The sequence below is a fragment of the Panthera onca genome, chromosome C1, assembly GCF_046562875.1.
Source record: "Panthera onca isolate mPanOnc1 chromosome C1, mPanOnc1 haplotype 2, whole genome shotgun sequence".
NCBI classification, from domain to species: Eukaryota; Metazoa; Chordata; class Mammalia; order Carnivora; family Felidae; genus Panthera; species Panthera onca.
In genome coordinates this window covers 145,453,702-145,706,792 of record NC_138346.1, presented here as the reverse complement: position 1 = coordinate 145,706,792, position 253,091 = coordinate 145,453,702, and the positions used below count along the sequence as shown (strand labels likewise).

Genomic DNA, 253,091 nt, shown 5'->3' with positions numbered 1-253,091 from the left:
GAGTGATTTTTTTGAAATGGTACCTTTATAGAATAAAACACTAGATAGACATTAAAAATTATGTTACAGGCATGTTTATTGCCACATTAACATTCATGATGTGTTAACTGAAAAAAATCAAAGTACAGTATGATCTCACTTTTGCAAGAAATAAAAATACATATATCTGTGATTTTAAAAATTGGGGGAAGTTACATGCCAAATGCAAACAGAATATGTCATTTGGTAGTAGGATATGAATGAGTTCTCCTTAAGTCCTTATATGTATCAGTATTTTTAATTTTTTTCCTCTAAGAAATACATATTAATTGTGTTTTTGGTTTTTTGGTTTTTGTTTTTTTTTTTAGTTAAAAGGAAAAATGTATCCTGGGCCTGCTGTTCAAAAATGCACACTCTGCCAGCAACATGCTGTAACTTTAGAAGGAAAATGAGATGAAGACTCCAGAGAGACTCTGGAAGGCTAATAATAACAGTTAAGTTTTTATAGTATTTTATTTTGGGGTGAAAATTCTCAAGAGGATATGACTTGAAATTGTTCCAATGATACACATGTGTTCAAGTATAAAGGTCCTATGTCTATAGCTCTAACAAGAGAAAGGATCCATATTGCCATTGTAACTATCTTTTGTGAGGCAGCTCATAAAGAACACCCATGTATTTCATTATTATAGTTAATCATTGTACTATTCTTTAAAACATGGGCTGCTCCTTGAATACTTTTGTGTGTGTGTGTTTTAATTCTTGAGAATTTTAAAGAATAACCCATTGCATTTGCACAGGTTGGGGCAAATGGTGGGCAGTCCATATGGTCCACTAAGTGGACTAAGTCTGTTTCCCAGACACTATGCTGGGTCCTGGGGAATATGGAACTGGAGACATGTATTCTTCCCTCGACGTGTTGGTAGGGGACGTGGACCAGTGAACTGACGTCTGTGGCTGATAATAGTGGGCATGCTGTGGCCGGAGTTCTGTGGGCCACAGAAGGGCATGCCATCCAGACTCTAGACATGAGTGGTCAGGAGACACTTCCCCAGAGCAGGTGACATCTGAGCTGTATGTTGAAGGATGTGTGGAAATTAGCCAAAGAAAAGGAGAAGGGCCTTCTAAGCATCAGCTCAGAGAAGTAGAAGGGAGCACACCCAGGGACTGGAAAAAGTGAAATCTGTTGATCAGTGCTATCCAGATGGAAAAGTTCCATACCTCTGCTGTCCAAAACAGGAGCCACAAGATAACATGTGGCTATTGAACAAGAGAACTGAATTTTAATTTTCTTTCTTTTTTTTAATTTAAATTTAAATAGCCGCATGTGGCTACTGTATTTTTTACATGACTTTATTGAGGCATGCTTCAATGTGATTTAATGTGGGGTCCTGGAGCAAATGGTCAAGAAAGAACTCTTGAGATATTTTCGGTACAAAAAAGGTGGTTTTATTAAGGCACAGGAATAGGAACCAAGGGCAGAAATAGCTGCTATTTTTCTGTTGGGGTAGAGACAAATAAGTTCCCAAAAGATTTTCATGGGCTAGAGAGGCCTTACAGGATCCTGGAGACCTGGCTATCATCAAGCTAAGCTTGCTTTTTGCCTTTAGAAAAGCATTAAGACAGTTGGGAGTTCCTGGAGGAATGTCCTACTCTGCCTGTCCCAAGTATTTGTCGATGGGCTGCAAGTTTTAAGGAAATTTAATTTTACTACATTTCCTTTTGCCTTTGTTCTCCACATCATGATTAACATACCAAAAAATTGTACAGAATCAATACAACTTGATAAGTTTGGAGGTAAGTATATACCTGTGAAATCATCACCACCATCTATGCCCTAAACACCTCCATCGCCTCCAGGGGTTTGCTCCTGCCATCTTATTTATTATTGTTCTATGTGTGTGATAAGAACACTTCACGGAAGATCTACCCTGGCTACAGTATTGAACAGCACAACAGCGGTGAGATCTGCTGCTAGATCTTTTACGTCATTTTTTTCTGGTAAGTTTCATTTTCATTCTAAAGGTGAAAAGGAGCCACTGCAAAACTTCAAAACAGAGTAATGACATGAGTAGACTCAGAAGAAGAAAGATTTCTTGCAAATTTGGAAGCAAAGTAATTTGGCCAGTTTTTAGTATGTGTTCATTTTCCATGACCGTCGTAGAAAAGGTGACAGAAAGGAAGCATGTAAAACAAACATTGCCATAAAATTCAACTTTAGAAATGGCCTGACAGTGGAAAAGAACAAACAATTAGCTACCCACAGACCAATCAGTAAATGATAACCATCACAGTAGGAAATTGAGTACATGGCATGATGGACCATTCCCCAGAGCCCACAAACAAATGGCCAATTAAATGAATAAAACAGTGCTCAACCTCACTGGTATTCAAAGACATTTCAATGAAAATGAGATTCCCATTTTCAACAACCAAATTAGTAAAGCTTTATTTTGAAGATGGTATGTTGTTGAAGATGTAGATAAAAGTCTCAAAAGTCTTTAAGAGAATAAATGTATGCATCCATTTTTCAGTCTTTTAGTAAAAGACGTGAAAATGTTTAAGCCCTGTCAGTGAGCTATTCCATATCTGGGAATTTTGCCATAAAGAAGTAATTAGGGATTCTTGAAAAGATTTATGCACAAGGCTGTCCATGTCTGTGTTATATACAACAGTGAAAAAAAAAAAAATGACAACAATCTAATTGGAATTCCCAATAGATTTATTAAATAAATTATAACACATCTACACAACTGAGAACCACATAGACATTAAATGTCCTATTCCATATGAATACTTAACTGCATGGGCAAAATGTGTGTGATATATTTTTAGTGGCCAAAAAAAAAGCATCCCTATTAGAATGTAAGCTTTCAGTTGAATATTAAAAAAATCATATGGATTGAAAAAATACTTGAAGGATGTTCACCAAAATATTATGAAATTGATCACTTAGTAGTGTGATTATAGGTGATCTTTATTCTCTACTTTGTTTCTCTGTATTTTATAATTTTCTACAGTGAATATCTGTGACATTTAAAAAAGAAAAGGATTTTTTCAGGTTGAGGTTCTTAATTATGTAGGTAGTGTTCAGTTATAACAGAAGTAATTTGAAGTATGTAACTGCCACACTTCTGTTCCATGAGATAAAAAAATTATAAAGCAGTGGTAAGCATTTGCCAGTCTAGACTTGTGGACAGCAGAGCTGTTAAAGAAGGCCAAGTGACTTTGGAGTCCTTTCCAGAAACTCTTTCCTGCTGCTGGGAGCAGCTGAAGTGCCTTAATTAATCAAGATAAAATGTTTCAACCAGAGATAATTATGTATATGAAGATGATTTTGCAGCCAGATATGTGGATGGTTTATATAAATAGGAGGGGGATTTTCCCCTCTTGAATTCTTCCTAGTATTTTAACCCTATGTATCTAGAAAAGAAGAAAGGACAAGAGCAAGGAAAGCTTCCACCAGAGACTAAACAACCAGAAACTTTAGCTAATCAGAAATTCTTCTGCCTTTGACTTTTAAGAGAGAATGCAAACTCTCAAGAAAGTGACTGTAAATTGAGAATTTCTCATAACCAACTTTCAGGATATTTCTTAAGGCTTTGCCAATTCAGACTAGTCTCCAGACTTTCTACGTCAATATTTGTCATATCTGATGAAAATAATTCCTAATGGTGAATTGGAAATTCCAGAAAGATTTTTATTATCAACTAAAACAGATTAAATGATGTTCTATATACTCTGTATATACGACTTCCTACACAGAAGGAAGGGAAGGAAGGAAGGAAAGGAGGAAGGAAGGGAGAAAGAAGGGAGGGAGGGAGGGAGGGAAGGAAGGGAGGGAGGGAGGGAGGGAGGGAAGGAGAGAAGGAGAGAGGGAGAGAGGGAGAGAGGGAGGGTGACTACATATACAAACTAGGAAGAGTGACTCCATCCAAGCCTCACATGTCGGCATCAGCGATGTGGCTTCCAAGGGCTTGGTACATCTCTGTGTAGCCTGGACAAATGTCTAGTATCCTACTCTGCCTGATAATTCCCTGGAGGGGTGAGAGTCCTGCCCCCTTACATCCTCCCTTCTCCTCTCGCTGGTCTTGGAGGCTCATAGATTTCTCCCATAGAGAGCACAGCCTCCATCAGTAAGGGTCAGGGGTGAACTTCATCACTCAGGCCAGGTGGAAGGTCCAGAAATGGCAGGGTGACCTGGTGGTTCCATCCTTGGGAAGGGGATTGGGTTTTGCGGTTTGTGTATTTAAGCCATATCATAGGTACCACACTTTTCCTTATTGTCTGTGTATGTATTAACTTTTTTTGTTTAGGATATTTCCCCATGCCAAGGTTTGTTTACATTTTTTTTCAATGTTGAAATGATTCAGGTAATTTTTCTTCCAAAAAAAGCCATTTCCTGGCTGTGAGATTCCTCCCCCGCTGCCAGTCACTTCTCATACCTTAGTGTCACAGCAGGAACCTTCCTCTGCTCCTGAATCTCCCAGCTCTTCTGGGATTAGCTGATGAACTGTCTAGGCAATTCTGCTCACACATTTCACTTCTAGTTGTGTTTAGTGACAGGAATGATTTCTGTTTTGACATTTGGCAACTTCATTAATTAGCAATGACTTCTTCATCTCCTCTGGTTCTGGCAGATACTTAGAGGGAAAAGAAGAAAAAGCCATCTTCTATTTTCAAAGTGACTTGGGTGGATATTGGGGTTTGGGCCTAGAAGTGGAGGTAGAGGTTAGTCAATGACAGAAATGGCAACTATGGGTCTCAGCAGATTATTCTGACAGAGTTACTATTATGTGACCCAGCCTGTGTGGGGTGGGACCGGAGATTTTTTGGGTCTCAGTATGAAAGGAAAAACAAGGACAGATCTACTTACACTATTTTTAAGTGTATTTTAAACATCTACGTTTAATAGATGCTAGGACAGAGGCAGTGCAAAATGAATGAGCAATTTCACATTTTTGAGAACTCAATTTAGTAAATCTAATCCTGCCTCAGGGGGCAGCAGGACTCATAAGTACCCCCTGCCGGTTTTCCTGTGGTTATAAATAGATACATTGGAGAATTCAAATGTACGGTGTATAGTATTAATTTAAACTCCACGGAAGCCAGAACTTGTCAGTATCCCCAAGGCCTAGAGCTTAGCACATAGATGATGTTCAATAAATATTTGTTGAATGAGATGAGTGAATGAATGTGGATAATTTATGTGATCACTCCTACCTTAAATGGTTTCCCCTGCACTGGTTGATCACCTATGACATTGTTTCCAAATCATGCCTCTGATCTCTGCCTTTGCCTGAGGAAATGACTAGTATCTCCTCTTGGATGAATAACTCAGCTCTTACAACTACCTGAAAGTTTTGTGTTTTTTTTTTTTTTTTAATGTTTATTTTTGAGAGAGACGGAGACAGAATCCGAGTGGGTTAGGGGCAGAGAGAGAGGAAGACACAGAATCCAAAGCAGGCTCCAGGCTTCGAGCTGTCAGCACCAAGCCCAACGCGGGGCTTGAACTCACAGGCTGTGAGATCATGACCTGAGCTGAAGTCGGACGCTCAACCGACTGAGCCACCCAGGCGCCCCTGAAAGTAGTCCTTTTAAGCAAGCCTGCATCCTGATGGACCACCCAGCTTCTTCACTGCGCCTTCTGTCTGTTCTGTCTGTACGTGGAGGCTGGTGCGGTTCTGTGGGCTTCTGTGAGTCCACTCCCCGCTGGGGCATCTCCTATCGGCAAAGTGAGGGCATTGGTGGGGGAGGGGGGCAGATTCCTTTCTGAAGGTGAGGAGAGCCCTGACCCTAGGGCCAATTTATCTACTTAAATAGAGGCCCACAAAAATATTTTAATCTTAATTTCTTTTAAAATTCTAAGGAAAACGAATATCATAATGCTTATATAATAATGGTTCTAGCCTGGATTATATTCATCTTTATACCAACACAGTTATAAATTATAATTTTTAGGGGCACCTGGGTGGTTCAGTCGGTTAAGCATCCAACTTTGGCTCAGGTCATGATCTCACAGTTTGTGGGTTCAAGACCCACATGGGGCTCTGTGCTGACAGCTCAGAGCCTAGAGCCTGCTTCAGATTCTGTGTCTCCCTCTCTCTGTGCCCTCCCCTGCTCACTCTCTCTCTCCCTCTCTCCAATATAAATATTTTAAAAATATATAATATAATATAATATAATACAATATAATATAATATATAATATATATAATTTTTAATTCTTTCTTTAATGAAGGAAAGTGCCCATGATGGAAAAAAGGGAACAGGGCCCTCGAAAGTCCTAGCGTGGCCCTGGGTGTCCTGAGCAGAGCAGCAGAATTAGCCAAGCTTTGTGCTGCCCAGGAGGGTGTCCTCCCCTCAGACTCTTTCCCAGAGATAAGCAAGCTCTTCAAGGAGGAAGGCAAACTGCCACATGGAGGCTAGGACGCTCTGTAACTTCCCCAGCCTCTAATTAGCTGTACCCTCTCCCCTCACTCCTGGACCCCAAGTAAGGGACACGCAGCACGATCCCATTGTTTCTTCTCTCAAGTAAGGTAAACCCAAGTGTGACCTCCTCCCCGGACTCTCAAGTAAAGAAAGCTGGTCAATGACTTCAACTCCTTTTCCCTCAAAAGTCAAGCTCAAGCATGACCTCCCCTCAAATCCAGCAGGAGCAGGCATGATGTCACTCCCACCCTCATGCCTCTCTCCCACCCGCCTGGCAGATGACACATTTCCACCCCAACTGCTTCTCAGAAGTGGCTCTGCCCGAAGGTGTGGGTGTCTGGCTGGCCGCTGCTTCCTGCCAGCCACGGGGCAAGCCCACCAGGCTGGAAGTCTGTGACATCACTGTGACTCAGCACTCTGTGGCAGATGAGAATTTATTCAAGGCTCAACATTAAATAAGGAGTTTTCAGGCAAGTCTGGAGGACAAGCTGAGCCAACTTAGGATGAGAAACTAAAAAGCAAAAGGGGAAATCCAGGGCTGAGAAATTCCTAGAAACGAAATCATAACCTTGGACAGGAGGAGAAGGTGACTTGAGCTACTAAGCAGGCATGACCTCAGACCTGCAGCGGCTCATGGGTCTGCAAACACACAGGAACCCGACCACCTGTCTGTGTCCCCTGTGTGCCTTCTGACCTCCTCTACAGGCTCTGGTACGTCCATCTATGAGGGACAGCGGCAAGCCCCCAACAGATATGGCCGTCCAGGTATGCATGGGGGACTCAGCATCTGGGGAGTGATATGATTTGAATCTGCAGCCCAGATTTAATTCACAAGAAAGAAGCAAGACATGGAAGGAGTTAACCTTGTAAATAAAAAGTCTGGTGGGATGTGGACAGTCAGGGAGGCTGTACATGTGTGGGGGCAGGGGGTATATGGGAACTCTCTGTACTTTCTGCTCAGTTTAGCTGTGAACCTAAAACTGCTCTAAACAATCCAATAACTTTTAAAAATTGGCCAAGGGCACCTGGGTGGATTCTTCAGTTAAACGTCTGAGTTCGGCTCAAGTCGTGATCTCACGGTTCGTGGGTTCAAGCCCTGCATCAGGCTCTGAGCTGTCAGCACAGAGCCTGGAGCCTGCTTCAGCTTCTGTGTCTCCCTCTCTCTCTGCCCCTCCCTTGCTCACATTCTGTCTCTCTCTGTCTCTCAAAAATGAATAAATGTTAAAACAAAATTTTTAATTGGCTGAAATTTCTTTTTAAAACCTATTCTATGGCCACAGAACCCTGCCTAGCATCATGCAGAGGTTGATCCTAGCTCAAGAAGAAGACTGGGCAGAGAAAGACAAATATCATATGACTTCACTCCTATGAGGACTTTAAGAGACAAAACAGATGAACATAAGGGAAGGGAAACAAAAATAATATAAAAACAGGGAAGGGACAAACCATAAGAGACTCTTAAATATGGAGAACAGAAGGTTGCTGGAGGGGCTATGGGAGCAGGGATGGGGTAAATGGGTAAGGGGAATTAAGGAATCTACTCCTGAAATCATTGTTGCACTAAATGCTAACTAATTTGGATGTAAATTTTAAAAAATAAAATTAAAAAAAAAAAAAAAAGAGGAAGAGTGGGTAAGCAGGTCGGCTAAGCCATTGTGATGAGAGGAGCCATAGGAAATGTAACCTTTTCTCTATTTCATGCCTTTGGCTGATCCCTCATGTTACAATTTCTTAACTGTGTACAACTGCTTTGCATTCTACAGCTAGGAAGAAGTCCATAGCAAATACTTCTGGGAGAGACAGACTCCACCATATGAATAGCTAATAGATCAATTTTTGCAAGATAGTTTTTATATCCTAAGCCTCAGTTTCTTCACCTGTAAAATGAAGATAACAATATTACGTGACCCAAGAGATGTCATATGGATCAGTCTTCAGGAAATCTTCATCTAGAAGAGTCACACCCTCCCTTCCTGGACCCTCACCAGTACAACCTAAAACCCTTCCTCATTTTACTTTTCTACAAAGCATTTACCATCTTCTCCATATCATACATTTTACCTTTAAATTTCTCGTTATCTTTTTATGCCATGAGCCGAAGTAGGACGCTTAACCAACTGAGCCACCCAGGCACCCCTTCATATTTCCTTTTAAGCATCAAGTGAAATACTGGAAGTTTTTAATGCCTGTATAACTATACAGATAATGCCTATAGAAGTATAGTTGGCCCACACCAGATTCTGCTCTAAGAGTCAAGAAGAGGTGTACCAGCTGGCTAACGTGCACATGTACATTATTTTAAAGACTCTCTGGTGTAGACACAATGAACCATCCTTATACAGTGGCCCTTCGATTTATTTAACTCCTTGTTGGTTCTGCACTGACAGCTTGGAGCCTGGAGCCTGCTTCGGATTCTGTGTCTTCCTCTCTGTCCCTCCTCTGCTCATGCTCTATGTCTCTCTCTCTCTCTCTCTCTCTCTCAAAATCAATAACGTTTTAAAAAAGAAAACATGAAGAATTGTCCAAAAACCAACTCCAGTTAGCCACCCCACAACACCATTACCAGGAGGGTACCAGGCTATGAGGATCAAAGCAGAAGCTCAGAGGGGCATCAGAGCAAAAGTTTGGAAGTACTAAAGCAGGCAGAACTGAGCTGCAACAGGCAGCAGGAAAGAATCATCTTAAGTAGATATTAAGTAGATATCAGGGCATCCTGATAAGGCATGTTCCCCTTATACAAGCTCATGGAGTATGTAAAGCCAAAATCAATCAACAATCTGCCTTCCATCTTGATGGGAAGTTGGTTCTTTCAAAATACACTTGCATTGGGGCAACTGACTCTCTCTCTTTCAAAAATAAATAAACATTAAAAAAATTAAACAAAACAAAATGCACTTGCATTGCCTCAGTTCCTATAACACACACACACACACACCAAATCCTTCTATAGCAAGCTCAGTTTTTTTTTTCTTTTTCTTTTTTAATGTTTATTTCTTTTTGAGAGAGAGAGAGACAGAGTGTGAGCAGGCGAGGGGTAGAGAGAGAGGGAGACACAGAATCCGAAGCAGGCTCCAGGCTCCTAGCTGTCAGCACAGAACCTGATGCGGGGCTCGAACTCAGGAAACATGAGATCATGACCTGAGCCAAAGTCGGACGCTTAACTGACAGAGCCACCCAGGCGTCCCTCAAGCTCAGTTTTCTTATTGAAATGCTCTGCTGACCCTCAAAAGGGAAAGCAGAAATTCTTCAAAGTCATGATGAAGGTCCCATTGTCTTGATGCCTTGAAATGACCAGTGTGCAAGTATTTGTTTGGTTTCTTCATCTCAGCTCCTTCCCTCAAATGGAGATCCACCCAAGCTCCAGAAAGGGAGGACAGGAGCTGAACTAGTTGTGGGAAGTCTGCGAAGTCCAGGAGACTGTCCTGGCTTGGCTCTCCCAAAGGTAAAAAAGAAAAGTCTTGTGATCTGTAGGCAACTGATTCAAGGGGCACAACTATACGTCCAGTGCCTTTGTGCAAACCATAAAAGTTGCCTCCTCCAGGCCCATGCATTGGAAAACTTTTCATTCCTCAAGGCTGAAGCGTCTCTGAGCCTGGTGAGAGAAGCAGGGCTTATTTCAGCCATTTCCTTCCCCTCTCCTTGTTTGGACCTCTCTGTGCAGGACAGAAACTGCCTAACTGCCCCTGGGGGGGTGGCTGTGTGAGAGGGGGTATTGCAGGGCTAGAGGTACATGAAGAGCAAAATGCCTGACTCCTACTGCGTACGCCCCCACAGATGAGACCCTTTTCCTTTGCAGCTGGAGTTTAGTCTATTGTTGGATCTGTTCTAGGAGATGCTAACCTCCTAGTCTTTCTCATGCATGTTGCCCCCTAACCACTAGCTAGCCCTCCTCTAGGCCTGTGGTATCAATACTCAGACTAGGTGGAACTAGGAAAAATGTCTTTCATGGGTTTAAAGGTTGAACAAGTAACTTAAAAGTCCATTTGGAAAGGGACAACATGGTGTTATGGAAAGGCCACAGGATATGGAATCAGCTGACCTGGAATGGTGGCTTGATAGGTGTCAACTTGGAGAAGCCGAACTACATTTCCCAGAATTCCCTTCCCTGCATGGTTCCCATTAGACTGCACACAAGAGATGATCTTGTGTGAGATTTGAAGGGAAGCAGTGAGCAATATTTCATAGTTCGCACATGTTGCCACTATTCTGTGGCTCACCTCACTTGTTCCCCCAAACCAGTGTCTTTTATTGCTGGTCTTGCCTTCCCAGAGCTCTCCACTGTGAGAGCAGTTGCTGGTGCTGACCTACCTCTCCCACCCCTTTCCAAACTTCCTACATTGCATTTGTCTCTGACTAAATAAACCATCCCTGATCCTGTTAACTGACCTGCCCCTTGCAGGTGAGATAGCATTTTCTCAAGGACTTTGAGAGATAGGACTTTCACACAAAGAAAGGATGTGAGTGGAGCTTATAAACACTCAACCAGCTGGTGGAGGAGGTATTTTGGGGTGGTTTCCTCCAAATCACACAGTGACTGGCACCATATACTCTATTTGGATTCACAATAAAGGTGATTACTTATGACCTTACTAGCAGAGAATATAACTACCTCAAGCCCTCCAGTGTTTAAATTCTTTTCCAGCTTTGGGGGCTTGCTGGAATATGGACTATTCAGACAAAGATGACTTTTACCACTCCTTCAGCTGTCTGCACCCTCCCCTCCCAATGCATACACCCTTCATCTGCCCACTTTCTCCCTTTCATCCTGCCATGTTATAACCCTGGCTTCCACGTATCTTGTCAAAAGTGAGCAAAGGGGTATGAGCTATCCTAGGACAGCTTGACACAGAAAAGATGTCCTATCGAAATCCCAGAATGTCATGATGAACTAGTTTAGAAACAGTATGATACACTGCATTGCTTTGCCAAAGGCAGTCTCTGGGGAAAAAAATATTGAACATTTGACTCATTCACTGACAATGTGGGACAATTAAATGGGGGAAGAAAAACAGAGAAAAAAGAAAGGAATGAATAAATGGTTTCCTTTCTGCCCATAGGTATCTGATTCAGAGCACTCATGAATCTTGGACTACATTCAGCTATAATCATGGGTGATTCTCCAAGCGAAGGGGCTAAACACTGGCAAACGAAAAGCAGATTTGTCCACTGCATTCCTACCCTAATGGATGCTGAGATAATGGATGCTCTACAATCACCCACAAATTTCCTGGTACTGCTGCTGTTACTGCAAAATGATGGCTCCTTCAAAGTATCATCTCTTGCCCCTGCCAGAGAAAGCCAGCCTTTAAAAGAAACTAAATCCAAGGTCACTCACTTCCACATAAAGAGAATATTTTGTCAGCTGCCAAAATTCATTTATCTAATGTACTCTTACCCAATAACTTAAGCCTGGTGTGCTGGGCAGAGTCCAACTTGGGTAATTCCATTCTCCCAACCAAATTCCCCCAAGGAGTTTGAACGAGAGAGGACATTATTCTTCACTTCTTCAACTCTCCTATTATTAATCAAAAGAATGTTTTTCATCCCCAAAGCATGATGGGGATATGAGGATAGAATTTTTAAAAAAGGATTATTCTTAAGAATTTAGTAATGAGAGATTCCATTATATAAACTTAGTAAAGTTCTTTGGAAGTAGAGTCTAGATCCATTTGTGAAACAAATAGTTATTAAAGTATATGCCAAGTACTGTTCTCAACACTGCAGATGGAGCAGGACACAGAAGTAGTTTCTGCTTTCAAGAGGTAGCAATTAGAATAAGTTGATGAGTTTGGATAAAGGGCCAGAAATCAGACCATTTAAGTACTGATATGGAGTTTGGATATTATTGTAGGCGCAGCTGGAGAGTATTGGTGGAGCGATATGATTGATCAGATTTGAGGTCTTTTTAATAAGACCATCCCTTCATGGATATCTATGGGCCAGGGTCCTAGCCTTCTGCTACTTTCCACAGAATTGAATCATTTCAGGATCAACACAACTGTGGCTGTAATTTCCTCCCCACAAGCCTTCAAACAGCATTGAATCTTGGTTAGCTAAGAGCGCCAAGGAGGCCAAAGCCATGGTTTGGCCATACGGCCATCAGCATGGCACTGCTCCATGACAAACCGTACCCCTTCTTCCTCTGTAGCTGGCTGTACTTCATAGGCTCCCTTTGGTCTCATAGGACACCAGACAAGAAGGTAAATGAGGAAGAATTAGTTCATCTCCACTGCTCCAAGAGCTGCCTATGACCTGCTGAAGGTAGTTCGGTGGCAATATCAAAGAGCGGAAGCATCTCTACATATATGTGACCTATTGAATGGTGGTGTTCTTGGAAAGAACATTACCACTGACAAAGAACCACTGAAAACTTTCTACTTATTGCCCATCCTGTGAGCAGTGACAAATATAAATAAGAAAATCATAACATCTGAAAATAAAAGGGGACATTAGTGGTCATGAAGTCCAGCCTCTCTCCTAATGTAAGATTCTTCTATGCAGACCTGACAAGGAGTCTTCCAGTGTTCTATACCCTTCCTATATCAGATGGGGTCAGATGAATAGCAATTTAATTGCGTGTTGTTTTGTTGGTGAGGAAAGATCATTAACTGTGGTACCTTTTGCCCAAAGTTGTGGTCTGAAGGGTCAAAGGACAGATAGAGAAAGTCACATCTGAATGAGAAGTTAAGGTTAAGACCTGGAAAAAGAAGACCAAATAAGTTTTCCAGTCTCAAGTGCAAGAGGGAGAATAAAGAATATGGAACCAAACAAGAAGATACCCAGGATGCTGATGAATGAGAAATGTGGAGCAGGTGGATTAGAGGTGAGTAACTCTGGAGAAAGTCCTATGGGTGTGTACAAGTTTTCATGATGGAATTGTTAACATAATTCTCACACAAATTTGTATGATTGTGCCAAGTACTCTGGCAGGAGCTAGAAGACAACTTATATCCGTCTTCCCCTAAATGGTCACTGCCTCACATGGAAGCCCATTGCATCATTAGGAAATATCAGTGACCAGAATATTCTCTGTATTGAGGCACTGGGTGGCTCAGTCTGTTGAGCATCTGATTCTTGGTTTCAGCTCAGGTCATGATATCATGGTTCGTGAGTTTGAGCACCACATAGGGCTCTGCGCTAACAGCCAGAAGTCTGCTTGGGATTTTGTGTACGTCTCTCTCTGCCCCTCCCCTGCTCATGCTCTATCTCTCTCTCAAAAATAAGTCAATAAACATTAAAAAAAAAACAACAAAGAATATTCTCTGTATCCTTTTCCCTCTGGCCATAAGTCTGTTCTTCAATGACATACAGAGCAAATCTAATTCCTTCCCCTCATGACAACCATTCCAATGTAACATGGCAGAAGAGAGAGGGGCAGGCGGAAAGGGGAGGGAGAGAGAGTCTTAAGCAGGCTTCATGTTTAGTGTGGAACCCGATGTGGGGCTCAGTCTCAATCGTGAGATCATGACCTGAGCCAAAATCAAGAGTCTGACACTTAAATGACTGAGCCATGCAAGCGCCCGTCGCTTAGCATTTTTATTAGATGTGTTTCATTCTTAGCTTCCTTTTACAGGTTATATTCTTTGTTGACTGTACTCCTTCCACCAACACTTCTTTAACCACCAGTGACCATTTATGACGAAAACTCATCAAAAAGCTCTCTTTGCAGGCACAATAATTCCTTCAGGATCACTTTCACTTATATCATCAGAATTTTACTTTTGAGAATTATTTATCTCTCATGGTTGGATCTTTTGATTATACCTGTGAGTTTTTCTTTTTCTTTTACAGAAACTTTCTGAATGGTATCTTAAGAGTTTTGAGACCATATCAGAAGCAACCAAGAGGTCCTTCGTCAAAAATTTTGGACTCTCTGATGAGAATCTACTCCCTTTCTACTATTCCTCAATGAATTCTCCCACTTAGTGTTATGTGTTGAATTATGTCCCCCCAAAAAAGATATGTTGAAGCCCTAATCCCCAGTACCTCAGGATGTAACCTTTTTTGGAAATAGGGTGTTTATAGAGGTAATCAAGTTAAAAGGAGATCATAATCCAATAATAATGATATCTTCAGCTCCAATAAAGAGGAGAAATTTAGACACAGAAATAGACACCCCATGGGAATAATGCCATATGAACATGAAAGCAGAGATGGGGTGATGCATCTGCAAACCAATGAACACCAAAGATTGGGAGCAAACTCCCAGAAGCTAAGAGAGAGGCATGGAACAAATTCTTCCTCCCAGACTTCAGAGGGAACCTATCCTGCTGACATCTTGACCTTGGACCTCTAGACTCTGGAACTCTGCTGTGTAAGTCACCCAATTTTGTGATACTTTGTTACAGCTGCCCTAGCAAACTAATACAGTCAGAATTAGTACAAAAATGTGAGAGTTTGCCCACTGATTCTAATGTGAATGCTGCCTTGTTTCCCTTGGTTCTGCCTGCTCTAGTTCACTCCATCAGAGCCCATTGTTATTCCACTCAAGATTCTCAGACTTGAGACCTAACCTCCAGATATTTTCATTTCAGTAACTGTAAGGTGAAGCATAGGAATCTGATTTTTATTAAGCCTTATAGACAATTCTGGAATGAGAAGTAGGAAGGACTTAACTGACTTTGTGTAGTTTAGTCCCCTCCCTGGCCCCAGGGCCTTAGCACATCTGAAAACTGATGGATCCACTTCTGCTGCTAAGCTCAGCCAGGATCCAATGCCCCCAGTGGTAGCCAGAGGGCTCTCGTGCTGCCTGGTGTTCCTCTGGTGCCTATTCTCAGGACCAGGTCTAGGCCGGGGGCCTGCTATTCCCTCATGCCCTTGTTAGTCCTCTCCTTGAGAAGCGCCCTGACCCTAGACCCCAGCCTGGTGGCTAGGCCACTAAACTCTGAAGACAGATCCTCCCAATAACTGACTGATCACTCTCTTGCTTCTTGAGCACCCCCTACCATCAATTTCCAACCACACTCTGGTCTTTTAAGGGACCAGTATGGGAAATATTTGTGCCCAGCATGGGAAATATTCTTAGTGACTGGTACCTGACTTATGAAGGGCCCTTCCCTGCCCTCTAGACACAAGATGTACCAACCTGGCTGCTTCTCCATAACCAAACTCAGCAACTATTTGGATGACACAATGTGCTAGACCTTGTACTATACACATCCCTTCTGGCTTTCATGTTAGGCTCACTATCTAATGAGGAATACAAAAAGGTACATGGATGCACATTACCTATGAGTACAGGGTCCTAGGGGCACAGAGGTGGAGCACCTGACCTGGGTCTGGAGGGTTCACAGGTAGAGAAAGCAACTTGAAGAAGCTTCCATTTAAAACCAAGACCAAAAAATATATATATACACTAATATATTATTATTAATAACATGTTAATATAATGTGAAGAAGATGATAATATTTTATTAATATATTACCAATATATTATTTATTATAGTTAATAATTATTAATGTTAACAGGGCTGGGAAGAGGAAGAGATCTTCAGGCTCAAGAGGCAGAAAGGGCATGATGGTTTCAAGAGCAAGAAGCTGGAGGGGTGGGTAAGAAGTGAAGGTTTTCCAGCCCCATCCTCTCCCACAGGAGAATCTTCCCTAGAAGAGAGGTAAGACAGATTACCCACTCAGCCATATTTGAGAACATGCCCCCATCCAGGAAAGCATCCCAACACACATATGAGGGGAAAGTGGGTGGGTGGACCTCAACTGACCCTCAGCCCATCTGTCCTTCATTCAGTCTCTGACTGTACCCTCATCTGTTCTCTTCATCTTCCCGATTTAATTTCTCTTCCACGCGACTCAACCAGCCTCACAAGCCACACAAATAATCTGTTATTATTCTTGGCCTGCAGTTTTTCAAACTTTAGCAGGCAGCCTCTTCAACCTCATGTAGCTAAAATCTAAGAGATAGGACTTCGGCCACAGCCCGGCACCGCCCTTCCCCCATCCCTAACCATTCTGGATGGTCCTGACAGGCAGCCTACCAGAAAATTAATTCCCAGCTGGGATTAAATGACAAGAAGTTTCTGCCAAACCACACTTGCCACTAACAACTCAAGAACTTGAGACACTGACCATAAGACTGGCCGTGAAAGACTCTCCCCCAGTCCCACGTATTTGAATTTACCTGTGATGTAAGTCTTAACCTGGACAGCTTTGGACAGATGCACTCTTGAAATGTCGGATTATCCCTTCCTATCGAAGGGACTACTCATCAGCACAACATGGCAGCTGATATGTAAAGCGAATGGTAAAAAGGAAAGGCAATCATTTCCTCACTAAACGAAAGAAGAGATATGAATCTGAGGAACACAATCTGGCACTGATTGAAAGTAAATTACCAGCTGATTAGATGGCTGTAAATACAGGGAGAGAAGCCTCAACAGGCAGCTGGATTGCGTGAGGAAGAGGGAAATTAGAGAGGGCACAGGAGGTGTTGAGCACAGACAGGGCTCGGCAAAGAGGAATAGTGGCCGCTTTGTTCTGCCAAGATTATAGAAGCAGGAAGGGATCTTCGGGAAACGTTCTGTAGATGGAGCCAGCGCGAAAGGGTGGCCCCCACCTCCCACTGCACTCTCCCAGCCCCACATCCCTAATGAGCCCAAGGGGATTCAACACTCAAACCCATACCCAGCAGCAGCTAGGACGGGTCGTGGTTGTTGTTACTGCAACACGGGAAGCATCGATGACTTCTGTTCAGAGAGGAAAACCTGTTTTAGGTTAGATGCAGTCTGGAAGCTTCTCCCTTCCTATCAGAAAAGCCACTCTTCTAAAAACCTCATCCCTCACATCCCTGCAGCCTACAAAGACAGAGTCCATGCAGATGTCAGTGGAGGATACCATCCCCCAAACAGCAGCTAGGCATGCTCCTTCAGGGAGCAAGCACTGAAAGCAGCAGCCCCTGTGAACTGAGAGCTCTCTGCAGTTAGTAGAAGGAGCTTGGGACAAGGAAGGACAGAATAGTGTAACTAGGAAACCAGGGCTCTCCTGTGCATACCAAAAAATATCCCTCTTCCTCCGGCAAATGGCAGAAGCATCTGGCCAGCCTAGGAAGAGGTGATGGGGTGGGGGGGGGGGGGGGGGGTGATCGGCAGAAGTGATGGGGGAAAAAGAGGATGACCATAATGTTTGCATTGGTGATGGAAATGAGTTTAGCAAAGAACAGACAATGGATGCCTTAGTCCCATGGGTATTACTGTTTCCATAGCCCTGAGCCCAGCCTTACAAGCTTCTGTAATCCTTAAGCAAGGCAGCTGTGTGCTCTCATTGACCGAGGAAAAAATACAGAAAGAATATATAGCTCTTGGATTAGTTCAGCAACACCCCACCCTCATTTTCTTTGTGTTCCAGCCCTCAGGCCCTGGGTATGCTCTCACATAGTTCCTGGAGGGAACTACTGAGGGACATGGAACCCAATGACCACATCAGTTACCATTTGCATGTAGAAGGAACCATCCCAATGTAACATGGCAGAAGACATAAGAGGGTAGGGAAGGCATAAAGAATAAAGAAAACTGGGGGCGGGGGGAGAACTTGGCAAAGAGGTTTTAAGGCTTCAGTAAAGTCATTTCTCTAGCCAGATCCGACTAAGGGTATTGCTAGTTCTCTAAGATAGGGGCATTTTAGGTTACGACACACTGGATGCTTCTTGAAGCTTATTGTGTGGATACCACATTTAGATGCTATCGGTACAATTAACTGTTTCACTGCATACAGTTCTCATTCCACATGGGGAGTTAGTGATTCTCAAGAAATCTTTTGATTGCCTCTGTACAACTCAGAATTATAAGAACCCCTCAAAGCACTGGAGGTGCACAAAACTGTCATTGTCAAGATTATGGTGTTCTGAGGGTAAATTCCAGGTAAGTAGTCCCTTTTATCAAGTGTGTCCTTGCAGCTCTCTGGATGTGACATCCACCACAAAGGCCAGTATCAATCAGATCACTAAAGGGACACACGTAGCTTACACCAGCCAAGGAAAACTGCAGAGATTCTGTGAACTAGTCTGGGGCCAACTTTTAGATGAGGACAGAAATGAAACTGGGTTCACTTCGTCTGCTGTTAACTGAAATGAACGTTAACGTGCCAAACATCTGAGTCACTGGCTACAAATAACCGATTGGAGAACTGAAGGGTGTGACTGGGCGGGGGGGGGGGGGGGGGGGGGGGGGGGGGGCGGTGGGAAGAGCGATGTGAGGAAAAGGGTGCGAGAACATTAGGATCGCATGTTGACAGCTGCTTCCCGGGAGGATAAGAAATGGGAAGAGCGCACGAGCAGGCACTGCAGAGTGTGAGGTTAAGTTTAAAGACCTTCCACAAGGGGCACCTGGGTGGCTTGGTCGGTTGAGTGTCCGACTTCAGCTCAGGTCATGATCTCACAGTCCGTGAGTTCAAGCTCCGCGTCGGGCTCTGTGCTGACAGCTCAGAGCCTGGAGCCTGTTTCAGATTCTGTGTCTCCCTCTCTCTCTGCCCCTCCCCCGTTCATGCTCTGTCTCTCTCTGTCTCAAAAATAAATAAAAACGTTAAAAAAAAAAAAAAAAGACCTTCCACAAAACCATCCTCTTTTTGAGTCACCACATCTTCTCGCACCCTTAGAACAGTGCTTGGTGGTGCTGGTGAGATGCGTGTTCCCAGTAACCCAAGTCCATTCAATCTTCCTTCTCTGGCAAAGCAGAGGTGAGGATCAAGTGAATGAAGTAAACATTTGGACCTCACAGACTCAAGAAGTACAACCTACTTCTCTCTCTTTCTTTGAAGTTTACTTCTTTATTTTGAGAGAGAGTAGGTGGGGAGGGGCAGAGAGAGGGAGAGAGAAGCCCAAGTAGGGTCCATGCTGTTAGTGTGGAACCCAACTCAGGGCTCAATCCCATGAACCATGAGATCATGACCTGAGCAGAAATCAAGAGTTGGAAGCTTAACCAACTGAGCCACCCAGGCATCCCACAACCTTCTTCTCTTAAGATATCTCTATTCCATTTTCCTAAAGACAGCAGATGAATTCCAAGAAGCTACAATGTGCCCTTAAAGAGACAATTTAGAGCACTGAGTATGCTTAATTTCTAGGATTCTAGGTTGGAACAAAGCTTATTGGTGAACCTTGCACCAACTGTAGCTGCCCAGTTTTTCCACATGGTTTCTTCTCTGCAGCCGGACAAGAGATTGTAGTGACTGGAAGTAAAAGTATATCCCAGAAAAGAAACATTTAACAAGGTAAGACTTCAGAACTGCTTTGGTTAAACCCTGCTCTCCCAAAATTCTGGTGCAAGAAAAAAAAAAAAATACAGTCCTTTTCTAAAACTGGTCAGTATTAATGTAATTCCCATCAAAATCTGAGCAAGTTAATTTGTAGGCCTTGACAAGTTTATTCCAAAATTTATTTGGAAAGGAAAAGGCCCCAGAATAGCCAAAACAGGGATACCTGAGTGGTTCAGTCGGTTAAGCATCCAACTCTTGATTTCGGGTCAGTTCATGATCTCACAGTTCGTGGGATCGAGCCCCCCATCAGACTCTGTGCTGAAAACATGGCATCTGCTTGGGATTCTCTCTCTCTCTCTCTCTCTCTCTCTCTCCCTCCCTCCCTCTTCCCCGCTCACACACATGCTCTCTCTCTATCAAAATAAATTAAATAAACTTAAAAAAAGAATAGCCAAAACAATGTTGAAAAACTAGAATGAAGTGAGAGAAACCACTCTTCTCAACATTAAGGCCTAATGCATAACTCCCGTATCAAGACAGCATGGTGCTGGTGGAGGGAATAGGCACATGGATCAGTGGAATAGAATAAAGAACCCAGATCTAGAGCCACACAAATATGTCCCTGACTAACTCTGATAAAGAAATGAAAGCAATCCAATGGAGGAGAAACAGCCTTTTCAATAATTAGTGCTGGAAAAATTGGACATAAACCTCACACCTAATATAAAAACTAACTCACAGGGCGCCTGGGTGGCTCAGTCACTTATGTGTCCAACTTTGGCTCAGGTCATGGTCTCACGGTTTGTGAGTTAGAGCCCCACATCAGACTCTGTGCTGACAGCTCGGAGCCTGGAGCCTGCTTTGGATGCTGTGTCCCTCTCTTTGTCAACTCTTCCCCTGCTCGTGTCTGTCTCTCTCTCTCAAAAATAAATAAACATTAAAAAAAAATTAACTCATAATGGATCATGGACTTACATGTAAACATAAAACTACAAAATTTCTAGAAAAGAACACAGGAAGATATCTTTGGGACCTAGGGCTCAGCAGAGTTGACCTCATCAAATTGGACCTTATCAAAATTTAATACTTTTCCTCTGTGAAAGTCCCTGTAAAAAGATGAAAAAACAAATTACAATCTAGGAGGAAAGATTTACAAATCACACAACCAACAAGGGCCTTGTGTCTAGAATATATAAAGACTCTGGAAACTCAACATTAAAAAAAAATGGATCCAAGCATCCTTCCACACCGTGGTTCACAGCATGTGTTCTGTGGATCACCTAACTTAGGATCTTGGGTGTGGGGGAGGGATTGGTAAAATGCAAATTCCTGTGTCTCATTCCAGAAATTTTGATTCCATAGATTTAAACGGGGCCTGAGAAATCTGCCTTTAAACCAAGCTACTCAGGATGTCTGGCTAGTTCAGTCTGTAGAGCATGCTACTCTTGATCTCAATGCTCAGGGTTGTGAGTTCAAGCCCCACTTTGGGGGTAGAATTTACTTTTTTTTTTTAAGTTTATTTATTTATTTTGAAAGGGACAGAGACAGCGTGAGTGGGGCAGGGGTAGAGAGAGAGGAGAAAGAAAATCCCAAGCAGGCTCGCGCTGCCAGCATGAAGCCTGATGTGGGACTTGAACTTACAAAACAGTGAAATCATGACCTGAGCCAAAACCAAGAGTTGGTCACTTAACCAACTGAGCCACCCAAGTGCCCCTAGAATTTATTTAAAAAAAAAAATATGTTAAAAATTAACAGTGAAAAAAAATAACACAAGCTCCTCAGATTTTTTTTTTTTTTTTTTAATATTAAAGCTTGAGAACTCCCACAGCTATTCAATCTAGTGAACTATAAAACAAGAACTGCATTAGAAAGAAAATCAGGACTGGGCCACTTGTGCCCTGAGGGGGCAAATGAGAACAGGAACTATTTAAAGACTAAAAACAAACTGGAAGTGTTATGAACAATTTCTTTTTTAATGTTTATTTATTTTTGAGAGAGAAAGAGAGAGAGACAGAATGTGAGCAGGAGAGAGGCAGAGAGGGAGACACAGAATCTGAAGTAGGCTCCAGGCTCCAAGCTGTCAGCACAGAGCCCATTGCGGGGCTGGAACCTGCGAACCATTGAGTTCACAACCTGAGCGACACTTAACCAATGGAGCCACCCAGGCACCCAATAAGTGATTTCTACGAAGCAACTACTCTAGATTTATTAGGATGTGAATGAATGATGAAGTACCCTCCCCACACACCCAAGTATACAAGCATAAGGAGAACCTGCTGGGTATGCAGAGCTTTTTTTAAATTCTCATAGCCATGCTGCTTGAGGGGCCTGGCGCCCTCTGAGACGTGCTCATGAGGGATTGTGAGAGCCCAGGAAAGACCCTGTTGTGTGAGGACAGGGCATGCACTTTAGCAGGTTGGCGGACACTCATGTCCCCAGCTAAACCAGTGTCTCTGGGCCTCGGGGAACCCACAGCCAGGGACCCCAGCTCTGAGGGCTGAAGGCCTGCCCCAGGGTCCTCTAATGCCCTCCCTACCACCACCTTTCCCACTTGCTCACACATAAATATGTGCACAGGTCTAGAGATAAGGAACAACTCCTTCTCACCAACCCACCAGACAGTCTGTGTTTCTGCCTTCACTATTCTGCTTCCAACCCCTGACAGGTGGCAAGAGGGGAGCCTGAGGACAAGGCAACATGACTAAGTGCGAACACAGCACGAAGCCGGGCTCCTCTGAGCAGCTGGAAAGAGGGCTCTCACCTCATCTCTGGGAAGAGACGGAGGCCAGCCTGACAAAGAGAACGAGAAAACTGCCAGGGGAAGGTGAGGTAGGTAGCTGTCCACCCATCAGAAAGTAAAGTGATGTTTAGTAAGACCAAGGCCAGACCGAAGAGCCACTGGCCAGGATGGAATAGCACACAGATCTGTGTCTGAGGGCAGGAATGACCCGTCTCCCGCTCCAGGCTCCAGAGGCGAGCTTTGCTGTCCAAGGACGCTGCCGAGTGGCTTTGCAGACCCCTGCACAACCCAGGTCTCTGAGTTTCCCAGTGTTTGCTCCTTGGTGCCTGTTGTATCTCCTCTTGGTCAGAATTGATGGGAGCTAATCACTGCTGAAGCAGAGACTCCAGTTCATTTCCATTCACCTCATTGTTTGTCTTTTGGGCTGCAGCCAAGCAACAAACGTGAACATTCCCCCCTGCGGAGCAGACACACACAGACACTTGGAAGCCTGCCCACATGTGCCACGCTCTCCCAGGCATGCACACGTTTACACATACACGTATACACCCGCACACATGCACACGCATACTCACCCATCCACACTCTCACGCATGCACGTATATGCATCCATACATACATTCACCCGTGCACAGGTACCGCCCATATGCATCCCCACACTCACACACATGGGCACACACAGCCACTCCAGCTGCGGTTCAACTGTGCAAGTTCTCTGTCTTCCGCGACCAGGATATCTTCAAACCTGAGATTTCCTCCTCCTGCCCTCCTGTTCCCCTGGCGGCCTGGGCACCCACACCAGCACTCCGTAACTTATCACCACCTCTTAGGCCACTTCCAGCCATCGTCAGTGCGTGGGAGACCTTCCAACCTTCTGTCTCAATGAAAATCAACCGTTGTAAACCCAGGCTCTCATGAAGTTCCAGGGACCAGCAGGACTTGGATTTTAAACAGTCCCACTGTCTTCCCTGCGTATGAATCAGTCTGGGCTCCAGACGAGATGGGGCAGCCCTCTAGTGGCCATGGCCGATATGACAATAGACTTTGAGAGCTCAGGGATGCTGTAGGGACCAGTCTGCTCTTCTTGAAGGCACAGGAAAGAAATTACAGTTATACAATCTTTATTGACTAACTCCTCCACTCCATTGCCCCTAGATCCTTCCAGTAACCAGGTCCTATCAATCTTCCCTTCCCAACAGCCGTCCCCATTGCCCCACCTTAGCTCTCCCTTATCTGCATAGTTGGGCTGCAGTGGTCCATTGCCTGGACCTCTGTGTCCAGTCCATAATGGACCTTGCTGCCAAATTCATTTACACTCATTGTTGGGTCTTCTACATTCTCTTTTTAAGACTTCCAGGCTTCCCCCATCATCTATAGTGGTGACTCTCAAAAGGGAGACAAAAGGGAGAGTGAGAAGCACCTCACTCTCTCAGGACAGAATGAGCAGCATTTCCACACACAGGCTGGAGATGTCGATGCTCTTCCCCAGCCCATGCTCATGTTGAACCATTTTTATCAAGAGGCTGTTCCTCAAGATATCCTATCAGTCAAATGTAGACGGCTGGGGAAAAGATGGAGAACCCCTAGTCCTCTGGGCTAAAGTTCAAACATCTCAGATCCCTACAATGTGTCCTCAAATTTCCTTTCTAGCCTTAGTGTTACAGTATAATGTTGAGGTTAAGGACTAGAATCAGACCGTCTGGGTTGGAACCCCAGGTCTACAACTAATTAGCTGTGTGCCTGTATGGAAGATTCCGAATCCTCAGTTTATTTCCAGTGTTGTTGAGATTTAGTGAGGTAGCCCATGTATCAGACTTAGCCCAGTGCTTGCCACACTCAGTGCTCAATTAATGACTGCTGTTATCATTACTCATCTGTTAACAAGCCAACGGGTTTGCTCACAGGTCAGGCACATGCTTGCACTTTCCATCTTTGCACTTTGGCTCTTGACACTTTATTTGCTTGGAATGTCGTCTCCCTCCTCTCTAATGTTCTGCTGAGCCCAGCTCAAATTTCTTCACCTGCTCAGGGAACAGTGATAAGAATAGTGGGCTTATGACTTCACACATTATCTGCTGTGAGACGAAACCAATACTTTGTGAGAGTGCACCATTTGAACTTATATATGTATGTAATAGACCAATGTGTGGGATATTTTACCATTTGTGCAATTACTCTGAAAAATTAGATAAAGCCTTGTAACATGTATTCATGTGTTACTGGAATACTTAAAAATTTTTTTTAATTTTGTTTTAATGTTTGTTTATTTATTTATTTATTTACTTGAGAGAGAGAGACAGAGACAGAGACAGAGACAATGTGAGTGGGTTGGGGCAGAGAGAGAGAGAAACATAGAATCCAAAGCAGGCTCCAGGCTCCGAGCTGTCAGCACCAAGCCCGACGCGGGGCTTGAACTCACAAGCTGTGAGACCATGACCTGAGCTGAAGTCGGACGCTCAACCGACTGAGCCACCCAGGCACCCCTAAATTTTTTTAAACATTTTACTTCTCTGCCAACTAGATTATAAATACATGAGGGTAAGAGCTCTGTTTCATACTTATATTCTCCATGAACATATCTTACGTGATACTTTCACTATGTTAGGTACTTAGTACTCATTTAATTAAGAAGTGACTTATCTTTTATAATAATAGTAACATGTTTTTGTCCCTTAAAGCAAGTTTTCATTCACTACCTTATGACCTTTGATTATCTAACTTCTACAACATCCCTGAAAGAAAAGAAAAGCTTAGGCCTGTTTCATAGGGATTTCCTTATTGGAAGTCGTGCAAGCACATTGTGTTATTTATATGTGTTAATTACATCACAATAACAGTCTCCAAATGGAAAGGTATCTGGATCAAAAAGGGCAGGTGGTAAATTTTGTAAAGTATGCCTATATCATGTTTATTTAGAAATCTTGGAAATCAAGCTGAGCACTTGGCTGGACCCATACCTCAGGTTTTTAAAATTAGAGAGATCTGTAATTGCCCACCCTTTTCTGAACCCTCAATTCCTATTCAAACGCAACATGCAGCATTTTCTGGAAGAATCAGAAAAATAAGACCTAAGTATCACTCCTAAGGAACAGAAAATGGATACTCTTACCATTCAAAAACAGAAGCAAATACCATTAACATATATGGTTGGGAAAAGAACTAGCAGTTGAATTCAAATTTATGAGACATGGGATATATGAAGAATACAGCAATCCTTATCATTTTGATGTTACTTTTTAAAAACTGATGCTTAAAATTAAAAAAATGTATAGCCAGGGTGAAATTTCATATATCGTAGGTATTATCTAAATTCTTCTACTAGGTTTTTTCATGAAATATTGATGTATTTTAATGTATTGTAAAATATCTTCAATGAGGAAAATGTCACAGACTATATTTATGTGACACATTAAAAAATATGGAATATGGAATTTAGCCTATAAATATATTCTGGAGTCCAAAATACTTTCACTGTAAATTTCAAAAAGCATTGACAAAGACACAGAGCAATTGTTACTTTCATATGGTGCTGGTTGACTTGCACAATGGTGTAATCACTTTAGAAAACAATTTGGTAGTTTCTTATAGAGTTAAACAAATATTAACCACATGGACTGGCAAACACATGCCTGGGCTTTTATCCCAGAAAACTGCACACTTACACTCCCACAAAAACCTGTACACTCATGTTTATAATCAGTAAAGAACAGATTAGGGGTTTCCAGGAATTATTGGGTGGGGGAGGGTTTGGCTGCACAGGTGCAGCATGAGAGAATTTGGGGCAGGCAGAAGCAATGGAAATAGTCTATATCCTGATTGTGGTAGTGCTCACGTAAATCTATGCATGTTAGAAGTCATGGAACTATATACCCAAAAAGTAAAGTTTACAGTATGTAAATATAACAGTAAAAGCCTATTTTTTAAGAAAATCCAGAAACAAAGTTCAGGGAAAAGTGGTGTCAATGAATTCAATGTAAATATATTGATCACCTGTTATGTATAAGGCGCTGCCTGGGGTAGAGGCAAAACGGAAACCAGAACCTAGTGATGAGGCAGTTTTAGGAGCATTAACTTTGAAATCTGCTAGAGCTAAGATAGAATGCCTGGTCTATCTCTTATGAAACCTGTGTTTTTAGGGAGGTTGCCTAACATCTTTGAGCTTCAGTTTACGAGAATAATAAAACATACAGTATGGACATAGTAAGAGATTGAAAATGATAACTATTATTATTACCATAGCATTGCTAATATTAAAGCTAGTGATGCCAATAAAAATGATTGCTCTACCTTCAAAATACACCCAGCATCTAATCAGTCTCAGCATGTCCACTGCCACCGCCCTGGCCCCAAAGCCACCGTCACCTCCTGCAGTAGCTTACTAACTGCTCTCCCTGCTCCCACCCTACAACCTGTCCTCAACCCAGACACCAGAATGATCTCTCTAAAATGGAAGTCAGATTATGTCACTCATCTGCTCAAAACACTGTTGTGACTCCCCCTGGCACTCGGGGTGAAAGGCCAAGTCCTCCCTGTGTCCTCAAAGATCCTGTGTGATCTGGTGCCATTTGCCTCTTATAATATCTTCTGTTGCTTTCCCCCTCACTCGCTCTTCTTCCACACTGACCTGTTACCCTGACTCCAGCACACAGGGCCTCGATTTACAGCCTTTGTACTGGCCCTGGCCCCTGCCTCCAACATTTTCCACATGCCTGCATTGCTCATGCCCTTACCTTCTTTGTGACTTTGCTGGAATGTCACCTTCTAAAAAAAAAAAAAAAAAACTATGTTAATTACTGTATTTATTTTTTTAAGTTTATTTATTTATTTTTGAGAGAGAGAAAGAGAGAGCATGAATGGGGAGGGGCAGAGAAAAACGGAGAGAGAGAGAGAATCCCAAGCAGGCTCTGCACTGTCTGCGTGGAACCCGATGTAGGGCTCAACCCATGAACTGTGAGATCGTGACCCGAGTAGAAATCAAGAGTCAGATGCTTAACTGATTGAGCCACCCAGGTACCCACCCCTCAACCACTGTATTTAAAATTTCAACCTGCTCCACTTTCTCCCAGCCCCAACAATCCCCCTTGTCTTGCCCAGCTTTTCTTTTTCCATATGTCTTACCACCTTCTATATAACAACACCAAACATTGGCAGATGGTTCTCTCACAAATTGCTGGTGGGAGTGTAACTTGGTACAACCACTTTGGAAATCTTTTAAAGACTTCAAAATATTTAAGTCTTCCAGATTTAATTAAAGATTTAAAAATCTTTAAATCTTTAAATTTAAAGAGTATCTACCAAAGCTAAAAATACCCTATGCTGCTCCTGTGTGTAAACCCAACAGAAAGGAATGCCAAAAGACTCATATTAAGAATGTTAAAAGCAATTTTATTCATAATATCTCTGAACGGCAAACAACCGAAATATCAACCTATAGCGCAGTAGATAAACAAAATGTGATATTTTCAAGCCATGGAATAATACACAGCAATACGAGGCACATGATAGTACCCTTAACAACATGAATGAATCACAGGCCTAATATTGAGCAAGATAAGTCTGAAACAAAAGAGAATATTGCATATGATTTATTTGATGTTCAAGAAAGGCAATGGCTTTAATGATAAAATCAAAATGAAGCTACTTATTTCCCTAATGGGGAGGTAATCTAATCTCTCTGAAAATAATGATAATAATATCCATCTTGCAGGGCAAGGCTAACTGCAGGAAACTTATGTTTAACATCTAGCACCAGATCCTGGCACAGAATATTGGCTAACTAAACGATAGTTTGTCTTCATGTGTGTCCTTGATTTACATTAGCTTAGTAATTGTCAAGTAAAGATAGTTTTATGATACTCAACACAAAAGTTTCCGTTATATATGCCATTAGTTGCCTCCCAATAGCCATTCCCTTTTCCTTCTTTTTTTTTTTTTTTTTTTTTTGAAAGCTTGTTTATTTTGAGAGAGAGAGACAGTGAGCAAGTAGGGGGAGGAGCAGAGAGAGGGAGAGAGAGAGAGAATCCCAAGCAGGCTCCGTGCTGTCAGCATGGAGCCCAGCTTGGGGCTTGATCCCATGAACTGTGAGATCATGACCAGAGTCGAAATCAAGAGTCGGATGCTCAACCGACTGAGCCAGTCAGGCCCCCATCCCGTTTTCTTCTTAATAATAGAGTCCATATTTTGTTCAGAGAAGCCATACGCCCAGCCCAAAGTGATGAAGCGTGACTGAGCCATGGAACTCCCATGTCCCTTTGCCAGACCCACTTTCCCAATTTCCCCTTACACCGAGGGGCACCCATGTGCCCAGTTTGGGCCAATGAGACCTGAAGAGGAATTCTGATAGGAAACTGGCTAGAAAAGGGTTGTTTTCCTCTCTAAAAGGAGAAAGGCACACACTCTCTCACTGCCTCCCCCCCTCCCGTTTTCTGCCTTGTGGATGAATGATATATGGAGCTGAAGCAACCACCTTTTGATCAAGAAAATCATAGAGAAAAGGACAAATAGCCCCAACTTATCAGAATTAGCAATTCACCTACCTTCAAAGCTTTTGTTCTAAGAAGTAATTATCTTTATTATTTAAGCCCTGTTACTTAAGCCATTGTTAGTTGAGTATTCTATTACTTCCTGCTGAAAACATTCCTGTGACGACCCCCTTCTAGACTACACGTGTGACAAAGAAAATCCTTTAACTGATCATTCGGACATCTTATCGTGCTCTCTTTAATTTGCCCAAAGTCTGAGCACAACCCACCCCTTTCTTGTCCTTCCACGAGTCTCCTCCGTGCCAATTTACTAAACTGCCTCTACTTTCTAAGGCAAACACCTTTCAATTGCATGTGAACATACTAATGAGGTCAGTGAGGTTCCTTATGCCTTGAGGCTAGGGAATGAAACTTAAAACACAGGAAAACTCTATTCAGTTGCTGAATTTGTTGGAGGGTAGCCAACTGCCAAATGCTGGTGGTAGCACATACTAACCTGCATTTGCCCGCATGCGCCAACACTGTAAATGGAAATGTCTTGTGAATAGGTGGTGTGCCCAAACAGAACTCATTCGCGCTTAGCAGGGCAGATAAGTTAATGACATCCCAGGGCCCTCATGAGCCCACACCTCTTTCAAGGCCCTGTTTGGGGCCCAAGCAATGTGTTGACATGGTAATATGTTTTTGTAAAACTTAGAAGTATATTGGCCACAATCAGGACCTCTGTCCCTTTCCTCTCCAACCCACCCTCTGTTATACTTGCCCTTCTGTAGGCTGGTGTTAGAGAGACCATGGGGTGTTTGGGGTTCAGCTAAGGGGAAGTTGAGTTGAAGATCCGTGGAGTTTAGGTTAAGAAGGTTAGGTTTATGTGGTTTACTTTCACATCTAGTTAAGTTATTGCTAGCTATTCTGGTGCAGGAATGGCTTCTGGCATTCTTCCCACCGCCCACTTCAGCAATGCCAGGGGTCATATTGCAATATGAACATGACCTATTGCACTGGGCATCGAAAGTATGTGGATAGTGAAGAAGAAACAAGTTTCCAAAATAATGAAGCAAGAAGCTAGTCTGTGAAAAATTCTGCCAGTCTTCAAATATGCAAAATTATAGGCAGAGGATTTGATTCTCACACATGCCCGTTCAAAACAAAAGTTCTGTCCTGCCTGGAGTATACTCAATAAGCACTGTATGCAGTTATAAACCCACAGTATTCTTTTATGTAACTCACACAAAATAGAACTTATCGGCATTCCTGCGCTTGTAGGGCACAAAGCAACATCAGTTCTATGGTGACTATGTTTGTCACCAATATATGGATTTTTTAAATCCAATATATTGGGGGTGCCTGGGTGGCTCAGTCGGTTAAGCATCTGACTTTGGCTCAGGTCATGATCTCTCAGTCTGTGAGTTCAAGCCCTGTGTCCAGCTCTGTGCTGACAGCTCAGAGCCTGGAGCCTGCCTCAGATTCTATCTCCCAGTGTCTCTGTCCCTCCCCCACTCATACTCTGTCTCTCAAAAATGAATAAATGTTAAAAAAAAATTTGTTTTAATCCAATATATTGGATCACATCCTGAAGCGGACAGCAGTTTTAAAACAAAATGGGATGAAAAATTACCCATCAATGGAGCACAACAAAACAATGAAATCACTGTACCTATTTATAAACAAAGCAACGTATAGTGTTAAGAATAATGTGATTACATGATCAAGTAGCTTAATGCAATGTAGGGGTTTTTTAATGCAATTTAATTACTCCTCTGTATGTTTTATTTTCAGATACCTTTTATATTCATCCAGAATTGCTGACCATATCAAAATTCAAAAGAACTTCCAGAGGTATGTATTTAAGACCATTCATTCATTAACGCATTATGTAATCTTGCTGGGTTTTTGATGTTTGCAGTAGAGCCAGCATTTCAAAATTTGTGATTTGCTATAATTTTTTTTTCTCATTCTAAGTAAATATGTGTTTTTATACCAATTCTGTATTCCTAATTTTGCATTTATGTCCTTAAAGAGTGTCTTCTTGAACTGTGAAATGTATACAACCTAGAGCGACTGCTGCGATTAGTAAAGACTGCAAATGTTATTTACCAGTGCGGGTACTTTGGAAGTTCTTTTAACTTCAAGCTTTGAAAGGACAAGAAAATTAAATGAGAAAAATTGAACTTACTTTGTAGCATGCCCTACATAGAATTTGTTAAGTGAACGTAACCTGATGTTAAATAGAACACTCTCTCTTCAGTTTCTCCAGGGGGACTGATAGTCTAGCTCTCACTTACCAAAGTATATCTGAGACAGAGTGCCATAAGAGGAATCTTAAAAAGAAAAAAAAAAAAAAAATTCTGAGGTTGAGCTTCAAAAATTCAGGACATTTATCCAGGGACTTCTTTTGTACCTCAAGAATATAAAAAGTTTTTGGACAGTGGGAAGAAAGAGGAAAGATGGGATGGGGGAAATTTGTACTGAGAACTTCAAGTCCTATATCCCATGAGGAAATAAGAGGTGGGGGGTGGGTGTCTGAACCTCCCCGCTCAAGTCTCGGGGGCCCTTCAACATGGCCACTTTGAGAGTCGGATATGCGTGGCCTGCAGTTTGAGGAATGGCGAGCTGCCCCAGAAAATATGCAGGGTAGAAGAGGCGGGGGTGAGCGGTATTGGGGGGGGGGTGGAGTCAGGGCAAGTAACAGCTTCGTGTGGAAAATGACCTCATCTACCCCTGCAGCAGGACACAACGGTGCACAGGATCAAGGACTGCCCTCCCGAGGCTGATTTAGGGTCTGCCTAGAAGACCATCTACAGGGGGGTGGGGTTCCAACAGTGTGGGAGTGGGTCCTCCGAGAAGGCTGGGAGCAACCAGCTAAAGAAGGGGTATCAACACATCTCCAGAGAAACCACCAGGAGGACCCCCACAAGGGTGCTCAAGAGAGTATTGGCTTTTTTTTTTTTTAAGTTCATTTATTTTGAGAGAGAGAGCATGAGTGAGGGAGGGACAGAGAAAGAGGGAGAAAGAAAATCCCAGCACACAGCTCGACTTGAGGCTTGATCTCAAGAACCATGAGATCATGACCTGAGCTGAAATCAGGAATCAGGTCACTTAACCAACTGAGCCACCCCGGAGCCACAAGAGAGTATCAGCTTTAAACACAAGCCTAACTCGGCACAAAGCCAAGTGATAGCAGATACAACAGAAGCAAGACCGTTTTCTGCTCCTGTCTTCCCTTTGTCTCTGTTCCAGCCCTAGGGGTGAGCCCAATGAATGAAGAGGAACAAGAAAAGAGAAATAAAGGAAAAATATGGGCTACGAGCTACTAGTGGTGTGGTCTGACAAAGGGAGGTTTGACATTATATAAAATTCATCATTTTAATTATTTCCAGGGCTGGGTATTCTAATGGGTGCCTTAGAGTGTGTTTGTGACTTAAAAGGACAACAGGACTGACTGTATATTGCCTCTGGGTAAATCGTATTTATCTAGGGCAGGGAAAGATTACCACAGACAACAAACTTCATCGGATCAGCAGGAACAAAAGTAAAGCTGTGTTTTATCACGTTCCGTAAGTCAAATCTGGTCAACACTTTTGCTGCATTAACTTAAGAATAAGCAAATAGAAAACTATAAATAACCTAAAGTTATACTTGTGGCATTGATTGAACATCATTTTCTAATCCTTTCTTCAGAGAGCTTTACTGAAATCCATATACAGAAATGGCCAAATCCACATCTCTGTCTTGTTCTTAATCTGAATCACTCATTCAACAAATATTTAATGAGACTCTGACAAGTTCAGCTTCCTAAATGCTACCTCTGTCTTGCCACTCCCCTACTCAAGAACCCTCTGTAACTCCCTACTGCTTACAGCAATGATTGTTCAGAGGATGAACACTCCTCTGGTGCAGAGAGGAGATATCAGTAGGGTGGAGGTTTAATTCACCCTTACCTCCCACTCTTTTCATTCTGAGGGGGGAAGGTGGCTTTACCTCCCTCTCCAGGCCACTGGCCTCACCGCCCTAAAAGCTACTGTGATGCATCAGAGGACTCATTTAATTTGCTCTCAGCAGAGTTCCTATCCTTTGTCCACTGAAATCACTTGGATAAAAAGGAAATAGAATTATATTTCATTTGGATTCAACTTACATTTTCGTTTCTTTTTTTTTTTTTTTTTTTTTATTAAGCTGGGAATAGAATATTCTCTGTTGGCAGCAGCCCAGCGATAATCGTTTTAGCTCAGATGGCTTCTCTAATGCCATATCCTGGGGAAGAAAAGCTTATTGGGGCTTTCATGACAGCCTTTTATCTCTAGGGGCTCTTTAGTCTCTACCTCTTGCACCTGGCCTGACAGAAGGTTTGGAGGCTTTGGGGGTCAAAGCATTTGGGTTGGGAGAGGCAGGAAGGGGCAGCAGTTACAAAGGTCTGACCTGCACCCAGCTAGAAGGACATCTTTGCCATTCACGCATTTACATGCACTATTCTTTTTTCTTTTATTTATTTTAATGTTTATTTATTTTTGAGGGAGAGACAGAGACAGAGCATGAGCGGAGGAGGAGCAGAGAGAGGGAGACACAGAATCCGAAGCAGGCTCCAGGCTCTGAGCTCTCAGCACAGAGCCCGACATAGGGCTTGAACTCATGAACAGCGAAATCATGACCTGAGCCAAGGTAGGCCACTTAACTGGCTGAGCCACCCAGGAGCCCGTACATGAACAATTCTAAAATAATAAGCCTCTGTACTCTCTCCTCTGTGGTCTCCAGTACACCTTGTTTGGGAAAGCATTAAAATGATTTTTTTGTTTTTTGTTTTGAGAGAGAGAGAAGGTGCACGAGTCGGGGGAGAGGGACAGAAGAAGAGAGAGAGATAACCCCAAGCAGGCTTTGAGTGCTGTCAGTACGGAACGCCATGCAGGGCTCGATCCCACAACCCTGAGATCTTGACCTGAGCCCAAATCGAGGGTCGGGCGCTCAATCTCTTGAGCCACCCAGGCGGCCCAGAATGAATTTTTTGAATCAAGTATTATTATGCTGTTGCAGCTTGTTCTATATCCCATTGGAAATGCTAAAAATGATGGGAAACACATTCAAAGTCCAGGTGTTGTGAGATAAGATTGACACTTGTATTCCAAGCTTCCTTTTTTTTTTTTTTTTTGATGACTTCTTTTATTTTAGTGTTTTTTATGCTTAATACCACTGTTGCTTACTATGTGCTGGACATTGGGGCCTAAAATAATCAACAAGAAAGAGGCTGGGGGGAGGGGTCTTTAGGGAGGGGTGTGTGTGGAGGAATTTGGCCTGCCCATAATCTTCAGCAGCCACCCCAAAACCACCCAGTTAACACCAGGATCTTATGAGTAAAGTGAAAAGGCTGTTTTGATGGATCTAAACCTGTATTCTCAAAACATAAGCTAACGGAAATGCAGCTTCAAAACAAGATTTAGTCCCGTCTTCCCATCAGATTTTTAAAGCTGCCGCAAGAGAAGCTTATGGTCTATTGGAGTAGGAAACTGATGTGTGCACAATGAAATAAATTACTAGAGGGTAAATGCTGTAATGGGTATTGTGTTTTCCTAATGAACCCTTCTGGGGTGGGTCAAGAGTGCTCATTTTCTTCTCGGAAATAGCTATCTGGCCCCAAGAGATAATCCTCTCTCAAATACCCGGTCAGTTGGCACCAATGTCTTAATACCTCCAAGGGGTGTCCTCCCACAGTCTGACCTCCTGTATGAGGCCATGAAGAAAGTTTGCCTTGCATCCCTGAACTCATTGCCACCCCTTACTAAGTGCCTTCACAGGAGGTCCTGCCCCGAGCCACCAAAGTTGGCCATGTATGGAAAGGTTATCTATCACTCAAGACTGCTGGATTTTCTTCTACATGGGACAAAAAACAAAAAGAATGGGTTCCATAAATGTATGCTTTACAGGATCAGGTGACTTTCCTATCAGTAATTACTTCAGGGGCCTTTTCTGTATGCCAGCACAGTGCTATGCATTGGCCATGCTATGATAAGCAAGATGGACGTCCCTTACTCCCTGAGTTCCTCACAAGATAGGTTACCCCGTCACTTTAGGTTTTCTTTTCCCTCTTTTACCAGAAAGACTGAGCCAAGCTTTCTCCCTTGGAGCTGCCCCCCAAAGATTCATTCACACACATGCAGACACCTAGATTTCTGCGCATTAAGAAAGAACATACTTTCCCCATGATATTCTTTTTCACAGCACCCTATTCACAGCCTTTCTAAGACTTATAATCTGAGGATATTTCACTAATCAATTTGTTCTCTTGTTCATTACCTCACCCTCTCATTAGTATGGAAACTCCACGAAAGCAAAGACTGCTTGGTCTTAGTCCCAGCTGAATCCTCAGTTCCTAACGAGCCCCTTGCACATTGTAGGTGTTCAACAATATTTGTAGAATTAATAAATATGTGGAAGGAAGGAAGGAAGGAAGGAAGGAAGGAAGGAAGGAAGGAAGGGAGAGAGGGAGGGAGGGAGGAAGGAAGGAAGGAAGGATGGATGGATGGAAAGGAGGGAGGGGTGAAGGAAGGAAGGAGATAGAAGAAAAAAAGAGAGTCAGAAAAGGTTATACAAGGCCTATACAAAGATAGGGTCACCTAGTATCTTAAGGACTTCACATATCCATTTATAAGGGGATTACTGGTCTGGGGTGGCATCTTTGATGAGTCTAGAGACCCACAAGCAGCTCTCCCGGACATTCTCTCAAGTAAACAGTGACATACTTTGGACCTTGCAGACCTTGAGTCACACAGCTGAAAGGGGTTATTATTTCTTGATGTCACTGACTAGAGAGACTAGAGAGAAAGGAGCACCAACCTCTGGGCTCTCAGAAGGAAGTTGTATCTGGTGGTTGGATGTGTCCTTAGAGACAGAACCCAAGTAAGCGTCCAACAACGTTTTCCTTCGATCAAGGCAAAAATTCTAATGAAAATATCTCTTGTTTTATAAGACAATTTTTAAATACATTTTTTCTAATATCCTTAAATACATTTTTCTAGTTAGAGTTCACATAGGCTGGAAGCAACCTGTTAAATTGGCCAAGCAAAAATGCGTGCACACAATGAGGTCACTGCAAAGAAATACATGGGATCAGAGAGGTGTGATCCCTCAGAACCACAGTGTAGGCCCAAGTTGAGAATTTTAAGCACCTGAAGTCATTTATTTATTCCTATTTCCTGCACTTATTAAACATTTATTGAGCACATATTATATCTTCAGTGGATTCATTTATTCAGTGATAAATATGGTGGACAAAACCAAATCACACAGGTTGGGGAGGGATATGGGAGTGGCCACTGCTGAATGCCCTGGACACGTAGTAGACTGTTCCATGCTGTTGTGTGTTGGATGTAAAGAACTCATCAGTCCCACACCTGGAGAGCAGCGTTTCCCAGCCCGCTCCCTGTGGGTCTAAAGTGCTTTTTGGTGCTACCAACGGTACAAAGATGTCATTAAATTTATTTTTACATCAGGGGCACCTGGGTGGCTCAGTTGGTTAAGCGTCCAACTTTGGCTCAGGTCATGATCTCACGGTTCGAGTTCGAGCCCTGCATCGGGCTCTCTTCTGACAGCTCAGAGCCTGGAGACTGCTTCGGATTCTGTATCTCCCTCTCTCTCTGCCCTTCCCCCACTCACACTCGGTCTCTCTCTGTCTCTCAAAAATAATAAGCATTAAAAAAATTTTATTTGAATTTTTTTACATCAGAAAGTACAGTGGGTCTAGGGGGGCCTGAGGGGCTCAGTCAGTTAAGCATGGAACTCTTGGTTTTGGCTTAGGTCATGATCTCACAGTTTGTGAGTCCGAGCCCATATCGAGCTCTGTGCTGACAGTGCAGAGCCTGCTTGGGATTCTCCCTCTCTCAAAATAAATAAATAAACATGAAAACAAATTTTAGTAATAAAAAAGGAAAGTACAGTGGGTCTCACTGCTTTTTATCAGGCACCATTTATATAAAAAAGCCGGCGAGATCATTTTCTTGATAATGCAGTGCAAATGCAAACACTAATAAGTAGTCCAAATTGTAGCCACACTATGTGTAAGAGAATTTCAGGGCCAGGCTGCCATTTCTAGGTCTCTCACATTCACTTTTGATGCTAATTAATGCTAGAATTCACATTTCTCTGGGTTTCCAGTTTGCTAGCAGGTGCTGTGTAGATCAACTATAGATCACGCAGGGACTTAATGCTCCTGGCAGCCTTCCTCGTCAAACAGCAGCAACATAGCTGTCCCGTCCCCAGCTGACCCACTGGAATCATGCCACTGGGCAGGCACTCTGGATCACCCTCTGGCATGCACTGATCAGCTGCTTTTCTGTGATCCTGCCTGACCATCAGATGTGGAACAGAGCTAGTTCACTTACACTATGAAGCATCGAGACTCCCAAAGTTCTTGGCATAGAGGGCACCCTTATATATATTTTTTGACTGGTTTTGTTAGTCTCTGAATTTCTCGATTCTCTCTACCTGAATACTCTTACCCTGAGCTCAGAATGTTTCAGCTGCACCATTCATAATTTAGTTTTGTTGTTTCTCTCTGCCTCTCTTTGTTTTTATTATTTTTTTATTTTTTTAATGTTTATTCTTAAGAGACAGAGACAGAGACAGAGTATGAGTAGGAGAGGGGCAGAGAGAGAGGGGGAGACACAGAATCTGAAGCAGGCTCCAGGGTCCAAGCTGTCAGCACAGAGCCCGATGTGGGGCTTGAACTCAGGAACCGCAAGATCATGGCCTGAGCTAAAATCAGACGCTTGACTGACTGAGCCACCCAGGTGTCCCTCTCCACCTATCTTTGAAGTCAGGAAGCTAAGTATGATAAGTGGAATAATGGCTCCCCAAAGATGACAATGTCCCAATCCCTGGAATCTGTGAATGTGATAGGCCACACAGAAAGTGAGCTAAAGTTGCAGATGGAACTAAGGTTGCTAATCAGTTGTAGAGATAAGATTAACCTGGATCATGCAGGTGAGACAAATGTAATCACAAGGGTCCTTATGAGTGAAAGAAGGGAGGGTGGTTGGAGGTAGAGGAGACATTACAAAGAAGCAAGTCAGGAGGGTTGTAACTGCTTGTCTTTCAAGATGGAAGACGGCCATGAGCCAAGGAATGGGGGCAGCCCCCAAAAGCCAGAAAAGGAAAGAAAACAGGTTCTCCCCTCGAGCCTTCAGAAGGAACACAGTCCTGCCATACCTTGATTTTATCCCAGTGAAACTCATTTTGAACATCCGATCTACCGAACTGTAAGGTAATACATTTGTGTTGTTTAAAGCAGATAAATTTGTGACAATTTGTTACCACAGCAATAGAAAACGAATACTATGCTTGATTCTTCGTTTCCATAAGTGCCCTTGCTTTCTGCAGATATTCAATAAGCATGTGTTGAATGAGTAAATACCAAAGAACTACTGTTTTACACCTATGGTTGATTTTTTTATTGTGATAAAATATACACAGTATAATATTATGTTTACCATTTGTAAATGTACAGCTCAGTGTTACTAACTTTATTTACACTGTTGTATAACCATCAGCACCAACTATACCCAAAAGTTCTTAATCTTCTCCCTACTCTACTCATGAAACAATAACTTCCCCCTTTCTGTCTATCCCCACCCCCTGCTAACCTCTATTATACTCTCTGCATCTATGGATTTGTCTATTCTAGGTAACTCATAGGTGGAATCGCACAGTAGATGTCCTTCTATGTCTGGCTTATTTCACTAAGCATGTTTTTAAAATTCATCCATTTGGTAGTATATATCATACACACACACACACACACACACACACACACACACATATATATATATATATATATATATATATATATATATATATATTCCTTTCTATGGCTGAATAATATTCCATCATATGCATATGTCACATTTTGTTCAGCTATTCATCTCTCGACAGACACTTGTGTTGTTTCCGTGTTTGGCTATTGTCAATAGTGCCACTAAGAACATTGGTGCACAAATATCTGTTCGAGTCCTAGGTTTCAGGTCTTTGAGGTATATACCTAGGAGTGAAATTGCTGGATCATATGATAGTTCTATGCTCGACCCTTTGAGAAACTACCAGAGTGTTTGCCATAGCAGCTTCACCATTTCGTATTCCCGCCAACACTGAGGGTTCCAATCTCTCCTCATCCTCATCAACACTTCTCTTCTACTTCTTTCTTTCGTAAAATCAAGTTAGAGCCATTCTAGTAGTTGTGAAGTGGTATCTTAGTGTGGTTTTGATTTTCATCCCCTAACCCCTAATGATATTGCACATCTTTTAAAAGGGCTTATGGGCCTTTGTATATCTTCTTTGGAGAAGTATCTATTGAAGTGCTTTGTTCATTTTTTGAATTATTTATTTTTGCCCTTGAGTTTTTGTTGTTGAATTTTAGAAGTCCTTGTGTATTCTGGATATTAATCCCTTATCAGATAAATAACTTGCAAATATTTTCTCCCATTCAGTAAGTTGTCTTTTTGCTTTCTTTAATAGTACCCTTTGATCCACAAATGTTCATGAAGTTGATAAAGTCCAATTTATCCTTTTTGTTTGTTTGTTTTTTGCTGTTGCTTATGCTCTTACAGTTCATCTCAACTTGGATGGCAGATGGGTTCTGTCTGAATATCTCACAAAAATCATCAGAGGCTTTTTTATTTGGTTTTCCGCTCTGTGTCTGTCCTCATATAAAAGATTGTCCAAATAGCAGAAGTCACATATAGCGAAGTGTTCTTTTATATGTAAAATTCTCTAACTAGTTTTATTCACAATAGTCTAAAAATGCAAATAGTCCAAGTGTCCATCAGCAGTAGAATGGATACAAAAACTGTGGAACATCGGCCCGTGGGGGAAGACCTAGCGATGAAAAGAATGCAGTGTTGCTATAGGTACAAACCTGAATGACTCTCAATGACACACTGAAGAGTAAGAAGTCAGACACAAAAGTGCACACACCGTAGGGCTCCATTTATCACGGAGTTAGAGAGGTCTGTTTCATGGTCACCTGGAGTAAGGTATTAACTGGGAAGAGGCCCAAGGAGACAAGAAAGTCTTCTAAGTTATCGGAAATAGTTTATATCTTGATCTAGGCAGCGGCTACACAGGGGCATGGGTATGCATAACGGTCAAGGTTATGCCAGATTTGTGCGCCTTACTGTTAACGTTATCCCTCAATCAAAAAAAATTAAATCTCTGATATATAGTGAGAATCAGTGTTCATATTGGTAAGTGATCTTGGTAATGTTTCCCATCAGGACATGGGCTGAACTACCTCTCCAAAAGGCTCTGCCTTGTCTGGAAACCTCAAAAACAATAGCTGATAGAGCAGCAGCAGCAAATAGAAGCTCCCTACAATGGTCTGGGAGTCTTGGAAATGTGCCCGTGGCCGGAAGAGCTTTCTTGAGGGGTTGTTAGATGGGCAGTAAGTCATTAGCTTCTAGATTCCTGTTATATTCCTAAAATATAAAAATAGGTTCCCTGGAAAATATCAATGAGCAACCAAGTAGGATGACTTGAATGGTGTAATATTTGGAAACAACTATGGTTGTTGCTCAAAGGTGTTGCTAAGATACTTTAGATACCAAGAAACAGGATTCAAAACGATAATGAGCAGTAAAGCAGTTTGTTTGTTTTTTTTAACATAAGTGCAAGTTGACACATGCGTATGTTAACACAGATTCAGGTGTGAAATTGAGAAAGCATGAAATGATAGGACGTGGCTGTAATTCGTTCACTGACTTTTCCTCTCGGAAAAGTATGTGAAAATGTGGAAATAACCTTGTAATACATGATGTTTGAGAAAATTAAATTTTTTGGAGAAATTAAATTTTAAAAATCATTTATATGAGGTCCTAAGTAACTAGAAATATCAGTTATCAGTCCATATCAAAGGAGCAGTCCTGGACTGTAAGGTTTGAGGGGCAGGTGAGATGAGCAGGCAACACTGGGCAGGACTATCACACCTTAGAAAATCTGGCTGTTACTCAACATGAGATTTATAAAATGGCCCACCAAAGCCAAGATGAAATTCATACAGGAAGGATAGGGGCCTGAGGTTGCATATCCGGTCCAATCCCTCTTGGGTCCTGAGACAAGACTGAAAAGACATGGAGCATCAACACATGCTACATCAAAAGTTTTCAAGATACTAGAATGCATTAACAGAAGTACGACAAAGAAAGACATCTGGTATGCAAACACTAAAAGCAATCCTCCGTGTGCATTTTATTGTCTATGTCACATTTTGTTCACTATTTGGAATAGTTTTATTTTGATAGTTAAATTGCACAGTAGTTAGGAATTCTACTTGTATTAGGCAAGTGCTGTGGCAATAGGCATGGAAGTCATGGGGCACTTTGATAGGATTTACATAACCACACAGATTTCAGAAAATTCCCCCAACCCATCTCCTTAAAAAGAACTATTAAATCATTAGAGATCAACCTTATTTGAGAGGGAAAAAAAATGACAGGAGTTACTTCATAATCTTCAAGTATGTAATTTCCAGGGTTGTTGTAAACAGATCTGATGAGGTGCTGACATTATTAGGGATCAAAACAGAACTGGGCTTAAACGCTACTAAGACATTCCAAGCTATTGTCTAACTTTGGATTGCACAAGCAGCAAAAGACGGAGCTCGTGTCTTGAAAGATCTTTAAAATAAGACCAACCCCCTCCTATTCCTAACAGTTTAGGCATTTTGTACTTTTTGAAGAGTCAAGGACTGAGCGATTTCAAGTACCTTACACATACAAGAGCTCTTTCTTCAAAGTGCTCACACAACCATCAGATGGCAGAAGTGGCTATATTGCTCTATGGTCAGATACAAATCTATATTGATATTGAGTAAAATGAGTGAGAGAGAGACCATGTGAGTGGTGGAGAGAGGCAGAGGGACAGAGAAGATTCCACGCTCAGCGTGGATCTCGACACAGGACTTGATCCCACGACCCTGGGATCACAACTCAAGCCAAAATCAAGAGTTGGACACTCAATCAACTGAACCACCTTGGCACCTCAATAGGTATTTTTTAAGGACAAGTGTGTATTTCCCCAGGAATCAGAATATCTTACACATTTACATGCATATACACTTCTCCTTCTTGTTTCAAAGTACATTTCTGAGCCTCTTTCCCCAAAACCCACCAAAAGAAGGCATCTCACATTTGGCTAGTACCCAGGGCTGACCACACAGTCAGTTCAGAAAAGGATAAGGCTCGTGAACAAGGAAATAGATAGAGCTCTGAGCTCTCCCTTAATAGGAGTCCCATCTAAACAGGGCAGTCTTTCCAATAACTGAAGAGTTTAAAATCACTATAAACTCCCACCAGCCACTCTGTCTCAGTGTAGCCGCTGGACATTCACCATTTCCCAGAGAGGCCCCGGGATGGATCAGGCCCCACCTAGAGCCAGAGCAGACATCTGACCTCTGTTCCTTGCACTCAAATTGTGGTTCCAAACAGAGCTCCAGCCCACACCCTCCTCTCATGTCCTTGATCACTTCCTGGATCCGTGTGAGAAACTCAGACCTGTGCTTTTAATCTGTTCTAAAGGGAATTTAGCTCATCCCAGGGGTTGGCTCACACCCATAAAAGCAAGGGAACTAAGGCCCTAATCAGTGTGTGATACTACTTGTCTTCCTCTTCCTGCAGGATCACAGGATCAGCCTCTGTATAACCAGCCTCTGAAACTCCAGGATTCTCATGAGCCCTTCTCTACTGGCAAAAACACTAGCTAACACTCACTGAGCATTTACGATGTGCCAGACACCATTCTAAATACATTTGTGTATAAATGCATAGAGTCATTTACTCATTCAGCAAATATTTATTGAGTGACCATTATTGTCAGACACTGTCCTGGCAAACCAAACACGTGTTTTTTTAGATGGTATGGTCTAATAGGAGAAAAACAATGGCAAAATAGTTAAATTATATAGTATATTAGAAAGTTACAGGCCCGGAGAGAAAACAGTGCAAGTAAGAGGAATGAGAAGTACCAGAGTAGGACAAGTGGTAATTGCTATTTTAAAGAAAGTGGGCAGGGGGCTCCTGGGTGGCTCAGTCAGTTGAGCATCTGACTTCAGCTCAGGTCATGATCTCACAGTTCATGGGTTCTGGCCCCTGGTCAGATTCTGTGGTGACAGCTCAGGGCCTAGAGCCTGCTCCAGATTCTGTGTCTCCCTCTCTCTCTGCCTCTCCTCAACTCTCTCTCTCTCTCAAAAATAAATGAACATTAAAATAAATAAATAAATACATACATACATACATACATACATATCTACTTTAAAAAAAGGAGAAAAAATGGGTGGGACCCCACTAGAAAGGTAGCCTATAAGCAGAGGAAAGAGTCAATATAAAAGCCCCAGGGCAGATTTGCAACAACATGGATGGAACTAGAGGGTATTACACTAAGTGAAATTAGAGAAAGACAAATATCATATGACCTCACGCATATGTGGAACTTAAGATAGAAAACAGATGAACACAAAGGAAGAGAAGCAAAAGTAATATAAAATCAGGGAGGGGGCAAAACTATAAGAGACTCTTAAATACAGAGAACACACTGAGGGTTGCCAGAGGGGTTGAGGGTGGGGGCATGGGCTAAATGGACAAGGGGCATTAAGGAGGACCCTTGGTGGAATGAGCATTGGGTATTATATGTAGGGGATGAATCACTGGATTATACTCCTGAAATCATTATTGCACTATATGCTAATGAACTTGGATGTAAATTTAAACAAACAAACAAACAAACAAACAGACAAACAAACAAACAAAAATAGTCCTGGGGCAGGAGTTTGCCTGGCATGTCCAAGAACAGCAAGGATGCCAGAGTGACTGGAGTAGAGTGAACAAGGGGTAGAATCATAGGAGGTGAGGCAGAGGCGGTGTTGACAAGGTGATTAAGCAGATTATGAAGGAGCCTTTCAGTCACTGTTGGGAATTTGACCTTTATGCAGTGGGGGGAAGCTATGGAGTGTCTTGATGTAATTTATGGGGTTTTTTTAGAAGTGTTTATTTATTTATTTTGAGAGAGAAAGGGACAGCACAAGCAGGGAGAGGCAGAGAGAGGGAGAGAGGGAGAATCCCAAGCAGGCTTCCCACTATCAGTGCAGAGCCCAATGCAGAGCTCAAACTCATGAAGTGCAAGATCCTATCCTGAGCTGAGAGTTGAACACAGCCCACTGAGCCACCCAGGCACCCCTTGATTGAATTTACGTTTTAACAGAGTTGTTGTGTCTACTATGTGGAGAAGAACTACAGAGAGTTAAGAGTATAAGCATGGAGACCATTCAGGCAAGGTGGCCAGGTCTTTGTATCTTTGCATCAGCCCATCTTCGGTGGGGTTGCCCTTGGGAAATGATGTAAGTTTTGAATGAAGTAATTCTCTTCAACCAAGGCAGTCCCCATGGGGAAAATACCTGTGTGCCTTCAACAACCAATAGTCCCAGCAGGTGGGGATGAGCACATCTGTCCTCAAGAGGACATCTGGGAAAAATGGGCACCAGTAGCCACTACAAAAATGAAGGTGGCCACAACCAGGTGATAGCAGCGAAAGGGATACAGAGCAATTAGATCCTGTATGTGTTTCCAACTTAGATCCAGCAGGATTTGCTGCTGAGAGAAGAGGGGTCAAGAATAGTCCATGATTTGGGGACTGAACAATGGAAAGCTAGGACCGCTATTCATCAGACCGGGGATACTGAATCATTGCTGTCTCATTTCACCTTCATAAATAAACTATGTGGCAAGTCCTTTTATTGGCTATATAATACAGCCGAGAAAATTGAGGCACGGAAATGTCAAAAGACAACACCAGAATTTGAGTCCAAGCAGTCCCTCTCAAAACACTTCACTTTTTATCATTTAAAACAAGATAAAGGGATCCCTTCTCTGAAATATTTGTTAAGGGGCCCAGAAACTGAGTTTATCTACAGAATCTTGACCTCTCACCTAGCTGAGAACAGTGACTGACACATATTAGAATGGTCGAAACTGTGTGAGGACTGTGTGAAGATACAGTTGCAGAGACAGAACACTCGCCCATGTGTAGTGGCTGGTTGACATCGGATTCTTGCCCAAAGCTCTTCAGTGCCTCCAACCTCCATATTCATAAAGTCCAAATCTTAGCTCAAAATCCATGATGTGGCTCAAGATTCATCTCTCACCGAGCCTTGGCCCCTTCTGTGCTGTTTCAGATGTCCGCTCTTTTACTTTTCTCGCTCTTCTTTAGACACCACGGAGATGTGTTAACTATGCTCTGCCCAGACCCTCTGGTTCCCCACCTTCCCCTGAAGCCACCATCCTGGTTTTGCTTCCCTGTCACTGGGTCGGACATACTCCATACCTCGGACACTTCTCTTCTCCCCCAGCGAAGCTGAATATTTCTCTTTCAAAGCTGTCGAACTCTCTTCCATGAAGGCTTTTGCAGAAGTGAGGATTTTGTTCAATTGTTTGTGCCAGAGGCTTCACTACACACATCAGGAAGTCCAGATGTAGGCGGTCCAGGACTGCTACAGCTGCATAAAGAAATCGTCAAGGACCAGGCTGCTTCTAACTTCTTGCCTGCCATCCTTAGCATCTGGCTTTAGTCTTCATGGTTGTAAGATGGCTGCTGCACCCCGGGTATTGTGTCCAGGTCCCAGGATGAAAGAAAGGGCAAGAACAAAGGGTCAAAGGTCCGTGTCAGCTGAATCTGTGCCTTTGTATCAGAAAAGTAATAGCTTTCCAGGGAGCCCCACTGGGGCTCATCTCACTGGGTAGAACCTGACTGCATGGCCACCTCTTATTGGGCTCAATGCTGTCCTAAACAAAACTGGCATCTGGTTAGAAAGCAAGAGGAAGAAACGAAAGATGAGACGGGCAATCAGCAGTGTCTGCCACCCCTTCAGAGCCAGGTCTGGCCTGTATGAACTTTACCCTTCTCTGAGCAGCTATTTATGATAGCAACTGCGTGCAACTGAAGAGCAGAGTCCATGTCTATATTTCCTTTAATTGAGTGCTGAGCATGGGATACATGTCCCAGTGACTAATGCCATGAATGTAGGGGTAATGTGGCATAATGGTTACTAGCCAGGTGTCCTGGGTTTGAATCCCAACACTGCCATTTACCATTTATTCGCTCTTCAACCTCAGTCAAGTTACTTAACCTCTCTGTTCTTCTATTTCCCATTGTATAAAATGGAGATGATATAGTAATACATATTTTATACAGTTGAGACAAGAATTGATTTCAAAAGGGCATTTAGACTAGTAAGAACAATGTAAGTATCTATTCAGTAGGTACTTACTTGCTACCTATGTTTGAAATATTACCAGAAAATGGGATACACAAGTGGACAAGTTAGAGCATCTTCATGGACCAAAGGGACAGAATACTTGAAGCCAGGACTGTTGAATACAGTCTGGATACATGGTGATCACCGGGCAATGTGATCTGGGCGGTGTGCCGGTCAGAGTTCAGACTCTAAAGTCAGCTGCCCAGATTTGGCTATTGTCTTTTTCCCACTCAATAACTGTGTGCCCCTGGGCAAATCACAAAATCTAAGATTCAGTTTTCTCATACTTGAAATTCAGATAAGAATAAGCAAAGCCAGAGCACCTGAATGGCTCAGTCGAGTTAAGTGTCCAACTCTAGATTTCAGCTCAGGTCGTGATCTCATGGTTTGTGAGTTCAATCCTTGCATCGGGCTCTGCATTGAAAGTGCAGAGCCTGCTTGGGATTCTCTCTCTCTCCCTCTCTCTTCCCTCCCCGCCCCAAGTAAATAAATAAACTTAAAAGAAAATAAGCAAAGCCTACCCCTTAGATGTGTTTTGAAGATTAAATGAGATTACCTATATAGTGTGCTTAGCATGACTCATGGTTTTTCTGAGTAACTGTGAGTTTTATTAAGAATCAAGACCAGGTGAGCTGGACCATTTCACCCTGGCTGGAGGGGTGCAGGAGTGCAGAATGAGGCTTTGCCATACATGTTGATCCTTTCATTTGAAATCCACTGGGAAAAGGTGTCAGAACTGCGAAGTCCTTTGGTCTCCCTGTGGCACTAGGAGGCAGTCAGGGACCAGCATTCTCCTCTTTGAGTTCTGACAATGGACCTTAAAAAAAAAAAAAAAATGCAGCAAATGAACCTCTCCTAAGAAATACCCACTTTATTTTTTCTTAGAACTTGTGTTCAACAGACACCTGCTTATCTCTGGAAGTCCCTACCTAACACGAATAGAGGCTTACTGAAGCAGCCCTGCCCAAGAAAAGTTCATGGGTCTTGAGTCCGGTGCAGCTTTTTTTTGAGGAAGATAGGTCACTACAAATGACCACAGCCATCTTTCTCCAAGCTCAAGCATTCATGTCTGTCCTTCTCTGTTTCCCAAGTTGAAGCAGGGATCAAATTGCTGTTAAAAACAAAACACCAGAACTTCACTACATCACACTTCACAATTACTAGAGCTTTCTTTGGGCAGATATAACACTTTTAAAAAGCTTACATTAACCATCCAAGAGCCATGATAAAATGGCTAACTGTCCCTTAATGTTGCCATTACATTATTGCAAGAACAAAGTAAAATGCCAAGTTGTTAAAAAAAAAAAAAAATGATTACATACTAAGTTGATGCTGTGTAACAAAATCTCCCTCAATTAGAATAATAGAAAAAACCTAGATCAGGATAACTAATATGTATTTGCAGAATGAAAGCACAAAATGGGTAAAATATTTGTTGTGACATGTTTTTAATCCCTTTAGGTAAAGTATACCTAACTAGCATTAACATATTCTAATAAACTAAATGAGACTAATTAAATGACAGAAGCCACAGTTTAAAGTAGTTGTATGTCATACAAGTCTTTGAATATAAAAGAAGTAATTTTTGGTTCCTATAGTAGACTGCATATTGAGGAATGTGAGTTTTTTAATCCCTTGCTTTGAAGCTAAAAGAATGCTATGAATTTAACAAGTAAGTCTTTGAAAATGCTCAGGAGAAATCATTTCAAAAGCTTAAATTCAGTAAAAGATGTTTGAACTACTATAGAAATTCAGTAAGTTTTCACCAAGTACCTATTACTATTTGTATAAGATAGATATTATAGCTCATTTACTCCTAACTCTGATAAAATATATACGATCACACACACACACACACACTTCCAAGAAACCAGAGGCTACATATCTTAGCCAATATCACATAGTTAGTGGGATTTGAACCCCAGCCTTCTAACTTTATTTTTTGTTCTACTGTTTCAAAAAAAAAATCTCTACGGTCAACATAGGTCTCAAACCCACAACCATGAAGTCAGAAGTCACATGCTCTACCGACTGAGCCAGTCAGGTGCCCCCTACCCTTCTAACTTTGAATTTGTAGTCTGTTACATTTCAAAGCAATTTTGTGTATTATAAACTCGAACACAGGACTGTCCGAATTAATGTGCATTCTCCACGTTCTCTACGTAAAATCCTTCTCTTATGATATATTGTTGCAAAAGCAGAAAAACGCATGACCTGCAGAGAAGATCAGAGCCTTTCAGTCCCTAACCCTGCAGTTGTCCCTAACCCTTCAGAAGCTACGTATGTATGAACTGTGTTGAGACAACGAAAGCTTTGAAACCTGGGCTTTGGCTTCAAATACCACTGGACTCTGGCAGGCAAGGCTGAGCCAAGTAAAGTGGCCTGGAACTTGGCAATAACACCAATCACCCAACCTACTTGACCCTCCTGTCTAGGCACCCCCTGAATGTCACCCCCTCAAGCCCACACTTGGTGGTAAGGCAAGACCAATCCAATGGAAATCAGGAACGAGAGCCAAGAAGAAAACATGAGCCCACGGGTATACTGATGCCCAGGGCAGAGCCACTCTGGGCAGTCAGCCCCAGCCCTCAGCTGAACTCAGTTCAGCTCTGCCCTTTCGACTCACCCAGACAAATGGGAAAGAAGAAAGAAGGGAATGAAACAAAGTAGTCAGGATTCTCCCTCTTCCTTCTCCCTCCAGAAGAAAACCATCCCCAAGGACAGAAGTCTTATTTAAGCTCCACATCCAGTGTCCCACACTGTGGAAAGCATGGCCCAAGAATATCCCTGCATATTGGATTGGAACAGGACCAATCAATACAAACATCTCTCCTCCTGGGATTGACCTCAGAGGTAGAGGAGGGAACACCGAGCGCTTCCTTTGCCTACAAGCCACTATTTTATATTTGTGATGTAAACATTTTAGAACTTAATAACATCAAACAGCATAAAATAATAAATTTTGCGGGGTGGGTGAAAGCTGTGGAAATCCCTACTGAGTCTACTGAAGCTCCTACTGAAGATGCATCACATTCATCTCCTTACTACAAGCAGACATAATCCGTGTTTCTGAATGAATTTGTAACACAGGGCCTTTAAAGGGTGGTGTGTAAGTTCCACCTTCTTCATTTTTACAACAGGGGAAGGTTATTTCCAGGAAGAGATTTTGAAGACGTGAATACTAAGTGAGCAGGGCTATTATATGTATGTGAAATGGAAAAGTCTCCCAGTATTTGGCAACTGATGCAGTGGACCAGCACTGGTTTTAATTATGTAGAAGCGATTGGTTACAGTAAAACTCAAACTGGAAAATTGCCTCAGAGTTAGAGTAAAGAATTCTTAAGATTCTACAGTAGGCAGAGATGAAAGAGCTCATCTCATTCAGTGGTGCCCTGCAATCTATTAAATCCAAACAACAAATGTTTTCTGAACATCTATTATGTTCCAGGAACTCAAGTACAAAAATTCTTTCCTTTTTTTTTTTTTTTTTAATTTTTAAATCTTTTTTATTTTTATTTTTGAGACAGAGAAAGAAAGGGAGGACAGAGTGTGAGTGAGGGAGGAACAGAGAGAGAGGGAGACACAGAATCTGAAGCAGGCTCCAGGCTCTGAGCTGTCAGCACAGAGCCCCACGTGGGGCTCGAACTCACAAACCGCAAGTTCGTGACTGAGCCGAAGTCAGACGTTTAACCGACTAAGCCACCCAGGCGCCCCCAAAAATTCTTTCTTAATATTAAAAAAGCTCACAGTCTTCCATAGGACAGTAATTGGGATTCTAGATATTTACAGAAGAAAACTACCTGATGAAATCAAATTAACTGCAAACATAGTAAAAATTTAAATATCACATTTTAATCATTATGACAGCACCTACATTTGAAAATTGGTAGTATATGTAAAGATGTGTCATGTTATTTCTTCCAGTGATAGAAAATGCTTGATTCTCAAATATTTTCTAAAATTATTTGTATTCACACCACAGCTCCCTCTTAGTATAAAGCCTGTATGTTGGAAATTGCTGATTTAGTGCCGTATGCTCATTTTACAGACAATACAAACCGAGGTCTAGAGAGGCGATAAGTACCTCGTATCTAGTCTCGTCACTAGTTAGTGGTGGAGCTACGTCATGAGGCCTCTGCTTATTTGCTGTCTAGTCACCTAGGTGACAGAGAACACTATCTCCCATGATTCAGCCTCTCAGTCCTAAAAGTTTGAGCTGAGCACATGGGCAGCCAGATGGAGACTGTATTTCCCAGCCTTTCTTGCACATGGGCATGGCCATGTGACTTTGGCCAACTGGACTTAAGCAATGGCACAAGAATTAATGTATGCCATCCAGGTCGCATTCTTACATGGAATGCTTTCACCTCTCCACATCCTCTCCCTACCCTCTTTTTACTTGTGAGCCAGCTTTAACCATGCAGTTGAAGTCAGCACCCTAAGGGTAAAAGCATAAATAGAAAGAACCTGAGTTCCCGGTGCCCTCAAAGAACAAGGTCATCCTGCGTTGGCCTACCCCCTCTTGTTTAAGCTACTATAGTTTGAGGTCTTCTTGGTGCAGAAATTCAGGCTGAACCTAACAAAAATAACATACTATACTCAGATAAAAGCCTACAGGGTGAGGGGCGCCTGGGTGGCGCAGTCGGTTAAGCGTCCGACTTCAGCCAGGTCACGATCTCGCGGTCTGTGAGTTCGAGCCCCGCGTCAGGCTCTGGGCTGATGGCTCGGAGCCTGGAGCCTGTTTCCGATTCTGTGTCTCCCTCTCTCTCTGCCCCTCCCCCGTTCATGCTCTGTCTCTCTGTGTCCCAAAAATAAATAAAAAACGTTGAAAAAAAAAAAATTTTTTTAAAAAAAGCCTACAGGGTGAGAGGGTAAGGGAAATAAAAACAATACTGCTGAACATAAGAAAAAATGGCATTTCATTTGTATTTCTAAATAATGACACTATTATTGAGGGATCACAAGAGGCAACTAATCTCTGTGGTTGCCAGCTCCCCAGTATTTACACCCTGTGTAGTCCCCTCCCACATTGTATCAGGGTTGGTCTCTGATCAGCGGAATACAATGGAAGCAGTGGTGGGTGTTTCACAAAGTCCAGGACCTTAGAAGGACCATCATCACAGAGAAACAGGCTGAACTGACAGCCAGCATCCCAGTGACCAATCATTCATTCCCCAGATATTCCATGAGTGTCCACTATGTGCCAGACTGGCCACTAGACGCTATGAGGAAGACAGGCCCAGTTGCGGCCCTTGGGGCTCTTACAGTCTAACTTTCAGAGCTACTACCATGCCCCTCAGGGCTCCATCAACTTCTCTCTCACCTCCACCCCAAGCTGGAAAGTAGAGGTAGGCACCCAGCCTGTGCTCTCCCTTCACCTCCCAGAGTGGGGACTCTGTGGACAGTTGGAGCAGGGGGTGGTCAGAATGGCAGGCTCAGTTGGATGATGGGGGTGTTACCCTCTACTATGTCAAATAACTGGAAAAGAACTTGATCTAGGCAGATATTTTTTCGAACACCAAAGGAGCTTAGGGAGCAAGAGCTACATTTTCATTCTGTGTCAAAAACAATGTTTCGGTGGCCCAAACACTCCTTCTCTGACTATGACAGTATGTAAGGCCACAGTCAGAGAGAGTCCTGGGCTGGTCTCAGGAGACCTGTATGCCATGCAGTGGATGGCTGGGACATGCTCAGATGACAAGTTAGGCTTCAAAGCCGATGAAGCCACAGGGTCTCCTACTGGTTACAAATGCACCTTCTTTTCTTCATAGAGTATTTGCCTGCTGAGATAAAGCAAACTAAAATAAAGATATATATTACTTAGATCCACTCTGGAAGGGGGATGAGGCTGTTGAGGGGAGAAAGACCTTCTCCCATTGTTTTGTCTGAGGATAATATTCCCTACCTCATCAGATTTTCCTAGCGCTCTGTGGAACAGTATCCCACAAAATCCATATCCACCAGGGCCTGAGAATATGACCTTCTTTGAAAATAGGGTCTTTGTGGATTTAATTAGTTATGATGTTGTCATACCAGAGGAGAATGGGCCTAAATCCAATAACTAGTATTCTTAAAAGAAGGCCGTGTGACGGCACAGGAGTGTGCACAGAGAAGGTCATATGATGGCGGAGGCAGAGATTAGAGTGAAGCCAAAGGACGCCCAGGGCCACTGGCAGCCACCAAAAGCTAGGAGGAGGCAAGGAAGGATTCTTCCCTGGACTTTCAGAGGGAGCATGTGCCTGCTGACACCTTGATGTCTGCCTGCTAGATTCCAGAACTGAGAGAATAAATTCCTACCCCCCCCCCCCGTTTGTGAGACTTTGTTGCCCTAGCAGAAGGGCCCCCTTGCCTGAGGCCCAGGTGTCATTCGATGGATCAGGCTTGGTGAGGTCCTTCCCATAGAAAGTCTGCCTCAACTGCGTGAAACTGATGGAAGACTAAGGAACAAGTACGAAGTCAGTAGAACCTTTCTGGCCCCCTCTGTCTACTTTCCCCTCTAATCCTGGAGGGGTCAGAGGCTGCACCTGGTGGAGGGAGGGGGGCACTGGCATCATAACGAACCTGCCCACACCCCCCTCTCCCACTGTAGGCTTCCTATCCACAATGGGCCAGCTTTAATCCCGTTTGTATTATCCCTCTGGGCTGGGCATGATTATGCCTGAGACTGAGATCCCAAAGCGACCAGAGCACTTTTCATGGTCTGTGAGGGATCAGTAAGCTGTGGGCCCCACCAAGGGTCTCATCCGAGGGAAACTCTCCCCTCAGGGTGATTTACAAGGGCAATCATTGTGTGTGTGAGAGGGAGGAAATAAGTGTGCTTTGTGATTAGCTCTTTAATTCCTACATTTTCAGTTACATTCTGAAGGAGAGACTTGTGCAGGAGTGCCTTCAGCAGGGGTCTGACCTAAGAAGGGAGGAGGTGAGAGAGCACAGAGAGAACAGACAGGGCTCAGTCTGGGAAAGCTTGAAAGTTCAGAGCCACAATGAAAGGAGAGGTGAAGAGTAAAGGAGGAGAGGTGTAGGAATTAAGGTCAGAGTGGCCTTTCTGAAATACTCTTCTCAGAGATGGAATAGTTTGGGGTGGCTTCCAGAACCTGAGTGTGGTCATAGGAAGTAGTGCCTGGGCTAAGTGAAGAGGAAGGTAAGATAAAGACGAAGAACCAAGGAAGCCAGGGGCTGGGGCCACCCAGGAGATGTGAACACCATCCAGAATGATGGCAGGACTTGAGACAGAGAGAGGGGCTATGACCGTAGTGAGGAGTGAGTGAAGAAGAGCAGACAGGAATCTGCCAGAACCTCAGAGAGACAGAGTTCCACACATGTGAGCAAGAGTTAAGAAGATAGGTGGTCCAGATGGATCTCCAGAAGGGCTTGGGAGAGAGGAAGTGAGCGGGAAACAGCCGGAGGAGAGGGAGCACCGAATTCGTCGTGGGTGAAGTCATGGGGTGGGGCTTACACCCGTGGATCACCCGGTGACAACGGGGATGTGACGCAGAGGTGATTCAGCACAGCCTCACCATTCCGTGTGCTCTGAGAACCACCAACAGCGGCCCCACCTGAGAGCTGCGTGTCAGACCCCGCTCCAGGCTGTCTGCATCCGATTCACATTTTACAAGATCCCTAGTTGGTGCTATGCATATTAAAGTTGAATTCTAGATTATGGCAAACGTAACCCAACTATGGCCTAGAAGTGGCACCTGAGGTTTTCACATGTATCCGGATATTCTTTCTCCTTTAGGTTTACAAAGGGCTGTTGCACTGGCCTCCAACTGTATAGAAATACATGTTAGGAGGTACAGAGTCACTCACAGGTGGATGGGCCCAGGCTGCCGTGATGGTGCCAGGGAATCGGGTCTGTGTACCCTTTGTGGATGGCTGTTAGGTGGGGACAGTGTGGCTGAAGGGAACTGAAGCCAGTTTCATGTCTGGACAGAGTAAATAATTGAAGAGAGTAAGCAAAGATAAAGCTCCAAATATCTCTTCATCAGCTTTGCTTGCTTCGTGCCTGACATCCCACATATCTCCCTCCAGCAGCCAATTCCACAAATATTTGCTGGCTGCAAACCAGGGGCCAGGCAGGCACTCCTAAGGTCCCCTTCTAGTTTCCAGAGCCTTTGCAGAAAGCCTATCATGTTTTAAATTTTATTCTTATAACCACCCTTTCAGGTCCATAAGGAACATAGGCTATACTTTCTCTATTCACAGGCCTTCAGGATTTGCCCCAAATCACAGAGCTAATAAGTGAAGGAGCTGGGTTTTGTTTTTTTTAAATAGGATATTCTATATTTTTAGTGTTATATTTATTTTTGAGAGAGAGAGCATGTGTGTTGAATGGGGGAGGGGGAGAGAGAGAGGGAGGCAGAGGATCCAAAGCGGGCTCTGCGCTGACAGCAGCAAGCCTGATGAGGTGCTCTAACTCACGAACCGTGAGATCATGACCTGAGCTGAAGTCGGACGTTCAACCCACCGAGCCACCCAGGTGCCCCGAGTTGGGATTTTAATCTAGATTTTCTCACTTGAGTCGGCCTCTGCAGAAAAGATGGGCTGTTTCACGAAGGGGCATCTTTCTTATTCCATGGATATAAGAGTTTAGTGGGCCTTGAATTGCTGTAACGTGTTTGATTTCCTAATGATATGCACAAGGGAGTCTGAAACGCAGAACGAGGGCCTTTTCAGTGGCAATCGCCTTTCTCCATCTTCGGCAACACATCTCACGGGACACTGCAATCAGAGCAAGAGGCGCCACAGAAAGCAGACACGCCTACTTGGATTGACTTATCTGGGACAATGTGCAGAGAAGCCCCGATTTCCTTCGTGGAGGGGACCGCTCAGGGAGACGTAGCCGTTGCTTTCGGCTCACCTACCCCCCAGGTGACTTTAGAGCTGTGTGGCTGTAAAAAACCACCATCTGGTCACTCTGATTCTAAGATGAAAGCTCACCGCACTAAATAGATCCCTGGCAGGAGTCTTAATTTTTAAAACAAGAGAAATGTGGGAGGAATGAGCCGGCTGGCCTCCCTACTCCAGGACTGTCACACCTGTCTGCCCACGTGCCTGCACTGCCCTCCTCGCGGGACTCCCCTGTCCTCTGGGCACCTGGGCTGGGAAGGAAGGGGAGGGAGACACAGAGCCTCTTTCATCAGTTTTGTTGTGCAACCTGGGCTCTCCCCTTGCAGTCACACAGCCTGAAAACAAAATTGTTTTTCAAAATCCAGGGGAAATAATGCTGACGTGACGTTGGCTCATCGATGTGGTGGGTACCACTTCCTTCAGTTCTCCAAATACTGTCGGCAGATAAGGCCAGCCAGCTCTTGTGGGGCATTTTCCTCAGCTGTTTATGCAAACCTTCTTTACCCATGATGGGAGGGACGGTTGTGGAAATCAAAGGCAGCAAGCCTACTTTCAGCATCATAACTGGGCCCCAGGAGTACCTCCCAGAGCCCACAGCTGTTTGCTCTGACAGGGGTTTGTGGTCTTTAATTGGGCTTCCCGTTTTGTCTTTGGTTTTATTTTTTGAAGAACACAATATGGTGACCGGAATATAGGTCAAGGACCCAGTGATAAGGAGTGTCTGTCCTGCCACTCGTCCTAATGTTTTGCCTTTAAGTAGGCAGAATGTAGAAGCCTACTCGGGGCAGGCGGGTGACAGCTCTGGGAGTGGCATGGTCGAGCTGGGTAGAGATGTCTCAAGCCCAGAGAATCCAGAGATTGAGAGCATTTTGTATAATCATCCTGTTCATGTATCCCTGGCCTTCTAGAATCCGTCAGGATACTGAATTTCTGAGTTGGCTGTTCACGTTGATTGCCAGAATAGTTTCACAGCCAAGCACGCACCTTAACTGTATTCCTACAGTCTGAGCCCTTCTGATGATTTTCCTGTTAACATGTTCCTAGAATTCAAGATGTACAGCATGTACCAGGTCAAAAAGAATTCCATTCAATGGCCTCAGAATAAAATCTTTGACTACTTCTGAAAAATAATGTAACTTTTCTTTCTTAGCTTCTTTACCCATTAAATGCTACAATGAAATTGATTAGAGAAAAAGAAGAGCAAGCAGTTATTATGTTCAGCCCTTTCATATATTTCTTTTTTTTTTCCAGTGAAAAAGTATTAAAATATATTTTCATGAGAACACTTTCCTACTACTTTTTTTTTGAGAGAGAGAGAGAGAGAGAGATAGAGAATGAGAGCCACCGGGTGGCTCAGTTCGTTAAGCATCCAACTCTCAATTTTGGCTCTAGTCATGATCACATGGTTTGTAAGATCGAGCCCCGTGTCAGGCTCTGTGCTGACAGTGTGGAGCCTGCTTGGGATTCTCTCTCTCTCCCTCGCTCTCTCTCTGTCCCTCCTCTCCCTCTCTCTCAAAAAAATAAACATTTTTTTAAAATGTTTAACCACTTTCAGTTTTGCATTCCCTGAAGGAATATTCTTGTGGAACTTGAGAAGTATGGGCTTTTTCTAATCCAGGCATCTTCGTTCTTTTTCCCAATATGGACATCTTTTTGTACTTTTCACTCTGGTAACAATATGCAGTTTACGCGGGTGCTGTGGATCCCCACCATATTTTTCATGATCTGCAGGTGAAGGCTGAAACACGCTATCTGCAATTCTTGAGTTGGTAAATTTGTGACACATCCAGTCTGTATAGATGAGACACTCCACACCATTTGTCACAGTTTGTAGTCTGCCTGGGAGCCTCCGAGCTATTGAGCACAAAATCCGCACGAGGGTGGTATCATTCTCCTCAAAGGCCAGGGGAAGCAGGTCAGAGGACGGACTCAGCCCTTTCATAGATTTCTTATTTAATGACCACAACAATATTGACCTCTCTTTCTTTATAGTTTATAAAATTGAGGTTGAGATTTACCTAAAGTTACAGGAGCTACTAACCAGTGACTTTGAAACTCAGACGTGTTTGTCCTTAAAGTTATTAACTGCCATACGTTGTTTACAAGAGATGACTAGAAAGGGGTCCGTATTTTAGAAACTTGAATTTTACAGTATCCAACGTATTTTGTGAACAGCTCTTTTTTGTGTGTTTTATAAGAACTGTAAATAAGGCAGAGCAGTTCTTTCTCCCACTTTTCAGATGAGGAAAGTAAGGTCCGGACAGGTTAAATGGCTGGCCACAGTCCCAGAAGTGGTAGATACTGGAACAGGAATGAGGATGTAGGTCTTCTGACGCCTCTCCGGAATGATATGTCCTCCCTTCACAGTCTCTATTTAGGCAAAGAGCCCATGTGCTAGAAGAGACCTGAGTGACCACAGAAAGTTTGGCTCTCACTTTACTCTTGCAGAAACCAAGATCCAGAGAAGGAGTGTTACGTAGCCAAAGTCACCCAATTAGCCAACAACAGAACTGGCACCAAAAATCAGACTGCTAATGTTCCCAATGTAATGACAGTTCTACTTTTTCAAAAGAAACTTATAAGTGAAACAATCAATAAAAAACATTTGAAGGAAGCACTTCTTCAGTTGCTTTGGAAGCATGGAAGGAGAAGACTCAGGATGGAGAACCTTCGTGTCTTTGGTTCTATCTTCAACCCCAAAGTATTTCCTGAAAGATTCTGTTTAGAGAAGAAAATTATGAACCAGTCATTTGTGAGAGCTACATATTACAAAGTAATTTTCCCTTGATGACGATGGGTAGATTCCTACTAAAAATGTTATTTTTATGTAGGCTATATTAGCTTTAAAGAACAGTTTCTTGTAAGATCAGAAAACGTTATCCTCCTTTCAGAGACTGAATGAGTCATTATAGCATCCAGCACTAGGGGGCGCGCTAGGAGAAGGCTGGCTACACAGACTCCCAGGAAGCCACCTGAGCAGCTAGAGATAGGCAGAGGGGAAAAAAGAAGGGAAATAAACGTTAAGCAGGTTCAGCAATTATCATGGGGCCAAACATCACAAACCACATGATGGATTGTGGAAAGGTATGTGTGTGCGTGTGCGTGTGTGTGTGTGTGTGTGTGTGTGTGTCTGCATGTTTGGTTTTAGCTTTTGTTATTGTTTTAATATAAACTTGGTCCAGAATAGGACTGATTTTTCGCATATATATCATTCAATCTTCACAACTCTGAAAAGTAGATATTATTATCTCCCCTTTATAGATGAAGAAATTGACATTCAGTGAAATTAAGTGAGGCGTTCAATCATGGACAATGCAAAGTTAGATATGCAATGCAAAAGTACCTTACTATTAAGATACCATCCTTCCAATGGTATTTCTATTGCACTGGGGCTTTTTCTGTTGGATACCATGTAATGTCCTCCTATCTAATTTTTTTTTTTTTAATTTTTTTTTTCAACGTTTTTTTTATTTTTTATTTTTGGGACAGAGAGAGACAGAGCATGAACGGGGGAGGGGCAGAGAGAGAGGGAGACACAGAATCGGAAACAGGCTCCAGGCTCCGAGCCATCAGCCCAGAGCCTGACGTGGGGCTCGAACTCACGGACCGCGAGATCGTGACCTGGCTGAAGTCGGACGCCCAACCGACTGCGCCACCCAGGCGCCCCTCCTCCTGTCTAATTAAATGCCCTTCATTTGCAGACTTTCTTAGAATTTTTTTTAGCTAAAACTCTGTAATTGCACAACCTTGCCCTTCTACTCCAGCCAGTCCAATATTTTTGCTGTTCCATGCCACATCTTTTTGGACTCCCTATGATTATTCCAATCTCACCTGCTAGAAACATCTTTGCTTTTCTTCATCCACCTCTGAGACCACCATGCCTTCATGCCCCAGAGTCTGTGAGGCTGTATCTGGCCTTAGGCCATTTCTCTTCCATCCTGATTGTTAGGGCTGGTTGAGACTTGATGGGTACTGAATACATAAATACTGGTTCACAGTGGTTCTCAAACCTTTAAAGGCACCAGAGTCACCCAGGGTGATTGATGAACTTGCAAATGTCCAGGCCCTCCCTCCAGACGTTATGATACTTGAGATTGAAGATAGTGTCCTTGCATATTTAACAAGCATCCTGAGTGACTCTGATGTACATCATTCATGAATTTCATTTTGACAAAATACTCTGAATATATTCACACTCATATATCACATCATCCTGATGTGATTTGCCATTTGCCGCTGTTACTTCAGACATTTTCTCAAGTTACCTCATTTCTTTTTTTTAAATGTTTATTTATTTAGTTTTAGAGAGATAGAGTGGGGAGGAGGCAGAGAGAGAGAGGGAGAGAGAAAATCCCAAGCAGGCTCTGCACCGTCAGCATAGTGCCCAATGCGGAGCTCGATCCCGTGAACCGTGAGATCATGACCTGAGCTGAAATCAAGAGTCAGATGCTTAGGGGCGCCTGGGTGGCTCAGTCGGTTGAGCGTCCGACTTCAGCTCAGGTCACGATCTCACGGACCGTGAGTTCGAGCCCCGCGTCGGGCTCTGGGCTGATGGCTCAGAGCCTGGAGCCTGCTTCCAGTTCTGTGTCTCCCTCTCTCTCTGCCCCTCCCCCGTTCATGCTCTGTCTCTCTCAGTCTCAAAAATAAATAAACGTTAAAAAAAAAAAATTTAAAAAAAAAAAAGAGTCAGATGCTTAACGGACTGAAACACCCAGGTGCTCCTCAAGTTACCTCATTTCTATACATTTTGTTTCTCAAGAGCAGAAGCCCTATTCCCTGCCTCCCCCATACCCAGTAGGTTCCTATTGGGTTAGCACTTTTCCAGAGCTTCTCTCTGCCTAAAATATAATTTCCTCCCTCTAGCCCTTACCCGTGTAGCTCCCACTCCCCTCCATCACTCAGTTTAGGCTGCTCCTAATGATCTTGCTGCCAGAGTCTGGGTGCGACGTTCCTATGATGTGTTCCCATGGCACCCCGCACCTCTCCCACCAGAGCATGGCACATGGGACACACACCTTTCTGTCCCGTGTGCGCATCATTCTGTATTTCCTTAGTGACTGTAGCCCAACCTCATCTGTTGGATATTTGCTGTATCCCTTTGTGAGAGCAGGAACTTTGGTTTTCTGGTTCGCGATTAGATGTCAGCATCTAGCACAGGGTCTGATGCATAGAAGGCTAATGTTCATTTGTAGAGTAAGCATTTATGATCATTTGTAGGGTAAGTGCATGAACAAACTGAGAAGAATGACTAAGAGAGAAAAGAAACTTTTAAAAGCATCTTAACTCACAGTGGGCTGGGATGCATGGAGGCAATGACTTGGGAGTCAAATGGGGCGCCTAGGAGATGGCCAAGGGGAGCTGTGAAGCCCTGGTTACTTTACCAGCTTCGTTTTCCCTATGGATGCAAGTCAATTCAACTCAATACATATGCAGTGGTGCCTTAGATGTGACAGGTACTCTGCCAGACACGGCGCCTGAACTTGTAGATGGGATATTTAAAGCAAAACCATTTTGTGATCTATATGCCAGTGTGTTTAACTATTAATAGGAAACAAGAGATGACATTATTCCACTCTCAGGAGAGTTCAAATGACTGAGTCTTGTAAGTGCCACATAATGTAAGAGAAGTCTTAAAGAGCAGTGCAGCATAACGGAAAAGAGCCAGGCTTTAATGCCCCGTGAACACAGGCTGGAACATCAGGGCCGCAGGGAGACTGGGCTCTATGTGTAACATAGGCGTGGCAATAGTACTAATACTCCTGACATGGAATCGCAGTGGTTAACAGTAGTGAGCACTGTGCCAGGCACTCTGCTAAGCCCTTCCCATGTATTAATTTACTTGCTCCTCTCAGCTATCCAGGATAAGTGCTTTTATTATCCACATTTTACTACTTGGGGAAACTGGCTCAGAGAGGTTACGTGATTTGCCTAAAGTGACCTGGTAATAAATGGCCCAGCCAGGATTTGAACCTGGGACTGGCCGATTGATGGAGAGATGAGATAATGCAAGATGCCTGGCAGATAATAAGTCTTCAATACACGGTTTCTAAGATTCTTATTGTAATTGTACTCAAGAAGTGGGACCCACAGAAGGATTGCTGTCGAGGTGAGTCCCTAGGAGGACAGTGCAGCGGATAGGGAGGAGGGCTGGGTTCCTGGGTTGGTGACACAAGCCAGAGGGAGGAAAGGAGCCCCAGTGCTTTTGCAACTCCTCCCACACTGTGCTTCCCAGACTCAGGAGCCATCACCCCCAGACCTCAGACCTGGGGAGCCAGAACATCTTGGGGTTACAAAGAACTCACAGACCACCCAGTCAGGGTCCCGATCTGTTGTATGCATGCCCCAACCACATCCCTGCCAAGTAGCTGTCTCTGCCTAAATGTCCGTGCCCACTTTACCCACCCTTTTCACACCACCTCGTTAGTGCTCTCCCGCAGTGAGGGCAGGGGATAGAGCCTGAGCCCCAAAAGTCACCGCTGGACAGCACTGTCAAGACCTTTTAAGTCAACCCTGTATGTTGTGCACATGGTGCGCCTGCAGTGAGGGACATAACCTTGGGAGAGACTGGAGATCTTCCCTCCCTCCTAGAGAATTAGACATTCCTTCCCACTGCAGCTCCACTCCTCCATCTGGGAGACAGGGAGGGCAGGAAAGGTGAATCCAAATTAACCTTGGTGCAGGCAGAAGGGGCCCAAGTCACGGGGACCTGGTGGCCGGGGCACCATCGCTGGGTGCCTGGAGGAGCTGTCGGAGGAGAAGAACTGGCTCAGCGCTCCTGCGTTCGGAACCTGGAACATACAAATGCACCCGCCGAGTCCAAAAACAACACGTCCCCAGCTGGCACGAGCCCTTGTTAAAGCTCTGGGCTACAGACTGTTCATTGATGACTAATTTCCATCTCCATGGCTCCCCTCGCTTTTCCTTTTGCCAACTTGAAAACCTGGGGAGGGAGGTGTCGGGGGCTTAATTTGCTGCCTCCAGAACCCTCCTGGTTTGGCTCTCAGCACAAGGGATGGTTAGTGAAGGACCAGTGGATAAAATTCCACTTCCTGCAGTATTCACACTTGGGTACCTGTTTGTCTTGCCTTCTCTTTTCTCTAGGCACACAGCAGGCAAGGCCTTATCATCCCCCTGATGAGTCAGGACAGCTGTCTTCTTCAAAGATCTGCTGCCTCAAACTGGAGCAACCCTTTGGGTTTTTCAGCCCCAACTGTCTCATGAAATTGTACCAGGACCCTGACATCCCAAGCAGATGTGAGTCGGGAATTTATGTTATAACCATTTGATAGCTTATGTGTTATATGTTGATAGGTGCTTGATAAAAGCAACATCACGCTGACTCTGAATGTGAGTCCCTACTGGAACAGGAGCTTTGCCCCCCACAGCCTTTGTCAAGGACCCCCACCCAGCCACCCCCTCCTGCTGGGGTCCCACGGCTCCTGCTGGGCTTTGAATTTCAGCTGCAGAAACCCTCCCTGGACCTCATCACCAGTTCTTCCTAACAACCAAAGCTTTCATTGTCTCCAAGACTTGTGCTCAGGCTATTTTTAACTTGTCCTTTCTTTAAAAAAAAAAAAAAAAAAAAAATTACACCAGAGGAGCTTAATGAGCCCCATTTAGCTTTTTGTAGAAAAAGAAAATTTTCAGACATTAACCAGTAAGTACCGCTAAGTGCCTTGGCTGGCTAGCACGCCTCTTAAAACCAGCTTTCCCTCCTCGGTACAAGGGTTTATTTTGGGACAGCAGCCTCCGCACCACATCACAAACATGCCATACTGGGGGTTCTGGTGAACTCAACAGAAGGTAGAGAGTTAGATGAGAGGTTCAGAAAAAGAACCCAGAGGTGTGTGTGGGGGGGGGGGGGGGGTTGGGGGAGGGAGTGGCGGGAGAGGGGAAGAGTTCCTTGCATGGTCCTGGCTGCCCAAAGCTGCCTTCAGTTTTCTCACCTGCCGTTCTGTGCTTCCAGCCAGCCAGCTGTGCCTCAGATAGGAAGCAAGTGGGAGAAGGAGTGAGATTTCAAATTTGTGTTCATTGTCACATCAAACTGACACACATACACACATACCCCACTGCTGCCACCGCCACCGCCACCACCCTACCAACAACCACAGAACAAACAATAAAAGAGCTCTAGTGTTCTTGCAGGGCATATGAAATGATGGCAATAAATGTGTCCACCGTCCATCCACCCAAACCCCAGGGTCCCCCTGGGTCAAAGTTGATTCTAGGAAAGGTTCTCAGCTGTTCTGCAGGGCAACAGGTCCAAGTCACAAATTATAGCACTGACTGCCCCCAGCAGGGTCAAAGCTGTCAGGACATGGCCATTGGCCTTCTGGACTTTTAAGGTAAAACATCACGGAGGCCTTTCCAGGGGTGAAAGTACAGCCTCACTCCCCTTGAAGCTCACACCCAGCCATGCGTTTGTTCCAAAGTCTGCAGATGACCTTCCCAGGCATAGCACTTGCATTCTTCACTGGGGCTCAGCCATGCCTTCACTTAACAGACTCAGTACAAATGCTCTCTGTGGCCCAAAGTTTCTGCATGCAGTTAGAGGCACATAAATTCGGTCTTTGTAACTGCTGCTAGTGGTCTAAGGTCTTGTAGATGAGAGGGAGATACTTCTACTTCATTGGAGGAAAAACTTCCTTCTGGTAAATAGCCACCGCCCCCCCCCCCCCCCTGCTTTCTCTCTCTTTTTAAGGTTTTTTTAAAAGTAATCTATACACCAATGTGGGTATCAAACTTACAACCCTGAGATCAAGAGTCAGATACACTTCTGACTGAGCCAGCCATAGCCCACGTTTTGAGCTGCGTTAGTGTTATAATGCACCATTCTTCAGAATCCATGTTATTTCAAGCATTCCATGGTAACTCACAAGATAAAAATGCTTACTCAGAGCTGGATAAAGTGCTGTTGGACCATCTTGGCTAAATGAAAAGATTTTTAGGTTGCTGGGAAGTAAAAGGGAAATTTGTAAATACCAAGAATCTTTTTAAAATTTGTTATTATAAAAAAAAGAAGTTATTTGCAGTCAAAACGAATGTGAGGTACTTATACATGATATATACAACTTCAGTTAATTAATCAAAAGCAGCTAAGATGAAAAGAGAAGGTCTTTTGAGTTGACACTCAAATCTAGTGCTCATAATGAAAAAGGCAAAGAATCTCATGGTTAGACTCTTTTTTTTTTAACGTTTATTTATTTTTCAGACAGAGAGAGACACAGCATGAACGGGGGAGGGGCAGAGAGAGAGGGAAACACAGAATTGGAAGCAGGCTCCAGGCTCTGAGCCATCAGCCCAGAGCCCGACGCGGGGCACAAACCCGCGGACCGTGAGATCGTGACCTGAGCCGAAGTCGGACGCTTAACCGACTGAGCCACCCAGGCGCCCCTCATGGTTAGACTCTTGACAAGAACTTTACAACTCAGCAAAGCCCCATCTAAAAAGCAATTGGCTGAGGTCTTTACGTACACGGTTGCTAGCAAGGCAAAAGAATAAAGACAATACTTTCGGTTTATACACAATATGAACAGAAATTGTGTATTTATCCTCATTCGAGGACTCATTAAATTTAGGGTAGAAGAGGGCTTGTCCCTTCTGTGATTACAAGGGTGGATGAAGGTGGAGAATTAAGCTCTGCATTTGTGCTCATACCGTTCCCATTGTCTGTGGGACTTTCCTTGCCCTCCTAAGTGAACCCTTATTCATCCTCTGGGACCCAGCAAAATGATCACCTCTTCCATGAAGCCTCCCCTGATACACCTGGCAGGGTATCATTTTTCTATTTGCATCTCTGCCCTTCCCTCCAGGTACTGGGATTAGGCTTTACTGATGAATGTGTTTCAGCACCCCACACAATGCTTGGCTCACAGTTAATAAGTACTCAGTAAATGTTGTTATTATGTGTTATGTATAGAAATAAATTCTTGTTAGGGTGCCTGCATGGCTCAGTTGGTTGAGCGTCCGACTTAGTTTTGGCTTGGGTCATGATCGCACGGATTTGTGAGCCCCATGTCAGCCCCACACTAGCAGCATGGTGTCTGCTTGGGATTCTCTCTCTCTCTCTCTCTCTCTCTCTCTCTCTCTCTTTCTCTCCCTCTATCTGCCTCTCCCCCACTCATGCTGTCTCTACCTCTCTCAAAACACATAAATAAACTTTTTTTAAAACTTTAAAAATTCAAGAAAGAAATTCTTGTTGAATGCATGCATGTATGGCAATGGCAGGAGAACAAATAATGAAAAGAGTTGATGATAGGTATTGATTCATAAATTAATAACCATCAATCAGCTCATCACTGGGCAAGGCAGTGAGAGACAGTGAAGAAGCATAAGACAGAGTTTAGGTCCTGGTTGGAAGAGTCAAATGAAACACACATGAAATAGCAGGGGAAACACAAAACAGTATGTGATACAGTTAATGGTTCAGAGTAGCAGGAAGTGGGAATCAGCTCAGCACTGTGAGTTCTTACCCACCCCCTCCAATACACACACACAAGAGAATTACCCCAAAGCAATGTTTAAAAGTCAAGTCAGATCTCTTTTCTAGAGTGTTCCTGACCTCATTTTGCACCCACCTTGTTCTACTTTGCCTGTTCTCTCAACAGAGGACTCCCTTTCTCATCTCCCCCAATCCCTCACACCCCTTCCTGCTTTTTCCCTTGAATTCCCTACTCCTCCAGCCCAGAGTCCCCTCACCAACTCCTAGCCTGGGACTTCCCTCCTCCTTCCTGGTTGCCCCTGCTCAGACTGACACCCAGCAGGTGCCTTCCCTGTCGTGACCTCAGAACACTTGCTCAGGAGTGAGGGCAGACCTGGAGGGTCTGGCCCAGTGGCCTGGGGTTCTCCCTTTCCTTGGCACTGGAGGTGTTCTCTGAGAGACCAAAGTAGTTATGGAAGATTCTGAAGGAAGAGTTGCTTCACAACACCATCCCCTCTAGGCTCCACATAAAGAAGCCCAAGCCCAGGGGCGCGTGGGTGGCTCAGTCAGTTGAGCATCTGACTTCAGCCCAGGTCATGATCTCATGGTCCATGAGTTTGAGCCCTGCATCGGGGCTCTGTGCTGACAGCTCGGAGCCTGGAGCCTGCTTTGGATTCTGTGTCTCCTTCTCTCTCTGCACCTCCCCTGTTCACACTCTGTCATCTCTATCTCAAAAATAAATAAACATTAAAAAAAAATTTTTTTAAGATAAAAAAAAAAAGAAGCCCAAGCCCAGCCTTTGCAGACTTGACGTCCCAACTGTTGACACTACCCATGTACACTGGCTCTCAGCAAGGATTCTGCCTGCTGTCTACAGCTTCATGTAGTGTTGCCTTCCAGATGCCCAATTCCATTCTCCCTGGCTTCTGATCCTAATTGGCATCTGGAATTTCCGAGCATCCCCTTGCCTCCTCGGTGAGGACCAGTCCAAGACAGCTGTCTTGGGGTTTAACAAGGCCCCTGAATTGCTACTTATCACTTTCCCTGGGCACTCTCCCACCCTCCCTCCCGGTGTCCTAAAAAGTGCTAGGCTTCACGAGAAGGGTGAGTCTTAAAGACTGGGTCAGATGCAGAAGGGTGACTAGCAAATGTTGGCAGGTAGTGAGAACAGCAAAAAATGGGAATGAAGAAGACAGGATCTTGGTGAGATGGGGACCTTTGGATCAGTCTTCTGAGGGTCTCATCGTGGGGCCAAACCAGTGCCACTGCCAATGCCACTATCTAGATGGGGGATACCATAGTGTTCAAAAGAGCCTCCAGGGTAGAGCTAGAGTTTAAGAAGTCATAGAAAATGTCTAACTTGGGCAAATCACTGCTTACATTATTTATACCTCTCTAAGAAAGAAGTTGTAGGTTTTGAAGCCTACAACCCCGTATGTAATCCTGAATGGTTGGATGTTTAAGGGAACTGCTGTTTGATTAGTACCCCAGCCACTTGTAGTAAGGGGCAGATTGTTTGATCCTTCTGTTGTGTGTACTAACAGACAATGTACGAGGTTCTAGGTTTACTGTCGCCATAACCTAGAGAACCATAAGCAGAGCCATCAATCTCTAACTGAGCACATCTTTGAGGATTAGTTGATACCAAGCAAAATGATAAGTCCAAGCAGCTCTAATTCAGCAGGACTAGAAAAGCTGTGGACAGCATATACCCCAGCACAGAGCCCTGAAAAAAGAGCACAGTGTGTGGCCTGAAGGAAACAGATGGCTTGTGGAGGTTGTATCAGTCAGCTTTCTCTGGGTCATCCCCATGACAAATAGTGCCAGACTCTCAGTAGCTACGACAGCAAAAGTTGATTTCTTGCTCATGTCATAAGTCATCTCATACAAATAGGAGATGGGACCGTCTCCTCCTGTAAGTCCACATTGCCCGAGGATCAGTCCCCATGCTCATTGGGACTCTGTTCCACAGTTTCTTCATTCCAAGATTCAAGCTGAAGAGGCAGTTCTAATCCAGCACCTTGCCATTTTCAAGGGAAAAGAGAAAAGATGAGAACCCACAGTGACTCTTAAAACTCTTTCTCAGAAGTGGTACCTGTCACTTTCACTTATATTTCATTAGTTCAAACAAGTCATATGGCCAAGTCTGAGGTCACTGGGTGGGAGGTATAATTCTCCTATAGAGAAGGACAGCAGATACTGGGAGCAGTATTGTAGCTAAGAGAAGGATGGACCTTGAACACCAGATCCAGTAGTTGATAGATAATTGTTTAGAAAACCACTGCTACTTTCTGAGACAGACAATGTAACTGGGAAGCTCTATTACAAAGCCACTTTCTTTGCCTGTAAATACAGTCTGGAGGGACACAGAGTGCTGTGTGAGGGCCTCAGCTGGAGCCCATTACCTTAATCCAAGAGTGAGTCAGTGGATTTGGGGTGAAGATTGTATACAGGGAATGGAGACAAACATTTGGGTAGAATAGATGTTTTAAAGGAAAAACAGACAAGACCATCCACCCAGTTAGAGGTGGGGTTGGAGGAATATAAGTCAAAGATGATTCCAATATTTCTCCTAACTAGCTGGGCTGTAAAGCATTGAAACATGTTACTGAGTTGATGGCAGAGGACTTTCTAAAGATTTCTCAGAATCACAGCACATTGGCTTTCAAGGACAATATGCAACAGCTACAATGTGCCATAAGGAGCATTGCGGTTGGCCTGAAAACTCTGGGCTTGTTCCTAGGCTAGGCATTTATTAGCTGGGTGGCTGTGGGCAAATTCCTTCACTTCTCTCTGCACCTCAGTTTTTGCATTTGTAAAAATGGAGGTAATGATACATACCTAGCAGAATTGCTTGAGGACTAAATTTCCATGAAAATTATTTATAATGATTTATGAAGTATGATTATCAGAGTCTTGGTTAGAAGTTTCTCCTCAGTCTTAACCACCTGATAATTATATTAATTATATAATGTCTTGGGTTGTTCAGGGCTCTTACCACTTCATTTTGAACACCATTTAGAAGTTTTGTTGTTGTTGTTGTTGAAAACCAGGGAGGCCAGCCCGATAATACAAACCATGGATCACAGACTCAAATGCGTAAAGTCACCAGACAGGCAGTTAAAATGTGGGTCGGGTCTGGAAAATGTGAAGCACATTTGTAGGAAATATTAAAACATGGTGGAAAGAAGTATGTCTCTGTTATAGAAAACACAATAGTGTACACAAAATGACAAAGGACAATTGCTCCTCTTTGCCTCAGAACCCGGAACCATAGGAGTGGCTGGGCCACTTGTGACCTGCAGAATGAGAACCAGCTGAAGCAGCAACTTCTCAGCCCTCGCAGGATTTTGCTACACAGGAATTACTCCAGGTTTGCCAGATAGCCTGGTTGTTCAAACTGCTGGAAATCTGGGTAGTTTTGTGACATTTCCCAGTTATTGAATATTGGCATCTAATTAAAATTTTTTCAAGAAAACTCTATGCAGTTACAACACATCCGTAGGCTTTGGGTTTACAGGTTGTCACCCAATTGTTGCACAAAAAAAGAAGAGATTCACACAGTTAATGCAGAAAACATTACTCATTTCGAAAGTGAGAAAAGAATAGAGATTCAGGGAGAGGAGGCAAACATTAATGAGGAAAGTGGCAAGAGGAACTATTCATTAGTGCACTGGAGATAAACTTCCAGGGGATATCACAGAATCTGAGACGTCTAAGATCTCCTAGTCTCATGTATTTAGATTTAGATATAAATCCAGACACATGGCCTGGGCTCCCCTTTGGCCGGGGAGCTATGTCTAGGCTGGGCAAAGGCCCAGGAACAGGAAACGGGGCTGCTGTCTCCTCCGTGCGTCTGCAGCGCCCAAGAAGTGGCTTGCATTAGGGCAACACTGCCTTTTAGTTCCATGATTCTAACCTCTCGGGCTCACCTTTACTTTCCAATCATCTCTAGACCACACTGTTTTGAAGAACTGTTGGATGAAGTTTCAGACAGTACCCAGACATATTACTCTTTCAACCCCAGAATGCTAGGATTTCACCCATGAGTAAGAAAACCCCACAGCTGGCTTGTCTCCCTGTCCTCGGCATTCCTCTCCTCGGCTCAGGCACTGCTCAGCCTCAGCTTGACATTTAAGGTTTCTGGTTGTGCTCGTCTTCTCTTCCCAAGGAAGACAGCTTTCAGGAGACAACCTAACAGAGTGAGTTCCGTGTGGGTTTTTAAACATTCAACTCACCATTTGGAAACAGCCATTACTCCTCCTTCCTCTTTTCAAAGGGCCACACAAATCAGTTTGCTTTGGGAGCCAGTTTTGTTTTGTTTTGTTTTAAAGTATTGCCCAATTCCTTTTTACGGTGCTTTTCCTCCGGATTTTTGTGTCATTTCAACTTTCAAATGGCAAAGTTATAATTAAGAGTCCTGCTTGCTATTTTATGTCCCATCTAGGTTCCTCCACTTCCTTTAAACCTTTTCTTTTAGCCAGATTGGAGTTCATAACAACTTTACTACACAGTAAGATAGTCTTAAGGTTAAGTAGTAAGTTACGAGGAAGTGAATGTATCATTCGTCCTTACTTATTCTTTTCATTGTTGTGTTATGTTCCTTACATATTTTCATTAATAAGAATATGATTGACAACTTTGGAATTCTTAGTTCGCAATTTTGTTTGTCAACTCAGGGCAGATTGTTTTCCTTTTCCCTTTTTGCTAGGAGACTAGAAAAAAGGTAATATTTTCCATTAAGTTTTTCTTTTGCCACACAAGCTCCTAGGTGCCAGGTGCTATTTTAGTAAAAGGTCCAGATTTGGAGACTGAATACGAATGCCTTTTCTCGTTAACAAATACTTCGAGAACGGCACGATACAAATAAAATCTCTCCCTATGAAAAGTTTTCCTGACTTTATACTGATTAGAAATCTGGACTACATTCATTCATTCATTAAAACATAATTATTGACAACCTACTATGTGCCAGACACTATTCTAAATGCATGGAATACATCTGTAATCAAGACAGATAAAATTTCCTGTCTTTAAAGGGCTTATATTCTAGCAGGGGGAGATAGATACTAAACGAAAAAAAAATAATAAGTCAATGATAAGTGCTCAGAGGAAAATAATAAAGGTGAGAGGAATGGGTAGGCATGAAATTTCAGTCTAGATACGGTTGTCAGGGTATGCTTCCCTGAGTAAGTGATGTTGGGAGGGAGGGATACAGATTGTGCAAGGACCTTGTAAGCCACTGTAAGGACTAAGCCTTTACTCTGGATGAAAAAGGGAGCTATCACAGGGTTTGAGCAAGGAATGAGTTGATTAGTCTTATGTGTTAAAAGGCTCACTTTGGCTGCTCTTGAGAACCAACTGTGGGGAGGGATGGGGCATGAGTGGAAGCACATAGACTAGTTAAGTGGCTTATGAGTTAATACAGGAGAGAGATGATGGTGGATGGAACCAAGGCGTAACAATATGGTGCATGTTTGGAAGGATTTCCAGTTTCAACATAAGTTATGAGAGAAAGACAGAAGAGCCAAGGATGACGGACTCCAAGGCTTTTAACCCAAGCAATTGGAAGGACAGAGCTGCCATTTACTAAAAGGGAGAAAGGTGTGTGGGTTGCACAGATTTTGGGGGGAAATCAGGAGTTTGGTTTGGAAATTGTTAAGGTTGGGATATCTGTTAGAAGTCTAAGTGCGAAAACCAAAAAAGTAGTTCGAAATGCAAATGGGGGGGGGCACCTGGGTAGCTCAGTTGGTTCAGTGTTGGGCTCTGTACTCAGCTTGGAGGCTGTTTGAGATTCTCTCTCTCTTTCTCTCTCTGCCCCTCCCCGACTCACACTAACGCACTCTCTCTCTCTCAAAATAAATAAACATTTAAAAATTTTTAAGAAATGCAAATTGGATCTCAGGAGAGAGAAATATGCTGGAGACACATATGTCGGGTTGTTGGCCATAGAAAGGGAACTCGAAGCCATAAGAGTGGATGATCTCCTTGGAGAGAGTGAGTGTGGTGTCCTGGAAGTCCAGACAAGGTAGTTTACCAAAGAGGAGGGAGCAGTCTAATGCAGCTGAGAGGTCAGTTAAGGATTCGCTGCTATATTTAGTGAAGTAGAAGTTGTCGGTTATCTTGGTCAGATCAGTTTCTGTGATGCTTTGGGAGTAAAACCCTAATTAGATTGAGTGGAAAAGATAATGGGAAGAAAGGAATTGGAAACAATATGTTTAGATGCAACGGAGAGATGAGAAATGGAGCAGGGATAGTAGGGTCAAGAGACAGTTTATTCCTTAAGATGGAAGAAATAATATTTTTAAAAAATGTCAGACGCGTGGGTGGCTCAGTCGGCTAAGCCTCCAACTTCAGCTCAGGTCATAGTTTGAAGGTTCGTGGGTTCAAGCATCGCATCGGGCTCTCTACTGTCAGTGTGGAGCAGGCTTCGGATCTTCTGTCCCCTTCTCTGTCCCTCCCCTGATCTCTCTCTCAAAAATAAATAAACGTTAAAAAAAACAATTAAAATTAAAAAATGTTGATGGCAATAGTCCAGCAGAGAGGGGTAAATTAGTAATATAGGAGACTTGCTGGAATTATCATTTGAGATGGGGTTCAAGAGCGGAAAAACTGGCTTTCGCTAAGAACATGAAGAGTCCATCCCTAATGGTGGCTGGCAGGAAAGCAGAAGATATGGGTACCAATCCTCACCTAGTTAAATTTGGTGTTTTTTTAAATGCTTCAAAAAAAAATTTTCCCCAGTGAAGAAAACACAGTCTAGGGCTACCAAAGAGCACTGGTGTGCCTAGATAGGCAACCCTAATTTTTTTTCACTCTATGAATCTATCTTAGAAGGGATAGGTCCACTTCTCCTCATTGTGGGTAAGACATGTACCCTTAGTTCTTCTAGTTTCGATTTCACTGTCTTATTTCTAATTATAACAGCCTAGCAAATTCCCTTCCTCTTTGGACCCCGTATTATATCAATTCTTACGGAGAGTTACCCCACACACCCACCCAGTTCTGTTCCTCCACCCCTCACTGTTCTCCTTCCTCGACCTGCTCATGTCTAATCTAGTCTCCAACATTTCAATTTCCTCAGCTGTGAGGAAAGGGGACAATTTGCTTTCTACCTCCTAGGTTGAGAGTTTAAATAAGTCTACGTGAAATGGGTTTAACCCATGTAAAATAATAAAAAGAAGAGGAAAAGTGGAAGTGGGACAGAAGAAGAGGAGACTGAGTGTCCATTTGCTTTGACTGAGCCCCTACTCTACCATTTCAAAGCACGATATGCATATGAGCTCCCCCACATTGCCCACTGTGTTAGCTGTAGAGTTTATAGTCACAATAGATTTGGAAATCGGGTCACATTTATAATAAATGGACACACTTATAATAGGTAACATTTACTGAGCAATGCCTATGTTATAAGGCACTTAGCTAAGCCCTTTCCACATGTCATTTAGTCCTGGGCCTCACAATAACTTGAGGTATGTATCTTCCTCCCCATTTCAGAAACCAAGAGAGATGAGAGAAAAAGAGGCTCAAATAATGTGCAATTTTGTATCCCTTCCGCTCTTTGGCATTACTGCCACTTTCCAAGCAAATATAGTCTATATTTATTTATGTGTGGTTATGCAGGTGTATCCAGATTTAGCCCTGTGCCCCACGGCTCTTCTTCATGTTACAAGGAATTCATCATGCTATTATATTCATAAGCTACCCCAGTGTATTTAGGATCAATTTATAAAGCTTGACTCCCGTACAATATTTCAAAAACATGTTTACAGATTATCGGAATTCATATTGCTTACCACATGTTGGGCATTCTACTAGGTGATAAAAAGGGGAACAATGCAAACTCGCTCCTCCCAGGAGCTTAGAGGCTTCTCCATAGGAAAGTCAATTATTCATTCATTCATTCGGTATTACTGAGTGCCTCAGGGCCATGCCAAACACTATAGTTTAGGTAAGCACAAATCAACCTAGAATTACAATACTTGCTAAAAACAGATGCTCAGGTAATAATGTATAATGGCCTTTATTTTAAAAGGTCCTTTTAGACAATATGGTAAGTGCTTACCTCTAGAGCCACTTAAAGGCTGCGTAAACTTGAGCTAATTTCATAACCTCCTCAGGCCTTTGCTTCCAGTCTTAAAAAATGAGGCTAGGAATAGTATCTATCTCCTAGGGTTGCTGTGAGGACTAAGCAAACATATGTACAGTACTTAGGGCAGTGCCTGGCCCATCATAAGCACTGCACTTGTTGTTATTAGCGAGATACAGATTTACCGTGTGCCTGAACGGCTACCGGATTCCTGACTGTAACAACTCAGCAAAGGATAGTAACTGTTCTGTAAGTTCTTGTTGAACAGAACTTCTTGAAGTCTGTTTCCCCCACCTCATCCCTGTAGACATGCCTAGAGTAGCCCCAGGTTCCTTTTCTGTCATATTTCTTAACTTTGAATCCAATGTTACATCAATTATTGTCCTTTGTCTCCTTCCCATTTGTTTTCCTTGGGGAATAAAGGAAGGTGACATCCTTTTACATCCCGGACCATCACAGTGATTTTTCATTGTTTGTTATTGGGAGAGTTCTTACCAATTTTACCTTTAAAAATGTTTTTATTATTTTTCTTGTTATCTAAGTAATATGTGCTCGACATAAAAACAATGCAAACGCACAGAACTTTGTAAGAGAAAGCGAATGGCCGTCGTGATCCCACAGCCAGAGATAACCACTGCTAACTGCTTGTTACACATGCTTCCAGATTTCCACTAAGCATACATTTAATAGCATGTATGGTTAGAGACAAGAAAAAATGCAAATAAAAATGAGATCATAGCATCCATACTGTTCTGCAGTTTGCTTTTTTCACTTATAGATTTTGAATGTTCTTCCATGTACAAATAGATCTATCTTTTTTATATTAGTGGCTACTTGGTTTCCTTTTACAGATCTAGTATAGTTTGCTTAAAGTTTCCTACTGGCTTGTTAGACTTGTACACCATTACATGTTTTTGTTATTACAGACAATGCAATAAACACCTGTACATGTATTTTTAGACACATGTATAAATATTTCTGAAATATATATTGTTTGCATATATAAGCCTGAAGTATAAACTCCTAGAGGTGGACTTATCTGGTCAAAAAGAACACACATACGTATTTTTTCCAAAATTGCCAAATTGCCCTCCAAAAGGATTTACCCAATTTGTACTGATAAGTGTATGTGAATGCCTGCTTCTCCACATTTAACTGTATTCTAAGTATTATTTTTTTTCTTAGTTTATACCAATCTTGAAATCCTATTTCTCTCAAATCTCAAACCATAGTTTAAAGCCCCAGGAAGATCAAAACATGGAACAAAGTGTTTTTACAAACAGCAAAACATTCCAAATCAGTTACAATAGTGGGGTGTTTTCAATCAAACTATTACACCACTAGATGTTAACAGTTTTAAAACTGTTCTAACGTCCAGAAGAGCAAATCTGGTTCTGTGATTAAATCGCTTAGTGCACAGCCCCTGCCCACACACCTCCTTCTCAGCTGGGTGTGTGGAATAGGAGAGGTTGCTGGTATGAGGGACAGGGCAAGGAAAGTGAGAAAGCAAGAGGAGGTCAGAAGGGTTCAAAATCTAGTGTCATGTGGTAATTCATCTAGGACAGTCCCTTGAGTGTGCTCTGAACCTCTGTTCATGCTCCTCCCTGCCACGGCTGGTCTTCTTCACTTCCAGGGCCTGATCAACAAGGGCTCCCTTTCCAGGGTCGGTTCTAATCACCCTCTTCTCTCGGAAGCCTTTCCTGAAACCTAGAAAACCACTCTTTCTAAGGCCTGCCTATATCCTATATCTAAACACACATCCACCCGAGTACCTGTCACATTTTGTGCCGCATGTTTACAAGAAACATGGGGACGCGGAGTTAATGGTGACTGAACATTCACTGACATGGAGAGACCTTAACAGAGATGGGACTTTCCGTTGTTCACAGAAATGGGTGGATTCAGATAGAAGGAGATATTGAAGTACTGGGCTGAAGCCACTTGACTTGTTATAAAGCACCAATTCCAAACATCCCTCCTGGCTTTACTTGTTTATCCCTGCTTCTCCCCATGAGAAACAGGGGAAACACATTTCAATATTACAACAAAAACAAGAGGGAAAACTATCAGGCTGGGGAACAGGGCAGCCTTAGCAGGACAGTCCTTAGCAGAGGGCAGCCGTTCACCTGCCGGCTTCAGGCACAAGATAATTTTGGTAAAAAGGAATGGGGAAAAGAGAGTAGACTCGGATTAAAACAAGAACCGACTCTCCAATATATCTTTAATAGCAGAGACGGAACAAATGAAGCCGAGAAGCTATTCGTGCCAAGATAAAGTTGTGAGTGCCCCGAATCCGAGGCAAGTACTTAGCTCCTTAGACTAGAGCCTGCTTAAACGACTTTTACGCCAGTTCCCCCCTACCATGTCACTGCATTTCTCCCCATGTCTTAATATCAGAGTTTTAGTCAAAAGGACAGACCCAGGAAGGGCGAAGGTTGCTGACCTTGCCCCGCTCCCTCCAGGCGACAGCGTCTGCCTGGCTCCGCGCCCTGCTCAGGTAGGCGTTTGACAGGTAAGTCTTCAGGCGACAGCGATCTTCCCCGCCCCATGCACCTGTTCGGCGGCCAGCAGCCTCCCGCCACCAATCCCCGACCCTGGGCCACCTAACTGGCCGCTAGCCCCCTCCGGTGAGCTCGGCCCGCTGCGGAAGAGCCCCGACCCTCCGCGGGCGCGGCAGGGCGGCCAGGGGAAAGTGCTCGCCGTCACATGGAGGCCCCGGCCCGCCCCATTGGCTGTGGCCGAGCCAGTCGCGGCGCTCGCTGGCTGCGGTTGGTCCCGGAGCTGCAGCGCCTGCACGGGCCCGGAGTCCATGTTACGCTTTGTCTAATTCCCCCCGTTACAGAGTCATGTGCTGCTGCTCCCGTCGTCGCCGCTGCCGCCGCCCGTGGTGCCCCGGCTCCTCCGCCGCGCTTCGAGGTGGCAGCCGCGGGCGGGGCCTCGGGAGCAGGGTCCAGGGCGCCGCGCGCCTTCGCCGCCCCGGCGCGTCCCGGTGCAGCCGCCGCCCGCCGCAGGTGATGCCGCCACCTCCCGCCTCAGCATAAGCCGTGGCTCGGCGGCCAAGCTGCCCCGACTGCCCCCCAAGGTTAGTGCTAGCCTCGCCGGGGCCGGGGCCGCGCAGGTGGGAGCCGCCCCGGAGCCGAAGCGCGCGCCCCCGGCGCAGGCGTCCTGCCCCGCGGCGCGGAACTGGCAGCGAGGGGCGGGGGGGGGGGGGGGGGAGGGGGCGCGGGCGGCGCGCGGGGCCGCGCTGGGTTCCCGTCTGCGACCGCCCGGGCCCGGAAGATTGCGCCGCTCTGGGCAACTGGAGCGGCGGGCGCCGCCGAAGCCTCGGCCGCCGGCGGTGGGCCCTGAGAGAGGAGAGTGTGGACTGCCTCCCTCCAGCTCCCCCTCGCGCGCGCTCCCTCCCCTCGCCCCCGTCCGCGCAGTCGGGAGGGCGGGGAGTCCCGGTTTCGGCTCCGCTGATTCCTCCCGGAGGTGGGTGTTTGGTGTCTGGCCTTGCTGGCCGGGAGCCCAGAAGGTGAGCCCTTTAACTTCTCGTGAAACGCCTCCCCCTCGCCTGCTTCCCGCGCCGGGTGGGCTGGGCGGGGAATGAGGGCCGCGCCCCGCCCCCCGCGCCGGAGGGAGGGAGCCGGGGGCCCGCAGGTGCACCCTGCCCGCCGCGGGCCATCTCCGGGTTGGGTACCGGTATAATCCGCTTCTAGCTTGTTTGAAGGCGTGGGCACTTGGGAACTGGACTTCTGCTCGAATCCTGGCCAGGGGCTTGGGAAGGAGGATTGGGGGAAGTTGCTTACTGGAGGGTTGATAGAGGCCTTCCTCCTAATGTCCCCCCTCATTTAGGGTCTCCCGTGGGGATAAACAAATTAGGCTTTTGGTTTTTTTGGAGGGCTGTTTTTTTGTTTTGTTTTGTTTTGTTTTCTGTGTTGTGTTTCTTAAAAAGCCAGCCGCAGTGAAGGAGAGCTGCCGCAGGTCGAGGGAGGAGAGGTAGGTCCCTGCTGGAGAGGAAGAGGTGGGATTTGCGGTCCCAGTGGGTACGCAGCTGGGGGTTGTGTGGCAGAAGGTGGGGAGGTGAGGCTTCAGGACAGAAACAACGCAAAGGTGTGAGGGAGCGAGCGCTCAAGAGGTAGGCCGAGAGATGGGGAATAGTACTGGGGAGTCCTAGCCAATTGTGGGGCCCAACTTGAGCTACTTGGGCTCATACATGGCTCCTGCTTTGCAAATTTCCTCCTTTTTCTTCCTTGAATTTCAAAAATATTTCTTGTTGGGCAAATCTGTGAGGATATATTTTGAAAGATAACTGAGTAAAAAGAGAGCAGGCTTCTGGAAACTTTCCTGAGCTTTGAAAATAAAATTCCATTCAGGCCGCTCTTATTGAGCACCTATTTTGTGTTCTGTGCTGGACTTTGGAAGAGTCTGGACAGGCGAGGAGTTACTGTCTGCAGTAATGGTGACGGCTGTTTGCCTCATAAACAACCAAAGGGCACTTCCAGGTGCCAAGAATGACAGTGATTCAGACCTTCCCCACCAAAGCTTCTGGGACCCCCCCCCCCACCTCCGCCGCTCTTTACAGACCTGTGGGAAGAATCCATGGCTAGTAAAGGAGGTCCGTAAACAGCATTTCATTTTACTGTCCATAAATACTGGCCAAACTCCTGCCATCAGCTAGGAAAGGGTTAGAGTTGTCACTTCTCTTGTATTCCACATCAGTTGATTAAAATCCTGTTAAAGTGCAAAAGCAAGAGAGAAAAGATCCTGAGATGAGTTAAAATAAGGATCCAGCACAGTTGATTTGGAGTGTTTGGTCTCCGTAGGTTATTTAGGAAGTCTCCTGTAAAATGATTAGGTAATCCACGGAGCTGAAAGAAAATGCAAATCTTGAATTGGCATGGTTTACTTACATATTTGAACATTTTATCTTAGGTTTGTCTCGTTTTTATTGACGGTGTGTAAGTGTGTACTTTGTTGATTAAAACTCAACACGTTAGAAGTTTGCAGAGGGAAGTGTCCTTAGGTGACCCAGTCCCCCAGTCTCTTCTGTTACCACGTTGAGTAGTGTATGATGCAACAGTTAAAGTATTGAGCCATGTTCATATCTTTTTCTCCTTGCCAAGGTTTACAGAATTCAAAAACTTGATCAACACTTTGCTGTTTTCCCTTCACTTTTATACTGTGATGAGCTTTTTAAAATTAATTTCACAAAATGTTGATGTGTTTGTCATGTCCTGGTAGCTAAACTGTTTTGGTAGCTGTATGATGGAAGTTACACTTGGTTCAATCTCAGTAACACAGGTAAATTGGCACTATCTGTGAAGAAGTCAAAAGTTTTGTTCCAACTGTGTACTCATGATCACACATGCTCTTGAAATGGTAGTTGGTAAGGGATTTCACGTACTTTTCATACATAATTGGAGCTGATTCTTGACATTCTAAGAAACACCAGTCACTTTATTGAGTGCCAGCAGCAAGCGGAAAACCAGAGTGGGTGTTGTGGTTCCCTAACAAGGAAGGAGAAGATTCTTGCACAAATAGAGGGCAGGTAAGACAGATACAAGTGAGGACACCACCAGAAGCAAAGGATTGCATTTTTCTAGGAGGTCAAGGAATACTGAAATGGAAAGGGTGTTTGGAGCCAGATAAAAGTATTGTGTGCTTTGGGGAAGGGGGAAGGAGCATGTTTTAGGGGAAGCAGTGAGCTTTGTCCCAAGTCAAATATAGTAAATAGGTTTGCCTGGCTGGAGCAGAGAACAAGACTGATGGAGTTAGGGGAGATCTAGTTAGTGGAAAACGTGAAGCACAGGTCAGTGATGCTAATCATTTGCCTCAAGAAGAGTGGTTCTCAACAAGGGGTGATTTTGCCTCCCAGCAAACATTTGGCAATGTCTGGAAACTTTTTTTTTTTTTTTTTTTTGTCATAGCTGGGAGGCAGGTGCTACTGACATCTAGTGGAAAGAGGCCAGGGATCCTGCTGCACATCCATCCTGCAATGCTCAGGACAGCCCCCACAACAAAGAACTATCCCGGCTGAAATGTCAGTAGTGCCAGGGTTGAGAAACCCTGCTCGACCTTAACAGCAAACGTTAAGGTCACCGTGAAGGAAAGTTACATCTCAGAATGGGCCTTGAAGGAGGTGGTTCTTGACTGGTGAGCGAGGACGTCAAGTTTGGGAGGCCAATCTAGGAGACCTCTGCTCTGCTTTGCCTGAAGTGAGTAGGATCTGGGCAAAGCCTAATCAGAAGAAAAGGGCATTTTTGAGAAATCATGGCAGATGAGTTAGCAGGGCAGTATAATACTGGGTAGGTGGGGAATCTTGGAGTCAGAACTGGAATTTGAGAGAGGTCCTGGTATAACTTCTTTAGTAAATTTTACACTTGCTAGACAGCCTCTGTTTAAACACCCCTAGAGGGAAGCCAGTCGGTTAAGCAACCGACTTCCGCTCAGGTCATGATCTCATGGTTTGTGAGTTGGAGCCCCTTGTCAGGCTCAGAGCCTGGAGCCTGCTTCAGCTTCTGTCTCTCTCTCTCTCTCTCTCTCTCTCTCTCTGCCCCTCCCCTGCTCACACTAGCTCTCTCTCTCAAAAATAAATAAACATTAAAAAAAATTTTTTTTTAAATAACCCCTAGAAAGTACAGGGAACCCTGTAGTTAGGAAGACATGTCATTATATCTTTGGATTCCATGTGTGATTTTTATTTGAGCTGAAGGCTGCCTCCTCGAAACTGTTCCGTTGATTCTGTGCCTCTGGAACTTCCCATATCCAGAGGACAGCCCCTTGAATTCACAAAGACGGTATGATGTCTCTCTCCCCATTTCTCAATGCAAAATAGTCAACCTCTTCTCACAATCCTGTGTGGGACATGGTTTCTAGATGTCTTTTTAGTTTGTCAGCATCTCTCATAGAGAGTAATGGTAATTGGAATTAAATACGGTAATTGAGGTATGCTTGGTCAACAGAGAGTATAGTAGGACAGCTTTTTCCTAAGACCAAGGCATAAACATCTACTTACTGCAATTTAAACAACTGTCTTTTTTTTTTTGTTAAGTTTTTATTTTATTTTGAGAGAGACAGAGAGTGCACACACAGAGGAGGAGCAGAGAGAGAGTAAGGAAGAGAATCCCAAGCAGTCTCTGAGCCCAGCACGGGGCTCAATCTTGATCTCATGAGCCGTGAGATTATGACCTGAGCCAAAATCAAGAGTGGAATGCTTAACTGACTGAGCTACCCAGGTGCCCCACAAAACTGCCTTTTTTTTTTTTTAACGTTTATTTATTTTTGAGAGACAGAGTGTGAGCGGGGGAGGGGGAGAGAGAGAGGGAGACACAGAATCTGAAGCAGGCTCCAGGCTCTGAGCTGTCAGCACAGAGCCCGATGTGGGGCTTGAACTCACGAACTGTGGGATCATGACATGAGCCAAAGTTGGACGCTCAACCGACTGAGCCACCCAGGCATCCCCAAAACTGCCTTTTTTAAAAAACAGCACCTAGCACAGATTCACCTGTAGGTTCTGTCCAGTCAAACTGTCAAAACATCCAGATATGGTGTTGAGCTGCTGCGACCCTATTCATTGGGCAGATTTTTGTATGTGTAGGTGAGATTGAGTGGACGGTTTTTAGTTTTTGTCCCTGTTCAGTGGTATCCTATTTATTTTGGTCCAGTCTCAGGCCTTTTGAGATTTTAAAGTCTTGATTCTGCCTTCTAATCCTATGAGAGAGGAGTAGAGGATGACTTTGCCAAAAGCTTTATAGTCACTTGTATTAATACTGCACGAAACCCAGTAGTTTGGCACTGCCGGTCCTATTTGAGAGCTGAGGTGTTTAGTGATGGAGGTAAATTCTAGGGGTTGATTGGCCCTTAGGTCAGGGGCTTCTAAGGAATCTATGTTTGTGGTCAGACTACATTGCATTTAGCTTTTGCAAATGTTTGCACCTGAGGTGCCCTTTTGAAATTATTTGAGTCAGTTGCAAGCTTCTGAAATCTGTACTCCATCCTCTAAGGTCTTTGTAATTCTGTTTAGACATCTGGAAGAGAATTTCTAATGTTCTGTGCAAATCTGAAGCTTACCAGATCAGAGTTGCTTTTGAAATTTGTGCGGACATAAATAGGATAACTGGTATTGAAAAAACCATGTATGAACGTGGTTCCCACTCAGGCTAAGCTTTTTTTCCTTTTCTTTTTGCTAGTATGCTCAAAATACTTAATTAGTGACAGGTTTACATTTGGGGCAGGAGAGAGGATTAGGGCTTAGAAACAAGCCCTTTTCCCAGAATTAGGGTTTAGCTTGTCATTGGTGTGATTTCATACTTACCAGATTTCATGTGTCTTCACTGAAATGACATTAGGAAATTACCACGCTCAGATGTCTTTTGAAGCAGGCAGTTCAGAAAGCGTAAGTAACTTAGTGCCAAGTTCTTCAAATGTTCTAGATCTATCCAATAAACTAGATTTAAACAAATGATTTGGTTGGGATGGTAGCCATCCAACAGTTTTGAGAGTGTTAGAACAAAATTCCAGATCTTGTAGCTAACAAGTACAGCCTCTTTGTTATGAATATCCATCATGCCCTGGTCCCCTGCTGGTGTGTTGTCTGTCCAGATGGTCTGTTCGCTCTCACTTCTGTTCTGGTCCACATGGGAAACCTCTCCATGTCCTCTGGAGGTGAGAGATATTCCTGAGAGCAGAAGGGATGTTTTGTGAAGGTATGAGATTTCTTGAGAGGGAAAATATTTGAAAGCCCTTAGGTATTGTCCTTGTAGACTTTCAAAGGCTATACCGAACTTGAAGCCACCTTGGAATTAAAGATGTGATGTATCATTTTGAGTAGAAAGGTAGAATTTTGTAGATGGAAGGTATCAACAGTTGAATTTTATATCCATAAAATCGAGGAAATCCAGGCCCAGGGAGGTGATGTGATTAGCTGTAGCTTACCCAGGAGGTGACAGAGCAGGCATTAGAATTCATCTGCCTTAAAGACCACAAATAAAGGCTAAGGATAAAGATTTCTCCTCTGCTTGAAGGTGTGTAAACAGTGGGTCCCTCAGGCCTTATTTACATAATTGATCCAGAAGAAGGAGCACACAGTGGAATTTCTAAGTTTACAGATGACAGCAAGCTCTTCTGAATTATGAAATAAGTAACCAATGGGGATTTACTCCAGGGAAACCGTATTAGGATATATGAGTCATCAGCAGATTTGCAGGTGAGTTTCTCTGTGGGCAGTATGAGGTCAGGTACTTAGAAGTTATGGAACTGTCATAGTGTGGGTGTTTTGCTGGCAAAACCCGGGAAAGGACTTCAAAAACACTTTCACAGTGTTGTCCCAACTTGCTCTTGCAGGTTAAAAAAGGCAGGAAATGGTAAGCTTCATACAAAAGATTTTGGAAACGAAACAGAAAATCTTATTTGATTTTTCACTGTGCTTTGTTCAAAGCATGGGCACCTGTCTTTAGGAAAGACCCTGGAGCCGGAACGACCAATGTAATGGTACCTAAAAAATGTAGACATTCCTGCTAGAATGGAAGCTCCAGAAGGACAGGGCCTTCCCCGTCTGTTTTTTGATAAAAATATTGGGACTTAATAAAATAAAATAAAAAATAATGGGATTTTTAGTATCTGGAAAGAAGACTGCAAGGAGATATTATTGAAACCCATGAAACCGTTAGGATAAGGATAGGAGAACCTGATTGTTCCCCTAATCCCAGCAAACCTGAATGTGGTATTTCAGTTGCCTGCTTCCTTGTCTCCATGGTCCAGTACTTGTCAGTGTGGCAAGGGCAGGGAGATATCTGTATTGTTCTGCACGGATTTCCTACTGCCTCATGCATGGCAGGTCCTCTGTTCATATCTGTTGCCAGAAGGAATGCATGAAGAGGTATACATTAAAGCTTTATAATACGCAAGTTCAGGATGAAGGCAAAAAAATATGGCACCAGTTTTTCTCAACCCTGGCTATCATCAGAGTCAGTCTGGGGAATATTTTTAAAGTTACTCAAGCCCCATCTATCGAATCAAAATCTCTGGGGAGTGGGGGCGGGGGGAGTTTCGTGTTGAAACGAGCTCTCCTCCACCCCCCCAAGTGATTCCATGTGTAGAGCCGAGACAGAACCACTCACTGTCTTTTGTACACAGAAGTCTGGGTACCCACTGAAGACAAAAGGTTTTGAAACATTCGTGGCTGACAGGCTCACAGTTAGTTACTAAGACAAAGAACTTTAAGGATACATCTGTGTCCTTGGAAGGTGATGACCAAGGCAGTGGATGGTTCACAGGGTGGTGGATGGTTCACAGGGTGGCCCGTGGTGTTTTCATGAGGTGCTGCATCCCCAGACTGGATGGCATAATGAGCCAACTTGAAGTCTGTTCCTGAGCAGTTGTTTCCAGGTTCCATGGTGACAGTTGCACCAGCCTGTGGGGTAAAAGAGTAAAAGCAATGCGGCAAGCTTTTGAGTTTTGATTTTAATGCTAAGTTTATTCAATTTCAAAGGTCTTTTTAAAAAATCTTGGGTACTTCCTACTTTGAGGTGTTAATTTTGTTTCCTCTTGTGAAGGATGGCGATGATCGCTTTTTTGAGGTCCTCTCTTGGTCACCCAAACCCTGGCAGTTTTATGACAGCCTTCCTGTAAGATTCTACTGGTCTATGAAATTAAGTGTGGGAACTACTACTGCTGAGGTTTTCAAGATGTCCATATCCTCCTGTTGACACCTGCTGTTGTGAAGGCTCACAGATATCCATGGTAGATGCCATTATGAACATTTCTTAAAACCCTTTTTTACTTTCCTCTTCTGCTTGCTGGTAATAGTCAGGAACACTGCCAAGGAAGGCTTCACTTCCCCAGCAACCCATAAATTCCATTGCTAAATCTTAGCGTCAACAGATCACCAACACCGCAATAAATTCTACAAAGGAGGGAGAAGAAAGGAAGCGCAAGACCACCCTCCCCTCTGAAGGATGTTGATCACCAGAAAGCACCAGATCTCCAGATCTCATGCAGTGGAGACAGGACACATTCATGCCATCCCACTGTGTATGAAATACCATCAGTCAAAATCCTCTTTACTGATTGTTCCAAGCTTAGTTCTAAGAGATATTTAAAAATTAAAATTGTTTGGAAAATGGTCTCCATGATGCACCCCACTAAATAAGCTTTTAAAATCAATTTATTACCAGATGTAACTAGTTTTGTTTTGTTTTTTAACTTAATTGGTCAAGAAGTAATTGGACAATGTGTGGACTACCCCAAATTAATACTAACAACTGTTAATTAGGCATTTTCTGATTGTCCAAATGTATGCCCTGAAATTTACATGCATTCTCATTCCATCCTCAAAGCAATCCTGAGTGGAAGGTAGACTTACATCCTACCTTACAGATGAGGTAACTGGGGCTTCAGAGGTTATGTGATTTGTAAAAAAAATCACACAGAAATGGTGGAAGTGGAATTTGAAATTAGCCTTGTTATTTCAAAGCCCGTTCTCTTATCTACTGTTCTCATTACTCTTGTATTCTTTGTATTCATTTTATAATACCTATTCATATTCTTGCCAAAAAAAAAACCAAAAAACAAAAAACACCAAGAAAGAGAATGGGATTTTGAGGTCTAGAGGGACCTCGCAGCTTGTCCAGGTCATGCTCCTCATTCAGGGGTCAGATCTGAAATGTGGGGACAGAGGCCGTAGAGAGTTGAGCCCCAGTGACACCTGCATCTTCTGGTTTCCAGGACAGCATTCTCGCCAGCATACAGGGTTTTAGAAAATAGCAACCAAAATAATACCATTTGAGTGAAACTTTACCCTAGAATTGAGAGGGTAATTTAAAAGCACTTGTTTTGGTGACTTCTCTAGCCCTGTTCTGTTTTGTCACCAGTATTGGTGATGGAATGCCACTTGTAATAGTACATACACATGAAGCCCCCTTCTCCTAAAGAGATCAGCCTTACAGTAACAGCTGGACACAAATATGTCAAGATGTAGCTGATATTTATTAAGGTGTTAATACCCAAGTGCTCGCTGAACAACTGCTATCACAAATATATGCAATTAAAAAAATAATCATATCTGTATTCCTCTAAATAGACCATGAATCAATATCCAAATATCTATATCCTGTATTTATATTGTCTTAATATAGATTTGTTATGATCAAGTATAATTATTTCAGCGGAGTGAATTCATCCTGCTAGAATCTCTCCTTTCACGGTTTTATTTTTCATACTAGCATTTGGCCACTAATAAAGTACAAATTAGGAAATGGTCTGCAGCGCTAACACAGATTTCACAAATGCACCCCTTCCTATACACACAGGTACAGAGAGGGAGGGAAAGGCAGAGGGAGGGACACTTTTCTCTCTCTTTAGCCTAGTTCTTTTCAAATATTTTTCTGTTATGGGGCATTTCCCATTTCTCTTGGTTCTAAGTTCTTTTCCTTATAAGTCATTTGTACCTGGCAAAATCTGTATGGAGCCAAAATTGGGTAATTGCATCTGTAGTTTCTGCACTAACTAGAGGGAGCATTAGAGTGGGTGGTAGCTCTGCCTCGGGTCTCAGGCAAATACTAAGCACTGCCTGCAGCAGGCCTCAGGGAAGATGATGTGCAGCAGCTGGTCTTCAGCCTCAGGGTAGGGTGGTCAGGAGGGAGGGGGCTGGACCTGGGCTGAACTGGAAAATGCAGGTCTGCCTGAAGGGGCTCTGTTTAGCTGATCTGTTCAGCAGCCAATTGTTGGCCATATGGGAATGTGGGCAAGTCTTGCCAGATCTTCTGATTTTTCACCGTAAGCCAGAAAATCTGGATTATTACTTTAAAATCTCCTGATTTTAAAAGATCAGCTAACTCAACATTTTAAATAAGAACTTCCTGCCGACCAAACAAAATGGCTTTGTGGGCTGAGATACAGCCTGCAACCTTAGGCCCTTAGAGATGGATAGCCCTAAGGGGCCAGGTAAACAGAAGCATAAGATGTGAATAAAACCACAGCACACTTGGCAAATCAGTTTAAGTGGAAACAAATCAAAACTTGATTTCATTGCTTTGTGCTTCGCACACCCCCCCCCCCCCCCCCGCCGCCACCCCCCTCCCTGGCCATGTACGCATAAAGCAGAAAAACTCAAAAGCCGCATACTTTCAATGATGGTAACAGTTTCTGCCCTTTAAATTTGGTATGTTTGAAGTGAATACATTTGAAGGGTTGTCTTGCTTGAGGAGTAACAGATTCAGGGAGAACGGTGTAGTTTGGGAGGGAAGGAGCTAGGCAAAAGTGATTCAGAGCTGGGGGCTGAGGGGGCAGGTGGGCCGAAGAGCAGAGAATGAGGGGTGAGTACCACTTGGGAAGTGAAGAAAGAGATCATCTACCCCCCAAAGATAAGGGAAGAGGAACATTTATTTATATCTCAAAATTGATTTGGGGGTGATAGGGAAGACAGGGTTAGGAGAGTCCTTACCCAAGAAAGGGAAAATCATGACCTGATACATACTGAGAAGTAGTGTGGGATCTCTGTGGGTGGGCAGAGTGCCATTATTTCGCCATTGCTAGTGTGTGCGCGTTAATTTGTGTTGTGGCTTCTGCAAAAGGAGAACCGGAGTGAGAAGGAAGGTGAAGGGTTCATGTGAGAAGGGAGAATGTAGAAGCAGAAGAGGACACTGCACAGCAGCCAGTACCAAAAAGGAAACCCGGGAAAGCGTTTGCATTGCAGAAAGTTGGCTGTGTTGGGATCCAGAGCGAGGTGGCCCCCCAGCTCGCACGCGGCTCCCCGGGGCTCCAGCTTGTTTTGCTTGTGGAGGGCTCGCATGCTCAGCGTGGCTTGCGGCAGCCCCCACACCCCCGCGTATGAAGTTAGCGACAGCACGACCGCATCTGCCCAGTCGGGGCTTGCTGCTGGGGAACAGTGGAGGCTGACTTGCCGCCCCTTCTCCCTGGCTGGGTGCCTCCATGCAGGACACGACCTCAGACCTGCACTGTGACCCCCACTAACGCTGCCGCCTGGTTTATCTGCTCTTCTGGGGAGAAGCCTTCCATCGTTCGCCTAGAATAGGTCGAACAAATGCCCTCTCTGAAAGTGGAGAGGTTCAGAGAGGTGACACTTTAGCGGATCTCTGTTGGTAGCGGAGGCTACACTCCTAGCCTGAGAGGGGGATTTTTAAAAGCATTGTTCTCTTAATCATCCCGAGCATAGCACATTGTTCCTGGAATTTCAGCATTTTCTGGGAAAGAACTCTTTTGATTCATCAGCAGGTTCTATTCCAGTCCTTAGGACTGTCATCCCTGGGTGAGCTGAACCATGTCCTTCTCAGCTGGTGAAACTTTAAATTTTTAACACTTTGGTTGCCTTCAGAATAGAAGACGCATTTTAAAAACGTGCCCTCGGGGCGCCTGGGTGGCTCAGTCGGTTAAACGTCTGACTTCGGCTCAGGTCATGATCTCACGGTCCGTGAGTTTGAGCCCCGCATCGGCCTCTGTGCTGACAGCTCAGAGCCTGGAGCCCGTTTCAGATTCTGTGTCTCCCTCTCTCTCTGACCCTCCCCTGTTCATGCTCTGTCTCTCTCTGTCTCAAAAATAAATGTTAAAAAAAAAAAAAATTTAAAAACGTGCCCTCGCATCAGGGTAATGCAGTGAAGGTCTTCGGGGTTTTTTCTCCTTATGGAAGCCAGTTTGTAGTATTGAGAGAATGGGTGCAGATTTCCTTGCACTATTGCTGGGAAAAAGAACAGTTCTTCGAATTCCACTGTTTGTTCTTCCAGTGCCTCCAGTCCACAGATGGGAACCCAGAAAGATCCTATCAGGAAGTGAAACTTGTAAATAATCTTTGTGCTGGTGTGGGGCATCATGGATCAACAAATGGGACAAGAGGTCTTCTTGAAACTTCTTATGAAATACACTTTGAAAAGACCACAATCTTAGCGATTCTCTTCTGGAAATAATAATAGGAAACATCTATGAAGTACTCACACGCACCTGGCACTGTTTGGAGCACTTTGCATGTAGTAGCTCATTTGCCCCTCACGATGGGCAGAGTGCCCCAGTGTGGACGCACTTCCCCGTGACCGTGGGCAGCAGTCAAGGAGCTCGGGCGTGTATTGGGGGTAGTAGCAGGGCAGTGATGGGAACCAAAGCCCTTGCTGCTTCAGGATCCGTCCTTTCAAGGATTGCATTACTGCCTCTTGCCCTCTCTCCCGGCAAGGGCCTCAGATTGGCGTTAGAAACTCTTTTGCTTTCCACATTACCTCAGCTTTAAACTCAGGATCAAGGTGGAATTTTAAAAAAGAATGAATATTATACTCCTTCCCTAATTGCTCCTCCACAAACAGAATGAACAGAGTTGTCAGGAGCTGTTTCCATCCAGGAACAGAAAGCTGATGATCTTCCTGGAACCATGTTCTAGCATCTTGGACCGCTCATCCTCGGGGCTGCCGTTGGGGCCTTGCTGCTGTCACAACCCTCACTCTTGGCACCAGAATCGTTTTTAAGAGCACAAAAGCTGTTTTACGTTTACCTTTACAACTAGTGGGTTTGGAATGCTTCTGAGAACCCTAAAAAAAAAAAAAAATTGTTTTTCACACTTAACGTAAGGCAGTGGGAGGTCCATGAGTCTGGAGCTTAGGGACTTGAGTTCTGGTCCTCGCCCTTTCTTCTACTGACCATGTGACCTTGGATTTCACAGGACCTGGATTTCATCCCCTTGGGAGTGATGGGGGTGAATAGTGGCAATATGACTGGTTTCTTGAGGGTAAGGTGCTATTATACAGGACGGTAGTTTATCAACAACAGTAGTTGTGTGTGTTAGGCAGTGACTGGACCAGTGTGTCCTTTGTGAGCCGTGGAAGTCATTTTCCATGGGTGAGCGGTGAGGTGGATGCTTGGGAGTACTTGGGAAGGTTTGTGTTGATGTGAACTTCTTCCCTTTCCTGTTCTTCCCTTACCTGTGTTCTAGTGTGGACGATAGTATGGGTGTGGACTCAGTTTCTGGCCCAAACTCCATTTCCTTGGCTTTTCCCCCTCCTACTTTGGGCTCGCCTCCAGTTTGCCTACAAAGTACTGTTTGTTGTGAGGGTGAAGCGGGCGATTCTGGGCAGCGACACTGTGGCTGCAGGCAGTTACTGTAGTTCAAAGCAAAAAGCCAGGCTGGAGTAGGAGGGACACTGACGGGGCTTGTGCATTAGAATTTCGTACACTGGTTTTTGAAGGAAAGAAAGGGGGATAAGACATGACTTGTCACTAGGAACGTTATGAAATGCCCTTCCTAACGGAACGGAATTGGGTGAGGAAAAGAGGCCTTTAGGAAATCACTGCCTATTACTCTGAAAGCAAATGCTTTTTTTTTTGTTGTTGTTTTTTTGGTGAAAGCAAATGCTTTTTGAGCAGTGTGTCTTGTGGTACATTCTAGTAGGATACAAACAAAAATAAGAAATAATAAAAACCGGTGTCATTTTGGTGAATTTTTAGGTGGTCCATATTGAGCCAAACATTTTTCATGTTTTATCCTCACTTCAGTCATGGAGATAGGTATCATTTGTTGTTGCTGTTCCATTTCAAAGATTACAAAATTGAGGGGCGCCTGGGTGGCTCAGTCGGTTAAGCGGCCGACTTTGGCTCAGGTCATGATCTCGCGGTCCGTGAGTTCGAGCCCCGCATCGGGCTCTGTGCTGACAGCTCGGAGCCTGGAGCCTGTTTCAGATTCTGTGTCTCCCTCTCTCTGACCCTCCCCCATTCATGCTTTGTCTCTCTGTCTCAAAAATAAATAAACGTTTAAAAAAAAAATTTAAAAAAAAAAAAAAAAAAAAAGATTACAAAATTGAGGCTCACTCTGTTTAAATAACCTAGCAAGGGTCTGGGCACCTGGGTGGCTCAGTCAGTTAAGCGTCCGATTTTGGCTCAGGTTATCATCTCACAGTCTGTGAGTTCAAGCCCTACTTTGGGCTCCATGCTGACAGCTCAGAGCCTGAAACCTGCTTCGGATTCTGTGTCTCCGTGCCTCTGCCCCTCCCTGCTCATGCTCTGTCTCTCTGTCTCTCTCTCAAAAATAAATAAAGATTAAATAAGATACCAAGGGTTACAGTGCTAGTAAGTACCTGGAGGAACTAAACTTTGAACCTGGATCTGTCTCTCATCCACAGAATAAAACATGAGTTACATTTCCCTCCTGCTTTCAGGGAGGCGACTGGCTTGTGAACAGTGTAGTATAATTGAGCACAGTGTGCATGCAGTATATGCTGTAACCCCTGCATGAGCTAAAGTTTTTGGACATTTGCTTGGAGGAAAGAGAGACTGACCAAGAGTCAGACGCTTAACTGAGTGAGCCACCCAGGTGCCCCGAGACTGTAAAGACCAGTGAAGATTTCATACACACAGAAGAATGGTTTCAGAAAGGACCTTGAAGATGCAATAGACTGGGACCGTCAGGGTGGGAGTGGTGAGGTATGGAAATGACAAAGGAAGTATGCAGTGTGTTTGGGGGAATTGATGCTGTGACAGAGTGAGAGATGTGGGAGAAAAGGAGAGCAGAAAAGCAGTTTGGGACAGGTTACTGAGGGCCTGGAGTGTCCTGCTACAGAATTTGGACTTCGTTCCATTGCCTTTGAAGGTTATTCCACTAAAGGTTCACGAGAAGGGACTTTATTTGCTTTAGTCTCTGACTTCATCGATGGTAGCTTGAAGAGAGGAGTAAATGTCTGCAGCAGGGATTCCCCGACTGGGCTGCACCTTAGGTCACTGGGAGTTCCTTAAATGAACAGAATGGCGCACTCACCCCCAGCAGTGATGCTGATGGTGTAAATCTGGGGTGGGGCCTGGCCTGGAGGATTATATTTGAAAGGTGCTTCTGAGTGCAGCCAGATCCAGGAATAGGTCCTGTGGGCATTAGAACATCGGGGACTGGGGCTGGACCGAGCCCAACAGTCATTGTGTGGATAATTTTGAAACGATGCGAGGGGGCCAGTAATCAAACCTTGGAGAAGATCTGTCGTATATGCTCTATAAATCTTAAATAATAATCTCAGAACAGGGTCATTTCCACATAAATTTTCCCATTCATGTCTAGAATGTAGTATGGCTCTAATCTTTATGCCTGTGTGTTCTATTTGCCCTTTTTTCTTTTATTTAGAGGGAAATGGAATATGTAGGATTTTCTCGGTGACTGTTCATCAGCGCAGTCTCTCAGGATGTGAGTTCTGGAGTCCACTGCCTCAGGCAGGGTGGCTCAGTGCTCACAGTTCACTACAGTCTCTTAGGAGTTGGCCGAAATGCTGCTCACTTGTCCATTTCCTGGGACCCAGCCTGAACCGAAGCCTTTTTTCCAAATGTTGCAGATCTCTCTTACTCCCCTTTCTTGAGTTCTAAATCAACTATTGACGTTTCAAGTTTAGTTTCTGCTGGGAAGGCAAACAGTTCTACCAAGGGAGAAGCGATTTCTCAAGATTAAAGAAATTTGAAATTATAATTTATGCTTAAAAAAATAATGTTAGTCCAAGTTTTAGCTCTCCTCTCTCTTCCTTCTCTACTGTTCTTTATCCTGCCGGGTGTCTGCAAACCATTCTCATGACCTCCTGCCTGTGTGGCATATTTGTAGTGGGGCCAGATTATACATACACCACTGACTGACTTTTTCATCTGACCTCCAAATTCAGCTTTTGAGCCCCTTCGTTTCTTTGAATTTTGCTAACAAAGTCTTCTTGTTGAAAGGAATATTATTTTTCATGGAACTGTATTGATGGTGTGTGGAATAATAGGAGCATGCTTTTTAAAGTTCAGACCTAAGGCCCCCAAATCCTAAACCTCTCCAATTTGCTGTTGCTTACTTTATACTTTGGCATTTCAGGTCTAGAGGTGGTTAGCACCCATCGGACATCCCAGCCCCTCCCTGAAAATTAAAAGGAGCACAAAAATGAAACTGAATTCCTTGTTTTTCTTCACCCCTCGGTTAATTTAACGGACTCCATTGGCTCGCCCTCATTTGCCCTTTTTACACCTCCCAAATTAATGTTATGTGCACCTTTGGTTAGAACGGTGTGAGTAATTTCTGAGTCGCTTTTGAAAACTGTTCCTTACGGTTCTTTTCTTCACCATACCAGTAGATCTGGCCAGTGTTTTTCTTTCTAGCTGCTTAACTCCTGGGTGGTTCTTGTTGCCACATAAGTTTCAGTTGATTTAGTGATCCTGATTTCATGGCACACTGTATCAAATGCTTCAGAAAGATCAAAGTACACGGGGATCCTTGGATTCCCTTCCGTTGCTAACTCACTTGTGCTGTAGCCAGGCAGTCCTGGAGTCTTGCAGTACAGGATTCTGCTCAAGGTGAGGAAGCAGCTCTTCTCCCTGGCTTTTCCATTCTGCAGATATCCTTTCCTTTCCTGTATTCATTTATTTAGCAACATGTAGTGGGCTGTGTATCTCTGAGCCCCTTCAACCACTTTTTGCTGCAAAAAGGAAAAACTCTGAGCCTTTCATGTGCCATACCCATGGGACTATTCTCCCCACGAACTTTCATGCTGGAAACAAGCCCCATCTAATTGTACCTTATTGATAGTAAAATGTGTTGGTTAAAAGTAGACTCTGTGGCCAGCCAGGCTGCCCGAGTTCTGCTATTTGCTAACAGTGTTACTTTGGACAAATTGTTATCTTTTTGTCTGTTTCCTGATCTGTAATACAGAGGTAGTGGTAATTCCTACCTCATAGGGTTGTTATCAGGAATAATTGAGTCAGTGTATGTAAGTGGCTAAAATTTGTTTAGTTAGGTTTAGTTTAAACCTTGGTGAATAATCTTTCAGAAGTTTATAATAACGTTTCTGGGTTTTCTAGGCATTTTGTTACTCTCTTGTGCTGTTTGCCTTAGCCATTCCATTACAAGCAAAGGAAAGAAAACTAAATCAAACTATCCGATTTTGCCACCTTAGGGTTATTCATAAATTGCTTTTTTTCCTTTAAGATTCCATTATAATAGGGGCACCTGGGTGGCTTAGTTAAGCTTCCGACTTCAGCTCAGGTCATGAGCCACATCAGGCTCGATGCTGACAGCTCAGAGCCTGGAGCCTGCTTCAGATTCTGTGTCTTCCTCTCTCTTTGCCCCTCCCCTGCTGGTGCTCTGTCTCTCTCAAAAATAAACATTAAAAACATTAAAAAAATTTTTTTTATGTTTTTATTTTTGAGAGAGAGAGAGACAGAGCCTGAGCAGGGGAGGGGCAGAGAGAGAGACACAGAATCTGAAGCAGGCTCCAGGCTCTGAGCTGTCAGCACAGAACCCAATTCAGGGCTCGAACTCATGGACCGTGAGATCATGACCTGAGCTGAAGTCTAAAGCGTAACCGACTGAGCCACCCAGGCACCCCATTAAAAAGGATTTCTTTATAATAGATAATTGAGAATTGATATATTCACTAGAACAGTGATGTGTGTGAATTATTCCCTCTCAGCTCCTATAATTTGGTACCTTCAGATGTGTACAGATGTTTATGATGTTTATGTATTTTTTAAATCCTTTTTAAGAACACGATTTTGTTGGTAGTGTAAGTTTTATTTGTTTGACTTGTTAGGAGCAATCCTTTTAAGTTGTTGGATTTTTCATATATTATTTTTTAAATGGATGCACAAAGAGAATTAAATTTTTTTAAGACTGTTTTTAACTGAGCTCTACACTCAACGTGGGGCTCAGACTTATAACCTCAAGATCAAGAGTCACATGCTGGCCTGGCTGAGCCAGCCAGGCGCCCCTAAATATTTTTTTTAATAAGGAAGCAGAAATACTCACTACAGAAGATGAGTAGACAAAACGTGCCTTCCAAAGAAAAATGTCTTATAGGGCAGTGTTTAGTCTACACAATACACATCACAGTCAGCAGTCAGTAAATAACCCACGGCTGTCCACGGCTAACAGTTTGTGCCAGAACCATTTTGAATACTCTTAACTTGTGTATAGGTATTTGCATTTAGTCAAACTTATGTTGTTTCTTGCTATTCTTTCATACTTACGCTCTTTAAGTGACTGCCCATCAGCCAGGATGGCCTACTTTACTTATATATTTCCATACTAACTGAAGAATGAGAGGGAGACTAGGAAAAAATGTATTGAAATTTTGATCATCACAGTATGACCTGTAGATCTGTCTTCTTTATTATTTCATGAAGTAATATTCAGCCACAGCCCAAGAGCATATGTAACCTAATTTGTATGGACTTGCATTGCCAGGGTTTAAAATGAGTTGGCCTGTTGCAAAATACACATTTACAATTTACACTTTACAAAAATTTGGCAAGGTGATGAAGCCACGTGATGCAGCTAAGAGAACATTACAAGTTGGGTTTGAAAAGTAAGTAAGAGTCTTCTGAGTAAAAGTTGTGTAGCACAGAACTATAACTCCACAGCCAAAAAGGCACCCACTCGTTTCTCTTTAATTAAAAGGAGGAAGTACAGACCCAGGGTGAGTTTTAGCTCCATTACCTGCTGCTTTGAGAAAATGACTTAACATCTGTGAGCCCCACTGCTTCTTCTCACATAGGGTTAGCGACCCTTCCCTTTAAAGGCAGTTCTGCAAATTCAGTGAGGCAGGGCATGTGAGGGCCCCCAGGTCAAGTTCCTAATTCTGTGCAGCCTGGGTGAGTTCCTATGTGTGATTGGAAGCCTGTGACCCTGGGGCACTGGGCTGAGAGGTCTACCAGCCCAGGTCTATAGTCACCCTGGCCCTGTGTTTCTCCTCTGTGGCTGGCTTTTCGAAGTCCTGCCATGGGGTGCTCCAAGCAGTGCTTTCCTTCTCAGCTCCTTCAAAGCCAGGAAACCCCTGTGCCCAGAAGGGACCCTAAACCATCATGCAGGCAGAATTTTTTAAAATGGTGTGTACCCCTTTACTACATTTCTGCTGTGGGAAATGACACTCTGGCTCCTGGAAAATGGCTCATACCCCTCTGTGGGTAGATGCCAGTCTAGGCAGCCAGTTGGCTCCGAGGACGTCTTCCTTGAAAGCCATGGCCCAGGTTCTGCAAAGGCTGGGAGGTGAGTGTGAGTGCCAGAGACGTCCTTCACCGAAAAGCCTGTTCCAGGTGCCATCCTGGAAGTGCAGACAGACAAGGACACTGACTGAAGGCTGCGAGTACAGAGAGAGACCGTCTCTTAGGTGACCAGACAGCTTGTCAGTTTTCTTTTTCTTGTTTGCAAAATCCAGCCGTAATAATGACCAAGAGTCCTCGTACAAAGAAATCTGTGGCAAACATTTTTAACCACCAAAGTAAGGTCTTTGTCTTTCTTTTTTATGATGAAGGAAGATAAGCGGCATCATTTGAGACATGAGTTTATCATCTCCTCCTCCACACCTCTTAGTCCTCAGAGAAGCTGTCTCTCGTCACTTACTTTGGAGCTTCCAAAATGGCTTTCACAATGTTGCCATCTTCATCCATGGACTGTCATACCTAGGGAGTGGAGACTCTCAAAATGAACTTCCAATATCCTTCCAAAATCAATTTTATCTCTTGTGGCATGATTTGTAGCTACTAGGGAGCATATTTTTTCTCTTCCTAGGAGGTTGTGATATACATAATGTGTGTGTGTGTGTGTGTGTGTGTGTGTGTGTGTGTGTGTGTGTATTTATTTCTCAACAGGTATAAGGTAGAAACACTTCTCCATGAAACACAGAAACACAGAAGGTGCAGGAGAATAGCTGAACAAATGGGAAAGTATGATATGGTACTTAGACCTTGTGGCTCTTAGGAAGTATGTGTGGGGCTGATGCAGTCATAGGAGTGTTGTATGTATTATCCAAATTGTAAACTTTGGGATCCATGCAAGTTAATTTAAGCATGTTTCCTTTGGATTTTCTTAGGAATTCACTTTTTCTTCAGAGGTTTTCCTTCTAGGCTCTTGGAGTCCTAATGAGTAACAGAAATGAAGGTAGGGATACCAAAATGTATTGTATTGTATTGTATTGTATTGTATTGTATTGTATTGTATCTATTTTATTTTATTTTAATGTTTATTTTTGAGAGAGAATACACACATGAGTGGGAGAGGGACAGAGAAGAGACAGAAGATTTGAAGCAGGCTCTGCACTGACAGCAGAGACACCCACATGGGGCTCGAAATCATGAACCCTGAGATCATGACCTCGGTCAAAGTTGTGCTTAACTGACTGAGCCACCCAGGAGCCCCCAAAAATGTATTTTAAAATAGATTGTGTCCTCAAAAACATGGTAACATTGACAGTTTTTTTTTTAAATGAGAGAGAAGTGAGAACAGTTCTGAGCTACGTGCCTTCCTTTCTGTTGCCTTCCCACCGTGTACTTTATGGAGGGGGGGATATGGTAGTGCTTTGGGAAAAAGGATGAAAGACATGAAGAGATCTGAAAAGAGATGAAGAATTGACAAGTCTAGGGAGGCAAAGGACTGGGAGAAGGAAAAGGTGGCAGCCAGGGCCCAGCGGGACCCTAAAAGGATGCTGAGACCCCTCAGAAGTTTGTAGTGACAAGCCCTCATTAGACTGGGCATGCCTGAAGGATGGGGATGTATCTCTGCCCCCACCCAGCCCCCGCTGCCCCTCTTGAACTGCTCTTGCCGTGCACCTGCGCACGCTCCTGCTGCCGAGTGTGCTCCTTAGGGAGGGGGCAGGCAAGGGCAGGTGAGATGCAGTTCATCTGGAGACAGGATAAACTTTCTCCTTCACTCTCTGCAAGTGCCTGGGGTCTTGCCATTGCCAAGATTCTTAATCGCCTTTCTATATGTGCTCTATTTCTTGGCTTGTCAGGAGGGCAATAGCACACTATTACAGGTGAGTGTGAGCTAAGCGCTGAAGCAGAGAGGAATGGAAAAGGAGAGAATTTCAACAGTTTCACTCAAAGCTGAGGTCATGTGTATGTTGTTTTATTTTCCCTCTTAAAAAATCCCAGTTAGAGAAAAGAATTCAGGGAACAAATATTAGTCAGCTGATTAGGTTCTGAACTTGCACAGACTTTGTACCTTGGCATAAGAGTGGCTATCCTAGAACCTTTTGAACTTTTGCCATTGAGTAATTCTGAAAAGGCTGAAAGAGCCAGTCGTAGGCACTGGGGAAGAGCACTGTGTCCTCTGCTTGGGTAATAAAGGTACATATTATTGAGGTGGGTAAGGACCCTAGGTAGTCGAACAGGGTTATAGCATGTAAATTGCAGAATCATTTAGAGATGAAGAAATGGATCACAGATGGTCACTGGGCTTGATTTGTCTCCCAGGATTCACTATTGTTTTGAGAATTAGCAGAGTGTAGAGGAAATGGCCCAGATTTTATACTTAGGAAAGACCTGTTATTCAGCTCTCCATTTGACCACTTTCTAGCTGAGACATCAGGACAGTTACTTAACTTCTCTGACCCTATTTCCTCAGTTGGGAATAAGAGAATAGGACATTCATAGATCTGTTGGGAAATGTTGAAACTAAGAGCTGATTAAAATGAGATGCTGTCTAGCCAAGAGTAGGAACTTAATGTCCATCAATTTCTACTTCAGTCAAAATTTGGCTTTTTATATAGAATAATTGCCCTACTCTCCATGTTGAGTTTTGAAACATGAATAAATTTTATTTAAGCCATCAGCTTGTGATAAAAGGAGCTGTTTATCCAAGACAGGCCTGTAAGTACCTTGTAACCCAAGAGATTTGTGTGCAAGGACAGAGAGCGTACAGATGAAGCCATCCACATCTGGAAGTCCAGAAACCAGGCACTAAACGCACATACAAACTCCTAGGGCTGGCATGCTCTGCATATAGCAGATTCTTAAACCATCTGTTTATTAATTTTTAAACATTACCCCGAAGTTCACCAAAGTCAGAGGGTAGCACAATCAACCCAAACTCAGAATTTTGGAACTGCTTTCTGATTTCATAAGCACAGAGAAATCCTTAGTTGTTCATTGAAAGAACGCACTATACCACTGTCTTCTGTGTGGGATTGGTATCCGTCATGTTAGGGGACTGTGAGCTTGAGGTTGGTGCGCCTAGAGACCGTAGCCCCCCTGGAACGCTCTCCCCGCCCCTCCACCCCAAGTTCGCGGCAGTGTGCACGCTCTCTTGACTCAGCCAGGCGCAAGACAAGTAATTTCCTCCCATCCTCGGGTCTTTCAGTTGCTGAGCTGGAGTGAATATACTGGGATGTGGCTATGCGCTTTACAATTTTGCATAAATCCATCCTCCACTCCCTGGAAAGACTGGGTCCCGTCTTTACACCTTCCCCTAGGCGATTTTGTTCCACGGGCGGGGGCGGGGAGGAGAGGAAAGGAAAGGAGGAAAACGGAGGCAGACTACACGCGGCACCGCGCTCTGCGCGCTCGGAAGGAAGCGTGCAGTCCATTGACTCGGTACTTGTGGGGAGGGGAGAACCGAGGCAGGGGCTGGAAACGGAAGGGCTGCGAGCGCTCCGGCCGCGAGGCCTCCGGCAGGGGGAGGCCCGGGCCTCGGGGAGCCACCTCGCCAGAAGCCGGTGTAGCGGGTCAGAGGACAGCGCCCGGAGGGACCATGGCGAGGCGGGCGGGGGCGGCGGTAGTTATGCAACCCGCAGCCCCCCTGTGTCCTCCCTCGCGCGGGTCTGCGCCCCTCCCTCCACTCTGCCAACACTCGGATCTCTCGCTCTTTCTCTCCCCTGTGTTTTCAAACAGGAAGTGCACGGCTGTCTGTAACGTGCCGGGTCCCAGGATGGAGGAGTGAAGTCTCTGTCGCCGCTGGTGCCAGCCTGCGGAGCGCCCCCCTCCCCCCGGAAGCCAAGTCCCCGGAGAGCGCCCTGAGGGAGCAGGGTGGCCGCCTGGTCCAGGTGCGTGGGGCCGGGTCGGGGAGCCCGCGGGCCGGGCGCTGGGCTGTCACTGGCCGCCGCCCCTGGGTGCCGCCGAGCCTGCTCTCCAGCTCCGCGCCGCAGCCTCACTCGCGTGCCGCAGTAGCCTGGTGGCACCCCCCTGCCCGCCTTCGTCCCCAGGGGTCTCTGCCCAACTGTGGCCTGCTGCCCCGGGCGTGTTGGTCCCCCGCCCCTGGAGGGCGGGAGGGCTTTGGGCTGCCTGACGCCTGCGGGACCTGCCCGGGCTTACTTAGCCTAGGCAGGCGCTTTCCAGGCGGGGCTGCCTTTGCCCGGGAGGCTTCCCCGAGTCCCCAGCTGCCCTCTCCGCCCTCACCGCCGCCTCCTCCCGCCACTGCTGCCCGACGCGGGGCGCTCTGTTGCTCCGAAGTCTCTGGGAGGCTTGGATGTTACGAAGGGTAGCGTGTGAGAAGTGGGGACCTAGGGAGAGAGAGAGACGGTGAGCGAGGTGTAAGGTGGAAAGGGGAGCAAGAGTCTTGGTGCGCGGCTTCCGAAAGCCCACCTTCTCAGCGGAGCCTTGCTGTCTGTTGGTGTGTTTGTTTTGTTTTGTTTCTGTTTTTTGGGGGGGGTTGGGGGGGTGGTTGGAGCCAGGCTTTCAGAACAGAGGGAATTAGTGATGTAGACATGCGCTGGAAAGGTAGCGACCAGAAATGAGGGACAGCTACTTCTGAGGTGTTTAGTCTGGTGTCTGGCTGCTTAACTCCAGTTGTGGTTTCTCTCAGCCAGGCTCCCTTGCTCAGACAGAAGGTACTCTTAAAGGTATGAGCCAGACGTCTTTATTCATTATATTCCATTTTCCATCAGAGGAACATGGAGAATGACTTCTCGCATTCACCAAGTAGTTTATAATTTCACATCTGTGTCTTGCTGCCTCTCGGATGTTCCCAGGCGGAGAGCACAAACTGCTCGAGAAGAGGGTGGTTTCATGCGCAGGCTTAGTGCTTCTTCATTTCCCTGGCAGCTCCGGTCTCTGCAGACTAAGTCAAATTGACTTCTCCCCTAATGAAAGCCTGGCCTTGTTTCTCCGCCTATATTTATCTACCTGGTGAAACTCCAGTCTGGTGGAGAGCCACTAACGGAGGTTGGATAGTTGAGAAGAATCAGTTTAATGGCAAGATTGGCCTCAAATGCAATGTTTGAACAATGTTAAAGCCAGTAGCGTCCTCCTACTCTTATTTAAGAAGAAGGGATGTGAGCAGAGGACTAAAGGGGAGGCAAGTCAAGAAGGGTCTCTTTCTACAGCGTTGGAGGGAGTGTGTAGAATCCCACTACCATGTGCACTTATTAACTCCTTCACCTTATGGGGAGGCTAAACTTCATCAGGGAGCAGCGTTCGCTGTAGATTTAAATTCGGGATGTCATATGCTGGCTATGCTATTCTAATTTGTACCTTTTGTAATAAAATATATTCCCCTACATAACTAATTTTGCTTTGAAAGGAAAATCTTCTGTGGTCAGGTAGCCTGGTAAATTTGTACTGCCCTCTCTCTCCCTTTTTTAATGCCTGTCATCAGTGATTTTAATTCCGTGATCCCATTATTCCAATAGTCCCTCAGAACTTTAATCCCTTTTAGAAAGCAGCTGCTTTGAGTGTTGCGATAGTATCAGTAATTGGCATAATTGCGTTAGCAGTAAATAGCCAAGATACACTGTGAGAACTGAGCAATTAATTTCATCTTTCTCTAGATAGATGGACTTGGATGTCTTAAATTTGAATTTCATTGTGATATGTCCGTGTTTAGGCCTCTTCTCTTTGCCAGATACATGACATGATTAAAACAAGTCAGTGAGAGGGACTCTTGAAAGACCTGTACAACCGTAGTGTTTTGTCTCTCTTTTTATACCCAAGTATACTCCTGGCTCTCCAGTTCGTTAATTTATTTGAGGAGTGTCTTCAGTTCGCTCTGCTTCAAGATAAAATAGAACAGCCTTTGTGACTCTCCAAACTCATACCCTGTTTAGAGACAGGATTTGCTCCCACCCTAGGAAAATTTAATATTAAGTAGTAACCCAGAAATAATGATAATTGATCTTAAGAGCTCTTCATTTTCTGTTGACAGAGCACATTTTCTAGATCGCATTTATAATTTGTTACTCCCTTTCATAGTCTGGTGAAACAGGTCTTGTTCACTCTGTTTTGTGGAGAGAGGAAACTGAGGCTGCGGAAATGGGACTTGTAAAATGGGACTACGTAAATGGGGATGCTGGGACGTCTTTTGATGAACACGTCCTTGGCACATCTGTAATCTGGAAAGTTGCTGCCTGAGAAAGGGATGTCCATGCTGATTCAGGTGGTCTTTCGCTGTTCCCAGCAAGCTGGTAATGACCGACTCCAGACTGGCCTTACCTACGTCTTTGGATCTTTTCCCATAACCTCTACCCAGAGCTGAGGGGTTTTTGTTTTGTTTTGTTTTGTTCCCACATCTGACATTTACACTTCCTCTGTGTTAGTCACTAGATTTAGCTGTGTTTGTATCAATCTGATCTGTTTTCTGCTGCCAGAATTCTAATGGCATATTTTAATTTACAGATATTTTATGTCAAGTCTTAGTAAACTGTCTCTTTTTGAAGGGTCAGATTGTTTTTTAGAACAGAAAAGCAGTACTTCTGGTTTAACCCTAGAACACTTTATGTCCCAGAAAAGAAATAATAAATTATAAAATGATGTGTGGGACTGTCTCTACAGCCCACTACCATACATAACGTACTACCACCGTATATAGCCCTGCAACTCCCACCTCAGTTCAGGATACCCACAGTAAAGGTCATATCACAGGGGTGACTGGCTGGCTCAGTCAGTAGAGCATGATCTTGGGGTTGTGAGTTTGAGCCTTATGTTGAGCATAGAGATTATAAAAAAGAAAAAAAAGGTCATATTACAGAACAACAATAGCAAATCCATGTATGCTTTAAATTCTATGTTGAGTAATTTTGTAGTATTCTCCAGATGGAAATAAGTTTATTCCTTCTTATCTTTGTGATGCTTAAAGTTAAGGTTTTCTTTAGCTAATATTTTATGCGGCATTAAGAAAAACATAAAATTGAGAATACGTTTTTACTGGGAAATGCTGCATGCAATATTTATTTTGTCTTCAACAGAGTATCTGTAGTGATCTATAACTTCTGTTCCTTAGAATTGTACCAAGTATCAGAAGGGGAGAAGGTGGGAGAGGAAAGAGATAAAAGTAAGTGGTCTTTCTTTTATAAATGAGGAATGAAATATGTATTTTTTCTTAATAAACAATGGACTGCCATTTCTGTCTGTCTGGGACAGTTCCAATAGCTTGTGAATAGGAATGAAAGCATACTAGCTTTGATGTTAAATGCCAAGGAGAAGTTTGTGACCAAGAGAGGGCTAGAGTAGAGATTGATTGTGTTAGCATTTTCATTTTGTCAAAACCCTCTGGTTTTTTCATGTCCATTATATAGTAAAAATTGTCTTCTATTGGAAATTGCAAGCTTTAAAGCAGTGGTTCTCAACCCTTCACACAAATTGGGAAGCTTTTATTAATACTTAAAGATTTCAAAGATTTTGATTTGCTTAGAGTTTTACTTCTTATTTCTGATGATTGCTAATTTTGAGTGACAGAGGTACTATGTGTCACTCAGCTGAATATATAGTGTAAATAATGCCTATAAAATCTTCTTGTACTTACACAGTAGGAGTATATATCTATGTGAGACGTGGGTTCAGTGCACTGAAATCTGCCAGCACCTTGAAGTGCATGGGCTGGAAAATCAGGACCAAAGTAAAACAACTGCTCCGGGCTAGGGCTGGCGAAATGGTGATTTAAATGTACAGTCTGTTAGCCATCAGATTATCAAGATACCAATCTCCGTCTTTCTTGTACATTAAATAGATGATGTGTAAAGTCCTGACTTTGAATCTGATTTTGTTTCCAGGTTAATTGTTTTTCATGGTCAACTTTGAGGTCTTAGAAGTACTCAGTTATGGATAACTGGAATTCTTGTAAGACCATTTTCCCTAAATTACTTCTGTGCATATCTTTTCCTTACGTTAATATAGTCAGGACTCTGACACCAGTTGCATAATTGCCACTGGTTTAAGTACCACCAGCAGCAGCCTTATTTTCATTTCCCAGAAGCTAAAAGAAGCTTCTTCTCAACCTTAACCTTTACAGTTTTTGATAAGTATGTGGAAAGAGATATTATTTTTCCTTATTTTGTGGTGGAAAAAATGGACACATAAGTTCCTACTGAATCGGTCTCTTTGGTTTCCATGCCTGTTTCTGTGGTTTTGGTGTTCTGTTAAAGACAGGATAGGCCGAGCACCAAAACTTATTAAGGTTAGTGCATAATGTCTTTTTTTCTGATTAAACAACAACAACAAAAAATCACTTCCTACTTAATGAACACTTCATGTGTGCTAGACCTTTACATGGATTGTCTCTAATCTTCCTGGTGTTGTGCACAGTGGATAATCTCCCTGTTTTATAGGTGAGGAAACTGAGGCAGGCAGAAATTATAGCTTACCCATTCACAGAAACAAGTGAAGCCCTGGACTGGGATCCAGATTTCTGATTCCCCATGCTAAAACTGTCCCTCCTTCATATCTGCTTCTTTCTGTCCTTAACCTCCCTAGTGAAGAGACATGATCACACTTCGTTTAGTCTTAAGTTTAACTTTGCCCTCTCAGCAGGGGTTAAGTTACAGCCACAGAGCATATAAAGGCATTAGGAAATTAGGGACGTGGAAGAGTTAAGGTTTTTATGAATATTTTTGGCTTTCGCACAGTATGTATTCATTTTTTGCCCTAAAAAGCCTAGATATATTGACTCTGTTGGTGAGAGTGTCTTGAGGCAATATTGGCCACAAGCAGCCCAGCTGGATGTTAGGCTGTAAGCGTATTGGTTTTACTGGGAACTCTGCAGTTTGTTGGCAGGTTTGTATCGCCACCAATACTGCATGATGATTTCTTTTTTATTAACAAATTTCCTGATGTTGGCCAATCTGATAGATGTTATTTGTACCTCATAGTTTAATTTTGCCTTTTTATGACAACAAGTGAGGTTGAGCATCCCTTCCTTTTGCTTAATTTCCCTTTTCTGTGAATCAGGTCTCTTGCCCTTTTCTGATAAGTTCTTTGAAAGAATTCTTCTAGCATTCCTGTATATTCTAGAAATGAATCCCTTCTCTGCTTTGGGTATTGTGAACACTTTCTCCCAGTATGTCACTCGCCTGATAACTGTGTAGGGTGACTTTCATTAACAACAACAAAAATCTTTAATTTTAATGTAGGTGAACCCATCGGTTTTTTTGTTTTTTTTTTTAATTTTTTTTTTCAACGTTTATTTATTTTTGAGACAGAGACAGAGCATGAACAGGGGAGGGGCAGAGAGAGAGGGAGACACAGAATCTGAAACAGGCTGCAGGCTCTGAGCGGTCAGCACAGAGCCCGATGCGGGGCTCGAACTCACGGGCCGTGAGATCATGACCTGAGCCGAAGTCGGACGCTTAACCGACCAAGCCACCCAGGCGCCCCGAACCCATCCGTTTTTAATGTTATTGTGGTCTGTGATTGAGTCATTTCAGGAATCCTTCCCTGTTCTAGGATCATACCATGGTTTAGTCTTCCCTCACTTTATTCAAGTTTTATAGGTTTACTCTTGAGTTTTTAAACTATTTGGAATTTAATATATGAGGTAGAAACTATTTGTGAATGAGAGAGAGCATAAGTGGGGAAGGGGCAGAGGGAGAAGAAGAGAGAGAATCTTTAAAAAAATTTTTTTTTAATGTTTATTTATTTTTGAGAGAGAGACAGAGCATGAATGGGGGAGGGACAGAGAGAGTGGGAGACACAGAATCTGAAGCAGGCTCCAGGTTCTGAGCTGTTAGCACAGAGCCCGGCGTGAGGCTCAAACTCAGAAACCGTGAGATCATGAGCTCAGCCGAAGCCGGACACTTACCCGACTGAGCCACCCAGGCACCCCAGAAGAGAGAGAATCTTAAGCCCAGCGTAGAGCCAGATTCAGAGCTCAATCTCACGACTCTGGGATCATGACCTGAGCTAAAATCAAGAGTCGGACACTGAACCGACTGAGTCACACCAGCATGCGCATTTTTATTTTTTAAAAACTGGTCATGTTGTGAGTCAATTTGACCAACACTGTTTCCGAAATAATCTACTCTTTCTCTACAGTTGGTGCTGCCTCTAGCATATAAGTGTATATTGATAGAGATCTCTTTCTGAGATCTCTCATTTGTTTAGGTGACTTAATTGTGTGTTCCTGGGTCATTGATACCCTTTTAAAATTATTATGGCTTTCAAATATGTCTTGTTACATGTACATTTATATTACCAAGATTGATATAAATTTAAAAGTTCAAAAATAGCAGCACCTGGGTGGCTCAGGTCATGATCTCATGGTTTGTGGGGTTGAGCCCTGCGTTGGGCTCTGCACTGACATCACAGAGCCTGCTCTCTCCCCCTCTCTCTCTGCCCCTCTGCTCATGTTTGTGCACACTCATGCACGCGCTCTCTCTCTGTCTCTCTCAAACATTAAAAAAATAAAGTTCAAAAAATACATTATTTTAGGTAGATTTCTTGCTGTTATTTCTGTGTGTGTTAACTCTTAACACCTGCAGACGTCTTCTAGAAATGTGTTTACTTCACTGGGAGCATTATTTAGTAATGTAATTTAACATTCCTTACGTTACATTTCTTTCTCAGTTTTATTTTTTTAGCAACATGGCTCCCTTCCACACTTGGTTATCTATGTAGGGCAGGGGGGTCTCACTTCAAAGGCTTCTCTTTCCTCTTTAGTGCTTTGCATGTACTTATAGATCTGGGATGTGCATTCCTAGTATGGCTTTTGAGTGAACGTTTGTGATGCTGTAATACATGGCTGAAAACTCTTGAAAACCTGTTGATTGTAGATGTCTGTTTATTATTGGGAAAACATTGCCAGTTTTGACTTGGTTTTCCCCGTTTACTTTGCTCCACACTCTTCTCAGATCACTTGGTCTCATCCCTCTTCCAGGCTCTAATACATGTCACCCTGAATGCTGGATCACTTGATTTGATAAACAAACATTTGCATGCCTATGCAGAATAGTGTCCTTTTTCCTTAGTTGATGAAATGGCATGAAACCATGTTGTATATAACATGGCTTATATTATTGTAAGTAAATGTGAAATTACTGTGGGGGACAAATTTTGGTTGCCTGGACCAAAGATATTCTTCTTGGCCATCAGGTCTAGCATTATATGGGTGATAGGCTGTATTTTATTTTTCTTTTGTTTGGAGTTATTTATAGGTGCTTTGTGGATGTAGGGTTGCAGTCTACTGAAATTTACTAAGCTTACACAAAGTCCAATAAAGTTATAATATAGAATGTTCTAGAGTCTAAAACCTGCTTAGACAGATAAGACCATGCCCTTGGGCTGTTGGAGTTGTTCTCCCAGTGTGCTTTAAACAGGATTCATTAGGTATTCACCTAAGTTTGATGATAACAACCCCAGCTACTGACCTGATTGAACTTACATACTTAGGAGAGGTCTTCATCTGTGCTGACATTTCCCATTTCTCATTCAGGTTCCTTTATGCTCACCTCACCAGCTGTCAGATCCACCTGTCTTACCAGCCTCCTCTCTTATTCAATTATTCTAATATAACTGACAGCAAAGCTACTTCATCCATTCAGCAGACATTTGCTGAGCTCCAGACTACTAGATCTTAGTTTCCCTTCTCTCTCTTCCTCCTACCTGCTGTGTGCCAGTCATTGTGCTAAATGCTGAAGATATAGTGTGAATATGACACAGTGCCCGACCTCAGAAGATAGACACATAAATCATTAACTGGAACTTAGAAAGTGAGGCACTTTACCGCAGTACGTTGTGATAAATAATAATAGAATCGGGCACAAAGGAGGCAGTGATTTATTCTTTCTTATTTGTGAGGGAAGAATTCATGAAGGAGGTGATTTTGGTGCCGATTATTAGAGGGATAGGATTACTTACCAGGCTGTAGAGAAGGGAAAAAACGAAAGAAATAGTCCAGGTTCGGAGCCCCGATGAGCTCAATGTGCGAGGAACGTAGAGTATGAGTGACTGGAGCAGAGAGGTCATGGTGCAGGGGAAAGGGGGCTGGAGGTACATCTTGGCCTCGATTCTTGATCCAGCCATGTCCAGGGCTACACATGCTATTTCTGGTAGTGGTGTTTTTTCCCGACCAGAGATGAAATAAATGCTTAAGTCACGGTCTTAAGGTACATGAAAAGGAAGCAGGGAGAAGTCCAGTGACTATTAAAACAACACAGGTGGAAGTAGTGAGGACCAGAATTACATTGACCATGGTGGGAAAGGAAAGGAGAGGATGGGTTTGAAACTCATTTAGGAGAGAGAATTGGTTACTGATTGAATGGAAAGTGGGAGGGGAGGGAAAAGAAAGATGGCTCCTGGTGTTTCTGGTTGGGAAAATTCGCTGATGGTGTCATTAGTCAGAATGGAAAGTATGAGAGGAGCAAGTTTGGAGAGAGAGTAGTGACTTCAGTTTGGAGTCAAGTTGGGGTGCCCCTGGGACGTTCAGTTGATCTTGAGAGGCCTTGCCCTAGAGAGAAGTCACAGCCAGAGATGTGCTTTGGGGAGTGACTGGAACTGATGACTGTAGCTGTGAATGTAGCTGAGATCACTGATGGATGGCCCTATGACCAGAGACCAACAGACAAAAGGGGAGAACGAAACAAGATCGGGAAATGGTACAAACAAAACTGATGGGAAGCTTGAGCACTAGGGTTTTTGTCTTGTTTCTGTCTATTGTCATATGGTCCTTTGAATAAAACCCCCTGAAATCATTGTTACTGGCTTTTATTTACCTTATTTAAAAAATATATTTTTTTAATGTTTATTTATTTTGGGGAGAGAGAGACAGAGTGCGAGCAGGGGAGGGGCAGAGAGAGAAGGAGACACAGAATCCGAAGCAGGCTCCAGGCTCTGAACTGTCAGCACAAAGCCCGACGCGGGGCTCGAACTCACCAACCATGAGATCATGACCTGAGCTGAAGTCAGACACTCAACCAACTGAGCCCCCCGGGTAGCCCCGTTACTGGCTTTTAGAGATAAGTTCTCTGAAGCTCTGGTAAGGAACTGGCCAAAGCACCCGGGTAGTAAATAGAGAAAAGCTCTCAGGTCTGTGGGAGGCCTCGGGAAGGCCAGGTAGTGCAAAGACTGAAAGTGGGAGCCTGGATTTGGCCATGAGAAATTCAGTTGGTATTCGGTAGTCGGAAGAGTTCTTAAGTCAAGGGTGAGGAAGGACTGAGGGGGAGGCACCAATTGGAGCGTGTGTGCACACGTTTGTCCATGAAGGAATATTTTTCAGGTGTAATTGTGACCAGAGCTTGTATTTTGTTTGAGAATAAGCGGAGAGAGTAACCAAAAGTAGAAGAAGAGAGAATGAGTGATGGAGTAAGGCTTCAGAAAAGATATGATCTGGAGTGTATGCACGATCAAAGGAGGTATCGTGAGAGGGAACAGGGACAGTCATTCCTTTGGGATGGGAGAGGAAGAGAACATACATCTGACTGTGGGGGCACCTGGGTGGCTCAGTTAAGTGACTTGACTCTTGATTTCAGCTCAGGTCATGATCTCAGTTCATGAGATCAAGCCCCACATCGGGAGGGAGGGTTCTGTCAGCATGGAGACTGCTTGAGATTCTCTCTCTTCCTCTCTCTCTGCTCCTCCCTGACTCATGCACACATTCTCTCTCTCTCAAAAATAAATAAACATTAAAAAAAAGAAGATATGTGTAACTATAGATGAGTGCTAGTGGAAGAGGAGGAAGCTGAGAAAGTTCATTCCTGATGGCTTGGGTTTTCTTAGTAGAGTAGGAGCCGATGAAATCTGGGAGTGTGGGGGCCTTGAGATGATAGTTGAGACTTGGTAACAATAAACTTGGAGAAAGGAGCTCACGGATTTAGGATGAGTAAATGTATCAGTTGGTGTTTTGTCAGCTGGCATTAGGTGCTGATGGTGGGGTTTTCTTCTGGTTCATACAGTAAGATAAATACCATGACTGACCTTTTAAAATAAAACCCAAAAGCCTTGCCTGAAACATTAGGTTTAGATGGTGATTTAAGGAACCTAAGGATGAGGGGGAAGGAAGGAAAAGGAGCACAGAAGGAGCTAAGAGATTGAACGTTAGGGAGCCCGAGTTGGGGTCTGAGTTCTCCCATCAACAGGCAACGGCCTTGGGGAAGTCCACTAATCTCACTGAGCCTCGCCGTCCTCATCTTTCAGGGGAGAAAATTACAATTCATGTCCCCTCGAGTCTCCCGTAGGTCCCAGAACATCTGCGAGACCTGTTCGTTATTAGACAAAAATGAGTGGCCAGAAGAGTAAGAGAAGCTAGGTTCCTGTCATTTATCATTCAGGAGTCCCTCTGATACCAGCCCTCACCAGTGCCTTTGGGGAGTTGACAGGCCAGCTGTTGGATAGCATGCCCGGGATCCACTGCAGGCCTGCACCCAGGAGCTCAGCAGGAAAGGAGAGAGGCATGGGGCTGTGAGTGGTGCAGGGCGATGACAGGGTAGGTTTGCTGCGTGTGTGTACCTTGGCTCCCCAAGACCTCACAGGGCACTTTGTAAAGGCAGTAGGAGGTCTTTGCATTCGTCATCTGTGGTATTTCTTTCCCTTGTATGATTGCATTTTATTTTCACTGGGTGTATTTCTCCCTCCTCATCAAAAAGATAGCATTGTGGAAGAGAATTCAACAGTCGAAGAAGGGTGAGCATTATTTCCAGCATCTTGCCTCAAAAGACTTTTCTCCTTCCCATCTCCTTCACTACACCTTGATTTTTTTGCTAGTAGAGAAACCAGAAATAGTTTGAAGCATTTCATCACTGAAGGCTCAGTTGGGAATGTTCTTCCCCTGGATGAACATTTACTTTTCAAAGCTGTTTAAACTGTCTGATTCCTGTTAAGCACAGGGATGACAGGGTGCCTGGCTGGCTCATTCAGGGGAGTATGTGACTCCTGATCTTGGGGTTGTAAATTCAAGCCCCACATTGGGTCATAGAGATTACTTAAAAATAAAATCTTAAACAAACAGGAATGACATCTTAAAGCCCTAGAGTTCTAGCTAGCATTAAAAAGTGAATCGAGGGGCGCCTGGGTGGCTCAGTCGGTGAAGCGTCCGACCTCGGCTCAGGTCACGATCTCACGGTCCGTGAGTTCGAGCCCCGCGTCAGGCTCTGGGCTGACGGCTCAGAGCCTGGAGCCTGCTTCCGATGCTGTGTCTCCCTCTCTCTCTGCCCCTCCCCCGTTCATGCTCTGTCTCTCTCTGTCTCAAAAATAAACGTTAAAAAAAAAAATTAAAAAAAAAAAAAAAGTGAATCGAGATCAGGGTGCCTGGATGGCTCAGTTGGTTGAGCATCCAACTTCAGCGTGGGTCATGATCTCATGGTTTGTGAGTTCAAGCCTTACATCCAGCTCTGTGCTGACAGCTCCGAGCCTGGAGCCTGCTTGGATTCTGTGTTTCCCTCTCTCACTGTCCCTCCCCTGCTCGCGCTCTCTCTCTCAAAAATAAATAAACATTAAAAAAAATTTTTAAAGATTAAAAAGAAAAAGTGAATCCAGATCAGGGCGCCTGGGTGGCTCAGTTGGTTTAGCGTCCGACTTCAGCTTGGGTCATGATCTCATGGTTTGTGAGTTAAAGCCCCGTGTCGGGCTCTGCGCTGACAGCTCAGAGCCTGGAGTCTGCTTGGATTCAGTGTCTCCCTCTCTCACTGCCCCTCCCCTGCTCGCGCTCTCTCTCTTTCTCAAAAATAAATAACATTAAAAGTTTTTTAAAAAGATTTAAAAAAATGTGATGGGGTGCCTGGGTGGCTCAGTCGGTTAAGCATCCAACTTCACTTCAGGTCATGATCTCATGGCTGGTGAGTTCAAGTCCCGCGTTGGGCTCTGTGCTGACAGAGCCTGCTTCAGGAGCAGCAGGAGCTGCTTCAGTTTCTGTATTTCCCTCTCTCGCTGCCCCTCCCCAGCTTGCACACTGTCTCTGTCTCTCTCAAAAACAAATAGACGTTAAAAAAAATAAAAAGAAAAGAAAAGTGAATCCAGATCAGGTGAGTAGCTCCAGAACTTACTGTAATAATTTAACAAGCCTAAACAGGTAATGGGACACTCTTTTTAAAATTAAGTCTCTAATCTTTCTCTATGCTATTACATATTTGAGAGAAACTTGGGCATTTCCTTTTTTCTTCATTAAGCTATTACACAACTTAATGCTTGGAAAATTCTTCACAGGAAGAAACAGGGTGTAACAGTTTGCATGAGACTTTTTTTTTTTTTTTTTTTTAATTCACCCTTTTAGCTTAAGTCTGAGAATACTATTCTCTCTCCAGGCAACTGTTCTAGTTTCTTTCTGAAAGTCTTAATTTCGCCACATAATTAAATATTCATCTAAGTGAAACATAGTTCAAAAAAATTAAAACTGTCTAAACGTGAAGTTAAAACATAGTCTATAAATGTGTTCTTCCATTTCCTGAGAAACAACAGGAAAGGTTTGCTTTCTCAAAATAAACTAAGTAGCCTGACTGTGAACTTAGAGTAGTGGAGATCAAAGATTCCAGCATCATCACACAATGGGAAAGTTTCAGTTATTTTTTTCCAACCTCAGAAAATCAAATTGAATGCTGCCTTTTTTCCCCTTTTAACATGCGGAACCAGGATATGTATGTGGAATTCAGAAACTTCCATTGGCATATGTGAAATTGTCATCACCGGACCACTTCCTAGTTGAGCGGAGTCCACTTCCAACGTGTGTTTGGTCAGTGTGGGCCATGCTAGAGATGCAGCAATGAAAATGTCCTTTTTTGGGCATTCAATTCAGGAAATCAGAGAAAAACCCACTGAGTTTCTGCAAACATACAGCATCTAAACTTGAACTTAAACATGCTAGATCAGTGAAGTATTGCAGAGCTCAGCTAGTAATAAAAGCTTAGCAGCTCACGTTGGTCATGAAACTGCATGGAAGAAGGAATCTACAGAATTATTATACACACACACATTCTCAAGTAGCAGTAAGAACATTTGTTAATATTTCTCTACTTCCAGAAACAAGGAATGAGAGCTCATCTTTAAGGAAGGGCATCAGTTGTGTTATGGTTGGCAGATTTTTGTTAGATACAAGCAAGATTAGGGAGAAATAAGTGTGTTAAGTATTTATTTACCATTAATTTGTGGGTTCAAATAATATGCAATTCTGTATTCCTCAGATCCTATAAAATAGGTCAATATTTGGTCAGACCTATAAAATAGGTCAATAAATTGAAATATTGGATAATACTTATATATACTGGGAAAATGACTTAAACATTGAGAACTTTACAGAATTTCTCAATAGACCAGTTTTTTTCTGCATTTGTCTTTCAAGAAAAGATAGAACAGATCTCAAAGCTCCATACAGCTTTGATCTCTTTCTTGCTGTTTTTTTTAATTTTTTTTTTATTTTATTTTTAAAAAAAAAAAATTTTTTTTTAATGTTTGTTTATTTTTGAGACAGAGAGAGACAGAGCATGAATGGGGGAGGGGCAGAGAGAGAGGGAGACACAGAATCGGAAGCAGGCTCCAGGCTCTGAGCCATCAGCCCAGAGCCTGACGCGGGGCTTGAACTCACAAACCGCGAGATCGTGACCTGAGCCGAAGTCGGACGCTCAACTGACTGAGCCACCCAGACGCCCCTAAATTTTTTTTTTTTAACGTTTATTTATTTTTGAGACAGAGAGAGACAGAGCATGAACAGGGGAGGAGCAGAGAGAGAGAGGGAGACACAGAATCTGAAACAGGCTCCAGGCTCTGAGCTGTCAGCACAGAGCCCGACATGGGGCTCGAACTCAGGACCGTGAGATCGTGACCTGAGCCGAAGTCGGCCGCTTAACCGACCAAGCCACCCAGGCGCCCCTCTTGCTCTGTTTTTAACCTAGGTCTGTGTTGACACTGGGTGTCTTATAGACCGTATATATTTGGGTTTATTTTTTAAAGATAAAATCTGATAAGTTGTATCTTTTTAAAAAATTTTTTAATGTTCATTTATTTTTGCGAGAGACAGAGACAAAGTGCGAGTGGGGGAGGGCAGAGAGAGAGGGAGACACAGAATCCGAAGCGGGCTCCGGGCTCCAGGCTCCGAGCTGTCAGCACGGACCAACACGGGACTCTAACTAATGAACCGCAAGATCATGACCTGAGCCGAAGTCAGACATTTAACCGGCTGAGCCACCCAGGCACCCCAAGTTGTATCATTTACTTCGTGTCTTTACATGATTCACATTTAAGGTGATTATTGATCTAGTGGACTAAATATCTACCATGTTTGTAACTGTTTTCTATTTGTTGCAGTGGCTATTTGTTTCCTTTTTCTCCGTTTTCTTCTGTGGTTTTTAAGCGAACATTTTATATGATTCTATTTTATCTCCTCTTTAAGCATGTCAGTTATACTTTACAATTTTTTTTTTTTTTTGGTGATTACTGTAGAGTTTACAATTGATTTCACTTTCTAAATTTTTTATTAAAAGCAAAAACATGTTTGTGTGCATATGCATAGAAAAAAATTGGAAGATTATATATACTAAGACATTAAGAGTAGTTAATCTTTGGGTAGAAGAATTATAGTTAGTATTTACTTTTTTTAAAGTATTTTTTGATGTTTACTTATTTACTTATTTATTTGAGAGACACAGAGAGCATGAATGAGGGAGGGGCAGGGAGAGAGAGGGTGAGAGAGAATCCCAAGCAGGCTCGTTGCCGTTAGCACAGAGCCCAACGTGGGGCTCGAACTCACAATCTGTGAGATGATGACCTGAACCAAAATCAGGAGTCAGACACTTAGTCAGCTGAGCCACCCAGATGCCCCTCTTTTTTTTATTTGAGAGAGAGAAAGAGTGTATGCGAGCAGGAGAGAGCGGCAGAGGGACAGAAGGAGAATCTCAAGCAGGCACCACACTCAGTGTGGAGCCTGACTTAGGTCTTGATCTCAGCACCCTGGGATCATGACCCAAGCTGAAATCGAGAGTTGGATGTTCAACTGACTGAGCCAATCAGGTCCCCCTTTATTTTCTTTTCTATAGTTTTCTGTATTATCTGATTCTTTTCATGGCAAGTAGGTATTGCTTTTATAATCAGAAAGAAAAAAGGCTCTTTTCCTTTCGAAGGGAGAGGAGAGGGCAAATGACAGCAAAATAAGCTGAAAATTTCCTATTCTGTGCTTTACCCTCTCTTGTCTTCCAGCTTGAGACCACCACACTGCCTCACAGCCCCATCACTGCACTGGTAGGAACAAGGGAAGGGGTCTGCTGCTGCTCCCCTTGCGCTGGGAAGGTTGTCACTCCTGCCCTGTACCTTCTCTGCCTACACAGTGAGAATGACTTAGGGATCAATCCACCATGTGGTTTGACGTAAAAAAAGGTTTTCACTTAATATAGAGTTAAGCATACTTCTCTGTTTCTGCATAATTAAGTTTTCCTCTGCATGGAATGTCCTTATGCCTCTTAAGTGTCTTTCACAAAATAATGAGCAGTGTAAGAACACTTGAAAAGCAGATTGAAGTGGAGCTTTCCTTGTAAAATTTGTAATCTTTCTTTGGTTTCCTGGTATGAAACCTGTGTTGGGCAGGGTGGGGAGAGACTGTTAGAGGTAGTATCTCTAGTAGTAGGTGAAGAGCTTGTAACTAATGTGAGGCTATTGCTGTTTCTATTTCAGAAAACTCCCCCTCATTGCCGTAGTAGAGAAAATAACCATTGTTTTTTCGGTGTTGATTATATCTTCTCAACCTATTTGGATTTGCATGTAAATCAAACCCACATTAAAACTTAAAAATTGCATGGCTCAGTGTAAACAGATAAATGTAGATTTGTTTAAAAAATGGTTCTAGGGTGGCTCATTTGGACTCTTGGTTGAAAGCTCAGGTCATGATCTTGTTAGGGTTCATGAGATTGAGCCCTGTATTGGGTTCTGCACTGACAGTGCAGAGCCGGCTTGGAATTCTGCTTGGAATTCTCTCTCTGTCCCTCTCTCTCTGCCCCCCCCCCCCAATAAATAAATAAACTTAAAAATATATATGTATAAAATAAAAAATGGTTTTAGTACCAACTAATCTGCCAGGTGTTTTCAAGAAAGCCATAAATTTTATAAGTACTGTAGTAGTTCGTTAGCCTCTAAAATTGGGATCATTATCTCTTGCTGCTTGCCTGCTGCATCCAAGTAAGCAAAAGACCAGTGAGGCTTTTTGTGTCTTCTGAAAGAGAATTTTAAAAAAGCAAACCAGTTTTGTCTGTATTTCCAGGTGAAAATTATAGGTCTCCATTCTAATATAGTCTATTAATAGAGTTGGGAAATTTCACTTAAGGTAAGAAGTGAACTAGTTGTCATATTCTGTTTAAAGCTAATAGAATCCAACAAAGACAGTTGGAAAAATTATGAAATAAGTGTAAAAAAGAATTCATTCAGAACATATTGATTATTGCAACTGTGCTGAAATACGTACAGATTTCGAAGGAAATACAAAAATATAAATATCGCTGTTGAAGGGATTCTGGGTAGAATTGAATACATTTCCTGTATATTATTTTGATGTTTTGGTATTTTATAAGAAGTAGCGAGGTCAGAAGTCAAGTTTCTGATTTGTGATGCTTATTAAGATAAACTTGAAATGAATTGACATTTGCAGTATAAACCATATTAGTAAACTCTTCAGTTAGGTATAGGATTAAGGATAAGTAATTTGATTCTTTTTTAAAACTCATTTCTGGGGCGCCTGGGTGGCTCAGTCGGTTGAGCGTCCGACTTCAGCTCAGGTCACGATCTTGCGGTCCGTGAGTTCGAGCCCCACGTCAGGCTCTGGGATGGCCCAGAGCCTGGAGCCTACTTCCGATTCTGTGTCTCCCTCTCTCTCTGCCCCTCCCCCGTTCATGCTCTCTCTCTGTCTCAAAAATAAATAAATGTTTAAAAAAAAACAAAAAAAAACAAACAAAAAAAAACTCATTTCTGAGTGAGAGACTTGATACATGGAAATGTTAATGGAGAAACAATGGTGAGAATTCTAGTGGTTGTTTCTATGTTGCCCATTTATTTAAAACTTACCTGTGTTGGCTTTGCTGCCTTTGACCTGAGTTGCCATTGGTTCCTTCAGTTTTTAACTTGTCACTGTCTACACTGTGACATTCTATCTGCCTTTTTTGCTTCTCAGGTACAGCTGTGAAAATTACTTAAGTGAGAAATGGTTTGGGGCTAAGAACTGAATGGAAGAAAGAAATAATCCCCTCATTATTTTAAATATGGGGAAAGAGGATTATCTGCAACCCTGAGCTTTTACCCCCAAAAGAACTGATAGCATAATAGGTTATCTTTGCCTTTCTAAATGTAAACCATAATGCTTTAATAAGTACCCTCAGGGAAGAGTCAGTAGGCGCTAATTTTGGTCTGCCTTACCACCCATGTATTTCATGACGATTCCCCTATGTGTTTCCTGATCACTTGCTCTTTGAAGGGAGTGTGAGCTTGTGATCTGTGGTGCCACAAATGCCCAGTATGAGATGGAGACGTTAGAGCAGTGTTCTCACAAAGAGGCGAACTCCCACTTTGTGCCTTCAGGAGGTGGTTACAAATAGCGAAGTGAAAATTCAAAAATTGAAACAATGATTTTGTCAGTACCTTTTACAAATACTGAGCATTAAAATATATAGTTGCCAAATTAATATATACATATAATATATAAATACATGAAATCTTTTCTATATTTGTTTAAGTTTCCCTGCTTATTTTAGCATTTAATTCTAGATGAGTAATTTGTATATTTTAGGGGGCAGTAACAGTAAGACCAAAAGGCAACATTTTTACAACAGTCCTAAAATACAGTGTACCAAGTAGTATTCCCACTTTATGGATGGAACTTAAATGCCAGGCAGTTTAAGTTGAAGGTCACACATTAGATGAGCTTTTCATTTTTAAGTAAGCTTTCATCAGTACTGGGAAAGAAAGCTTACAAATCTCATACTTAAGGGAGGCTTTTATCTGAACCATTCCAGGATAAAGGAAATGTACGATGTAAGCTTTTCTGGAAGAGATAAAATCTCTGTACTCTCTGATCTCAAGTCAGTAATATTTTAAACTAAATCTTTTACATTAAAACTTAAGGCAACTCTGATTCCTTTCTTAATAGAAATAGATGTATATCATCCTCTATGAAGTACCTAATCAAAGATAGACCCATGTTCAACCTTCCTGTAGTAAGTTTACAAATCCCAAGGCTCTTAACTCTTACCTTACATACAGGTCTTATTTAAAAAAAAAAAAAATATATATATATATATATACACATATATATACATATATGTGTATGTGTATATGTATATATATATATATATATGTATATGTGTATATATATATATGTATATATATGTATATGTGTATATATATGTATATATATACATATATATATGGTTTTTTGAGATTTTCCTTGAAAAATTTCTGACATTTAGAAAATTTTAGTTACTGATGGGGGCTTTGACAGGAAACCTTATAGCTGCTAATGTGTTGATTTCCTGGGATAAAGGCAGGTCGAGGTTGCAGGGCGACAGACTTTGGCTTCATATGAAAAACAAATCTCCAAAGCTATGCAGAGCTGGACTGAGCTGCCCTGTCCTATCCAGGGTCCCAGCGCTGAGGGCACCTCAGAGAGGCTGTCCATCCTCAGTCATGGCTGCAGAGTAGACCAATGCCTCCCATGGGCACAAAGTGAGTTCTCTGAGGTCACAACATGCACACATACCATTCAGTCTTAAATTAAAATCTCTAAGCTTCCATTTGCTTGTCTTTAGAATGAGGATAAAATGAGGATAAGATGATGTGAGGCTTGTCATGTGAATTTAATGTACCTAAAGTACTTTGGTGTAGTTATTCCTTCCAAATGAATATGATTCTATAGGTTTTCATTCTGTGTCCCTTTTCCTTTCTCTCTCTTCCCTTTCTGGCCTCCTGTTAAATTTTGTAGAGCTTTTAATTCTTTTCTCTTCCTTTTTCATCCTACTCTCTATACCTAAGCCTTGGGGTCCACCAGTGTGCCCAGGGATACCCTGAGCTCCTTGGGTAACATTGCCATCAATGTCTGATACCTGGGCAACTCAGTGAGTGAACAGCTACGGATCCTCTGTGTCCTTTGGATTTGGCACAAGGGACAGCCATAAAACCCTTGATGAAGCCAAGATCCATTACTACTTTAGCTTTCCTGTGAGCTTTTTCTGCTTCATCATTAAGGTCACGAAAGCATTAAATGGCAGTTGGATATGGATAGAGAAAAATCTCCCTATACAAGGGCTTATGAATGTAGAAATCTGTATTGGTAACATTTAATTTTTCCTCTAAGTTTCTTTTTTTGGAGCCAGGCTCCTAATTGCAGATATTGTATTTGAGAGAGAAGAAGAATAGGTCCAGAAGGGCCAGAAGCATTATTTTAAGAGAACATTTTCAAGATAACTGGGGAATCTCTGTAGATAACTAAACCGGCAACATAAAAAATTTATTCATTACAAGCTATTTGAAGATCTACTTGCTTGACAGAGTGGTATCACTTAGAAATTTGATAGATCTCATCAGTACAGACTTCATGACTAAAAGAGTGATATCAGGTTTATACCATCAAAGAAATACAGATTGTTAGAGCTGGAAGGAATCTTTGGGGCCACTCAATTCAGTTTTCTTTTATAAGCAATGAAATGGAGAATCAGGTGAAGTAACTTGTTCCTTGAAACTTAACTCTTCGTATTAGAAAAAGGCAAGTTGGAGACCTGGTACCTAACATTGTAGTTATTTCATACATTCCAACGCAGCACCATAACCGTAGCCTGTAGACCTAGAAGTCATTTCTTTGTGGCTCAGAGATGATCTCTACCCTGTTAGTCCTGTTGCTGACAGCTAAGTAAGGCATGGATGAAAACCTTTCTGGTTCCGACTCAGATTCTTTCTTGTGCCCATGTTTAATTATTTCATGAGATCTTTGGTTGATTTGATTGCCCTGGCCCAGGAATGATCTAAATAGGCAAATATGAGAGTTTAGCTCTATGTTTAATAGTGTTTTGACCTCTTACTCTATACTAGGCACTCTTCTGTTTTTAAGTGTTTTATGTGAGTTAATTCTAGGAGACAAGTGTAGCTGTACAGGTCAGAAAATTGAGGCTTACAGGGCTTAAGCCACTTGTTCTAGGTTTATACAGCTTATAGGCTGGAACTAGATCCAGGTCAGTTTTCCAGACAACATGTTCTTAATTGGTATTCTTCTTTACACTTTCTGTTCCCTGTGCTGCCTGTGTAATGGGGGAGCAGAGTGTGGAATTGAAGATCTGTGGCAGGTAATCCAAAGAAGATCATCTGGCCCAACCCCTTGGTTTCCAGCAGATGAGGTGTTTATTCCTGTGATGTCATAGAAGAGGTATTTGAGGCCTTGTTTTTATTTATTTATGTATTTATTTATTTATTTTTTGTTTTGTATTTCAAAGTAGAAATGATCTTTTAGCTTTTCCTTATTATAAAAGCAGTAAATCCTCATTTAAAGAAAATATGGGAACTATAGGAGAAAATTAAAATAACCTTTGTAGCTCTACAGTCTGATGATTAAGACTGGGTTCATATCTCAGAGGTATCACTTACTAGCACTTTGACTTTTGGCAAATTTTATCACCTTTCCTTGCCTCATTTCTCTGCATGGAAAACAGGAATAATCATAGTGCCTCTCTCATATGGTTCTAATGAGGACTAACTAGGTTCTTATTTGTGAAGCATTTAGAACAGTGTGTGGCACGTAGTAAATACACAAGTGTTGATTAAATAAAATAAATGATCACCCATGAAAATACAGTTGATTGTTGAATAACATGGAGGTTAAGGGCTTAACAAGCCCCTATGTGGTCAAAGATCCATGTGTAACTGATGGGGTGCCTGCTTGGTTCAGTCAGTTAAGAATCCAACTTCTGTTCAGGTCATGATCTCATGGTTTGTGAGTTCGAGCCCTACATTGGGCTCTGTGCTGACAGCCTGGAGCCTGCTTCCGATTCTGTCTGTCTGTCTGTCTCTCTCTCTCTCTCTCTCTCTCTCAAAAATAAATAAACATTAAATAAATAAACGTTAAAACAAATCCATGTGTAACTGTTGACTTTCCCACAACTTAGCTACTAATAGCCTACTCTTGACCGGAAGCCTTACTGACAACATAGTCAATTAACACATATTCTCTGTGTTATAGATGTATTGTACACTGTATTCTTACAATAAAGTAAGCTAGAGGAAAAAAGTATTAAAATCATAAAGAAGAGAAAGTACATTTATAGTACTGTACTTACTGAAAACCAATTGGGTGTAACTGGATCTACAAAGTTCAAACCCATGTTGTTCAAGGGGCATCTGTAGTCTTCCCACTTCTGGCCCCTGGAGGAAGAGGTAGAGACAGACCCAAAAGATTGTGCACTACAGTGAGTGGTAATGGGGCTAACCTGTGCACAACCAGGCAGGGTGGGTGGCCCTGGATCCTCTGCTTCTGTTTGTCTCCTTAAGAATCCTAATAACCGGGAATATTAATAAAATTCTACTTGCGAGGTGTTCAAAATGGTTGTGATTCTTCTTTTTGTACTCCTTGCTTTTAGGAAGCCAATAAAAACCAAGCCTGTTTATTTGAGATTTTTCTGGTGTAGGCTCGGCCAGACATGATTTCCTTTCATGTGATATTTTCTGCGGTCTGTGTTAGTTTCATTCTTCCTTTGTTTTCTTGTGCTTTGGTGTGAAGAAGATGCCCTGTTTATAGAGCCTTGGTGTCTTTCATGTGTAATGCATTCTTAAACTAATTCCAGTTGCTCTGACCCTTTGAGATTTAAAAATTGCTTCGTTCCGGCTTTTAAGCATTTTTGAAATATTAAAAATGTTCATGAGGAGGTGGGTCATGGGAAAATTTTCCCAGAGTTGTTTGTTCCTAGAAAATTGTGAATTTGCATGGAGAGGTTTAATGCTGGGTTAAATTCTGCCAGGTGCATTGGTCACTTGAACTTGAGTTCCCAGCTCTTTTGATATTTAAATCCTTTTTCTGTGGCTTAAAATGTAGAGTGAGCCTCTTAAACCTAAGTGCCTATGTTGAGCTGTTGCCCTTTGTCCCATCAAAGAAAGGTCTTAGTAGTGCTTGGGGTTTGCATTGAAGCACCGTGTCAGTAGGAAGGATCAAAAGATTTGTCTGTTCTCTGATTTTTGTCTTTGAACCAAGACTTCCCAAAAAGAACACAGAGTTGTTTTGAATATTGCCGCCCCTGGGTGTGAGTGATTATGCAAGTCAGTAGTATTTTTGTTTAAAAAAAGAAAAACTATTCATAATAGATTTAGAGGTATGAAATTGCAAGAAAAACAAAATACTTTTTTAAAGACAACTTGTACAAAGCAGTCTTTGAATGCAGGTGGTCCTCAACTCCTAAGGATTTGCAATTCTTCCTCCATCTTGGGAAAGACACCTCTGTCCACCAGTTACCACTTGGCCCTTTCTCTTAGTATAACCTTCTTCCTTCCCTGCCACTTGCAATGAGTTGCCAAGTAGTCTCAATTCAATCTTAAACTTAAATTCTTAATCTTTTCCTGCTGTCCCTTGAAACTCCCATATACTTCTTCAACACACAGCTCCAGAGTGGCCACTGCCCAGTCTTGCTGGAACTGCTGAAGCTACCTCGAGCCCCCCTCCCTGTGTCTGACCTCTAGTGCTCTCTACTCACTGTCTTAGGGGCTTTTACATGACCAAACACAGTATGTAAGTGGCTTGCATAAAATCTTCCAGTGACTTCTCAGTGCCCTCAGAACTTCTTCATAAGAAGTTAAAAGCCAGAGTCCTTAAGAAGACTTTAAGACCTTGCATGAGAAAGTCTCCATTTCATGGCTATTGCCTTCCCTTCCCCCTGACTGTACTCCAGACACACTGTTCACAGCCCCGAGAATGTCTTTCTGTGCCTTGAATCTGCTACACTTCCATGACAGTGAGCCTTCTCGATGTGTCTGATGCCTAGAATGTTCTTCTCCCTTTGCTGCTTCACTTTTATCTAGCTAATTCCTGTTTCTTCCTTTCGTCTCACCTTAAATGTCATATGCTTCAAGAAGCCCTCTTTAACCCCTACACTAAATTAGCTCCCTCTGATGTTTGTTTCTGCAGTACCTTGTACCTCCCTAACATTTCGCTTACTACATTTATTTACCTTTTCTGATAGATTCCAAGCTCCGTGTGAGCATAGATAGATCTGTCTTTTTTCCCCTCTGTATCTTCATGCTTTGCACACAGTAGGATCTGCTATGTTCTTTGAATGAATGAACATGTTCCAAATCATGCTCACGTTATTACATACAGTATTGCTTACGTGTGAATTTCTTTCAAGGAGATTTTAGTAAATTCCTCTTAATGATTTAAATTCGCTTTCCTTACTTACACTAAATGTGTATAGTCACAAAATATATACTCCTTATGCTGATAGCACTCAGGCAACTATTGAAACATTTGAAAAGTCACAAACAAATGCAAACAATATTTTAAAACCATTAAAATTTAAATGAAAAATATTCATATGATGAGTGCTTTTTTTGCTGAAACTGAATCACCTATGTTGATTTAAAAAAAAAAAATAATATAAACTTGTTTTCCTTAGGTCCTAATAATTAGTGCATATAAGTCTTTTGATTTTGATATAGTAATGCAGGGAATACTTGTTTGTAGTATAATCTGTTATTCAGAAGCCCATTATGGACCTGAAGGCCTTGCTTACTATCTCAGAACTGTGAGACCTTATCGGAACACATCTGTCAGTGAGCAGTCCTTGAATTACAATTTTGATGATTTTAACGATTTCTCATTTTCTTGCTAGTGCTGTAAATTTCTTGTACATTTAAAGATAAGGTTAGCATTGTAGAATTACTGAAATCAACATCAAGCATATACCTACCTCAACTGTTACTAAAACCAGGAACAGGGATATGTTTGTCGATTTTAGTTCTTATAGATGTGGAAAATTTTTAAAGTTTTAGCATGTGGCTCAGTGGCAGACTGTTGAAGGAAGTCAATAGATAATAGAAATGACTCATTCACACTATTTTGAAAACAACTTGAACGTAACTCTTTTTCTTACAATTGCCTCCACTTTGTAATTTTTGAACCACTAAAAACAAACCCTTTGTTTTACAATACTTTCATGCTATTTTGAAGGCATTATTATGAAAGCATTAATGTAATATCATTTGGCTTTCACTTAGTGTGACTGCATCATTTATGTATCAAGTCTACCTCTGTCCTTTCCTTATTAGTCTATAGCAGTTAATATACTACCATACTCTACTGTTTGTTATTTCATTGTGTCATGAAATTAAAGTCTTGTTCAGTGTCTTAACAATGGCCTTTATCGTTGCCCTGTGTGCTTGCTACCATATTTATAAGTGCTGTTAGTGATGGGGATCACTCGGAACCACTGTGATGATAAATGCAAACCTGGGCACTGTATTGGTAAGGGGAATAATTCAGATGGCCCGTTGTGTATTTATATCAGTTTCTTTTAGATTAACAGTGAAATGAAAACAAAATAGATTCTTTGGGAGCAGTCACAGACTCTTGAATGTCTCTGGTCCTCTAGAGCTCCTTAGACCCCCATGTCAGAACACTTGCTTATGGCACGCATAACATACTGCAGACCAAGCACAAACATATCATTGGATTTCCAAAGGTGTTTTGGCTCCGGTGGGTCATCCTCTTGGGTCTCTACCTCTCTAGCCTCCTAAACTATATCTGTATCTTACAAAGCCTCTGCTTGGCGAGAGGAATGGAGAGGCTTGTTTTTTGTTTTTGTTTTTTAAGTTTCTATTTATTTTGAGAGAGACAGCACAAGTGGGGGAGGGGCATAGAGAGAGGGAGACAGAGAATCCCAAGCAGATTCTGACCCTGAAACAGGACTCGAACCCACAAAACCGTGAGATCATGACCTGAACCAACTCCAAGAGTCAGATGTTTAATCGACTGAGCCACCCAGGCGCCTGAGAAACCTTGTTTTCTTGTCTCACGAAGGGCTCAAGGCTCTCTATTGTTGTCTGTAGGTGATTTGTGGTTACCCAGGTAACCCTGAAGCCCTGTCACTCAGGAGCACCTGTTGAGGAGGGAGTGTAGTAAGAACACAGCAAAGCAGCTAGGAAAGGCCGTGAGGACTTGAGGTGTATCAGATCCTTATACTTAACACTGAAAAGAAAAATTGGTAAAAATATTACTGATATAGACTGCATAGCTGAAGGCCTTTTATTAAGCTAAACAGAATGTCATGGCTTTAGCCTAAGGACCAAGTAATTCACTTAATTGTCCTTTGTTTTTGTTTTTGTTTTTTCTTTTTTGCTTACATATTTTTGATAGCTTGATTAAGATATAGTTCACATGACATACGATTGGCCTATTTAAAGTGTACAATGGTGTTTAGTACTTTCACAGAATTGTGCAACCATCACCACAATCAACTTTATAATATTTCATCACCTAAAAAAGACTCGGAACACCTGGCTGGCTCAGTCAGAAGAGCACGTGAGTCTTTATCTCAGGTTGTGAGTTCAGGCTCCATGTTGAATGTAGAGATTATTTAAATAAATAAAACTAAAGAAAAAAAGGAAAGAAATTCATTACAAGTCATTCTCCATTCTCCCCGAGCCCCCGGCAACCAATAATCTACTTTCTGTCTCTGTAGATTTGCCTGTTCTGAACATTTAATATGAGTAGAATCATATAGTATGTTACCTTTATGATTAGTTTCTTTCCCTGAGCATAATGTTTTCAAGGTTCATCCATGTTGTAGTGTCAGTATTTCAATTTTTTTTTTGTCAAATAATGTTCCATTGTCTAGATATGCCAAAAAATTTTTTTATTTAGAGAGAGAGAGCAGGGGAGAGGGGCATAAGGGGAGAGAGAGAATCTTAAGCAGGCTCCACACTCAGTGTGGGGCTTGATCCCATGACCCTGGGATCACGACCTGATCCAAAATCAAGACTTGGATGCTTAACTGATCAAACCCACCCAGGCTCCCCTATGGCAAAAAAAAAAAAAAAAAAAAAAAAAAAAAAAAAAAAAAATCCTTAAGTGTCAGTTCAGCTATATTATGTTCACATTGTGGTGAAACAGATTTTCAGAACTTTCTCATCTTGCAAAACTGAAACTAGATATGATATACCAAATTTTATCCATTCTTCTTGGTTGACAGACATTTGGGTTGTTTCCCACGTTTGGGCTGTTATGTGTAATGTTGCTATGAACATTTGTGTACACATATTTGTGGGGGCCTATATTTTCCTTTCTCTTAGTATATACCTGGGAGTAGAATTGATAGGTCCTGTAGTAATGCTGTATTTAACATACGGAGGAACTGCCAGACTTTAATCATTTAAACTGCATCATTTGCATTTAGGGGCGCCTGGGTAGCTCAGTTGGTTAAGTGTCCAACTTCAGCTCAGGTCATGATCTCATGGTTTGTGGGTTCGAGCCCCATGTCAGGGTCTGTGCTGACAGCTCCGAGCCTGGAGCTTGCTTCCGATTCTGTGTCTCCCCCTTTCTGTGCCCCTTCCCCACTCATGCTCTGTCTCTGTCTCAAAAATAAATAAATATTAAAAACAAATAAATAAAATAAATTGCATCATTTTGCATTGCCAGCAGCAGTGCATGAAGGTCTCAGTTTCTCCACATTCTGGCCAACACTTGTTATTATCTGTCTTCCTGATTATAGCCATCTCAGTAGGGGTGTAGTGGTATCTCATTGTGATTTATGTTTCTCTAGTGACTAATGATATAGAACATCTTTTCATGTAAAGACATTTAACTAAAATTTTTTCCCTTAAAATGAAGATTTCCTAGGTTCTTGGGAATTCTAATACATTTAAGAAATACATGCTTTGGGAATTCTTAAAAGGTACAAATTATGACCCACATTTTGACCCTGTGACTTCAGGGATTGGAAGGTTGAGAGAAAATAGCTGCCCTGACTGGCAGGACTGCCTGTTGATGGGTTAGAATTTAAGTGGAAGGGGTTGAGCAGTCTCTCATTTTCAGGGACCTATTAAGTAGAATCCTTGTCTGTGACAAGCAAAGGAAACACGAAAAGGTGGAAAATGGACCCAAATGTAAGAGATTTCTTTTAAAGGTACTAAATTTACCAGCACAACCAAGCCAAAGAATGACCTTCTAATAGTGGGATAATATAAGAGTCAACTTTATATTCCCCAGTACTCTGCTTGGTGTCTGGCACAGAGTTTTTATTCCTGGTTTTGAAGAAGATGTAATGAAGCAGACAAATCAGAAGAGTTTAAGATCCTAAAATGTAAGAATCAGAAACTACCGATCTCTTCCAGGGAACTTTACATCATTTAAAAAGGGGTTGCAATGGGGCACCTGGTTGGCTCAGTCGGTTGAGCGTCCGACTTCGGCTCAGGTCATGATCTCACGGTCTGTGAGTTTGAGCCCCGCATCGGGCTCTGGGCTGACGGCTCAGAGCCTGGAGCCTGTTTCGGATTCTGTGTCTCCCTCTCTCTCTGACCCTCCCCTGTTCATGCTGTCTCTCTCTGTCTCAAAAATAAACATTAAAAATAAAATAAAAAAATAAAAATAAAAAGGGGTTGCAAAGTAAAGCGTCCCTAGATCAAGTCCTTAAAAGCTGACAGGCCTCCTCAGATCACACGGGTGTCTTTAAAAACATCTGCATCATCTTGCCCACAACTGCTGCACACCCCATCACACGTGCTTGAAGAGTATTTGTGAATTCTGTGATGTCCGTGAGGTTTATTTATGTAAACATACCTCACTTCATTCCTCCCCATATAAAGCACATCAATACCCAGACACTCACTGTGTCACTTAATTGACACAACGCTTGAGGTGAGGTCAGCCCTCCTTAGTCCCATGTTACAGAAAAGGAAGTTTAGGCTCAGCACAAATAAGTAACTTGTCCAGGATCACACCAGCTCTCAAGGGGCACGCCAGGAGGAGTCCAGGCTTCCAGCCCGTCCTCTCAGCCACTGTACTCAGTACAAAAAAAGTCCTCCTCCCCCGTCGGAGCCTTTGCAACAGGAATTGGGGAAAGGTGTAGAAGAAGAACCTGGTGCAAATATCACCACCGTATTATTTTGATGGGGATTTTGTCATTGCTCTCTTGGCCTGCTCACTGTAGGTATAGTTGAGGGTGGCAGGAACCTCACAGGGTATGTGATCATGGTGCACCTGAAGTAGTCGTTGCAGCTTTGTGCACACTTGTGAAGGTTGGACTTGATCCCAGAACCAGCAGGGGAAAAGTATGATTAGATTTCCATTTTCTTTTCTAAAGACAGTAGGCTGCAGTAGATAGAAATAGGTGGCAGGGAGTTTGGTTGTGGTTAAAACCTGGATTTGGGCAGTGGGGAGAAGAAGGCCGGGTGAACAGTTTCTAAGCTAAAACCGTTAGGACTCAGCAACCTTCTGGATATGAGAGTTGACAGATGACTTGAAGAGGACTTCAACAATTCTAGCTGGGGGACGTAGGGTAGGTGCCATATCAGTGCAGAGTTAAAGGATTGGGAAGGAAGCAGGGTGAAGGATATCAAAGCCGGTGGTAGACTTAGGTTCAAGCTCTGCTCTGATGGTCTGAGAACTGTAGTGGTTCTGTTAAGCTTGGTTGGGTGCTTAAGTCAATTAGAAGATAAAAGCAGTTAAATTGTGTTTGCTTGCCTTTTAGTTTTTCTAGAAAATTGATGAACACTGAAGGTTTTTTTTAGTAAGCTCCACTCCTAGCATGGAGCCCAACGTAGGGCTTGAACTCACAACCTGAGATCAATACCTGAGCTGAGATCAAGAGTCAGATGCTTAACCAGCCAAGCCACCCAGACACCCCTCAGGGGCGCCTGGGTGGTTCAGCTGGTTAAGCATCTGACTTCGGCTCAGGTCATGATCTCACAGTTCGTGAGTTCGGGCCCCGCGTCGGGCTCTGTGTGACAGCTCGGAGCCTGGACCCTGCTTCGGATTCTGTGTCGCTCTCTTTCTCTGCCCCTCCCCTGCTCATGCTCTGTCTCTCTCTCTCTCTCAAAAATAAATAAAAACATTAAAAAAAAAAAAAAAAACTTCCTTTTAGGTATGGACATTTAGAAGGGAAACTCAAGAAACACCATTTTGTCAGGAAATGAGAAGCATTTTGCATTCTGCCACTCCCCAGAGGAATCCAATCTGATGTCATAGGTGCTTTCATGGTTGTAGCTCCCAGCATCCGCCCCCTCCTTGGCTGTACGATTCTTCAGGACTAAGCTATAATGGAAGAACAGCTGACAGAGAGCAGTGACCGCCTGGGACTGGGTACCCCTCCCAGTTCAGCTTGATGAACATTGGTCCAGTTTGATAATCTGGAAGTAAACGAGTAGTATTCTCAACGGAACTATTCTGTTCTTCTGGGAAGAATTAAATCTAGATAATTTCCGTAGGACACTCCATACCTTCCATTTGGGCATAGAACCGCGCTTTAACAATTCTGCTTCAAAATCTGTTCCTGAGATGAGATATTTCATAAACACATCATTGAAGCGATGGATGGTGAAGTTACTTCCTGTGTTGGTTCATTCATGCCTCAAGGTTGCAAAGTTATGTAAGTTGTTTACAGATAAAACGCTAGTGAAGGAAAGTTCATTTGCCACTGCTAGAAGGTACGAGCCCCAAGCAGTTAGCATGATGAGTATCTTTGGCCTTTTCTTGCAGCTGTCTTATATTTACAGGGTCGAGTTATCTTACCCATATCTAGGGTTAAAGGTCGTAGTCTCATGGGTAATACAGTGTAGCATAGCTTCTGTTTTGTACTTTGTTAAAGAAAGTGGGTAGATGATTACCTGAGGTTGAATTGGTATTTGGAGCCTCATTAATGATTAATTAAAACATACAGAAGTGCTTTTTTTCTAAGTACCTGTACCTAACGGTCTTTGAGGGTTCAAATATTCAGAAGATATCCTCTTACGCCTCATAAGAAATGTTTACTCTTAGACTTAAAATACATTTGAACAGAATTCAACGCTTAGAGTTTTTAGACTGCTTGCATTTACATTAATTTACATAGGGCATAATTACTCTTAGGTCTCTGATAGCAGTAGGGTTCCTTTTTTTGTTTTTGTTTTTTCATTAACACTTGTTTCTTTCTGCTACTTAGAGGTCCACTAACAAGATACCTTAAGTATCATCTCAAGAGTTAATGATTTATGTCAGTCACCTTCATTATAAAGTGCTCTGGTGATTTGCAGTTGGAAGATGTTGGTGACTTATCCTATCTGGTTTGGTTTGGTACAGGTGGCAGACAGATTTATTTCAGTACCTTTGGTGACTCTTTTCCACAGTAAAGCTCCACTGAAAATATTGTGGGGTTGTTTTTATGTTTTGTTTTCATTTCGGATTGTTTGCTTTTAAATGCTATCTTATGTTTCTCCAGTTTTCCTTTTGGGCACCTATGGCTTTTACCTTCATTCATCATTGGGGTCATTCTATTTCTCTTGACCTGGTTTATATAGCTCAGTCCCTTGAATGATTTCTTCCTCACTACCTAGGAATATTCTGCAGAATTTCAAACTTAGAATTTATAAATTTGAATATGGCTTAGGTCTATACATATTTGCTTTCCCGAGAGTATATTCTGTCTCTGACTTAAGTGCCAAGTTCTTTGGGGACAAGTACTATAGTTTAAATGTAAATTGTCCACTGACAGAAACTAGCATGGCGTTAACAACATGGTACTGCCATGGTAAGTGCCCGTTGAGTCGAGTTGCCCTGCGTGCGTGAAGGGCAGCCTTATTATCTGCATGCAATGTAGAGAGTGTTCTAGCAGCTTTCAGAGATGTTGCATATCCATTCCAGGTCGCAACACTTCATTGCCAAGACACGAGTTCTGAACCTGCCCAGTGAGGGGTGGGTGGGGGAGTGGAGGCAGGCAGGTGGCTGTCGATGCTTTCCTTAGTCTCTATGGGGGTTCTTCTACTCTGGTGACCAGGACACTATTCTCCCGTTTGTCACAGAGGAAGCAAGACGTGAACCAACCCAGTCATATTCTGTACAAAGACTTTCACAGTCTATTCTGCTTCCCCCACCTTCTGTTTCTTCATTCCGCATCTCTGAGAGAACTACCATGATAGCTGTCATGAAAAGTCCATCCTATTGATGGCGAAGGGCTACCTCTATGCGGTCCTTTGGAGAAACCAAGCAGTGTCTGTATTTCACTGTTTTAACTTTGCTGTGTGTTCCATCTGCTTACTCAATACAACTGCATTTCCCTGAAGTTGGTGTTGGTGTGTTTTTTGTTCCCTTCCCCAACTCAGGCCTTCCCCTTTCAGGAAGTGACCTTACAGTGTGCCCTACTCTGCCTCCTGCACGGTGCCAGGTATATAATAAGTGCTTATGGTGTTTGTTCAAACTTGTATGAATGACTACTTTTAAGAGATTTAACTCTTAATTATTTTGCCTAATTTCCGTAAGTTTGGGAGAGGGTTAGAGTTGAAATCAGGATAAAGTCTTGGGAATTTAGGTGGGAATAGTTAATAACCTAAGAGGAATAAAGATGGCTTTTGTAAGCCACATTACAACCAGGCATCTAGTACAAACGATTTAGTTATTCTGTCCAGACTGTGAACAGTTGTCTTGTTCTCACTAAAGGCAATTTGTTGAAATGTTCTTAGAAACAATGTGTGCAGGCTTCTGTAATCATATAGGGGAGAGAGAGAGAGATGTAGGGAACATCAAGATACTGACTCAACCTGTCCTTTTTGAAAAATATTTGACCCCTTTGCTCTAACTCAACAACCCCTCAAAGTTGTTGATACAAAGTTCCGAAATAGGAAAGAGATCAAAACCAGTTTCTGTGTTACAGCTCTCTGGGAAGAGGATGCTAGGAGAAAATATATGTATTTCTAAATGTATCGTTTCATATAAGCCATTCTTAGGTTGCTCTTGTATTTTTAATGACCTAACCTGGAACATTTTTGATAAGTTTAGTTCTTAACAGAAACACTGAACTCCAACACCCACCCCCACCCCCACCACCCTGCCCCACGGCAAGCAGCTGGAAGCAATGAAGAGCCAGGCGGTTATTGAAGCTCATGGCTCTTTCCCATGGCTTCTCATGTTTATGCCCAGAATGAACGGACAGCATTGTTATGTTGCAGATATGCTGGATACGGTAGAGGAGGGGACTCACCATCATATAAAATAGGGCCCTTCTGTAAAGCTAACACTAATCATTGAAGAATGAAAATACCAAAGACCACCTTGTCATTGTGTAGGATTGGAAACTATCTTGATTTAGACTGTTGAATCAAATCGATGGTATGGTTTTTCAATCCTGAATTTTATAATCCCATCTGTTAAACTGGTTAATGAAGCCTAGATGTCTACCCTTATGTGCCTAAAACAAATCTCTAAGGGCTTCAGCTATATCATAGCAAACTTGGAGTGCCTTTCAGTGCTGAATGACGTAATAGGTTGTTAATCTTTTCTATGGGGAATGCTTTTTCTTCATCAGCTGTCTAAAATATTTGGGAAATTATATCTTGTGGGAGTTGCCATTCATCAGGAAATGCTTGTTCATAGATGTAAGCCAGACCACATGGAGCAGTAAATGTTATGTATCTCTATGGAAACCAAAAATCACAAATGGATGGTCTTAAGCATTAAGCATTCTGCTTCTTACGGGGATAAGTCATATCCAGATTCGGTTCAGTTCACTCAAATATTTATGGGGCATTTAATGATCAAAAGGTCTGTGGGTACTTTGTTTAATGACTAATTTTCCTCTACACAAAACTGAAAAGATCATTAAAAGGAAAAACTAGGAGGAAAAGATCCCAGTGTATGTGGATTATCAAGCTTGTAAATGCAGAACTCTGAAGTGGGAGGCAGGAGACAAGGGTTTTAGCTCTGGCTCTTGCCAAAACTAGTAGTGTGGCTTTGGACAAGTCTTTGAAACTATTTGTCTCCGTTTTCTCATCTGTAACAAGATAGAATTGGACTCTGTGACTCCTGAGTAATGAATCTGTTTTCCTATAAACTATTTTTTTTTAATGAGAGATATTATACCTGGATGTTTCTCATTATTTCAGAGTAATAAGGATCATTGTTATACTGCAATGACTTTATCACCTAACAAAAAATTCACTAAGGACTGGGGTCACATTGTAGCCATTTGTCAGTGGATCCTGCTTTCTTCTCCACTCAGTATATATTGACAATGGGGTGTCCATAGAATCTAGTAGTGACAAAGTATGCAATAATCTGAATTATAGACGTTTAATTTAGTAGTCAAAGGTGGCATTTGAAGAGTATAATTGCCATTCCTAGATAAAGGTAAGGACAGTGCCTTAAGTGGTAGTTCAAAGATGTGAGGAGGTTGGTAGAAGAGAAGGCTGGGGCTGAACTGGTTGGTGATCATGTTTATTCATAGATCCATTTAATTCTTAGCTCCAAGACTGCTTTGTCTGTCATTTCAGCAGTTTCTATAACAGGAATATCTCATAAGTGGAACTGGAATCAGTTGGCCCTAATGATTCAGTAGAACTTGTGAGAGAGGAAGGGTGTCCATGTTGCCAACTTTGTTGCTGATCTGGGTGTGTGTGGACAAGGAAATTTCTCTGGACTGTTTTCTCATTGTTAAGTAGGAGGAAATATCTGTCCCATCCCTACCCCTTGAGAACATTGTGAGGATATACAAGAGACCTGAATAAAGGTATAAACAATGTTGATTTATATGTTAAATAGACAAGTAGAATCTTTGGACTTGTGTAAAATACAAACATCCTTTTGATAGATCTTGCAATTTGATTTTTTTAATATCAGAGAGTTTACCATTTTTTTTTTTAATTTTTAATGTTTATTTATTTTTGAGGGCGAGAAAGAGCGTGAACAGAGAGTGAGGGGCAGAGAGTGAGGGAGACACAGAATCCGAAGCAGGCTCCAGGCTCCGAGCTGTCAACACAGAGCCTGACGTGGGGCTCGAACTCACGGACTGTGAGATCATGACCTGAGTCGAAGTCAGACGCTTCGCTGACTGAGCCACCCAGGCGCCCCCGGCTTTACTATTTAAAAAAATTTTTTGAATAAGTCTTTATGTTCAAAATTTTTTTAAGTTTAAAAAAAAGTTTAAAAATATGCATGTGATTAAAGGTGAGACACTCCAAAATATTTGACTACTTGGCCCTTACAAAATACCGTAATACAATAAGGATTTGTTAAGTGTTCTTCATACACACTCCAATTCATGTCATAAATAGTTTTTGATCATTTACTCTACAGCAGGCACTGTTTTAGAGCTAGAGATATAGTAGGGAACATCACGGAGTTTTTATCCTCAAGGAGACCATGTAGTGGATGGAGCCGATAAGAGTTATCTATCCTATAGCAAGTGCTAATAAGAAAAATAGAGCAGGATAAGAGACAGAGCAATGGGAGAAGGGGGTGTTAGTCAGAAGACATGAGCAGAGACCTGGAGGAAGTGAAGGTATGTGCCAGATAGGGTATCAGGGAACGAACGTTCCAGGCAGAGGAAACGCAAGTACGGAAGCATCTGGCAGCTGTGGGGTGGAGGACGGCACCCTGGCAGAGCAGGGCTAGCGATGGGGGCGGAGCAGAGGAGACCTTTCTGAGGAGGATTCAGGAGGTGAGCGGATCCGCCAGGGTCTTCTGGGCTACCATACACACTCACCATTTGAGCTTTTGTTGTTGTGTCTGTGTTTTTTGGAGTAATAATACAGTTTTTATTTTTCAATAAGATGACACATTCTTACCTAGGAAGATAATACCACATGTCATAAAACACCACCACAGAAATCCACAGTGGAAGTCGTGACTAAAGAGTCTTCGTGGAATGTAGTCTCTTGGAAGCAAAATGACTAGTTTGTAACAGGAGAATCAGGTACTTGATGTCCTTTTAAAAAAAAAAAAAAAAAGCCCCCATTTTCTGATTGATAATATTAAGTCCCAGTAAATAACATTCAGGGGTTTGGGGTTTGTTTTGTTTTGTTTTGTTTTTTGTATTTTGGTTTCTTGTAATTGCTGGAGATTTAATGATGAACAAACTAAGATGCCATTTCAAACAACTAGTCTAACCCCTGTGCTTCCCATGTGACACCTCTGAGCTACATCCCCAATGTATCCAGGAATGCAGTCTTCCATTTAGGAACTGGGTCTACCCTTACATCCTCTCTGCATCCCTCCTGCTTTTGTCCAGTCCCAAATTACCCCCATCAACTTTTCTTCCCCTTTCTCCTCGTGCCCTCCTTTTAATTTTGATTTGTGATCTTTTTTTATGGTGGTTAAAAAAAAAAAAAAAAAAAAAACAGGTAATTTAAAACTTCCCATCTTAACCATTTTTCAGTGAACAGTGCAGTTGTGTTTATATGCACATTGTGGTGCGACACACTTCTAGAATTGTATCTCTTGTGTTCCCACAGCACTCCCTTATTTATACAGATAGCATATCCAGCAGTGTTTCCATTTGAGGTTCTCTTTGTTTCTGTGTTTTGCATCTAACACTGTACCTGACGGGCAGGAGGCGATCATTAAATGTTAAATGGCATTTTTTTCATTTAACAAACGCCTCTAGAGCACTTAACTCTGAGCACGTGCTCTAAGTGCATTGCACATACTCACTGATTTCATTTTCACAAGAACCCTCTGTATACTTTGTTTCATTTTAGGGGGAAGCTGAGGGATTCGCACAAGGTCACAGCTAATATTGAATGAATCCATTTATAAAGGAAAAAAATATGTAAAGAAAGAATCGAAAATTCTTTGTGCTGCTGCTGGGTTCCAGGAACAGCAGACAGGGTGGGAGTCCACGTGCTGGGGAGTATGTCCACTCCTGAGGTCCTTTAGGAAGGCTGCTTTGTCCCCTGCCGTCCCTGCCAGACCAACTGCACTCTCCCCGCTTGCTCCTGCCCAGAGCTCTTTCCTGCTGGCCTGTTTGGTGCCTCATCTCCTCAGTTGACATTTGCACTTTACTGGGGCTGTTGGGTATAAGTGCTAGCTTCTCTCTGCTTGGCTTGGGGATTACACCTTCTAGGGGGGAATTTACCTCCTAACCCTCCCTCCCTTCTCCCACCTGGTGTTTCAAAGGCTTAGCATTTTTCATGTTGTGTTGCACAGAGTAACTCCCTCCCCCCCACCCCCCATCCGTGGGGCTCATTTAACATGCACCTTCCTGGGCTCCACCTCAGACTCACTAAAGCCGGCTTTGCAGATGGGGCCCCAAAATCTGTATTTTAGGCTTCTTAAGAGCTACCGTGTTAGAAGATGTGCCCCCTTGCTCTTGTGAGGGGAAAGAGATGAGATAAGAAAAGAGAGTTATGTGACCCAAGGTTCCCTCCACGGAGTGCAGGGGAATCTTGCTGCAGTTTTTTCTCTGCTAATTAAGAGAAGTTGCAGGATGGTAGAAAATCAAACCTTGAGGGCAAACCTGTGGCAAAGTGACCTGTAGTAACCATAGTAAACTGTGGCCTGTGGCACAGCTGGCTGCATTTCTGGAACATAGCCACATTCATTCTTCATGTATTGTCTACAGCTGCTTTGCACTACAATGGCAGAGTTGAGTAATTGCTGCAAAGACCGTACAGCCTGCAAAGCCTAAAATATTTACTATTTGGCCCATTATAGGAAACTTTGTCAGACAGCTGAGCTATCCAGTAGCACTTTCTGTCAAGGTGGAAATATTTGCTCTGCTAGCCAGCAACACTTGCCTTTTGGGCATTGAGCACTTGAAGAGTGAGCGATATGATCGAGTAACTGGAATTTTTGTTTTATCTGGTTTTAATTAATTTGATTTTAAAAAGTTAATTTAAATTTAAATAGCCACCTTTCACTGGTGGCGACAGTATCAGACTGTGCAGGACTAGAGCAAAGGTTTCAGATTGGGATTGGCTTTGAGGTGTCAATTAAATACCGGCAAGAGTTTCCTTCAGGCCACTGGGAAGAGGGAGACCAGGGAAAGAAGTCTAGAAAGGATGCATTGTTTCCTTTTCATTTTTTCCATTGTGATTTTTAAGGAGTTACTTGTGTCAGGATCTACCTCTGTACCACTTAATCAGCTTTTTGACCTTGGTTAGGTTACCTAGTTTCTCTTTGCCTCAATTTTCTCACCTGTAAAAGAGATAGTGATAGTACCTACCTTCAAAGACTGTTATGAAGTTAAAGTGCTTAAACAGCATCTTGCACATAGTAAAATCTTTGTGTTTGCTGCCCTTATCATTATTTCATAAGTTTTTTTGTGGCCTAGGTTAGCAAAATAATCCTTATTATTTACCCCTCTCTTTTTTTTTTTTTTTTTTTTTTTTTTTTTTTTTAATGTTCATTCACTTTTGAGAGAGAGAGACAGGGCATAAGCAAAGGTGGGGCAGAGAGAGAGGGAGACACAGAATTGGAAGTAGGCTCCAGGCTCTGAGTGGTCAGCACAGAACCCGACATGGGGCTCGAACCCATGAACCTCGAGATCCTGACCTGAGCCAAAGTTGGATGCTTAACTGACTGAACCACCCAGGCACCCCTCCTTTTTTTTTTTTTTTTTTTTTTTTTTAAAGGAAAGTGGATTCTGAATTCCAGGATAACTTGCACGCTAATGTGACTAATGTAGTTTGTTTCTAATTTGGAGACCAGCTGTGCTTCAGTAGGTTCATTACGGTTAACCCAGATGGATCCAGTATGTGACATAGGCAGCAAGGTATTGTCAGAGTTTTACTGATGGGTCACTGTAGACAGATGATAGATGATAGATATATCTATCATAGATGATAGCTAGATGGCCAGATTGTTTTGCAGAAACTCTTCACAAATGAACTAGGTATGTTTAATTAGAAGCAGAACATTTCTTAGTGACTAAGTTGAAGAAATCCTCATAACATTTGAAAGGAGGTATGTTTCTATTTTATCTTGAGACATGTCAGAATCTCCTACCATGGTCTTCCCTGTTAGAGAACCGTGAGCAGAACCAGCAGGAACCTGCTGGGAGGGGGGAGTTGGCAATTGTTTGTAGATGATAATAGTAGTAGAAATCCAAAAGTGAAAAAAAATTCAGAATAAGATCACTTTGAGTTTTTTTTTTTTTTAACTGACTCTTTGGTAACTTTCTCATCTTCAGTAGTGTCTACTAATAAATAACCCAGTGCTATATATATACTTGCCGTGGCTAAACAATACCACTTTTAAAGACTTCCCAGAAGCCAATGAATGTGGCCTCTTAAAAAATCTACTTTCAGGTTTTCTGAGATGGTGATGATATGACAGTACTTTTTAGCCCTTAGATCTGTTCTCCAAGGCTGGAACATCAGTGTTCAGCAGATATTCTGTGCTCAGCAGTTGCTCTCCAAGGCTGCCTTTTTGATCTGTAAGACCATGTTGCAACACTCCTCGATAAGCAAATAATATAAGGAGAAAACCTTGCCCAGATGGTAGGCACTGTTTCATTCTGCAAGTAGTGATCCCATCTTTAGGCCATCGTGTGCTGTTTGTTTTCCGTTTTCAAATTCTAGATTGTGTTTGAATATATCTGAAATACAGTGAACCTGCTGAAAGTTTCCATGGCCCATTTGACATAGAGCAGAAAGAATGAGAAAATAGTCAACTATTAATATCCTCTAGCTTAAAATCATGTGTGGTCTGAAACTTTAGTCATCTTAGGGAGGGAGGATATGGAAGTATCAAAGTCTCCGATGCGATGTGGCCCGTAAGGGATTAGGCTGTACAATAAGCACAGCTGTTGGACTTGCTCGGTTTTTACATGCGCTTGTCTGCACCTCCCTGCTCCGTATCACCCCACTGCATGTGCCTGTTCAACTCTATCTACTGCTCTTCTAGCATATTTATCTACAGCCCATTGACACCCATTTGCATCACTTGAATTGAAAGAGAGTAAGCAATAAAAACTTTTCTCCTGCTCTAAATTCAGTACTTCCCCTCTCTTTTTGTCTGAACTGTGGAGTGAGGATGCAGCTTAGAAGACTGTGGTTCCAATTATAAGTTTTCTTGGGGTGGAAACCTTAGTAATATAAATTGCAGAGCTAGAATTAACGTGTAGAAGTTACAGACGTAAGCTCAGTATAAGGAAACATTTGTTAAGCACCAGTGCTGGCCAGCAATCTGCTATTCATAGACGTTGGATGAGCTCAATCATACCATTCTGTTAGGGATGAGGGAATGGATAGGAAGCTGGACGAGACGGTGGTGTTTGCTGTGATATTGTACACTTCAAAGATATTAGAACACAAATGAATATTTTCCTGTGAAATCTGTGATGTTACCTTAAAGTGTCTTGTAGAAGGAATTATTTCTTTTTAGATAAATTGTATGTGAATGAGACTGACTTATTAAATGTGACGCATTAGTAGGTACATTTGTTCCAGTGATGTGTGTTGTCTAATCATCTTCCTGACAAATCCATTTTAAGATTAATTAGCGGTTTACTAATGAAAGTATACATGGATGGATTCAGCACCTATTTATTTGGGACCTACTGTATCCTTCACACTATTCCAGCCTCATTGAGGATAAAAATGTAAATGAGATAGTGCCTTCGTTTTCTAATTGGAGAAGTAGACATGAGCATTTTAGCCAGAACATAAAGGAGACTATAAAAAAAACAAAACTAAACTAAAATCCAATTGCAAACAGAGGGAGCCATTTAATTCTTCCTGGATCAATCCATGGAGTCGATGCGGACTGAACTTTAAAAGACAAATAAGAGGAGGCTCCACTGAGGTGCCTCAGTCAGTTGAGCGTCCTACTCTTGATTTCAGCTTGGGTCATGATCCCAGGGTCGTGGAATTGGGCCTCACATCGATCGGGCTCCACACTGAACATGGAGCCTGCTTGAGATTCTCTCCCCCCCCTCCCCCAGCCCCTCTCCCTCACTTGTGTGTGTGTCTGTTCTCTCTCTTTCACCCTCTCAAAAATAAATAAAAACATATGTTGGGGGGGGGGGGAGATGTAATAATTCACATTGTTTTGGTATCTACTGCGTGTGAGACTTTTGTGTGTGTTTTATATGTCTCTGTGATGTTTGGTACTGTCTTCTTCATTCTACAGATCAGAAAAGCAGTTGTGTAAAGGAAAATGTGGTCCAGATATGTGAGGCAAGGAATGTTAAGAGTCTAGCGTGGCTGAACACAGGGTTTGTAGAGACACAGAACTGGGTAAGACAAGGGAAAGAGGTGTATTGGAGGCATATTATCTAATCCAAATGAAAAAGGTGACTTTCCAGAGTCGACTTCTAGGACCATCACAAACAAAGTGTTTCCTGCAGAATATATTGACATTGGAATGATGAACTTTAGATTCCAGTTCTAGCCTGGAATGCAGAGAAATCTCATTAGGTTGAACATGTGTCATGACCGGAAAGAATACCCGGGAGACCAGGGCTTGATTCCCTCCTCCCCCCACCCCCCAATTTCTTGCTGAGTGTGCTGCAGAAACTTTGTCTCCATCCATAATGTGAGGGGCAATAATACTGCTCCATGAGCATGTGACGGATCTAAGCTTGGTGTCATATATGCATATCTCTGAAGGAGTTAATAGAATATCGGTTGAATCTAAATCAGAAAATGGGATTTAAAGCAGCAGCTCTTGGGGTGCCTGGGTGCCTCAGTCGGTTAGACGGCCGACTTCGGCTCAGGTCATGATCTCGCGGTCCGTGAGTTCGAGCCCCGCGTCGGGCTCTGTGCTGACAGCCCAGAGCCTGGAGCCTGTTTCAGATTCTGTGTCTCCCTCTCTCTGACCCTCCCCTGTTCATGTTCTGTCTCTCCCTGTCTCAAAAATAAATAAAAACGTTAAAAAAATTTTAAAAATAAAGCAGCAGCTCTTGCCCAGGCAGCCAGATACCCTGAATATATTTTCCTTTCTATCCCCTTTCAACCTCTTGTGTTTAGCACCTGATTTCCTCTTGCACAGACTATTGCAAAAGTCTCTGAACCAGTTTCCACACTTGCTCTCCTAAATGTAGACTGTCAGACTAATTTTTTCAGGTATAACCTGTATCACTTTATTGCCCTGTTCAAAGATCTGCAATGGCGTTTCATCTCCCACAGAATGAAAAACAGGTTCTTACCGACTGGTTCCAACTATTCCAGCATTAATCTCTCCTTCTCACCCACCTGTCTTTGGCCTTTTCTCATTTCCATCTCCATTTCTATTTCTCAAGCCCCAAGTCCAAACTAATTTCTCCTTCCTTTGTTGCACTTTATAGCCTGTGACATTTTCCCCTCAATTATCTATTCAGCCAACATTTATTGAGCATCTCATATGAGTCACAAACTCTGGTGGTGAAGACACACAGGTAAGTAAGATAAGAGTCACATCCCCATTTGAATCACTGAGTGATATTTGCAGGTGTAAACATCTTCCCCCTCCTCCAGACCGCAAGCTCCCCGAGGACTAGAATTCTGTATTTATTACATATTTCCATATAGCACTAGGCATCTTCATTAGTGATGTGTAAATTTTGTTGAATAAATGGTTGAATTTAAGTTAGTTTAACAAAAATATTCCGATTTCTTGTATAACTCTGGATACACTGAGGGATTTTTAGTGAAACAGTGAACACTCACTGTCAGTCTTTGCATTTACAAAATGAGTACATCATTCCTTTATAATTAAAAACATGATGGGCCAGTAAAAGAAATAGCTATTCTTTGGACTCTTCACACAGAAAGCGATTTTGGTAGGTATTTGTACGTAATTCAGTCTGCTGAGAGAGGCAACAGATTCAGGTGTCTGTACCTTCGGTATCTGTGTTTTTCGGTATATATTTTTAAGTTGTAACTTTTATAGAAATCTAAACTAGTTGGGAATTAAAACCACGTTACCACGTAGAGAAGATTATCTGAAACTATGGAAAGAGGAAGTCAGCAATGAGTGGGGACTTGGCACAGGATGTGGAGTCAAGTCTCAAGACCCACTAGTTCACAAAACAGCATGCACAGTTGAGCCTTTTCGTGTATGTGTCAAAATTGCCTTTTCTTAATTTTAAAATTTAGATATACTTTTTTTAAAAAATGTTTTTAACGTTATTTATTTTTGAGAGGGAGAGAGACAGAGAGAGAGACAGAGCACGAGCAGGGGAGGGGCAGAGACAGAGAGGGAGACACAGAATCTGAAGTAGGCTCCAGACTCTGAGCTGTCGACACAGAGCCCAAGCCCAACATGGGGCTCGAACTCACAAAGCACGAGATTATGACCTGAGCTGAAGTTGGATGCTTGACTGACTGAGCCACCCAGGTGCCCCTACATTTAAATTATAAAAGCAATATGCTAAATTTTGGCACGTGGAGAAAAGAAAAAAATAGCCTCACATAATTATTACAGTAAATCTTGACCTCTTTCTGTGTCTCTAAAAATGTAAAGTTGTTCTGTAGTATGCAGAACATTTGGGATACTACATTTTTCCATAGTGATATATTTTTTTAAAGTTTCTTTATTTATTTTGAGAGAGATAGAGACAGTGTGAGTTGGGGGGAGTGGGGGGAGAGAGAGAGAGAGAGAGAGAGAGAGAGAGAGAGAGAGAATATCCTAAGCAGGCTCCTCACTGTCAGCTCAGAGCCCAATGTGGGGCTCAAACTCACAAACTATGAGATCATGACCTGAGCTGAAGTTGGATGCTTAACTGACTGAGCCACCCCGGTGCCCCCCATATCAATATTTAACCACCGTTGTTATACAATATTCCATTTAGTGGCACACATCATTTTACTGTGGTGGGAAGATCGTGTGCTTCACTGTCATGCAAAATGCTCTAACCTGTGATGCTGGGTATCTTGTGCTTGTAGTTTTTCCTAGATTTGGGCATATTTCCTTAGGTGAGGTTTACAAAATGACTATTCTTCTCTTTCTAATGTTAAAAATAACAGCAGAACCATTTGATAGAATCATTTTTCCCCCCAAAACACAGGACTTGTTTTACTTATCCCCTCCCTGGACAATTGATGAAGAGATGGTGGTACCATTTTACCCAAACAGTAGTTTGAATGTATTACAATTCACCACAGCTTTGAGTGATTTGGTAAAAAGAAATTTTATGTCTGTGTCTGCCAAGTGACTTTAGCATTTAAGTGATTAAGCAATAACTTTGAAGACTGGTGTACCTGGATGGCTCAGTCGGTTAAGTGTCCCACTTTGGCTCAGGTCGTGATCTCGTGGTCCATGAGTTCGAGTCCCATGTCGGGCTGTATGCTGACTGCTCAAACCTGGAGCCTGCTTGAGATTCTGTGTCTCCCTCTCTCTCTGCCCCTCCCCCACTTGTGCTCTCTCTCTCTCAAGAATAAAAACGTTTTAAAAAATACTTAAAAGGAAATAACCTTGAAGACATTGTTGGCAAGCATCTGATTGAATAGAGTTTTGTTATTCATGTGACTTAGTAAGTGGCAAGTTTATGTGTAATCCGTCACTGCAAGGTGTCTGAAGACTGTCACCCAACTGCGGGTGTCGACCATGTCAAATGACACCCCTTGAGTGCTTCCTAGCAGCCTTCCCAGACACTCATCCAAGAGTTGCAGACGGGTCTCCCCACAGAAGGGAAACTGCTAGAGAGTGCAAATTATATGCTTCAAATGATAATCCAGGGAGCATTCTGTGATCTTGGAAACATCCACAGATCGTACAGAACAGAAGCCACACACATTATCGTATTTAAAACTTTAATAATGAGACAGCCAATGAGAGGGGAGAGAGATGGGTAAGAACCAAATTTATTTAGAATATGCCATGTGGCAGTAAGGACAGTGGGGAAAAATAAAACACAGGAAGGGGACTAGGCACTGTGAAGGTGTGTGTGTGAGAAGGTGGCAGGCAGGGAAGCCTGGGGGAGGTGATGGTAGGAACCGTGTGGAGATATCTCCGGGAAGAGTGTGTCAGGCAGAAGGGCATCCTGGGCAGAGGCTCCAAGACAGAACAATGCTTGGCCCGTCTGAGGCTCAGTGAGGAGCCTGGGTAGCTGGTGTAGAGTGTTCTGGCAGAGTGAGGGACAAAAGCCTTGTTCTGTGTCTTTTAAAGAGAATGAGTGTGGGCATCTCTTGAGGAGTTTCCCTTTAAAGGGGAGCAGACGAGTAAAAGAGAACCTGGAAGAGGATAGGTGATGGGGAGAGGTTTTAAAGATGGAGAAAATGGCAGCATGAGGTTTCCAGACAGGTCCGACCCAGTGGCGAGGGAAAATCCAGTGACTTAAGAGAGAGGATGTTGCTGGAAGACTGATGAAGTCAGAGAAGTTGTTGGGGTATCTACAAGGGCAGGACTTGCTTTAGATATGGCAGACTGGGGCGCCTGGGTGGCTCAGTCGGTTAAGCGTCTGACTTCAGCTCAGGTCATGATCTCACAGTCCGTGAGTTCCAGCCCCGCGCCGGGCTCTGTGCTGACAGCTCAGAGCCTGGAGCCTGCTTCAGATTCTGTGTCTCCCTCTCTCTCTGCCCCTCCCCTGTTCATGCTCTGTCTCTCTCTGTCTCAAAAATAAATAAACATTAGATATGGCAGACTATGGAACGTATGTCTAAATGCAGGAAAGTTGGTAAAGGTGGAAACGGGAGTGTGGAGATATTCTCCTTCTGTTGCTTCTTCTTTGCTCAGTGGAACACAGAGTGCACAGTTTTGCAGCCATGGGTAGGGAGGAGATTTCTATAAAGAGGAGAAATGGCAAAATAGTCACCTAGGAGAGAGGAAGAGTCATGGAATGAGGAAAAGGTGGTCGGGTTGCAGAGGCTAAACTAAGGACCCTGCCGAGATCACTGGTCATGAATTTTTTTTTTTTTAACGTTTATTTATTTTTGAGACAGAGACAGAGCATGAACGGGGGAGGGTCAGAGAGAAAGGGAGACACAGAATGTGAAACAGGCTCCAGGCTCTGAGCAGTCAGCACAGAGCCCGACGCAGGGCTCGAACTCCCGGACTGCGAGATCGTGACCTGAGCCGAAGTCGGACGCTTAACCGACTGAGCCACCCAGGCGCCCCAGTGGTCATGAATTTAAAATAGAACTTGTCGAGTGGCGCCTGGGTGACTCAGGTCATGATCTCATGGATTGTGAGCTTGAGCCCTGAGTCGGGCTCTGCACTGACAGTGCAGAGCCTGCTTGGGATTATCTGTCTCCCTCTCTCTCTGTCTCTCCTTGAGCTCTCTCTCTCTCTCTCTCTCTCACTCTCACTCTCACTCTCTCTCTCTCACTCTCTCACTCACACACACACACACACACACACACACACACAAATAAACATTTTTAAAAAAAATAGAACTTGTCAGTTACCATGATTATGTGTTTTTCTCCAGCCACAGTCAGCAGCTTTGGAACATGTGCAGAGCAAGCAGAGACTTGCATTTAGAACAAGACTACGTTACGGTCTGCCAGATCACTGGGATGAAGGAGAGAGAGGTGGGGGGGCGGGGGGTAGGTGGAAGGAAGGGTTGAAAATGGCAGGAAAGAGAGGAGGCTGAGTGACAGCTAGGAAGTATAGGATCCGTGGAATTTAGTCCCAGTGGCATTAACAGATTATTAGACTGAGTACTAGAGGGAGCGAATTGGAAAATTAAGAGTTTCAGAAATGTTTAAAAGATGAGTAGAGCTTTCTATCAGTTAGCTCTAACAGTGAGGAAAAGAGTGAAGTCAGAGATGATATTCAGGCGCTTGCTTGGGTTGACTACATTAAATATGGTTTCCAAACTCAGGTGTTCACCAGGCCAAGCAGATGTGAGTATCAGAAAACAGGTGTGATCTGGGACTGTTGTGAACTGGCAGACACGTGGTCCTTCTGAGAGGGGACAGCTCAGCTGGGGTGGTTGTTGCCGTGGAGTAAGTGGATCCCAGACTGCTAGATCTTCCAGTTTTAAAAGCAAGAGTCAGATTTTTAATGTACAATCTCTCAATTTATAAATGCTGACTACATTTTTTTTCTTAACTATACAATGGTAAATTATATTTAGATCCCAGACCCCTTTTCCCTTGAGAACAGTCTGTCCAGTAAAGAAAGATTTATTATATACATGAAACTGCATCTATACTTCACCTTAAGAAGGAATTTGAAGCGGGGCACCTGGATGGCTCAGTCGGTTGAGCGTCTGATGTCAGCTCGGTCATGATCTCACAGTATGTGAGTTCGAGCCCTTCATCGGGCTCTGCGCTGACAGTGCAGAGCCTGCTTGGGATTTCCCTCCCTCTGTACCCCTCCCGGCACTCTCCCCTTCTTCCCTTCTCTGTTTTTCTCTCAGTAAATAAATAAATAAATAGTTTAAAAAAAAAAAAAAAAAAAAAAGCTTTAAAAAAGAGAGAATTGGAAGCCACATGAGGTAGAGGCAAACTGGGTGCCGAGCTGTGTGGTCCAGGCCACACAGCGAGAGCAGTTCTGAGAAGGGGCCCAAGAGAGGTTACAAAGCGCTGGCCAGTGTGGTGCTGATTATGTGCTATCTCCCAGAACCATGGGCCTTGCCCTCAGGCACAAATTCTTTTGTGGTTTCCATCCCATTGACCTTGAACAGTTTCACTGAACTTTATTTTTAGCTTCTGCTTTTCATTTCCAAATTGATAACTGAATGCAGAAGCATTGGCCCAGAGTGGCAAGGCCATGGGTGGGGCGGGGGGGGGGGGGGGGGGGGGGGGGGTGGTACCACTGGCCAGGAGCTAAGAGATGGAGTTGGCGCTGGTCACTTTATGCCTTTCTGTGAGCTGCTCATGGGTCTCAGTCTGGAAGCAGTTCATCTGTGCCTCTGCATAGGTGATGTCTCTGGAAGATCGGGTGCTAAAGACCTGCCCAACAGAGCAGCTGCCAGGGAAGGAGTCATGAAGCTAAGACCTTGCTCCTATGGGAATTGGGCCCAGGACTTCTGTTTCTCCTTATAATCTTGCCTAAGAGCTTCCTCTGGCCATGTGCTGAGAGAGGAGACTGGAAACCTGACCGTAGGTAAAGAGACAAGTTCTTCCAGGGCAGCGGCTATGGTTATTTGCTAAATGTTTGTTATTTCCCATATGGGCCAAACCCTGTACTGGACCCCAGGGACAGAGATGTGAACAAGACAGACATCCCTGTTGTCACGGTGGCTTGCTTCTTGCCTCCTTCTCTTCATTCATTCCTCAGAATTACTGAGAGACTGCTACATGGCATGCATCAGAATGGCTATTGGGAATATTAAAAAAAGTAATGTCAGTCTGCTCAAGGATAAGCACATAAGTTACGGTACATTTACACTCCGTGACTGAGAGAGCTTGAGAGTTTTTACGGGTCCACAGATGGCATTAAGTGCTGTGGGAGATACTGAAGAAGAGGGCTCATTCCCTGTCATCAGGGAGTGTATGGTCTGCTTGGAAGAAGGGAAGCCACAGTACCTCCAGAAGCACATAACCACTAGTTGATCATTTGTATTTCTGATTCCAAGTGTCTTTGTATGCCCAGTAGGGTACCTGGTGCCCAAGTGCTTTACTAATAAGCATTGGTTGAATTAATGTATAAAGAATAAATGAGTATTCTTCGCAAGACAGAAATTAGCTTGTTGCTGTAATAGAGAGCCATTCTTTTAGGAAGAGTGACATTTGAGCCAGGCCTGGGAAAATAGGTGGGCAGCTCCACATGAGAAGAGAGGAGGTGCCCCGAGGCGTATTCCGGACATCAGAAGTGGCATGAGCCACTCATTACGCCCAGGAAACAACAGGGGTTCTGTTTGGTGATGAGCACAGGGCATATGGGAAAATGTGGAGAGACGAGAAAGGATGGGGGCAGGTAATGGTGGGACATCGAGTGCCTGGCAAGTGAGTTTAGGCTTTAATAGGCTACAGTGTTTTTAAAGGGTTGCTCCAGAGAGTACTTCCAGAAACTACCATTGGTGGCAGTTCGATGGGTAAATTGGAGGAGTTGCAGAATCAAAATAGGGTCTTATTTTTTAGGGTCGGGGGAGACCGAGGCGGGTTTTCTAAGGTGTAGGATCCCTCTGACATGCTGAGAGAGGGTAAGATGAGCAGCATGCCTTTGGAAGGCCTGTGCGAGACCGCTTGGCAAAGCCCCACTGGAAAGAGATGCTCTTAGAGGGGCTGGCCCAGGCTGCAGACTCTGAGCCTCTGAGGCCCTCGTAAGATATCTGACCATGGGGTTTCAGCTGGGCAGGGGAACAAGGAGGGAAGGAAGAAGGAAGAGGCAAATTCTCCACCCCTTCCATGTTCTGTAGCCTCCAGCATGTTGTTCAGTGGGTGTAACTGGGAGATTGACCATTGGGCAGAAAATGCAGAACGTTGTGCATTCATCTCTTGGGACCTTAATTACCTTCTTTGTCAAATAACTCTTCAGATCCTGTTCAGCCCCAGCAGCCTATGAGTCTGTCATTGGAGACATAAGGGACTTTAGAAAAGCTGGGTGCCTTCTGAAAGCCCAGCCAGACACCATCTGCCAGCACCGGGCAAGGCTGGGGTGGGGGAGGGCATCTGAACCTGGCAGAACGTGGCTACTTTGATCCACTTCGTGCTTGCTCATTACTAATACTTTGTAGGTAGAGTTTATAGGAAAACAAACCAGCTAGTTGAGAGTGTTTCACTTTAACCTTTTTTCTCTTTGTCGTTGTTAAAGAAAGTAGGGCATGTTGTTTGCACAGCATCTGGTCGTGCTACAGCCTGTACCCAAAATCGCAGATGGACCTTTCTGTAAGAATCCCAAGCACGTGGACACAGATGCTTCATTTGTTCTGTCTATCTTGGTATAAAGGAAAATGACCTCACAGTAAGCCTTAATAAGTTCATCTTTGGGCTGGGCTGTAGGTAAGACACACTGTAATGGAGCCCTTTCTATTTCCTGACATTAGTCACTGTAGGAAAACGCCCACATAATAATAAAAATAATACCTAACATCTGTTCGGCACTTTAGAGACCCCCAGGTGCCATATATATTCACAACGAAATATCAGAAATCGTGTATTTGATATTATACTGTGAACTGGTGAAGGCAAAATAATTGTAGCTTTTGGGTGTATAGGAGGCTGCTGCGTTAGGTCGGGACTTGTGAAGAGCGGGCTGCTTCTATTTCTTGAAGCCTTGACAGTGGGGAAGCAACAGAGTGAATAAGAGCCACGGCATTAGACAGACATGGGTTCACATCCCAACTCTTCCAGCCAGTGGCCTCAATGTCTTTGGGTCCAAGCTTCCTCGTTGTAAAGTGGGGTGATAATTCCTCTCAGAGTTGGTGTGACGATGGAAAGAAATGAGGTCCATAAATCTTGTGGGACATGACCTGAACCAGAAGTGTGCGGTGGCTGATAATCCCTAACTGGGATGTGGCTTGCTTGCCGGTATGCTTTCAGATGTTTGCGTCACTGAACTGTCCTCCCCTCTGTTCCCCATGGCCACACGATTACAGTTCTCACCTGTGTTTCTTGTGACCTGCTCTTTCTTTCTCAGTCCCATTGATACCATATATGACCTCTCTAACTAAATAATGACCACAATCCCAGCCAGTCTCCAGTGTCTCTCAACGCCCCCTGCATGGCTGCTACCCTCTACCTTGTATCTCATATATCATGACGTGACTAGGCTTTCCAAAGCTGTTTCATGTTACTGTGAATTTGCACAGTCTCTCTGTTGCCCTACTAAATAAAACCATACTCTCTCGGATTTCAGTGTACTCTGGAATCTAGCTAAACCTTAACCCTTTGACTTCATTTCTTACGACTCAGTACAAATGCTGTGCTCCAGTCAACACAGACATCTATCTTCTTCTCAAAAATGATGAGGAGCTTAATATCTTGACACATAGCCCTCTGCTCTTCATTTTGTTTCTGCCTCGATAATTAATTTTCTGACACTGTTGGGATATGTTACCTTCATACTGACATCAGTACATCCTAGTGAGGATAGTACCAGAGTATTAAACTGCCCAGAGGAGGGTGTTTTTGATTTAGGGGATTTGGAAAGAACAAGAAGGTAGTAATAAGTTTGCTGTTTATGGCACTAAGAAACAGTTTCCTCAACCTTCCAGAGAATCCTTATTTTACTACTGCTAGACTTACTGCCATGGCTTAACCTTTTACTTAGATGGAATAAGCACATCACACTTAGGCATTAGTGAAGAACTTGTGTGCGGAGCCCCGCATGGGAAGAGTGCCAGGCCTCAGATCTCAAGCTGTGGAGGCAGAATAGTCACAAAGGCACTTAAGTTCACTCCCCAGGTTCCCTCCCATCACTTGGCTTTAGGTGTTAACCAGATATCTTTTTGGACATGTAGACTGGCTTGCATTTTTCCTTCTGTCCCTTTATCTCCGTAAGAAGAGGTGAGGGAAGGGAGAGAGATATTAATGAGAGGATCTGTTCCCTGTCACACCTCATCCATGATGAATTTCATCAATCTTTGAAGTTCTGTCTCCCATTTTCTTAAGTATAGTACCTCATCCGCAGCAGGTAGCAGGAACTTCAATATCCGAAGATTTCTCTTTTTGCCAGTTCATTTAAGAGTAGGAGAGACTGCCTTAGGATAAGGAGGAGTAGTGATTTATAACTGCCTAAGAGATAGCAGTCACATGTAGGATTTTCTTTCTTTCTTTTTTTTTTTTTTTTACCCAAGTTTCTTCTTAGAAGTTTAAGTAGTGGAAAAAGGATCTAGCAGCTCTTATAGTCTAGCTCACTCAGTAAGATTTCTCATCTAACAAATGCTCATTAAATCACAGCAGCAATTAAGAGACTACTTCTCTTTTTCTATTAGCATTGATTTGCAAGGACAAGGACATCTTTTCAGAGGGCTTAAAGCCCTCACTAATGAGCGATTTAAAGTGGGGGGCACGGAGGAGGAAACATTTTCCTTGGTTTTTATCTCAAAACATATGGTACATTCACAGCCCCATAAATTGATGGTAACAGCCTATTTAGTAAAAGAGAAAAATGCTACTCAATTTCACCAGGTCAAATAACAAATATGCATGTGCAGTATGATGACTTCAATGTAAAGTGGAAGCCACAAATGTATTCACAGCAAAAAGTGGAGGGGAACTCCACAAATGGTAACAGTGGTCAGAAAATCATCTGATTTGTTTTTCTCTTACTTCTCTCCATGTGTCTGTGTTCTCCAGTTTTTCTTTCAGTGTTTATCACCTTTATAATAAAGTCACTTTTAAAAAGTCAAATGATGATAGATATATACCCGTTTGGTGTGTGTGTGCTTGTTTTTAATTTTTTTTTATTTTAGAGCATGAGTGAGGGAGAGGGGCAGACGGAGAGAGTCTAGAGAGAATCCCAAGCAGGCTCCACACTCAGCACAGAGCCTGACTCAGGGCTTGATCCCACAACTCTGGGATCATGACCTGAGCTGAAATCAAGAGTTGGATGCTTAACCAGCTAAACCATTCAGATGCCCCAGTTTGGTGCTTATTAGAATTTTATTTTATTTTTAATTTTTAAAATTTAATGTTTATTTTGAGAGAGAGAGAGAGAGAGAGAGACAGCACGAGAGGGGGAGGGACAGAGAGAGAGGGAGACACAGAATCCGAAGCAGGCTCCAGGTTCTGAGCTGTCAGCACAGAGCCTGACACAGGGCTCGAACTCAGGAGCTGTGAAATCATGACCAGAGCTGAAGTTGGACGTTCAACTGACTGAGCCACCGGCCCCAGAGTTTTATTTTTAACAAAAGAAAAGTGGGGGGAAACTTGGTACAAAATGTGGAAGAATAAGTGATTAAATACAACCTGTTGAATGTAGGGATGGTTCACTTGGGCAGAAATGGGGAAACCTCAGGTATCTAGAAGATGACCAAGAAGCAAAGTAAGCTGTTGGGTTAAATGAATGAATACATAGAAAGTGCTTTGAGCAATGCTTAGGATATATGCTAGTTATTTGCATTGTTATCATTTTCATTCATTATCATCCCTGGGTACTAGCACACTTTATAGTACCTTGCACAAATCATAGTACTCACCGAAATGCTTTCGAGTTAATTTTTCGAGACTCTACACAACCCTGGTTCACCTACTAGCTATGTCATATGTGGACTTATACCCAGAACTGAACTGAACACAGAAGGGCAGGCTTGATCTGAGAAGCAGAAAGATTAGTGGGACCACTTCCTCTCCTGTCCCAGTCATTGTCTACCTGGTAATGTTTGTTTGGTGGCCGGTCTCCTCTTTGGCTCGTATTAAGGTCCCAATCTGTGAAAACATCAACATCTTTCTCATAGATACACTAACTGGTAAGCCAGTTCTTTCTTTCACCCTGACCTGTGCTCTTGAAATCTTTTGGATTAAATTATTTAACTTGATTCCTTCTAACTATAATCTGTTTTGATTTGGCCCATCTTTCAGCCTTTTTGAGGTGTTTTAATTGCTAATTCTCTTTTGCTCTCTCTCTCTCTTTTTTTTTTTGAGAGAGAGAATCTTAAGCAGGCTCCATATCCAGTGCAGAACCCAACATGGACTCTAAACCACGACCCTGGGATCATGACCTGAGCAAACCAAATTCAAGAGTCGGATGCCTTACTGACTGAGCCACCCAGGCACCCCTCTTTTGCTCTCCTCTTAAGCTATGTGCAATCAGAACTTTTTTTGCAGCAATACCACCAATTTAAAATGTGGGACTTGGAAGCACCTGGGTGGCTCAGTCAATTAAGTGTCCAACTCTTGATTTCATCTCAGGTCATGATCTCAAGGTTCATGAGTTCGAGCCCAGCATTGGGCTCTGCACTGATAGCATGGAGCCTGCTTGGTATTCTCTGTCTCCCTCTCTCTCTCTTTCCCATCCCCTGTTTGCACTCTCTCTCTCTCACACACACAATAAATAAACGTTTTTAAAAAATAAAACATGGGACCAGACAGGAACAGGACAGAGAGCCCTGTGCACTGGCATTCAAGGTCTTTTCATAGGTTGGCATAGGAGAATACCTCAGGGTCTTTTTTACAACCTGCTTATTCTTATTTTATGTATAATGCTAACAGAGTTTGTGTGCAAAAGGAGCACAATATTAAGTAAGCTGAAGTGTAGGAAAATAATCTGTACTTATCCTTATTTGTATGTGAGTGACATAAGTATATTTTCATAAAGGCAAGATAGGGGCGCCTGGGTGGTTCAGTGGGTTGAGTGTCCGACACTTAATCTCAGCTCAGGTCTTGATCTCAGGATTGTGAGTTCAAGCCTGAAGATCGGCTCCTCACTGGTGTAAAGTCTACTTAAAAACAAAAACAAAAACACATAAAGACGAGATAAATAACCACTTAAAGAATTGTCTCCTTGCTTTCGTCAGGATGCAGGCTCTCCCATATAGGTGAGGAAGCTCTTGGCTTACGTGTTATGGAAAGTTCTGTCAAGTTCAGAAAGAACCATGCAGTTGCCAAAGGGAAAAGCTGCGTTCCCTGCAACCTGCTCCTGTTCTTTCATTGTTCTCCTCAGGACCGGGGCGTGTCCTCCACCCTCCCCTCCATCACTCAGGAAACAGGCGGGTGCTCCTGTGAGCAGTATTGACTAACTCCTCTATTTGCTTGTCTGAGAACAGATAGGTATGCTGGATGATGAGTAACAACATGTATGATAATATAGTGAAAATTTTTGAGAAGCACAATTGTTACGTGTTCCTAAATATATAACTGAGTGTACTAGGAACATATGCAGGGCTTTTACGTTACTTCCCCAAAAAGATAAGCCTGCCATATTCATGGAATATATTTTAAACATCTGTTAGATGGCATTTAAATGTGTTTGTTTCTCTTATTTGATGAACGTTTTAAATCTCTGTGTATTTACAGATTTGGCAGACTTGGTATGTTTTTTTCAGCTATCATTGTAAATAAGCAAATAGCTTAGAGAAATTCACAGCGAGATAGTTGTATCCGAAATATCTGCTGAAATTTCAAAGGCCACTTGAGTCAGAAAACTATATAAATATGTGTGTAGTGAAATTTTCCGTGTAGTACATGTATCTTCTAGGTGACATATATGTTGATTTTAAAAACTCATATATAAAGGTGTATCTGTTCATTCTTTTTCTGGTTTATCTTCATTTCTAATTTTCTATGTGAACAGGTTTGACTTATGTAATTTTTTAAATTATGTAAAATATCTTTGTATCCGCAGGTTTCTATTCATACAAGATCTGTTTCATTTTATATAGCAATTCAGTTGAGCTTCTGAAAAGTTGTTGAGGCTTTGAACTTTTAAAAGGGAAATTCTTTTGGGGCGCCTGGGTGGCTCAGTCGGTTAAGCATCCGACTTCAGCTCAGGTCATGATCTTGTGGTTGCTGAGTTCAAGCCTGGTGTTGGGCTCTGAGCCAACAGCTCAGAGCTTGGACCTGCTTTGGATTCTGTGTCTCCCTTTCTCCCTGCCCCTTCCCTACTCACATTCAGCCTCTCTCTCTGTCTGTCTCTCTGAAAAATAAACAAACATTAAAAAAAATTTTAAGGGAAATTCTTTTTAAATGTCCTAAAAGAGCTCTTTTTTTTTTTCTTTTTTAAAGTAGGCTTCACACCCAGCCCAGAGCCCAACATGGGGCTCAAACTCATGACTGTGAGATCAAGACCTGAGCCAAGATCATGAGTTTGACACTTAACCACTGAGCCCCCTAGGCACTCCAAGAGCTCTTTAAAAAGAATAATCATCTCTAAATGTTTCTGTGATCTTAGTGATGTCTTTATCATATTTTTAAAAGCAGTTTACATCTCTGTGTACAATCTGTGAGACGAGGATAGAATGTCTAAGTTTGAAACTCCTCAGTGTCCTCTCCAGCCCTGGGAGGGGCAGTGTTTGCATGGGAAACACAAGGGAAAAAAAGGTGTGCCAGAAAATGTTTATGAAACATTTCCACAGTATGTATGTATGTGTGTGTGTATATATATATATGTGTGTGTGTATATATATATATATATATATATATATATATTCTATATTATTCTAACAGGCAGTAGTTGGAATCATTAGTGGAGATTATCATCTTAATACAATCTCAAAATGGTTTATGAATACATTCTCTAATAAACATAATGTAATACATGAGTTTTAGTTTCCAGACCAGCCTCCAGAAATCTATGTCTTAAGTGGCTTATTATAAATTCTTTGCCACTAATAGTGTGTTTCCAGGGCTTGGGCAGAAGTCAGAATGTGGGGAGAGGGTCAGTACTCATGAACTTCCCTTTGGTGGGTGGGAAGGCAGAGGAGTGCATTGGGAATGATCAAGGATAGCTGGGAGGGGGCCCGGAGGTGGGGGTGCGGGGGGAGAGGAAGGGGGTCATAAAACTTTGGATCAGGAAGAGGCCTTGGAGATCATGTTGTGTGATGCCATCGTCTTACAGAAGGGGAAACGGAGATCCAAGAAGTCTGTGTGGCTGGCCCAAGGTCACATAGCTAGTGGCTGAGCAGGACCTAGAATCCAGGTCTCCCGACTCCAGTTCAATTTATACACCAGCAGGTGCTGATAGGAGCACACATTCTGGGGACAAGAAGTCCACATTCTGGGGCTTGTGGGGAGAGAGGCTGTGAAGAAGGGCAGAGGGCAGGGGAAGCTCCTGTGTGAGGACCAGATTTTACCTGCCCCAGAGGACAGAGATGGCAAGAACTAAGCAGAGAGGTCAGGACCCTAGCCAAATAGATTAACATTCAGGACAGTCTAGTGTAAAAATGGGAAATTGCCATACCACAGTGTTGATAATAATTACTCTTCTAGTTTTTTGGATACCTGTTAAGTACTAGGCACTGTGCTGTGTGTTTTATTGTAACATGTCACTTAATTTCCATAGTAACCCTGGTAGAAAGGTGCTGTGTTTCCATTTTCAGAGAAGTGTGCTGATATTCAGAGTTCCATGGCTTGCTTTGAGAGAGAGTGCCATGATTTGAACCTGTCTGTCTTAGCCATATCTGTTTGGTTTCTGCAGTTTTATGTTGCCAAGCCAGAATTATAGATAAGAAAGGCACAGCAGACAATGGGAAGAATTCCCACCTAATCCCTGTACTTACTCCTGAGGAGCTAAATAAAGAGGACTAATCATCCCTCCAAAATGTCACTGAACCTGCACATATGGTTTAGTGCACATTGGCAACTGATACCGAGTATATGGGTGGGAGGTGGGGGGAATCTAGAGCTCCTAAAACTTGTAAAATACTTAGCGTGAACCAGTCCGCAGTTGATGTTATGCCACCGTCACTGTACTGGAACCCACTGATGCCTGGAAGCGATGCCACCACAAACAGTTGTCACAGCTTAGCATTTCACGGGGGTCTGGCTGAGCTCAGACGGTAGATCGTGAGAATTCAGATCTTGGGATCATGAATTCAAGCCCCACGTTGGGTGTAGAGCTCACTTAAAAAAACAAAACCAAATCTAAGGATTCAGAGCAGGAGAACTGAGAGGATGAGGAATGGAAAAACCACAGCCTGATGAGTCATTAACTATCTGTGGATTGTAAACATGAGCAGTGTTTAGCCTGAAAAAGGACTTTGGGGGAAGACTTCCATTCCACCTTTATGGAGAGAGGAAAGGAAGCTTTATTCATTGAGCATCTTACAATGTTCCAGCTACTAGGTGCTTTCCAATCCTCACAAGTCCTACAAAGGAAATACTGTCACTCCATATGGATCAGGAAATTGATGCTTAGAGAGAGATCATTTACCGTGGACTACTTACACACACACACACACACACACACACACACACAGCTTTACTGAGATATACAGACAACCCCTGATTTATGATGGTTCAACTTAATGATTTTTTGGCTTTACAATGGTATGAAGTGATACACATTCAGTAGAAAACGTGCTTCAGATTGTGAATTTATATCTTTTCCCGGGCTAGCAGTACTTGGTTCAGTAGTCTCTAATGATGCCAGACAGCTGGCCGCAGCTCCCGGTCAGCCACAGGATCACGAGGGCACACAACTAATACACTGACTACCGTGCTGTGCCACACAGCCATTCACTTTCAGTACAGTATTGAATAAATTACACGTGACATTCAACACTTCGTTACAAGGTAGGCTTTGTGTTAGGTGATTTTGCTTAGATACAAGCTAATGTAAGTGCTCTGAGCACATGTAAGGTAGGCTAGGCTAAGCTACGATGTTTGGTGTGTTAGGTATATTAAATGCATTTTTGACGGACAATATTTTCTTTTTTTTTTTAACGTTTATTTATTTTTGGGACAGAGAGAGACAGGGCATGAACGGGGGAGGGGCAGAGAGAGAGGAAGACACAGAATCGGAAGCAGGCTCCAGGCTCTGAGCCATCAGCCCAGAGCCTAACGCGGGGCTCGAACTCACGGACGGAAGATATTTTCAACTTAATGGTGGGTGTGTCGGAACTCAACACCATCCTGGATTGAGGAAGACCTGTAATTTACATACTGTAATGGTCGCCTGTTACAAGCATACAATTCCAAAGTGCCTTTTCAAAAGGTAGCAAGTTCCCTGTCATTGGAAATGTTTGACCAGAAGAGGCTGGAAAATCTCCCAGTCAAGGATATTGTAGAGGAATGTTCTGCTTCCATCTCTAGAAACGTTTAAGTAATGAAAGAGCGGTTTCAACACCTCCAGAGTGCTGGCAGCCATTCGCTTCAGTGTTTTAAATGGACACATGAGAAAGGAAGGGCCCAGAAGATGTTTCGGTTGTGTTTATCGTCTTAACTTTGGCTGTGCGCTAGAATTGTAGAGGAGCTTTTATTTGTTTTTAATGTTTATTTTTATTTTGAGAGAGAGAGACAGAGCGAGTACATATGGTGGGAAGGGGGCGTGGGAGTGTGGGGCAGAGAGAGAGGGAGAGAGGGAATCCCAAGCAGGCTCTGCACTGTCAGCACGGTGCCCAACATGAGGCTCTATCTACAAACCACGAGATCATGACCTGAGCCGAAAGCAAGAGTCAGACGCTCTGCCAGCTGAGCCACCCAGGTGCCCCACAGAGGAGCTTTTAAACACTTCCGATGCAGATATGAAAGCCACACCCCAGGCGCAGTTAAGTCAGCACCTCTGTGGCTGGGGCCTGGCTTGGCCACACTTCAGAGGCTCCCTCACATTATTCTAGGGTACAGCTGTGCTGAAAACTGCTTTCCTCAGCTGAGGAGAAGTTCAGCTGCACTTAAGAGAGTCATGAAGGGTCAAAGACCAAACCAGCCCCGTCCTGCCAAGCAGCCACAGTTCCTACAGGTTGTTGCTTCTCAGAGCATTAATGGTGAATCAGCCACACCCAGGTGACTTCTAGCTTGGCAGCTGCTGCGGCCCTACGTCCAGCTCGTTCAAGAAGTCTGAGGCAGTGTTGGCAGTTTAACCAGAGACAGTTTGTCTCGTGACCTTTTAATCAGATGAACTTTTGTTTGTCTTTAACTCACATCCACCAGACATTTCTGCAGAGCTTTAGGATGGAAAGGTGCTTTAGAAAAGAATGAGTGTAAATTCCATCTCCAGATCAGATCAGTGTTCCTCCCTTCAGAGCAATGATTTTATCCACATTTGAAGGTTCTGTGTTACTTCTTCAGATAAGCAGGTCACTGCATATATGCTTACATCAGAGGATCTGAGCTTTCTCTTTCATCCTCTATATAGAACTTGTATAGGTAACTGATGGTAATGGGGTCCAGTGAAAAGCCTGGAGCCAGAAGGTGCCAGAACTGGTGGCCTTGGGAGCCTATAAAACCTTTCTGAACGTCAGTTTCTTTGTAAAGTGAGACTAACAATTCCTAAGTGTCACTTTAAGAATCCAGTTAAAGAGGCGCGCCTGGGTGGCTCAGTCGGTTAAGTGTCCAACTTCAGCTCAGGTCATGATCTCACGGTTCGTGGGTTGGAGCCCCGCGTCGGGAGCCTTTGAATTCTGTCTCCCTCTCTCTCTGCCCCTCTCCCACTTGCTCTCTATCTCTCTCCCTCTCTCTCTCAAAATAAACATTAAAAAAAAGAAGAAGAATCCAGTTAAAGAATGGGGGCAGGAGGTCTGGGTGGCTCAGTCAGTTAAGCATCCGGCTTTGGCTCATGTTATGATCTCTCAGTTTATGAGTTCAAGCCCCACGTCAGGCTCTATGCTGATGGTGCAGAGTCTGCTTGGGATTCTGTCTCTCTCACACACACACACAAAATAAATGAACAAACTTACAAAAAAAAAAAAAAAGAATGTGTGTGACACTGGCTTACAACCATGTAAGTGTTGCGCTCTTGTTGTGTGCCAGGTGCCATTACTCATCCTTGGGGAAACAAACATGAATAAGTAGTGATCCCTGCCCTGGAGAAGCCTACAGTTCAGTAAGGAAGACAGACTCAAAGCCAGGTAATTGTAAAAGGGTGTGGAGGTGCCAAAATGCACAGGATACTCTGAGAGCCTCACAGAAGGAATTAGAAGGAGTAGGTTACTGGCATAGAGATTTGGGGGAAGGCTTCCCACAGGCACTGATGGGTGACAAAGGGGAAGTCAAGGTGAGGGCAGGAAAGCTGGATGTTCTCTGGATATACTTGGCAGAGGGAAGGAGTGGCAGAGGCTTGTAGGTGAGGACCAAGAAGGGGGACATTGTGATGCTAATGAAGACAAGCTTTTTATTCAAGTCTCACTTGCTTTCCCTCCGGAGAAATGACCTTTTTATTAAGTAGGGTGCCTTTGAGAGCTGTCAAAGGAGAAAGAAGGCAAGAGATGGAGTCATCTCTTTTCCTCTTCATTTGCCTGATTTTGTGTAGGTGTTTGGAATAGGGAACAGGAATGCGACTGAGTGATTTATGTACATCGTCAAAATCCCAAGATTAAAAAGAACACTGTGTCCAGGTCAGGTACCATATATGTGTTTAACACTTGCAGTGGGCATTGAAGCATAGTGATACTTGCAGAAAGTTGCTCTCAGAGGAAGGAGGCTGGATTTTATAAAGATGGCTTTTATAGCTCAGGAGGTCTGGATTGTAATTAAACTGAGAGATGGTCCACAAGCCATGCAGAGCACTTAGCAGGAGCATCTGTTGAGCCTCACAGTCATTTTCTGTGTCTGCCCTAATTTTATAGCCAGTAAAACCAAAACAGTATCCCTTTCAAGACTGTTCTTAAAGCAGCTTCCTCTGTTGGTTTACATGTCCTATACTCACCCTGTGTTCTTCACAGTTGTACTCTTAGGAATCAAGAAACCACAAAACCATGTATCCAGTGGTGATTTCATTTCTTCTACAATGACCAGTGGAGGCAGTAGGGGCACTGGGAATGAAAATGGTGCGTACTTCTTGTGCCGTGTGCTTTCACGCCATCAGTTGTCAAGCCTGGGCCTGATCCAGCCAGACGTCCTCCTGGCTGGGAAACATTGTGCCCATGCATCTCTAGTCCAGCAAATCTGATCAGAAGGGCAGATGGCTTCATCAAAACAGTGGATAACCAGGAGCCTAATCTCTCTCGCCTCTTCTCTTGGCTCTTTCAACATGTGGCACTGAGGCAGGGGAGACTGGGGAGCTTTTTCGTGGCTGCTTGAGTTCTGAGCCCTGATCCCTCGTGCCCTGTGAGTGCCCAGGAGGTAGGGCTCCAAGGAGGCATTGGGAGACCCAGATTCCAGTTCCTGCTCCACCCCACTCTGGCAGCTTTGGCGTTGAGTAAGTCATCATCAGTGGGTTGTCAGTTCTGGCCAGTAAAAGGAGAAGATTGCAGTTCTCTCTAGATTGAAACTGGCAGGAATTGAACTCACAAACCTCACTCTGAATGCATCGTTGCCCGATTTCTAGCTGCCATCTCTGCCCCTCTGCTTTGGTTCCTGCTGTCTTCACTCCTCCCTCTCCACCTGCCGACTCTTGCCCGACTCCATCCTTCCACGCCTGCCTCTCAGTGTCCGCAGGGAATCCTTGGGTGCCCAAGTAGGGCTAGATTACCAGATAGGTCAAACGTGCATTTAGGGCACCTGCAAAGCAAAGGTACCACTAGAAAATTTTTAAAAGAATTTGATGTTCACTGTTTTAAAAAAAATCAAAATGGCCATCATGGCTGTGGGGGGAGGGGGTGGTGGAGAGCAGAGTTTTGCTGGACTTCCTTATTACTTTATGGTTTGTTATTCAATTCAAATTCTCCTTGGAACTGAATCTTTTCAGTAGTTCTACTGACAGCTTAATGTTCTACCTCTAAACTTTAGGGACTCAGCGTTTTCACTGAAGCCTCAAAAAGGTAGGGGCAGGCATGCTGCTCTGTGTCTTTTTCTCTGTACTAGTCATGTGTGTGCTTATTTTAATATAATACCATGTATCTCTATAGCACTGGCTCACTCAGAGCCTTTACATTGTGTACTTCCCATCTGAATATGTCCATCGTGGGAGTTAGGTGCTGGGATAGGCCAGGAAGAGAGATGTGAGAGTATAAGGCACACACATACCTCCTTTCAGAATTTATAATTGAATTGAGACATCAGTTATTCCCCAGAATGATTACATGCCAAAGGTAGCCATGAAAATGTGAAAAAGTGCTCTAGGAACTTCGAGCAGTTTCTGGAAGATGGACCTTGAGGGAAGGGTGGTGGAGAGTTTTGCCATATTAACAAAACCGTGCATATCTGACTGGCCTGTTACTTTCTTTCTAAGTTCTAAATCCCATGATTGTGAACTGTTGACTGCTACCACTTCTCGGAACTGCCCCAAACGAGTTCCTCCCAGACTCAAGCACTCTGTCTCTGTTCCTCCTATCTCTCCTGCCCTGGCTTTGGTCCTTTGAGCCTGACCCTTCTGATAAGCTGCTGTAGCCACTGAGAAGAATCACTTTGAGTCCCCTGGGTCCACAGAATAAGAAGGCTTTTTTCTAGTGGGTTGTGTGCTTGCTTGGGGGAACTATGTGATCCCCAGGTCCTTGTTTGCACCACAGTCTGGTTAAGCCCCTGTCCTTGTCATTGCCATCATCACCACCATCATCAAAGTTAAATGTATAGAGTGCTTATCGTGTGCCAGGCACTGTGTCAGCGCAGTACATGTACGGATTCATTCAGTCCTCACCACAGCCTCAGATGAGTGCTATTTTTTTCCATCTTACTGATAAGGAAAGGGAGGGACGGAGATGTTAAGTAACCAACCTGAAGGTCAAACAGCTAATACATGGCAGAGCCAGTATTTTTACTCTAGTGATGGGATTCCCGAACCCTGCTCTTAACCATTCCGCTTACTATGTGTTCAAAGGAAGAGGAGTTGGGGAGGTTTGGTGGGCTGGGAACAGCACAGGGAAAGTGGCAGTGCTTTTTGTTTGAGGAGAGGAAGAACTGATTTTGGATTTATTCTCATCGAAATGAAGGTGGTGTGAATTGTTGGCAAGAAGTTCCAGGAAGTGCTTCCTCTTAAATATATTAGGTAATGTCTTTTCTCTGCAGTGCCATCTTTTTTTCATTCTCCTCCTCCTGTTTTTCTACCCTGTATTTGATCAAAATAAAAGTTGTCTGATGGGGATGCCTTTTCAGTGAGGTACACAGTATCACATTGCCAAGTGTAATTTCCACTCGGGTGACACTGTTCTCACCGCTGAGAGAAATGGCAGGATTAGCCAGAAAGGCTGGTTTTAGGTATCTTACCTCTCACTCTTCAAGGGACCACAATTACACACATTGAAATGTGCTTTTTTAGCATTCTGGTGTTGTTGATTGATTTGTTCTAAATAGAAGGGTTTCCGGGCCACCTGGGGGGCTCAGTTAGTTAAGCATCGGATTCTTGATCTCAGTTCAGGTCTCGATCTCAGGGTTGTGAGTTCAAGCCCTGCATCGGGCTTTGCACTGGGCGTGAAGCCTATTTAAAAAAGAGGAAAAGAAAAGAAAGAAATAAAAAGGAGGGTTACCTTCTAAAAGTTAAACACTGTTTTCTCTGGTGCTTTACCACCATTGACTTTTGAGGTTATTTGCTGGCATTCGTAATAGTGGTGATAACCATGACTCATAAAAAGGAGTCTCTTATTTTATGAATATTTCAGTCTGCTACTTCCCTTGAATGGAGTTCTTAAGACTAATTTGGTGCCTCAAATTGAGCCCAGAAATTTTATAGTTGGCTTTGAATTGATTTCTTCCAAAATACAAGTATACTTTTTTTAAATTTTTTTTTTAACGTTTATTTATTTTGGGGAGACAGAGACAGAGTGCAAGCAGGGGAGGGGCAGAGCGAGAGGGAGACAGAATCTGAAGCAGGCTCGGGGCTCTGAGTTGTTAGCACAGAGCCCGACGCTGGGCTCGAACCCACAAAGCACATGATCATGACCTGAGCTGAAGTCGGATGCTTAACCGACTGAGCTACCCAGGTGCCTCTATAAGTATACTTTTAAGATTATCTTAATAACTCTGGTATTTTAACATTCACTAGTCATTTATTTATTTAGTGGCTTGAGTGGCTCCAGTCCGTCATTGTTTTTGCCCCCAGGAAGAACTGTGATCATGGAATTCCCATGGAATTAGCCTGAGACCACCCAACTTCCCCCTTCTCAGGACTCAAGCCTGTTGCTGTTTTTCCAAGGACAAACCAGAGAAGGTGGGGTCTCGAAAATAAGTGAGGGGACAGGATGAAAACTTTACAATAAAGATGTCATTGGGAGCATTCTGGAGGAGCTCTCTTACCCTCCCCCCACCCCCTCCCTTCAAAGCCAAAGGCTTTTCACCCTTAGCTTGGCTCCTTCAAGAGCCCCCAGGCTCAGCTGCGGTTTTCATCACAGCTGTACTGACCATCTGACCACTGGGGAATTCAAGAAAGCTGGACCCTCAGCTTCCCTTTGGAGTTAGCAGAGCATCCTATAGTTTAACAGATGTGAAACTGTTTTTAGAGATCTCAGCTCCCCACTGGTCTGGTTCCCGGGCTGTGTCTTTGTGGGTCAGGCATGGGGAAGGGAAGGAAGGAAATTAAATGAAATGAGTTCACTCACTTTTCTTCCTTAAAAGGGCTGAGAAAGAATACAGAAGGTCAGGGGAATCTGAACTCAGTGAGCTAGCTTGCTCTTCTGTCTGCTTCAGATTACTTCTTTTGGTTGTTGCTGCCCAGGTCTCTGGAAAACTGGAGGGAGGGTGTAGGCACCTTAGTATCCTAATTCCAGCATCATGACTTCATAGAAAGCACTTACGTTTTACCATCAGAAGACCTGGGTTTAAGTCTCCCTGCTGCCAATGTTAATTACCTGAGTAATCTTGGGTGGGGTGGTAAACCACTTGAACACCATTTTCTCTCCCCTCACTTGAGGTTGATAGTAGTACTTAGTTCACAGAGTACTTGTGGAGATGAATTATAATAATGACACATATTGAAGTCACTTTGTTAGCTGTCTAGTGTCTCTGCTTGTTACGATTCTACCCATGACTGGCTTTTTCAGTTGCAAGCAAATGGCTAGCTGTAGAACTTTTACACAGAAACACTTCATTTTGAAGGCTTTTAATAATGCTCTTATAAAGGATTGAGAGTGTAAAATATTCACCTGTTAGAAACAAGGAAGAACTTGAAGACATTTCGTGGTGCCCTTCAAAACATACAAATCATACTAAGGGTAATAAACTTTTTACTTGTATCATTTGGCTTGTAAAGTATTTGGAAGAAAGTTTCCAGGTGGTTCATGCTTCTCATAGGTCAAAAACCTATTTCCGTGGGCTAAGTCATCGGTAATATTTTTGATAGAGTTGTTTCTCTTTCGAATATATTTTAGATGAATTGTTTCCCTCTAAATTTCACACAAATTGGATACCATGTTTTGGACTACCTTCCCAAGAAGCTGGTGGGATGGAATATGGTCACAGAGCCACCCATGAGCAGATTAGACCAGACAGATCATTTTCATTTCCTTCTCGCCACATTGCGTATTGTACATATATCTTCAGTAAATAACTGCCACGAACTGTAAGGCCAAGTGGCCTACCCACTCTTGAGGTTTGAGGGGGGCTGGAAATAACTCCTCCATTGCCCAAATTAAAAAGCCACTGAGAAAGATAAAGGAGTCAGGCTGATGGGCAGCAAAATGCCAACTTTATTACTGAAAGTACTTTTTGGAGAACGTGGCTTTGGGCCTGCAGCCAAGTGGGTCTTCTGAAATTTCATCCTTGAATTAGATAGACTACCCGCTTTTTCCCCAACATAGCAGGACAGCGGAAGCTGGCAGCCAGCAGGTAAAGCCTCCTAACACCCAACAAGAGAGGAGTCCGGAATGCACCATCTCTGCAGGCAGGCAGGTCCCAAAGAGAAGAAAGGAAGGGGAAGGCGGAGAGAGAGACCGGGTCTATTATTATGGGGAATTTTGTCTGGGTGATAACATGGGGAGGGTAAATGAAAGTCCTCTTGCAACACCTGTTCTTGTATTCAAAAGTAGGCTAGCCCTGGCCCTGCTCACCAGGGACATTTAGCGAGGAAGGGAGATACGGCATCTGTCAGTGTGATTGAACCTGAGATTGCCCTTCTTTGCCCTTCTCTGCCCTTCAGCTAAAGCTTCAGATGTAGAGTAGAAACACATGATTTATGTGGCTGCCACATTTTTTTCTTGGTGATCTGGTGGCATATATAACTTAGCCCAGGTGAATAAGCAACATGCAGAGAACCCTGTGTGGCAACACTCAGCTCAGACAGAAGCAAGTGCATTGCAGTTCCTGAAGAATAGAAAAAAGTAGAGTCTCATTGAAAGAAATTTTATCATTATTATTACCATGATAAATTTCATAGCTTTGGAAATTGATTTGTAGTACTTAGCTGACAGAACCCCACAATCCCACCTCCCACCCAACTTTTCTACTTTCCCTAACTTCTGTGCCTTTTCTAAATAATAGAATTGTACAGAGTTTAAGGAAGACAGTGACCTTTTTGTTAGTGTTCTCGGCCAAACTCTTGGGAGCTGGTTGTCAACCAGGAATTGGGGCTTTCTTCGGGAAAACCTGCCCATGTTTCGTGCCAAGCTGTGTTAGCCACTCCATGTTCTCAGATGGGCTCTGGAGTAAGACCAGTCCGTGCTTGTGCATTTGTAGTAGCCATGGGATAAGAACCAGAATAATGAGTCCAGAAGTAAAGGGTCACAGCTCTAACCTGCTGAGTCATCTCACCTCAGCCTTGCTGGCCAGAGTTCCCAAGCTGCATTTAGTTTGCTTTACTGCTCATTGTATTTCAGCCTGTAAAAAGGCTGTTTCACAGATTGGAACGTGGGATGGGGTGGTGTGGCTCATGTAGAAAGGGAGACGTCTGAGCAGAGCCCAGAAATCTGGGTTTGCAATGTGCACCCCGGCTCATCTTGATTCAGGTGCTACTTAAGAAATGCAAAGAGCGGTTCCCCTCAGTCTCCTCCATGCAAATGTGTCAGCATTTATTCATGCAGAGAGCCTATTATGAGTTGTCAGCAAAGGGTCTGAAGGGCTTCTTGGCCATCCTTCAGGTGCTGGGCTTCCTGTCTTCCACGGTGCCTTTATGTACCAGTGCTAGCAGCCTTTACTCCCTTTTGTTGCTAACCGCCGGGGATGTGCATGAACAAGAGAAATAAATACCAGAAAACAGACGAGTACTACACAAAATGATGTTTTGGAACTTGAAAGCTAAACACTTCAGACTAAAAAACATACCTTTTTACTCCTTTTCTTTTCCGTGCTCCAGCGTGAGGTAACTTCACACTTAACTTACACCTCCCATTACAAATTTGTATTAGTCTTCCCTAAATGTTTTTTCTTTTGTTTATCTTCAAGTATCTAAGTCTTTGTCCACTCTGAATCAGTCTCTTGCTCTTTTGAGATCAAGATCACTTTGTCTTCTGAACAATTGAATCATTAAAAAATGAGTATGAAGGGTGCCTGGGTGGCTCAGTGGGTAGAGTGTCTGACTTTGGCTCAGGTCATGATCTTGTAGTCCGTGAGTTTGAGCCCTGCGTTGAGCTCTGTGCTGACAGCTCTGAGCCTGGAGCCTGCTTCAGATTCTGCGTCTCCCTCTCTCTCTGCCCCTTCCCTGCTCACACTCTGTGTCTCTCTGTCTCTGTCTCTGTCTCTCTCTCTCTCTCAAAAATAAACATTAAACATTTTTTTTTAATTAAAAAGTAATAAAAATGAGCATGATACAGGGGCGCCTGGGTGGCTCAGGCAGTTAAGCGTTTGACTTCAGCTCAGGTCATGATCTCGTGGTTTGTGAGTTCGAGGCCCACTTGGGGCTTTCTGCTGACAGCTCAGAGCCTGGAGCCTGCTTTGGATTCTGTGTCTCCCTTTCTCTCTGACCCTACCCCGCTTGTACTCTGTCTCTTTCTCAAAAATAAATAAACATTAACAATTTTTTTTTTTTAAAAAAGAGCATGCCTACAGAGTCATACCCATAATATGGAGAATGGTTGGAGGAGGGGAAATGGTAAGCCTTTGCAAGGTCACTCACACAATGTTAAAGCATCAAAGGGTCTTAGATATATTAAACTCCAAGAGCATGTTTTTTTCTATAAACCTCACTTAAAACTTATGACTTAAAATGTACTAAACTTGTATTATTATTCATCATCACACATGATTGCCCTGTTTCTAAATTGCAAGTGCTTTATGGGCAGGAACTTTGGTTCATCTCCAGAATGTGGTCTAGAGCCCAAACAAAGGAGGTACCAAATGAATGCCTGCTTCATAGGGTAGTTCAAAGAATTTATTTTTAAAACATCTGTTGCATATCTTTTATATACCAAGCAATTAGAATCTCAGTCTTATATGACATACACGAAGATCAGTAAGGCACAGTTTCTCCTCTGGAAACACTTATACTCTGTTGGGTAAACAAATAATTATATCCTAATGATTACCCTAATGAACTGTGAATAAAGCATTGTGGGGACTCAGCTACTCTGAGCAGCTGACTGTGCCTCCGGGTGAGGAAGGGAGGCAGATGGCTCTCTTTGAAGGATATATTAGAGTTTGGATTTTAAGTGTGAACTGAATCTTAAAATTTAATGTCAGGAAGGAAGAGATAATCTAATACAGTCTTATCTGTTTTACAGATAGAGAACCTAAGACCTAGAGATTGCTAGGATCCAATAGCTAGTCAGGGCCAGAACTAGAGTTCTACTAGCACTTTGCTGTTGCTTCTAGAAGTAGAATTTGGAGTACCCAAAGAATGCATTGTTCTGGGAATATGCAGTCAAGTTTGCATAGTTTCTCCTAGAACAACCTAGTGTTTTTAGAGTCACGTTTATCATAAAGCTGTCCTAGATGGGTTGATTAACTATTAAATTCTCTTTTGTATGAGCCTAAAGTTAACAGCTGTCCTGATGCATAAACTAGTTACATTATTTTAATATTTTATTATAAAACAGCAAAAGGCAGGACAGTCTGGAAACCTGCTAATAGGAAGAGTTTATGGCCCTCAGGTACTCTAGGAGTTATAAATCATTGCACCAAATATAGCAGAACGTCACACAATATAATTAGGCAGATAAAAGCGTGAAAGAATCTTACTCCTCTATTTTCTGAGCATACTCAGTGAACATACTCAATGTACATCAAAGAAACTTAATGGCACTGAATTGTTTGAATGTTGAGCCCTATTTTAAGTAAACCTTTTCTATAAAATTATTAAAATATCACTATACTTTTCGGTTTTAATTAATTTTGATTATAAGGATTGGTTAGTTGAGAGAATGGCCTTTTGACCTTACAGGGGCACCTAAAATTTCTGTTCTCATAAGGTTTATTCCTAACTTTTTGACCATATGTCCACAGAGCACTTTTAGGTTCGTTTTATATTATTTGTAATTCTTAATTAGCAAAATGAAGTAGACTCATCTAATTCCCTCATTAAGAAACATTTTTAGTCTTCTTTATCTGTCTCTAAAATGATTACCTGGATAACCTACAAGTGTGTGTGTGTGTGTGTGTGTGTGTGTGTGTGTGTGTTTAGGGTTAGTTTTGCTTCCCAGTCTTTCAGTTTTTAGCTCTGTGACTTTATGAGGATATTACCTAACATTTGTAAGCTTTTTTTTTTTTTTTTCACCTGTAAAATTAGGGAAATAATTTGTCTCAAAGAGTTGTGCCAATTAAACAGACTTTTGTAAAACCCCTCCTCAGATGTGCCTAGCATGTACTTGAATCTAAGTAAATTATAGCTTGAATTATTTTGCTTCATTTCCTATGGATACATTATAAAGCATCAAGTAGAATCACAAAACAAACCTGTTTTGTATTGAGAAAAAGTATCCCATTCTTTCTAGAACATAAGACTGATAAATATCCTGCCTCTCTTTATTTTTGTGGGGTTCTAGTGAACATTTTTTGCAGCAGCAGATTTTAATGATTAATTTTGAGGCCTGAAGCTAAGCATTATTGACTAAGATGAAAACCACAGGCCCCAAGAGTCCGCAAGTATTGATGTTGGTTGAGAGCCAATGGGATGATGATGTTTAATATATTAAATATTAAATGCAGAATCTTCTGGTTTGGTGAGTGTTGCTAATGCTACCAATTAAAATATGGCAGTTTGATTTACAGAAGTTTAATTTTATCTGGATACAATCCATTTCACGTGATGGCTACTACATAAAAATGATGAATACTGTTAGCAGCCCAAGTAATTTCCTGAAATTCTGGGTGAATTCAGTGAGAAAAGTGAAAAGAGCTTTGTCATTTAAATGCTTATATTTTTCAGTGGGTAGCTACATTTGCATATTTAATATTCCTTGAATATTTATTTTAAAGCATTAAAATGTTTTAAACATAAAACTAAATTAAAAAAATTTTTTGTGAGAATATGGGCATTCTCCCTCTTTCATTTTCAGCTTTTTTATAATTCCAAAGTATCATTCAAAACTCTGGTATAGTCCCTTTAAAGGCATCTGGTTTTCTAAAGTACAAGCATTTCTATCACCATAAACCTGTATTGCCTATGTTAGTTTTAGATTTGTCCCTGGAAATCAGTTTTTTAAATCATACTTAGTGTGTCTCACTTAAGCAGAATTTGGGGGTATATATTTCTGAAGCAGATAACCTATATTTCATTCTTTTTTTAAAATTATTTTTAAATCTTTGTTTATTTTTGAGAGAGAGAGAAAGAGACAGAGACAGAGTGAAAGCAGGGAAGGGGCAGAGAGAGAGGGAGACACAGAATCTGAAGCAGGCTCCAGGCTCTGAGCTGTCAGCACAGAGCCTGATGTGGGGCTTGAACTCACAAACTGTGAGATCATGACCTAAGGCAGTCAGACGCTTAGCCAACTGAGCCATCCAGGCACCCCTATTTCATTCTTGATTAATTGAACTTTTGATAAGTTTCTGAAAGATGAAAATTGTGGATCGAGACCAAATTGGAAACTTTCAGGCTTAAGAGAGTATCTGTAGAAGTGCAATCCAAAAAATGCCAATTCTTATACTTCTGAAAATCATGATAGTAGCTAACTCAGCCTTTATCGTGTGCCAAGAATTGCTCTAAGTATGTGTATATAGTAGTTCTTTTTTTTATGTTTGTTTATTTTGAGAGAGAGAGAGAGTGCATGCATGTGCACACACACACACACGCACACACACACGACAGGGGGAGGAGCAGAGAGACGGGGAGAGAGAGAATCCCAAGCGGGCTGCACACTGCCATCACAAAGTCCACACAGGGCTCAATGCCATGAACCTTGAAATCGTGACCTGAGCCGAAATCAAGAGCCAGACACTTAACCAACTGAGCCACCCAGGCAGCCCTATAGTAGTTCTTTCAGTCCTCACAACAAACTTGTGAGGTAGGTGTAGGTGGTGGTGTTACTACTCCTCTTCCTTCTCTCCTGCTCCTGCCACCACCACCAGCATTTCATCTGAAGCACAGAGAGATCAAGTAGCTTAGCTAGTTACACAGCTAGAGAACAGGTAGAGTCCAGAGTTTAACCCAGACAGTCTGGCTCTAGGATCTAAGTCTTATAACTACTACAAATAGGGCTAACTATAGACCCAGCTCCCACAGACTTCTACAGACTTGCAAATATGATTTGTATTTGAGTAATATTCTGAAAAATATTGTTGCTCAGAGATTTATTTTTTTTTTAATTAAATGTTTATTTATTTATTTTTTTAATTTTTTTTTAACGTTTATTTATTTTTGAGACAGAGAGAGACAGAGCATGAATGGGGGAGGGGCAGAGAGAGAGGGAGACACAGAATCCGAAATAGGCTCCAGGCTCTGAGCTGTCAGCACAGAGCTGGACGCGGGGCTCAAACTCACGGATGGCGAGATCATGACCTGAGCCGAAGTCAGACGCTCAATCAACTGAGCCACCCAGGCTCCCCTAAATGTTTATTTTTAAGAGAGAGAGAGAGAACATGCACATGTGCCTGTGCAAGCGCACAAGTGGAGGAGGGGCAGAAAGAGAGGGGGAGACACAGAATCTGAAGTAGGCTCCAGGTTTCCAGCTGTCAGCCCAGAGCCCGATGCCGAGCTCGAACTCATGAATGGGAGGGAGATCATGACCTGAGCCGAAGTCAGATGCTCAACCCACTGAGCCACCCAGATGCCCCTCAGAGGTTTCTAAAGTACGCTTTTCTACTGCTTAAGATACCTGCATCATTTTATTTTTTTATTTTTTATTTTTTTTAATTTTTTTTTTTAACGTTTATTTATTTTTGAGACAGAGAGAGACAGAGCATGAACGGGGGAGGAGCAGAGAGAGAGGGAGACACAGAATCTGAAACAGGCTCCAGGCTCTGAGCAGTCAGCACAGAGCCCGACGCAGGGCTTGAACTCACAGACGGTGAGATCATGACCTGAGCCGAAGTCGGACGCTTAACCGACTAAGCCACCCAGGTGCCCCACCTGCATCGTTTTACATGCAGTATCAGCTGTGCACAGGTGTCCAGGAAGACTTGTTCTGTGTATCAGTACTGCTGACAGCCTCTCTAAGCCTAGTTTTCTCAGAGCTTTAGCTGGGAGAGACATTGATAAATGTGTGGTCTGATTTCCTTCTTTTCCCAGTTGACAAATGAAAGGAATTCTTCCATGAGTTCCCCAAAGTTAGTCATTTCCTGCTTTGTGATCCCAAGGCATTTTGTTCAACTCCATCTTTTAAGCAAATACCATTTTGTAATTAATCCTGTTTATATGTCACTTTTTTCCATCCCCCACTCTCGCCTGCAAGTGAGTTCTTCAAGAGCTGGAACCAGGTCTAATTTTATTTTTGTCTCCCACCAGCCCGATGACAGATGGATGAATCATATCGCCTGCAGAGGTTAAAGGGACTTGCCCAGAGTAGCAGACCTGAATTGTGCACGGCTTTCGTAACTCCCAGCCTCGTACTTACCTCTCATGTGCTGCCAGAAGTATATTCCAATGATTTGGATGCTTGCTAGGGAGTGAAGACACAGTTTTCCTATGATGTTCTTCTAGACCAGCTCATTTATAAAACACTACTAATAACAAGTGTTGGTGGTGATGATGATGCAGCCACCACCACCTAAGCTACTGAATCATTTTGAGGGTCAAAGGGAAAGATATTTGTGCAAGCTTTGGAACTGGTAAAACCCCTTCTACAAGGGTATGTATTGCTGTTACTCTGGGGTGTTATTATTGACCGGGGACTTGCAGGGTATTTTGACATTCATTGTCTCCTTGCCCATGTACAACCTTGTGAAATAGGCGGTCCCGTTGCCACTTCACAGATGAGGGAACCGAGGCCAAGAGAAATAAAGAACTTGTGCTACGCACAAGTGGCTGAAGGAAGCCAAGCCCAGCTCTCCTGCTGGAGCCCCGGAGAGAGACCTGGGGCAGGGGGGTTGTTCCTGGGTTTTCCTAGACCCTGGGCTATTACATTATGTGTGTTTAACTTCTGGTCAGATTTCTTATTCTGTCAAAGCCTAGGACCTGAGCACGGAAAGCTTTAGAAGACAAAGTGAGCAGGCTGATTTTGAAGTGGCCAGCCAGTCCACAGCAGCATGTGGCTCTGGGTCCAAGCAGGGGTAGGCTACCCATCCATTGCTTTTGTCTCAATGGGGAGTTCCTTACTACAACTCTCAGAGGAAATGAAGGATGATAAATCCAGCTGCTGCTTCCTGTTGCTATAATTCTAAGATTCTTTTTTTTTTTTTTAAAGGGTAGAACGCTTTATTTTTAAACCAGTGGAAAATACCCTCAACCTGTTTCTTGTTGTTAGTATTTCCTTAAAAACTAGATGCACTCACTTGGGCTTTAAACGGTATGTGTGTGTGTGCCTGAAATTCCCATGTTGCTGCTTGGGTGGGTGGGTGGGTGGGTGGGTGGGTGTGTGTGTAATTCTCATGATGCTGCCTGGGCTGGCTCACTCTTTCTTTCTTTTTTTTTTTTTTTTCTTTTTTAAGTGTTTATTTTTGAGAGACAGAGCCTAAGTGGGGGTAGGGCAGAGAGAGACAGAGGGAGACACAGAATCTGAAACAGGCTCCAGGCTCTGAGCTGTCAGCACAAAGCCTGGCGCGGGGCTCAAACTCAGGAATGGCGACATCATGACCTAGGCTGAAGTCCTGACGCTTAACCAACTGAGCCACCCAGGCACCCGTCTCTGTCGGTTTTTCAACAGCAACAACAGAAAGAAAACCAGTCAAGGCAGATTTTACTGGGCAGGAAGCTCTCTGTGAGATTGAGGATGGTCTCTGATTTATAGGAGGACTGTAATTTGTATTGGTGGTATTACCATCTTTCAGCGACGCTTTTGCAATTCAGGTCTGGTTTTCTTCTCCTTGTGATTATGTTATTAGTGAATAAAGACCCAAGTTACTTGAGAAACACACTACCTGCTCACATACCATACTTTATGGAAAGTAGCCATTAGGTATAGATTATTAGGATGTAACTTGATGGGCTTGATTGTGTAACCATTGAATTAAAAATAATAGGTAGAAATATTTTCCCTAATACCAGTATTTTTCATTCTCAGAGACTGAGAATGTTATAGGCATGCCAAAGGTGCATCTTTTCAGAAGCACTGAAGGAAATTGATTTGTCAAGGTAGAATTATAAGAATGTAGTAAATGCAGGCAGTCCCACCACTGACTAACATTCTTAGCACTGATTGAAGTCGCTTAACCTTCCTGTAGGATTCCTACAGTCATAGCTACAGCAGTACTCTGTTCACCCTGGGCAGTCAGTACATATTTTGCACCAAGAGCTGGCAGGCTCAAGTGAGTTATTTACTCTTTAAGAAGTACAGTTACAGTTTATAGTAAATGAATTCAGAATAAAAAGGAAAGCTTCATAAACTGCAGTTCAAGAAGAGTTTCTAGTGAATATTTGGTCTGACTTCACTAGCTACTCCTGAAGATTATGTAAAATTGTGAGACCATCTATTCTAGTAAGTACGCTGTTTGACATTACAGAGCTCTCGGCTTCCAGTATCAGCTGGGCCACTGCCTTGTTGCAACAATTTCTTGGCTAAAAAAATGATGTTGACACTATTTCTTTGTCTCCCAGAGGTTTGTAAGGATCAGATTAGTTGGAATCCACGTAAGTGCTTTTAAAAGCTGAGATGATGATAAAGGTGTTAGGTAATCCTGTTATGAAATGGCAGTGGGATTGTAAATGGTCATTTCACTTTTTAGACTTTGCTCCTTGTGTCCTGAGGCAGCCTTTGAACACCAGGGTTATGTCTCCTTTACTTAAGCATTCCTTCTAATAATTCATAAATAGGGGGACATTTTTTAATTTAATTGGAGCCAATCTCCAATTTAAAAAAAAACTTTTTTTAATGTTTATTTTATTTTTGAGAGAGAGAGAGAGAGAGCGCGTGCACAATCTGGGGGAGGGGCAGAGAGAGAAACACAGACTCTGAAGCAGGCTCCAGGCTCCGAGCTGTCAGAGCCCGAGGCAGAGCCCGAGGCAGAGCTCGAACCCACCAACTGTGAGATCATGACCTGAGGCAAAGTCGAACACTTAACCCACTGAGCCACCCAGACACCCCAGATTTCCAATTTAAAACAAGCTCAAGGGGATAGGAATGGGCTTGGTAGGGTCAGATGGGGCTTTGAATCCTGGTTTGTTTGTTTGTTTGTTAGCTGTGTGATCTTAGTAATTCACGCTTTCTAAACCTCATTTTTTTTTTCTCAATAAAACTAGAACAGGCATTAAAACTGTTCAGGGGGATGTGACAGTTTCATGAGCTTGGGTGTGTGTTGATTCCTCAGTGGGGGCAGTTTTCCTCCTGTCTCCTGTGAATGTGCAGCGGTCTCCTTGTTATGTGATGGTATCTCACAGCCAAGATAGTCACTCACAGGGGCATCTGGGTGGCTCAGTCAGTTAAGGTTACACATCAGTGGAGTCTCTCTCTGTCTCACCCTCCCTCTCAAGTAAAAACAAAAAGATTGTCACTGACAGATGCCAGCATCATACACTACCTCCTCCTCACCCCGTCTTCCCCTCCATGCTGTGGCCGAGGAAACGAGAAGTAAATTAAGCTGCTTTAGGTCACTAACACTCTCCTCAGCAATGATAGTTCTTTGACCACCTTCTTCCTTTCAGTGTAATCTGACTTGAGTTCTTTTAATGCTCGACCTTAACAGTTTCGGGGGGTGAGAGCTCCTGATGCTGTTTAGATTACTTGAGCGTACACAGAGCTGTTCACTCACAGGTCTGTGTGTGGTGTTTTCTTTTCAAAGTGAGAGGAGTTGTGGAACTCTTTTTTTCTTTTAACGTTCCCCACAAAGGGCCCTTTAAAGTTTTACAACTGGGTAAGTAATATAGTGGATAGCGAGATTAATGTTTACCGACTTACTGAAGAGAAAAAGCAAACAATATATATCCAAACTCGGTTAAAGAATTTCTGTAGAACTATGAATTCTGTAATCTCTTTACCTTAACTTAGTCAGAACAGCATGTTACATCCTTGAGCTGAAGCTTCTTGTAGAAATGGGTTTACTGCACTATCTTTTAACTTTATGTTCCAGGTAACAAACAGCCATATAAAAAACATCTCTGTTCTTTCGCACCCTGTTATTTTTAACTTCCAACTCCCCACTCCTTTCCCATCCTAAAAAGTACACCCTTCCATCAAACCTGCTTCCCTTTCTTGCTATTGTCCCAGCCTTTTGTTTTTCTTCCCAGCCCACGTTCCAGAAGCAAACATTCCCATTCCCACTAATATCCTTACACTCAGTGAGCTGGACTTCTTTGCCAGCAGTGCTTGGGCTCAGGTCTCAAGTGACTTTGACTGCCGACCCACCAGTCACTCTTTACTCCTTAACATCCTTGACTTGCCCCCTTGGGCTTCCAGAACACAGTTCTCTTTCTCTTTCTCTGACCCCCTTCTCCTCCTTCACGGAATCCTTTTCTCCCACCTGTTCCCTAAATGGTAGTGATCCCCAGGATTCTTTGATCTTTTTCTCCATTTGTACTCCCCTTGCGTACTCTCATCTTTCATATACTGATTAGTCACAAATGAATAATTCCATCCTGGATCCTTCCCCTGAGATTTAAGTCAAGTGACTTCTAGTAATCTCTACTTAGTGTATTACACCAGTCCTAGCTATTCAAGCTGAAAAACTAAATTTACCTGGAAGTCACCTCAACTTAGTATGACTTTCACACTCACTTCCCCCCTTCCAGTCTTTCCTACCTCAAGTCCTACTTCCATACTCTGGGCAGAATTCTTTCTAAATCAGGGCAGTGATCTCATCACCCTCCTCCTCGTTCAGGCCCTTCAGGGGTTCCTTATTGCCCTTTTAATAATTTGGATCTGACAGTGTCATGCTTTCCCTGAACCCTACTTTTGGGAAAGCCTCCACTCTTCCGTGTTCTGGGAAACCACAAAGAAGTACTCACAAATGAGTCCATCCAAATCTGTTTCTGGACCCTCGTATTTAAGAGGCGTTTTGGAGTAGTTTGAAATTTTATTAATTATGGTACCAGTTAAACTGCTGTAACAGCTGCATCTTAAATAGAATGGCTCCGTCCAGATGCGAGCAGCCTGCGGCTGGTGCACAGCTCTGCTATGCTTTACCCATGGCTTCTAAGGTTGTGCCTGCTTCCCTTTTCCAGCCAGCAGGAAAAAGGAAAAAGGAAGGCTGAATCAAGTAGCCTTGTCTTTATGGAGCTTACCAGGAAGTGAACGGGCACCTCTCACATTCTGTTTCCCCAGCTCAGTTACATGGCCATACCCGGTTGCAAATAAGACTAGAAAATATGATCTCTACCTGGACAGTACATGTGGCTCAACTGAGTGGTGATGGTAGCAGGTGTCTGTTACCAAAAAGTAGGAAGGGAGAATGGTTTCTGGAGGATAGTCAGTTGTCTCTACCACAGGAACAAAGAACTATGTCGATTAAAAGTCAAGCTGTGGGAGAGGGGAGTCAAACTGGGAGAAAATGAGTGTTTGGGATTTTTTTTTTCCCCCCATCTGGACCTACTCTGGAAGATGTAGCAGTTGCCATATGTAGGTAATGGGATTCAACACCTCTTACTTTTTTCCTTCCCTTTCCAGAAGGTGTGCCATCCACGGTTAAGAGCATAAACATGGAAAGGGCAGTTTATAGCTCTTATCCTCAACCAATGGATTTGTGGTAAAAATTGGTGACACCAGACACATAAGCATAGACAGCATGGAACTTCCCTCCAGGCTTTTTGTCTCGGCACTTATATTTTCACACTGAGTACAACTCCAGGTAGCCTTTCATCACCGTCTACAGAGCGTTTTCTGAAAGATAATATTGATATATTCTCTTCCTAAGAGAAATTATCATTCATCCTGCCCTCCTGTATTCTTCACTGTCAAATGACTAAACAAACATCATCCATCAATGTGTTGCATAATTTGGGTCAGTTTCTCAGCTGGTGTGGTGTGGCACACTAATAGCACAATTACATACGTGTTTGCCAAAATACAGTTGCTCTCAGCCCACCTTGCAGGGCACTCCAAGCTACGAGCAGCTTCAGCGGCCTTCTGCTTCGTATAGGACAAATATTCTGTACATTCTCTGCACATTTCCTAATGGATAGGAAATACCGTTTAGATGGTTTGTATCTATTTCATCTTTGTAAAAATTTTAGATTTCTTGCTGGAAAATAATTATAATACGCAACATACTACCATGATAGAAGATCAGTCCCCATTCATAAAGTTGTAAAGACTGTCTTGACATACCAACTACTTTCAATCAACTGCTATAGAATGAAATATTTAAGATACGATGTGTCTACAGATTATTTGCCTAACGAAAATCTGGACTCGTGTTTATACATCAGCCTCGCATAACAGCCTCAGATATTTCTAGCTCAGGTGGCCTGTAAAGGTGACAACTCATGGTTTTCCTGAGGTAGTCCCAGTTATACCTTCTCCTGGCATCCTCTTGTGTTTAGCATTTGTCACTCAAACATTTTCCATTTCAGAAAGCAAAGTATATTTTCACTTTCATTGCATAGTACTGGTCACAGCTCTGACAGGTTTCTTAACAGCCATACACTTACTTTGTTGCCGTTTTAGATCAGGATGTGTTAGGACCGTTGACCCTAAATAATTCTGGGCAGAATGGTGGTAGTGGTTCATGCTTCCTGTTTTCCAGTATACATACTTAAAGTAAGCATGGGCAGATCTTTAAGCTCTGGGAGGTCAAGGACTGTATGTGTCTTGCTCTAGTATATACATATTCTCAGCACCTATCACATTACTTAAGCCAAGTATTTGTTGATAACATGTAATGATGGGAGCTCGAGGGCTTAATGACAACAAAGGTTTCCTGAAGTCTGTGATAGGCCAGGTAAGTTAACTTCAACTACAAATCCTTAATACTTTCACGCAACATACAGTGCTTGATGCTGAGTCAATGAGTGATTGAACAGCCATCCTCCATTTTAGCATTAGCAGGCCTCTACCTAATGATAATGGTCCATCAAGACACTACACATTATTGTAGTTCTAAAGTGTCGCATGTAAAATTAGATAAATGAGCAAATTGTTTCTTGGTTATAATGATCTGTTTTTACTGGGGTTTGGCTCTTATGAGGAAGAATGGAAAATAACATTTAATCATTCCAAAAATTATCACACCTCAGATGGGTAAATTCTATCACTTGGAAGATTTTAGACCTTAATTTACATCAAATATCTTATATGTACTTTAGTCTGCAGTTCCCAATCTGTGCCAGGAATGGGTACCAGATGGTTGAAATATCCGCTCATTTGGGTGGAGCCCGAAGCCCACAGCCTTGATTGTGTTTACCCTCTTCAGTTTACCCAAGGGCGTGCAAAAATGTCCTTTTCTCTGTGGGCCATGACATGAAATCGATTGAGGAACACTGTTTATGATCTCTACAATTAAAACAGCAGATGCTTCAATAAATACGTTGGTACTTGAGTATGTAACACTTTTTTTCAAAAATGTTATCTTGAGCCATTTTTTCAGAGTTGAATAGATGTCATGCTTTTTCAGAAAGTAAATACCCCAAATTTTTTAAGGTCCGTAATTTCATGTAATCTTTAAAGAAGCAACTCATCTAAGTAGCAGTGTACTAAATTAAAAAGTATGCTTGTTTATACTTAAGTTACCTGTACGTATAGTTAAGGTCAGTCATTGTACCTTCCCAATACGAAAAGTTTCAGGACTTTTTACAAACTATGGGCTATTCAATTGTGATTTGGCTTTACAGCTTCACTAATTCTTTATAACTAGGGGGAATGTTATAAATTATATCATCATGATTGTGGCTTTCTGTGAAAACTCCACTAATTCATCATAATTTGGGAAAAGGAAAAGACCATTAATTCCATACACACCATAGCAAGTGAAGGGCTACCAGTTAAGTATCCTATCAGATCTGCTTTTCTAGAGATGATTTGTAATTTTTACAAGAGCTACCCAAATAGATGTTAAGCACTTAGAAATAAGATTAAGTAAATTGAATCTGAATAAAACATTGTTTTATCAAACGCTTTGAAATAGGACAAAAGTTATATTCAGCCAAGTTTACCAGTTTATCACTAATTCTGAAATAAAATTTTATATTTATTACTTTAGAAGGCTGACCTTTGGGAGAATTTTTTTTGTTAAACCTAATAAGATGGTTTTGAATGTCAGTAATGAATTCCACTGTAATAGAGATTGTCAAAGGTCATTAATGATTCTTAAGAGTTTTGATAGTTTTTTTTTAATGTTTATTATTTTTGAGAGAGAGAGAGTTCATGAACGAAGCAGGGGCAGAGAGAGGGTGACAGAGGATCCAAAGCGGGCTCTGCTCTGACAGCAGAGAGCCAGATGCAGGGCTCAAACTCACGAACCATGAGATCGTGTCCTGAGCCGAAGTCGGACACTCAACCAACTGAACTACTTAGGCGCCCCAGGAATTTTGATAGTTTTTAACCTTTACAGTATTTGATTTACACCTTTATTATTATCTTGAAGTCCCCTCCTTCTTATCTTGGGTTGTTGTTGATTTTTTTTCCCCTATTCTCTTTTTTCTTCATTTGTTTTTTTCTTTTCCCTCAAATCCTTCACGGTCCTTTTTTCTCTCAGGGCTTTCTTCAGAGGCTCCAACCTTCCTTAATTTTTTTCTGGACATCTAGAGCCAGGTTTGGAGAGTGGTGTGTGTGGGAACATTCAGTTAGCATGCCTACTGTGTGTTCAAGATTATACTGGATGTTTTGTCTCTCTTGCCACAGTGGTATTTTATCCCCACTTCATTGAAAAAGAAAATGAAGGCCCAGGTTTACACCACTAATGATGGGTGAGACATTAATTGTGTGTCTGTTTTACAGATGAAGCGGTGAGAGGTAGAGTTGGGATGAAAACTCAGGCAGGCTACCTCCTAAAGCCACATTCTTCTCCATTATGCTTACCACCTTACAGGAATTGAAATTTTTTTTTAATTATTAGTTCAGTAAAAAGAGACTCTAGATTATTTGTGCATAAATTATGCCATTTGAATATTTTTGTACAGGTTTAAAGTATTTGGTTGTGTTCTCATACTGTTCCCCCTTATATCTTTGCCCCATCTTCACTGCCATTGCACTCCCTGGCTATTGTTTACTTATGAGATATAAACTCATTTTAATATTAACCTAAAGAAAACAGTACAGAATGAAACTCTGCTGCCTTTCTGTATCTCCTGTGAAAGGTCTAATGAAGGTATTTGTGGGGGGGGGGGGGGGTTGTTTGTTTTTTAGAGACGGAAGGAGAGCGCACACATGTGTGTGAGTTGGGGAGGGGCAGAGGGAAAGAGAGAATTCTAAGCAGACTCCCCACTCTGCGCAGAGCCCAACACGGGCTCAAGGGCTTGGGCACAAGCCCAAGGTGTGGGCTTGATCCCACACCTCTGAGATCATGACCAGAGCTGACATCAAGAGTTGGACGCTTGGGATAGGGCACCTGGGTGGCTCAGCTGGTTGAGCATCTGACTTCAGCTCAAGTCATGATCTCATGATCTACTCCACCCCCGCTCATGCTCTGTCTCTCTCTCTCTCTCCTTCAAAAATAAATAAAAACATTTAAAAAAATATTTTTAAGAGTTGGACACTCGGGGTGCCTGGGTGGCTCAGTTGGTTGAGCGGCCGACTTCAGCTCAGGTCATGATCTCACAGCTCATGAGTTTGAGCCCCGCGTCAGGCTCTGTGCTGACAGTTCAGAGCCCAGAGCCTGTTTCAGATTCTGTCTCTGTCTCTCTCTCTCTCTGCTCCTCCCCGATCACAAGAATGGGGGCCAGGAATAAGCCACAGAGGGGGACTGTAGGGAAATGAAAACAATAATGTGACCGAGGATGAGAAGTGATGGAGAAAGAGGAACACAGAATACGAGAATACGTGGAACACTCAGCCCTGAATAAGTGGGCAGACCGACATCCAAATACATCAATAAGTATGTTAAATACAAAGGGACTGAAGGCCCCAAGGAAAACATGATCCAGGAAGATACTCAAACGATGAAACACAAAGTCGACACACGAGCCAGAAACTCCACCAGGAGGCGTGAACCCCAGAGAAATGGAAACCTACATCCACATAAAAACCTGCATGTGGATGTTCACAGTAGCATTTTTCACAAGAACCAAAAGGTCCATCAGTGGATCCACAGATACACAACACGTGATCCACACGTACGATGCAACAACGTTCAGCCACGTAAAGGGATGAAATGCTGATGCACGTGCCACAGCCTGAAAGACACGATGCTCACTGGAAGAAGCCAATTAGAAAAGGCCACATATCAGGGGCACCTGGCTGGCTCAGTCGGTGGAGCCTGTGCCTCTTAATCTCAGCGTCATGAGTTTGAGCCCCATGTTGGGTGCAGAGACTACTTAAGTTAAAAAAAAATGTTAAGGGGGCACCTGGGTGACTCAGTCTGACTTCGGCTCAGATCATGATCTCACAGTTTATGAGTTTGGGCCCCACATCGGGCTCTGTGCTGACAGCTCGGAGATTGGAGCCTGCTTCGGATCTGTGTCTCACTCTCTCTCTGCCCCTAACCCATTCGCATTCTGTCTCTGTCTCTCTCAAACATTAAATTTTTTAAAAATTAAAAAAAAAAAAAAAGAGTTGGATGCTCAACTGACTGAGCCACCCAGGTGCCCCTGTTTGTTTTTTTTACTAGTTCCTATTTTAATTTATTACAGAAAACAGGTTTTATTAGCACAAAAAATCACAAGCTTTGACTATAGGATTCTTACAGTATTATATGCTGGCTTTCTCTTGATTATATTGCATATAGTGTTGTAGAGTACAGTGCATTATATGTATGTGTTCTCTAAATATAGATGAAGGCAGAACTATTTTTGGTTTTGAAATTGTGCTTCAACCCAGAAGTACAGTAAAAACATAGTTCCCAATCATCTGTATGTTGATAGCACTAAAGCAGTGTTTTTCAAACATTGCTTATAGATTTCATGCCCTAGCATGTGAGGGCTTATATTTCTTTTCACTTATATATAATCTGCTTACTTTTAAAAAGGATTTGGAAAAAAAAAAAAGAAAAAGAAATAAAGGATTCTGGAAGATGCGTGCAGGGGAAAAAGAAGATTTGAAGGGTTTAGGAAAACATGGAATCCTGTAAATGGATATAAAATAACAAGCATATGAAACAATGAAGTAGAGACTTGAAAGAAATCTGGGGGTCATCCCTGACATCTTTCTCTCCTTTGCCTTCCTCACCCAGTCCATTAAGTCCGATTGTTACTTCTTCAGCTTGTTGGCTCATAAGTCATCCAGGCTACCGTCTCCGCCCCTTGTCCACCCACAGTCCAGTCTTCACCATCATCTGTTGCCCAGAGTAATCAGTAGCTGCTCTCCTAATCTCACGTCTTCCATCACTAGCCTTTCCCTGAGGCCCACAGCAATCTTTGAAAAGACACAATCCCGATTTTCACCCACCCCCCATCTCCAGCTCAGAACACATCAGTGGCTCCCTGCTGCCCTTAGTTTGATAACATCAGAAACTTCCCTATGGCTTACTGCAGGCTGCCTGCTGGCTGCCGACACCTCAGTTCCTCAGAGGCTCTTTCCTCATCTGGCCTAGCACCCCTGCACTCTGTCCACACCTGGCTCCACTCAGGACTTCTTCCTTGACCTTGCCAGCTGGAGGAAAAGCCCCTATTATCCACCTTCATGATGCCATGCAAGCAGGGGAAGGTCAGGATCTTCTGTTATCTGACACTGGGGAGCTGTCTTTAAGGAAAAGAACACAGAGTTAGAGATGGAAAAGTAGGTGCAGGACCTTGAAAGGGGCCTGTTAAAGCAAGGGGTCACAAAGCTTACTCTTCTCTCCCTGCAGGGCAAATCTGCCTGCCTGGTTCTCTGCTGCGTAGCTCCTCTCGGTTGACCATTTTGTATCTTCAATTCCATGAATAGTTGTCTCTCCTACACTGTGCGCTCTATGAGAAAGGAAATCTGTCCGGATGTGCTCACCAGAGTTTCTCCAGGAACTTACATCATGTTAACGCTTGAGTACACGGACCTCTTTCATGGATGGAGGGATGAGGGAGTGAATACGTAAACAAAGATTCAGGCCAAGGGTTAATGGTTATAATGCCTATATAAAATTTAGCTGAATTTCTTGGAAGCCACAGCTAAGTGGAGAACATCTGGATTCCATTGCTTTTACATGGGCACATCATGAAAGACAAACTTCTCTTATTACCTAGTAGTAAAGAATGTTTATAGGGTTCTTTATCCAAAATGCCTTATTCAACACGGTGAATAACAGCAGCAGCTCTCACTGAGCGCTTACCATGTGCTAGGTACTTATTCAGCACTTTGACGTGTATTCTGACTGAAGTGTTTCTTGACTCCGGCAAACTGCGCACACAGTTAGATATGGGCAGAACATCTGCATCCAGTACATGGTCGGAAGGGCAGAAAACCTCAGGAGGACAGGGAGAAGGACAGTCAGGTTTTGGCAGCTTCATTGTCTCAGGGAGTCTGCCTCTCTCAGGCCCATTCCCGCGTGGCCTTTATATCACCTAGCTATGTGCTAAAATGGTGCCTCTTTACCTCTGTCCCAAAGTTCACACTGGCTTATCACCTGCCCTCCGTCAAGAATCAGACCTTGGTCTTATCTCCTGGTGAGGGCGTGCCCAAACCTACCTTTGTCTTCTTGTTTTTCTGCAGAATGTTTAATCATGAGCCAAACTGCATGGTCTATCAAAACGAGTTACCTTCAGAATAACCCGTTGAAAAGAGTTGTATAGTGTTGTCCATTTGGACTTTGAAGAACTCCTGTCAAAGCTGATTATGTTGACTTCGGCATGATTATATGTCACTGTCATTAACAGTATTTGGCTCATAGGTTCGGTGCCTTCTGTGCCCAATCGTAGAATGCTGTTATAGGTCCCCAGGATTCCGTCTTTTATTAATTTTTTTCCCGTGTCATGCCTGGGGACATGCAGGTAAAAGAAATTCTCCTCTTTAGGTTAGGACTTCAGATGCAAGTGGAGGAAGAAAAGGAGAGAGACAGATGAAACTTAGAGTTCAGCCGCGATCATGAGCAACAATTGTCTAACTCTGTGTTCATTTCTAGTCCTGATGGCTGGGGTCTCCTAATAAACTGCCAAGTAGCCTTTTAATAGTGTAGCTATACCTGAGTATCTGTTACTAACTTTGAGAAGTTCTCTCAGGGTTATTAAGATGAGCACTAGGCAAGGTACTCAGGTGCTTTCTAGCAGTCATGACTAAATCAGGAATAAGGACTGGTAGGCTCCCAGCTGTCTATATCCACAGCAGATGTCCGTGGGTTTGTGGTGAGAAGGGCTTTCTGTCCTAAAGGTAACTGGAACAGAATGTGGCAAGACTTTCCAGGACCATGGAAAGGTACTAAGGGGATCAGGGAACTCCTTGATAGTTCACTCTCCTTCAGTCAGTCCCAGGCATGTGCCAGTCATACTCTGGAGAGGCAATATTAAAGGTGAGTAAACTTAAAAAGAAAATGGTCAGGGGTACCTAGGTGGCTCAGTCAGTTCAGCGTCTGATTTCGGCTCAGATCATGCTCTCACGGTTCATGGGTTCAAGACCCACATTGGGCTCAAGACTCGCATCAGGCTCTGTGCTGACACAGCTCAGAGCCTGAAGCCTGCTTCAGACTCTGTGTCTCCCTCTGTCTCTGCCCCTCTGCTGCTTGCACTCTGTCTCCCTCTCTCTCAAAATAAATAAACATTAAAAAATGAAAATCAAAAAAAGAAAAAAGAAAATGGTCAGTTTGGGCTAAGATGACTATCTTACAGGTGGGAAGAATTTAGAAAAGCAAACAGAACTCCCCTCAGAAATCCCACTGGCTGCCTCACAAACTGGATGAAGTTAGTATTAAAAGCATTTGACCAAACACTTGTCGTTGAGTGGGATGGCTTTCTGTGGAGCCTTTATTGAGCTCCATTAGCTGTCGACTCTCTTTTTAGGGGCTAATCAAGCCATTACCATACCTCTTTGTTGGTGTTTCCTCTCAGCTGCTTTTTCAGTAAGGACAGCTACTAATTTTTCCTTACTTTTATTTCCCTTTTTATCCCCAGCACTTGTACCTAGCATATAGATACCTTGTAAATATTTGTTGAATGAAATGAAGTTTCTAGTAGAGAGTACACTAAGCGAGGTATGTAGGTACTAAAGGATTCGTGAAATTCTGGTGGCCTGAGTTCCTGGTCAAGGCAATGCTAGTGATAAATTGTGAAAGAAACTCTGATGTTGCCTAAAATGAAGTGTGGGAACCTTTGATTTCAAGATCCTTTTGTTCCACAAATAAGATCTCATTTTCTAGCTTTAAAACATGGGCCATGACTTTTATAATTAAGAGCTAGAAGAAAAAGCAAGAAAATACACAACAGTGTATTGGCACATTTTTTGTTAATTCCTAAGATATTTTGCCTTGGGTCTACTAAAATGTATTTAGAGTTATATTCCTTACCTTTGAAGTAGATTTTCTCTGTGAATAGCAGTACTGTAGAGAGAAACTCCAAATAAGTACTAAAATATACTTTTGTGTAAGTTTGAATTTGTAGCTCAGAAGTTCTGAATTTTCTAAAGTCCTGTTCTTTCAGGTGTTAAATGGATTTATTAAAAGCCTTTGGAGATTAGCAAAATGGGTGAATTTTGCCCCATGTGAAATTTGATTTTAGTAAGTTTTATATGGCAAGTGGTTTGTAAAATCAAGGGATGGGGTCCCTAAACATTTTTTTTCTTTCAATTATTTTTGGGGTATCTACACCAAAGTCGTGTTAGGAGAAAACTCTTTTTTTAATTCTTTTCTTAAAAATTTCTCTCTCCCAGGGCGCCTGGGTGGCTTAGTCAGTTAAGCATCCGACTTCAGCTCAGGTCAGGATCTCAAGGTCCGTGAGTTCGAGAGCCCGTGTTGGGCTCTGTGCTGACAGATCAGAGCCTGGAGCCTGCTTAGGATTCTGTGTCCTGCCCCCCTCTCTTTCTGCCCCTCCCCCACTTGTGCTCTGTCTCACTCTGCCTCTCAACAATAAATAAATGTTTAAAAAAAATGTTTTTTTTTAATTTCTTTCTCTCTGTCTCTCTCTGTCTCTCTTTTTTGAGAGCGTGCACAAGCCGGGAAGGGGCAGAAGGAGAGAGAATCTTAAACAGGCTCCATGCTCAGCCCAACATGGGGCTTGATCCTCAGCCAAAACCAAGAGTCAGGCGCACTCAACCCACTAAGCCATCCAGGTGCCCCTAAAGATTTTATTTTTAAGTAATTGCTACACCCAACATGGGGCTCGAATTCACAACCCCCAAAATCAAGGATCCCATGCTCTACCAACTGAACCAGCCAGGCACCCCAAAAGAAAACTATTTTTAAAAGAACATTTCTTATCGTAATCTTTTAAGAGGAAGTAACACTAAGTAAGTTGTATTTGTATATGGAATTACATCAGCTATAGAGTGTCTTGCATAATTATAATACCAAACCCTTAATATTTGTTAATACCATGTAACATCTGCAGTTAATACTTACATAATACCAGGGATACAGAGCTCTGAAAAAACTAAAACATTCTTTCTCTCTTGTTATGCATCTGAACCATTTATTTTCTTTAATAATATGAATTTTTGATGTCTGAATTGGGTGTGGCATGCGTGTATACATACACTGCTGTGTCTACATGCACACTGGATATTGAGGAAGGGTTACTTGTAGTGATGATAGTTTATTACCTCTTTATGAACTTTAATTTGTTGTGCTTTGAGTTATTTCACTGAAGGATTTGAGAATTTGATCCTCAACAGTCTGAGTGTTCTCCCATTTGCCCAGTTTGGCCAAGAAAACTGACTGGGTTTTCATAGAACACAGTAGAAAGAAAATGAAAATTAGTATCTGATTGGACAGGAAACTCCTTCCTCTGTGAAAAATATATATATGAGGTTAATTAATTAAGCTCTTATGCTTCTTCCTACTCTACACTCTACATTAAATAACATTTGAGAACCGTTTGTATTCCTGTTAATAGGGGTGTTGAAGGCCTCCTCCTGGTGCAAATGGAATTAATTTTTAAAGTTTTAAATTAGGTGACCTTTTTTTTTCTGTTTTGATGCTGGGATTTTGCTGTATGTTAATAATAATCCCATTAATGTAAGTTTTCCAATAGACCCTAAGTTACCCATGTTTATACTGGTAATAAACATGAACAAAAAGCAACATTTGAATCCTGCTGTCTTTGGCATCAAAGTTACGCTCTTTCTAGTATAATTTGCCACTGCCTAATACAAGTAATTTCCATTGTAGGGCACCTGACTGGCACGCTCGGTGAAGCATGTGACTCTTGATCTCAGGGCTGTAAGTTTGAGCCCCACATTGGGTGTAGGGATTACTTAGAAATAAAATCTTAAGAAAAAATAAGTAATTTTAATTGAAATGTTTTTGAAAGAAATGAAGTTGAGTACAAAGTTATATTGTCATTTATTTCAGGATTATTTCTTTGTACATAGTGCTATATGCTTATTCAAAATTCAAGAAATTTACCTGATCATCTTCAGTTAAAGACTAATTAAAATGGACTTGCTTTTCCCCTATGTGATCCTTTTTCCACACTCAGATTCAGCAGACATCTTTAGGGCTTCCTTTGTGTCAGACCCTAAAAACTGAGTTGTTTCCAATACATGCCCCTAAGAGATAGGTATTGTTGCCAAGATTTAATAGATGAGGTGTGGATGCTCAGTGAGGATAAGAAAAGTCCTAAAGATTTTTCTCCAGAACCAGTTCAATGTAATCAAATGCAATAGCAATCATTTTAGAACATACTTGAACCTAGAATGCAGCCTAGCTTGAATACCTACAATTAGGCTACAACCCTATCTAGTTTCACTATCCTGTTTCTGTTGAAAGGCAGTTGAGGGAGTAAAATAAACAAAGATTGAGGTCTGGCTTCTCAGTTTTAACAGCTCTACTGAGATATAATTCATATACCATACCATTCACCCAGTTAAGTATACAGTTCAGTGTTAGTATATTCACAGGGTTGTCCAATCTCATAGCTTCTAATTTTTGAGCCTGGCTATTGGTCATTGGTTTATTCCATTATTATTGGTCATACTTTCATGTAAGAAAATAGAATCGTGTATCGGAAAAGAATTTAGACTGAATCTTTTCTGATTCGTCTTTGTTCAGCCAAAGTCCATTAACTTCCCTCTTTCACTTCTAGTACAAGAGCTTTCTCAATTTCCATGAGAAATGTTTGCTTACAGGAATGTTAAGCTGATTTTCACATGTACCATAAACAGAGAAGCCTTGGAATGTGAAATCCTCATCCACGTAATGTAATTCTTTAAGTCCTTTACAAGACATATTATAAAGGAGAGCCCAAAGAATGTACTTACTTACTAAATGTGCCTTCCTTGGGTTAAAAAAATATCTGCTGATAACCATGTATACCCATTCTTTATTTTAAAATTTATTGGGGCGTCTGGGTGGCTCAGTCGGTTGAACGTCCGACTTCAGTTCAGGTCATGATCTCACAGTCTGTGAGTTCAAGCCCTGCATCAGGCTCTGTGCTGATGGCTCAGAGCCTGGAGCCTGCTTCCGATTCTGTGTCTCCCTCTCTCTCTGCCCCTTCCCTGCTCATGCTCCGTCTCTCTCTGTCTCAAAAATAAATAAAAACATTACGAAAAAAAAATTTTTTTTTAATAAAATAAAATTTATTTATTTATTTTGAGATAGAGAGTGCACACGAGGTGAGGAGGGGCAGAGAGGATAAGAGAGAATCCCAGGTGGGCTCTGTCAGCACAGAGCGCAATGCAGGGCTCAATCTCGTGAACCTTGAGATCATGACCTGAGCCAAAATCAAGAGTCAGATGCTTAAGTGACTGAGCCACCCAGACACCCCTGTGTATATCCATTTTGAGTCTTGATTCACTAAAGAGATCAAAGATACAGAAGTTATGTACCGATCTTCTCTCTCATTGACTTGACTTTCACATGAGAAAGTCCTTGAAGATCATCATGTACTTAATACGCTATATTATAGGAGTATGTATTTCATATACTTTGTGTGCACTCGTGTATATGAAAAGCAACTTCTGTTTTCAAAGTGCTAACTGTGTTCTGGGGCAGTTAATGGTTGAAACACTCCCTGGGAGGTAGGAAGTTTTTACTAAGTTTTTGATGGGTAAAATAAGATAACAGATGCATTTATTGAAGCCCAGTGCTTGAGATAAGAGCTATCAAGAGGCTGACATTGCAGGAAAGTACTGGTTTCCTGCCCTATGGTCCAGGCACTTCCTTAAGACTGCATTTAAACCATCCATGCCTTGGTTTGTTTCTATCTCGTGACTTACCCGTAAAATGTGATATCTGTACAGGAGCATACTAGACTAATAATGGGATAACATTAGAATTATTTGTAGTTACTTTGTAGTTTCTGTAACAGATAATTCCCAATATCTCCACACCTTTGCACTGTTTCTTCTGTCAAAATTATATTTCCTCCCCTCCCCACCACCGCATGATGGTCCCCCTCCTTCTGATCTCAAGTTGGAAACCACCTCTCTGTGGAGCCCTCCTAGTTATCCCAGTTATCAGATGCAGACATGGGTTTGTCCTGTGCTGTTCCTCCTGTATTTTGTATTAACCCAGTCAGAGCAGTTTTCTTACAGTGTTGTAATAGCACACTTAATGCTTCTCATCCCCATTTGACTGGGAACTCCTTGGGGGCACAGACTGGGTTACGTTATCTCTGTATTCCCCTTGGCTGTGCCTGGCTCATGGTTTTCTTGAATTCTGAGTGAATGTCATGAAAGGTTACCCTAAGGAAGGTTATGATTACATAATTTCATTCCTCTGTCTCCTCAAAGCCAAAGACAGTGGTTGGCTCCCTCCTTCAGCAGCCAGCCGTTAGCCAACAGCACAGCCATTGGAGGACTGGGTGATGGAGAATGAGATTTGGAGATGAAAGATTCTGTTAGCTCTGTCACTTAATCAGCCCAGGGAGGTCATTTAAGCTTTTTGTGCCTCAGGTTTCTACATACTGTTGGGCAATAGCAGTGCCTAATTCCCTGGGAGTTACTGTGAAAATCAACCAAGGAACTTTATAGAGAAGTAGTTTGCAAACTGCAAACACACAAAGTAAGGAAGAGAGGCAGGATAGTCTGCTAGAAGGAACATGCGGTTTGGCCCTAGATGAGATTTTTCAATCCAGACTCCACCGCTAATTATTTGACTTCCACAGCGTCACTCCTGCAAGCCTATTCCTCTGTCAGTCAGGGGAAAATAACAACACTTGAGCAGATGAGAGTAACATTGTGAAGGTTAGATGGAATTCAGGCAGTGTTCCACTCGTGTTCCATCTGTGCACATTCGACTGTTCCCAACCCCAGCTTTCGCACATTTCGCGCATTTTGCGCACCCTCTTTTCCGTAGCAGATTTGGTCTTTTGTACTCCAGGGAGAGGAGTACTTCTCCCAGGCCAGGCAGGATAGTCAGTGAGAGGAGGCTGCGAGAAGGTTACGGGCTTCCCTGGCCTGTGACGCCAGCCAGCGGGTGTGTGCCTTGGGGTGGGAATAAGGCGAAGCCTCCATCCGCTGTCACTGCACATCCGTGGGGCGGGGGTTTGTGCTGCAGCTTCTTTTCCTATTTCTTCTTGAAACTTTTTATTGACGTTAAAACATGTATACCTGAAAAGGCTTATGGCCTAAGTGTACGCATCGCATTTTATAAACTGGCCAGACCCATGTAACCAGACCATTCATTCGCATTGATGCCCGATACTTCACTTTGTGACTACCACATTTCACCTTTTCATTCTACCGGTGGTGGACATTTAGCTGGTGTCCACTTTAGGGCTATTGCAGAGAGTGCCACTGGGAATGGCCTTGTACATGCCTTATGATGAAGATCTGTGTTTCTCATAGGTATGTAATTCACAGTGGAATTGCTGGGTCGTAGAATATGCATATATCCCATTTTTGTAGATATTCACTCAAAAGTTTCCCGGTGTGGTTATGCCCATTTAACACCCCTGACAGCAGTGTTGAAGGGTTCTGAGTGTTCCACATCCTCACCAGCATTTGGTATTATCTGTCAGTTTAATTTTAGAAATTCTGGTGGATTTTATGATACTAGGTAGCATTTTGGAAGTAGAACTGTTCCTTCATCCTCCAGAACTTAAAACTCTAAACTTTCATACATTCATTTTCAGGAATGCATCCTGCACAAAAGCAGGGAATTATACCAGATACATAGGCCCCAGTACAGTGTTTGGTGTGTGGAAGGAAGATGGCAACATGACAGCTGCCATTATTACTCTCATCCTCATCATTGTCATCACCAAATGCCTTCTCTGTTCTTTAGAGGGGAGAGAACAGGTCACGGTGGATCAAAGGTGAATAATAAGGCACAGTCTGTACCCATAAGGAGCTCAACATCTGGATGAAGAGACAAACATTAGAAACATTATTATTAGACCATGTGACAGGAGTTTGGGGAAAGTTTGAGTTGGAACTTGAAGAATAGGAGTTCAACAGACAGGAAAAAGGGAGGTGGGCTGGAGGAAATGGCAGAGCCCCAGAACCCTTGGTGGGCAGTGGCAGAGAAGACAGCATCCTGGAGGAGGAGAGCCCACCCTTGCATGCCCGATCTCAGTTGTTCCGATGTCATCACCCTGGGGTGATGTGGGGGCTGAGCTAGTGACCATTCGGGGTCATTGTGAAGTTATAGTACTCTAATGCTCTGTCTTCTCCTTTTAGCTTTTTCTTCCTCCTCTGAGAAAGTGATCAACTTCCTCTTCTGTTTCGGGACTCCTGTCCTGAGCCTGAGCCCCAGGTGCTTTAAAACCACGGATGAAGCTTTAACAGCTACAGAATATCACTGGTTACAAGAATGCCATAGTTTCTTTACTTTGTGTTTTTAGCTATTTATTTTTATGTGGAAGCATGACTTGTAGTTTTTATTCTTGTAGGCCTAAGTTGCAATGTGGCAGTTAAGTTTAATAAAATGCTCTTCTGCCAATACCATGTGTAGATAGTTAATAAATGTCCTTGAGGAATTTTGAGGAGGAGGAGGAGGATGCTGAAGATGACCATCAAGAGCCATACAGTCTTTCCTTGATTAAGCACCTACTAGGTGGCAGGAATTGGCTGTATGGGAATAAGGAGGCTGGACATGGTCCCTGGCCCCGTTGAATTTTAAATCTAGTATGAGATCAAACAAGTAATCAGTCAGCCCACCACAGTGTGATAAGGGCTATTATGGGTAGAGGTACAGAGTCCTGTGCGACACATCAGAGAAGACTAGAGGTCAGGGAGGGCTTCCTAGAAAAGGTGACAGAAACCTGATAGCCTCATGAAGGGAAGTGGGAAGGAAGTAGAGGAAATAATGCGTGGGAGGTCCTACATACAGGGAAGAACGGCTGTTTGGAGAAACTGGAAGACGTTACCAACCTAGGGCATAGAGAATGTTGGGAGAAGAGGAGTTTTAACTGAAGGGCGAGCTGCAGGTGGGAGGTGGATTGAAGGAAGTCAAGAATGGTGGCACACGGGGGCGCCTGGGTGGCTCACTCAGCCCAGATCATGATCCTGGGGTCGTAGGATTATGCCATGTCAGACTCTACTCTGCACATGGGTCCTGCTTTGGATTCCCTGTCTCCCTCTCCCTTTGGCCCTGTCCCCTGCTTGCTCACGCTCTCTCTCTCTCTCTCTCTCTCGCTCTCTCTCTCTCAAATTAAAAAAAAATAATGGAGGCAGATAGAAAAAGACAGACATCATATGATTTCATTTATATGTGGAAACTAAAAAACAAAATGAAAAACAGAAAAATAGACTCAGAAATGCAAGAACAAATAGATGATTGCCAGAGGGGAGTGGCTGAGCAGGGATGACTGAAATAGGTGAAGGAGATTAGGGAGTATAACTTCAACTTATAAAATAAGTCACAGGGATGAAAAATACAATGTAGGATATATAGTCAATAATATTGTAATAGCTGGGGCACCTGGGTGGGTCGGTTAAGTGTCCAACTCTTGATTTGGGCTCAGGTCATGATCTCACGTTTCATGGGATCGAGCCCCACATTGGGCTCCGTGCTGATGGCACAGTCTGTTTGGGATGCTCTTCCTCTCCATCTCTCTCCGCCCCTCCCCTGCTCACGCTCTCTCTCTCTCTCTCTCAAAATAAATAAACATTAAAAAAAAAAAACCCACAATAATATTGTAATAGCATTGTCTGGTGACAGATGGTAACTACACTTAACCATGGTGAACATTCCGTAATGTATGTAATTGTTGACTCCCTATCTTATACGCCTGAAACTAATAGAGCATTTAGTGTCAACTCTACTTCTGTAACAATAATTAAATAATAAGTAGATAAAAGACTGGAGGCAGAGAAGTAACCAGTATTCTCAGCAGGGTGACTTTCAAAATTCCCTTCTCCCCTCCGTCCTCCAACCCAAACATCCTGACTCTTTTAGAGCCCAATACAGCTATTTGAAGAGTAAAGAAAAATCTTACTAGAAAGAAGTGTTTTGTGCAAAAAATATATATATATATTTTTCTATCAGTTATACTGATGGCCCTTTAAGACCATCGTCCCTGGGTGTGACCATATGATGTTCTTTGCCAGGAAGAAACTTTGTGAGCTGTGTTCTGCAGTCTCTGTATGTGAAGTAAGAGCCGCTCCATAGCCTGTGGCTCGGTGCTGTGTTTTGTGCATCCTCTACAGGGACCAGAGAGCTCAATGTGACACGTGGGTGAACAGTTTCTCATTTAGTGTGGCCCACTGTGCATTGCAATAATCTTGCTTTTTGCTTAAATTCCCAGCCACTCACAAAACTGTAGACACACACAAGATACAAGAGCTCAGAATAAAAGGATTCCAGTGGGGATGTTGTCTCCCACTTCCTTGATCATTTTTTTAATAAAGACTGGGTGCCAGTCATTTCATACTTAAGCCCTTGAAATCTAGAAATGTGATTTCTACCAATTTTCACAAAATAAAAGTAAATAGTCTGGCTGTATTTGGGGTTCTTGGGCTTATGTTTACCTGATTAAATAAAAGACATTTCACTTTAAAAAAGCAAAACAAAACTGCAGGGGTGTCTGGGTGGCTCAGTCAGTTGAGCATCCGACTGTCAATTACTGTTCAGGTTGTGGTCCCAGGGTCGTGGAATCGAGCTCTGAATCAGGTTCTGCACTGAGCTTGGAGCCTTATTAAGAGATATTTTCTCTCTCTCTCTCTCTCTCTCCCTCTCCCCCCCCCCCCCCCCCGCCCTATTCTTGCTTGTGTGCACGTACTTTTAAACAAACAAGGGGCACCTCAGTGGTTCAGTGGGCCCATTCCCACTACTTGCATCTGACTTAAGCATCTGACTTCGGCTCAGGTCACGATCTTGCAGTTCATGGGATCAAGCCCCACATCAGGCTTTGTGCTGACAGCTCAGAGCCTGGAACCTGCTTCCAATTCGGTGTCTCCCTCACTCTCTGCTCCTGTCCCACTCATGCTCTGTCTCTCAAAAATAAATGTTAAAAAATAATTTAAAAACAAACCAAAAAACCACAACAACTCCAAATATGAGAATTGCTGTTACAATTGAATAGATATTCATTGTATTTTATTGAGAAAAATTACGTGACTCCTCTGTACAGTACCAGATATGTGGAGAGAAAAAATAAGGTATGGCCCATCCCAACTCTCAGAGATTTACTCTACAACAGAGAGAACAAGCAGAATCAAAGTACTGATATCATCCAAGGGAGACACCAGTAACCTGTCATGTAACAGTATTTCCTGCCACAGTCAGAGTCAGCCTCAGAATCCTTTTCAACACAGCATACCAGGCAACTTTTGTAAGATAAAAATGTTTCTTCCTTTATTTAAAAAAATAATGTATAATGTATTCCCAGAACTTTAGGTATTCACCTGGCCTTTTATCTTTTTGTTTTTTACTAACTTCTCAAAGAAATAAGTCATTTTATATATGAACGTTGGAACCTGAGAGCATCTCGAGAAAGTAGAATATAGTAAAGTTCCTTTTCAAGAAGTTTCAACTTCCAGCGGTGCCTGGGTGGCTCAGTCGATTAAGCGTCTGACTCTTGATTTCAGCTCAGGTCATCAGCTCAGGGTCATGAAATCAAGCTCCAAGTTGAGCTCTGAAATGAGCGTGGAGCCTGCTTTTAAGATTCTCTCTCTCCCTCTGTCTTTGCCCCTCCCTCACTCTCTCTAAAATAATAAGAAATAAAATAAAGAAATTGAAACTTCAAATTCAAGAAGATAAACACCTGTTTCACATACATGATTACAGAAACCCATTCCCACTACTTGCCCTATAAACATTGTGTTTTTCTTGGTTACTTCCAGGATGATTGTCCTTGGTACTTTGACTCTTTGTATAGTTTCAAGACTGTAAAGCTGCCAGCTGTCAGTGAATGGTGACCACATTTTCAGGTGTCCTGGTGCTGGAATTCCCTTCATTGCTTCTGGGCTCACCCACATTGGTAGAGATCAAAGGTCTTACTGGGCCTGACCTATTTGGTGTCATGTCACTGATCATTCCACCTGTGTCTTTGACCCTCTTCTCCTTCCACATGCTTTCCACAGGTGCTGTATCCAAGGCCATAGTTTCAGTTTACATATATTGATAAATCCCAAGTATGTATAGTAAGATTTCTCTTAAACTCTGGACCCTTAATTTCAACTGTCTGTGGCACATTTCCACCAGAGTGATAAGAGCTTTATAGTCCTTACTTAATCTGAGCTTTCCGAATAACCCTTAGAAGTAAACATCCCCAGGCTTGGAGAAGCACACCATTCACCATTCATAAACAGTAAGCCTGAGTCTGGTACACAGGCTATCTAGAAGTTAATAGTGTACACGGACCATTCCATTTTGGCTTGAACAAAATAGAAGTCATCTCACTCCTCTCCCTAAAACTCCAGTCTTAACCTTAAATCAATCCAGTCCACAGCAAATACCATCTTGTTCTCATATCCTTCTTCATGGTCCAGGAAGTTACAAGACTTTTTCAGTTCTGTCCCTAAAATAGTTCTCAAACTGCCCCCGCTCCTGCCTCCATTTCTACTCTAACCCTTGTAGACCTTCAGCAAAGTGTTGTAATTTCTTACCTAGTAGGCATTCTTATTATTCCTCTCCCATTTTTTTCTCTTCTCTTGGGCTAGGAGAGAAAAGCTACAACAGACCGCGATTTTTCTCATATATGTTCGTTCCTTTTAGTTTATTTACTACTATACCTATCTTGGATTAAAAGCTAGGATGTGGATGAGAAAACTTTACTTTGGTGCAAGTAAAGTGTTGGGTTTTATCTTGTTTTGTATTCTATTTAATGTTTTCACTTGTATCTTTGTAATAAAGTCTTTCGTTTCCTTGTTTTCTAGGAATGTTTACCCTTGCGGAAGTTGCTTCACTTAATGACATTCAACCAACTTACCGAATCCTGAAACCATGGTGGGACGTGTTTATGGATTACCTGGCTGTCGTTATGTTGATGGTAGCCATCTTTGCGGGAACCATGCAACTTACCAAAGATCAGGTGGTCTGCTTGCCGGTATTGCCATCTCCTGTAAATTCAAAGGCACACACCCCACCGGGAAATGCCGACGTTACCACCAATATCCCCAAGATGGAAGCAGCCACTGACCAAGACCAAGATGGGCGGACGACAAGTGACATTTCCTTTGGCACATCTGCTGTGACACCTGACATACCTCTCAGAGCCACATACCCTCACACAGATTCGACAGTTTCAAATCAGGAGACAAAGAAAGAGAAGAAGGATCCAACAGGCCGAAAAACAAACTTGGATTTTCAGCAATACGTATTTATTAATCAGATGTGTTACCATCTGGCCCTTCCGTGGTATTCTAAGTACTTTCCATACCTTGCTCTTATACATACTATTATTCTCATGGTCAGTAGCAACTTTTGGTTCAAATATCCAAAAACATGCTCAAAGGTAGAACATTTTGTTTCAATATTAGGAAAGTGCTTTGAGTCTCCGTGGACTACTAAAGCGTTGTCTGAGACAGCGTGCGAAGACTCGGAGGAAAACAAGCAGAGAATAACAGGTGCCCAGACTCTACCAAAGCATGTGTCTACCAGCAGTGATGAAGGGAGCCCCAGTGCCAGTACCCCGATGATCAACAAAACAGGCTTCAAATTTTCAGCCGAGAAGCCTGTGATCGAAGTCCCCAGCATGACCATCCTTGATAAAAAAGATGGGGAGCAGGCCAAAGCCCTGTTTGAGAAAGTAAGGAAGTTCCGTGCTCACGTGGAAGACAGTGACTTGATCTATAAGCTCTACGTGGTCCAAACATTTATCAAAACAGCCAAATTCATTTTTATCCTCTGCTATACCGCAAACTTTGTCAACGCAATCAGCTTTGAACACGTCTGCAAGCCCAAAGTGGAGCACCTGACTGGTTACGAGGTATTTGAGTGCACCCACAATATGGCTTACATGCTGAAAAAGCTTCTCATCAGTTACATATCCATTATTTGTGTTTATGGTTTTATCTGCCTCTACACTCTCTTCTGGTTATTCAGGATACCTTTAAAGGAATATTCTTTTGAAAAAGTCAGAGAAGAGAGCAGCTTCAGTGACATTCCAGATGTCAAGAATGATTTTGCGTTCCTTCTACACATGGTAGACCAATATGACCAGCTGTATTCGAAGCGCTTCGGTGTGTTCTTGTCGGAAGTCAGTGAAAATAAACTTAGGGAAATCAGTTTGAACCATGAGTGGACGTTTGAAAAACTCAGGCAGCACGTGTCCCGCAACGCCCAGGACAAGCAGGAGCTGCATCTGTTTATGCTGTCAGGCGTGCCTGATGCTGTCTTTGACCTCACAGACCTGGATGTGCTCAAACTTGAACTGATTCCGGAAGCTAAAATTCCCGCTAAGATTTCTCAGATGACTAACCTCCAAGAGCTTCACCTCTGCCACTGCCCTGCAAAAGTGGAACAGACTGCTTTTAGCTTTCTCCGAGATCACTTGAGATGCCTTCACGTGAAGTTCACCGATGTGGCAGAAATTCCTGCCTGGGTATATTTGCTCAAAAACCTTCGAGAGTTGTACTTGATAGGCAATTTGAACTCTGAAAACAATAAGATGATCGGACTCGAATCTCTCCGAGAGTTGCGGCACCTTAAGATTCTCCACGTGAAGAGTAACTTGACCAAAGTTCCCTCCAACATTACAGATGTGGCTCCGCATCTTACAAAGTTAGTCATTCACAATGACGGCACTAAACTCTTGGTACTGAACAGCCTTAAGAAAATGATGAATGTCGCCGAGCTCGAACTTCAGAACTGTGAGCTGGAGAGAATTCCCCATGCTATTTTCAGCCTCTCAAATTTGCAGGAACTGGATTTAAAATCGAATAACATACGCACAATTGAGGAGATCATCAGTTTCCAGCATTTAAAACGACTGACATGTTTAAAATTATGGCATAATAAGATTGCCACCATTCCTCCCTCCATCACCCACGTCAAAAACTTGGAGTCACTTTATTTCTCTAACAACAAGCTCGAATCCTTACCGGTGGCAGTGTTCAGTTTACAGAAACTCAGATGCTTAGACGTGAGCTACAACAACATTTCGGCGATTCCCATAGAAATAGGATTGCTTCAGAACCTGCAGCATTTGCATATCACCGGGAACAAAGTGGACATTCTGCCAAAACAGTTGTTCAAATGCGTGAAGTTGAGGACTTTGAATCTGGGGCAAAACTGTATCACCTTCCTCCCCGAGAAGATTGGTCAGCTCTCCCAGCTCACTCAGCTGGAGCTGAAGGGCAACTGCTTGGACCGCCTGCCAGCCCAGCTGGGCCAGTGTCGCCTGCTCAAGAAAAGCGGGCTTGTTGTGGAAGACCATCTTTTTGACACCCTGCCACTCGAAGTCAAAGAAGCATTGAATCAAGACATAAATATTCCCTTCGCGAATGGGATCTGAACTGAGGTGATACGTGCACATCCGTGTGCAGGAACCACTTCCTAGATTGCAAACACTCACGTACAAGTTATTGCAAGATAATGCATTTTAGGAGTAGATACATCTTTAAAAATAAAACACAGAGAGGACGCATAGAAGGCTGATAGAAGACATAACTGAATGTTCCATGTTTGTAGTGTTTTCAGGCATTCCTTTCCAGATCTTTTCTCTTTTCTTTTTTTCTTTTGGGGAAAGGGAAGGAACGATTATAATCACTAATCTTGGTTTCTTTTTAAATTGTTTGTAACTTGGATGCTGCCGCTACTGAATGTTTACAAATTGCTTGCCTGCTAAAGTAAATGATTAAATTGGCATTTTTCTTACTCTACCACCTTTTGGGAGGTGTCTTGATTTACTTTGCTTGACCGATGCAATATTGCTTTAACTCAGACCACTTAAAGACACATCGGGTCCCAACTTGTAAATGTAGATTTGCTGAAATACTGATTTCCTTCCTGTTTTAATTTAAAGTGCCTCAGATAAGCACTTCTTATAATACTGGGCTAGGGCTACTGCTTCTGAGAATCCCATTTTATAGATTTTATACTCTTGGAGGCCTGGAACACGATAAAGGTGTGTAGACTTTCAGTTTGGGGGGGGGGGGGCATTATTTAAAAAAAAATAACAAGGAAAAGTAAAATAACATCCCCCTTACTAGTGGCTATTTTTCTATAGTCTGGAGTTTGGATTATGAAATACATTTTTCTACCAATACTATAAGGTTGCCAATGAATAGAAAATGATTTTTGTAAAAATTAATTACAACCAGGACAAAAATTATAATGGCTTAATGATTAATACTTTTCAGTATATCAGGAGCACCTGGGTGGCACAGTTGGTTGAACGTCAGACTCTTGATTTTAGCTCAGGTCATGATCTCACGGTTCTTAGAGTCAAGCCCACATTGGGCTCCACACTGACAGCACAGAGGCTGCTTAGGATTCTCTCTCCCTCTCTCTCTCTCTGTCCCTCTCCCCTGAATCTCAAAATAAATAAACATTATTTTTAATCTTGAAAAAAAAAAACTTTGCAATGTATGAATATTTGGACGATAACACAAAATCAAGGATCATTAATTTCTTGCCCTTTTCACTGTTGCGGGGGAAAACGGGACTTAAAGTTCATTAAATTGGAAAACTGACTTTCCCTATTGATTTCAGTGACAAGCTGTATTTCCTGTGTTTGTCTGCACCTAGGAGGGGTCATGTCCAAGGAAATGCTGGCAGAATGTACTTTTTGGATGATGGTTTTCCTTCTTTAACCTACAAAGTGTACAGAAATTCGCTGCCATCTGTTTAGGTATTGGTCAGCAGGTGTTTCTTAGCCTTTCTACAGGGGTGTTTTTTCAAGAGAAGAGGACTGTTTGACATTCCTGATGACAAAATAATGTCCTCTCTAGACAAGACTGGACTCATCTAGTAAGATACTGGAGGGGCCTGGCTGGCTCAGACAGAAGAGCATGTGACTCTTGATCTCGAGGTCGTGAGTTCAAGCCCCACTTTGGATATAGAGATTACTAAAAATAAATGAACTTAAAAAGAAACTGGACATTCTCTTGTCACACTTTAGCGTGAATTGAAGGATTCTGCAGAGAATGTGAAAATATGGACTCACATCTTTGCTTTTCCTCCCCAAACTGGTCTCAGAGTACTGGCCCGTTGCAAGTGGTGATGAATCTTTGTTGGCTGTAGACTTACAAATACTCTGGGAAGTGTTACCACTAATAGAGAAAGCCTTGTCCTCTCTGGCTGCCTTAGGAACTGACCCTATCTCCAGCATCCCAGCCACTGTCTCTCTTCCTAAAAGACAAGTGTATAAAATCCCAGGTTCAGAAAATCAAAGGACAAGGGCAAATTTGGGATATATAAGCCATTTGTCTTCCATATACGCACCTTTGGTTTCTCTACTATGCACCTAGCCAGCCCAGGGAACTGGGAATTCACTGCTGGAACGAGTCAAAGTCCCTGGCTACTGCAGCTTTTTAGCAAAGTGAGGAAGAGAATACTAATAATGCCAGTTATACAAATGATTAATTATAATTGTAATCTAGAAGGTGTGCAGAATCTACGTGAATGAATTACGGCTGGGAGAGGTAACACTTAAAGAGGAGCTTCAGGGAGGTTTTGTACCCATCAACTCTGCCTGTAAACAGACGTTTCCTTCCCACCGGCCACATAGGGCACTATCCTCCCTGCATAGTAATGCCACCAGCAGACTATGGGCACAGCATTTTTAGAAGGATGCCTCATAATCTTGCTTGTGAGGTGAACAGGCCAGATCTCAACGATCCTTGCTTTATGGACTAGGAAACTTGCTTTCCTTTCTTAAAACAAGTGTATGTTATTTTGAAGGTCATAAATGGCAAGACACCCCCTGGTCACCGTGCTCTGCAGAGAGGTCTTCTGTAGGAACCAGTCTGTGACACTCCCAAGCTTGACAGCTGGCCCTGGCCCGTGGGTACCCGTTTCCTAATCAATACTTGAGGTTCAGTCGCTTAGAACTGATTGGTGTTACATGCCTTCAAACATACCCAAACTTCTATTGACTTTATCAGCCCTTAATGATTTCCTTGAACTCTGAAGAGTTCATGGTCCATTGATTTAAGTGCCTCATTCCTTGGCACTGTTTGCACGTAGCAATATTTTAAGAGAGGTTTCCCAAGAAATGCTGATTCATCTTGCAAACTTTAAATATACAGGATCTTGGAGTCTCAACAAAACAACAAATGAGATGATGAAATATACTGTCAGTCCATGTGTCTTCACAAATTTACGTTGCCACCGCATGTACCAGACATGGGAGAAAAACAAGTTAGAATGTATGACTTTTGGCTTACCGGTATTTTCATTTCTTTTTCCAAAGCCCCTTGAGCACCATTTGGAGAGAATTCATTTAAAGAAACTTTCAATATTCCACGTCTGTGTGAGTCCCACAAAGTCTGAGGTTTACTAGTGCCTGTTTGACCCCCCTCCCCCCACTTTCAGTTGGCTCAACGGAGAAAACTGGCTTTTTGGGGGATTCAGAATGAGCCGAAATTGTCACAGGGACCTCAGTCTTTGTAGTGGAGATTTAGCAATTTAATAATAGGTAGAAAGAGTTCATTCTGTAAAAGTCCTGGCCCACAGTTCCTGCCCATTTGACATTTTTCATAGATAAAGGGAAAAGTCTTACATTTTATTGCTAGCACTTTCTCTGACTGCCCCCTCTGAACTCAGAGGCAACCAGCAACTAAACCCGAAGTTGCTGATGGCAGTGAACTCCAAAGTGCCCTTGATACCCACGCCCAGTAGCTGTTTCCATTCACCTTGCTGAATAAAAGCCAGAGTGCTGGCCTCTCACTAGGATTTCTGGCACCACTTGGCCAGTAATTCATTACAATAAAATGGTCTCTTTATCAACTGAATCCCCAAACAAAGCCTGAACTAACAAAAAGCGCTTTTCATGGAAAGAAGAAGGAGGGGGTGAACTTTGGAAAACAGTTTTCAAATGTCCTCTAACTTGTGACTGACACAAGAAGTGGTCCCATCTGGTCCTGGCCAGCTGTGGCTCTCCCAGGACAACCCTACCAGGTATTCGGAGTAGTGTCTGCTTGGGGGGTTTGGTGGGTGGGGAGACAACAGCAGGGCCACAGACCATCGCCTTTCAAGTCTGGTATAGCCTGAGGTGACCACCATGTCGCAGCTATCAGGGGAATAATAAGCTCCTTGGTTCACAAATCTTCCAACTCCAAAGAATAGCAACGTATACATTGTCACAGGTAAGCATAGTCTTTCTCGTGGAATGCACAAGATTTTTTGCAGTCAATTTTTTGCAGGGTTTCGTCTCAGACTCAGGACCCACACCCGCACCTCTGAGGGTTGAAATGGCCTAGCCCCACCTGCTGTTCCTATAATCAGTCCTTTCCCTACTACTAAGATTCCAGGCTCTGGATTGACAGTGGCTGGATTTGAATCCTGACTCTGCCTCAGCTGTATGACCGCAGCAGGCTACTTAACCTCTCTAAGCCTCAATTTCTTTATCTGTAAATGGGAATAATAATACTGCCTCCCAACGGTGCTTTTTGTAAAGAGTGAATGAGGTGATTCGTTTAAGGTGCTGTGCCTGCCAGATAGTAAGTACTCAATAACGATTACTGTTACTGATGGAGGAACATGGGGCAAGCTGAGGGCAAAGTACAGGCTAACAGCACCCCCGCAACCTTGTATGATATTCCATACATAACACTCCCACTACCCCAAAACAGGAAAGAACAAAAAAAAACAAATAGGAGTCTCTACCAGTTTACAAGAACAAGACAATCCCGTCAATGGCCTAAAGTCCAGGAACTCCCTACTGTCTTAATTCTTTGCTAGAGGGAAAAACAACCTTAGCCTGACAATAGCTAGGCCTGCAGTAAGTCTTTAGCGTGTGAAAGCCTCTTTGGAAACTCCCTCTAAACTTTATCTCTCCCAACTCCTTAAACCGGTCACCAGCCCCCACCCCACCCCCACCCTTGCCTCACAGCTCTTCCTGCCCTCGGGTCCTGTCCCTGTGCTTTAATAAAATCACCTTTTGCACCAACGACGTCTTCAAGAATTCTTTCTTGGCCATCAGCTACGAACCCCGCCATCACCCCCAAAACTGCATCCTTACCATTATTTTTATCCCCAACCGTCACAAAAGACTGTTAGTGTCCCCTAATACGCATTCTCTCCTTCCCTTCCTTGGTATGGAATTTTCAGTGGACACCGGGAACACAGCATAAAATATGTACAAAATAAAATATTTCCCAACCTTACTTGGGGCTGGCTGTGGCCATGTGACTAAATTCTAGCCAAAAGAGTGGGAGTGGAAAGGGAATGTGCACTTTCTGGATTGAGCCCTTTAAGGGAAGGGCCTGCCATCCCTTTCCCCATTGCTTCTGGTTAAACTGCAGATTCTAGAAGGGAGTCCAGTGTAGACTGCAGACCCAGGGAAACAAAGCAGGCATGGGCCTGCAACAGAAGACTGGGTGGGCCTGACAAATTCAGAGAGCAGGATTACATAAAGGAGGAGTAAATTCTGTCTTGTGGAGGCCTCTGTGCATTAGGGGGCTCTCATACATGCAAATCCCAGAGATTTTGCTGCTCAAGCTGCTGTGCAGGGAGCTTCTCAGAAATGCTGAATCTCAGATCCTTTACCCAGACCAATGGAATCAAAATCTATATTTTAACAAAGTAATATCCAGGTGATTTATAGGCATGTCAAAACTTGAGAAGCATTGTCCGAAGTAGCACACCTATCAAAAACGAGTTGGCTGGCCATCATCAGGAGCTGGGAAGAGGTTGGTGCCGATGACTAGTGTTTTTTCCACCATTGGGCTCTGCCTCTCCCTTCAGCCTGCCGCTGGGCTCTCACTGGGGAGGAAACCAGAGTTGGGCTGATGCTTGTGGCTTATGCCAACTTCCATGCTTCCCCTTTGCTCCTGCTGGCAACCATACCATTCCTATCACTATGGCAGCCATAGGAAGGCAGTGTGTAGTCCTACTATTGTTGACTGCTTGAAGAGATGGTGGAGGAGTCTGAAGTTTCGAAGGTCCTATAACTGCTCTAATGACCTATGTGTCCATGTTCAGGCCATGGACACTCTTCACAAGCCCAGGTGGCTAAACAACCCCATTCCATTGTTTCACCTTCAGACTGTGTCTGGGTTAGCTGCTTAAAGCTCACTCAACCGTGGGATAACCTGCTCATTTGAGCCTTTCCAGAATGTCCCTGGGGAACTGCCAAATAGCCTGGCATGGAAATTGGCTGGAGTCATTTCAGGGGAAGACCCGCCCAAAGGAATCACCCAGGTGTTAAGCCAAGTTGTGTGTATACTGTAGAGAAATCTGTGTTTTCAATTTGCCAGTGGGAAGCTATAATTCAATAGTAGCCACATAATTCAGTACTTTGAAATGAAATACTGTCTGGATGGAAACCTCTTCAAGATGTATCTCCCAGGGTTTAACCCCAATCTTTCCTATGACTTAGGCCTGCCGGCTCTTTATCTGCTTTGGTTGTGGTGGGAACAGCTGGTCACCATCCAGACGACAATCCTTCATCGTCTTGAAGATGGTGATTCAATCACTCATCAGCTTCTTTTCGCCAGGATGTTTTGAAGATTATGTCAGCATGGTGCTCAGAGCTCCCTGGAGATAAACGGTGAGCAAACACAGCCTGCTATTAATTTATCATCACACTAGGCAAATAATTTAGCCCAAGTCCATTTTTTCATTTCCTGCCCAAGAAGTAGCTGATGCATATTCAAGATGACGCCTTCCACTTATCAGTTCTATGTAACTGCTATTATCTAGGGGATTATGTGTTTCAGGTTTCCATTTCTGAAGGTGAAAGAACACCTTTGAACGTGGATTGAGCAATATAAGTAGCAATAGCAGCTCAGACTGTTTACTAGATGGGCACTTGACTGACTGACTTGTTCCAGCAAACCTGGGTGGTATGAATTATCCCCATTTGACAGATGAGGGAACTGTGAGTTAGACAATCCGCCTGAGGCCACCTAGCCAACAGGAGACCAGGGCACTGTTAAATCAGAGGATGTGCCTAGCTTATCTCGTTCAATCCTCACCAGACCAGGAAGAGAAAACCATTGTCCCCAGTGATGAGAAAACAGATTCAGGCAAGCTAACCTGTCTCTGGTTCCACATTGTAGGTAGCAGACACTAGCCGCAGACTCAAGTGTGTCTACAACCAGAGTCACGCTCTCCCACCAAACGACACGGCAGATGTCTGGTGCTCTGTCAGCAATTCAGAAAGAGGTTGTGAAAGCTGTGTTGACATCTGGTTGTATAAATCCGCCCCAAGCCAAGGCTTTTCTTCATTCTTTAGTAATAGGAGTTTTTGATGTGTCTCAGCATCTGTCCTTAGCGTTACGACTTGTTTCCTCTGGTAGGCTGTCTGACAGTCATGAAAAGGCAATCCACCCAAGGTAATGTAATTATTTTCCCCTCACTAAATGTTCAAGGCATGGCTGTCTTTACTCATGGTCATTTACTCCGAAATGAGAAAGCTCTGTCTGGACTATTTGATGCAGAGTAAATGTGGTGAAGAGTGACATTCAACAGGTCCAGAAAGGTGGGTGCAGGAAAACACTGTAACATTTGCTGGGCCCTCCAGGCAGATGTGACTTTTCTTTCCAGCATGGCATTTGAGACAGATTCTCAAGCTGTTACCAACCCGGGCGGCACCGGCGCCTGCGTTGTCCTGACCTTTATTTTTACTGGATCTCTTTCTTCTTCTGTTGACGGTCCCTGCACTCCACCATCTGGGGCTAGGACAAGAATCAGATATTTGTGGTCCCTGGGGAGAAAGAACCAGTTTTACTGGAAGAAACTGCTTAGAAGAAAGAAAGAATGTATAAAGTTGAGGAAGCTAACATTCCCACCCCTGCTGGTACCTTTGTAACCCATCCCGCTTCAGATTTACCTTTCAAAGCCTCTAGAATGTTTTGATTTGGGGTTTTTTTTGGTTTTTTTGTTTTTTGTTTTTGGCATTTCTTATCCTTTGTGATTGTTCCTTATCCGTTGTAATTTGTTCTAATATCTTACCTAAAGTGAGCTCAGTTTCCTGGGAGTAAATTTTTTTTTAAGTTGACTTAGGTGTTTTGAGAGAGACAAAATAAGCAGGGTAGGGGCAGAGAGAGAGAGAGAGAGAGAGAGAATCCCAAGCAGGCTCTGTGCTGTCAACACAGAGCCCCATGCAGGCTCGAACTCACCAACCATGAGATCGTGACCTGAGCCTAAGTGGGACGCTTAACCGACTGAGCCACCCAGGCGCCCCCGGAGTTAATTTTAACCAAAACGTGAATTGTCATTTGAAAAACACTTATGTGTGTCATGTATCTCTGACTTCTTGTAAAAGTGAGTAGAACTTTTACAATATAACACAAGTAATACACAGACAACATAAGCAGAAAAATCTTGTCATTCACGACGACTAAAATTAATCTCGATTAGACCAAAATTTTCTTGGTCGGGAGTGACCAAGAAAGTATGCAGATGGAGCAATAAGAAGGAGGTCAGAGGAGGCGGAAATAGGTGGGGATGTTTTAAAATATTGTCAACAGTTATTCTATTATTTACAGAATAAAATTAGCCCAATGACACATTCTAAGTATGGCCTCAGTTCTTCCACCAGCCGGAGCTGAAGACGGGGTAAATAACACGTGTGCTCGGTTGCCATGAATCAGGCCCCGTGTAGTCGCTTTGGGGAAGATTGCAAGAGGTAGTAAGTTAACTACTCGCACTGAGTTCTTAGTTGCTAGAACTTAGTTGCTTTCCTGGTTGTATGAAATTAAATTAATTCGTGGCCTCAGACGTGAGTCCCTGTTTGTAAATAGAGCCTTCTGCCAATAGTTCAGCCACTTGCTCTTTGTCACTGGAACTGAGGGAATGCAGTGTGGTGGTCAGGGTTCCAGCCTGCAACCTAACAGACAAGTCACTTAACATGGGTGTGCTTTTGCTTTCTCATCTGTGAAATGGGGTTAATGATAGTATTTCCTTCGTGGCATTGTGTGGATTCAGTAAGTTAACACGTATGAAGCACCTAGAACAGGATTAAGCATGTTGAGGGCTTCATACATTTTAATGGTTTTCATTAATAAAGTTTCTAAAACATTTGGAGGATATATCCATAAGCAAAAAAAAAAAAAAAATCTGGAAAATAAAGCTATAATGTAATATTATGGTAGAGCTAGGAAAATGGACACTGACCGATTATGAACGAATTATGTCTTTCTCTCCTTTCAAAAGTCAGCAAAGACAAGTCACAGGGTACTTAATGCCTTACAAGCAGCTTTTCATACATTTATTCACTTGTTTATTTTGCTCAGCAAATCAAAGTAACCAGACTCTGTATCATTAGGAACCCTCTTTGGTTGGTTATGAATGTTTCTAAGTAGTTCTCTAAACTTGGGTCAGACCCTGTGACCCATCTGGCCAAAGGCCGGAAGACAAATTTCCGAAGAACGGCAATAAAGGACTGTGTCTTGAGCTAGTTTTTTGGGTCCTCAATAAGGAATGCTGACTATTTTAGTTACATAAGGATAAGGAATTGGTTGCTGATATAAGGGAGGAAAAAAAAATTGTTTTCCCTCTACCCATCTTAGGTTCATAGACCCAGCCCTGTAAATTAGACTGACAAGACATTAGCAAGAGGAAATCAAACAGAAGTTTATTAACAAGTGCGTGATGCATATACAAGGGAGCACCCAGAGAGGAGTCATTCAAAGGCGTGGTATAGCATTTTTTACAATTCTACCTACAGTGTTAGGTTAGTTTCAGGTGTACAATATAGTGATTCAGCAATTCCATATGTTGCTCAGTACTCATCATGATATGCATACTCTTAATCCCCATCACCTATTTCACCCATCCCCCCACTCCCCTCCCATCTGGTAACCATCAGTTCTCTATACTTTAGAATCTGTTGTCAGGTTGTTGTTGTTGTTGTTGTTGTTGTTGTTGTTGTTGTTGTTTTAAAGTAAGCTATACCCCCAATGTGGGGTTTGAACTCATGACCCAGAGATCAAGAGTTGCATGTTCTACCAACTGAGCCAGCCAGCTGCCCCTTTGTCTCTCTTTTTTCTTTTATATATAAAGCCTTGTTTTTTTATTATTTTTTTAAGTAGGCTCCATGCCCAGCATGGCACCCAACGCAGGGCTTGAACCCACAACCCTAAGATCAAGACCCTAGTTAAGATCAAGAGTTGGACACTCAATCAACTGCCCCACTGTGTCTCTTTTGTTCATTTGTTTTGTTTCTTAAATTCCACATATGACTGAAATCACATGGTACTTATTTGTCTCTGACTTATTTCACTTAGCATTATATCCTCTAGGTCTATCCACATTGTTGCAAATGGCAAGATTTCATTCTTTTTTATGGCTGACTAATATTCCATATACACACACACACACACACACACACACACACACACACACACATACATGCCACAACTTCTTTATCCATTCATCTATTGATGTACACGTGGGTTGCTTCCATAATTTGGCTATTGTAAATAATGCTGCAATAAACATAGGAGTGCATATGTCTTTTCAAATTAGTGTTTTCGTATTCTTTGGGTAAATACCCAGTAGTGGAATTACTGGATCATACAGTAATTTTTAATTTTTTGAGAAACTTCCATACTGTTTTCCACAGTTGGCTCCCACCAAGAGTGCACAAGTGTTCCTTTTTTTCCACATCCTCTCCAATACTTATCATTTCTTGAGTTTTTTATTTTAGCCATTCTGACAGGTATGAGGTGATATCTCACTGTGGTTTTGATTTGCATTTCCCTGATAATGAGTGATATAGAGCATCTTTTCATGTGTCTATTGGCCATCTGTGTGTCTTCTTTAGAGAAATGTATGCTCATGTCTTCTGCTCATTTTTAAATTATATTATTTGGGTTTCTTTGGTGTGTGTTGTATGGGCTCTTTATATATTTTGGAATATTAACCCCTTATTGGATATGTCTGTCATTTGCAAATATCATCTCCCATTCAGTAGGTTGTCTTTGTTTTGTTGGTTGCATAGCATTTTAGCAAAAGAACAATACATGTTTAGTGAAATCTTAAGAAAAAAAAGGGCTTCGCGTTTCTAGGAGCGACAAATTGTAGGAAGGGAAATATATGGGGAAATTAATAGTAGATAAAGGCTAGTTTTAGCAAAGATTGTTTTGTAGATTTCTCTGGTGCTATCTCTGAGCTGGTAAGGTCTAGGGTCATCTCCAGTGGTGAACTTCTGTCCTCCTGGTAGAGAAAAGAGACGGGACACCTTTGCAAATTTACATCCTACTTTTAGGCAAATAGGGGTGGGCAGAGAGCTTTTTTTGTATCTTTTTCTTCTCAGTTGCCTTCAGCTCAAAATTATCCTTATGCCAAAGTGGCATATTTGAGGATGGCATATTCTAGTACCCTTCACTGTGCTGATCATCATTCTGCATTTCTTTTTCATTAACTTGAAACTTTCATTAAGACTGGTCATTGGGGCTAAACATGTTCAAATTTTTATAATCTATTCAAGAAGATAAAAAATTATGATCACAGGGGTTCCTGGGTGGCTCAGTTGGTTACGCGTCCAACTTTGGCTCAGGTCAATATCTCATAGTTTGTGGGTTCAAGCCCTATGTCAGGCTCTGTGCTGAGAGCGTAGAGCCTGGAGCCCACTTTGAGTTCTCTGTCTCCCTCTCTGCTCCTCCCCCATTCACACACACACTCTCTCTCTTTCCCTCTCTCTCTCTCTCTCTCTCTCTCTCTCAAAAATAAATAAACATTTAAAAAAATTATCATCAGAAATAGTTGGCCGATGCTTCCTTCAAAGGATTTTTAAAATACCTGATCCATGAAATGCCAGATTTACAGAACAGATGACTAAGGGGGTGATCATTCACAAAACACAAAGAATCTTTCCTTCTGTTCATCAGAGTTAGCGCCTCTGGAACTCAGAAAAAGAAGCGGGTTATACGTAATGTTTAGAAAATGCATCTGTTGCTGATAGCAAAGCACATTTGCACTTTAAACAGAATGCTCATTTAAAAAGTACTCTCTGTCCAGGCTTGCATTGAGCATCTTTGTCTATTCATCTACTCCTCTGCCAACTAAAGAATAAAACGAAGTGAATGGAGGTTTTACAAGAAAACACAAAAGGCAGTGTTTCCGTTGCTTTTTTAACTCTGCTAGTCCCAGACCATGATGATGAGGTGTAAAGTGTTATCTGAGAACCTGTGAGATCTCAGCCTTACTTGAAGATTCAGCTCAATTTGTTACATTTATTTATTTTTGAGAGAGAACGTGGGAGAGGGGCAGAGAGAGAGAAGGCTCCAGGCTGTCAGTGCAGAGCCCATCACAGGCTTGAACTCATGAACCAAGAGATCATGCCCTGAGCCAAAACCAAGAGTCAGAAGCTCAACCGACTGAGCCACCCAGGTGCCCCAATTTCTTACATTTGAAAGACTAGGAACCAATCACAAGGTATGCAGGGCTTAATCCAGTGGACTTTTAACCCTTTCATTATGCCAAAGATCCGCCCTCTACTACACTAAAGGGATTTAAAGATCCCCTTTAAACTTCGGCTATACTAACAAAGAATAGGGGTGAGAATGGGGGGCGGGGTACACAATAACTGCTCAGGCCAGGTCATATGTTTCTGTAAGAAATAATCCAGCTCTTGCCCTATAGAAGCTGGGCAATGTGTTAAGTTCTGGGGCAAATCAGATGTACTTGATCCCTATCAAGAAAGAATTCAGGGGCACCTGAGTGGCTCAGTTGGTTGAGCACCTGACTTCAGCTCAGGTCACGATCTTACGGTTCCTGAGTTTGAGCCTCGTTCGAGCCCTGTTCGAGCCCTGAAGTGGGCTCAGGACCAATACTGTCAGGACAGAGCCCACTTTGGATCCTTTGTGCCCTGCTTCTCTCTGCCCCTCCTCTCTCTCTCTCTTTCAAAAATAAACATTAAAAAAAAAAAAAAAAAAAAAAAGAGGGCTGCCTGGGTGGCTCAGTCAGTTTAGTGTCTGACTTTGGCTCAGGCCATGGGCTCACAGTTTGAGTCCGAGTGTCACGTTAGGCTCTCTGCTGTTGGCACAGAGGCCAATTCAGATCCTCTGTCTCCCTCTGTGCCCCTCTCCCTCTCACGCTTGATCTCTCTCAAAAATAAATAAGCATTTAAAAAACTAATAAATTTAAAAAAAGAGGGGCGCCTGGGTGGCTCAGTTGGTTAAGCGGCCAACTTCGGCTCAGGTCATGATCTCGCGGTCCGTGAGTTCAAGCCCCGCGTCGGGCTCTGTGCTGACAGCTCAGAGCCTGGAGCCTGTTTCAGATTCTGTGTCTCACTCTCTCTCTGCTCCTCCCCTGTTCATGCTCTGTCTCTCTCTGTCTCAAAAATAAACGTTAAAAAAAAAATTTTTTTTTAAATAAAAATAAAAAAAGAATTCAGCCCACACTTTATTCTCTGTTCTTGCCCCACCGTCTGCCCCCATGTTTGCCCTGCACCGTCCCACAGAGGTGCAGCTCCCAAAGAACAGGACAAGTCCTCAAAGAAGCCAAGGCCTTCTCATCAGCTGCAGTCTCCCCCACCCTTTCATTTCTTGCTGCCCCTCCCTGCTTTCCCCTGTACCCACATGTTGGCATTAAAGGACACAGCTTGTACTTGTTAGCTCTCTCTTATGTAGTCTTCTAAATGTCCTGAAGTCTTTTTTTCTGATTACAAAAGTTAGCACATGTTCATTGTTACATAAAAGTCAAATATGACAGAAATGCATGTCCTCTGAAAACATATCACTCCGTCCCTCCAAACTACAGACTTTCCTTTAAACTTCAAGTAATAGTCAAAGTCTTTCAATAGCCCTCTGATTTGCATACATCTTCCCCTCTCTGACCCTTTATCCTTCATCTGGCCCTCTTTACTGTGCTCCAGCATTACCGCATTCAGCTTGCCTGCACTCCAGGACCTTTGCACCAGCCCCTCCTTTTGCTGCAGTGCTCTCCCCGCCATACCCACATGGCTCTGTCTTATCAGCTTGGGCTGCCATAACAAAATACCACAGACTGGGTGGCTTCAACAACAGAAATGGATTTTCTCACAGTTCTGGAGGATTTAAGTGCAAGATCAAGGTTGCAGCCGATATGGTTTCTAGTGAGAATTGTCTTCCTGGCTTGCTATGTCCTTACCTGGCCTTTCCTCGGCACATGCTCACAACCTCATTTAACTTTAGCTACTTCCTTAGAAGTCCCATCTTCAAACATAGCCACAGTGGGGGAGAGGGCTTCCCCACATGAATTTTGGGAAGACACAAACATTCAATCCATAACCACTTCCTTCTTCCATTCCTGTTTACACATCACCTTATCAGAGAGGCCTTCTGTGGCCTGCTCTTAAAAAAAAAAAAAACAGATTTAGGGGCACCTGGGTGGCTCAGTTGGTTAAGTGTCCAACTCTTGATTTCAGCTGGGGTCCCCATCTCACGGTTCGTGGGATGGAGCCCCACGACGGGCTCTGTGCTGGCAGTGCAGAGCCTGCTTGGGATTCTTTCTCTCCACTCTTCCCTCACTCATATGTTCTCTATCTCTAAATAGATAAATAAATAGATAAATAAATAGATAGATAAATAAATAAATATTTAGAAAAAACAACACACAGATTGATTATTTCTCACAATTCCATGGGTCAACTGGGGTCACTGGGGTCATCCAAGAGCTGCAGTCATCTGACTGAGACCAAAGGGTGTGGGGTTGCCTTACCCACCTGCCTGGACCTCAGTGCTGCTGTTAGAGAGTCTATCTCTTCAGAGAAATCTCATTCTTTTACAGTCTAGTCCAGCATGAATGCTTCAAAAAGTCAAGAATGGAGGCTTCAGGGCTCCTAAGGGCCTGGGTTCCTGATGAACAAGTCAGGAATAGCAGAGTCCATCACAAGGGGATGTGGACACTCAACAGTATGACTTGTCAGGTGCCTGCAACAATCTGCCACGTGATCCTACTTTAAGTTGCTACTCCACTCATACTTTTTTCTTTTCTTTTTTCTTTTTCTTTTTTTTTTTTGAGAGAGAGACAGAGTGCAAGCAAGGGAGGAGCAGAGAGAGGGAGACACAGAATCTGAAGCAGGCTCCAGGCTCTGAGCTGTCAGCACCGAGCCCAACATGGGGCTCAAACCACAAACCGTGAGATCATGACCTGAGCCCAAGTCGGACGCTCAACCAACTGAGCCATCCAGGTACCCCTCATTGCTCCCACTTTATAGATGAGGAGAGAGAGGCCTAGACAATGGAGAGTTGCTTGCCTGAGGTCACATGGCTGATAAGAAGAGAGCTTCTGACTTGGCAGGCCAGGCTTTCCACCAGCTATGGTGCAACCTTCCTGGGGGCACTCAGAAATGCACCCTCTGCCTCTTGTATTTCCCTTCCCAGGGCTTTGGGCTTGAGAAGCTCTGTTGGGTAAATAGTTGCAGTTTTCCAACTGGCTACAGGCCATGGGGTCTACAGGCCAGAAGCAGCATTATCTCTTTGAAGTCTTCCTGTGGAGGCCAAAACCTAAAGGTCTCAATGACCCAGAGACATGAAGACACTAAAAGGTAAGGGTGTCAGGATCTATCTCTGTGGACCTTGCCCTGGACTGCACTGCACTGTTGGTGTAAAGTTAAACTTTAAATCCGCGTGTCTAACCGGTGGTTGCCAGGTCATTCTGGTCTGGATGAGCCTTGCTTTAGCCCAGAGGGAACAGAACACACGCTCCTTTCAAGCTTTGAGCTGCTATTCCACTCAGAGAATGTCTAGTGAATGAGTGTATGTTCATATCAAAGGGAAATGGCACCAGACGGAGAAAGTACTCAAGTCGGTACATTTGAAATGTTTTGTGGTACTTTTAGGGGGTGGAGAGGAAGGTTTGTCTCCTTTAAGAAAAGCCCCTTGAGAGATAGCTTGCAGATTGTTAGCTAGAAGCAAGTTTGTGGTTACTGTAAAAGCAGTCATTTTCATGCTTATTTTATTTTAGAGAGAGAGATGGTGAGTGAGCAGGGGAGAGGGGCAGAAAGAGAGAGAGGATCTCAAACAGGCTCTGCACTCAGCTCAGTGTGGAGCCGGACGTGAGGCCAGTCTCACCACTGCGAGCTTGTGGCCTGGGCCAAAATCAAGAGCCACTTGCTCAACCAACCGAACCACCCAGGCACTCTAAAAGCAGTCATTTTTAAAATAGAAAGTTTTTGACGGGGTGTCTGGGTGGCTCAGTCGATTAAGCATCTGACTTCAGCTCAGGTCATGATCTCACCATTAGTGAATTTAAGCCCCACATGGGGCTCTGTGCTGACAGCTCAGAGCCTGGAGCCTGCTTTGGATTCTGTGTCTTCCCCTCTCTCTGCCCCTCCCCTGCTCACACTCTGTCTCTGTCTCTCAAAAATAAATGTTAAATTTTTTAAAAAAGAAAGAAAGAAAGTTTTCGGGGCACCTGGCTCAGTTGGTTAAGCATCTAACTCTTGATGTCAGCTCAGGTCTTGATCTCAATGTCTTGATTTCAAGGTTGTGGCTTCAAGCCCTGGGTTGGGCTCTGTGCTGGGAGTAAAGCCTACTTAAAACATAGCTAGCTAGGGGCGCCTGGGTGGCGCAGTCGGTTAAGCGTCCGACTTCAGCCAGGTCACGATCTCGCGGTCCGTGAGTTCGAGCCCCGCGTCGGGCTCTGGGCTGACGGCTCGGAGCCTGGAGCCTGTTTCCGATTCTGTGTCTCCCTCTCTCTCTGCCCCTCCCCCGTTCACGCTCTGTCTCTCTCTGTCCCAAAAATAAATAAAAAACGTTGAAAAAAAAAAAAACAAAACATAGCTAGCTAGCTAGCTAGATAGGGGCACCTGGGTGTCTCAGTCAGTTAAGCCGTAGACTTCAGCTCAGATTATGATGCCACAGTTTGTGAGTTCAAGCCCCACAGAGCCCACTTTGGATCCTCTGTCCCCTTCTCAGTCTGCCCCTAGCCTGCTCTTGTGCTCTCTCTCTCTCTCAAAAATAAATATTTAATAAACAAATAAATAAAGTAGAAAGTTTGCTCTTTTCTGCCTCATTCTGTTGATTTGTGATGGTATTTTTCATTTGCGACTTAATGTCATTCTAAGTAAAAATTAAAATTTTAGATTAGTATAACATTTAGCATTCATCTTTATATTATGTAATGTCCTTTTTTTCCACTTTTTAAAATTGAAGTGTAGTCGACACACATTACCTTAGTTTCAGGTGTAAAACACAGTGATTCAGCTCCTCCATACATTATGCTGTGCTCACCACGAGTGTAGCTACCATCTGTCACCTTGCAATGCTGTTACACTACCACCGACTCTCTTCCCTGTGCTGTGACTTATCCATTCCATAACTGGCAACCTATGTCTCCCACTCCCCTTCACCCATTTTGCCTACCCCCCACCCCTTCAACGTGTGTTTTATTTTTTTTTATTTAAAAAAAAATTTTTTTTAACATTTATTTATTTTTGAGATGGAGAGAGACAGAACATGAACGGGGGAGGGTCAGAGAGAGGGAGACACAGAATCGGAATCAGGCTTCAGGCTCTGAGCTGTCAGCACAGAGCCCGACGCGGGGCTTGAACTCACGGACCATGAGATCATGACCTGAGCCGAAGTCGGACGCTCAACCGACTGAGCCACCCAGGCGCCCCAACATTATTTATATTTAGAGCACCATTAGTTTCTTTCTACATTCAAATCAAGTTCTGGGTCAAGCAGAAAGCAAGTCCTCCTAGGGCTCTGTGTGCCTGTCGCCCTCTGTTATAGGTGGAACTCACTTACCTTGTGTCTGCCTTGAGTAACACTGAACTCCCCGACATCATGGGGATCCATGGCAATTCTGCGCTCATGGGACATCAAGAATGTCACATGCAAATGGAACAACAAGGAAGAGTAGATACTCATATTATACCTGTCTTTACTTGCACACATGCTCCCATCAATGTAGCGTAAAAATCCAATACAAAGATAAAATTATTAAAAATCTTGGCAATAGAGCGTTAAAGCAGGTGTGGTGTGAGTATACGGCTCTTGCATTCTTTTTGTTTTTTAAAGACTTTATTTTTAAGCGATCCCTACACTCAACATGGGGCTCAGACTTACAACCCTAAGACCAAGAGGCATACGCTCTGCCAACTGACCCAGCCAGGCCCCTCATCTCTTATGCTCTTAAAGCAGGCCTTGCTCCTTGCTCTGTGTACACCATGGGGAAGGACGGTCTGCTCGAGGAGCTGTAACACACACCCTTCGGACTGTGCTATTGTTCTCACCATACAATCTCCACCTTTGGTGAGGAGAGGGTTAATATTTGTTTATGGAGTTACCCATCCCAAAAGATCAGGACAGGGAACCGTTCTTTTCTTAATTCATTCGGCACATAGGTATTGATTCCCTCCTGTTTGCAAAGCACAAACTCCTGATGTTTAATTATCCAATTTGATCTCAATAGAAATGGAGTTAACAATTGATCATGAGGAAGTGTACATAAAATCTCAATAGTATGGGGTTTGGAAAGTTTCCATGTTGGTGAACACCTCTGCATATTGGGAGGATGAAGCCTTTGGAACCCTCCCAACCTTATCCTATGTAGACCTTCATCTGGCCGTTCATGGGTATCCTTTATCATGTTTTCATAAACTGGTAACTCTCTGTATTTCCTTGAGTTCTGTAAGCTGTTCTAGCAAATAATCAAATCCACAGGAGAGGAGGTCATGGGAACCTCTGATTTTTTTAAAAAAAGACTTTTTTTTTTTTTTTTAAGTAATCTCTACATCCAGTGTGGGGCTTGAACTCACAACCTGAGATCAAGAGTCACATGCTTCACTGACTAAGCCAGCCAGGCGCCCCAAGAACCTCTGATTTTAGCCAAGTTGAACAGAAGTTGTGGGTTACCTGGAGACCTACTACTTAAAATTGGCATCTGAAATGGGAGACGGTCTCTTGGGACTGAGCCCTTAACCTGATCTGATCCCATCTCCAGGTAGATGTCAGAATTGAGTTCATTTGCAGGACGCCAAGGTGGTGTCACAGAATTGCTTGATGTGGGAAAAAAAAATTTTGCACATCTGGTGTCAGACGTGTTATGAGTGTGGTAGTTCTGTGAGAATAAAGGAGAAACACAGTACTGAGGGTTTTCACCCCACACATATTGCTAACATACGTTCTCCTTCTTAAGGGCTACTAGTTAGTGACATATTCCTGGGAATACAATACAAAATATAAAGCTTCAATCTTCAATGTTTTACAAGCTCTAGGTGAGAAATACCAATAATAGCATAATTTACACCATGTTGGGGAGCCTGCCATAATCTCTTACTTATCTCTGTAGTCCTACCCTGTGAATCCTTTGCAATGTCACTTCATTTATTACCCTGACGTCTTCCAAGGCCAACCATCTTTCTCTCCCCACTCCCTCCCCCCTTCCTTCCTTCCTTCCTTCCTTCCTTAAATTCCACTGGAGTACAGCAAGTGATTTATGCCAAAACAATTCATTCGATTCATATTTTTTTCTGGTTGGTTATTAGGTCAGATAAAGCCAGATAAATACAGGTCAAAAACTTATTCTATTTCACCATCTCTTTGAGCATTAAGATTAAAGTCATATGTGAATATTCATTTATCTGTCAAATATGTATTGATGACATAGGCTAGGTGGTAAAACAGTAGTGGGCAATGTAAACATGCCTCCTGCTTTCATAGAGCTTACAGTCTAGTGGGGAAAAAAATAAATATATCAGTTAACAAATAAGGTACTTTCATCTAAAGTTAACGGCCAAAAATGAACAAATCAGGAGACTATAGATGCTGGAGAGGATGTGGAGAAACGGGAACCCTCTTGCACTGTTGGTGGGAATGCAAATTGGTGCAGCCGCTCTGGAAAGCAGTGTGGAGGTTCCTCAGAAAATTAAAAATAGACCTACCCTATGACCCAGCAATAGCACTGCTAGGAATTTATCCAAGGGATACAGGAGTACTGATGCATAGGGGCACTTGTACCCCAATGTTTATAGCAGCACTCTCAACAATAGCCAAATTATGGAAAAAGCCTAAATGTCCATCAACTGATGAATGGATAAAGAAATTGTGGTTTATATACACAATGGAATACTACGTGGCAATGAGAAAGAATGAAATATGGCCTTTTGTAGCAATGTGGATGGAACTGGAGAGTGTGATGCTAAGTGAAATAAGCCATACAGAAAAAGACAGATACCATATGGTTTCACTCTTATGTGGATCTTGAGAAACTTAACAGAAGACCATGGGGGAGGGGAAGAAGAAAAAAGAAAGTAAGAGAGGGAGGGAGCCAAAGCATAAGAGACTCTTAAAGACTGAGAACAAACTGAGGGTTGTTGGGGGGTGGGAGGGAGGGGAGGGTGGGTGATGGGTATTGAGGAGGGCACCTTTTGGGATGAGCACTGGGTGTTGTATGGAAACCAATTTGACAATAAATTTCATATATTTAAAAAAAAAAAAGTTAACGGCCATCGGAAAAAAATCAAATACATGGTGTAATAGAGAGTGATTTGGGAAGCTAATTTGGATCGAGGGTCAGTTAAGCCTCTCAGAGGAGGTGACAATTGCACTGAGACCTAAGCTAGACCTTCTCAACCTACAATTTGCATATGAATCACGTGGTGATCTTGTATAAGGGCTGATTATGATTTAGTAGGTGAAGGGTTGTGTGCCAGCTTCTGCATTTCTTACAAGGTCCCGTGTGATCCCTATGGTGCTTGTTCGTGGAGCACTTGTGGGAAAGAAAGGCCAGTGAGAAGAATCTAAAGAGAACTCCAGAGAGAGAAAACAGCAATTGAATAGATGCTGAGGTGAGAAGAAGGTTGATGTTTGGGTTCGAGAAATACCATTTTGTAGAGAGAGGCTAGGAGTGGTGAGTAAGAGATGAGGAATATGCAGCAAGTTCAAAGAAGTGGGCCAAATCACACAGAACCTTCAAGGCCAGAAGGTTTCCTTTTATTTCAGGGTAGTGGAAGACATTGGAAGATGTCAAGGGGACAAAGAGGACGGTCAGATTGAAGCTCTTGAAGATCAACCTGAAAACTATGGGAAAAATGAATTTTAGGGGAGCAAGAGTAGGAGGAGAAGAGAGTTTAGGAAACCAGAGTGGCACTCCTTATGTGAGATGTCGGCGGCTCGGACCCAGATGGCAGCAGGGGAGAGCGAGAGCAGCGGAAGGCTTGGATGGTGAGCTGGTAGCAGAACCAGCAGGACAAGTGCATGGATGAGATATAGAGGAGGTAGGAAAGAGACATTAAGGATGTCAACCGGATTTACGTTTTGATCAGCAAATAGCAGGTGACACCGTGTCCTGAGATGTAAAACCAAAGCAAAAACCAAAAGTAAATAAGTAAGTAAGTAAATAAATAAAACAAAAACCAAAAACAAAAAACTTACCTTTTTTGGTAAGTGGAAAGGGAATATCATCCAGAGTGACTCTTACTTCTAAAGCCTCTGTTTGTATGTGTGCTGGTGCAAATTTCATTTAGGATCTGACATTAGAATCAAGGTAGGAAGGCAAATGCATCTGAGAATCCCTTGATTAATTAATTGATTAGAAAGCCATTCAGGGGGCTCTCTCTCACAAATCCACCCTCCCTCTCCCGGTCACAAAGAAAGAGAAGAAAGATAGATCATCAGTGACAAATGGCCTTGCCTTTGCAGAAGCAAACTTAGGGCCAGTTTCACTCCAGGAGACAACACTTCCTCTCTCCCTCATGGTTTCCAGTACTCTACATGTTCATAGAAACTTGTCTAGTAACGAACTATAAAAATGATGCCTGAAAGTATAGTCTTGCGTCTGCAAGTTTAGAATCGTTCGGTAATGTATCATTACAAAAAAGAGAGAGAAGCAGTGCTACCCTGATGAGTGATGGAAGTTGTCTGGCAAACAGTGTTTTACATTAGAATGTAAGTTAAGTAGACTTTTTTGCCCAAGCCTGGAATTTTCCAATGGAAGTTGATTTCTTAGAATGGGGATGGATGGAAAGTTAGGGTATTTCTAAAGACCCACCAGTAAAATAGCAGTGTTTTACCCTCAGAGATTTCTCCCTGTTGGATTCCCATGAATAATTTCCATCACTGGAAAGAGTTTAAGAAAAAGTTACCTTTTCTTTTTCCAGTTGAGCCTCTTTTGACACATTTTTCTGGTACCGTTAATATGCTCATATTTCCTGTTGGAAGACTGGTTAAGATCTGAATGATTATTCAAATCCTTTTTTTTCTTTCCTTTCAAAGTTATTTTTCCTTGAAGAAGTTTCTTTGTCACTGTCAAGGTTAAGTGAAGTCACTCCTGAAGGAAAAAGCAGAAGGAATTTGGAATGCTTTTCCATAAACCCCAGTGACCTATCTCAAGAATCCCCAGTAGATCTCAGGGTTTTTAGGATAAATCATTTTGGGAAAATGTTTTCTTCCTTTGCTGTTAAGTTGACGAGGCAAAAGAAATAATACTATTTGTGTCGACCTTTGTTCTAGAACAATTTCTCAAAGCAGGTTATAGGATCCCTGGGAATTTCTACCTGAATGATACAAAGTTGCATTTTCACCACCCAAAACCGCACATAGCAGATACTCAGTAGATGTTAATTGAATTACATTGAATTCTAAGAATCTGCTAGAAATCTTAGATCAGTTCCTTTCATCTTACAGATAGTGAGCAGGAAGCCAAGGAGGACAAGTTGAGAGTCTGGCCCCTGGGCAAAAGGACACATGTGGGTTAGGAATCTCACCATTTCCTTTGAAATTGAAGATGCCAGTTTCTTAAGGACACTTTATAGATCAAGGCCCTGAATCCATAAACATCCCCCTGCAATTATCTTGCTAATTCTTTCTACAGGCAAACTTCTAAGTTTTTTCTTTACTGCTGTGGTAGGATAAGCAAAGATCCTCCCCACCCCCGCTCCATCTGGGGAGAGATGTGGGGATCAACAAATTCTATCATAGGAAGTAAACAAACATTCTCAACTTACAGGGACCTTTGTAATGACATGGATCCAGGAAGGAAACAAAAACGACTTTACCACAATAATGCCAAAGTTTTCATCATAGGGCTAGGTGAAAAACACGCTAATGGCTGAAAAGTACTTTGCCTCTGTGTTACTGGCCTGCATTCTCTTTGGCAGATGAGTAATACTGACCACGGTGTGTATGCGTGTGGGGGGGGGGGGGGGGTGGACATCTGTCCTTAGGTTATTCAGGAGGAAACTGGCCTCTGCTGGCCACCCTCACTGCCTGAGAGGGAAAGGCACCGAACGTGCACACTGTGTTCCACTACAGGACCAGCCCACGTTCCTCCTACTTGAGAGCAAGCAGCAGGCTGGGCAGAGGAAATCTTCCATTAACATCCAGCTAAAGTCCAAGGCATTAATTTTTGCACTTAAGAAGAGACAGCGACAACTTAGGATGGCTTCCTCTTGTGAGGAATGGGGCAGCTTTCTGTGGCTAAGGGATGGGGATGCTACCTAGGAAACTTAGAGACAGGATGTGAGAAGGGTGACAGAGGCCTGGGGAGAGAGAAGTAGAGGGCAACTGGAACATCCATTCGGTGTAGCTCCTGAAGCTCGATGTGATTGATTCCTTGTCCTGTCTGCTCACCTCCACCTTTCCCCACAAGGTCACAGGGAGCAGGTTACTAAGACGGGATATCACTATCTGTGCTACTAGGAATGATTTTGCAATGCTTACCTAACTTTTGGGGTTACTCCTTCGTTGGTGTTCAGGGGTGTTTAGGCTCAGGAAATTAGGTGTGGTTGTATCTAGGAAACACAACAAACTTCCTGGTCACTTGGTGGGCCTGGGTAGACATGGGTCTAGGAGGGACACAGGCCAGACTCTTTCCCATCACTAAGATAAAGAGGAATTTACAGGCCAGCAGATGGCCTCCCCCCTCCCGAGTTGTGTGAGACAAGATACCTACTTTGCCTTGACCTCCCCCTTTGAATGCTAGCCAAGTCCATGCACACGACAGCAGGACAGGAGAGGGGTTCCTGGAACACCTGGTTCATGTGACATTTAATTGTTATTGCAGGTGGTGGGCACATTCTGGCACTGAGCAATCCTTCCACAAATGCTAATTAAATGTCTAGAGATGGCAGAATCCAAGCTTAGTTCTGGGGAAATTAATTCTTTTTGGTCTCTGACCTTAAAGATCTCATAATCGATTGAGGAAGATAACCATGATGGGATCATTTGTTTCAACTCAATTGGATTGAAGAGGAGACTATGAAATAAGTCCAGTTAGTTCACCCAAGAGATGAGAACCACCTGAGCAGGTGCAGCGGCAAAAAGGATGAACTAGAGAGGGAAGCTGAGTCTGAGAGACATTCTGAAGGAATTCCAAATGTTTGCGTTAGGCAGCTGGACACAGTGGGAAAGGGGGCAGAGGGTGGAGGGAAGAAGCTTGTGGGCTCCTGTTACATAATTCTGACCTCGTGTACTTAGAGAAACTAAAGTTGAAATTTGAACGTCAATATTGTCCAAGTCAAAGGAAGAACTGAGAAACTCCTCTGACCAGCTTGTCATTTATCGCCCCACATGATTCGACTTGACTGAATTGACAGGCGAAGTGTTTTAAATTTGGGGCTTTAGGTGTGAGTTCCAGGGCAACCCCAGCTCAGAATTCCCTTTCGAGGGGTGTCAGAGCTGGTCCTGCCTGTCAGTCCCTAGACTGTCATGACCAAAGACTCGGCACCTCTGGTATAGGGCAGCTTCAGTTGTGGCATCAGGGACTTGGTATTTATTCTGTGTCATGAACGAGGCTGTTGTTTTGCCCTTTTGGACAAGTGTGTGTGTGTGTTGGAGACTCTGTAGATTCTGGCAGTTCTAGAAAGGGTGGGGCGGAGGACTCACCTCAGGGAAGGGAAGGAAACAAAGAACATGGACAGAGTAACTTGTCCAACACTAACAGCAGATACACTGTTTTCCTCCTGCAAAAATGAAACAAATGTCAAGATGAGGAAGACACACGTTCAGTAGGACAGTGAAGTATGGGCTCCAGAATCGGATTGGATTAATCCCCCTAACCCTGGGGCCCTGGGCTGGTTTACCCAAGCTGTCTCAACTCTTAGCTAAAAACCTGGCACATAGTAAGTGCTTAGTAAATATTAGCTTCTACTATTCTAAGTCATTTGGAGCAGGAAAGGGAAATCAGAACTATTTTTCTAAACCTGAACAGGAAGCTAAGAAAAAGTAGCTCTCAAAACAGCACTAGAATATAACTCCAAAAGCACATGCAACAAAAGAAAAAATAGATAAAGTGGATGTCACCAAAATTGAAAGCTTTGTGCTTCATAAATCTTTTTTTTTTTTTAACGTTTATTTATTTTTGAGACAGAGCATGAACGGGGGAGGGGCAGAGAGAGAGGGAGACACAGAATCGGAAGCAGGCTCCAGGCTCTGAGCCATCAGCCCAGAGCCCGATGTGGGGCTCGAACTCGCGGTCCGCGAGATCGTGACCTGGGCTGAAGTCGGACGCCTAAGCGACTGAGCCACCCCGGCGCCCCAAAAACTTTGTGCTTCAAAGGACATCATCAACAAAGTAAAATGACACCCCCCACACACCATGGGAGATAAGTTTTGCAAACTGTATATATCATAAGAGACATATCTAAAATATATAAAGAACCCCTACGATTCAATAATAAAAATCACACAACTTAATTTTCCAAAACGGGCAGCAGACCTGAATGGACATTTCTTTAAAGAGGACATGCCCGTGGCACATGAACACATGGAAATGCTTGGCATCTTTACCAATCAGAAAAATGCAAACCACGAGTACAAGGAGACACTGCTTCACTTACCCTATGGCTGTCACGAAAATGACAAGTACCAAGTGTTGGCAAGGGAGTAGAGAAATGGAAACACCGCCCACTGCTTGTAGAAATGTAAAATGGTATGGCCCCCTTGGAAAACAGTCTGGCAGTTTCTGACAAGGTTAAACATAGAGTTACCATATGGCCTGTGTGAGTAGAGCAATTCTTCTTCTGAGCATATACCCAAGAAAAATGAAAATTGTGTGCACACAAAAACTTGCACATGGACATTCATAGCTGTATTATACATCACAGCCAAAAAGCCCCAAACAACCCAAATGTCCATCAACTGGTGAGTGGGTAAAGAAAATGTGGTCTATCTATACAGTGAAGTATCACTTGGCAATAAAATGAAATGGGGGCGCCTGGGTGGCTCAGTTGGTTAAGCGTCCAACTTCAGCTCAGGTCATGATCTCATAGTTCGTGAGTTTGAGCCCTGAAGCGGGCTCTCTGCTGTCAGAGCAGAGCCTGCTTTGGATCCTCTGTCCCCTTCTCCCCTCTCTCTCTCTGCCCCCTGCTCACTTGCACTCTCTCTCTCAAAAATAAATAAATATTAAAATAAAAATAACTGAAGCACTGGTATACACTGTAACGTGCATGAGCCTTGAGAACATTATGCTTAGTGAAGGAAGCCAAACACAAAAAGACCATATTTTGTATAATTCTATTTATGTGAAATCTCCAGAATAAGCAAAATCTGTAGAGACAGAAAGTAGATTAGTGGTTGCCAGGGGCTCGGGGTGTTTGAGGAGGAATGAAGGGTGAACGAGAATGGATATGGAGTTTCTCTTGAGGAGATGAAAATGTTCTAAAATCGATGGTTGTGATGGTTGCATAACTCTGTGAATATACCAAAATCCATCGATTTATACACTAAATGGGTGAATTGTATGATGTGAATTATATCTTAATAAAACTAAAGAAAAAAAAAGAACAGTACTAGAAGGAGATATTAGTATGTTAAGAATGTTCCTTGTCAGGGGCGCCTGGCTGGCACAGTGGGTGCAGCATGTGACTCTTGATCTCTGGGTCGTGAGTTCAAGCCCCACGTTGGTGTGGAGTCTACTTAAAATAAAAATTTTAACATATACAAAAAAGAATATTCCTTGTTCTATTATACCAGAGAGTCTGTGTGTAGATGACTATCAAATGAAAAATGTCTAGCGGCTATGCAGAAGATTTCCATTCATGGTCCTGAATGTCCCACATTTTCATTAATGACCCAGAAAAGACCACCTGTGCTGAATATCTTGACCTTGTTCCTCCAGATCCAGTCTCCACCGTCCACCCGGCTCTCTGTGGAGGCTGATTTGTGTGAACTAGGCCAGTGGGCTCCTGTGGCTTATGGTTGATCCTGCAGGAGATCGAATGGAAAGGAGGGGAAGGAGGAATTTGGGGATGTTAACCAAAACACCACCGATGCATATGTGGCATAAAGCAGGATCCGAGGACACCTAGACTAAGAACAACGGGGTGGTTCCAACAAGAGAATGTTTAATACAAAGTCCAGGTGAAGATGTGGTTTAATAAAAGTCCAGGTGAAGTTTTCATTATTGCCAACTCACTGTGAATCAAGAGTTCAGAAATGCACACCCCCTAAATAAAATTCTAACATTCTGAAGCCCCAGATAAGGGAATGTTTGCATTCTCTTCCTTTCTGGTCAGAGCACGCTTGGAAGTACTGTGTTCAGCTCTAGGTGATGTGTGAAGAAACTGCTGCAGAGTTTAAAGCATCCATTGTTTTGTTGTTGTTGTTGTTGTTGTTTTTAATTGTTTCAAGTTTATTTATTGAGAAGGAATGAAGGGTGAACAAGAATGAATATGGAGTTTCTTTTGAGAGTTTGAGTTTCTTTTGAGTTTCTTTGAGAGAGAGAGAGAGAGAGAGAGAATCCCAATCAGACTCTGCACTGTCTGTGTGGACTCACGAACTACGAGATCTTAACCAGAGCTGAAATCAAGAGTCGGGCACCTAACTGACTGAGCCACCCAGGTGCCCCAAATTTTAATGCATCCATTTTATTTTCAGCCCATCTCTTGGGTAGCAGACATGAGCAAATGGGTGCTATGAAATTAGATAATTCAATAGGTAGACATGGGGCTGTTTCTAAAATCACCTGTCCCAATTTTTTTTAAGTCTATTTTTTTTTATTTTGAGAGAGAGAGAGAGCACAAGTGGGGGAGGAACAGAGAGAGAGGGAGACATAAAGAATCCCAAGCAGGCTCTGCTCTATCAGCACAGAGCACGATGCTGGGCTCAAACACACAAGCTATGAGATCATGACCTGAGCTGAAAGCAAGAGTCGGACACTTAACCAACTGAGCCACCCACATGCCCCATACATCTAATTTTTAAGAAATTGTTTTTGAACAAAACTCTCACTTCCATTAAAGTAAATTCTTTCCCAGAAAGAAATTCTAGAATTTTTATACAAATAGACTTAATAATTCACCCTGCAAACCTTAAACAAACCCAGACCTATGTACACATATTAGCCTCAAACCTAGCACATATGGAAGAACTGTCTAATCAATAAAGTTGATCAGAAATATTTTCTCATAAGCTTAGTTTCAAATGTATGGTGACATTCAAATAATGTTAGAATGTTCTTGCTGAAAGTACCTTTGATATCATGTAGTCCAAACCTCTACTGTTGTAGGTAGGGGGATTGAGGCCCAGAGACGTTAAATGGCTTGTTCTCATCTGAGTTCTCCTGATTTCTTTAAATTTTTATTTTTAACATTTATTTATTTTTGAGAGACAGAGCATGAGCAGGGGAGGGGCAGAGAGAGAGGGAGACACAGAATCGGAAGCAGGCTCCAGGCTCTGAGCTGTCAACACAGAGCCCGACGTGGGGCTCAAACCCACGAATCGTGAGATCATGACCTGAGCTGAAGTCGGAGGCTTGACCGACGGAGCCACCCAGGCATCGCTGAGTTCTCCTGATTTTAACCCAGAATCTACAAACTGTGCTACATTGCCTTCCTGATGAAATCCTGCTACTACTAAAAGTTGATGAGCTTGGACCAACTTGCAGTGGACTTGTCTTATATTCTCAATGTTTATTTGGTATCTACTTGGAACTTAAAAATATATAGTACTTATAATGTTTTATTGAGAGCTTTTCAAAAAAAGTTTTCCTGATTTTTCATCTTATCTATTCATTACACCAATATTTATTGAGAATCGATTATGTTAGGTCATGTCTAAAGGTAAGCACCACAAACAGAAGAAAAAAGTCTTTGCCTTCACAGAATTTATCTCGTAGTTTTTATTTTTTATATTTGGAGTGGACTTCGAGTCAGTTGAAAGAATTCTTGCATTACTTCCTGTGAAAGCCAGCCTCCAATAATCCTTGCCTCCTGGTATTCACACCATGTATAATGCCCTCCTGTGGTATCCTATGCTGAATGTGTGCTAGGACGCCGTGGAAGTGACAGTGTGTGACTTTGGGTTTCAGTCATAAAAAACATTGCAGCCTCTGTCTTTGCCTCTCTCGGCTCACTTGCACAGGGGAAAGGACCCCAAACAGTTCCCCAAACAGTTCTGTGGAGAGGCCGCGTGTAGGGAGGAATGAGACCTCCTGTCAACAGTGAACACTTCTCAGCCATGTGAGTGATTCTTGGAAGGTCACTTGGAAGTGGCTCTTTGGCTGTGTCTTGGAAGCAGACCTTTAGCCTCTGAGAAGTCTTCAGGTGACTGCAGCCCTGGCTGGTATCTTAACTGCAACTTCACAGCAGGCTTTGACTCAAAACTTCCAGCTCTGCTGGAATTTATGACCCACAGAAATTGTGGGAAATACGAATGGTTATTGTTCTTTTACCCCACTAAGTATTGGGCTAATTTGTTATGCAGCAGTAGATAACCAATACACTCCTGAATTTTAGGAAGGCTTCCTACAAAAGAAGGATCTGGAAAACACGTGCATATTACGAAGTGAGAAGGAAGCATTATTTTCCCGCATTTCTGGGTCGAGAGAACCAACTTCTAGTGGGAAACACACATACAAACACAGGCCATTTCAAATCCATGGTTTTTGATAGAATGTTCAATGCATCTGATGCCGTCAGAAATTGGGGTTTCAAAATGTGATTAGGCAGCATATAAAGGAGGTCCACGTTTACGACATGGGAGAAAGGAAGATCTTCTCGACTACAATAAAGAAGCCTACAGAAATTAATTTAGTGTACTGAAACCCAGCAGTGGGCATAGCAACACAAAAATATTGCAAAAAGTGCAACAGCTCAGCAAGATTATTTGCTAATAATTTATTTTCATCAAGAAAAGAGAAACATATCCTTGGTAACGTGCCAATTCTCAACAAGCTAATCCATGGCAAGTCTTTCTCTGGGAAAAGAGATAATTAAATCGCTCTGAAGTCTCTGCTCCCTAACTACAGTAGTCATTAAGGCTGCTCACAAATATTCTCATTCTCTTTCCTTCCTGACATATGGTGGGTTGTACTTTCTCACCCACTCGAAGGTATGTGCCTTGCTTTGGCCAGTGAAATGTGAGTGGAAGCTTTGAAAGTCAGGATGCTTCACCATCTTATCTTTTCCTTGTCATGGCAACCAGCACTGTTCCTGCTAGTGGCTGCTTTGTCAACCTGGGGCCTGGAGTGAGGATGACAGTGTTGTGGCATAGAGCCCCGGATGACCATGCTAGAAAGCAGGGTGAATCAGAAACAGATCTTCAGGGTGCCTGCTGGCTCAGTCTGTAGAGCATGTGACTCTTGATCTCAGGGTCATGAGTTCAAGCCCCATGGTGGGAGCCTACTTAAAAACTAAAGGAAAAAAAAAAAGAAATCTTCATATTTAGGTCACTGAAATTTTAGGGTTACTTGTAACCACAGCATAATCTAGACTATGCCCACTGAAATGCTAATAAGTAAGTGAAGCTCACGTTCATTGTTCTTGTATCGTCAGGTGCTGGCTCAGCAGCTCTTCACTGGTTAAGGAGAGCCACTAAGAGTATGAGTCTTGCTGGGAGTCAGGTGCCTTCGATCCTGTGTCTCAGTATATTTTCACAATAAGCCAGGTATTAATAACCCCATTTTACCTGTAAGGAGCCTGAGAAGTGACATGGCTTGCCCCAGCTCCCTGGCAAGCAGCAGAGCTGGGACAAGAAGCCAGGTTTTCTGAAGCTAAAACCTAAGCAGAATCACTGAAGTGTACTGGGGCCTCCTATTACTGACTATGAACTAAAGTAATTTTAGCCTACATGATAACTCAGCTGTGACCTCTTCCTGCGTTAGTCACTTTTGCCTCCTCCTTCTTGTCTCTGCTTTTCTATTTTCTACACAAATCCTCATCATGCTCCCCCAGTTTGAGGTCATTGTCCCCCTCCCCCTTAGTGGTGAGGAAATAAATACTCGGCATGCAGCCCCCCAAAGGTATACCAAACATTTTATGCATATTGCAATTTTACTTTGTCCATATAGGAACCCTGTGGCAAAAGTATTATTGACTTTATTTTAAAAACAGGAAACTGAAGCACAGGCAAGTTATGTAAATCATCTAGGGTCTTAGTTAGTAATCATTGGTGGGTGGAGTTCAAGCCTGTGTCCACCTGACTCCAAACCTCTTGCTGTTTCCAGTGTCTGTTCCCACAATGATATTCCCTGCATCTAAATCCTTATGGGGGAAAGATAAAAACAAAGTTGGATTAAGACACGCTTCAGCCTCTTTGGGCTTTTCTCTCAAGAATTAGGCCTTTGGTCGCCCAGAGTCTACAAAGATCCAGAGATCCAATCATCATGAGAAAACAGGACCCTCCGATCTCCTCGGAGAAAAGTTCAGGAACAAGAGCAGCTGGAAATGGGCATTTCTCAAAATTTTTTAATGTTTATTTATTCTTGAGAGAGGCACACACAGTGCAAGTGGGGGAGGAGCAGAGAGAGAGGGAGACACAGAATCCGAAGCAGGCTCCAGGCTCTGAGCTGTCAGCACAGAGCCCGATGTGGGGCTTGAACTCATGAACCAAGAGACCATGACACGAGCCAAAGTCGGACGCTTATCTGACTAAGCCAACCAGGCACCCCTGGAAATGGTCATTTAATTTCCATTCTTTGATTTGCATGTAGAAAGTGCCCAGTGTCTATTTATTTATAAACTTGAATTCTCTAGGGGCTTCTTAACGCCTGTGGTAGACAAACACAGCCTCCATAGCTTCTAGCTTCAAGGCAGGCATGGGTACTTGGCTGGTCCTCCAGATGGGCATTTTTGGCCTCTGCATTTTCCTTTTTAACCTTTTTAATAACACTTCTTTGGACTGCCACGGACTAGGTAACCAACTTCTTGGCCTTTGGCTCCAGCTCTCCTCCTGTTTCACTGCTTCAAAAATTAATTGTTCCGGTCCCTCTGGGGAATGAAAAGACATAGGTTCCTGGTATTCGAGGCTAAGTATGTGAGGAGTTATTTACCCCCACATCTTTTTTTTTTAATGTTTATTTATTTTTGAAAGAGCATGTACTTGCACAGGGGAGGGGCAAAGAGAGAGGGTGACAGAAGATCTGAAGCGGGCTCTGTGCTACAAGCACAGAGCCTGATGCAGGGCTTGAACTCATGAACTGTGAGATCATGACCTAAGCTGAAGTCAGACGCTTAACCGACTGAGCTGGTCTTAACTTGTCCATGCTATGAAAGGTTCTCCTTTCCCTGCCTTAGCTGTAGCAAGGGGAGATGCCAGAGGCTGGACTGGAATATCTCATGGTTGACCTTCTAGTTCTAAGGTCCATATAAACTAGATCAGTTGTTTTTTTTTTTTAACATTTATTTATTTTTGAGACAGAGACAGAGCATGAACGGGGGAGGGTCAGAGAGAGAGGGAGACACAGAATCCGAAACAGGCTCCAGGGTCTGAGCTGTCAGCACAGAGCCCGACGCGGGGCTCGAACTCACGGACCGCGAGATCATGACCTGAGCCGAAGTCGGCCGCTCAACCGGCTGAGCCACCCAGGCGCCCCAAACTAGATCAGTTTTAAGTTGAAGCCACATATGCGTTGGTTTAACAATCACACTAGTCACTCATTGAGTCAGTGTTTACTGAGGACCTTACTTAGTGCCTGGTTCTCCTCTAGAGGCTGGTGACGACCAGTGAGTGAGACAGACAAGGTGCCTGGGAAGAAAGAGACAATAAACAAGTAGACAAGTGAACCTGGTAATTTCAGATTGTGACCATTGCTGTGAATGAAATAAACAAGGTAATGTGATCGGGTATATGAAGGGATAAAGTTTGTTACTTTATTTATTTATTTATTTATTAAGTTTGTTACTTTAGATAGATGGCTATGAAAAGTTCTCTGATAAAGGACCTTCTGAGCTAAGATGTAAATGATTAGGAGCCGGACTGGGAAAGAATATTTCAAGTAGAGGGAGTAGAAATTCTAAGGCTCTCAGACTGGAGTAAGTTTGGGATGTTTAAGAAATAGAGTAAAGCTGGGATGATTACCATTCATTGAGTGGTTACTATGGCCCAGGCACTGTGCTATGCGTTTCCATAGTATCTCATTTTAATTCATCACAATACCCCACAAGGTAGCTGTTATCTCCAGTCTAGGTGAATCCTTAGTTCTGTTGGCACCAGGGGTTTCCTCACCTCCATGATGGCACCCTAGAGAAGTGGATCTCAACTGGGGCTATTTGAAAATTCAAGACTGGGCTCTTGAATTTAGCTAGCATTTAGTAGGCGGTAACCGGGGAGGAAGACACCTGTTTCAATAAGTAAGACGTCTCACACAACAAAGAATTGTCCCTCTTTACACCTGATTCTCAAATATACCAACAGATCAAGGCAATTTCTTAACTGGGAAAAGCACTAGAAACATCTTTTGTTCTAATATTTGGTCTTTGACCTTGGTTTCTCACACAGAACTCCCAAATTCCATGGGATTTCTTAGGTGATAGGAGTGTCTTTTGTTCTAATGAGGTGACTCTTGGTGGGTTCCTGGATAGCTTTAGGATGGGGGCTGATCACACATGACTAGGAGCTTGGAACTTTCAGCTACATTCCTTGTCTTCTGGTAAAGGAAGAGGGCCTAGAGATTGAGGTAATGATTGATCATGCCTATGTGATGATGCCTCCATAAAAATTCCAGAAGTACAAGGTTTGGGGAGCTTCCAGGTGAACCCATGGAGGTGCCATGTAGAGTGGTGTGCCATGAGAAGACACTGAAACTCCACACCCCTTCCCACATACATTACCCTGTGTATTTCTTCAACTGTCTATTCACTGATATGCTTTATCATGTCCTTAATTATATAATAAACTAGTAAACATAAGTAAGTGTTTCTCTGAGTTCTGTGAGCTGTTCTGGAAAATGATCTAATCCAAGGAGGGGTTCCTGGTGCACCTCTGATTTGCTGTCAACTCAGACTGAAGTACAGGTAACCTGGGGACCTACAGCTTGTGACTGGCATCTCAGGGTGGCGGGGGGTGGGGTGGGTGTTGTGGACTGAGCCCTTAACCTCTGAGGTCTGTGCTAACTTCAGTCAGTGTCAGAATTGCAGGATAACCAGGTGTCCTTTGGAGAACTGATTGGTGTCAGAGAAGTGTTTAGGAATTCAGTCACCAACTAAATGAAGGGAAGATCATACTTATTTTATTTGGAACTTTATCAAGAAATGTTCACCATTGCAGAAAATCACACTACCTGCTGCAGTGCTGGTCATGGCATTTGAGTCACCAGAATGACACAACTGTATCAGCCTGCATTTGTAACTGTCATGTGCAAATATGTAACACAGGAGATCTGATGCTTCTTGCAATTAAATTAAAATTAAACCTTTCTAAGACTTAAAATCCAACTTTTTTGTTAGCAGAGAGGCATAAAATGCATTCTTATTTCTTAACTTATTCATTATAAGTCAACTGACTACTTCAGTGGGTATTCTAATGTAATGTGTCCCAAGCAAAGGCTTCTAATACATGTCATTTTAAATTACTTTATTTCTTCCATATATTATAATAAAGAATTAGTGCTGAAAATCCACTGTCCCTGAAAGTTCTCCAGTCCCAGGTAAACCAGGACTGTTGGTCACCCTAGGTAGTGTTATTTTTTTTTCCCTGAAATTATGTGTGGGTAGGTTCTATTATCTAAGGATTTAATTCCATGATGGCAAAGGAAGTGTTACAAAATATCTGTTGTAAGAAAGGAGTATTAGGTCTGGCGGGGTGGAGAACCATGCCCTAGAGAAAGCCCTGAGTCATGGAGGAGTTTAAGGACAGGATCTGTTTCCACAGGCTGTCCAGAATGGGGAACACCCAGGGCTGAGTCCAGCCCTTCCTGCGTAGATAAGAGTTGCACCCCCACAGTGGGGCTAGTGTGTTGGGGTGGGGTGGTAAATCCCAGGGCATTTGGCAGCTCTATTCCTTGCACGGCAGCCTCCAGCATGCATGTCTAAATTAATGCACACAATTAGAATTTTTATTTTTGGAAAATCGTAGAGCAGAAGTTTGTTTTTTCCGGCCCTCGTACCTCATTTTGACACTCCTGTTCTTGTGCTGTCTGTGTCCTCATGTTGAAAACTGTCCCCAGACAGCAGCACCGTGGGCTCTGGCCTCAGACAAACTTTGATTTAGATCTCCTCTCTGACCCGATCACTCTGTGTTTCAGCTTCCTCCACTGTAAAATGAGGATGATGGTAATATATCTGCTGCATCGAGTTAATGTTAGGAATAAATAGGAGGACTAATGTCATTCATTCTTAGCATGACACATAGTAAATGTCTAATAAGTTCTATTTATTATTATCCCTTGGGCTACCTACCTCTGCCCTTCCCAGTAGCAACCTGTGAGCCAATTTACTTATTTCTCATTCTTGCACCTCATCTCCCACCTGTGTCACTGATTGCACACAGTTAGTTGGAGAGCATTCCACTTAAGGAAGCGATTCATATTAAGGTGAAGGTTGCCTGCATTTTAAAGCTTATTTACCACCACTGGAGGATTGTGTGTGAGCTATTTTTAGAAATGAGAGAGAAGTAGTAACAGATTTTCTAGTGCTCCCTGTTATGGGCTGAATTGTGTCCTCCCCAAATTCATATGTTGAAGCCCCAACCTTAGTACCTCTGAATGGGACTGTTATGTGTAGGTAGGGTCTTTGAAGTGGTAATTTGGGTTAAATGAGGTCACTGGGATGGCCCTTAATCCCATGTGACTGGTGTCCTTATAAGAAGGGGGAGTTAGGACACAGACGTGCACAGAGAGAAGACCATGTGAAGACACAGAGAGAAGACTTTTAGCCATCTACAAACCAAGGAGAGAAGCCTCAAACGAAATCAGTGCTGCTGACACCTTGATCTTAGACTTCTAGCCTCTAGAACTTAAGGGAATAAATTTCTATCTTTAAGCCAACCCAGTCCATGGTAGACAGCCCTAGCAGACTGTCACACCCCCTTCCTCCTGTCACAGATTAAAGTTCCTTGTTCCAAATCCCAGATAAATTCCTTGAATTCCCTGTTCTCTTTTCTTTCATCCTTATGGCAAACCCTGGAGATTCAGTCTGTGGTCACAATGGGGAGGAAAGGAATTAATATTTTTGAGTTCTACACATGCCAGGTATTTAATCATGATAACTTGCAAGTCACAGATTAGGAAACTGAGGGTCAGAGAGGGTGCACGTCTTTACTAAAGTAATCATTCATTCATTCATTCAACAGGTATTCATGGAACATATATATACCCCTACCTATACACCAGGCAATATGAAAGAGGCTGGAGATACATCAGTGAATCAAATTGACTTACTCCTTGTTCTCAAAGGGCTAATAGGTTAGTGGGGAAACAGATTTTAAACCAATAATCACATGGGGGGGCTGGCTGGCTCAGTTGGTAGAGCATTGATCTCAGGGTTATGAGTTCGAGCCCTCAGGTATGAGTTGAAGATAGAGTTTACTTAAAAAGATAATCACACAAATAACTATGTCATTATAAATGTGACAACTTACAAAGGAGCACAACACAGTAGGAGAGCCAGATCAGTTTAATTCCATTTAATAAAAATTTACTGAGCATCTATCATATGCCAGATGTTGTGCTAAGTGCTTGGGGAGTATCAGTGAAAATGACAGATATGGATTCTATCCTCTTAGAACTTCCACGTCTAGTGGGAAAAGAAGACATTAAACCAGCCTTACAAATGAGAGAGAGAGAGAGAGATGTTATGAGAGATGACTTCAAGGTTACCTGGGGGCATAGCGAAAGCATGTCATTCAGTATAAGAAATCAAGGTGGGCTTCTGGAGGAATTGCTATACTTACTGGAACGAAGAATCAGGTAGCAGTTAGCCAAGCAGAGGCATGCAAAACTTTTTCCAGTCGGACTATCTCCAGTTCAGATAGTACTTTTCTCCCCATAGACTTTCTCAGAAGGCATCTTTTCTCTGCCTGATCATACACAAGTTGTTCAGATAGAACATTGGGCAGTAACCAAGAGCTATTTACACAGTCTTGTCTAGAAAGGGACATTCACCTGTGGGAGTAACTCTAAGAACTTCCCATCTCAGTGGGTAACTTTAGGGCACTTCCTTTCCTCTACTATTCCTTCTGTGGCAGACACTGGTGGTTGGCTTACTGAAAGCCTTTTTCCTGTTGCCCTCTGCTATACAAGCCAGAAAATGAATATATTTATTTACCCAGACTCCCTTGCTGGAATGTTTGGTTATGTGGGCCAGTTCTAGCCAATAAGCAGAAATTACTGGGTAAGCTTTTGGGAAGAACTTTTTAATTCCTTTTTCTTTTCTTTCTTTCTTTCTTTCTTTCTTTTTAAAGATTTTATGTTTAAGTAATCTTTACTTTTAAGTAATCTCCCCAACATGGGCTCAAATTTACAACCCCAAGATCAAGAGTCACATGATCTAGTCAGGTGCCCTAAGGGAAGACATTTTTTTTAATGTTTATTTATTTTTGAGAGAGAGAGAGAGAGAGAGAGAGAGAGAGAGAGAATGAGTGGGGGAGGGGCTGAGAGAGACAGAGACACAGAATCTGAAGCAGATTCCAGGCTCTGAGCTGCCAGCACAGAGCCAGATGTGGGGCTCAAACCCAGGCACGCCCAGGAACCCCGTAAGATCAGATCCTGAGCCAAGTCAGAGGCTTAACTGACTGAGCCACCCAGGCACCCCAGGAAAGAACTTTTTTAAAGGGACAGTTTCACCTGAACTAGAAGTGCAATAGCCACCTTGTGATCCGAGCAGGAAAGACACTTGCTAAGGATGTTGAATTGTAAAGAAAGGCCCTATTTATGCCCTGACTTCACTGTTTGAGAGGCTACTGAATCTTCCCTTCTTTAGTGTTTTAGGTGGTTTCCCCCCTGTTGTTCTTATTTGCTACATAAACACATCCCTAACTGATTTACCCACTGCCCTTTCTCCCTGGTAACAAAAAATAGGGGCTTGGACATTTCTACCTTAGCTTTGAAGGCTTGTAGATATTTTCTACATTCTGCTTCATGTCAGGATATGCCTGGTTGGGAAGTTCTAGGTACTGCCAGAAATTCAAGCTGATCACATGGTGTTTAGACACCTGGATTCTGGATGGCAGAGCCAGCTGCCTTCTGAAATTCACTGATTTTAAACACCTGGCCACTTGTATTCGGGTGTTTCGTGTTAAAACAGGTAAAAAGTATTTAGGGAGTGGCTCCTCTCCAAAGTCTGAACACAATAAAAATGATGCACATTAACTGTGCAAAAAGTTATAGCTGAAGGAAAAATAGAAAAGGAAAAATTGAAGAGAGAAGAAAAAAAAGGCAAGAGTATAAAGACTAGTTTGGGGTAGTAGATCAGATTATCTTCCCTTTTGTGAGATCTAGATGAGTGGAAATATATTCTCCCAAAGAAAGTCTTTCCTTGGGGTAGAAAATTCCTCTGGACACCTCCCTTCCTCCAAATGCTACATCTTTTAGTTATAGGGAAGTATTTACAGAACAGATTTTCTAAAGCAATCACACTGCTCTGCAGTATAATTTCAAAAGCATTTTTCTTAATGAAAAAACCCCCTGCCCTTTTGTTTATAAGAATCTTTCCCCCTTGGAACACAGCCTCAGAGTTGTAAATCAAAACTACATGTTTACCTTATCATAGTTGACTTTCTCTGATTCAGAAGTTTTGATCTTTGTGAAGTTGGTCTTCAAAGAACCAGACTAGCCACCTGGACTCAGGGGTGTATTCTGTGTGTTGTTGGTCTCACCAGTTGAACTGGGGAGACTGCAATGAACTGTGTTTATTGACTTGACTAGCTGGTTGCCTTGTGGGCAGAGGGAAAGGAGAGTAGCAGAAAATCTGGAAATAAGACCATCCACCTCTCCTACTGAGGTTTGAGAGACCCATTTGCCCCATTTTTCCTTTCAGGTACCTGACAGGGGCTAGTGCTTTGGGCTAAGTCAGCAAAGAACGCTGCAAGGTGGAAAGTGGAAAGTCTCCCTTGGTTTCAAGGAGCAGAGAAACATTGAGCCTGCCTAGGAAAGATTTATCACAGTAATAAAACTGGAACCAGAAAGCTGATCAGGGGTCAAGGCAGCATGAGGGACTGGCTTCCCCCTTTGTCTCTCCCATGGTATGTGCCTTCTCCCTCTTGTGATCTCTCTGCCTTTCTTCTAAGATATGCATGCCCTATTTTCCTCTACTTATTAATGGGCCAATTCTTCAATCTAAATGCCAAAAAGAGCTAGTCCAAATGACTGGGGTTAATCACATTGTTCCTTTGGGGTAGAACTCTTTGCCCCAGGCATCCTCATGAGCCATTAGCCAGCTGATGGACAGGCTGCCTCAGGCCAGGTATCCACCTCTAGTCCACTCAGTGATCACTGATGCACAGACATCAGCCTGATCTGACTTTCCTGATCCAGGGGGCTGCAGACGGGGCAGTTTACACTAGAAGCAGGTGTCAGATAACACAGTTTCTGGGACTTACATTTAGACCAAGACCCAGTGCCGTCATATGCCTGCTTTGCTTGACCAGATTTACACTCAGATTTCCTTTTCTGTAAATAGGGTGTAATAATTTAACCTATTTCACAGCATTGTGGTGAAACTTAAACAGGATAGTGTATATAGGTGAAAGGGCTTTGTAAATTGTTAAATATTATATTCATGGCATTGTTACCAGAAAGAGATAACCTGAAGACATTGTGAGCCATTTTGGCTTCTCAGAAAGGTTAATGGTTCTTGTAGAAAGAGAACAGTTGACAGGAAATAAGGAGTGGGGAGTGCTGGGGGCAGGTGGGCAGAAATCCCCTGCCACTGTGAGTTAAGGGGTGTCCAGGGTTAGCTAGCCACAGTCCTGGTCCTCAGGGTCTCACAAGGCTCTGGATGCTTGGTATACGTGTGCTTGTGAGCAGGTGTGTGTGTGTGTGTGTGTGTGTGTGTGTGTGTGTGTGTGTGTGTATCTGTAAAACAAGTGGCAGAGAACAGAGAACCTTCTTCTATATCTTCAGAGCCTCTCTTCCCCTTTACTGAAGTTCCCCCTCTCTTTTAAAAAATATTTTAATTTAATTTAATTTTGAGACAGAGAGCATGAGCAGGGGAGGGGTAGAGAGGGAGGGGGACAGAGGATCCGAAGCAGGCTCCGTGCTGACAGCAGCGAGCTGATGTGTAGCTCAAACTCACTAACCAAGAGATGGCAACCTGAGCTGAAGTCGGACACTCAACCGGCTGAGCCACCCAGGTGCCCCAAGATATTTTATTTTTAAGTAATCTCTACACCCAATGTGGGGCTCAAGCTCCCAATTCCAAAATCAAGAGTCACACGCTCCACCAACTGAGCTAGCCAGGCCCCCCTCAATGGTTCCCTTTTTGCCATTAACCTCTCCAAATTTCTTTAAAGACCAGCAGACAAGCAAACAGGAAATTAAAATATCAGAGTTGAAAAGAGAGAGGTGACAGTGAATAGGCAGAAGTCACATGATACCGAGTATGAGTTCCCCAGAAGGGCTGGGAGGTTCAGCCCACAGAACTAAACTGTGGGGGAATTCTGGCTCATAACTAAACATCCTGTAGATGCCAGTAAGTATCAAGCCCATTGTATGAAAAGTGGCCCTGACCTTGGGCAGAGCAGCATCTGGGCACCCCTGGAACTCCTTGACTCACTGCTGAGGTAGCTGAATGAGGGTGTGGTACTGATAAGTGCAGTGGCCTTGCTGCTGAACTCACTGGGACCCTCCTTAAAGCACAGGAGAAAAGGTAGGGAGAACAGCCTACTGAGGTCCTTCTCAGCAGGTCTCCTGGATGGGAACCCTGGGCCCTGCTTGAGGAGGCTCAGGTTGCTCACATTCGAATTGTCATGCAAAAATATACTGAAGCGTATAGGAAACATTCAAAATGTATTCATAGAAACAAAACTCTCCAAACACACTGCAAGCTCTAATGTCTTGGTCCAGCAGACTACCTACTGAATTCTGCTGACTGAGATGGGCCTGCGCAGGGCCTCATGGGGCAGGAAGATTAACTGGGGGACCAGGAAAAGTAGAAGCAAAGTTTTGATATGTTCCTTTGAGAAGCGTACAGGAAGGGCAAACAAGGGGAGATAGGGAAGTGAAGAAAGAGATGAATCATTCTCCTCTATATTTGGCTAATTCCCTCATTGGCATTGGCAGATCTGACTGCTGAATTGAAGTCCTGGGGTCCTTGTTTTCTTCTCCCAGGCTTTTCGTTCTCTGTTAATTAGGACATTGGAGAAATTGTCATGATAATTACAGTGTCTAGACTTGGGGAACTATGGGAAGCAGTAAGTGAATATTTAATTGCAGAGTTGAGAAGACACATGTAGACGACAGTATTTTGAAAGTCTCTTCTGAGAACAATGCTACTCTGATCTGTATTTCTTGGGATTGCCCTGACATTGCCGGTTACATAAGAGGACTCTTGGGGGCGCCTGGGTGGCTCAGTGGGTTAAATGTCCGACTTCAGCTCAGGTCATGATTTTGCGGTTCATGAGTTCGAGCCTTGTGTTGACCTCTGTGCTGACAGCTCAGAGCCTGGAGCCTGCTTCAGATTCTGTGTCTCCCTCTTTCTCTGCCCCTCCCCTGCTTGAGCTCTGTCTCTCCCTCTCTCTCAAAAATAAATAAAGATTAAAAAGGGGACTCTTGAATGTTCTGTCTGAGCATTTAGGGTTATCAAAATTTTCATTTTCTCAGGAAGATTCCAAGGATCTGCAGAAAAAGCTGTGCTGTAGTACTCTGACCTTTATCAGTTTTACCCTCCGAGAGTGTCATCATAAGATGTGGTATAGGCAGGTGCTCTCAGTTTGTTGCCCAGACTGGAAGACATTGATTCTCTTGGAGAGAGAGGTCAAGTGATTAGGATGGAAAACTCCCACCTTGCCAGGTTTGATCTCATATTTTCCCTTCCACGAATTCAATGACTCTTCAGCCTATTGGTGGAAGAATGGAGCAGAATGCTTTCCTTCGCAACATACAGTAAATCCATCCTTATTGGTATCTAGTTAATTAGAAATCTCTGTTATTCAACATTTCCCCACTTGGAGAGGACAAAAAGATTGGTGTTCATAATGATACCTGGAAGGTTCCAACTGCCTTTCGTTTTTCCCGTTTGGAAATATCACTACTGTTTCTGCCGATTATACATGTAAAATTGGCTTACTGTAAAGATTCAATGTTGAAAAATGGGAAAGCGAAAAATCCTTTTGTAAATGTCTCATCCCATGATTAGCCCTCAAGGTAAATAAAGTCTGTAAAATTAGTATAGATCCTTTGGAAGTTTTCATGTATATAAATATACACACGTACATAGAATATATTTATGCAAATGAGTATTTATCATACTATACATAGTGTTGTGTATCCTAGCTTTCCACTTTATAGGTCATAAACATCTATATCAAACATATAGAACTACTTCAGTCTTTTTAATGGTTGCACCGTATTTAGTAATATAGACTCATTATAATTGATTACTGTGTATCTATTAGTGAATACTTAGATTGCTTCCTTTTCTTTGCTATTAAAACTACTTCTGCAATGACATTTTAGCAGTTCTCTGACTATTTTTTAAAGCTAGACTGTATTATTAAAAAAGATTAACTGTATTATTCCTTTTAAAAAATTAACTTAATTGAAATACTGTTTAAACAAATAAACTGAACTCATTAAAAGTGTATAGTTCCATGAGTTCTGACAAAAGTACACACCCATGTAACTGATACCACACTTAAGGTCTACAGTTCCCTCACCTCGACAATTTCCTCGTGCTCATTAACAGTCACCCCCTCCTGGCCCCAAGTAACTGTTGTTTTCTTTTCTATCACTATAGATTAGTTTACATTTTCTATAATTTCACATAACTGGAATTATATAGTATGTGCTTTTTTGAGTCTGGCTTCTTCTACTTGACATGATGTTTTTGAAATTTGTCCACATAATCGACTGCGTCAGTAGTTCCTTTCTTTGTATTGCCAAGTACTATTCCATTGTATGGGTATGCCACACTGTATCCATTCAATTGCTGATGAAAATGTGGACTGTTTCCAATTTGTAGCTATTATGAATAAAGTTGCTATGAAAATCCGTGCAGAAGTCATTATGTAGACATATGTTTTTGTTTCTATTGCGTATGAACTTTATAAGAAACTGCCAAACTGTTTTCCAAAGGAGTTGTTTACATTCCTACCAGCATTGTGGCAAAGTTCCAGCTACTCTGTATTTTTTCAATATTTGACTTAGTCTTTCTAATTAGAGCCATTGTATTGGATGCACAATAGCACATCATCTTCATCACTTTAATTTGTATTTTCCTGGTGACAAATAGTGTTGAGCATCTTTTCATAAGCTTTTGGCCATTTGTATATCTTTATGAGGCACCTGTTGAAATATGTTGCCCATTTGCAAAAATTAGGTTATTTTCTTATTGCTTATTACTTCTTATTTATTCTAGATACAACTCCTTTTCAGATGTGGGCATTGCAAGTATTTTTTTCCCAATCGGTGTCTTGCCTTTTTCTTTTCTAATGGTGTTTTCCAAAGAGCAAAATATTTAAATTTTAATAAAGTCCATGATTTATTCTTTTGCAACATCAAAGAGGGAGAGAGAGAGAGAGAGAGAGAGAGAGAGAGAGAGAGAGAGAGAGATTAAATAGTGGTTAGAGTAGTTTTTGCCCTGAGTGCATACAATATTTCAATTCCTTGGAAATTGTCAACTGTGTGTTAATTAGAATATTGGATTAATCAAAACACCCCTTTTTCTTATTACCTTGGATAACAGAATTTGCTATCTATATGTACCCTCATGCAGTGACTCTGAAATTTATATGTCATCTTAAGCTTCTTTCCCCTTTTAAAGTAACTTAATTGGGCAATGTAGAGAAAAAGGAATACATCAGATCTCTGCTGATCATTTATACCAGAATACTTTTTCCCTAAATGAGTAATCTGTAAAAGTCTACCAAGAGTAATAATAAAAGCAAATATCGAGTGCTTACTATGTGTCAGGCACTGTGCTAAATGGATTCTTTCACTTAATCCTTACAATAATGACTCTACGAATTGGTTGCCATTGTTATTTCTGCTTTATAGATAAAGAAACTTTTCAAGTTTACTGAACTGAAAGCAGAGCTAGGATCAAACCCCAGCTATAAAAGTGCCTATATGCTTCAACTGCCAGCCACACTTTACTCATTCTGTGAGTTTTCTTTGGTACATTAAAAGATATGTGTTATATGTCAATCATACAGTTAACTTAGCAATGTAACTAAATTGTTGCACCCTAAGATTATTTACCATCCAATCTGTACTCTGATTTCCCAACGTACCTCCCCATATTTCTCAACACCAATATTTAACCCATATTAAATAGCATGTTTTATACCATTAATAGACCTATAATAACCAGCTATTATATCTCAACCATATATTTTTGTTTTCAAATAGCTTTTATATGGCTATCTTATCATCCTTAAATAGGCATTTGTTGGGTTTGAGGGTGGATCTTTTTGAGATTTTTGAATATTTAATTTCAGCCTCACAATACATTTTTTCAATGTAGACACTTCATTTTTAAAATGCACACTTGCAGGGGTGCCTGGGTGGCTCAGATCGTTGAGGTCCAACTTCTTTCAGCTCAGGTCATGATCTCGTGGTTCATGGGTTCAAGCCCCGTGTTGGGCTCTGTGCTGACAGCTCATAGCCTGGAGCCTGCTTCAGATTCTGTGTCTCCCTGTGTCTCTGCCCCTCCCCTACTCACGCTCTGTCTCTCTTTCTCTCAAAAGTAGATAAACATTAACAAAACTGAACTCACACTTGACAATATTCTTAAGTAAAAAATTAGAAAATTCTAGTAACGAACCTTCTCACTCTCTGGCAAGGTACAGCTCAAAAGACATGAATCTGGAAGGCTAGAGAGAAGTTGCTAAGGGAGATGAAGGTTGTCCCTCATAAATAAGAAAAGCTGCTGAGTCACAACTATCCTTCTTCATCTCCAGAAAAATTAATGAGAATTAGTGGAGGCATGCAGAGGTGAGATCTCCGTGCATCACAGAGCTGGCATCTAGGAAGGGGTGCTACGTTTTCAACATGGTATCGCACATTCGCACATTAGCACCATGATTTTTGGTGATTGAATGTGGCTTTGTTATTAGATTCTGTAGTTATATCCTCCACAGTTATTCTGATGGTTGTCCTGGGGGGAAATGTCTGAGTAAGGTTACAGAGGACAATTGTAGGACATGTGGTAGGACCTCTTCCTTGTTACTCTGAGCTTTAGAAATTAAGTAAAGTTAAGTGTACTGTGAACATTTTTTTTTCTCTTCTTCAGTTTCCTGAAGCAAAAAACAATAAAGAAATTAAACGGTATGGGGGAAAGATGCCTTTGCCTTGCTTGTATTAATTACTGAACTCAACGTCATAAAATTATGACCTTTGTTCCCTTAATGATTTGTATCAGTGGAAATATTTAGGTCGTAAAACAACTTTTGGGAGAATGGTGTCCTATGTACATAGGACATTGCTGCCTTCTGTAAGAGCATCATCAAGTTCTAGGGCCAGACACTTATTTTGTCAAACAAGTGGAGCCGAACATGCCATCTGCGTTCTACCTCTCCCAGGCAGGTTTGGAGTAAGGGAAGGAGAGAAGGAAGAAGGGTGAATCCCCAGAGTTCCTAATTTTGTCCACCGATCCCAGCCAGGGCAAATAGATCCCTGGGGAAAAAAATGAGACAGACCCCTTCTCAGCTATAGCCCTCTTATCCTCCTACTCCATCCTGCCCTTCTCTCCAGACCTCTTTTTAGAGTTCCCGAAAGGATGTGGTTGGAGGGGAGGAAATTGTAGAGAAGCAAGTGGAAAACAGCTCTTCAAGACTCAGCATGAGGTGTGTGTCAGAAAGCTCCTTGGGTTAACCTTGCTCATTTTCTAGTCTTATTGGTTCCACTTGTTAGTTAAGTGACCTTGGAGAAGTACCCCCTTGACCTCATCTGAAAAGTCAAACATTTGGATTAGAGCTAGATGGTCTTCAAATGCCTTTTAAGACTTGACCGCTAGGACTCTCTTCTGTAATTCTTTGGTACTGTTTACACTTGCTTCATCCAAGACAAGGCGAAACAGCATGTGCTTTTTGTAGGGGTCTGTGTAAAAAGATCCAGGCACCTGCCTTTAGAAAAAAAAACAGTTTATTTTTGAGGGAGAGAGAGCTCACAGGGGAGGGGCAGAGAGAGAGGGAGACAGAGAATCTGAAGCGGGCTCCACGCTGACAGCAGAGAGCCCAAATGCGGGGCTTGAACCCACAAACTGTGAGATCATGACCTGAGCTGAAGGTGGACATTCAGCTGTCCGTACCTCCCAGGTGTGCCCAGTCACCTTCTTTTTAAAACGTCTCATTTTCTGGGACACTTGGGTAGCTCGGTTGGTTACATGATGGACTTCGGCTCAGGTCACAATCATGTGGTTTGCATATTCGAGCCCCATATTGGGCTCTGTGCTGTCCGCACAGACACTGCTTCAGATCCTCTGTCCCTCTCTCTCTCTCTCTGCCCCTTCCCTCCTTGTACTCTCTCTCTCTCTCTCAAAAATAAATAAACATTAAAAAAATAAAAAAATAAACAACTCATTTTCCTATACTCATGTGTTTCTTTGAAAACAAGTATGAGGACTGATTGGTTAGAATAATGTGCTTCCAGAAGCATCTGGTAATAGGAAGGCCACTGATTGATCAAATGCACTACTTGTTTCCCCTTAAGGACTACATATTGGTCAGAGTACTACTCCATATACTTTTTCTTTCTTTCTTTCTTTCTTTCTTTCTTTCTTTCTTTCTTTCTTCTTTCATTCTTTTTTTCTTTCTTTCTCTTTCTCTTCCTTCCTTTCTCTCTTTCCCTTTCTTTCTTTTTCTTTCTTTCTTAACAGCCTTTAATTCACTTCATTTTTCTTGTATAAAACCATGTGGTGGCCAGAGCTGGAGCCTGGGTCCTCTCCATGAAACTCTGGTGTGGGCCTTTATAGATAGTCAGTGAATCCTGATAGGGAGACTTGGTGAACACGGTGTCTTTCTGGAGGTCAGTGGTGAGTTAGCTGTAGGTCTTGGAAATGGCATCAAAAGGGGCCTTGGCAAAGTTGCCCAGTGCAGCCAAAGTGTAGCAGTCGTCAGTACTGGCCGTCATCAGTAGTTTCTTGGGCACAGGGGCTGACACAATGCTAGTGCCTCTGGGCGCAGGGATAAGGCACATCGGCACAGAGCCACAGCAGCTGGCCAGCTTGCATGGGACACTGTGGGGCTTGCTGAGTGTTTCCCCCAGTAGCCTTGCTACATGGAAATGATGGAAAGCTTGGCCAGGATGATGACTCCATGGATGGTAGAGGCTACCTCCTTGGAGCACTTAACACCCAGACCAACATCTCTATTGTAAACTCTGTTGGCAACAAATGCCTTGAACCTGATCCCCTGGCCAGCATGGATCTGCTTTTGCACAGGCATAATCTTCAAAACCTTATCCTTGAGGGATGCCCCGAGGAAAAAGTCAATGATCTCAGTTTCCTTGATGGGCAAGGAGAGGGACAGAACTCTTCCAGGGATTTGATCTTCATGTCCTTGATCAGGTGACCCCATCTTGGTGACCAGATTCTACTCTCTGTCTTTGGCCTGGCCTTGACCAAGGTGACAGATGCAGCTGCCCAAGCCTCTGTGGAAGCCACTGCAGCCAGGGCCCCAGGGCCCTCCTGGACCCTGGACACAGCACGGGCAACATCTGCCATTGGGTGTTTTCTCAGAGAAGAAACTACTTTCCTTTCTTTGAGCCAGATCTTAGCTGGCTCACTCTGCGTCAGGACTGAGTATGAAACCGTACTTTGCTTTATGAAAGGCAAAGTAAGCTTCTTTTTCAAGACAGGAGCATGAGCCTATGTGCACTTAACCTCCTTGCTAAGACTCCACTGGAATAAAAGTAAACAAACATGGGGAAAAAAGTGTGTGAGGGGAAAGGGTGGAAGCCACTGGAGTGGAGATTTCAAAAAATGTCTGAAAGATAAAAAGTGAAAGGGAAGGATTAATGGTTGAATTAAGGAGAAAGTGCCACAGGCTAGAATATACAAGATAAAATGACAGTTAGAAATTTGAGAAAAAGCAAATTCTGAACAACAGAGTCACAGACCACGCATGAAGCAAACTACATTCGGGCATGAATATAAGCGGTGAAAAGAGTGCAGAGAAAAGGCAATCAATTTGACCTTGATGCTAGAAATAGCCTCATTTGAGAGACCCAGGGGTTATAACACTGGGTTCATGGAAAATGTAATCCTAGCATATTGATATTGAATAATGTCTATATCAATAATAAAGTATATGTGGCATATTGACTTGTTTCCATTATTTTGTATTTTAATAAACTTTATTTTTAACAAGTTTTTGATTTATAGAAAAATGTAAATACAGTAGACAGACCAACTATTATTAACATCTTATGCAAATATTAACCGTTTGCTATAATGAATGGATGAATATTGATACATTGTCATTAACTAAAGTTCATACTTTATCAGATTTCTTTAGTTTTTCCCTAATGTCTTCTATTTCCATTACATTTAGTCATTCTGTCTCGTTTGGCTCCTCTTGGCTGTAATAGTTTCTCATACTTTCCTTGTTTTTGAAGACCTTGATAGCTTTGAGGAGTACAGGTCTAGAATGTCCATCATTTGACATTTGTCTAATGTTTTTCTTATGATTAGATTGGGGTTATGGGTTTTTCAGGGAAGACCACAAAGGTCAAGTGCCATTTTGTCACATCAAACCAAGAGCACATGCTATCAACATGACATATCGAATTAACACTCTTGTTGAACTTGATAACCTGGCTGAGGTTGCGTTGGCCAGGTTTTCTCTAATGTAAAGTTACCTGCTCTCTCACTCACACTGTACTCTTTGGAAAAAAGTATATAGTCTTTTTAACTTCTAAAGTAAACCTATAGGCAAAGTAGAAAAGACTTTTTATGATTGCGGCGAAGAATGTAAACAGTAAGAATTCTGTTGGTGGTACAGGGCTGCTGATGAAAATGAAAGGGAGAGGAGAAGTAGAACAATGGGAAGGGGCCAATGCCTTCATTTTATAGAGGAAGAAATGCACAGATGCTCTATTAAAAAGAAATAGCAATTTGAGTCCTTATTTGGAAACATAAGTGATTAGTTCTAATAGAGGAAATAAAAAACCATCATTGCCATTAAATATTAGGAAGAGAAGGGTAGTATGAGATACATGCTCATTTTCATACTGTGGAATCAATTGATATTGACTGAAGTTGGTAATCTAAGAAGAGAGATACAGAGTGCAGTGAAAGGAAACACCAAATGATCTCACCCCAGATTGTAGCAGGATTCTTACACAGTCATGACACTGAGGCTTTTTAATTTCCAGGAAGCAACTTTATTCCTGCCGGTACTGCTCAGTTGGGTTTGTGCTTGAAGAATTGAGCACTGAACGTCACATGGCATAGTTTTTTAAATCTATTTTCTATTTCTTTGTCTCCCATATTTGGTAACACACACAAACATGTAGTTTGATTAAGCAGTCTCAGTTTACAAGGTCATGAGGGATGGTATCATGTAGGTGCATAGCCAGGTTACCTTGAAGTTTTCTCTCCCTTTTTTTCTCTCTCCTTAGGGAGGGGAACCTACTACAAGATGAAACCAGAGTTTTCATCTCTAGAGGGGAACAGGGTTAAACAAGGAGAAGAGGAAATACTGTTGCTTTTCACCGGAAGTCCTTTTATAGTATTTCATTTATTACCATTTGCACAAATCTTTTGCTTTAAAAACAAAGATGATGTGAAGGGTGGTGCCAGGACTCATATTAGACCACTTAATATGACCTCTTTTGTGTAGAACCTACCTTCAGTGATCCAATCCAACCACCCATTCACACAAACCACACTACCATGCAACGTTTTGTTGAGGCAGAAACTTACTTCTGAGAAAGTAAAGGGGGTAATCTTAGGTCTTTGATTGGTGGGAAAGACATTTAAGAAAGAACTCCTTTTGTTTCCCTTGAAATAAGGATTAGGGAGATTTTATTTTTATTTATTTATTTATTTAGGATTAGGAAGATTTTAGTTGCAAAGGGGAAATTGGCTTCAAGATGCATCAACTCTCTGGTTCAAAAGTATTGGCAGTCAGTGGAAATCCTCTGTGTGTTTCCTGTGTTTAGCATTTATACAGCATGTTTCAGTTTAAAAGCCCTTTACTGTCATTAGTTAATTACCTCCCAAGGGCTGCAGGGTAGTTACAGGGAATACTGGAACCAAGCCAGCTTTTAGAGCTGTAAGATGTACAAGTGTCTATACTAGCCCCAATTCAGAGTGTAGTTGTTACACCATTTCCCACACATGGATCGATTGGTTAATGTGTGGTTATTCAATCTCTAAAGTTCCTTTTTTAGACTTGACATTTTCTCAATAAGTACAAGTTACTGAAACAGAAGAGAACTTATTCCAATACCTTGTCTTGCAAGTGTCTCGAAAATCAGCACTGGTAACAGTTTTAGGTTTATCATTAAATAAGAATCTCCAAAGTGAAGCCTAAATACTGGCATTTATTAAAAGTGCCTGAATGATTCTAGAGTAGAGCCAGACTTGAGAACCACTGACTTAAATGACCAATAGAGAGAGGCTCCTTCCTCTGTTCCCAACAATATCTACAAAGAGAATGAAATACAACATTTGGCTAAGGAGAACTAATTGTTAATACATGTTACATTTTGTTTTGTATCAAATATATATAATATATATATTACATATCAAATATATATAATATATATATTACATATCAAATATATATATTATATATATATATTGTGTATATATATACATATTATATATGTATTACATTATAAAAGTGCAAAAGAAATTTGGAGAATATAGAAGACTAAGTATGGATGCCTGTGAGTACATAAAAAGTCATCACGAAAAAGAATCACAGTTCATGTTTTACAATTTTTCTTTCCATCTTATCTTTATGCTTTGTCTTTTAAAAAAAATATTGGTATTGCTATTATCAGATTTCACATACAATTTTGTATCCTGTTTTTCAAATTTACCACTACAGTGTTTTCCATTGTTCCATGCTTTAAAAGATCATCTCTAAAAACAAAATCTACTGAAATGAGGCAAACAGGGAAATTTATATCCACAATTGAACAAAATAGAAATTCAGGTACTTTTAGAGCACAGGCCCATAGGAATATTTTCTGCTCCGTGTCCTTTCACAACATCTTAGACCAGCAGGAACTAGATAGACACGTGCTCCATTTCTGTAGCCAAACCTTGACTATATTTGGTGTGTGGTGCCCTCTACTGGGTCTCCTAGGACTGTGCCCTTTTTCTGTTTGTAAACTCTATGTGTTGGGTTGACTCTCAAGATGGGGGTTAGATTGTATGTGTGCATGTTTGAATTTTGTATGTTTGTATTTTTATTTACATTTGTTTCCCTAATGTAGAATTGAAGCTATTTAGATACAGAAGCTGACTATGGGTCTGTTTCCTTCTTATTCATTCAACAGACACTTTAGAGTCTACCTTGTGCCAGGCATGGTTCTAGCAGGCTGGAGACACAAGGATGAGATCTCCACCTTCAAGTGGCTCATTGTCTAGTGGCAGAGACCCTACTATCCAAGGCCTGGATAGTCCCACAGGAGAACTTGACTCCTTGTAGATCCTTGTCCTCCCCTCTCTAGGAAAACCATCCTCTTCAATGAAGCGTGCAGCTTTGGGAGAGACACATGTGGCAGAGCCAGGAAGAAAGGGGACACCTTTCCAGCAGGGCAGATCTACCAAATCAATTCTGGCAATCAGTGGGGTTGACAGATGTCGCAGACAGCTTGCTCTCAATTTACTTAGAAGATTAAAATTTATGATGGACTAAACACATTAAGAAGATGAAATGAGAGGCGATATATCAGAGGTTTAACTGAGACCCTAATAGGGAATAAACCTCATTTTCTAGAAATGTATACTTTATATAATTTATACCTAAGGAAAGCACTTCTGTGTTTGGAATTTCACCTTGCTTTTTGGGGAAGGGAATGCACATGAAACTAATTGAGTTTTTCTAATCTGAGAAAGGCCTAAAGCACAGGATGAGGTGGGGAATCTCCAAAGCATTCATAATCACTTCTTTTCCTACATAACTCTCTTTGACTGCATTAGTACAATTATGCAAGATTGGGAGATTGGCAAAATCTCTCTCCTTTTTTTTTTTTTTTTAACGTTTATTTATTTTTGAGACAGAGAGCTAGAGCATGAACGGGGGAGGGTCAGAGAGAGAGGGAGACACAGAATCTGAAACAGGCTCCAGGCTCTGAGCTGTCAGCACAGAGCCCGATGTGGGGCTTGAACTCACAGACAGTGAGATCATGACCTGCGCCGAAGTCGGATGCTTAATTGACTGAGCCACCCAGGCGCCCCTCTCCTTTTTTTTTAATGTTTATTTTTGACAGAGAGAGAGAGACAGAGCATGAGTGGGGGAGGGGCAGAGAGACAGGGAGACACAGAATTCAAAGCAGGCTCCAGGCTTTGAGCTGTCAGCACAGAGCCTGATGCGGGGCTTGAGATCACAGACCGCGAGATCATGACCTGAGCCGAAGTTGGATGCTCAACCGACTGAGCTACCCAGGCGCGCCTCTCCTTTTTTTTTTTTTCTTTTTCTTCCTTTTTTTTTTAACCTGAGAACTTTGGTGATGATATTGAATCTCCAAGGTTGGCTCCAAACAGCAATAGACCATGATTATATAATATTTGTCATGTATATGGAACCAGTAATTTCTCATTGTGCAGTCTTGGACAAGTAACCTAACTTTCTCTTTAATTTACCTCATGCGGAAAGGATATAACCTATCTTATTGTGAGGATACAAGTAAGGCATATAAAGAGTCCATCAAAATCCTTGGCAGGCAAGAGCTGCTCGGTAGAGCACAGTAGGCACTTCAGAATGATAGAGATGCACATATGGGCTCTGGAGCCAGGCTGCTTGGGTTTGAATCTTGGCTCTATTCTTTTCTTTCTTTTTTTTTTTTTTTTAACAGTGTGTCCTTGGGCAAGCAACTTTACCTTTATGGGTCTCAGTTTCCTTAGCAGTAAAGTAGGGGCAATAGTACTACCTACATTATAGGATTCTTTTTTTTTTTAATTTAGAAAAATGTTTATTTATTTTCGAGAGAGAGAGAGAGAGAGGGAGAGAGAGAGAACATGTGCGTGCACGCAAGTGGGGAGGAGCAGAGAGAGCGGGAGACACAGAATCTGAAGCAGGCTCCAGGCTCCAAGGTGTCAGCGTAGAGTCTGATGTAGGGCTCAAATCCACGAGCCTCAAGATCATGACCTGAGCCAAAGTCGGATGCTCAACCAACTGAGCCACCCAGGTGCCCCTACATCATAGGACTCTTAAGCAGATAAAAGGAGTTAATACATGTAAAGTTCTTTGGAACATTTATTAATATATAGGGCTTAATAAAAGCTAATTATTATTTTAATTGCTATTTCTTTTAGCTTTTAGAGACACCTGTGTCTTTTTCAAGTTGTAAATTAAAATTGGAGAGAGACATCTTCTCATATGTATAAAATACATCCATTCAGTGCTGTTAACACTAGCTGTTTTCAGCCGATTTCTATTGCTGTGGTTCTGTAACCAGCTCTCCTTGGATAAGTCCTCAGAACCCTCAGTAGGAATTACTTTGCTTATGTTAAGTTTGGCTGCTCTGCCTTAAGACTGTCATTTTTAGTACTTGACCTCCCTCTCTAAGTATTTATGAATTCCCTAAAGAACATGGAGAAGAATTATTTGGAGCCAATTGGGAAGGCATTGTGAAATCAGAACTCCCCTTTGTAAACCTACTGTCACTTATTCTCCAAAATAATTGTCGGATGCTGTGGTTTTGTGCAGAGGAAGCTCTGGGCACTCACTTTCAGTCAGATGCAGTCTTTTCTTCAGTGGTGATTTTGCTTCTCCTCCTTAACATACAGCGCCACTGTGCTACCTATAGGCCATATAAAAGGGGTACATAGAAGGGTCTCCATTCCCAAAGAGTATGAACAAAGAACTAGACAAGGAATACAACTAAAAAACTTACTACAACAAGAATCCAACTGTGCTAACCACTATTAAGGTGACACAGAGGGAAGGGGATTCTGACTAAGAGCTTAGGGAGAGGTTTAAAAAGAGGCGACATGAATATTGAACCTTGAAGAATGGCAGAGGAGGAAAGGAAACACAATAGAAGCAGAGAGAACAGGGTGAGCAAAAGCTTGTGAAAATACACAGCTTGTTTGGGGAACAGCAGATGGTCCTGTGTTGTTGGAGCAGAAGGTATGTATGTAGAGGGTCAGGAGATGAGGAACAGAGGTCCCTGGGTCCTCAGGGAGCCCACGCACCTCGCTCTTCTCAGGTTCTGGGGAGGGCAATGGTA

The 253,091-nt window shown here is 42.8% G+C and overlaps 1 protein-coding gene and 2 pseudogenes across 5 annotated transcripts; 1 reads left to right on the top strand and 2 right to left on the bottom strand.

The window, feature by feature from the left end:
• The first annotated feature begins 76,281 nt into the window (after positions 1-76,281).
• LRRC8D (leucine rich repeat containing 8 VRAC subunit D) lies at positions 76,282-199,204 on the top strand. Of its 5 annotated transcripts, none has more exons than XM_060621321.3 (3): positions 76,283-76,551; positions 99,048-99,199; positions 196,259-199,204. In XM_060621321.3, the coding sequence occupies exon 3, from the start codon at positions 196,261-196,263 to the stop codon at positions 198,835-198,837; it is 2,577 nt and encodes an 858-aa protein (XP_060477304.3). In that variant the 5' UTR covers positions 76,283-76,551; positions 99,048-99,199; positions 196,259-196,260; the 3' UTR covers positions 198,838-199,204. The 5 variants fall into 5 exon arrangements, with proteins under 5 accessions (XP_060477310.3, XP_060477304.3, XP_060477306.3 ...); XM_060621323.3 differs by lacking the exon at positions 76,283-76,551 and adding an exon at positions 76,734-76,983; XM_060621322.3 differs by lacking the exon at positions 76,283-76,551 and adding an exon at positions 77,152-77,447.
• A 20,762-nt stretch (positions 199,205-219,966) lies between these two features.
• LOC132673917 (small nucleolar RNA U3) lies at positions 219,967-220,201 on the bottom strand (annotated as a pseudogene).
• Positions 220,202-245,564: 25,363 nt separating this feature from the next.
• Positions 245,565-246,240, bottom strand: LOC132670886 (small ribosomal subunit protein uS5 pseudogene; annotated as a pseudogene).
• Positions 246,241-253,091: the final 6,851 nt, after the last annotated feature.

Coding starts and splice junctions, on each gene's coding strand:
- LRRC8D (XM_060621327.3), top strand. CDS start 196,261: ATGTTTACCCTTGCGGAAGTTGCTTCACTTAATGACATTCAACCAACT.